This window comes from Furipterus horrens, unplaced genomic scaffold, assembly GCF_987537825.1.
Source record: "Furipterus horrens unplaced genomic scaffold, mFurHor1.1.pri manual_scaffold_9, whole genome shotgun sequence".
NCBI lineage: Eukaryota > Metazoa > Chordata > Mammalia > Chiroptera > Furipteridae > Furipterus > Furipterus horrens.
Genome location: NW_028327179.1, coordinates 99,993,115 through 100,243,229, shown reverse-complemented (window position 1 = coordinate 100,243,229; position 250,115 = coordinate 99,993,115). Strand labels below are relative to the sequence as shown.

The 250,115-nt window shown below is 60.2% G+C and overlaps 16 protein-coding genes, 1 long non-coding RNA gene and 1 pseudogene across 39 annotated transcripts; 11 read left to right on the top strand and 7 right to left on the bottom strand.

Annotated features, from left to right (window-relative positions):
- The first annotated feature begins 8,480 nt into the window (after positions 1-8,480).
- On the top strand, positions 8,481-40,545 carry SMARCD3 (SWI/SNF related BAF chromatin remodeling complex subunit D3). Of its 2 annotated transcripts, XM_090287710.1 has the most exons (14): positions 8,481-8,561; positions 10,229-10,369; positions 34,312-34,523; positions 36,181-36,223; positions 36,976-37,098; positions 37,218-37,340; positions 37,588-37,683; positions 37,848-37,949; positions 38,202-38,363; positions 39,194-39,291; positions 39,447-39,582; positions 39,838-39,960; positions 40,076-40,177; positions 40,371-40,545. In XM_090287710.1, exons 2-14 carry the CDS (start codon positions 10,331-10,333, stop codon positions 40,422-40,424), a joined length of 1,413 nt encoding a protein of 470 aa, XP_090143836.1. In that variant the 5' UTR covers positions 8,481-8,561; positions 10,229-10,330; the 3' UTR covers positions 40,425-40,545. The 2 variants fall into 2 exon arrangements, with proteins under 2 accessions (XP_090143836.1, XP_090143835.1); XM_090287709.1 differs by lacking the exons at positions 8,481-8,561; positions 10,229-10,369 and adding an exon at positions 31,077-31,563.
- On the bottom strand, positions 24,976-30,754 carry LOC150002365 (uncharacterized; annotated as a pseudogene).
- A 120-nt stretch (positions 40,546-40,665) lies between the features above and the next one.
- Positions 40,666-46,356, bottom strand: CHPF2 (chondroitin polymerizing factor 2). Its single transcript, XM_090287708.1, has 4 exons — positions 44,613-46,356; positions 43,613-44,177; positions 42,794-42,976; positions 40,666-42,118 (listed from the first exon to the last, which is right to left on the bottom strand). The coding sequence occupies exons 1-4, from the start codon at positions 44,873-44,875 to the stop codon at positions 40,811-40,813; spliced, it is 2,319 nt and encodes a 772-aa protein (XP_090143834.1). The 5' UTR covers positions 44,876-46,356; the 3' UTR covers positions 40,666-40,810.
- A 4,109-nt stretch (positions 46,357-50,465) lies between these two features.
- ABCF2 (ATP binding cassette subfamily F member 2) lies at positions 50,466-64,671 on the top strand. Its single transcript, XM_090287707.1, has 16 exons — positions 50,466-50,542; positions 51,233-51,431; positions 52,794-52,799; positions 55,635-55,847; positions 56,281-56,463; positions 56,546-56,717; positions 57,641-57,736; positions 58,485-58,587; positions 60,444-60,539; positions 60,713-60,832; positions 60,921-61,010; positions 61,354-61,464; positions 61,904-61,966; positions 62,153-62,281; positions 63,029-63,232; positions 64,058-64,671. The coding sequence occupies exons 2-16, from the start codon at positions 51,275-51,277 to the stop codon at positions 64,193-64,195; spliced, it is 1,881 nt and encodes a 626-aa protein (XP_090143833.1). The 5' UTR covers positions 50,466-50,542; positions 51,233-51,274; the 3' UTR covers positions 64,196-64,671.
- Positions 64,672-64,825: 154 nt separating this feature from the next.
- Positions 64,826-69,752, top strand: H2BK1 (H2B.K variant histone 1). Its single transcript, XM_090287706.1, has 3 exons — positions 64,826-64,895; positions 67,168-67,255; positions 69,497-69,752. Exons 1-3 carry the CDS (start codon positions 64,840-64,842, stop codon positions 69,731-69,733), a joined length of 381 nt encoding a protein of 126 aa, XP_090143832.1. The 5' UTR covers positions 64,826-64,839; the 3' UTR covers positions 69,734-69,752.
- A 1,950-nt stretch (positions 69,753-71,702) lies between these two features.
- On the top strand, positions 71,703-84,682 carry DRC11L (dynein regulatory complex subunit 11 like). Its single transcript, XM_090286931.1, has 19 exons — positions 71,703-71,713; positions 72,312-72,639; positions 73,489-73,608; positions 73,873-74,058; positions 75,995-76,066; positions 77,467-77,672; positions 78,123-78,207; positions 78,685-78,789; positions 78,943-79,018; positions 79,344-79,450; positions 80,155-80,238; positions 80,332-80,387; positions 81,150-81,232; positions 81,411-81,518; positions 82,347-82,546; positions 82,956-83,042; positions 83,287-83,464; positions 83,819-84,057; positions 84,581-84,682. Exons 1-19 carry the CDS (start codon positions 71,703-71,705, stop codon positions 84,680-84,682), a joined length of 2,433 nt encoding a protein of 810 aa, XP_090143057.1.
- Positions 84,683-87,127: 2,445 nt separating this feature from the next.
- On the top strand, positions 87,128-96,651 carry ASB10 (ankyrin repeat and SOCS box containing 10). Its single transcript, XM_090286930.1, has 6 exons — positions 87,128-87,560; positions 87,715-87,982; positions 90,783-91,302; positions 95,619-95,732; positions 96,012-96,197; positions 96,357-96,651. The coding sequence occupies exons 1-5, from the start codon at positions 87,251-87,253 to the stop codon at positions 96,195-96,197; spliced, it is 1,398 nt and encodes a 465-aa protein (XP_090143056.1). The 5' UTR covers positions 87,128-87,250; the 3' UTR covers positions 96,357-96,651.
- A 5,555-nt stretch (positions 96,652-102,206) lies between these two features.
- On the top strand, positions 102,207-121,364 carry GBX1 (gastrulation brain homeobox 1). 2 transcript variants are annotated; one of them, XM_090287703.1, is made up of 3 exons: positions 102,207-102,726; positions 115,068-115,070; positions 120,207-121,364. In XM_090287703.1, exons 1-3 carry the CDS (start codon positions 102,207-102,209, stop codon positions 120,755-120,757), a joined length of 1,074 nt encoding a protein of 357 aa, XP_090143829.1. In that variant the 3' UTR covers positions 120,758-121,364. The 2 variants fall into 2 exon arrangements, with proteins under 2 accessions (XP_090143829.1, XP_090143828.1); XM_090287702.1 differs by lacking the exon at positions 115,068-115,070.
- A 1,171-nt stretch (positions 121,365-122,535) lies between these two features.
- AGAP3 (ArfGAP with GTPase domain, ankyrin repeat and PH domain 3) lies at positions 122,536-170,324 on the bottom strand. 8 transcript variants are annotated; one of them, XM_090287689.1, is made up of 17 exons: positions 169,946-170,317; positions 148,243-148,301; positions 147,929-148,016; positions 147,657-147,742; positions 147,411-147,552; positions 146,912-147,046; positions 146,637-146,764; positions 145,021-145,182; positions 141,681-141,773; positions 137,257-137,361; positions 131,726-131,894; positions 126,550-126,687; positions 124,757-124,911; positions 124,583-124,673; positions 124,180-124,402; positions 123,341-123,596; positions 122,536-123,221 (listed from the first exon to the last, which is right to left on the bottom strand). In XM_090287689.1, exons 1-17 carry the CDS (start codon positions 170,271-170,273, stop codon positions 123,015-123,017), a joined length of 2,565 nt encoding a protein of 854 aa, XP_090143815.1. In that variant the 5' UTR covers positions 170,274-170,317; the 3' UTR covers positions 122,536-123,014. The 8 variants fall into 8 exon arrangements, with proteins under 8 accessions (XP_090143815.1, XP_090143812.1, XP_090143816.1 ...); XM_090287686.1 differs by lacking the exon at positions 169,946-170,317 and adding an exon at positions 149,471-150,597; XM_090287690.1 differs by lacking the exon at positions 126,550-126,687 and having other exon boundaries at positions 169,946-170,316.
- On the top strand, positions 148,447-153,668 carry LOC150002357 (uncharacterized). Of its 4 annotated transcripts, none has more exons than XR_016513159.1 (4): positions 148,447-149,392; positions 150,539-150,705; positions 150,961-151,054; positions 152,385-153,668. It is a non-coding gene; the product is annotated as an uncharacterized LOC150002357 (long non-coding RNA). The 4 variants fall into 4 exon arrangements; XR_016513161.1 differs by lacking the exon at positions 148,447-149,392 and adding an exon at positions 149,407-149,574; XR_016513160.1 differs by lacking the exon at positions 148,447-149,392 and adding an exon at positions 150,097-150,356.
- A 2,312-nt stretch (positions 170,325-172,636) lies between the features above and the next one.
- On the top strand, positions 172,637-175,182 carry TMUB1 (transmembrane and ubiquitin like domain containing 1). Of its 3 annotated transcripts, XM_090287699.1 has the most exons (4): positions 172,637-172,738; positions 172,875-173,056; positions 174,099-174,517; positions 174,768-175,182. In XM_090287699.1, the coding sequence occupies exons 3-4, from the start codon at positions 174,129-174,131 to the stop codon at positions 175,117-175,119; spliced, it is 741 nt and encodes a 246-aa protein (XP_090143825.1). In that variant the 5' UTR covers positions 172,637-172,738; positions 172,875-173,056; positions 174,099-174,128; the 3' UTR covers positions 175,120-175,182. The 3 variants fall into 3 exon arrangements, with proteins under 3 accessions (XP_090143825.1, XP_090143827.1, XP_090143826.1); XM_090287701.1 differs by lacking the exons at positions 172,637-172,738; positions 172,875-173,056 and adding an exon at positions 173,064-173,226; XM_090287700.1 differs by lacking the exons at positions 172,637-172,738; positions 172,875-173,056 and adding an exon at positions 173,419-173,595.
- Positions 175,183-175,823: 641 nt separating this feature from the next.
- FASTK (Fas activated serine/threonine kinase) lies at positions 175,824-180,055 on the top strand. Of its 2 annotated transcripts, XM_090287697.1 has the most exons (10): positions 175,824-176,001; positions 176,796-177,218; positions 177,687-177,866; positions 177,978-178,117; positions 178,529-178,742; positions 178,845-179,004; positions 179,248-179,339; positions 179,422-179,557; positions 179,630-179,744; positions 179,847-180,055. In XM_090287697.1, the coding sequence occupies exons 1-10, from the start codon at positions 175,920-175,922 to the stop codon at positions 179,952-179,954; spliced, it is 1,650 nt and encodes a 549-aa protein (XP_090143823.1). In that variant the 5' UTR covers positions 175,824-175,919; the 3' UTR covers positions 179,955-180,055. The 2 variants fall into 2 exon arrangements, with proteins under 2 accessions (XP_090143823.1, XP_090143824.1); XM_090287698.1 differs by lacking the exon at positions 175,824-176,001 and having other exon boundaries at positions 176,433-177,037.
- Positions 180,056-180,157: 102 nt separating this feature from the next.
- Positions 180,158-192,481, bottom strand: SLC4A2 (solute carrier family 4 member 2). Of its 2 annotated transcripts, none has more exons than XM_090287704.1 (22): positions 192,423-192,481; positions 190,525-190,690; positions 190,150-190,391; positions 189,951-190,069; positions 188,091-188,323; positions 187,860-188,002; positions 186,778-186,958; positions 185,153-185,288; positions 184,904-185,069; positions 184,688-184,802; positions 184,367-184,551; positions 184,056-184,281; positions 183,724-183,939; positions 183,497-183,645; positions 183,191-183,385; positions 182,323-182,592; positions 182,119-182,208; positions 181,752-181,918; positions 181,169-181,422; positions 180,914-181,083; positions 180,485-180,658; positions 180,158-180,394 (listed from the first exon to the last, which is right to left on the bottom strand). In XM_090287704.1, the coding sequence occupies exons 1-22, from the start codon at positions 192,471-192,473 to the stop codon at positions 180,314-180,316; spliced, it is 3,729 nt and encodes a 1,242-aa protein (XP_090143830.1). In that variant the 5' UTR covers positions 192,474-192,481; the 3' UTR covers positions 180,158-180,313. The 2 variants fall into 2 exon arrangements, with proteins under 2 accessions (XP_090143830.1, XP_090143831.1); XM_090287705.1 differs by lacking the exon at positions 192,423-192,481 and adding an exon at positions 191,774-191,843.
- Positions 192,482-196,561: 4,080 nt separating this feature from the next.
- Positions 196,562-200,491, top strand: CDK5 (cyclin dependent kinase 5). Of its 3 annotated transcripts, XM_090286927.1 has the most exons (12): positions 196,563-196,701; positions 197,285-197,373; positions 197,464-197,531; positions 197,671-197,731; positions 197,827-197,883; positions 198,545-198,640; positions 198,765-198,839; positions 198,994-199,090; positions 199,234-199,304; positions 199,865-199,924; positions 200,012-200,092; positions 200,213-200,491. In XM_090286927.1, the coding sequence occupies exons 1-12, from the start codon at positions 196,665-196,667 to the stop codon at positions 200,297-200,299; spliced, it is 879 nt and encodes a 292-aa protein (XP_090143053.1). In that variant the 5' UTR covers positions 196,563-196,664; the 3' UTR covers positions 200,300-200,491. The 3 variants fall into 3 exon arrangements, with proteins under 3 accessions (XP_090143054.1, XP_090143053.1, XP_090143055.1); XM_090286928.1 differs by lacking the exon at positions 198,545-198,640 and having other exon boundaries at positions 196,562-196,701; XM_090286929.1 differs by lacking the exon at positions 200,213-200,491 and having other exon boundaries at positions 199,234-199,303; positions 199,866-199,924; positions 200,012-200,062.
- Positions 200,492-201,540: 1,049 nt separating this feature from the next.
- ASIC3 (acid sensing ion channel subunit 3) lies at positions 201,541-205,659 on the bottom strand. Of its 3 annotated transcripts, none has more exons than XM_090287694.1 (11): positions 205,391-205,659; positions 204,724-205,273; positions 203,923-204,073; positions 203,633-203,760; positions 203,246-203,447; positions 203,069-203,125; positions 202,828-202,975; positions 202,429-202,520; positions 202,268-202,347; positions 202,099-202,170; positions 201,541-201,721 (listed from the first exon to the last, which is right to left on the bottom strand). In XM_090287694.1, exons 1-11 carry the CDS (start codon positions 205,657-205,659, stop codon positions 201,548-201,550), a joined length of 1,923 nt encoding a protein of 640 aa, XP_090143820.1. In that variant the 3' UTR covers positions 201,541-201,547. The 3 variants fall into 3 exon arrangements, with proteins under 3 accessions (XP_090143820.1, XP_090143821.1, XP_090143822.1); XM_090287695.1 differs by lacking the exon at positions 205,391-205,659 and adding an exon at positions 201,861-201,919 and having other exon boundaries at positions 201,541-201,744; positions 204,724-205,257; XM_090287696.1 differs by lacking the exon at positions 205,391-205,659 and adding an exon at positions 201,861-201,919 and having other exon boundaries at positions 204,724-205,257.
- A 3,017-nt stretch (positions 205,660-208,676) lies between these two features.
- Positions 208,677-222,119, bottom strand: ABCB8 (ATP binding cassette subfamily B member 8). Its single transcript, XM_090287685.1, has 16 exons — positions 221,964-222,119; positions 218,040-218,352; positions 217,544-217,699; positions 217,372-217,466; positions 217,116-217,221; positions 216,183-216,344; positions 215,982-216,067; positions 215,768-215,865; positions 215,319-215,424; positions 212,479-212,512; positions 212,182-212,318; positions 211,948-212,042; positions 211,656-211,789; positions 210,799-210,946; positions 209,289-209,539; positions 208,677-209,059 (listed from the first exon to the last, which is right to left on the bottom strand). The coding sequence occupies exons 1-16, from the start codon at positions 222,056-222,058 to the stop codon at positions 208,934-208,936; spliced, it is 2,142 nt and encodes a 713-aa protein (XP_090143811.1). The 5' UTR covers positions 222,059-222,119; the 3' UTR covers positions 208,677-208,933.
- Positions 222,120-224,385: 2,266 nt separating this feature from the next.
- On the top strand, positions 224,386-232,275 carry ATG9B (autophagy related 9B). Of its 3 annotated transcripts, XM_090287683.1 has the most exons (15): positions 224,386-224,537; positions 224,940-225,084; positions 225,224-225,269; positions 225,442-225,504; positions 225,649-225,810; positions 226,306-226,447; positions 227,954-228,708; positions 228,879-229,032; positions 229,255-229,434; positions 229,926-230,162; positions 230,321-230,454; positions 230,582-230,720; positions 230,910-231,033; positions 231,126-231,267; positions 231,429-232,275. In XM_090287683.1, the coding sequence occupies exons 1-14, from the start codon at positions 224,535-224,537 to the stop codon at positions 231,251-231,253; spliced, it is 2,412 nt and encodes an 803-aa protein (XP_090143809.1). In that variant the 5' UTR covers positions 224,386-224,534; the 3' UTR covers positions 231,254-231,267; positions 231,429-232,275. The 3 variants fall into 3 exon arrangements, with proteins under 3 accessions (XP_090143809.1, XP_090143808.1, XP_090143807.1); XM_090287682.1 differs by having other exon boundaries at positions 224,386-225,084; positions 230,624-230,720; XM_090287681.1 differs by having other exon boundaries at positions 224,386-225,084.
- Positions 232,164-248,241, bottom strand: NOS3 (nitric oxide synthase 3). The gene is made up of 26 exons (XM_090287684.1): positions 248,042-248,241; positions 246,728-246,830; positions 246,268-246,416; positions 245,920-246,082; positions 245,070-245,161; positions 244,838-244,979; positions 244,469-244,608; positions 244,188-244,362; positions 243,262-243,363; positions 242,482-242,676; positions 242,289-242,362; positions 242,022-242,166; positions 241,712-241,816; positions 239,650-239,717; positions 239,108-239,224; positions 238,817-238,991; positions 237,206-237,338; positions 237,006-237,084; positions 236,711-236,898; positions 236,067-236,239; positions 235,599-235,809; positions 235,422-235,509; positions 234,192-234,313; positions 233,315-233,463; positions 232,852-233,046; positions 232,164-232,727 (listed from the first exon to the last, which is right to left on the bottom strand). The coding sequence occupies exons 1-26, from the start codon at positions 248,209-248,211 to the stop codon at positions 232,566-232,568; spliced, it is 3,615 nt and encodes a 1,204-aa protein (XP_090143810.1). The 5' UTR covers positions 248,212-248,241; the 3' UTR covers positions 232,164-232,565.
- Between the last annotated feature and the right edge of the window lie 1,874 nt (positions 248,242-250,115).

Below are 250,115 nucleotides of genomic sequence, written 5' to 3'. Positions count from 1 at the left end.
GATCTAACCCAAAATAAGATGTAACTGGGAGGGCGAGAAGACGCGAAGTGTGTGGGGGTGGGGTGCGGGAAGAGCAAACTCAGGGGGAAACACCTGAACTGGGAAAAGCTGAGACTGTAAATCTGAGATACGGAAGTCAATAATCAAAGAATCGGCTGGGAGAGTTCGGAGCGGGGAAGTGGGAACTGTTCTCTCTTACAAGTCCATAACTATATGGCTTTAAACTTGGTAAACTTACAAAAAGCAAGACCCTAAAGAGTTGCGTGGGTGTGGGCCTGGCCTCTTCCCTACCCTCAGGGGGTCCCCTACCCAGCGAGCCGGCTGGAACCCCACACCACGCAGCCCTGGCCTGCCATTCACACCCGAGACGGGAGGAGCCACGTGGCCTTCTCTGGGAGAGGGGATGAGGAGTGCGGGTCCCAGGGGTGGGCGCGAGCCTGGCGGGGCGTGGGGGGCCGGCTCGGGTTCGGAGCACCCTGTTTGCGGGGCGTCACAGGGTGTCGTCCCCGCGATGGCCGCCAGGCGACGCCAGGCTCGCGCCAACACGCTGCCTCCAGGCCAGTCTCCAGGTGTGAGTCTCTGGCTGCCGCCTCGGCGTCCCCAGGAGAAAATCGTTTCCAATGGAAATCTTCAAATGTAAACAAAAGCAGATCGAACGATATAATGAAAAGGCTAATCCAAGTGCCCCTATTCCTCCTAAATGCTGAATTCAACACGGAGCCCTGGGTAATGTTCTCATTGCATCAGCTTCTCCCAGACCCCGACTTAGACTGGCCACTCTCGTTCCAGGCCTGGGAGCTCCCTCACCCATTCTCCTGACAAACAGCAATGGCGACAGGGTGCTTGGTGCTGGGGATGCCACAGCGAGCCCTCCCGGAGCTGGATTTCTGGAGAAAACACAATCCAACCCAGGCCGTGCGGGTTTCCAGGGTGCAGCTCAGGGTTTGTTGGGAACCTAGTGTCTGCCTTCCGATGAGCAGGGCTTTACCAGGTGCGACGTGCTGGCGGGCGGCCCCCAGGTGGGCTCACCTGACCTGCTCTGTGCCAGCCAGAGGAACCCACGGGACCTATCCTGACCCCCCAGCACACCTCAGGGGGAAGGGCCCCCTTCCCCAGCTCATTCCCTGACACGCTGGCCGGGATGTTTGACCTCTACACCTTTCTGCCCCCTGCTACAGTCTTCTCTCTCCCCTGGGCCTCACTGCTGTCTTCCCAGCTTCCTCCCAGCCCCTGGCCCACGTGCTGCAAAACAGGGGCCCTGAGAACCAGAGGAGGCTCCTGCAGCTCGGCCACCTGGAGAGACACTGAGCCCGTCAGAAGAACTCCAACCCACAGCCCAGACCAGCCAACGGTGGCTGATTGGGTCGCCTCATACTAATGGCTGCAGGGCCCCACCGGCCACTGTAAGGACAAAGGAGAAACTGGGGAGGCTGGGTCCCTGTGAGCCCCCACCTCCTAGCCACCCCCCCCCAAGGCATTTCTCTTCCCCACCCTTATTTTTGTAAATAAGGAAACTGAGGCTCAGGGAGGTGGGTCCGTTTCTGGTGGCATCTGTAACACATTCCTCCAAATTGGTGGCTTAGAAAAACAGAGACTTATTGTCTCCCGGGTCTGGAGACCAGAGGTTTGAAATCAAGGTGTTGGCAGGATCATGCCCCCTCCAGAGGCTCTGGGGGACGGTGTGCTCCTTACCCGTTCCAGCTTCAGGCGGCAGCTGGCACTCATTGACCACTGGCCACGTCACTTCCTTCTTCCAGGCCAGCATCTTCAAGTGTCTCCCAGCCTCCTGTTCACAGGACCTTCTCCTCTGTGTGTGCCTCCCTCTTATAAAGACACTTGTGACCACATTTAGGGCCACCCAGGTCTTCCAGGATAGTGTCTCCACATCAAGATCCTTAACTTAATCACATCTGCAAAGACCCTCTTCCAAATAAGGTAGCATTTACAGTTACCACTTACCAGGACCTGATATCCCTGGGGTCATTATCAGCCTCCCATGGGGAGATAAGTTTCTTGCTCAATGTCACTCAGCTGATTAAGTGCTAAGTTGATGCATGAACCCTGGTCTGCCAGGCTGAAAAAGCCACACTTTTATTCTCCGGTGCCCCAGAAGTCTCTACTGTGGGGCCATCACCAGAACAGTGTGTCCCGTTCTCTCTGGTCAAGTGGCCACAGGAGTTGGGGGATGCTGGAAAGCTTCCCTGCTGGAAAGCATTTCCCCTCGGGGCCTGTCCCAGACCAAGTCAGGAATCCTTCTGAGGACACCCGTGCTGAGAGCCCAGGTCACCTGCAGGACAACCAGCAGAGCGATGGAAACCATCATCACATCCGTCATTGGTGCCTTCACACCACAGGTGTTTATCACCTGCTCTCAGGAGTGCCAGGTTCGGGGAACCTCCTGATGGCACTGACGTCTGGGGAAACCACAGTGGAGTTGCAGGAGAGGACAGGGAGGCACCTGTCTCCTCCTTCTCCCATATCTCCAAAACCAGGACAGAAAGAGGAACCAGTGTGGGATCAAACACTGAATTAATGACTCTATCATTGATCAACAATTGCAGTTAGTATCAGCAAGAAAAGAAAAAAAAAAAAAAGAAAAAGGACAGCGTGCGCCCCCTGGTGGGAGAGCACCGCACCGCATTACAGTGGGGCAGCCGGCAAGATCCAGGCTGCAGGAAACCCCGCAGCGCAAATGCCCCGGTTCCTTCCCACGCACGCGCACACGTGCACGTGTACACGCACAGGCACACGCGCGCGCGCGCACAGGCAGAGGTAAGTGCACACCTGTGCACACGCAGCGCCAAGAAACCTATAGGGTAAATGCTACTTCACCTGTGAGCCTAATTTGCATTCAAATAAGTTATTTTAAAAATGACACTAATAAAACAATTAGATATTTAAAAACTGAATATTTGGTGACATTAAGAAGATACTGTTAGTTTTTTAGATGCAATGATGATGTTATGATTATATAGTTTAATAAAAAATGTTTTATATTTATGTATTATGTGTACTTAAATATATTGTGCATTTAAATATATTTTATAAAATATTTTAAAGCTTAAAATAGCTATATCTCTTATATTTTAAATTATTTAAAATATTTTGCATTTTTATAATTTGAGTATTTTAAAATATTTCATTAAAATTATTAAAATATTTTATACTTTTTATTTATAATGCTTTTCTAAAAACAATCGTTTATCTCTGAGATATACACACTGAAATACTTATAAATGAAATAACTTGATGTCAGGGATTTTCTTTAAGTTAATGCAAAGAAGGGGGGGTGGATAGAAGCATAAATGAGACAAGACTGGCGTGAATTTTTGAAACGGATGACTGCACGGAGGTTCATTAGACTAGCCAGTAAGCTTGTGCATATGTTTAAATTTTTCATAAGAAAAAGTTTTTTAAAAATTAAAAGACAAATGGCATAGGGCCCCTTCGAAGGCTGCCGATCACCTAAGTGAGATGTTCTCTGCTCCTGAAACTTTTCCTGCTCCCGCCCGCTCCCAACTGGTGAGTCATCTTCCCACAGAGCCCAGGAGAGGGCGCTGTGCCCCCCTAAACAAGGTTTGTTGAGGCCGAGCGTCCTGTACTGCAAACCCGAATCTGGAGGCCCTGCGGATGCTCTGTCTATACTCATTGAAAGGATTCCTCTAGCCTGAAGCGGCGGGGAGGGTGATCAAGTCCCTCGTCACTATCTTTCCACCAGCACACTCCACGCCATCCCTGCCCAGCCTCCTCTGGCATCTTCCTGGTAGGATTCTTACTGTTGGAAGAGCAGAGAGCACCCCAATACCAGGAGGATCTCGTGTCACACGTCCCCCTTCTTGCTTGGACCAGAGAGGCTCCAGTGGGACTCAGCTCACCTCCACCGGTGCTTCTGAGGTCAGAAGTGGGGACTTCCACGGGTTCACCAGGAATCTCCTAAAACCAGAGATCCGGGCTCAGGAGGGAAGGTTGTGATTTCCGTGGGATGCTGGAGGCTATATATATATATATATATATGTTTTATTTATGGAGAAGTTCCACAATCTACCGCTGGCAAGCCAGAGGCCCAGGAGAGCTGATGGTGTAAGTCCCATCTTGAGAGCAGAAGATCAGTGTCCCAGCTCAAACAGGCAGGCAGCAAACTCTCCGTTACCCTGACTTTTTGTTTTATTCAAGGTTCCATTGGATTGGATGAGGCCCGTCCACACTACGGAGCGTATACGCTTTATTCAGCCTACTAATTCCAATATTAATCTCATCCAGAAACACCCAAAGTAATGTTTAACCAAATATCTGGGCACCGCATGACCCACACAAGTTCATACGTAAAAGTAACCATCGCAGAGGGTGATAGATACATAATTTCATTAGCTCGATGGTGGTGGTGGTTTAACAGCAAATATATGTATCCGTTTCTCCTAGCTCAGCAGTCAGTGGTCTTAGTTACTGGTGGCTACTGTAACAAACTGCCACCAACTGAGTGGTTTAAAAGAATACAAATGTATTCTCTCACAATTCTAGAGACCAGAAGTCCTAAATCAAGGTGTGGGCAGGGCCATGCTCCCTCTGGGGGCTCTAGGGGCTCCGTGTTCCTTACATTTTCCGGCTTCTGGTGGCTCATCTGGTGAATCTTTCTCCGCCACGTCTTCACGTCAGCTTTTCTGGAGTGTGTGTGCCTGAGTGTGTGTGCGTCCATGAGTGTGTGCAACCTCCTTCTGCCTCTCTCTTGTAAGAACTTCCGCTTTGGTGTTTCGAGCCCACACAGATAATCCAGGATAATCCCATTTCAAGATCCTTAATTTAATTACATCTGCAAAGATACTATTTCAAGTTAGTTAATACCAACAGGTTCCGGGCATTAGAAGGTGGATATATCTTTGGGACCTGTCGTTTGGATGTTGAATTTGGTCACATGCTTTTTCTGCAGTGATTGATGTGATAATGTGATTTTTCCTCTTTAGCCTGTTAATATGGTAGGTTATATTGATTGATTTTTTTTACATTGATTTTTTTTTTTACATTGATTGGTTTTTAAATGTTGAACCAGCCCTGCATGCCTGGAATGAACATCCCACATATGTTTCTTACCTGTTGTCTTTCTCGCTTGACGGTAAGTTGCAGGTGGGCAGAAACTTTTTGGTTCGTTTTGTGCATCGTTATCTCCCAGTGCCTAAAACAATGTCAGGCATAGCTAAGCCCTCAGTACTTATTCGTTGGGTTGGTGAAGGAACAGTATCGAGGTGAAGGGAATTCCCCAAATTATACTGAAAGGAAATTTCAGGATGACAGCTGTGGGCAACCAGTCCAGACTGGAATAGGTCAGCTCAGAGTTGTGTGAAGGATCAGGAAGAAGCCTGGGGGCTGTGCATTTGAATCCCAGCTCTGCCATGTGCTAGTTCTGTGACCTCAGACATGTCCCTTGACCTCTCTGAGCGTCACATTGTATCTTCTGTAAATGCAAATAATAACATCCATCCTGCAGGATTGTTGGGAAGACAAACACAGACACACTGCAGTGCACGTGGGACGGTGAGAAAACACTTCTTTACTCTTTTTCCTAGCATTTAAAATCTTTTTAAATGGTGGTAAAATACCAGTAACAAAATTTACCATCTGAACCATGTGCAAGTGCACCGTTCAGTGGCATTAATTAATAGTAAGTACACTCATATTGTCGCACAGCCATCCCCACCACCATTTCCAGAACCTCTTCACCTCATGAAGCAGAAACTCTGTCCCCATTTGACACTAACTCCCCATTCAACGTCCATCTCCGTCCCCTCCAGCACTTGTACTCGCCTCTGTGACTGCGCTTCGTCCCTCCTCCCAGGTGCGGGGAGCGGCTTACAGGTTATTACTCGCCCCCGTCTGGCTGAGAGGCGTCTTTTTCACCCCGGCCCCACGGAGCTGAGTGCGGAGCCTGACACGGTAATGCCAACTGTCAGAAGGAAGGCAAAATGAAGGAGGCCACCGAGCAGAGGCTCTCAGTGGGCTGTGGCCAGAGGCACATGCCTCGCAGTCTGAGTTTACATAGTAGGTGCTCAGAATATATGGAAAATTGAAATGATGCTAAAGATGACTTTTGAAAACTTTTACTTAGTTTTCGAATGGGTGAAACAGTCTCAATTCAAAAGCTGCAGAAGGCAAGTCTCCCTCCAATGCCTCCCAATGCCTCACCCCTCCTCCAGCCCCTCACCGGAGGCACCACGCCTGGCCAGTTCCTTCTGTATCCTTCCGGAGGACGGCATGTGTGAGTGTGTGTGCGTGTACACACACGTTAGCATGCTTTACACACTCTTCTGCACACCTTGCTTCTTCCACGCCCCTTATCTTTGAGATCCTCCTCTATCTGGATGGAGAGAGCTTCTCCATCTTTGACAGCATTCATTGAACAATGAATTTATCTTGTCATCTGTTCTTTCTGCCTCCTCTCACCTGGTTACACTTGTCGCACCACTTATTTAATCTGTCACCTGTTGGTGAACATTTAGGCTGTTCCAACTTCTTGCTGTATAAGCGCTGATGCATGAACAACCTCGGGCCCCTTACCTCTAGCTCAGGCGGCCCCGCCTCTGCTCAGCACTCCCCAGCCCTCTGGGGCCTGCACTGTCGGCCCCTCCACCGCCACAGCCCATCTGCTTGTGCTGGCCCGTGGGGTGCCCAGGCCAGGAGGCCCCAGTCTCACCCTCCCAGAGCTCACAGCCCAGAGGGAGAGACAGACAAGGGAACAGTGACTTAAAATCAAGGTGCTAAGTGCTGGGATAGAGGTCTGCAGCCCGCCCGCCTGGGAAGTCATCTAGAAGGGCTCTGGGCTTTTAATCCTGATTATCTTAACCCTGATGCAGGCTGCCTGGGTGACTTCCTCACCACAGTAAGTGGGAGGAGGAGGAAGGAGCCACAGGGTAGGGGCCAGGATCAGAGGAGGAGGGACCTGCCCCTGTGGCCGCTCCGCCTGCCAGTGTGGGCCAGGCCTAGACCAGCTCTGGGCCTGCTGCCCCCACGGAGGCCTGGCTGTCTGCTCTCCCTCAGGGGCCTCTCTGATGACCCACACCCACCCCTACACACACCCTGATGTCAGGACCACCTCTGCTCAGTTTCAAAACTAGCCACCTGTCCCTTCGGAAAGATTCATTTTGTGAAGCTTATTCCACCAAGTTAATCTCTGGGGATGGTGGGAGGGGCGGGGGTTGGGGGCAAGGAAGTGGGAACTGTCTAAATAGACTCTTCCCGGCCCGGAGAAGTGAGGCAGCAGCGCTGACCTCGGGCACCAGGCCCATGTCTTGGGAAGCCGTTCAAGCCCCTCCAACCCCGCTATTCAGACAGCTCTCCTCCTGTCCCTAAGGTTACAGAGCATGGCCTTCCCCACGTGAAAACACCCACTGCCACTCCCTTCCCTCCATGGCCAGGAGCCCCTGGCTGACAGGGCGGCCTCACCTGCACTCCTGCCCCTGCCCTAGACGGGGCGCAGGCATAGGGCGGATGGAGGGCATGAAGGAAGCAATTGGGTGAAAAGCCCACAGTGGGTCCTCTGAGTAGCCAGGGCTAGGAGGGTGCTCTGGGCAGGGATACAGAAAACAGGGACAAGGTGCCAGGGGCACTGGGAGGAACTGAGCGTGTCTTCCCGGGGCTGCGCCAAGTACATTTCTGGCTGGTTTCCTGTCGACATATTTTAGAAGGCCCGTAGAGCAGCATTATCCACAGTGGCCAGGAGGTGGAAGCAACCCAAGTGCGCCCGGACAGGTGAAGGGATAAACGAAACGTGGTCTGAATACACTGAATACAGACGTATGTTGTTTGTACACGTGCAGTGGAATCTTAGCCTTAAAAGGAAGGAAATTCTGACACAGGCCGGAACACGGGTGAACCCTGAGGGCGTTACGCTTGTTGAAATAAGCCAGACACAAAAGGACAAGCACGACATGGTTGCACTGACATAAGGTACTCAGACGAGTCAAGTTCATAGAGATGGGGAGCCTATGGCGCCATCAGGGCCCCACCCCCACCCCCGGTGTGGCTGGACGTCCAGAAAGGGCTTCTCTCGGCCCTTGGAGTCCTTGCAGACATAGGAGTAACGCTGACGAGGGGCCTAGATTGGACCATGAGTGCGCCAGCGCACACCGCCGGGGAGTGGGCGGTCACAGCCTGACCCTGAACCTGGAGTGGAACCTAAGCACCACCTACCCCCGCCAGGCTGTGCGTTGTGCGAGTGTGTGTGTGTGTGTGTGTGTGTGTGTGTGTGCGCGCGCGCGCACGTGTGTGGTCCCGAAGTGGGTAAGGTCCGGGGTCACCGAGAAAGCTCTGACGGCCCGTGTGAATCCGCGGGCGCGCAGGTGCATCCCCGGGCCCGGCGCGCCGCGGCGCTCCCCGCGTGGCGACCGCACGTTGGGCGGGATGGGGCGACGCTGCCTGCGCTGATCCCTAACTCATTATTAAGCTGCTCGCTCTTTGCAGACGCTCCCTGCGCCTCCCCCGCTCGGGGCTGCAGCGGCGCAGGCGCCGGGCCGAGCCGAGCGCCGAGCCGGGAGCGGGCGGCCGCGCTCCGGGCCGGGGTCCCGGGGGAGCAGGTGAGCGACCCGCGCCGCGCGGCCCCCAGGCCCCCGGCGGAGACGCCGCCCGACAGCGCTGCGCCGGCGCCCCCGCCTTCCCCGCCTGGCAGTGCCCGGCCTGCCTCTGCTGGCATCACCCCTCCTCCCCCCGCCTGGTTTCTCCTCTCCTCCCGCCCGCCTGGCATCCCTCCTCCACGTCTGGCATCCCTCTGCCCCGGCCTGGCGTCTCCCTCCTTATCCCTCGCCTGGCACCTTCCCCTTACCTGGTAACCCCCTTCTCCCTGCCCGGAATCCTCTCTCCTTTCCTGGTGTCTCCCCCACTCCTGACTCCCTTCCTCGCCCTGCGTCCCCCAGCCTGGTACCTCTTTCTCCTGCCCCTGCCTCGCATCTCTGCTGTGACTGGCAGACTCTCACCCGCCCTCCTCTCCCTTACCTCCCCTCCTCACCCCTGCCTGGCAGGGTGCCCTCCTTCTCCTACCTGGTACCTTCCCATCCTTCCCCCTTGCATTCCCCCTCCATCCCTGTGTCTGGCACCCTCCTGCCTGGTACCTTCCTCTCCTCCCTCCAGTCTGGCACCTGCCCTCCTCCTCCTTGCCTGTCACTTCCCCTCTGCCTGGCACCTTCCCATTCCGCTCCTGCCTGGAATTTTTGCCCTCCACCCCACACCCCTGCCTGGCACTTCCTTCCTTCCCCCTGCCTGGCACCTCCCTTCTTCCCCTGCCTGGCACCTGCCCTTCTCCTCCTGCCTGGCACCTCCCTTCTTCCCCTGCCTGGCACATGCCCTTCTCCTCCTGCCTGGCACCTGCCCTCCTCCTGCTGCCTGGCACTTCCTTCCTTCCCCCTGCCTGGCACCTCCTGTATTCCCTTTGCCTGGCACTTCCCTCCTTCCCTCTGCCTGGCACCTGCCCTCCTCCTGCCTGGCACCTGCCCTATCTTCACTTGGCACCCCCCTCCCTGTACACCTCTCTCCCATTCAGGTGTTCCTCTGTCTCCCGCCTCCCTGCAGGGCATCTACGCCAACCCTGAGCTGGTAACCTCTCCCCTGCTGGCATCTTCCTCCCTATCACCCTTCTCGGAGTCGCCCCCTGGCCACCAGCCCCTACACATGACCCTGAACCACTCTCTAGCTGCCCCCTCTTCACCTCCTACCTACAGCATGGCCCTCTCCTCATCCGCACACCCTTCACCTGCCCAGGGACTTCAGCACTGAGCTGCCCACAGCCCAGGCCCACGGGGTGAATCCAGGGACCCTGTGCACACAGGGAGGGTGCTACGTGCCTGTCACCCCTACAATTCCCTCAGGGCGCCCCTGGGGACAACCAGAAGTACCCAGGTCCCATCCTGGCCGGTGACCATGCCCTTCCCCTCCAATCCCTGGCTCTCTCCCCTTCCTGTTGCCAAGTCCCCAGAACTCGTGTTCCCTGCCTCAGCTCTGCTTTGCCCCAGCTCCGTCCTGCGGGAGCTGCTGTCTGACGGCTTCCTGCGCACACACCGCTCCTACCCTCTCCCCTCCCCCGCGCTCATCCCAGGCTGGCCCTCACCCACTGCCTGGGGGCCTGGTCACTTCCTGTCAAGGTTGGTCCCTGATGGCCCCCCGCCCCAGGGTCTTCACCAGCCTGCTGAGGCGCCCGAACCAGCTCTGGGGCTCAGGGTCCGGCCGCCGTCCCACTGCCCTCTCCTTTCAGATCCTCCTCAGAATGGCGCTTGCAGCTGCAGGCGCAGCGGGCGCCGGGCCCGGGCGCCAAGGGGGCACTGGATGACCGCCCCGCTGCAGGAGCCTGCCACCTATGACTCCAGGCCTTCAGCACCCGCCCGCAGTGGTACAGGTAGGCGCCGCCTCCCCCACCAGCCTGGGAGCAGGAGCCCTGGGGCCCCACGGAGGCTTGCTGGCTCTCTGCCTCTCTCAGAGCATCTGTCCCCAGCCAGACCCGTGACAGTGCCTCTTCTCAGCTCTCTCACATCTGGAGCTCCTGTCCAAACCCTGCTGACATTTCCCTTCACCCTCACCTGCCGGTGACCCTCAGTCCTGCCACTCAAAACTAGAAGCCAGGGACAAACCAGCCTGAAGCCCAATTTTTGGTTCATGTGGAAATGATCTGGGGCTCTGGCTTGTTCCACTTCCTCCCCACTAACAGACATCCAAACATATGCACCCCCCATGTACATATGCACACCCCGTGTGCACCCCCCCATATGCACAACACCCTGTGGGCATGCACACCCCATGAGCACACACACCCTGTATGCACACACACCCCACATGCATGCACACCCCGTGTGCACACCCCCCCATATGCACAACACCCTGTGGGCATGCACACACACCCACACATGCATGCACACCGCACATGCATGCACCCCCACATGTGCACTCAAACACTCATGTGCATACACCCCACATGTGCATGCACACCCCCACGTGCACGCACACTCCACATGCACACATGCCCCATGCGCATGCACCCCCTGTGCACGTACACCCCCACATGCATGCACACCCCCACGTACACACACACCCGCACATGCACGCACACCCCCACGTGCACGCACGCCCGCACACGCACACACACCCACACATGCACACACACCCGCACACGCATGCACCCCCCCACGTGCACGCACACCCGCACACGCACGCACACCCACACATGCATACCTGCTTGCCACCTGCTGGAGGAACCTGCCAGCCCTGGCACAGCTTGGCCTCCAGAAACCGAAGCCCAACATGCTGTGGCAAATGTCTCAAAGCCCTCCAGGGCCTGAGCGACCTGGGCAGGGGTTTGTTCTTGGCGGGCAGGGTGCGCTCAGAGGTGGTCCCGGGGAGGCCTGAGCCTCCGCCCGGCAGAGTGGGAGGAGGACGGCCTGGCCAGTCCCATGGCGTCAGTGCCCCTGGCCCGGAGGAAGTGCTGAGGCTCCGCGTGGAAAGGCCACCTGCGGGAGAGCCCTGTCATCCGTGCCCAGGGGCCGGGGCTGGTCAGGAGGCTGTGGTCTGGTGTGCGCTCTGCCTGCCCAACAGTGCACCCCGCTGCCTCGCTGGCGGGGTCCCCGGGGCCAGGCTGGGTGCTGGGAGCCAGCCTTGCCCTCGGGCCCGCGTCCAGCATCCAGCGGGAGGAGCTGACTTAGGCCACCACAGAGGAAGTGCCACAGATGCTGCAGGCCCCAGGGCTCTGAGCAGGGACATCTGGGGAGAGCTCTTGATGGGCAAGCTGAGGTGGCCTTTGGAGACCAGAGGGTGGGAGCGCTGGGGCCAGGGTCAGGGAGCGGGCTGACCCGGGACGCCTTTCCCAGCCTCTTTGGCCTCAGAAGCTGCAGCGGGGCTCACCCTCCTGGCAAGGCTGCTCTGAAGGCAGGGGCAGCCCTGCCTGTCTCCCCACGACGCCCACCCCAGTGGCTGGGCTGTTCCCAGGGCAGAAAGGGGTGGGGCTGTGGGCTGGCCCAGAGGACACTGTCCCCTGCTATACTGGTCACCATGAAAACAAATGCAGTGAGGGCAGAAAGTCCAGGCCCCCAAAGAGAGGCCCTGCTCTCTGCCCCACAACCCGGGCACCTGCGTGCGCCTCAGCTGGCAGGCTTGGGTTTTCCTGCAGAATTTTACAGGAAGGACATGAGCGTGTGCATTACACATGTTCTTCCCAGGCGGCCCTTCAGTTCTGGGGTGTCTGAGGGGGAGGCAGCTGAGGTCCCTGGGAAATGAGCCAGAGCCAGGTGCCCACATGGTGAGTCCTCCTAAATTGCTGCTGATGCGGGGGGTACTGAGCTAAGCCATGAGGGCCACCCCGGCCACAGTAGATAGGTGACCCCGGCTGTTTCCGGCCTTGCCTGAGGATGGGCAGTGGGGAGGGGAGGCTGGGCGGCCCTGGGGGATTGGTGCATCCTAGAGTGACACCTGGTGTCCCACGCCCCCCACACCCCATCATGAGGTGAATCTCAGATTTCACTGCGATTCCTGGGAGTGAGGACCCCCAACCTCCCTGTGTGAGGAAGATGGTGAGGTGCTAGGGAAAGTTTCTGGCAGTTTCTTTTGGAGGCAGGAGCCTGAATTTGGCCTTCATTCAGCGTGTGCAGTGGCAGGTGTGGAGCTGCCTTTGATGCTTGGTGGCTTGGGCGCATGCTGTCACTCAAGTGCTGACAAGCTCCCAGGTAGCCAGCATCCAGGTCAGGCACGCCAAGCTGGGGACTGTGTTTGCCCGCCCCCTCCCCGCACCCCCCCCCCCCCCCCCCCCCGCCCCTCAGCGCTTCATGTTGTGACAGCAAGTGAGAACTGATAGTCAAGCGGCAGAGGTAATGAGCTGGCGGGTGTCACGGCGTCACAGTGTCACGGGAGGAGGTGTCACGGGAGGAGGATGAATGACATCAGGTTTGCTGGATTCTGACTTTCTTGAATTGCTGCCCCAGTGGGGTCAGCCTGCTTCTGGTGGGCGCTCAGCTGAGGGACACTTTGTGGGGCTGTGTCCCCTGTGTCCCATGCTGAGGCATGTTCAGACTGTCGGTGACCCGTAAGGGACCCTACAGGAGAGTCGTTCTCAGCCCGGTCCACCGTTTGATTTGCGTCCCCAGCTGTGAACCCGATTTCTCTGTCACCTAAACCTCCAGGAAATTTGAGTCTCATGAGCACATTCCCTGCTGGAGTTGACAAACTGGGGTCACTCCATGTCAGGCTTCTCTCCGGACCACAATGCGTCTTGGTCCTGCAGCGAGGACCAGCGTGCTGGGACGGAGGAGGGGACCAGGGGCGCGGAGATGCCCCATCTTATTCTGGGAAGCGCTGAAGGTGGTTTGCAGAGACATGTGCAGGGAGGAAATTGGGGCGCAGGGAATACAGGGAAGGGGAGACACGTGGCCAGGAAGAGGTCAGTGCAATCACGCAAACCGAGAGGCCCGGGGGCCCCTCCCACGTGTGGCCCGTGAGCAGTCCCGTGGTTCGCACCGCCCATATGACAAAAATCAAACCACTGGCTCAGAAACACTATGATGTCTGGCACCGCAACCCCAGGAAGTCTCTCCTGTGTGACGACATAAAGGGGTCACTGTGTGACCACGGTACGCAATATCCTCAGCAACACCGCGGCCGTTCCTAGGCTAAGGCCGGGCCCCGCCAGCTGGGCCACCATGGAAACCTTGCTGATCGTGCTCCGTCCAGTGATAAAATGTAGAAAAACTAAGGGGATGCATTGCCGGCCTTCAGTAAATCCCTCCTGTTAACATTTACAACAGTGTTTCCGATAAATATCACACGGAGTCCCATTCCTGGGGTCAGGGGGCTGTCCTCTTGGGAAAGCAGAGCCCTCGGTCAGCAGGGATGCCCGACAGGTGAGCATGGGTGCGGGGAGGGAGCTGTCACCCCTTACCCCCAGGTCCTGAGCTCAGAAGGGCGCACGGGTGGCAGGGCTTTCTCAGGGGCATTGCGGGCAGAGCTGGACTGAAGGAAGAGGCTTGAGTCTGAGGTCCGGATGTAGCGCTGGCTTTGCTTGAGTGGGGCACGGCCACAGGGGGACAAGGGCAGGCTCGCTGCTGGGGACAGCCCTGAATTCACCTCCCCCCACCCAGAAGAGGAACTTGTCCAGTGGGTGGTGGAGCCTGACCACCCCATCAGACAGCGCCCCCTCCAAGGGGAAGAGTGTGGAGAATGGCAGCAGAGTCTTATGCCAGAGTCTTCTCTTCGGAGGAATAGAGTAGGATCTCTCTGTGAACACAAGAGACCAGAGTCCCCTCTTCAGTGGTCATGTTGCTGACCGCCCAGACCTGGGAGTGACCTTTGACCCTACCCCTTCCTTCTCTCTCCATCAGAACCATCACCACATTTTGTAATTTGGTTTTATTTCCTAGACACAGCTCAGTTCCAACCTTGCTTCCCACGTCACCACCCCGGTCCATCGCTGCTGCCTTCTGCCCAGGCCACTGAGGTCGCCACCTAACCGGGTCCCACGCTCAGTCTGGCCCCCACCCCCAGCCCCAGCCCACCAGGGCATCCAGAATGGGATTCCTGCGGCACAGCCCTGGCCCGGTCCGTCTTCCATTCCCTCGTGGCCTTCAGGCACCTGCCCGCAGTCGTGGCCTTCAGGCACCTGCCCGCAGTCGGGGCCTTCAGGCACCTGCCCGCAGTCGGGGCCTTCACACAGGCGGTTGGTTCCCTTTGCCAGCAGTGCCCTTCCAGCCCCCTCATCTGCCTCGCTGAGCTCGTTCTCCAAGGCTTGCCTGAAATGCCACTCCTTCTGGGTGCACGTTGTCCCTCGCCGTTTAGTGTAACGGCCCCCTTCTTATGTACCAAACCCGTAAATATTCCCTGCTAGAGCTCCTCAAAGGCACAGATCGCCTCTGTCTTGTTCTGCACAGGACACAAAACTATTCCTTGAATGAGCGAGCGAAAGAATGAGACAGTCGGGACAGACAGGAGGTGGCCCTGACGCCTGCCATCCCTTTTACTGTTGGCCCTGCCCTCTCTACAGCCCCACGACCCCAGGGTGGCCCTTTCTTGCCTGCCCTCCTTGACCTGCGGGCACCCGAGCTGCCCCCTTCCACCATCCCTCGGACACAGGACCTGTCCCCACGTTCTGAAGCTCAGTCCATCCTCCGTTGTTCTCGTGGTGAGGAAGCTGCTTCCTCCCGGTGACCTTGGTCTTGCCCTTCAGAGTCACAGAGCATATTTCTGCTTCCCTGACATCCGTCCGCCTCCGGACGTGCGGGGACGGTCCTCACACGCTCTCTGCATCTGCTCTCAGGGACATCCAGCTCCGGCTTCTTCAGATGTTTCTACCTGGGGGCATGTGTGGGTTGCTCATGACCTTGGTGCCCCCTGGAGAGAGGCCGGAGGGGGCAGGGCCACCCAGTGGTGTCAGCCTTCCCAGGCTCTCGTCTGTAAGGTGGGACTGAAGGCCCCTCCTGTAAAGACTGGGCGGGCGCTGAGTTCTGAGCACTCAGCCACGCCCCGCACGTGGTGGGCATCGGGTGTGCCCTCCTCAGGGCACGGGTTAAAATGCGGCGCCCAGTGCTGCCCCGGGCCAGGTGTCATCTATAGACCCCAGAGCACAACTCTGTCACTCAGTGACCGGTGTCCCCCTTGGTTCCAGGTCCAACCCGCTGTTGGCTCCTAAAGGTGGGGGACAGGGGGCAGGGAGAAGCCCTTGCGGCTTCCTCCCTGCAGCCAGGATGTCCCTGTCCCTGGTCCCACATCTGTAGCCTCAGGTGCAGTCATCTTGTGAACTTGGGTCCGTCTTTCCAGCCCGCAGCGCTCTGCTCCCTCAGCCTGGTGCCGTCTGCATATTTGAGAGGCTGAATTTTTGCCTCTAATATAGTTTTTAGTTGGAACGAAAAAGTAGGTGACCAGCATGGGGGTCCAAGAGAGAGAGCCCCGCGGCCCTCCGGCCCTCCGGGGCTGCGGACGGATTTGACTCGGTTTCAGCAGCTGAATCAGCAGCAGGGCCGCAGGTGGGTGGCTTTGAGGAGGTGCTGCGGGAAGTGGGGGGGAGGTTCCCGTGGGGGCGGCACTGAGGAGAGGAGAGAGAAGCCGAGCTCCTGCCTCGTCACAAATCCTAGTCCACCCTCCCCACCCAGCAGGAAGCACCATTTTGCTTTTGCTTTTTCTCGCCTCGATTTACCCCAGGAGCCTCTACTTTACCACCCCTTACTCTGTCTCCCCCGGCCTCTCCCTTCAGGTAAAAACCCTGTCTTAGAAACCCTTTCAAAAGTGTGGCTCCGTTGGTTGGAGCATCGTCCTGTCAACCAAAAGGTCACGGGTTCGATTCCCGGTCAGGGCACATGCCCGGGCTGCAAGTCCGCCCTGCTCAGGGTGCGTGCGGGAGGCGGCCCGATCCCTGTTTCTCTCTCACATCGGTGTCCCCCCTGCCTTCCTTCCTCTCTCTCTAAAATCAATAAGCATGTCCGTCGGTGAAGATTTTTAAAAATATGCCTGTTAAAAAAAAACCTAAAATATATATATACCTGTTCAGTGGATGGTAGCCTCACGTGTTAAGACCCCCCCGCCCCCCACGACTGCCCTCCACCTGCACTGCCCACCCTTCACTCCCTCAGCAGCACCTGAGACGGAGCCGCCGGCCCCCTGCAGGAGGGGCAGAGCCGGCGCCGTGGGGTCAGAACACCAGTGGCCGGCGCTGACAGAGGGCTCACGGCGAAGTTAAGAACTGCTTCCAGAGTTTTCATATCTCACTGATTTAGCCTCACCCAGAACACTGTGAGGTGAACGCCTTTATTATCATCACCACTTCTTTAAAAGTGTATTTGATTGATCATCCTGTTACTCATCCTCACTTTTGAGATGAGGTTCAGTGACACTCCCCCCCCCCCCCCCCCCCGGTGGTCAAGGTAAGAGCCCCAGCCGGGGTCTGTCCATCCAGCCTCTGGAGCTGTGCCATGGCCCAAACTGCAGGCCGGGCCCCTGTACCTCCAGCCCTGAGACCCAAGGCCAAAGGTTAAGTGTTTCAGCGCTGAAAGCCCAGGCCACTCATGGACATTAATTGCTGGGCCCGCAGGGGCATGAGAGGGCCTGGCCCCTGAAACAGGGAAGGGGGGTTGGTGCACTGGAGAGCTCTTTCCCCTTCAAACAAGGGGCAGCCCCTCCGCACCCCCATCTGACTATTCCAAAGCGTGGGTGGGCTTCCGTTGCTGGATTTTCCATTTCTTAAGCAGTTCTGGAAATCTGGCCTTTGAGGTGAAATCCGCCAGTTGCTAAGGTTTCTGAGAGGGTTGAAGACGCAGGGCAGTCGCAGCGGAGGCTGCCTGCCTTGTCCGATTTGTGACATCCACCTTGAACTTTCCTCACCCCACCCCCACCCCTTGTCGTCTCTCTGTCTCTCCTGATCAGTTCGTTTCTCACTCCGAGACCGTGAGGGCTCCCCCGTATCAGTGGGCCTCAGTTTGGGAAATGTTGCATTAAGAGTTGCTGTCGCGTTAGGTAGGTAGTCTCTTGCCGCCAATGACTTATAAACAAAATGTGAAGAACCTTGTCAAAACTTGGGGACCCCTCCCAAGCATCAGGGTGGGACCCCATCCTGAGATGCATCACTCGTTAATCCTCAATGGTGCGCCGCTGATGGGAAGGGCAGGGGGCTGCTGTGAAACTCCCCCCCCCAACTGTCTGTATTTAAACCCCGGGCAGTGACCCCCACCTTCCACACTACTTCACTCTGTCTGGCTCCGCATCAGTCATTAACCTTCTGCCCCTCATCTTTAAAATGGGTATGGTAATGTTATCCTGCCCTTTCCCTTCCTGGGATGTTGAAAGAACCAGATTATACCGTGAAACTGGACTGCTTTGTAGGCCCTTAAGCTCCGTAAAGATATATGTGTTGATTTGGAGGTGTTGGGCAAAATCTCCCCCCACATCTTGAGTCTGGCACCTGCACGTGGGCTGCATGCGGAGGGGCCCGGGTAAATACCCAGCCACTGGCTCTTCCCCGGCTGGGAAGGGGGCGCCGAGCTCTGATCCGTACTGTTCGCCGATTCCCGTGGTGCCAGCACTCCTACGTGGCTGATTTAAAACTATACGTGACACTCTGGCATGGGACTGGGCGTTCCTGTGACGGAGAAAGTTTACTGCCAGTTGAAGACTGAGCCCAAAGAGGGTAGATTGTCGGGAGAGAGGGCTTTGTCCTGGTACCTGTCCTTGTTCAATACTTTCAGCAAAGACCTGGGCGAAGAGAGAGGGCTGTGCTCACTGGATTTATGTCTGGTGCCCGGCTGGAAAGGACAGTAAACATGTCGGATAATGGAATTGAGATGCAGGATCTCTCAAGCCAGAATACCGGACTACGGCGTAACCAGATGAATATGAACAGGAATATGTGTCTGTTCTTGAGTCCACAGAGGCAGCGTGGCCGGGATGGGTTGGGGGGGTGCTTTGGCACAACAGAGTGGGAGTAGAATGAGAATTGACGGTTTTGTTGACTGAGTTGAACACAGGTCCCAAGGGGGAGGGGTCGTTACCAAAGAGTCATTCATTGATGACTGACCTTGTTCAGCCGTCTGCGCCTTAAAGAATGTTCACGTGTCCTCTCGTGACTGTTGTGTGACTCACAGGAGCCCAGGGAGGCCGGTGAGATGATGCAGGGCCCCTTCTCGCGACGAGGAGATGGAAGTGAAGACGGCGGGCAGGGCTTGGCGCTCTTTTCTCTTGTCCGTAGGGCTGGGGAGGGACACCGACTGGTCCCTCTGGGCTGCGCGGAGGCAGCACGCTGTTCAGAGAGCCGTGCTGAGGGTGTGGGGCAGAGTGGATGGCCCACGGACTGGCACACAGATGACAGGCAGACACGCATAGGGACAGTGAAGGGCAGTGTTGGGCGTGGGTCTGGACCCAGCGCTGCCCCAAAGTGCCACACACAAGACACTGGAGCAGCAGGAAAGCGTGTTCTCGCAGTCCTGGAGGCCAGGAGTCTGAGGTCAAGGTGTCAGCCGGCTGGCTAGCGCGGGGGGCTGTGAGGAAGGGCTGTCTCCTCGGCTTGTTGGTGGCTGTCTTCTCCTGCGGTTCCTCACATCACCGTCCCCCTGTGCGTGTCCGCCTGTGTCCAGGTTCCCCGTTGTATAGTGAGACCGGCCACCTTGGATTAGAGTCACCCTAGTGACCTTCTCTTAGCTTGATGACCTCTGTAAGGACCGCGTCTCCAAGCAAGGTCACATTCTGAGGGGCTGGGGGTTAGGACTCCAACAAATGACTTTGGAGGGGAGGACACAGTTCACCCCACAACAGGGGGTTGGGGACCACTGCTTCCACATTGGGAGTCATGTCTCAGGCAGGAGAGAGATGAGCTCTCAGAGGCTAGGACCGCCAGGAGGCATGACCCTGGGGACAGCTGGACTCCCCGCGCTGTTCAATGCCTGGGGCCCCTGGCTGCTGGAACACAGTCTCCTCACCTGGCCCCGGCTGTTCCCTCATGGGGATGCACGCAGCCAGAGCAGGGCCCTCTTCCTTTCTGTGCTGCGGCTACCCCGGTGTTCGGTCAGTGTGCCACGCGTGCGTGCCAGCCTGCAGCTAGCTCCCCGGGACTCTTGGTGTGGCGGCAGCCGCAGGCTTCTCCACCACGGCCACCAAGGCCCACGGCCACCACGCAGCGGCTCTTCTGGGCAGGGAGCTGTTAAGGGCGATTGTCTTCTCTGAAAGGACCCCCATCCTCCTACGCCGGCGCCGGGCCAGGCTGCCCTGGCTGCAGGCTTCACTGAGAGAGACGTTCTTCACCAGCACTGGTGCTGCCCCCACACACGCACACCTCGTGCTGGAGCTGCTGGGAGCTGACCAGAGCTTCCCGCGTCCCCCAGCCTGTCCAGGCCTTCAGTCCCAGCAGCCGCTCGCCGGTCCGCAAACTCACGTGTCAGGAGGGCCGAGGCTGCGTCGCGCGTGCGAGTCAGCAGCGCTTCTCACAGTGAGTCCTCCAGGAGGTGCTGCTGAGCGTGGGGAAGAGGAGGCAGGGGTGGAAAGGAACCAGCGCAGGGGGAGGCCCTGCTCTGCCTTCGGACGCCCCCGTCTGCAGCCCCCAGACCCGGCTTCCCTAGGCCCGCAAGCAAGCAAGCGGCCTTACGAGTTCTTCTCAGAGGGAACTCCCGCTGGTTTGCTGTGGGGGCCCCCAGAGCGTCCCCCTCTGCCTCCCCTCCTGCATCCCTGCCTGAGTTCCCGGGCTGCACACTCAGGCTTCCCACCCAAGGCCCAGCCTGCCTGCGAAGGGCCGCTCCCTGCTCCGGGGAGCTCCCAGTAGTTTGCCAAGGACCCGGGCTCCCCACCAGGCCCCCAGAGCCACCATGAGCCGCCACGATGAACGCTGGCCTGGCCGACCGCTCGCCGGGACCCTCCATGGCATTTGTGACCCCAGCAGGGCTCCGAGGGCCCCCTTGTTTTGGTGCTCCCCTGCTAGCTGGGCCTGGGACAGTGGCAGGACCGTGGGGACCTGGAGGGAAGCAGAGCAGCGGCAGGCACCCAGCAGCAGCCACGCGCGCTCAGGAAGTGTTTACTCTGTGCCGGGCGCTCGGCCGAATTCTGTGCACATGCGGCCTCACGCTGACCCTCCCACCCGCCCATGAGTCAGGCGTGGGGCTCCCTGTCTTGCAAATGGGGAAAGTGAGGCTCAGATGTCTCAGTAGCTTGTACAGGGTTGCGGTCATCAGTGGCGGAGCCAGGCACGACCCCCAGCTGATTGACTCTGGAGCAGCGGGACTCAGCCCTGGGCAACTTCACCCTCCAGGGACAAAGGACAGTGTCTGGAGGCACTTATATTTGTCACACTAGAGGGATCGAGGGTGATGGAAGGAGTTCCAGGATAGAGACCAGGGATGCCCCCAACATGGTACCATGCATGATACAACCCTCACGAAAGAATTCTCCATCCAAAAATAACGACAGTGCTAAGAGGACTTTTTGGAAGACTTGCCTCAAGTCCAAGCTCAGAGCTCTCACACCGTGGAACCTGCAGAGTCCCCACCCAGGACAGTGGGTTCAGGACCAGGGGAAAGACAGGACCCCAGAGGAACTGGGGCAATGGTCACAGCCCTGGGCCAGGACAGACTGGGTTGCAGTCCCCAAGACAAGATCTCAGATCCGGAGCAAGATCACGGGGTCAGGGCAGGGCGGGAGACTACCCGGAGTGGAGATTCCTGATACAGGTGGGTGGGGAACCTGCTGGCCTTCGTTACTAAGGCTTGTGGAGACCGGGGTGGCGCACGCAGCAGCAGGTCCAGGCCCCGAGAACATCCCTTCCCCTGTCTCCCCACTCCCCGGCATCTTCATGGGGTTTCTTAGCTGTCACCATGCTCTTTGGGTCTAAGAGTAAAGCACCGTCTGCTGACCTATAGGGTCTTCTGTGCGGGGACACGGGTGAGGCTGAGCCTGACTTGCTTTATGAAATCCTTGATTACATACAAGCCCTGCAACCCTGCATACTTTTGCCCGATTCCCCCTAAATCCTGGAGTCCTCTTGCCTTCTGCTTACATCATTTCTCCTACCTCCCTTAGGCCAGGTAGATTCCTTCAGACCTTTGGCCACCAAGTGGCACCAGGAAGGCAGGACAAGGTGGCCCTGGGGCTGTCTCAGAGCACACCACCTGCCTATGGCCACGTAACAGGTGCAAGGAAGCACCCCCTGCAGTGGTCAGGTGGCAGGATGGGGGCGTGTTGACCTGGTGATCCCTGTATGTTTCCCTCGCAAGGAGCCACAGGGACGCGTGTGTGTCCATCCACAGTTCAGGAGGAGACTGCCCACGACCCCACCCACAGGAGCAAGGGACTTGGTCAATGTTTCACTAAGATTCACGTCTTTTTGGCTCAAGAGTCGTTCTCACATAGGACCTCAAGGACCCTCACCAAACACATTGCAATTTGTTTTAGACATCTTGATGCTAAATTTCCTAGAATTTGTATTTCCCGTGTTTGAAACAATCTGCTGGAGATATTTTTGGGGGAATTTTAAAAGATAATTGATGGTAAATCAGCTTAAATGCACAGGCCCCTGGGGATCTTGATTTCCTCTTTTAAAAGGCAGGTGTTTGGGGACGGTGTGTGTGGGGGGGGTGTGCCTCTGTGTATGTGAGAGAGAAAGAGAGACAGAGAGAGAGAGAGACAGAGAGGCTGCTCCCAGCTGGCAGGCATTCCACATGGAGACATCAGGGAGGTACAAAAGCTTGGGATGAAAGGGACAACCCAGGGGCCTTGAAGCTGGAAGACTGATTTGCAGTTCCAGCCCCAACGCATAACAGCACAGTGACTTTTGGCAAGTCACACGGCTTCTTCACGTCTCTTTTCCGTTTCTTCCGAATAGGACTCCTACCCCCACCTGATGGATGTCCGTCAGGGTTAGGCTGGTTACTGTGTATGAAAGTACTTGGCCTGCAGTCCCAGCCTCTTCAAACCTGAGATGATGTTCTCGTTGTAAGTCTTACCATAACGTAAGCACAGGTTGCCACATCAGCCAGTATTTGGAAGCATGCTAGAGATCCCGGGGAGACTTGGCGTGGGCTCTCGGCACCCGTGAAAGATCACAGTCTGTACCACGTGCCAGCAACTTGGGATTTATTCACGAACAAGACAGAGAGATCCCTGCCTCTTTGGAGCTCACTTTCAGATGGGGGACAGGAGTCCAACACTGAGGCAGTGAGTGGACGATGTGGAATGGGGGGCAAGTGTGCAGCCCCTTGGGGAGATGAGCGTGTGGAAGGAGGGAGGCTGCAGGTTTTAGGAGTGTGGCCAGGCCGTGCCCATTTGGAAGAGGGCATCTGAACAAAGACCTTCGGGAGGTGAGAGTCAGCCATGCGGAAGAGCCTTCCGGGCAGAAGGAACAAAGCCCCAGGCTGCGGAGGACCTGCAGTGACTGAAGAACCACGGGAGGCCAGAGGCTGGGGCAGAGAGGACAGTGAAGGGGTGACCGTCAGTGAGGGCACAGAGGGAGCAGGGAGTGGTGTTGGCACTGACCCCAGGACCCGCAGGACCTTGGCCCTGACTTGGAATATGATGAAGGGCCTGGGAGAGTTTCAAGCAGAGGAGCAATGTGCTCTGATTCCCCTTTCTACTTTTTAAAAATATTTTATTTCTTTCTTAGAAGGGAAAGGAGGGAAAAAGAGGGAGAGAAACGCTGGCACGTGAGAGTGACATTGATCAGTTGCCTCTCACAGGCCCCCAGCTGGGGACCTGGCCCGCAAGCCAGACCTGGAATCGAACCAGCGACCTTTCGGTTCACAGGTCAGTGCTCAATCCACTGAGCCACACCTGCCAGGGCGGACTCCCCTTTTTAAAGGGCCACTCTGGTCGCCATGTTAAGAATAGATTGTTGGGGCAGGTTGGAAGGAAACGTCACTCTTCATGGACTGGACCAGGCGGTAGCAGGGAGAGGTGAGGATGAGCTGGATTCTGGACCCAGAGCCGGGGGGACTTGGCTTCAGATTGGATGTGGGATGTGTGAGAAAGACAGGAACGGGGTCGCTCGCAGGAGGTGGGCCTGAGAATTGGAAGGAGGGCGAGGACGGGGGCAGAGAGCAGGAGCTCCGTCGTGGGGACACGAAGGTGGAGCCATCGCTGAAAGATCCAGGCGGATGTTGAGTAGGCAATTGCGTATCCAAGTCTAAGGCTTGGGAGAGGGGCTGAGTGGGAGGGACACTTTGGTAGGTGTCCACATATCGGTGGTCTTTAAAGCTATGATGCTGGATGAGGTCACCAAGGAAGTGATTGTGGAGAAGTGACAAGGACCCAGGTCTGAGCCCCGAGGCACTCCCCCACTGAGAGGGCCGGTGAGCTGGACCACCCAGGGGGGAGACCCAGGCAGGGAAGCGCCCCGCAGCCAAGGCGAGAGAGTCTGTCCGAGAGGAGAGAGAGGCCGACTGTGTGGAGCAGGGCTCACTGGGGGCCCCCCCAGGAGCACTTCCAGCGGAGCACTGAGTAGGACATGTGGCGGAAAGGGCGGGGTTGGGGGGAGAAAAGACAGTGAACGGGGACAACTGTTGGGAGAAGTTTTGTGGCCAGTGGGCCGGGAGAGATGGGACAGGCAGACGGAGGAGGGGCGGGCCTTTGCATGCTCCTGGCAGCCATCCAGGGACGAGGGGACAGGACAGGCAGCTCCGGACCAGCGCACGTGTAACTAATAGGAACGGGGAGAGCTACTGGGAGGTGGGAGGTTGTGGGAGCTTCGGGAAGTTTCTTCCACTTTCTCAGTAAAGCAAGAAGCAAGGGCATTAGCTGGGAGTGAGAGGGGAGGCTGCAGGGAGGAGAAGATGAGGAAGCGTCGTGGGTCAGAGTGGGATCGGGAATGGACGGGAACGGACCAGAGAAAGGCTGGGATGGCCAGGCGGCACGAGGCCACTGAGGTCTGTGCCCTGGAGGTGGCAGTGAGACCGGGTCCAGGCAGGTGTGTGTGTGCCGCTCCAGCCACAGTCAGGCTCTGGGTGCAGAGGAGCAGCTGGTGAAGCTGGACTTAACGCTTCGGTGTGAAAGCCGTGAACATGTGCCGGGAGGTGAAAGGGGAAACTTTCATGCTATGGATGTTTCACCATCATTTAAAAGGCGAGAATCTATACACGGGTGTCGTTGTGATGAAGGATGCGGGTCAGAGAAGTGGACCAGAGGTTCGAGTGGCATCACGGGCGCTGGGGGCCAGGGCACTAGACAGAGTGGCCAGAGTGAGGGGGGTGCTTGAGACTGGCATTGGGGGTGGGGCTGCAGTGGCAGGGATGACAAGGTTCAAGAGATGACCCTGGCGCTGGCATAAGTGGCTGAGGGAGGGGCAGGGCCACTGGAGGAGAGGTGACCGAGGAACCCAGACCAGAGGACCTGAAAAGCAGCAGGAAGAGGACAGGGACAATCACACAATGGGAGGGACAGTGAGCCGGGAGCTGGAACCCTCAGGAAATGAAGGCGCCGTCTGTGGCCACTGCCATGGGGGGGGGGGGGGTAGGAGGCCCTACCCACCTCTAGGTCACTGGGGTGGGCGATGGGGTCTGGGGAAAAACATCCTCAGGGGAAGCCCAGCTCCTGTCGCAGGAAAACAGAAGGGACGTTCGCAGGTGGCCGAGTGGGTTGGACAGTGTACTTATGAATGACCACAGAGCGGAAGGGCTCAGGCTGTCATGAGAGGGGAGGGGAGCAGAGGGGGGTGCATAGAGCCCTACGGAGCCACGCATGCAGAGTTGAGGGGGGTCTGGGGCTCGCTGTGGCACAGGAAGGCAGGGGCAGCCAAGGCAAGTGTGCCGAGGGGCGCCGTGCCGGGCACCCTGGCCCCGTGGGTGCAGAGGAGAAAGTGTGTTTCAGACCCTGTGAGCCGGGCGCAGCCAGGACGCGGCTGGAGCTGCAGACACCTGGGACGCCAGGGCCCCGGGCTGCCTCCACGCGTGTTCTAGCTCTGTGTTCCCCTGCCCGCGGCCAGTTGGGTTAATTTTCCCAAAAACGTCTTCAAGGAAACGCAGATGAATTCTCTTCTGTACTCAGTTTTCTTCACTCAGGTGACATCCCAGACCTCAGAGTGCAGTGGTTGGCAGAAATCCCTCTGACCACCTGGTCAGAGCGTAGCGGAGGCCTCAGAAGCTTTCCAGGGTGAGGGGCCGGGATGTTCGGTCACCATGACATTGTCCTGCCACTGGTCATGAAGTGCGACCAAGGGTCTTCCCAGGCCAGGGAGCGTGGGGGGCCAGAGTCCATGCTTGAGGCCCGGCGATGGGGGGCAGCTCTCTGTCCCTCCCCAGGCAAGCCAGCCCAGGCCCTTCCAGCCTTCTCAGGGGTAAGGCAGCAGCGCCTGGTCTCGCAGCTGAGGACAAGGCACATGGGAGGAGGGAGCCTGCCCGGGACCACATAGCCAGCCAGGAGCAGAGCAAGGTGTCCACAGGAAGTCACCACGCTGCCCCCTGAGTCTGGTCCCCAGCTCCCCACACCATGAACAGAGTGAGGACTGAACTAGCATCTGCTGAGAGACCTGAGGTGGGGCAGGATGTCTGGGATTTAAAAGGGGGGGATTGTCTCCCCAGAGCCTCAGGCACTTGGGACCTGGCAGGGGCAGGGCTGGAGGGATCGCTTCAGCTAGAGACAGATGGTCTCGCGGGGATGGGTGGGTTTCCCAGCCTTGTGGGTGGAGGTAGGCTCCTAGCCTCAGGGAGGAGGGGATGGGGGGGTCATTTCTGCCTGGCATGTTTACAGCCTGCAAGTCCCGAGGCCTTGGACCCTGCCCCTGCCCCTGCCCCCTTGCATTTGCCCTGAAATGAGCGGTCCAGAGGGAGATGGGCAAGAACGGGAAGGGGATGGTGCTATGGGACTGTCCCCGCTTGTCCCACGGGGCAGAGCTGTGCTGTTTCCAACCCCTCGGTTGCAGGGGGCGGGGCTGGGGGGGAGGTGCCGGCTGTTGGAGCACCGCTCAGGACCCCATACCAGCACCACCCCATGACCAACCCCATCTGCACCGAACTGGGGACCAGGCCAGTGTGGCTCCTTTTTGCACAGCGCCGCAAGCTGTCAGGCATAAACTGTTACAAGAGACCACCTCGTGAATGGTGGCCATGGGGGGAGTGAGAGAGAACTGGCTGTGAATCCACAACATGCCTTCCCTCTGGGCTGCCACGCTCCTCTCCCCCCGTAAAGGCCGCTCCAGCAGCCTGCTGTTTGCATGGACTGTGTGTGAGGGACAGGGAGGGGGTCGCAGAGCCCCCAGACGGAGAAAACCCACCCAGGAAAGAGAGGAAGGACATACTCATCCGACTAACCTTTATCCTGCACTTGCTTACTGCGGAGGTCCTGGGGACCACAAGGCTAGGCCCTGCCCTGCTCAGAGGCTCACAGCCTAGTGGCCAGGGCTCAATGGGGGTGCACGTGACAGACCCCCAGTGTGCAAGACAGGCACCCGGCTTCACTGTGGGTTAGCAGTGTCCCCTGGCTTGGCGTGGTTTTGCTTCTCTGCGTCTGTCCCCCTCTCCTTCCCGTCTGTCTGCCTTGGCTCCAGCTGTCTGTCTTATGGAGTCCTGGCATTCCAGGGCAGGAGGGCCCTTCTTTTATTCCCGAGGAAGCTGAGGGATAGTGACGTGCCCAAGGTCACACAACTCCTTTGGTGTCTTACTTTTTCTTTGTTTTTGTTTCTGCTTCTATCAGATGTGTCTCTCTTGTGTGTATTTGCAAAGCTGCCACAGAATGGCGAAGCCTCACAGAGACAGGCAGCCCCTCGACACTAGCAGAGGGTGTTCTGGGCACACACGCTTGCATGGAGAGAGAGGTACCCCACGCGCGCGCTGCTGTGCCCTGGCCTGGGAAGTGGGGAGGAGGCAGCAGAGGAGGCGGAGCACTGCGCCCCCATGCCCGTGGTCTGGCCTGTCCATGTCCTGTCTGCTGGCTGGAGGAAGCCCCTTACAGAGGTGGGGGCTAAGGTGCACACTCCCCTCCACTTATCTCGGCGAGGGGGGGGGACTGGCCCTGCCCCATGGGCTAACCAGGGTTCCCTGGGGGCTGGGGGCTTAAGCAGGGCAGGTAGGCAGGGATGGAGCTACCTCTGGGTCCCCAGGCTTGCCCTAGTTGCCCTAGGGTTTAGTGGGCAGAGGGCAAGAGGGTGTTGTGGAGGCTGGATTTAGGGATGCTCCAGGCCCTGAGATCAGGGGTGTTCAGCCTGAAGCTCCCAGTGGTCTCACTTCATTCTCTCTCCCTGTCTCTCTCTCTCTCTCTCTCTCTCTCTCACACACACACACACACACCCCAATCCCTCCAGTCTGCCAGGGCAGCTCCATTCTGCTAAGGAAAGCTTTACTGCCGGGGCTAGAGGGCAAAGGAGGCAGCAGACGAGGTCTCTCCCTTCAGCCTGCTTTCCTTTGTTCCTCCCCTTCCCAGCTTCCCTCCTCTCCTCCCAGCCTCCTTCCTCCATGCCCCCCTTCCTCCCCCCTCTTTCTCCTCCTCCTGAGCGGGGTCCCCGTAGCGGGACCTCCACAGGAGACGGGAGGGCGGGACTCGGGGCGCGGGCCCCAGCCCAGGTGACCCCCTTCCCGCAGGGAAGGAGTTAAGTCTCCTGGCTGCGCCCCCCCCCCCCCCCCCCCCCCGAGTCCTGCAGCTAGGCCCTGGGCTGACCTTCAACGGGAGGGAGGCCACAGTGCGCATGCCTGCCCGGCTCCGCCGGCTCCCGCCGCTGCCCCGGCCCCGGCCCCGGCCGGCGAGCGAGAGGGTGGGCAGCCCCGGCCCGGTGGTGCCCAGGCCGCTCGGCGCGGTAGGGGGGCCGATGGGCCCGTCCCGCCGGCCGGCGCATCCCTCCCTGCGCGGGGAGCGGCGCTTTGCCATTTGGTGCCGGTGGTGCTTCGGCGACGAGGGAAGGAGAGATGGGGGGACGGCAGGGGGGACTCCGGCTTCAGGCCGCCCGGCGGCCGCCGTCAGCCCGGACACGCGCATGTCCTGGCTGGAGCCCGTCCTGCGCGACGGGCCAGCTGAAACGGGGCTTTCCGTGGACGCCTTCCCACCCGGCAGGAGAAAGTGGCGGGGCACTGCTGAGCGCCCTTTGGGGGTCCTCGCCTTTGGGACGTGCGAGTTCTGGCGGGGCACCCACAGCGGCGCCTCTGCTTTCTGACCTGAAGGCCTCCTCGTGTCCGCACCCCTGGGCTCACCCCTGGAAAGCCAGCGTGCAACCGTGTCTGTGTCTGCGGGCGGGTGCTTTGTGGATCCGGCCTTGCGCGCGCCATGTGGGGTTGGTTGAGGTGTGCCCGCAAGTGCAGATCCTTGTTGCTCCGGCCCCCTGTGTTTGCATTAGCATGTGTGCCTGGTGTATGAGGACCCCGCGTGTATGCATGGTATACAGCATAAGGGGATCCCCCAGGGGGTGGCTGCAGGGGGAGGCCCTGGTCCTGGGTTGGCCCACGAGGAAGTTATCAATGAGCTTGAGTGACACCAGCTCCTAGGTTCTACCATAGCCCCTCCTGCACCTCTGCCACCAAACCATGCCCCTCACCAATGTCAGGCAGTCCCACCCTCAAACTTTCCAGCTGCTTGGGCTGGGGTGCTGTTGTCTTTTTCCACAAGGCATCTCCAAGAACTGAGAACTTTGCTTTCCACAAAGCCTAGAGAGGTTTATCCGGGCCCGGTCCCCCAGAACCTCCCCTTGGGCCTGTGGTTTCACATGTCCATGCAAGAAGCACCCTCAGAAGGTGGGGGTGCCTGTGGTGACTCACACCCTCAGGTAGGTGGCCGAGTATGAGTTCCGTCCGCCGGCCACTGAGCTGCGGGTGGTTCGGAGTGTTAGCAGGCATTTGGTCATGGGGAGTCCTTGTGCTCAGGCATGGGGGGAAAGTAGGACTTAAAGCCAGTCCCTGAACTCAGGGGGCCACAGCCTATTTGGGACACCAAACCTAACATGCACGAAACACAGGGCTCATCAGACCTAGTCAGCCCAGTGCCAATTCATGGCACAGGGTAGGTGGCAATGACATTTGGAGAAGAGAAAGATCTGTGTGCATGAGTGGGACCAGGGAAGGCTTCCTGGAGGAGGTGGGGCCTGAGCTGGGCTTTAAAGGATGAATATGCTCTGAATAGGTAGACAGGAAGTAGTGGGCATTCCAGACAAAGAATTTTGGGAGCAGAGGCTTAGAAATTGGAATGACGGAGGGGTTTGGAAGTTAGTGAACAGGCTGGAGAGATTACCTCCCCAGGTTGCCTGTGGCCAGCTTCAGGGTCTGATTGAACCACCCACCCAACCCCACCCCATCCCCAGGGCTCAGTCTCTGTAGATATGGGTCTGGGGTGAAACCTGGCTAGATATTTGGTAAGAAGGGAGTCTCTAGGTCTCCAGTTAAGCCTGGGGTAGAGGAGAGGGCATCATGGACCACATGTCCTCTTTGCCCTTTCAGGGGATTGACAGTGGATACCCAAATGGCCCAGGAGCACACAAGGGCCCAAGGAAGACCAGGATGCAGTCAGTGGGATTCCCCAAGAATAATACCCCCACGGTTCTTTGTCCTGACCTCTGTAGGGTTGAGGGCCAGCCCCCACCCACACCCCCCTAGTGCAGTGCTGGATCTGGAGGTCCTAACTTCAAATAAGTTTTCCAGCAAATTGCTCCCCCCCACCCGGATTCTGACAGTGCAGCCCCAGGAGGCCCATAAACTTGGGTCCCAAAACCCAAGGGGCTCTTTCTCCAGGAGGAGGAGAGAGGGGTGTGGTCTTTGGGGACAGAGGCGGTGCCAGGGCTCCCAGCCTGTGGAACTCAGGACTTGCCCCTCCTATTTCCTGTCCCTCCTTAACCCAGGGGACTGCCAGCTCCCACCACGCCAGCTTTCTGGAGCTCCCTCATAACCCCTCCCCTCCCGCTGCTCTCTCTGGGGTCTTGAGCTTGGCCCTACCATATCCAGCAGCCCCAGGTCCTCTGAGACCCTTACCCTACACCCCATTCCAAAGCCATCAGGCCCTGCTTGCCCCATTCTCTCTACCCGTCCCATCCGCAAACACCCACCCCAGCTCCTTGCCTTCCCCCACAGTTTTCTCTTCCTGTTCTCATGAGCCTGATCCACCTCCCTCTTTCCAAAATACACCCCCTGTTGCCCTCACTTTCACACATAGAGACAAACAAAGACTCACAGACCCAGAAATAGACTCCCACGGAGCTGGAAGATACAGGCCAGGTCCTGCCACACACGCGCCCGGGCGCGCGCGCGCGCGCACACAGGCGCGCACACTCGCACCCGCGGCTCCCGTGGAGGGAGGCACACAGAGAAGGCATTTGTCTGTGCACGCACGTAAACATCCACACCAGGGTGCAGACACACTCGCGGGCAGACAAGGGCGCACACATCTGTGGGCGCAGGGGACACCGCCTCCCCGGCACACCCACCGCCGCCGCCGCGCCGCCGCCCGGCGCGGGAGGAAGGCCTGGGCCGGGCTCGGGCTCCCCCCAGTTCCTTCCAGCGAATGTTTCCCTACTTGGCCTGCCAGGTCTCTGGGGAAAGGGCCTCAGAAATGCAGCAGGAGCCACTTGGGGGAAAGTTGGAACTGCCTGTTCCCTGCCTGGCCCTGCCGCCGGATTCCCTAACCGAGAAACTATTTGTGGCGAGAGCCCGGTGGCCGGCGAGCCCCCCGCCGCCTCCCTCGCGTCCCCTCCCCGCGCCGCCTCCCGCGGCCCTCGGCGGCCTCGGCTGCAGAGCCGCTGCCCCGCGCCCAGGAGCCGGGCTTGCCGGCGAGCCTCGCCGCTTATCTGCGCTGTTTGGACAGCGAGGGCTGGGGAGGCAGGCTTTTCTGTCCCCGCCGAGCCAGCGGGCAGACCCCGGGCCGCCGGACTATTTCTGTCTTATCAGCGCAGGAATGCGGCAGCCGCGGCGGCGGGCGGCGGCGGCGGGCGGGCGGCGGCGGCGTGGGCCGTGGGCCGTCAGGGCAGCCCTGAAGGGGCCCCCTCCCCACTCCGCTCGAGTAGAAGTGTGAGAGAGCCCAGCAGGACTCAGAGGGGAGAGTTGGAGGAAAAAAAAGGCAGAAAAGGGAAAGAAAGAGGAAGAGAGAAAGAGAGTGAGAGGAGCCGCTGAGCCCACCCGGATGGCCGCGGACGAAGTTGCCGGAGGGGCGCGCAAAGCCACGAAAAGCAAACTTTTTGAGTTTCTGGTCCATGGGGTGGTGAGTGGGGGAAAGTTAGCGGGGGAGGGTGAGCGAGCTGGCTCGGGCTGAATGGAGGGATGATCGGGAGAGGCCGGGAGGGGGCTCCTGCTCTCCCACTAGCTTGCGGGGGCGCCACGGCCCCGCGGCCCAGCCCCAGGACTGTGCTGGCGCTCTGGCACCCCAACACGTCGCCAGGCGGCCGGCCGGGGATGGGTGTCCGGGGATGGGTTCTTGTCAGGGGCTGGGGGTGGGACTTGGGGACTGTCCCCCCCAAGTGGGGGGGGTTCCCTCTGTACCACACATTTTTTTCTTCCCTTCTTTCCCTTGTGGGCCCAGGTGTCACTCCTGCCCTGGGGGTGGGGGTGGGGGTGGGGGACATGGCATGGGCTGGGCTGTCTGTACATCGCTTGGTAGGTTGGTAGAGTGTCTCTCTGATTGTATCTCGGGAGCAAGGAGCAGGTGACCCCTGGAGGCACTGTGAGCAGGAAGCTCTCTGGCTGAACAATCTCTGCATCCCACCGGGAGGGCTCTGGGGCTTTGCTGATGGTCTCTGCCAGTAGGGTCAGAGAGAGGCCCTCTTTAGGGACAGACCCCCAAGTAAGGGGCCTGAGGATCCGATCCCATTGGCTGACTCAGCCACCAAAAGCTGATGTCCTTGATGCCTCAAAGGTGTGAAGGAGGGCTGGAGTCAGGGACCTGAGGCCTAGAGACCAGAGGGGCAGAGCAGCACCGTCCTGCCAAAAGCAGGCTTGAGAGGCACACAGGGGACCCGAGGGAGCCCAGGGCCACCTGAGGGAGGGCATGGCAGCCTCAGGCTGAGGCAGCAGGGGCCAGGTCGGGAGGGGTGTGGCGGGCAGCGGCATGGGAGAGGCAGGAGCTCCAGAACTCAGGGTGGGTATAGAGGAAGCTGTCAGGTTTACTATGGCCAAATTTGGTCGTGACCCCAAGGAAGACATGTTCCTAGTGAGGGGGGACAGAGTTCCTAGAATCTTGGCCCTTCACTGGGGTGGCCCTGGTGGCTGCCACAGCTCTCTGGGGCCTCTTCAGCCGATCAGCGCGAGTATTCCTGACCTTGATAAATGGGAGAGCAGCTGATAGGGACAATGGGCTTCCTTGGGGTGGCCTGTCCTCCAGCTGGAATCTCTGGGATAACTTCCCAGGGGTGTTTGTGTTGGTCAGCTGAGTTCCAGTCCTAATCTTGCTGCTTGGGGCACTCCCTTTTCAAAAGCCCATCTAGGAGGGAAAAAGGCTACGCTTGGGGATTTTTTCTTTGGCCAACTTAGTGCTTCGGCTCTCGGGTGGCTGTGAGCCCCAATGCGCCACTCCCAGTGACCCATCTGTGGTGGTGGGGAATGGTCCCGGCCCTCCTGCGCTCCCTTCGGGGCCACCCCCCTGGAGGTGTGAGTGACAGGGTCAGGTGGGTGGGGGAGGCAGACACATGGACAAGCAGGTTCCACCAGGGGAGAGATGGACGGAGACAGCTGGGTGGCTGGGGTTTAGGGAGACTTGGCAGTTAGAAGGGATTCACAGGCGGGGTGGGGTGGGGTGGGGGTTAGGGCTCCCCCTTGTGCCTGGGGGAAGAGCAGTAGTATTTAAATGATCACAGGGCACAGGGTTTGCGTCCCTTGCTACCCTGCTTGTCCCAGTCCCCATCCCACCCACCTTCCACTTCACACCCCCTCTGGTCCTCCCCATTCTCTCCTGGCATCTGGACAAGTGTGGCTCAGAAGTCCGTGTAGCACTTCACTGGGTGTATTTGCACCTGAGCACCTGGATAGTGTCAAGGGAATATACCTGCCTCCTCTGCACCCTGAGTTGTGACCTCTCCGGGCGGGGTGGGAAGTAAAGGAAAGGATGGGACCATCTCTGGCGATGCAGGCCAGCAGGAACGCAGAGGTGGACGTGAGAGAGAAGGTGGCTGCTTCTGACCTACCCAGGCTCCCAGGGCAGCCCACCTCCCGCTGGCTCCCTGCTGTCCTCCCGGTCGGAGAGCCCCGGGCAGGGTTTGACCTCCGCCTCTCAGGCTGCCTCCAGCCCCACCTCCAGCCTTGGGAGCAAATTATGGGGGTGGGCTGAGTCAGTGAAGTCCTTGGGTGTGGAAGCCTGGAATCAGCCCAAGGGGGTAGGGGCTGGGACCGAGGGATCAAAAGCAGGGGCCCAGAGAGGAGAGTGGGTGGAGGTGGGGGAGGGGTGGCGAACGCGAGGCAGGACCGCCCAGGAAGCAGGGAATGAATGGGAAGAGCGGCCTGCGGGAGCCCCAGCAGGAGCTGAGCCCCCAGCCTCGGTGAAACAGCAGACACCTGAAAGCCCCGGCGGGCGGCTCCATGCTGCCTTTGCCGGGAGGAGCTGCGTGACCTTGGCTGGGTCGCTTTCTCCTTGAGCCACGGTTGCCTCATCTGTCAAGTGGGGATGGAAGGACCCGCTCAGTCTGTCTTGCAGAGGAGCGTGCACATCCCGGGAAAAGGTTGAAAGGCGCCATTAATATTCATTTTCGCGGTACCTTCCGCAAATCCGAGGCTGGCAATGCCCTGTGCCGCTGCCTGGCTTCAGTTAGCTTCCTGCGGCGAGACGCGAAGCCCCCTCCGCCGAGGCGGCGCGGTTCCGGCGCCCCTGCCCCTCCCACCCTCGCTCTCGCCGGCTGCATCGGGGTCACCGGCCGGGGGCTTGGGGCGGGGGAGACGCGGCTCACGGCGCCCGGAGCCGGGCCCTGGTCTGACCCGCGGGCGCCTGTTTCTGCTTCGCTCCCGCCCCCCACCCCCAACCCAGCGCCCCGGGATGCCGTCTGGAGCCCGGATGCCCCACCAGGGGGCGCCCATGGGCCCCCCGGGCTCCCCGTACATGGGCAGCCCCGCCGTGCGACCCGGCCTGGCCCCCGCGGGCATGGAGCCCGCCCGCAAGAGAGCAGCGCCCCCGCCCGGCCAGAGCCAGGCCCAGAGCCAGGGCCAGCCGGTGCCCACCGCCCCCGCGCGGAGCCGCAGGTGAGTGGGGCCCAGCGCGGAGGGGGCGGGCCGCCGGGATTGGCAGGGCGCGGAGGCAGAATCCGCGGGGCACCCGTCGTCCCGGGTGGGATGCCCTCTGGGGAGGTGGACTGAGGGGGCACCGCTCTGGTTCCTTTGTGTGCCCACCGTAGCCAGGCTACGGTCGTCGCGCCCTTCTGCTGGTCACCTGCTCCATTGCTCTCTCCAGCCCTCGTTCCCAGGTGCTGGGGGATGATGCTCCAGTCTTCGGGATTGGGGAGGTGGGTGCTGGCAGGAGGACTGAGAGCGCAGAGCCTTGGATCCGTGTTTCTCCAAGTGCGGCTGTCCCGTGCACCTCGCCCAGAATCCCTGGCCTGGCTGTTTAAAAGCCCCACTCCAGATCTCGGGAATGTGCCTGCCCGGCCGGGGTGGGGTGGGGGGTGGGGAGGTGGGGCTTGGGGATTTGCCCAGTGGGTGGGGTGGGGGTGGGGTTCTGCCCAGTCGTGCTCTCAGGTATTCTTAGGTCCTCAAAGGTGGAAGAGCTGTCAGAATCTGTCCTCTGGACCAGGTCTGCCCCCAGGGCACCAGGGGCCAGCCCATTTCCTCGTTAGAGCCAGCCGGTGGCACCCCCAAAACCCCTGCTGGGTCTGGCAAGAGGGATGCCCCTTTGGGTTTCACTGTTGAGCTGTCACACAAGCTTTCCTTTGCTCACCAGATGGAGTCCTACAAAATGTATAACATGAATTTTACCTCGTCATTAAATATTTTTTACACATCAAGGAAAATTCCCTGTTTATAGGAAACCTATGATGACTTCTTTTTGCAGTTAACAAGTCGTTGATTTATTTTTGTAAATGGAGAGTTTCACATAGACGGTTCGTTCAAAGCAAATCAGACTTTTAATGAAAGCTGCTTGCCCAGCCTTAGATTTTTGGACAGGGAGGGGCCGTGGTTGAGAACACCACACGGGGGCAGTACAGAGCCATCCTTTAGGCTGGGTTCCAATCTCAACGCGCCCAGGGGTGCGCCTGCGGTGCTTTTGGGAGTCAGGAGCAGCTAGCAGGCCAAGAAGAATCCAATTCCAGCCCAGAGTCACCTCCCAGGGAGGTGACTCCCCCCCTACACTCTCTCCCTGGATCCCTATGGGTGTGTCCCTCGGTCCAAGGGCAGGGGCACTCTCTGCCTGTCAGCGGCTCCTTCCAAGCCCAGGGTGGCAGGGGCGCAGTCCTCACCTGCTTCATGCCATCGCCTTCTGCTCCAGGGGCTGGGGTCAGGGGTCGGCTCCCCTCCCTTGGACAGTGCACCCCAGCTTAGCATTGGCAAGTCCTGGGGGGCCATCCTCCTTCCCTCTCCTCTGCCCTCCCTCGCTCCCCAGCTTCCCCCAAACAGTTATGCAGCTCCCCCACTCCAGCCCCTCTTAAGTCTACATCTGTCCTGAGGATGTGGTGGGGCAGGAGGGGGCTCCCAGGCCAGAGAAAGGACAGTCTCCTCTGCTTCCCGTGAGAGGACAGAGCACCAATGCCACACACGACCATCGCAGCCCCTTGGGTGGGCAGAGGAGCAGGCTGTGGGAACCCCAGCCAGGCGGGCGGAGATGTCGGGATAATTTAGCAGGTGGCCTCGTTACTCCCAGATCTGTCGCCATGGTAACCTGGTTTTTTCTTTAAAAAATGTACAGTGCCAAGAGGAGGAAGATGGCTGACAAAATCCTCCCTCAAAGGGTGAGTGCCTTTCACAGCAGCCCCCAGCTCACCCCCACCTCTTGCTGTTCCACCTCCTCTTCCTCCACCCCTCCTACCTCATTTGTCTCCCACCCCCCCCACCCCCCGCCCCAAAGAGCAGAGCTTCCGTGGTCAGAGTCACTTTTACTTTTTGTTTCAAAAGCTAATTAAGAAGTGAGGTTCCCCAGGCCAGAAGGAGGGGGTGGGGCAGAGGGAAGGAATAGAATCATAAAGGGTGGGTAGCATCCTGGGCCTGGGGCGCAATGGCCTGAATTCAGGGTCCCAAGGCATACGGAGCTGGGTGGGGGGGGGGGTAGCAGCATGGGGGAGACATCCATTGGAGTGGCTGGGTGAGGTGTCAGGGTGGAGGCAAGCAACCACATCCCCTAATTATCTCAAGGACCCCAAGGCCCTATCCACTTTGTAGATGCCTGAAGAAAGCCCGAAGGCTGTGTGACAAAAAAAAAAAAAAAAAAAAAAAAAAAAAAAAAAGGACAAGAGGAGGAGGTGAAGCCCTAGAGTTTGCTGGGCTCCACAGTGGCTCTGGCCTCCCCTAGTGATGAAATGCATGGGTCTCCCGAGAGGCAGAAGCAATTTTTATCGAGACACATGAGGCTACTACTGTTAGATGTGGAGGCCTGGGGAGAGGTCTCGTTGTCATCCTGTGTACCCCGAGATTACATGACACACACACATTCCACCTACAAGATGGGCTGAGCCCCTGGCTCCCTGCCTGGCTCCTCCTTTTCCAGATCCGGGAGCTGGTCCCCGAGTCCCAGGCTTACATGGACCTCCTGGCGTTTGAGAGGAAACTGGATCAAACCATCATGCGGAAGCGGGTGGACATCCAGGAGGCTCTCAAGAGGCCAATGAAGGTGCCTCAGTTTGGGGGTGGGAAGAGGGCTCCACGTGCTGTTCCCAGAATGGAGAAGCGGGGTTGCCCTGGCGGTGGGCACACAGGGTTCACTCTGCGGGACTCTCTTTATTTCTACAGCAAAAGCGGAAGCTGCGTCTTTATATTTCCAATACTTTCAACCCTGCGAAGCCCGACGCCGAGGATTCTGACGGCAGCATCGCCTCCTGGGAGCTGCGGGTGGAGGGGAAGCTCCTGGATGACGTACGTCCTGGCCCAGGTCTCTCCAGGTGTCCTGGGGTGGGCACGGGGCTGGGCTGAGGCTGAACTAGGCGTTTGCACTGAAGGTTAGGGCGTCACCCCTGGCCAGAAGGGGTGGCCTCGAGGGGCAGCTGGGGCACAGAAGCCTGCTTCCAATCTTGCTGCCCTACCCAACCCGCCCCGTCCCCTCCCAGTTCATTCTGCCCATGGTCCCTGTTGTGCCCCCACAGTCCCTGTTCCTCTCCCACAGCCCAGCAAGCAGAAGCGAAAGTTCTCTTCCTTCTTCAAGAGTTTGGTCATTGAGCTGGACAAAGACCTTTACGGCCCTGACAACCACCTCGTTGAGGTAAGACTCAGACCGCGCTCGCCCTAGAATTGCCACAATTCCACAGACGCAAGGCCCGCAGTCCCATTGGCTGCATGGGTTTGCATCAGGGACCACCCCAGAGCCTCGGGCCCCACCAGCCCAGCTGGGCCTGTGACCTGACCCAGCTCCTTCCCCCTGGACAGTGGCACCGGACGCCCACCACCCAGGAGACCGACGGGTTTCAGGTGAAGAGGCCGGGGGACCTGAGTGTGCGCTGCACGCTGCTCCTCATGCTGGACTACCAGGTCCGTGGCAGCCCCCCAACCCACAGATGCCTCGAGGCCCTGGGCCCCCCCACCCCGTGCCCTTTCTCTTAGACAGGGTGGGCCAAGGCCTCCAAGATGCACATCCCAGGAGACCCCATCTTCCTCTCTGTCCCCCTTCTCCAGAAGCACGTTTCCAAGGAGCCCAGTCACCATGTCCCTCCCACCCCCACCCCAGTCCCAAGCTGCCTGAGCTCTTCCCGCTCCCTAATGCTCACGGTCACCTTTTCCCAGCCTCCCCAGTTCAAACTGGATCCCCGCCTGGCCCGGCTGCTGGGGTTGCACACACAGAGCCGCTCGGCCATCGTCCAGGCCCTGTGGCAGTACGTGAAGACTAACAGGCTGCAGGATTCACATGACAAGGAATACATCAACGGGGACAAATATTTCCAGCAGGTACCCTGAACTCGGGGACGTGGGGAGCCGGCAGAGTCAACAGGAGGAGAAGTGCTTCTCCTAAGGTCACAGCACCCCGGCCTTCTAGATTCCCAGGTGTTAGACACAGTGGTCACGGTCTCGGAGCCAGAGGCCAGGGCACTGGTCCAGGCTTTGCCATGGCATAGCCCTGTGCTGCGTTTTAGCCGTCCCAGGGAGGACAGTCTGGAACCCTACAAAGCTTAGGGAGTGTGATATTCTTGGCCCTTGGAGTTGGATCCCTGGGCTCTAGTCCTGGGTCCTGATGTTGGGGGAGTGAACTAGCCATTTTGAGCCTTGCTCCTTATCTGTTCCATCTAACCCAGTAGGCAGTTAGGAAAATCCAATTGCCATGAAAGGGACGTCACAAAAATTCTACTGACATAGAAATCGGTATTAAATTGTAAATAAATACGGCAGATGAACCCGAGACGTAAAAAGAACAGTTGACGTTTATTGAGCACGGAGCATGGGCCATTCAGCCGTGTTCCCAAGGCTTTGTGTCCTGATTCGTTGACTTCTCACTCCAGCCCTGGCAGAGGGGTACTACCCTCACCCCACCCTAGAGATGAAGAAAGAGCCTGAGCCGTTAAGTGCCTTACTCAGGCTGCACAGGAAGTGGCGGCAGCAGGATGTGCCCCCAGGCAGGCTGGCCCGGCCGTTCTCAAGTGCCAAGCAGCCCCTGGTCCCAGCCCTGTGAACACTGAGCGATTAGACTTGTTCCTGGCTTTCTGAGGCCTTTCCACGCTGGAAGGGCCTAGAACTGTAGTTCTGCTCTTTTCAAGCACAAGAGTGCCCTCTCTCCGCTTCAGATTTTTGATTGTCCCCGGCTGAAGTTTTCTGAGATTCCCCAGCGCCTCACAGCCCTGCTGCTGCCCCCTGACCCAATTGTCATCAACCATGTCATCAGGTGAGGCCCCTGGCTTGACCCTGGGACCAGGGAACCATTAGTCCTGCCCCCCTGCCCCTCCCTTCCCCGGGCCCCGCCCTCCCCACTGCACCTGCCCCCAGGGCCCTTGGCCTCTGCAGGGGCAGGTGACCGCCAAGGGCTGGGCTTCCCGGCAGTGTGGACCCCTCGGACCAGAAGAAGACAGCGTGCTACGACATTGACGTGGAGGTGGAGGAGCCACTGAAGGGGCAGATGAGCAGCTTCCTCCTGTCCACGGCTAACCAGCAGGAGATCAGCGCACTGGACAGTAAGGTGCGGCCAGAGCCCAGAGCTGCAGTGGGACGTGACCCCAGAAATGACAGAGTACAGACGGGACAGACGTGAGCAGGGGCCTGTGGAGAGATGAAGGACACATGGACTCCCTTCCCTGGGCCCGCAGGGGCATGGGGGCCCAAGGGACTGTTCAAAGGGACAGCAGCCGTCCTTCCCCCACTGGCCTCCCTCCTCCTCCCCCTCTTCTCCCGCATCACCCCAGCCAGGTGAAGGCGTCTGTCTTTCTACCTGTAGATCCATGAGACGATTGAGTCCATAAACCAGCTCAAGATCCAGAGGGACTTCATGCTAAGCTTCTCCAGAGACCCCAAAGGCTACATCCAAGACCTGCTCTGCTCCCAGAGCCGGGACCTCAAGGTGAAGGGGACTCGGGAGCACTGGATGGAAGACAAGCATATGGGGAAGACAGTAAAGGTCGCACACAGGGGCTGGACTGGGCTGGGCTCGGGCTGACCCCACTGCTCCCTCCCAGGTGATGACAGATGTGGCCGGCAACCCCGAGGAGGAGCGCCGGGCTGAGTTCTACCACCAGCCCTGGTCCCAGGAAGCTGTCAGCCGCTACTTCTACTGCAAGGTGGGCAGGCCTGGGCCCCGATGGCCCCTCCTCGCTCTGAGGAACCTCTCTTCTCAGCCTCCGGGGCGCCCTTGCCGGTGGAGCCCTCCCTGCGCCACCGGTGCTCTTCGGGGCGGGCTGCGGGGGGCTGGGGGCGTCCTGTCACTCACCGGCAGCACCGTGACCCCGCTCCTGCTCTGATTTCTCTATAAAGATCCAGCAGCGCAGGCAGGAGCTGGAGCAGTCGCTGGTGGTGCGCAACACCTAGGAGCCCCGCGAGGGAGCGCCAGGGGCCCGGCCGCCTGCCCCCCAGGGCTCTGCCACCACCCCTCTGCTGCCCGCCCGCCTTCCGGTGACACGGGGAACTGGATTAAAGGTCGTTCATCTGACAGCAGCGGTGTGGTCATTGACAACTGGGAGAGAGGAGGGAAGGGGAGGCAGTGGGTCCACACGCGCCCCAGCCCCTCCCTCAGATTCTCCTCCTGACTCCACTTCCCTAGACCTAAAAACACTTTGGCAGAAGACACTTTTAATCACATTTTCTTATTAAAAAAAAATACAGCCACAAGCTCTCCCTCTGTCCATGCGCCGTGCCTTGCCACCCCACCCCCACCCCCCGGGGCCGGGGCGGAAGGGGAGCCCCTCGGGCAGGCACTAGGTGCTGTTGCCCTGCTCCTGCTCGAAGAGAGCCAGGGCGAGCTGCGCGCGGCCCGCCAGCCCCTCCAGGTTGCTCAGGCGGCAGCGGTGGTAGAGTTCCTCGCTGAGCCGCGGGCTGCAGTCCCGCAGGGAGAACTTCTGCACCAGCCCTGGCTCCACGGCCCGGAAGAGGTGGAGCCCTGAGAACCGGAGGAACACATCCATCACCTCCAGCCCCTCCAGGGCTTCCTCCTCTTCCTGGCCTGCCAGTTCAGCAGCCAGCCGGGCGCGGGCCGCCAGGTAGTCGGCATTGTAGAAGCAGCCCTCCGCGGAAGCCTGGCGGTCAAACCGGCCCCCGCCGGGAGCCCCCCGGGCAGGGTCGGCACCAGGTGGGGATGGGGGGTCCGGGCCGGCCCCCGCGGGTCCTGCGGGAGACCTCTGTGGCGCCAGGGCGGGGTGGAACTCCTGAAAATGAACGGGGAAGAAGGCCTGCCAGCCGGAGATGGCGTTCATGCGGCAGCGGTTGAGCACGTCCGCGGCCGGGCGGGTCCACACGGTGGTCAGGAAGAAAAGCGTGTCTACCGGGTGCTTCTTGGACACCACGTCCATGAGCCGCACCTGGGACGGGGCCTCCGCCCGCACGGCGAGCCAGGCCAGCCTCGCCCCAGGGTACCGTCGCTCCAGGTCAGCCGCCGCAGCCTTCACCCCGAGAAACGGGTCCAGGGCCCCCCGGCCCCCTTCCCGCGGCCCATAGACCAGAAGCAGGGTCAGCAACGCGTGCTCTCGGGGTTCCAGAACGCTGGCCGCGAAGGCCTCGAGGAAAGCCGGGGCCGCAGCGGCTTCGGCCACCAGGAGGGGCAGCACCAGCTGCACGCGCGTGGCCTCGGTGACATAGGGCATGGGCAGGATTTCCACCCGGCTCAGCGGCCGCAGCAGGCTGACCCTGCGCGCCAGGGCCCGCCGGTGCCCGCGCTGCGTCACGGCTTCCAGCAGCAGGTCTAGCGTGTACTCCATGCCCCGCGCGGGGTCGAAGCGCCGGTAGCCGTTGAGCAGCCGCTGCTTCTGGAAGCGCAGGCGCGGCTGGTAGCGCCGGTTCAGCTGCTCCAGGGCCGTCTCCACGGCGTCGCCCACGTCTGCCCGACTTGCGCCTTGCAGGGGGCACTTGGGCGCCCCGTCCGCACAGGAGAAGAGGTGCTGCTCTGTGAAGTAGTCCCAGCCCAGCACCTCAAACCGAGAGCGCGGCGCGAACGGGGCCGGAAGCCCCACGGGCCAGCTCAGCCCTGCCTCCCCGTCGGGGGTGAGCGCGGTCAGGTTCCGGATCTGAGCCTAGGGTGGGAGGGACGGACAGAGTTAGGGCCGGCTAGGTGAGGCAGCACCGGCCCGTCCTGGGCCCTGAGCGCTGTCCCGACACTTGGCTCATCAGCCCTTCCCTGTACCTTACATTCTTAGGCTGTAAACACAGTAAGGCGTGAACCCCGCCCTGGCACACAAGGGCAATGCGGGGGCGGGCGTGGGGGGAGAGGAACGTGCTTTGGCAAACAGACCCGAGAGCATCCTGAAATGAAGGAAGCTTGGGGCCTTCCCCTCCCCCTCCCGTACCCAACGCGCTCCCATCCTCCTGAGAATGGGACCTCTGCGTTCACCTGGACGTCACCTCTGACAGCCCCACCATCAACTAGAATATTCTTCTACCCTTGGGTTTCTTAAGGCCAGTGCTAGAAGCCCGGGGACCTTTGCGTTGCGGTGTCCTCGGTGGAGCGCACTATCGGAGAGCAGCTAAAACTATTCCGAGCACTGTACCGAGTCCCGAGCCTCGGAGTTCACCTGCAAACCCTTTGCACTGCATCCAAGTCTTTCCAGGAGCTTCTGTGATGACCGACCTGGACCCAAGAGCCCCCTCTCTCTGGAGTTGCTTTAAATTTAGGCGCGGTCAGCCTCCTTCCACCGCGCCAGCCTCCCCGCTCAGCTGCGCCCGCACCCTCCCGCTGCGCCCCGGCTCACCTGCAGTTGCTCTATTTCGCTGTACACCTGCTCCAGCTCCAGCGCGCTGAAGCGCTTGTGGAGCCGGTACATGAGGGTCCCGTCGGAGACGGGGTGCACTGCGAAGGCACTCAGGAAAGCTGAGCTCCCCTCCTTCTCGGGGTCTCTGTTCTTGGCCAGTTCGAATGAGCGGTACTGCTGCCCCTGGAGGGACCAATCAGACCAGTCAGTGCTGTGCGCGGGGGCTGCCTGTCCCCAACACCCTGACCAAACCCGGCATCCACCCCCTACAACTGCTGCTGCCACTGCTGCGGAAGGACGGAGGGAGCAGGAGCTTGGGCCAGTGTCCCCGTAACCTTGGCCTACCCTCACCATGGGATTTGGGGAAGAAGAACGTTCAGTAGGCAGCTAATGGTGCTCTCTCCCTGGAGAACCTGTTTCTCCAGAAAACCAACGCTACAACCCAGAGAGCACTCCTAAGGTGCTGGCTTTCTCTCCTTTCCAGTCTCTCCAAGAGAGTGGCCATCTCTAGAACATTCTAAGATTGTTCAAGGCTGTGCATGTGGTGGGGGAAGGGGCAGGTGGGGGGAGAGCTGATGAATAGAAGACCCCTTTCTGCCTTGCTCACAGGGTCCCCGACAAGACGCCGCTTTTGGCAGCCCCTGGGGTCTAAGATGGCCTGAGGTGAGCAGGGCAGCCAGAGGGGCGCTCAGTGTCTGTGAGGGGCCAGACAGCGGCCCTGAGGAGCTGCAGGGAAGGAGCCGGCAGCACCCGGCCAGACCAATCCCTCAGTTACTACGAAGTGGTCAGGGACCGGGACTGATCGGAAAGGGCTGTCACCTGGTGCTGCGAGACGCAGCCGATTCCCAGAGAGTCGATGAGGCAGCGGCCAAGCCACTCGTCAGGACGAGCACTGAGAATGTCTCCTCGGCAGCCATCCAGATGTGGCCGCAATCGAAGCAGGAGGCTCCGTGACAGCAGGTAGCCAAAGCCCCCGTGGCAGTACCGGGCCTGCTCGCCGGCACCGATGAACTCCTCCGCCCGGCCCAAGTACAGGTCCTGGTTGATGCTCAGGTGGCCGGCAAGGGCTGCCAGGCGGGGGGCCTGCACATACGTGTCATCCTGCATGATGAAGAACCAGTCGTAGTCGGCCCCAAAGTGTGTGTGAAGATGGCGCAGGGTCTCTGACATGAGCCAGGCCGGTCGCTCGTCCCCATGAGATACCACCTGCATCCCTGCCGGAGTGCGGGCCCCTCGCTGCCCAGTGAAGTAGAGTAACCGAGGGAAGTGATGGGCCACGGTGCGGTTCACAGCCACAGCCAGGGTGGACAGCGTGGCGCGGGAAGTCAGGACAGCCACCAGCAACCGCTCCCGAGAGCCCAGCTCTGTCTGGATGTACCGAGTCCTGTGGAGAGACCAGCGCGTCAAGGGTCAACTCCCTCACTTCTAGGAACCCGGCTTGTCCAGCACATACATCCACCTAGGACAGAGTCAGTTGTACGTGACAGGAGACAAGAGACCTCCTCATCAATATTAATTAGCTCCTGGAGGAAGCATCTTCTGAACAGCTGAGACGAGGACTGATTTGGGGAGGGGTCTCCTAAGGATGGGTTTGATGAAGTGGATGTGATTCCTACCCTGTTTAAGAACACCCAACACTAATGGGAAACCAATGGGCGAGACTTTCTCAGACTGAGGAGGAGGGGAAACAATAGGAACAAACCATGATGGTAAGAATTACTGCAAGGAGCCCAGCACAGATTATCAGCGAAGGCAAAGGCAAGGGCTCGGAGCAGCCCTACACTGGGGCCAGGGGACCACGTACACACGCAGCTCTCACCTGAGCACCTTCTTGTAAGGCTTGTTGGGATCCCTGTAGTAGGGGACAATGCGGGGTTTGAAGTCTTCATCACTTTGGTCAAGCCGAGTTCTGGAGTCAGGGTTCTGCGGCCTTCCTGGTTCCCCCACAGCCTCTACACAGGGGTCTTCTCCCTCTCCTTGGATCCAGGAAACCCGCAAGAGGCTCAGGCTGCACCCCAGGGACAGCCCCAGGATGAGGGGCAGCGCTGGGCGCAGCAGGGCCAGCAGGGAGCTCAGGCGCATGGCGGCAGGCCCTGCCGTGTGCGTGCCCCAGTGGGCACAGCCTCGAGGGTCGATCAGCGGCTGGACGGGTGCCGGGCCAGCAGCAGGCCTGCGGTTTTAACCAGGGAACCTGGGGCCAGGGGCAGCGGAGCAAGGTGTGTTTGCTTCCAGGCCCCGCATCCCCAGTAAGCAGGACTGTCCCGTCTTCGCAATCCTGTCGGCCTGGCCTTCAGTCCTCAAAGTGCCAGATCTAACCCTCAGTCCAAATGGTAATACGAGAATCAATTTCACCCATTCATGGCTTACGGTCTGTCTTCCAGTAGAAAGGGGAGGGAACAAAACTCAATCCTGCCAAACCTAACCCCAAAGGGAAGACGACACACATCTGTAGACTAAGTCAAGAGCCAGCAACAACTGAGAGAGAAGGGGTTTGGGGAAAACTATGTGCCTCGTCAGATCAGAGCCCCCGACTCCAGGAGCTGCCTCAGCCAGCTTTTCCCGAAGAGTGCCTGGCTGTGGGCACATTTCTTACCCGATTTACTGAAAGGGAGGCTGGGGAAGGGGTCGGGGACCCTTTCTACTCTCGTCCCCGGTGTCAAGGAAACACAGGGCTGGAGGAACGCCTCCTCCCAGTCAGGAGCGGCCAGGAGCCACTGGCATGGCACACAGAGGCTCTGCCCACCCAGATGCGGTGGGCAGACAGGGTGGCCGGCACCCAGAGCCTCTCAGAGGAGCAGCGTGGTGGATGGGGCCGTTGCAGAGGACATTCGTCTCCCAATGCCAGAGGCCGAGAGCCTGCTGCTGCCCGCCTCCCTCTTAAAGGAGACGGGGTAAGTGACAGCCACACCAGCTGTGTTAAGACGGATTCGGTGTCTGGTTTTACCAGGGCCCCAGGTACCCAAACCAAACCGAACCGAGAGGACGAGAAGCAGCGAGGGGCAGCGCAGGGGTCCTGGGAAGGCAGACTGAGGCTCGGCTGGCTGCGCCCCTGCTCTATCTCTCCGCCATCGCAGACCAATTCCGGTCCTGGAAAGAAGGGCTCAAAGCGACTTTCAGTCTTTGGTCTCAAAACCGAAATAAAACCGGCTGCGTCACGGAGCTGTCGAGAGGCGGGGGACTCGGCTCCGTTTGCCCGGAAGGCGGAACTGGGAGAGGAGGGCAAAGACCCCGTGCTCAGCCCTTCCGCGGGGGCAGCAGCCCTGCCTGCGCCTGCGGGTGACGGGCAACATGGGACACCCCGAGGCCCGCGGGCGAGGCCCCTGCGGCAGCGCCAGGGGCGGACGGACAAAGGATGTGACCGCCGCGATCAGCGCCGTCCCGGGGAGCGGGGGCGAGGGCGTGGGGGTGGGACCTGCTCCTGTCGTCGGGAGCGGTGCCCCTGTCGTCCTTGCAGGGGGAAGGGCGCGGAAGGAGGAACAGACCCCAGTGCCCCGCCGAGGCGCCGGTTCCGCCGCTGCAGCAGCTGCCACCTCACAGCCCGACCCACTCCTTCCTCTTCCGTTCGCTGTCAGTCTCCGTCTCTATGGTGACCGCATCCGGCCGCTCGCTCCGCGGTGCCCTCTCTATGGTCGCCCCGCCCCTTCTGGGTGGTCGCCCCGCCCCTTCTCGGCACCGCGTGCGCGCCGCTGGGTGACGTGTCCGCGCGGCGCACCCACAAGCGCGCGTTTCGCAGACGCAACTCTGAGTGGCCCCGAAGGTGCCCCCAGAGCTTCAACCTCAACTCCCGTCTGCCCTGGAAAACACATGCCTTCCCCCCCGGTGACCACGCTGCGGCCCCCTGGACTTTCGGAACCCCGTCGCCCGCTCCGTTATTTCAGTTTGTTGTTCGCCTTCTCAGTTCCGGGCCAGCGTCGTGGACACTGACCCAGTAATCGGGGGCACACGAGGCAGGCGAGGTCACAGGCCGCGCGCTCGCACCGACCAGCGGAGTATGACCGCGAGGAGAAATCCCGGACTGTCATAAATACCAGTGCGGAAACATACAGTCCAGTGGGAAAACGGGACGGGAAGCGTTGGACTGGGACGTGGGGACTCAGACGTCCAAAGCTTCACTAAGTTACCCAAACAAAAAGCGAGCTTTCCAGGTGAAGAGCAGAGCACAGGAGGCTCAGAAAGAGAACGGACTGGCTTAGAGAACTGGGAAGGCCAGGGCGGCTAAGGCCTGGTGGGACAGGGGAACAGGCCAGGGGACGCTGGGGGCAAGCAGGGCCTTCTAACAACCGCAGTGGGTTCCCAGCCAGGATGGCCCCCCGCTAGGGGCTGATTTGGAAACGTACAGGGCCAATTTTGTTGTCAAATAGTTGAGAGGAGGAGCCAAGAGTGCTAGATGGCTTGTACATGGTAAGATAGTATCACACAAGAAAGAATCGTCTGTCCCACGGGGCTTTCAAATGTCCTTACTGAACGTTCAGGTAAGTGGAAACAAACAAACAAACAGTCACAGTCATTGGTCCTTGAGCCTGTGTTTGATATATAAAGATGAAGTAATTTTGCCAGGTATGTAATATGTGCCAGTTTTTCCGGGAATGTAACTATCATATAAATGGAAGGAAGACTACTTTGTTTTGTTCAGGAATGGACTAAGAGTTACCATCAGGGACAGCGATGTCATTCATGATGTATGGTCTGCGTTTGTACTGTCATGTTCAAGGTGATCCTACATATAGGTATAAGCATCTAATTATGTTCTCTAGCACATTGAAGTAACATAATTTTATTAGAAAGGATTTTTTTCTGTTAGGATTAAGACTATTATTTTTTGAAATGTATGTGCTTTTGAAATGTATATCATCTATGAGCTTTATCTCAAAACAATAAAGGGGGTGTCATAAAAAAATGCAGTTAAAAGAGACCACCGGAGCTGGTAAAGAACCGTCATCCTTAAGAAGTGTATACGAAAGAACTCACCGGCACTGTTCCCTTTGCTGTGTTTTGGTCTTATCCTCAGTTAGACCACAGTTGGATCTTCCCTCGGCCACTGACACATTAAAGGTGGTAAATGAATGACTCGTTAGAAGAGACTCTGGGAAGCAGAGTAGGGATAGTCACCTCGAGATTAGAAGATAATAGGTTCCAGATCAGCGTTGACCAATAGAAATATGATGTGAGCCACAAATGTGAGCTATATATGTAATTTAAATTTTTCCTGTGTATGTTTTATTATAGAATAAATACACCCACAATATAATTTCCACTTGTAATCAGTATAAACAACGGAGGTGTTTTACCTTCTCCCCCACACACATGCAGTCTGCGGAACTGGATGTGTATTTGACTCTTACAATTTATTTCAATTCAGACTAGTCACATTTCAAGGGCTCCATAGCCACATGTGGCTGGAAGCTGCTACATTGAACAGCACAGCTCCAGACCCTTCTCACTTACTAAGCATTTAGGTAATTCTGGAGGAGACATTTCCTTCCTTGGATCTGTTTCTTCATATTTAAACGAAGAGTCCAGACAAAAGTTTCTCACTTCCAGCACTGACCTTCTGTGATTTTTCACATGTAGGCAGACCTTCCCTATTCTACTCACATCTCTCTCCTTCCCGTTCTCCCATTTCTTACCCCTCTATCTCCAGATCTGTTCCCTGCAAGGTTTCTAAACCCTGGGTGGGAATGGCAGCATTTCTAAGTAGCCCACAAGGTTTCTAAGCCGCTCTTGCTGAGCTGAGGGAAGACTGCCCAGCAACGGTTGATTCATGGGAAATCCTGGACACAGTTGGTTGCTATGCAGGTGGCTTCAGAGAAGTAGCTGGATGTGGTCTTTCTCTTGCTATCCTGAGCCATTTTACAGAGCTGGCGTTCTGGAACCAGAAAGTTCCAGCCTCAAATCCTGCCACTGTCTCCTCCCAGCAGTGCTGTTTTATTAACAGCTCTGTGCCTTTGTTTCCAATCTGTAAAATGGTAATACCTACCTCAGGGTTCGTTGGGGAGATTAAATGCAATTGCATAAATGAAATAGCATAATAAATGTTAGTTCTCCGTAACCTGTAACCATGTGTTTTAATGAGACAGGGAGAGAGGGAGGCATATTATAGACAGTGATCCCAGGAGATCAAGTACTTAGAACAGTGATTTTATGTGATCCACATCATTTATAACTTCTTTGCTTCATAGAAAGGCTTTGCAGTCAACTGTAGTCTATATTCTTTACCTAAAACAATGCTTCTGCCCAAAGTAGATGCTTTCTGTTTGTTAAATATATTAAATTAACTAAATACCTAGTGTGTACTTAGGCAAGGGTTCTACTAGTAGCAGAAGAGGGGAGAAGGAAGCCTAGCAGAATTCTAGCTAAGTAATAACTAGCCAATTAACAAGAATTAGACTCTAGGTTGCCTCTCGCACAACCCCAACTGGGGACCTGGCTCGCAACCCAGGCACGTACCCTGACTGGGAGTCGAACCAACAACCTTTCGGTTCGCAGGCCGGCACTCAGTCCACTGAGCCACGGCAGTCAAGGCTGTTTGCGTTTTAAATGTTTCTTCTTAATTGTGAGCTCCCTGAGGATAGGAAATGACTTGAAATCTTTGTAACTTCCGCATCTAGCTCTGAACATGGGCACCGAATTGGTGGAGGGTATTCTTGAAAAAGAAAAGGTATGCTCAAAGACATGAAAGTATGAAATAGGTGGATTGCCTGAAATACAAGTAGTTGGATTCTGTTGGGAGTATCTAGTGTGAGAAAGAAAAATGATGCTATGGGTGCGGGAGTGAGTTCTTTTTTTTTCTGGTAAAGCTTCAAGGGGAGTATCAGCTCCCTTGCTTCCCTCCAGGGTGTCACTGATGGTGAGAGGTGCTGCTGGTCAGGAGCCTGAAGTTAAGGATCACAAAAAGCGTGCCTTGCATTTGAGGCTACACATTTGGGATTTACAACGCAGATGATGAGGAGTCTGAGAGATTTTAAACAGTGAGGCTCAAAGGAAAAGTAACGGGCAAGGTCACGTGGCTAACTGATGATAAGGGCACATTCAGAAAAGGGGTCTTGCGTTTTACTTCAGGGCTCTTCCCACCAAACTACATGGTTCCGATGGAAACCTAGCAACTCTGGAGCGGGTAGGCTAAGCGGCCAAGGTTTGGGGACAACGATCGGCACCTTCTATATAAAAGTTCGGTGAACACTGGACTGGCCTCTTAAATCTCGGTTTCAGGAAACTAGGACGCCTTTCTTTCATGCAGGAATTCCTTCTGTTCTTCCCAACCGCCTCCTCCCTCCTCTGCCCATTGTTTCGAGCCATCCCCGCCTGATGCCATCTGGGAAGTGTAGTCGCTCGCCCTGCTGCATAAGCCTGTAGGGAGGCCCTATGAACTCGGTGTCTCCCTATAACTCAACACATTTCCGAGTTGGGTAAAGCTTGGAAGACCCAGCCCGCTTATCCGAGGAGCAGGCTGGGATTTGCAGTTCCCGGCGGCAGAAGCACTCCTGCTGGCAGAGGACTCTTGGACTCCAATCCGCCCGCCGGCCTCGCGCATCATGATGACGTCACGGCCCGGGAGGGCCCTGGGATACGCTGTAGTTTTGGGGAGGGCTCTCGGCTTCTGCGGCTGCGGCTCCAGGACCACATTTCCCAGGAGTCCGAGCGACGGCGCGCCGAGAGCCGCGCGGCCCGGTGATTGGCTGGTGAGCCGGCCGCACGCGGAGAAGCCCCAGGAGCAGCTCTGTTGCGACAGAGGCCAAGCGGCGAGGCCCAGTGAGTTGGGGGAAGGGGCGCTGGGGGAGGGTGCCGGCCAGTGAGGGGGAAGGAGGATGGGAAGAAGGAGGAGGGACGGGGTCGGGATGGATGGAGGAGGCTTCGAGGGAGAAGCGAAGGCCGAGGGGGACAGGCTGACGGGCGGGGATTGGGGTCCGTTCGGGGGGTGGCATGTGAGGAGCCCCTGAGCGGACTCATCGCGGGCGGGGGGCTGAGGGGACGGGGGTCGGGGTGCAAGTGCGTCCCCGGAGGAAGCTGGGCCCGACGGCTAGGTGGTGTGGAGGGGGACGGCGGAGAGGAAGCCCGAGGCGGACGCGAGCAGGCAGCCCGGCCAAGAGAGGCGGCCGGCTGCAGCGCGGAGCGCCAAGTTGCGGGGAAACCGGAGACGGGACCTCCGCCCGCCGCCGAGGGGCAGGACCCGGCCCCGATCTGGCGGCCCCGGAAGGAGGAGCGTGTCCAGAGCGAGGCAGGCCGTGGGGATTGGCGGACAGAGCCCCAGGGAAGCGATGTTGAGATGAGACGAGCGGCAAGAGTCGGCATTGGCCCGAGAGGCTGACAAAGTTGGGAGCGCCCGCCCGGGCACGCGCGGCGCCGGGCCTCGGAGGCCGGGTGGGAACATGCCGGGAGGGGCGGAGCGGCGGCCGCGCGCTGGCCCCGCGGTGAGGCTTCGGGGGTGCTTGCCTCCCTCAGGCTCCCCGAAAGGACAGCCACCTCCCCCCGCGGTTCCCCGCCATGCCCTCCGACCTGGCCAAGAAGAAGGCGGCGAAGAAGAAGGAGGCTGCCAAAGCTCGGCAGCGGCCCCGGAAGGGCCACGAGGAGAACGGCGATGCTGCCACGGAGCCCCAGGCGGCGGAGAAGAGCGAGGAGGTCAATGGCCGGGACACCACAGGTGAATTGAGGGACAGGTGGGTCCCTGGGACGGTCGCTGCGGCTGGAACGGACGGACGCCGCGGCCGGAGGCGGGGCCCTGATGCCGGGGGCGCCGGGCGGACGCGGTGTCTGGGGCCGTGACGCTTTGCACGACCCCAAACGCGAGAGCTGGAGCCTGGGGCGCCCTGTCCTGTTGGGGGAACGACACGGGTTCTCGCGGACCCAGGAGAGCCGCTCCGCCCGCCGCGCCACGGGGAGGGGTCCGCGCCCCGCGCCTCCCTCGTTGTCCCGTCTGCGCCCGGTGGTCCGTGAGCCAGTGCTTTGCCACGTTTCCCCCCAGGGGCCGGGACTGTACCGGTAAGAAACACAGGGGTCGGGCCTGGCCGGCGTGGCTCGGAGCGCCGCGGGCTCCCAGTCAGGGCCCGTGCCGGGGCCATGGGTTCGAGCCCCCGGCCCGACGCATAGCAGCCCTGTGCGTGCGCCTGCAGAGGCACCCGATCCGTACTTTTCTCCTACAGCGAGGTTTCTCTCTCTCCCTCCCTCTGTCTCCAAAAGCAGTGAAGAAACGTCCTTGGGTGCGGACCCCCCCCCACCCCACAGAAAGAAATTAAAAGAAAAGAAACGTATCAATTGCTTTATGGGTTTTTCCTGGGAAAGAGACGGATCTCTGGCATCTGTATTTTGGCAACTATTGACTGGGCGCTTGTGCAGCCTTAGTCCGTGCGCTGCGTGCCGAGGTGCTGTCCGCACAGCCCGCCCGCCCGTGGCCGAGGGTCGGGGTGGGAGACACCGCGCTGGGCGAGCAGGAACGTGCCGGCCCCGCGCCCTGCAGACCCCCTGGGCACGCCTCTGTCCCCCGCAGACTCGGGTCCCCCGTGTATGGCTGCCTTCCTGCCCTTGTGCGCGCTTGCGTTCTAATACCGCGGGGTCTGTGCTCCTTACGGTTGACGTTTTCCGCAGTCGACCCGGACCCCAGCACTTCCCTGTCCTACGCCCCTGTGCTGTCTGACACTGTTATCTCGCTGGGTTTCATCTTCTGCGTCTTCGGCTAAATCGGCTAAATCGTTTGGTCTGTGCGTGCAGGGGCCGCGTCTGGGGTAACACTGTTCTGTGCTGCCGGCCTTGCAGATGGAGACACTAAGCAGAGGCGACGTGACTGAGGCACGTTACGACTGACAGGAATTCAGAAAAGGGGGAGTTAAAAACGATTGAGAAGAGAGAGTGGAGTGGTTAGAATCGTCTCCAAAATAAGAATTACAGGAGGCGGCTGGTGCATTAAAGTCAGGCCAAGGGGGAGTGTTACTCCTGGACAGAGTAGCAGGGGGATGGGAAGTGAAGAACGATGGGGGTGAACGAGCAGGCCGAGGTGTGATCTCTAAAGGAGAGAGTTGGGGTCCCCTGTAGGCCCTCAGGAACCATGGGCAGCAGTGTCATCGGCTCTGTGGGTAATTCCTGGAGGAATCAGAAAGGTAGGAAACTGAACCCCGGTTTCAGACTATCGTCCACTGTTCCCATTACACATTTCGTGCCCACCCTATCTCGTCTAACCAAGTGAAGTTTCCCAGGGAGCCCAGCGGCAGCACCCCCATCTCAGTAATTCAGGAGCTTCGCTTCCCACCCTGCTTCCTCGGGGAGCTACTGTCCTGAAATGTGAAAGGTGTTTGCTTTCCAGCCATCCCGAAGCATTTCTTATTGCCAGGGGCCAGGGTCGTTTCTGCTTTCATCGCTAATAGGTCACCTGCCCCCTCTCCCCAGACCGAGTCCTCTCTCCGCTCTGGGTTTGGGATTATTTGAGGGTGCAGGTCACCATTCCCAACCTTCGCTCATTTCTGTAACCACGTGACCTTCCTGAGGTCGTGAGGTGTGAAAAGATCCAGATAAGTACCAAAGGAAGGGGTCTCTGACCGACAGTTCAGCCTTGCTTAGGCTGTGAGGCTCCCCAGGACGGGCACCGGAGTTCGCCGCTCTCCTTGTTGGGGGAGGAGTAGGGGGACAGTGTTCTCTCTGATGCAAAGTTTACTCCAGAATCCCTTTTCCATTTCTTCAGTGATACCTTCTTATCTTTTGAGCCTGTTTCCTGGGATGTTGTAGGCTAGACAGTGAGGTCTGTTTAAGTGACTTACTTTTCCAGCTCAGAAGTTGACTCAGGTCATAGATACCATAAACTGGAGAAAATGGTATATAGCTTCCACTTAATTTTGACCTTCCTCTTGCCTGAACAGAAGGAGGTCTAGACCAGGGATCAGCAAATATTTTCTATAAAGATCCAGCTAGGAAATATTTGTAGCTTTGTGGGCCATACGGTCTCTGTTACAGCCCTTCAGCTCTGTGAATGCGGGAGAAGGCAGCCGAGGACAATATGTAAATAGTGACCGTGGCCATGTTCCAATAACATGTTCATTTACAAAAATAGGCAGTTGGCCAGCCTTTTTTTTTTTTTTTAAAGCCACCTCCCCTTCTAAGTAAGCCAAGAATGTTTTTTTACAATTTTTTAGATGGTTACATTTCAAATGGTAATGTAGACATGACATAATAGTTTTGATTTTACTACTTGGCCTGTAAACTCTTAAAATATTTGCCATTTGGCCCTTTAAGAAAAAGTTTAGCAATGACTGATCTAGACCATAAACGTCTCCCTACTCCGTCTTCTCAGCATCTGGAACAGGGATTGCCACAAAGCGGGGCTGTGGGAAGCCTGGTAACTCAGCCGTATTGAAAAGACTTAAAATTCCTCCTTGTAGTCAAAACTAAAAACTTGTCCTCCATTCAGAAGAGATTCATCAAGCACTTAAGTCTGTACCACACTGGGGTGGGAGCTGATGTAGGTACGGAGGGACTACCATCCGTCTGGCGGGGCATCCTCTGCCCTCAGGCCGGTGCCTCGCATGCAGAGCAGGTTCAGCAGCAGGGCGGGTACTGCTGCCGACACTGTCGTTGGCAGGAGGGGTGTTTGAGAGTGACCTGGGCTGACCGCACAGCATCACACCTTCTCTTGGAGTGACTCTCCCCAAGCCGACCTGGCCGCGGAGGGCACCGAGCTGTGCCCTCTGCTCTGCCCCATCTGTACTCTTCCTGAGGACAAGCACATGGCTTTTCGCATTTCGCAGGCTCTGCTGTATAATCCCTAAGGGAACACAGGTGAGGGCAACAAAGACCAGAAACTTAGGAAATTCTCACAGTGGAGCCTCATGCGTAGTTTCCGACTCCTTCCTGAGAAGGTAAATAGGTCACCGTTTCTCTTTTGGAAGAAGCTTACCAAGACGCCGTCCACTCCATTTGTGTCCCCCTTTCAACACCCCTTTGTGGGTGCCCTCCTTTGTGGAAAGGCGACATGGTGAAATGGGTAAGGTCTGGGCTCTGGGGTCAGACGTGTGATCAAACCTCTTCACTTACAAATGGGGGTTGTAGGTGGGTGTGTCGTAAGTGTTAGGGGGGGATGATGGTGTACGTATAGCGCAGTCCTAGGCCCGGAGTAGGCTCAACCACTCTTAGCCGGCTATGTAAGCCATTAATAGTAATAATTCTTCTTAGCTGACAGGTGTGGTTGTGCCTGACAAACCACAGAGGCGGAACAGCGCGTCTCTGGTCTCAGGGTCACCTTGCCTCTCTGAAACCCTCCAGACTTGGGAACTTGTGGCTGTCCCAGCCGCGGCCCTGCCTGCGCTGACCCCTCTGTGCATGCTCGCACACTGGTCCCTTCTGGGCACCAGGGCTTCCTGGAAGCATCGTGTAGAAGCTTCCCGGGTCCTGGGACGAGAGAACCGCACCCCTGTGGTATCGCTGACCATGTAACAAGCACAGGGTACAGTTGCCAGTCATGGTCACTCCCACCGCGCCTTTATAGCATCTGGGAACAAGAGAGGTTAAAAGGATAAGTTACAAAGTAAAAAGCGTCCAAGAAAGCAGGGCATTGGGGCAGATCTCGGCAGTGTTGGCCCGGTTTAAAGTCTGAAACATCGGAGTCTGTTCATCTTGATCCTGAGCCCAGGCCCTCTACAGCGTCCACGCCCTTTTCTCAGCATTCAGAGCCCGGTGTGACAATCTGTAACCCGAGGAAGGGGCGGAAGCCGCAGAGGTCCGAACAGGGACTTGAAGCCTGGGCCACGGGTGACGAGCCCGATGCCTGCTCGTGGAGCTGTCTGGGCGCTCTAGGAGATGCCTTTCTCTTTGCCAGCGGGGCCTCTCACAGCCCTCCCCCCAGACCCCCCTTTTCTGTCCCCAGAAGTGGACGTGCTGACCAAGGAGCTGGAGGACTTTGAGCTGAAGAAGGCCGCCGCGCGGGCTGTCACTGGCGTCCTCGCCTCGCACCCCAACAGCACCGACGTCCACATCATCAACCTCTCCCTCACCTTCCACGGCCAGGAGCTGCTCAGCGACACCAAACTGGAATTAAACTCGGGCCGCCGCTATGGCCTCATCGGCCTAAATGGGATCGGTGAGGCCCCTGGGGGACGAGGCGGGAGGTCTCCCTCCTGAGCCCCTCCGACACGCAGCAAGCATCTGTGCAGCAGCAGCTCTGCAAAGCGCGGAGTTTACAGTACGGGCCGGGGGGCAGGTGCATACAGGGCAGCGTGCGGTCGGTTCCGCAGGAGCCGCTGCGGGCAGTGGGTGCTGCTGGAGTGGGTGGGGCCGGGGGTGCGCTGCGGCAGACACGCCGACGCCCCCGAGCAGCGGCGGGGCGAGAACCGGCCGGAAGGTGTCCTGAGAGTGGGGACGGGGAATGGCGGGGTTTGAATGAATGAGCAGAAGGAAGGTCCTCAGGGAGATGGTGAGGCTGCGGTTCGGTTCGGCCGGAGAGGGGACGAGGGGCGGGGCCGTGACCGGCAGAGCCGCGCTGAGCGTCCCGCCCGCCCCCTGCCGGCCGCCAGGGAAGTCCATGCTGCTCTCCGCCATTGGGAAGCGGGAGGTGCCCATCCCCGAGCACATCGACATCTACCACCTGACCCGGGAGATGCCCCCCAGTGACAAGACGCCCCTGCAGTGCGTGATGGAGGTCGACACCGAGCGGGCCATGCTGGAGAGGGAGGCCGAGCGGCTGGCCCACGAGGACGGTAGGGCTGCGGGCCTGGGGGCGGCGGGCGGCCCCTCCCAGGAAGGGCCCGGGGCCTCACGCCGCCGCCGCCGCGCCCACAGCGGAGTGTGAGAAGCTCATGGAGCTCTACGAGCGCCTGGAGGAGCTGGACGCCGACAAGGCGGAGATGAGGGCCTCGCGGATCCTGCACGGACTGGGTTTCACGCCCGCCATGCAGCGCAAGAAGCTGAAGGACTTCAGTGGCGGCTGGAGGATGAGGGTGGCCCTCGCCAGGTGAGTCTCCTCCTTCGCCCTCTGCAGCTGCCCCTGCCTGTCGGGGTGGAAGCTCACTCCAGCAGACGGAGGTCAGCGGTCAGTAAGTGCCACACAGGACGCCCACCGGCGACGTGGAGGGCGGCACGTGGCTGCTGTCTGGTCTCTGGCACGGTGTTCCGGCGTCCCGAGCCCAGCCCTGGGTAAACGGTGCCTCGGTCTGTTTCTTCCCTCCTGACTCCCCGCTCACCCTTTCTGTCCCTCAGCACCTCTCTTTTTTCTCTGTAAGGATAGAATGGTAGGAGCTGTTAAGAGATCTGTCCTTCTCCCCCTCCTGCGACCTGGACCTGGAGTGAGTTTCTGTAACCAGCAATGCCCGCGCCCATGCCACCCCCCACCCCCCGCCAGAAAGTCTCGGGTGAAATAGGCGGCTCCTAGCCTACAGCTCTCCGCCAGGTCATCGGCGAGCCCTGACGACACTGCCCTAGCAAGGCCGTGGTGTGTGCATTTGAGCCTGCGCATGGGGAGTCCCCGTGCTAGCAGCGACCGGCCGCCTCAGGTTTGCCCAGAGAGCTTTCAGAAACACAGCCAGGGTGCTGCAGGGTGATGTCCAGGAGTCTTACTTCTCGCGAGCCCCACAGGTGTGACCAGAGCTGTCCCCGTCCTTCTCCTGGCTCGAGGGTCCCTGTAAGAGAAGGACCTTCTCCGGGCCCCTTGCTGGAGGCCGGCGGCTGTGCCCGGTGTGTCGGCCCTCCCGCAGTGTCCTCTGCTGTGGCAGCCTGTCTCCCCTGCGCCCTTCTCCCCGCCCTCAGCTCTGGGTCCTCGGCTGCTTCTCCCTGCCCGCGGGGGCGTGGGGCCCAGAGCCGCGCTGCAGGCGGCGGGCGCAGCGGCCCCCCCTGGGCAGCAGCCGTGGGACTGAGCAGGCTGTCCTTGCCTGTCCTCAGAGCCCTCTTCATCCGGCCCTTCATGCTGCTCCTGGACGAGCCCACCAACCACCTGGACCTCGACGCCTGTGTGTGGCTGGAAGAGGAACTAAAGACGTAAGGGGCAGGGCGCGGGGGCGAGGGGTGCAGGCGCGGGGCCGGGGGGGGCAGGGTCCAGGGCAGGCGGACGCGCAGGAACCGCCTCGGCGATAGCGTGGTGGGGAAGGCCGTGGCAGCGCGGGGAGCCCTGCAGCGCCGGCCTTCACGTTCCATCGCTTTTCTTCGGTCTGCAACGTGTGGGGTTTTTGTTTTTAGCGAAGGCTGTTTCTTTAACTGTGTTTATGTACATCGTACAAAGGGGAACTCGCATCTGAGATCACGATGTAGAAACTAAGGAAAACAGCTGAAGTGGCAATAGGGTTCCTCTGTGGCTAGAGAGCTGAGGCACCGAGTGGGTTGGACCAGCTCTGCCAGAGGCCTTCCAGCCATCCCAGCGGCGACTCGGGACCTTCTCTCAGAGAGAGGAGCGTGGTGGTTGTGGCCGTGCCTGTCCCCGCCGTTCCCGCCCACAGTTCACATGCGTTTATGGGTGGGTTTGTGCACACGCACTTCTGTTTTACCGTCGCTGTCACTACCTCGTCCACTGCATCCTGTTAAAAATCAGAAGGTGGAAGAAACTGAGACGGTCTCACCACACTCTGAAACGTGCTGGGGTCCTTGCAGGGAGGTGGCAGCCCGGCAGCCTCGGTCCTGGCCGAGAGCACAGGCGCTCAGGTGTCAGGACGGGAGAGGAGGGCCGCCGGGGCCTGACTCACAGCTCGCTTGCTGTGCACGGGCACCCCTGACTGGTCCTTTGGCTTTGCAGCTTTAAGCGCATCCTGGTCCTCGTCTCCCACTCCCAGGACTTTCTGAACGGTGTCTGTACCAACATCATTCACATGCACAACAAGAAACTGAAGTATTATACGGTGAGTGAGCCCCGGCCTCTCCACAGAAACCTCTGTGCTTACTGAGTCCCTGAAGTTCTCCTTTCAAAATGGAAGAAAGCAGACTTAGCAGCCCTCTTCTACCTGGTGCCACAAAAGGACATGGACAAGGAATCCTGCAGCCTGTTTTATTTTACTCCCAAAGGAATAGCTTCCAGGCCAGAAGCCATGGATTGGCAGCCCGTGCGCATGGGTGTGCTTACCTAATGGCACAGGGGTTTCGTGGTACCCAGGCTGCCCTCTGCCTTCCCAGATGGCTGCTGCCTCTGCCTTGTGACTGCATATTTGCGCCTCCTTCCACAGAGAACGGGCATTGGGATCTCAGCTGCCTGCTTTTGTGCCTTTTTTTTTTTAAATAATTTATTCATTTGTTTGTTTATTTTATTTTTAGAGAGAGGGGAAAGGAGAAAGAGAGGGAGAGAAGCATCACTGTGTGGTTGTCTCTCACTCGCCCCCCCAACTGGGGACCTGACGTGCAACCTAGTCATGTGCCCTGACTGGGAATCGAACCAGCGACACTTGGCTCGCAGGCCGACGCTCAATCCATTGAGCCACAGCAGCCAGGGCTTTGCTTTTGTGCCTTTTTATAGTCTGTTTCAAAAAACATATCACGTGAAAAATAGAAGTCCTCTTCATTCATATTATACTTGCCACGGGAATACTAACAGTTTTCTATATTGCCTTCCAGAAATTTCTTGTGTACTTGCAAGCATTTGTAGAAAATTTTTTGTATACTGTGATCCCTCACTTATCGCAGGTATTACATGCTAGACACCTCCCCGTGATAGGTAAAAATCCGCAAGGTAGGAACATTACATTTATTTTAGTATTTACTGTACAGGACCACAAAATCCCACAATATAGCGAAAAATCCGCGATAAGTAATTAAATATAATATTTTTAAAAATCCCGCGATACAGTGAGGCCGCGATAAGTGAACCGCGATATAGAGAGGGACTGCTGTATATATATCATAATTGTAATTTTAATCAGTCTCTTACGTAGGTTGCTTTTGAGTTAAAAAAGTTTTTTTTAAATTTGTTTATTTTTAGAGAGAGGGGAGAGAAGGGAGAAGGAGAGAGAGAGAAACATCAATGTGTGCTTGCCTTTCGTGCGCCGCCAACTGGGAACCTGGCCCAGGCATGTGCCCTGACTGGGAATTGAACCCATGACCTTTTGGTTCAGAGGCTGACAGTCAAGCCACTGAGCCACACCAGCGAGGGCTTTAAAATTTTCTGTATCTTAGACTGCTCTTCATGAGTATGTGTAAGTCAAGCCCATGCATTGTAGCGGCTGCCCGGTATTTCGTCGTGTGGCTGTCCTGTGCCTTACTTGTCAGAGGCTTTTTGATGAATATTGAGGTTGAGTCGGTACTTGCAGACAGAAGCCATGGCAATCCAGCTGTGCGAGGTGTGCCAGGTCCTAAATCTGACTGGTCTGATGGCTTCCCTCCTGGGAGCAGTTCTTGTCAGTACAGGGGGCTTCAGCCCCTCGGGGTGGGCGTCCTTGGAGGTGCTCCTGGGCACTCGTGGGCCTCGTGCTGCCTGTATGGCCGTGGTTTGCAGGGCTGCTCCCAGTGCTGGGGGTGTCTTCGCGGCTAATGCGGAGCCCCACTCTGATCTGGAGCCCCGCTCTGGCTGAGCAAACGAAAGGGACACCGTTTGAAAGACCTCAGATTCCAGTTCAGGGCACACTTTTTTAGTGCGCTTCCTCTTTCCGTACTGCACAGCCTTACAGCCAGGGCCCAGTCGCCCACCATCCCGCATCCGCCCGAACCCTGCTTGAGAGCCCAGGACCGAGGCTCACGCCGCCCGCCTCACTGGCCCGTTTCCCTGCAGGGTAATTATGATCAGTACGTGAAGACGCGGCTGGAGCTGGAGGAGAACCAGATGAAGCGGTTTCACTGGGAGCAAGACCAGATCGCACACATGAAGGTAGGGCGTTGCGGAGCCGAGGTCACGTTCTCCAGGGGGTGAGATGGGGGTCTCTGAGGAGTTTGGGGGTGCTGGAGGGGGTCCGGAGGAACGGACCTGAGTTTTCACCCTGCGCTGAAGACGAGTTGTGTGCTGCTGGCACACCCTCCCGGCCCCTCTCTGGTCTCTTTCAGAACTACATTGCTAGGTTTGGCCATGGCAGCGCTAAGCTGGCGCGACAGGCCCAGAGCAAGGAGAAGACGCTGCAGAAAATGATGGCGTCGGGGCTGACAGAGAGGGTCGTGAGCGACAAGGTGGGGTCGGGCGTGGTGGAGCGAGGCGGCCTCAAGTGAAGGGGTTAGGAAAGGACCCAACTTGATAAATGCCCTTTCCTCTTCCTAGACTCTGTCATTTTACTTCCCACCATGTGGCAAGATCCCCCCGCCCGTCATTATGGTGCAGAATGTGAGCTTCAAGTATACGAAAGATGGGGTGAGCCTCGTCATGTGTGGGGTCGGGGGGCTGGGGCGTGTTTGATAAGGCGAACATCAGCTGGCTGGAGAGTCTCCTGTTCTGTGCTGAGCGCACCCCGTAAGCCCTGGGCGGTGGTGTGTGGCAGATAGGCTGCCTCATTCAGGGACTCGGCGGCCCCGATGAGGACTTGGCAGGAAGAGTACTCAGCTGGGCCTGAGGTGGGGGAGGGAGGGGCTGGAGTCGGCCCGAGAGCTGCCTCCCTCCACGCTGCCACCTCCGCGGGAGGTGACTAGGGACGCGCGGGGTTGTCCTGCTGGCTCGTATCGGTACCCTAGCCTCGTACCACTCTCTCCCACCTCAGCCCTGCATCTACAACAACCTGGAATTCGGCATTGATCTTGACACACGAGTGGCTCTGGTGGGGCCCAATGGAGCAGGGAAGTCGACTCTTCTGAAGCTGCTAACTGGGGAGGTGCGGAGCCGGGTGGGGCGCGGGGCTCCCAGGGTGGGGTGAGAGGGAGGGAGGACAGGGCCCGCGTCTCTGTCCTTTTGTTTTCAGTGGCTGCAGTTATAATGCGGGAACACCTGGGCTTTTAGAGACGTGCTTTGATGTTAGGAAGCATGCGCTGTGTCTGTGTCCGAGTGCGTTGTCACGCAGTGTGGTGCGTCCTATGTGCACATGTAGCTGCCCCGCAGTAATGTGCTGAGGACACTGCTTCCGCGTATCCGCCTCAGTACTGTTTAGGGCCCAGAGCGGCGGTCTGCCGGGTGGTGGTGTGGGTCCTGCATGGGGAGCTGAGCGAGTCTGGTTCGGTGAGGACGTGTGTTCGTTTCCCTGCCCTGCCTGGGTCTGCTTCTGACCGCGTTCCCCCTCGTGCGCTTGTCTTCCATGTGCTGCTCTTTCTTTCTAGCTACTACCCACAGACGGGATGATCCGAAAACACTCACATGTCAAGATTGGGCGTTACCATCAGGTATGGGCCTGCGGCGGAGCTGGGGGAGCCCCTGGGCTGTGGGAAGGGGGCTGTGTGCACCCCACTCGGCTCGGGCGTGCTTCTCCCAAAACACGGGCCTGGGCAGACGCCGCAGGTTACTCAGCAAGTGACCCAGCAGGGCCCTTGGACGCCAGTCACGCCTGGGCGGTTCCTCTTCCCCGGCAGCATTTACAAGAGCAGCTGGACTTGGACCTCTCGCCGTTGGAGTACATGATGAAGTGCTATCCGGAGATCAAGGAGAAGGAGGAAATGAGGAAGATCATTGGGCGATACGGGCTCACTGGGAAGCAGCAGGTCCGTGGAGGGGGGTGGGGGAGACTGGCTGGTGGGCGCGGACGCCTTCGACTCCAGCCCCTGAGGGAGAGCGGCCCCCCTCGCTCTGGGCTGCCGTGTGGCAGAGCAGTGAGCTCAGCCCGTCTCGTCTCCCGGCGCATGCAGACTAACTACTGCCATTCTGGGCGCCCCCAAAATAGGCCTTTTTGCCCATCTGACACACACACAGAAAAATAGGTATAATTAGGACTACTTATACCAGACGGCTGTTGTTGCGTTGGCTGTTGTCATTTTTTAATTGGACAACCTAAGGAAAGAGAGGTCCTGACTCAGTAGCCAAGTGTTGCATGCTTTACTAGTTCCTGTGGCGTGCCCGTTGAAAGGCCCTGAGGCTGAGCACTTAGGCCTCTGCGTGAGGGACATGGCCCTGGCCCCCGACCAGCAGGATGAGCCATGGTGCTGCGGGCCAGGGAAGCTGCGCCCAGGGAAGAGTCCTCGGACTCAGAGCTGGCTCTGCAGCCACCAGGTTTAAGTGCTGAGACAGGGGCACTGGTGTGGCCCTGGCCATGGCAAGAGCTTCAGGCCTCCAGGGGCTTCCCTTCCAGGTCTTGGGAGACAGGAGGCTATGTCCCCACCTTGCCACCTCAGCTTGGGTCTTCCTGACCCCTGTTTCTGTGAAGTGGCAGTGATATTAACGGAGGGGAGAGGGGAGTCGTGCTGTTTGGTGGGGGTAACACCGACTCGTGTCAATGTCACGGCTCCACTTAGGTGAGCCCGATCCGGAACCTGTCCGACGGGCAGAAGTGCCGAGTGTGTCTGGCCTGGCTGGCGTGGCAGAACCCCCACATGCTCTTCCTGGACGAGCCCACCAATCACCTGGACATCGAGACCATCGACGCCCTGGCAGACGCCATCAATGAGTTTGAGGGCGGCATGATGCTGGTCAGCCACGACTTCAGGCTCATCCAGCAGGTGGGGCTCCTGGCTCCGGGGAGAGGCCTGGCGGGGGCACGCAGGAGGGGGTCGGACGGAGGAAAGGCGTGATGTGGACGGCGCCCTTAACACGTGTTCATTGGGTTTGGGAAAAGGGCTCCAGGCCCAGATGGTGGGGTTTGGACCAGACCTTACGGCTCCTGGGGAAACCTCGAAAGCCCTAACGGGAATACACCGTGTTTTCAGCAGCTATTTGGGGGTGTTAGCCTGCTTGATGTTGGGGAGAACAGGGTGCTTCCACGATTGTCCCAGGATTCTTCAGCCTGGAAGCAGTAGTATGATACCAAGGAAGGGTTTTTTTTAAGGTTTTATTTATTTATTGTTAGAGCGGGGAAGGGAGGTAGAGAAATATGGATCAGTTGCCTCTCACACGCCCCCAATTGGGGACCTGGCCCACAGCCCGGGCCTGTGCCTGGACGGGAAATCAAACTGGCAGCCTTTCAGTTCGCAGGCTTTTGATTAAACAGAGGGCCACCACCAGTCTCTGGTGGAAAAGCTGCTGGTCATTTTGCTGAGGCTGTGGGGACGATGTGGGCAGAGCTGAGGGGAGCCTCTGAGCAGGTCTAGGCCCTGCGAGGGAACTGGAACTCAGGGGGAGCACACAGGTCCTGGCTGGGGAGGCTGCAGGCCTGCTGGTTGCAGGACCCTCGGGTTGGGACACCCCACAGAGCCCAGAGGGAGGGAAACCAGTTGTGGGCTGGGTGGGAGGCTGTGTTTTCTTTCTGGAACTCCCTGAGAACAGGCTTCTGGGCAGGGATGGGGGCATGCTGGCCAGGATGATTAAGTCTGGGATTTGCTTTCTAGGTAGCACAGGAGATCTGGGTCTGTGAGAAGCAAACAATCACCAAGTGGCCTGGAGACATCCTGGCCTATAAGGAGCACCTCAAGTCCAAGCTGGTGGGTGAGGAGCCGCAGCTGACCAAGAGGACCCACAACGTGTGAGCCCCTGCCCTGGCCGGGCCGGGGGGCCACACACCTGCATTGCTGCAATACCGCTCCCAGCCCCTCCCCTGCCCCACCTGCCTTAGCTGCAGTCTGCGATCCTATCTACAGCTGGACAGCACCTGTCCGTTTCCTGTCCTTCCGATTATTTTTGTCCTTGTCTGGACTCGGCCGGCTGTTCTGCCAGCCACTTGCTGGTTCCTGACCCCAAGTGATGCAGCCAGAGGCCCCCGAGGGTTGGCCCGAGGGCCCACAGCCTGGCTGGCTCGGAGGGAGCTTAGGATCCTGGTTTTCTGGGTTTTGGTGATGTTGGAGGAATACCCCCAGCCCGCCACCCCCGTTCCTTTCTGCTTCTGGTTTGGAGCTCTGGATCAGGGCCTTAGTCCTGATCGATTTTTAAATAATTATTTAACAGTGTAACTTTTAGACCTGCGTGACATCTACAAAGCGTCCAATAAAGAAAGAAGAAGCCATGGTCTCCGCCTTCCCTCTCGGGTCTCTGGGCCCTTTGCCCCCCGCCGCCTCCCTACACTGCCAATGTCCCTTCCCCTCGACAAGAGCTGGGTGGGTGTTGGTGGTTTGTAGGATCCAGAAGAACCCTCAGTCCCTTTTGCTGATTTGAAATTGTGCCTTTTCTTAGGCTAATGGCTCACAAACTTCAGTGCCTGTCAGGATCACCTGGGGACACATTAGTGCACAGGTTGGTGAGTCTTCCCTCAAAGGCTCTGGTTCAGCAGTTCGGGGGTGAGACCAAGAAGGAACATTCCTAGCAAGTTCCCAGGTGATGCAGATACTGCTGGCCTGGGGACACTTGGAGAACCCTTCTGCAGGAGCAGGTCTTTCCGAGGGGTCTGAGGCTCTCCGGTCACGTGTGGCCTGTGTCACAGCACTGGGGACGCTTGCTAAAAACGCAGCTTCCCAGGCTCCGGACTTACTGATTTCCTCTGGGGGCATGGGGAGGGGCAGAAACGGTCAGGAGTTGCTTTTTCACACCCAAATCCACGCCCCACTGTTCCTGGTTGTATACAGGGAGTTGTACTACTTACCTGTCCCCAGCCTTCATTTTCATCAGCACCGCCTAACTGCCCTCCCGCCCAAGGCCCTGCGCGGCCTGGCTGAAGCTGACTAGCCCCCGTGGCCGCCCTCACCGACAGGACTGCTCCCCGGCGCGCTCCCCGTGGGAAAGCGCACAGATCCATGAGGTATATCAGAGACTGAAAACGTCCCAGGCGGTGTCTGAGCTCCCGAGGAGCTCATGATCTAACGAGAAAGCCAACAAGACCAGAGAGCAAGGTGGCATGAATCAGACGCTAACTTGTGACTTAGGTCTTAGGACACAGGAGTCAGAAGGCAGGGAAGTGTTCCAGAAAGGCAGGCCTTGGTGCTCTAAGTGGAAAGATGAGAAGGATCCTCTCAGGTGGCCCTGAAGTCCAAGAGCTGTGGAGGCCCGGGGGGAGGGGCACAGCAGAGGGACGGTAAGTGAGCGTCAGGTGAGACGCTGTAGCTGAGCCCGGAGGCCAGAGAAGGGGCTGGGACTCCTGCCCGGCCTGCCGGCCCCCTGGGACCTGGCTTTGCTGCTTGGCGGCCTGAGCGGGGCCCAGAGCAGGTGGCCTGTCGGTCTGTCCGGGTTCGGGGCAGAATGGCATGGAGAGTGAGCCGTGGGAGGGCTGGGCTGTGCTACCAACTGCCCCGAAAGTCGCTGGGCCTCCGTGTGGTTTGCGTACCTGAAGTGCAGAGGGGTGGGAGGGCTTCGGGACCCGAGGAAAGTCAGCTTGACTGTCCAAAAGAAACACCAGTCTCGAAGAACTGAAGAACCCTTAAAAAGGCCACCAAACAGAGAGGTCTGCAAATGCCTAACATGAGCTAGTGCCTGGTCTGGGATTAGGGGTTGGCTTCCTGTCCTCTCAAACCTCAGCCCGTGGGACGCAGCCGGGTGTCGGGAACTGATGAGGGGAGTCTAGTGCGGGGCTGACGGCCCAGGCTTGCTCTCACCCACAGGCAGGGGACGCTCGTCTTCGCTGTCTTCCCACCTCTTCCTGGTTCGGGCACCCTGCCCCCCAGCCTCTGCTTCTCACGTGGCTTCAGGTTCCTTTAATCACATCACTTGGGAGCCGGGAACACCGGCTTGCCCACAGGTGCACAGCGGAGCAACTCACTCCACTTAACAGCCGCCTTTTCCTTCCCTTCCGTGTGCACCCAACTTCCACAGGGGCCCCACGCCATCCGCCTTGTGGAACCGCCCAGGGTTTCTCCCTGGGTTCCTCTGGGCCTCAGGCTCTGGTTTCCCCTCCACCGTCCACCTCAGCAGCCTCACTGCGCCCCTCACACGCTGGTCCCACGCTGCTTTGCATGCTGTTTATCTTTCCCATTCCTCCCAGTTACATGTGCCTTCCCTCTCCCCAAGACCAGCTGCAAACCCCCATTTGTTCCTTGAAGCCTTCTCTGGCCACTGGGGCTCCCGCTGAGTTTTCTGAACTGTCCCCAGTACACACTGTGTCCCTCTGACTTTTGCGATTGTCCCCTGTGGACCAGTCCCGCCTCTTCCCTGGTATTCTGGGGCTCTGTGGGCAGTCTGCCTGTGTCCCTTCTGACTCTCCCCAGCACTGAGCCCTGCCGAGCTCAGCGGGTGCTGGGCGATTGTGTGGCCGTTGGGTGGTGTGTGAGCCCTGACAAGGCTGCGATACGCTGGGGAATGGTCGGCTGGAGGAGAGGGTTGCTGGAGGGCTGCTTATTCAGAGACAAGAATCACTTGCGGGAGAGGAGAGAGCAATTGTCTCTTTCAAGGTTAACCCAGAGCAGGTTCTGGATGCGGCCGGGCCAGGCCCCGCCCCTCCACCCCAGGTGCTGGTCCCCAGCCCCACCTGGCCCGCTGCCGCTAACTTCATAAAAGTGGCCGGGGGAACGGGAGGCAGCTGGGCGAGGGGGAGGAGGATGAGCTCAGAGCCTGGCCAGTCGCCATCTGGGCCCCGCAGGGCCCGCCGCTCCGGAGACAGGAAGCCCAGAAAGCACAGCCGGCGCAGAGAGACCTACTCGATATACATCTACAAGGTGCTGAAGCAGGTGAGCCGGGCGCCAGCGCGAGCGTAGCACGGACTGGCAGAGAGCCTCGCTTGGGAGGGTGCTGGGCTGAGTCGGGACCCGGGTGAGTCCTGGCGCCCAGACGAGTGGCCTCGCGCACGCCACACCCCTCTCGAGGCGGCTGAGCTTGGTCTCAGAGGTCCCTGCCCCTCTCAGTACCTGTCAGGCCCCTGTGATGTGCCGGGGACATTGAAAGCATGCTCCCCACCAGGGGCCAGAGGCTTCCAGGGCTTCTGGACAGACCAGAGGATTCTGTGGAATGGGAGGTGGCACATAATTAAAAGGGAAGACCAGGACGAAGTGCGGGGCTGAAGGTGATGGATCAGGTGCTGAACACATTACGGTGCAAACAGGAGATTCCGTGAGTGCCGGCGAGAGTGAGGGGCGCTTCGCATGAACTCAGTTTTGGGGAAGGCCTTCCAGACAAGTGGCACTCAGTCTTCGAGGGGCTAGGGGGCCCTGGCTGGTGTTGCTTGGTGGATTGAGCGCTGGCCTGGGAACCAAAAGGTCGCTGGTTCGATTCCCGGTCAGGGCACGTGCCTGGGTTGCGGGCCAGGTCCCCAGTCGGGGGCATGCGAGAGGCAACCGATCGATGAATCTCACACACATTGATGTTTCTCTCCCTCTTTCTTTCTCCTTTCCTCTTTCTCTAAAACGTAAATAAAATCTTTAAAAAAAGAAAAAAGAAGAAAAGAGGGGCTAGGGGGTTGGTCTACCTTACAGAGGAGGAACCTGAAGCCCATAAAGGGTCACTGGGTTGACTCAGTCCAGGACCTGACCGCAGGAAAGGTCAGCCCGCACTCTGGCCAAGCCCCTTGAATACTGCCTGCTGGCCCCACCCCTAACCCACGGTTGCCCTCTCTGTTAAGGCAGCCCACCACCTCTGAGGAGCACTGACCCCTGGGATGTGCACACTGACAAATTCTGGGGGGCACCAATGGGCACCCAGCACAGTGTCTGAAGGATCCAGGCAGAGCAGGGGCCAGGAGGAAGCAGGGTGGCTCTGTTTCCTGCCCAGGTCTCTCCGATATGCCTGAGATTCTTACCCCTCCATTAGATGAGATCCCAGAGGGGGAGCCTGTCCCCAGTCTGCATGCCACGAGCAGGTTCAGTGACCTGACAACCCGGTCTCTCGGAGTGGCGGGGTGGCGTGACCAGAAGGGCTGCCCCAGAGGACAGACTCCAGTGTCCCGAAGAAAGTGGCAGGGACTGGCAGGGAGTGAGCCCTGCAGCTTAGCCTAACTTTGGGGCTCAAAGCTGAGGGAAGGCTTGGGCCTGAGCTCGCCTTGCAGAGGAGGGATGCTGAGCGAGTTACCCACACCCTGCAAAACCCTTCGGGGGGGGAGCCGCTGCTCTGCCCCAGCCGGCAGCCCCAAGGACAATGGGATGTGATGCCAACATGGGGGGGGGGGTAGGCTAAACCACCCTCCTGTGGGCTCAGACCACCTGTTGCCAGTGGTGACCAGAGGCGTCTAGTTCTGTCTCCACCATTGGTGTGACGGATGTCACTGAGGAATCACCTGTCTCCCGCCTCACAGAGAAACACGCCTACTCACATTTTAGGGTGGGATCAGGTCCCCACCATTGGTGTTACTAGAGATCACCTACTTTGGAAGCTTGTGTGACAAAAGAGGAAACTGAGGCCAAGGAAGCTGCCTTATTTGACGTAACAGAGTGAGTCATGATCCAGCCACAGAACCCGGGTCTTATAACACCCCGTGTCTGATGCCGAGCCCAGGTCCCATAGGTGTGCTCTCTGGAGGGTAATTTGGTAACAATCTCCCAAGTTAAGCGCACACACCCTTTGACCTGGCAGTCCACGTCCAGGAATAACCTTCCCGATGCTTGTACAAGTGTCCAAAGATGCATATTTACTCGTAACACAATCTGATGGCAAGGGGACAAACCCCCTAACTGCCCGTTAAAAGGAATGACGATATAAGCTGTGAAGCCTCCACGCAATGAAACACTATGGAATGCTATGGAAGTGCATTCCACAGAAAACGCTAAATGCTGTGTAACTGATTCCGTTCCTCAAAGACAGGTGCTGACGTGCTTACACAGGAACTTGATAGCGTTACCTCTTGTGGTTAAGAGAAGTGTTTTCTTTTTTCACTGGGATACGGCAGTATAAAAACGAATCCCCGCGTCCTGTTCCCCAGCCTCCGGGGACTGGTGGTGAGGGGGCCTTATAGTCCTGTGTCCCCCCTGTCGTGTCTCCAGGTGCACCCCGACATCAGCATCTCTTCCAAGGCCATGAGCATCATGAACTCATTTGTGAATGACCTGTTTGAACGGCTGGCCGGCGAGGCCGCCCGGCTGGCCCAGTACTCAGGCCGAGCCACGCTGACGTCCCGGGAAGTCCAGACGGCCGTGCGCCTGCTGCTGCCTGGGGAGCTGGCCAAGCACGCTGTGTCCGAGGGCACCAAGGCCGTCACCAAGTCCGCCAGCACCAAGTGACTCTGGGCCGAAGCTAAATAAAGGGTGAACTGCTCCCGTGCACTGTGGTGATTTCAAAAACGGACGTGAGAAGGTGAGGTGTGACTTAGGACAAGGGTATTGTCACTTTTAATGGCCACCAAGGTGGAATAATAACACTCATACTTTAAAAAAAACCCTTCTTTCGGGGTGTACCCCATGAGCGCGTGTGATCAGTGTTCTAGTTGGCAGTGAGCAGACATGGGACATGGCCAGCTCGTTCCATCACTCCCTCTCTGGGCCTGAAATTTCTCCTGCGTCACTCCTGCAGGCCACATTCTGTGATGCCATTTCTGGCAAAGTATCGTTTTGTCCCTTGCTGGGCACAGGGGGGTATACAGATGTATTCTTCAATACACAAAATGGAAGGCCCAAACCAGCTTCCAAAGAGTCAGCTGGGATCTGAAAGATGTTTTCATTCTTCCCGAACGTTTTCTTCTCCTTCATTTCAGAACAAACTGGCGGGAAGGGGCTTGAGACTCACGACTTTTCTTCCCCAATTTTATTTCGGAAAACCCTCAAACCCACAGAAAAGTTGCAAGAAACTACAATGGCCACGTCTAAGGCCCTCAGCCAGGTTCCCCACTTTACACCTGACCCCATGTGCTTTTTCTCTCCGATTCAGCCTCTGCTCCAGTTTGCGGGTACGTGACCCGTAAATGCTCGCCCAAGTGCTGAGGGATGGGGCGGAGGGGCAGGAGTCAGGGACTAAGTCCGAAATCCCCTATGCTCTCTTTGTAACCGGAGAGACGTAGCTCATCACCTCCAACTCCACGTGCCCGAGAAGGCTCTCCGTGACAGGGGCTACTACCGCGATGCGTCATTCACACTCATTTCCTCAAATAAAGAGCCTCACAGGAAGGTGTGAGATGAGAACTCATTACCCAGGCCTGGGTCCCACAGCTAGAAGAGGGCAGGCCCAGGTCTGGCCCCTGGGCCTCGGCTCTTCCTGACTCCCAGGGGGTTTCCTACCTTGCTCCTCAGGGGTGCCATTCAGAGACCAGCAGCGTCTGCATGGCCGGGAGCTTGTTAGGAATGCAGACCCTCAGGCCTGCCCTGGACTGTGGAATCAGAACCCGAGTTTTGGCGAGATCCCCGGGTAACTCACATGCACATTAACACCTGAGAGCTCGTCTCTGGCTCCCCCTTGCCGTTGCCTCCCCTCTCCCCTTTCCTTGGCCCGGTGCCTCAGGGATGCTTACAATCATTGATTCCCTACTTAATAGTGAGCCAAAAAGGTCACTGTCAGCCAGCGGACCAGAGTCAGGAGATGATGTTGTGTATTTTTCAAAGAATGGCCTCCTGGGCCCCCAGGGCAGTCACAGAGCAAACGGGGCTGGATCTGCATTAAGGATTAGCAGCTTCCTCCAGCTGAGACCCATAATTGGAGCAATACAGTATTCCCTCACTTATTGGAGGTGTTACGTTCCAGAACCCCCTGCGAAGTAGGAGCCTTACACTTATTCTACACTCTTAAACCTACGTAACTTTAGCAACATACGTACACAGGACCGCAACATCCCGCGATATAGTGAAACACCCGTGATAATTAAATATACTATTTTTAAAAATCCCGCAATACAGTGAGGCCACGATAAGTGAACTGCGATATAGAGAGGGACTACTGACCTTCAGGACTAACATTCACCAGAGCCTGGCAGTTACAGGGTGACGTCACATGGGGACCATTCCTTTATTTGACCCTCACAAGGAAAGCTGTGCCCACACTCTGCCCCAACTTTCCAAGGCTTGCTGCGAGGGAGCTGGCCCTCCCTTCAGGACATCTTCTGAGATGCATCCCCAGTCACTCCCCCCACGGCCTTAGAACATTGGGACAATGGGACAGAACCCTGAACCCGGGGCTGTTCTGGGGGTGGAGCCAGAGTGGAACCACAGAGGTTCTGTGGATTCCGTGACCAGCTCACCAAGGACAGAGCGAGGAGTGGGTGCCATGTCTGAGGGGTGAGTGGGGGCTGGAGTGGAGCCCCCAGGGCTGAGAGAGCAAAGAGCAAGCTGCCTCTTGCTCAGATCCTATGGGGGGGCGGGGCTGCTGGACGGGGAGGCCATGCTGGGCCAGCCCGGCCTGGAGACCAGCACACAGCAACGCTGGCTGCCCGGCCTGTGGTCAGCTTTTGCTCCTCCCCTGGACCATGGAATCCGGAACCAGGGCTCCGCTCTGGGGAAGGGACCTTGCTCTACACTCACCCCACAGCCCACCTGCCGCCCACCCTCCTGGACCACTGCAGCACCCCTGGGCTGCACCCTCGCCCTGGAGGGACCGGCTGTCTGCCGGCTCTGAGGGGCCTCTTCCTTACACGCACCCCTAAGAGCCCTGGCCATTCTTCACTCCTGGAGACCCCAGTCTCACACTGAGCCCCAGAGGGCTCATCGGAGCTACCATCCCATCGCCTCCTGAGGGCCCCTCCCTGCACTGAGCTCCACCTTAACCTCACCCCGTCTGGAACTCGGAAGGCTCAGCAGCACCCTCCTCCTCCCGGCCCCCAATACCCATTCCCACGCCCCTGACACAGCACCCCAGTGCATGCCGCCTCCTCTCCAGAGCTTACCAGCGCCTCTGGGACTCCTCCCACGTGACCCTGCAAGAGCTGCTGGACCAAGAGCAGCCCCTGCTCCAACCGGTGCCCAACCGGGAGCGGCCGTCCTTCCAGTACCGGCTCTCGTCGCTCTACCTGTACTACCTGGCGCTGCTGCGCCGGTTCGATACCCTCTACGACCAGATGGTGCAGCCGCAGAAGCGGCGGCTGCTGCGGCGCCTGCTGGACAATGTGGCGGGCCGCGTGCTGGAGCTCAAGGATGAGATGGTGCGCGCAGACCTCTGCGAGTGCCACTGCCTGGACCGCGTGCTGCAGGACCTCAAGCTCACCCCGGTGCGGGGGCGGGGCGACGCAGGACCACGCCCATCCCGGCGGAGGGCGGGGGCGGGGCTGGTCTTGACCTCCCTGGGACACCCCATGGGACATCTGCAAGGGAGGGTGGGCAAGCAGATGGATGGGGCATGGGGGTTGGTCTCAGAGGGGCTTCAGGAACCAGGGTGTGTAGGTGGGGTACATGCAGGTAGTTGTGGGGGTGGCTAGAGAGTCAGGCCGGATGTTCCGCGTGGTTGGCCAGGGATTGATGGAGAGTCCTCTAGAGGCTTGGTCCTCAAAGTGTGGTCCTGGGAACAACAGCATCAGCATCCCCTAGGAGTCTGTAAAAACGCAGAAGCTCTGGCTGCACCCCAAACCTACTAATCTGCACCTGCATTTAAACAAGACCCTCAGGTGATCTGAATGCACCAGCAGGTTCCTGAGCACAGAGCGCCCGCACGGGCCTTGGGTGCGCCCCAAAGGTCAGGGTCACTGCTCCACATCCCCGGCAGCCTCAGAGTTTCCCCAACCAGCTGCATCAGGCTCAGCTGGGAACTAGAAAAAACAAATCGATTCTGCAGGCCCAGCCATTCTGATGTGGTGGTCTGGGGAGGGCCTGGGAGTCTGCATGGTAAAGGCTTCCCAGTTGATTCTGGTGCACAGCCAGCTTTGGAGACACTGCCTGGTAGTTACCACAATCTGCTAGGATTCACCGAGGCCGGGGAGAGAGGGATGACAGATCTCCCATGGCAGGGCTCTAGCAGGGAGGAAAACAGTGCCCGGATCCATGTAAGCAGCTGGAACAGTAATGTATCAGCAAGACGGTCCGGTTCCTGGTTCCTGACCCTCCGCCCCCATCTTGCCCCAAAGGCAGACCTGGAGGTTCCAATCCCCAAATACTTCCGGCTGGAGCAGTCCAGCACTCTGCACGAGCGGGAGCTCATGCTGGCAGAGATCCTGTCCAGAATGGAGCCAGTGTCCACCCAGGAGGCAAGTCAAGGGGACACCCTCCCAGCCTCCTCCCATAGCCCTGCTCTGGGAATAGAGATGCCAGCCTGCCCCGCACCCACCTGAAAGCGCTCTTCGGGGGACCCCTACCTCTTTCAAGGCTGCTCTTGTCTCCTTGTAACCTTCCAACACCAAGACAGGGGGGCAGGCCTGGGGCACCTCGCTGCCCCCAGCATGCCCTTCACTGCCTCATTTCCCAGTTGAGCCCCTGCACACAAGCCCTTTCTCGTTCTCTGCTCTGGCCAGAACTTTCCAGAAATGTCCCGGGCTGACGCCATACTCCTGCTGCAAAAGGTCGAGCGGGCTAGGCAAGGCCGGCTCCGAGCCACCTTCGTTCGAGAGATTCGGAGAGACGAGGAGCGGGAACGGAAGATGAGGGACGGAGGGCAGCGCAAGTTCAGTCAGGACCAAGCAGCTATCACCATTCAGAAGGTAACTCCCCAGCATCCAGGAAGAAGGGCAAGGCAGTCACCTCCTTCAGGAAGCCTGCATGGCTTAGCAATTGATAACAGCGGTGCAGGTGCTTAAATTTCTGTGGCCACAAAACTAGAGCCTAAACCAGGGACCTTTATAGGTCAACAATCATGTATCTTATTTGTTTATTATTTATTCTGTTGTGCATCTTTATTCCCAAAAGAACTTGAAGTGGGATACCATAAAAGCCCTAGAAACAAAAGGATCATCATAGTTAGGGGAGAATGATCATAATAAAGTAGCAGAACAGAGTAAATGATCATTTCAGAAACTCTTACAACTTAAAAATAAGTCACTAAAACATACCCTGAGTCTCCAGGCAGCTGAGGGAAAGGGAAACATGATGAAGAGAGCTGATGTGATTCAGGTGTCCTAAACGTCTGTGCCACCTGGTGCCACCTCTGCTTTAACATGGGAATAACGTGATTGCACCCCATCCTGCTCACTGCAGAGCACCCGGTCCTGTCCCTAGGTGTCCCCATGCTGTCTCACCTGCTGGTGGCCATTCCACACCTCCCACCCCCTGCTGTCCCCTCGGTGCGTGGCCCTGGCCTCTCTGTCATTGCCCCCGAAGCTGGGCAGTAGTGGTTACCAGCTTGACAACACTGGAAGGATTCTGGGAAATTTTCAGTGCAGAAAGACCTGAGTTCAAGGACCACCATCTCCAAGAAACACTCATGTTTCAGAATTCGCATGCGTTTGGTATAAATACCCCACTCCAGAGTTCAGAGTTCAAAACCCTGCTCTGCCACAGGAGTCCCTTGCCACCTCTTCTTTCCAGAAGCAGGCCCAGAATGGCCGGCATGTGACTGGGTTTCCTCTCCCACCTCAAGTCCCAATGCCTCAAAAACTTCTATCTGCCAGCCTGAGAGGAAACTTAGAACCTCTTTCTACCAAAACCCAAAAGCAAACCAACCAACTAACAGACATCACCCTGAGAACAGATACCCTCTCCAAATGGGCTAGATTTTGATTACTGATCAGTAGGCAGGGTGTCCCAATCAGAGCCCCTGCATCTGGGTGCCCAACCCCATGTTTCACTGCCCCATGGAGGAGGAGGAGGTCCTTGCCTGCAGATTCTCGCCTCCTTGTAAGGAGGGTTGGCCCCCAAAACAGAGCTCCACTTCCCCCTGGAAGCCAAAGCAAGTCATTTTGTCCCTGTTGCCAGATATCAAGGGTATGGAAATCCTGCTTCCCAGTCTTCCAGTTCTCCAGTATGTACACTAATCAAAGGCCGTTTCGGTGGGCCGTTCCTCTGCTAGTCCCAGGAGCCGGGACAGGAGCCTGTCCACACTCCCTCTGCCCAGTGCCCCTCCCTCCACATGCTGGCCCTGGGTTGTCCACAGGTCTAAGGGTGGCTGGCAGCCCTGGTCTCAGCTCTGCAGTGACAGGTTCTGGGACCGGGAGAGACCATGTTCCATCATCAGCCTCAGTTTCCTTGTGTCAGAAAAGTAGGAATTAGTTAAGGGAGCTCCATAGTCCCTATAGCGCTGGGGTTTATGCGTCTGGGTGGAACGGAGTGTTTGCTTCCAACGCTGTGGGTATTCTGAGACAGGAGAGGGGTAAGTGCTTCTTGGGGGTGGCAGGACTTCAATGTGTGCCTCAAAAGATACAGCAGATTCAAGGTGGAGATGCGGAGGGAATTCCTGGGTGGGCCTGGGCCTGAGGGAACAAAGCCTTGGGGCCCGACGGCTTGGGTGCATCCCTGCCCCTCCCTGCTCTGGGCTGTTCCTGCTCAGGAGCCTCCCCACCTCGTCCCCCGCCTCCCACCCACACCTCCCCTAGCAGACCTTCTGGAGAGAGTGGCCGCTGCCTCTCCCCGGGGCTGAGCTTTAGAGCCACATCCCTGAAGAAACGCAGTGTGGGGAGCGTCTGGGCCCGTGTGTCCCCCCAGATGTGGAAAGGTTACCTGCAGAGGAAACGCACTCAGTGGGACCGGCAAACGGAGATGGAGTTCATCGGCATGGTGAGTCCCTCCGTGGCCGCGGGTGGGCACAGGGCTGGCCAGTGTGTTGGGTGCCGCTCCTGGCTTTGTCCCTCTGGGCCCCAGCCCCAGAGTGCGGCCATGTCCAGCCCTCACTGCCCTCAACACCCGCCACTCAGGACTGTGCTGGGTGTGATGGAGGGGGGCCAGGCCACCGCCAGGGTACCCGAGGGATCCTTCAGGGTTTCGCTCAGAAAGAGGAGAGGACAGGAAAGCAGTGCCCCTTCCCACCCTCCCTCCCCTGGAGCCCTTAGAAGGATCTCAGATGTGGGTTTGGGATGAGGGACGGTAGCACTGAGTATCCTGAACCCCAGGTCCGTGCCCTTGGCTGGAGGAGGGCTGCACAGGTGGGCCCAGCAGAGGGAAGAGGCTGCAGCCCAGTGGGAGAGCCGCAGGGCGCAGCTGGGATTGGGGGACCCCCCCCCCACTGGAACATTCTTAGGGCCATCAGCTCCCGACCTGCTCTGGGGGCCCCTGGCTTGCTTCTCCTCTGCATGCAGGGAGAAGGGCTAAGTGTGAGTGACTCAACGTCAGTGTGGGCGTGGGCGTGGGTGGGTGGTAAGAGGGACAGACCCCGGGCTGTGTGCACAGGTGGCGAACAGGTCCTTCTCCCCGAATTTGTCTGGCCTCTGTTCTCTGACGCTTCCTTCATCCAGCTGGTCTCCACGGACTTAGGGTGACAGGGGCGAGCGATAGGATCCCTGGGATGGAGCTTGGCAGTGGGCAGAGCCCATGGAGACCTGGCTGATAAAGGGGTCTGCGGGGGAGGGGGGCAGAGGGATTGGGGGTGGGGCTGGGATGGCTACTCTAGGAGTCTTGGGGGCTCCTGCGTGGGAGTGGAGGTCAGAGGCTTGTTGGGGGGCTGATGAGCTGAGCCCCCAGGAGGCCCGGGGTCGGGCTTTGGTGGGGAGGGGGCAGGGGGGCACGGCACGGCGGCGGGTGAGGAATGAGCCGGGCCGCCCGGGCCCATCAGCAGTGTGAGCTCAGCGTTTTCAGTAATTGTCTCTGCGCACAGTGATATTTAAAATACATTTGGGAGCCAATGAGGCGGGAAAGTGGCTGCGAGCGAGGCTGCCGACGCGGGTGCCGGGCGGGGGCGCGGGTGGGGGCTGGGGCCAGAGGCCCACAGGGGAGGGTGCGCTGGGAGAGCGGGCAGGGGGGCCCGCCCGGATGCATCTAGCAAACTCATTATCAGAGTAATTTACACAGACGAGTTTCAGCTCCAAACACAATTTCTCCTGATGCAGGCATGCCTGATGTTCCGTGTGGGTGTGCATGCGAGGCACGTGTATAGGGGACGCGTGGGGGCAGGTGTGTGGGCCTGCGGCCGGGTCCTCCCCGCTCCCATGCCTGAGTCCCTCGGCCCCCTCCCGTGTCCCCAGCTCCCGCCCCGCAACCAGGCAGAGCACTCGGACGTCCTGTCCCGGGCCGGCCTCAGGGAGGACGTCCGGAGGCTCCACCAGCTGGAGAAGGAGGAGGAGTTCCAGCGGGCCATGGAGAAGACCCAGAACTACCTCCGAGAGACGGAGGGGCCCGACATGAAGGAGAAAATTAAGGAGCAGATCCGACAGTGGTTTATCGAGTGCCAGTCAGTGTCCCCAGCCTCAGCTGACTCAACCCTTAGCCCTTGTCCCTCTTCACCCATGTCCTCACCCCGTCCTGTCCTCTGGTCTAGTCTGGGCCCCTTTTCCCACTCACCCCCATGCCACCAACACGCTGCTCACACGTGGGCCCCCGACCTACAGCACCGTCTCCACACACGACTTTCTATTTCCCCGGATGGAAGAGAAAATGCCTGAAAAAAATGGGGAAAGCATCCAGGAACATCCCCTGAGTAACCTGTCCTTTCTGTTCCGCAACTCTCTGTCCCTTCTTCCGTCTCTCTCTCGGTCTCCCTGGTCCTCTGTCGTCCCCTGTCCTTCCCTCTGTCATCTCTTCATCCTCCCACCCACCTTCTGCCCACCCCTCCACCTGCCCGTCTGTCCATCCATCCGTCCACCCACCAGGCCGTCTCTTCGACCATCTTGTGTTCACTTAGTGACCTTACTGGCCGATTCCCGGATTATCCAGATGAGTCTTTAGGTGGATCCTGCCTGATCTTCTCAGACAAGACTCCAGAACAGGTACCCTGGAGCGGGGGGCGGGGGCGGGGGGCGGGGGCGGGGGCGGGGGGAGGCCTTCTGTGGCTGGTGGGTCTGAGGTTACAGAGGGTACTGAGTGTGAGCTGGTTTGGCACTGGGGTGCGGGGACGAGGTCTGCATCAGTGCCAGCAGAGGTGGCCGGAGGAAGTTTATGCAGTTAGGAAGAGCGTTTGGGGGAGAGGGGTCCCTGCATCTGGAGAAGCATCCTTGGCCAGGGAGAGGAAATGCCTGGAGAGAGAGACTGTTGTAACTCTACAAGCCCATGGGCCAGGAGAGAGTGGCCGCTCTGGTCAGAACACTGTCACTTGGGCCCCTCTTTCTGGACTCTCAACCATCGGGACCCCACACGTCCCCTAGGCCTTGGGGATCCCGAGTCCACCCGGCCACAGGCCCTGGATTCTCTTGCGTCTGTAAAATGCCCTTGGTCTTCTCTGAAATGTCTCTTATCGTTGGTCGCAGGTGAAAATGGAACTGGAGATGCAGGCCCAGGAGAGCAAGAAGAAGGAAAAAGAAAAGGAGAAAAAAGAGAAGAAGGAAGGGAAGAAGGAAAAGACTGGGAAGGGGGTAAGGCAGCTCCTGGATGTGTGGACCACGTGGGCGGGGGAGCAAAGCTGGAGGGGTTACCTGGTGGGAAGACTGGTCTGGGTGAGAACTGGGCTTGGAGCAGGGGGATCGGGGAGGCAAGGGGGTCACGGTCAAAGGGCGTTTCTATTCCAGGAAGCAGATGCAATGCTGGAAGTGTTGCCATCCAAATGTATACCCCTGATCAGTGCTGGGCACGAGGAGTATAAAAGTGAGGGGGGAGCCTGGGAAGCTGTCCAGGCCTTGTGGGGCCCCGGAGAGACCCTGGGGCCTGGGGAAAGTGGCCATGTGCCATGTGGGTCATGAGGTGGCTCTGTGGGTGTGTAAGCCAAGGGAATAATGCCAAAGGGGGCGTGGGTGGGGGACGTTACGGGTTTGGGTCTGAATCCTGCAGTCAGGCCTTAGGATCAGACCTCTCTCTGTGGCCCGGGTAAGGCCAGGGCCAGGTTCCTGGGCCTCATGTGCTGTGGGGTGTGGGGGTGGGGGTGAATCCACCTGGGGCTCTGACCTCCACCCCATCCACCTCCCGCGCTCAGCCAAGTGGAAGAACCGCCACGACAGCATCCACCCCAGACAGAGTTTTGACTCCGAGGCCCTCCGGGTGGAGAAGAGGAAGGAAATGGAGCAGGAGATCCGGATACAGGTGGGAGCCCTGGCTCCGGGCAGCTCTGCAGGCTCCCTCTTCCGGGCCCGGCCTCCGGCTGCTTCGGGCTCTGTCCCCTCTGCCCTCCACTCCGCCTCTCGCTCAGAGCCGCTCAGGCCTTGCAGTATATCTTCTAGGCATGGCCCTCCCTGCACAGGCCATCTCGGTCCCTCCTGGTCCCCACTGTCCTCTGCCTCCCTGGGTCCCTCTTTCTCCCCCACGGCCTGGCGGTGAGGGGATGGGGGTGCTCTGAGCTGGGGTCACACCCACCATTGTCCTCACCAACACTTAAAGAGCTCTGATGTGCCCTTGGATCATTAGATCACGTGATTTTCCCAATGAAATGAGGCCGAGAGGTCATGCGACTCCTCAGGGTGGGTCTGGGGCGTCAGCTGAAAGCCCATCCGCTCCACGCTGGGGGCTTGTCCCCCCATTGATGCCAGCTGAGAGCAGGACTCTTGCATGAGTAGAATACGGGTTAGGACTGAGTGGGGGCAGGTGCGGGGACCCGGGACAAATGCCGAGGCCAAGGGCTCTGAAAGAACACCGAAGAAGGTTGGTGGCCACCTGCTGCCCTCACTGCGCTCATCTGGCTCTGCTCTGAGGCCGCTGTCTCCCTCTGCACCCCAGCCTCCAACCTGGCCTCTCCTGCCTGTCCTCCCCCCGCCCTGGCGGCCCCTCTACTTGCTCCGCTGTCTCTGCAGGTGGATGAGCTGATGCGTCAGGAGCTGAAGAGCCTGCGTCTGGCTGTGGACCGGGAGGAGGGGAGACCCTTCAAGCCTCCGAAGGCAAGATGAGGGGCCTGACTGGGACAAGAGAGGGGACACCGTGGGGGAGGCACGGGACGCAGGACCATTTCCTATGTGCTTGTTTCCAACCAGAAAAAAACTGTGACGAAGGCTGGGAAGAAGAAGGAAAAAGATCTGACCGCGGACAGGTAGCAGACCCCCCCCCCTTGTTGTGGGTGGTGGAGCAAGTCCTGGTTCTGTTGCTGTGTGACCTCAGAAAAGTCACTTAACCTCTCTGACTCCGTGTCCTGGTTAACCAGGCACCTCCCCCAGCAAACGCACAAGAGAGCTGTGACAACCACACAGAAACAGAAGAAAGGGCTTTGAAATGATGACTCAGAATAAGAAATAAGTGGAGTATTGTTCTAAATGCTCCTTCCAACCTTCGCCTTAATCAGCGCTGTCCCTCCCAAAGCCATCTCTCCCCCGGGACGTCCCACTCTGGGGCATCAAGGAACTTGTCAGAGGTCCCTTTCTACGCAGCCCTCTCGTGAAGCGAGTCATGGGCACGTTGACTGTAGCTACTTGAATGGCCACCCCTCCCAGAGCGTGTATCCCTTAAATGTGGTTCCCAGGAACAGAGTGATGAGCCACCTGAATGGCTGGGTTTCGGATGGTGGCACTTTGGGCTGGGACAGATCGATGGAGGGAGCAACACAGAGGGCGCTGGTCCTTCTCATACCCCCTCAGCCCATAGGGCACCCACTGGTGGGGGCAGATGGCCTTCCAGGCCTGTGGGCTGCGGCCACACCGCTGACGCTGGCTGTCTGGTGGCACTCTCGACATTGACCAAGGAAGTAGAGTAGAGGGAGGGCCCCTTAGCCCCTCTTCTCATGCTTGTGATAACACCCCACTCATCCCTGTCTCCATGTGCCTTTGTCCTCGGGGACCCCTGCACCATCCTCTGCCAGGTCCGTGGTCTCTCTGTTTGAAGAGGTCGTTGTCCTTGGCTTTCTAAAGAAGAACAAGACAGTGGCACTGAAGGACTTTGTTGGTGAGACTCCTCCCCAGCGCCTGCTTCCAGGCTGAGGAACGGTGCCCAGGGCCCCCCGGCCTTGGCCTTCCTGGCGGCCGACTACGACCCTCTGAAGTGAATCTTCTCCCTGAGTGGTCCTCTCTCTCTTGGCCCTGCCTAGTGAGTGCCACTCACCAGGTGGCCACCTGTTCCCCAGGTGACTTCCTCTATCTTGGATCCACTCTGAGTTTGGCCAACAAGCTTCCCATGCCTTCCCTGTTTGACATTCGACAGAACGTTGCCTTGTACTGCATCCTCCGGCTTGGTGAGAGGCTCTGGGGCGGGGAGCCTGGGGGAGGGGAGTGGCATGGCTATGGAGGCCACATCCAGCCTGTGCATCCAGTGCCCCATGCCGGGGACTTGTGTTGGACTCCTCCTGCTGGCCTCTGGCCCCTGCTGGAGGTCACACACAGCCAGGACCACCCCAGAAGTCACGTGGGCTCTTGAGCTGCCAAGGAGGCCATACTTCCAGCGTCTTACTCAGTCCCAAGTGATGCCCTATCATCTGTCTTATTTCCAGAGGACTGGGTCTTTCTGAAATGGTTGGTCCCATGCCCTTTAGCTGCACCCCCTTTCTAAAAAAATTTTTTATTTGTTTGCTTGTTTATTTATTTTTAGAGAGAGGGGAAAGGAGAAAGAGAGGGAGAGAAACATCACTGTGTGGTTGCCTCTCACTCGCGCCCCCAACTGGGGACCTGACGTGCAACTTAGTCATGTGCCCTGACTGGGAATCGAACCAGCGACACTTGGTTCTCAGGCCAACGCTCAATCCACTGAGCCACAGCAGCCAGGGCTTTGCACCCCTTCTTAACGCAAGGGTGGGAACAGAAAGGACAGCAGAAGGGGCAGAGGGCTCCCTCTGGACATGCATGTGTAGTCACTGTGATGGCTGAGCCACTGGAAGTCCTCTAGGCTGTCGCTCTGGGCACGCTTGCCTGGGCACTGACTGCTCAGGCCCCGGGGGAGGCAGTGCAACCGGGACCAGAACGTCCCCCCACCCAGCCCTGGACCTTGGACGTCGCCTTGCACAGTGTCCCACCCCTGGGCCCGCTGACAGCCTGCCGCCTGCCTCTGGCCCTGTTTCCCATCGCAGGCTCCCCAGATATACACTCCATGGCCCCCCTCATTCGCTCCATCCTCCTGGTGGGCCCCGCTGGCACGGGGAAGAAGATGCTAGTCAACGCCGTGTGCACAGAAACCGGTGCCAACCTGTTCGACCTGTCGCCTGCCAACCTGCAGGGCAAATACCCGGGCAAGGCCGGGGTGCAGATGTTAGTGCACATCATCTTCAAGGTGGGCCTTTCTAGTTCTCCGACTGCAGAAACAGAACAGGGTGGGCTTTATGCTCAGGAGGTCACCCGCTGGGAGCTGGTGGGGTCCTTACCAAGCCCTGGCAGGAGGAGTTTGTTGGACACCCAAAGCCCTGGTAATGGGGGAGGTGGGGGGGGAAATGGAAGGAGAAATGAGGCCTATGATGTAGCTCCGCCCATTCCCCAGGGAGGGCAGGGACTCTGCTCACACCAAGGCGTGATGTGCGTGCAAAGGGCTGGCGGGTGGGGTCGGCAGGACGTGCTACGTGAAGGCTGGAGCTCCGAGGTCACCACTGCCCGAGTGCGGCCCTGACCCTGGGCTGGACCCGATGGGGAGGTGAACCTTGCCTAGAGGTATCTAACGTCAGGTTTCCATTTGCGGGCCTGTCCAGCTGGCTCGGCTGCTACAGCCCTCGGTGATCTGGATTGGGAATGCCGAGAAGAACTTCTACAAGAAGGTCCCCAAAGAAGAGAAGGGGGTGAGAGACCACGGGCAGGCAGCCTGGGTCCCTGGCAGGCCACTCCAAACAGCACCCACTGTGTGGCCTTAGATCAGTCCCCTGTCCTCCCCCTGCCTTACTTCCTTGGCCTTGAAGCAGGACCCACAGCCGCTCCCATCTGCCTCTCAGGGTCCACGTGAGCGTGGACAGGCGCCCTGAGATCCTAGAAGCCTGTATGATGTCACCGTGTCCTGAACCCACCACCCCTGTCTCCCTAGAGCAGATGGACCCAAAGCGAATAGAGAAGAACCTCACCAAGGCCTTGCAACTGCTGAGTCCCCGAGACCGTGTCATGCTGATAGGGACCACGGACAGGCCGCAGCTCGCCGAGCTGAAGGGGCTGTGCCGGACCTACGAGCGGGTTCTCTTCATTCCTCGACCCGATTATGCTTCTCGCTATGGTGAGGCCCCGGGGCTATGGGGACGGGCCAGAGGAGGGGTCCGGGGACCACCCCTGCCAAAGCCTCCCCACCCTTCTTGCCATCCCCCACTGCAGTCTGGGCAGCCCCGCCACAGCCAGGTGCTCTAGAAGGGTGACCGCTACACAAGCAACCCAGTGAGGGTCCTGGCCTGGCTCTCTGGCCACAGGCAGGCCACTTAAGTCCTCGTGTCTTGTTCCCTGGTGCTGAGAGGGGAGGATGACCCCTGCCTTCCCGGGAGCAGAGGCCCGCTCTCCAGAAGCACACAGCTCGTCCCAGACACGGGCGGAGGCACCCACTGCCCTCCCTGCCCCGTGTCCTCCCCCATGCCTGCAGTGCTCTGGAAGCGTATGCTGGATGCCCAGGGCGTCCAGGTGACCCAGAGCCTGGACATCAGTGCCCTGGCCAGGGTGTCCGATGGCTACACGCCCAGTCACATTCTCCAAACCATCCGATCGGTGCTCACCCAGCGGCGGATCCTGCAGTTGTCCAAGCGGCCCCTGGTGGCCTCAGAGTTCCTGGCTCATCTGGCAAAGCTGGAGCCAGTGTGCAGGGAGGAGGAGGAGTCCCTGAAGGTGAGGCTTGGGGATGCGAGGAGGACGGAAGCCGGGGGGAGGGCTGTGAGCCAGCACCAGCCAGGGAGCCGGCTCTCTGAAGCACAGCACGCCTTGGTCCCTCTCTCTGCTCCCCCAGGGAGTTCAGCCTGGGAGGGACAGAAGTCACAGGACATATGCGGGCAGGACCGGCTGCCCTGGTTCCCTCCAGAGCGGGAGCCTGAAGGCACCACCAGTGGATCACGAGCCCTGGGCTGGTTCTGGCTCCCCCGCGGTGGCGAGATGGCCCTGGGAGCACAGGAGAGAGGGCCGCAGGGCAGGGAGACAGGGCTTGCCCCCAACAGTGGTGACACTGTGGCCGGGAGCATTCTTGGGAGCAATGGAAACCGTGGCTCTAGCAGGATGCCAGGCCGGGGAGGAGAGGAGGGAAGGCCACGGCGGACTCAGATCCGTGAAAATGGGAGGGGTGAGGTCAGGAGGCAGAATGGAGGGCCAGACCCAGTGCACGTCTCCTCCTCCTCCTCTTCCTCCTCCTCCCGCCCAGGGCTGGTACTTCAACACCCCGCTGGGCATGAAAAGGATGAAACTTGGCAAAGACCAGGACACGGAGAAGGCCAGGCTGGAGGAGAAGAGAGAACGGAAGTGACTGCTGGGCTGGGTGCCTGAGTGGCGGGGCCGGGCGGAGCCTCGCGGGCAAAGGGGCCCGGGGCAGAGGCATAAACGCCCAGGTGGCTCGGGACCAGCTCTCTTTGTCCATCTCTGTGTTTCTGCTCCTTGCTGTGTCACCTGTCCCCACCACGCCGAGGCCCTCTGATCCAAGATCCCTGTCCTCCGACCCCACCCTGTCATTTTCCTGTCTGGGTTCCCCACTCCCTTTCCTCCGCCAGGAATGGAGGGGAGGGAACTGGGAAGGAAGGAGAGAGGGAGAAGGAAGGTCTCAGGAGACAGAGAAAAGGGGAAGAGCCGGGGTCTGGAAGTGCAGCCCCGTTGGGCACCGATGCCCTGTGTGGGGTACACCTATAAAGTGAGGAGAGACTGGACCAGCGGATCTCCACGGTCCCTTCTACTCTAGGGGTGGATTCTTCCCACCAAGGTGTCTGGGGAGGCAGGGAGGTGGCAGGCTGGAGAGGAGGAAGGGTGTGGGGAGACTGCTGATAGATCCAGTGCCTCTCTGGCGTGGCCCTCGCCTCTTTCCTCTGGACACCCCCGCCCCCCTGCTGAAGTGCTGCACTCTGTCTCTGACCCAGAGCCTGGCCCCAGGGGGCTGAGTGGGACGCTGCTCCTGCCTGCTGGCGGAAGTCCATCTGTGGGCCCCCCTTGTGGAGGGAGAAGAGCTGGGGGGGCTGGAGTCCAGTAACCGGAAGCCCCAGGGTTCTTCCTGAAGAAGCAACGTGAAGAGTGTGTGAATCAGGCTCAAGCTGTACCTCCCAGGCCGTAAAGGCAGCGAGAGCCAGGGGAGGGGAGACGACCATGTGGGCAGCGGGGGCTCAGCTGAGCTCAGCGGCTGGTTGTTCTTTCTCCCTTTTTTCACTTTATCTCCCCAAATGAAAGTAGTCTCGCCCTGACTGGTGTGGCTCAGTGGATTGAGTGCCGACCTGCGAACCAAAGGGTTGCTGGTTCAATTCCCAGTCAGGGCACATGCCTGGGTTGTGGGCCAGGTGCCCTCTTAGGGACGTGCGAGAGGCAGCCACACCTTGATGTTTCTCTCCCTTTCTCCCTCCCTTCCCCTCTCTAAAAATAAATAAATAAATAATAACTAAAAAAAAAAAAGGAAGCCGTCTCATTATCCTAATGCCCCTGAGTGGGCAGAGCCTCTTCTTCCTTCTCACTTTCCTGCTGAGACCCCTCCTACCCCACGGCAGGTAGAGAGGCCACGGGAGATCCAGCGGCCATGCAGGGAGATGGGGGTCAGCACTGGGATGGCGGTAGAGGACAGGGGTCAGCACTAGGATCAGTGTGCGGGGATGGCACCCAGGATGGGTGGGGGTCAGCACCCAGGATGAGTGATGGGTCAGCACCCAGGATAAGTGGGGGGTTCTATTGCTGCCTGAGGGAGCCCTAGCCCCCCTGAGTAGAGCCTGCCTTCCTAAGAACCCCTAAGAACCCCTGGAGGGGTAACTCAGAGGGGCCTCTCTGCCACTTGTCACTACTGTGACCCTCTCCCTTAGGTTTGGGAGGGTAGAGGTATGCGGCTAATTGGTGACATTTGGGGGGACAGAGAAACTGATATGCGCCCACCTGCCCTCCAGCTGGGATCAGAGCCCCAGCACCTGGGTACCTCCTCACTCCCTCCTAGTCCCTGCTCTGCGACAAGTCATCACCCCAGGGGCCAGTCCCTTCCCACCTCTGGGCTCCCTTTCCATTTGCCTGTGACACTGTAGTTGTTGCCACCATCTGGGAGGTCCCTTCAATCCTGCTGTGAGCAACTCGGGGTGAAGCTTGGGGTCGGAGGGTTCTGTTCTCACTCTCTCTCCAGGCTCCTCCCCCGTCCCCGCCACCAGCCTGAGCCTCATTCCCCAGGACTGACCGCCAGGACCACTGGGGCTATTTATGGCTTGGCTCCCCCGCCCCTCCCACCATGGGCCTCGCCCGCCTGCCCAGAGCCCTGAGAGTCCTGCTTCTTTGGCTCTCTATTCCACAAACCGGCCATGCCAGGGAGAAGGCGCTCCCCTCCCCACTCGGGGGGACACCCTCTGGGGTGCTTCCCCACAGCCCCTGCCGGCCGAGCCTGGGGTCCTCAGTCCTGCCCAGCCTGGGAGCCCCGACGGCCATCGCCGCTGCTGTGCCGGGACATGGCCCTGCAGAACGCCCTGTACACCGGAGACCTGGCGAGGTTGGCGGAGCTGTTCCCCCCCCACAGCACAGCCGACCTGCTGCTGGAGAGCCGGGCGGCTGAGCCTCGCTGGAGCAGCCAGCAGAGAGGTGAGGACCGGGGGCTGCGCCGACTGCACTGGGCACAGTGGGACCAAGTACTTGAGGAAAAGAAGAAGCCTCTGGCAGGTTCTACCTCACCCGGAGCTTGCCTAAGCCTTGGCCCGGGAGTGAAGTCATGCGGAGCCCAGAATAGCTCCTGCTGAGCTCTGACGCCGGGCCAGGCTCAGCGCAGGGACACAGAGGTCCTCTCCCTCCGTCTGTCTGCGTCCCCTTCTTCCTGCCTCCTTGCCTTTGCCCCCCTCCCCCCACATCCCTTCCCATATGCTCACACTCTGCCCTCATGAGCTGGAGCGCAGAAGAGTGCAGGGGGCAGGAGGAGCCCCGGGGTGACAGACATGCCCTCTGCGCCAGGCTGGTGGAGAGGCCCAGCAGTGAGTCTGCCGAGCCCCTGAAGTCTGGCCCGGGACCCATCGTCGCCCGCACGGCCTCAGGACCTGCCCTGGCTTTCTGGCAGGCGCTGCTGGCCGGGGACGTGGGCTCTGTCTCCCACATCCTCACTGATTCCAGCACTGGCCTGACACCAGATTCCATCTTTGATACGAGCAACCCAGAGCGATGGAGGGATTTCCGCTTCAACATTCGCGCTCTGAGTACGGGCCAGGGGCTCTGGGGGACCCGTGCGGGGGAGGGGAAGCTTGGAATGGAGCTCTGGGCTCCCTCTTTCCGGCCCCTGCCACCTCCCCCATTGCCTGGCAGCTCTTCGCTTCCCTCCGGGGTCTGAGGCCCACGTCTCCTCTCTCCTAGGGCTCTGGTCTTTGACATACGAAGAGGAACTGACTACCCCACTGCACGTGGCAGCCAGCAGGGGCCACACGGAGGTCCTGCGGCTGCTGCTGAGGCGGCGGGCGAGGCCCGACAATGCCCCCGGGGGCCGCACGGCCCTGCACGAGGCCTGCGCTGCAGGCCACACTGCCTGTGTCCACGTGCTGCTGGTGGCAGGAGCCGACCCCAACATCCCTGACCAGGATGGGAAACGCCCCCTGCACCTCTGCCGGGGGACTGGCACCCTCGAGTGAGTGACTCCTCCCCGCAGCCCCGACTCTACTCCTGGGGGAGACAAAGCGATGACCTCAGAGGAAATGGGGGAGCATGTCAGGGGCCGGCAGGCTGGTGGGCCTGGATGGAGGAGTCGGGGCTTGCTCGGGTGGGCAGTCAGCATGCAATGGCTCCCCAAACCATCCAACCATTGGACCCAGGAAGTTTGGCACGGCCTGGACTGGGGACAGTTCCTGCTTCTCCAGAGGTGGTGGAGGGCTGTTGGGGGGGGGGGGGGGCAGCTGCATGGCTTGCCCTGGAGAACTTGTCTGGATTCATTCTGGGGATCCATACTGGACTGTAAAGTTTTCACGTGTCCCCAGTTTCTCCTGTGCTCCAGGACTGTGGTGAGTACAGCGACTGAGGCACGGTCCAGCCCTCAGGGACCAACTGTTCAGTGACCAGGGAGACTGTCAGGACAGTGACTCCCACTCAGATCCTGCTCTGGTCCCTGTGGACACGGCAAGGTTCTCAACTTGGCATTTCCAGATTGGCAAGCACCCTGATTAAGGGCTCAGGGACCAAGCTCAACTGACCAAACTCACAAGAAACTAATGGATATACCCAAATATGAAAACATACTATTCATTGTAGGGAATATTCCAAATAATTGTGCCCTATGTGCAGGGAACTCTGGACAATGAGTCCCTACCGTATTTTGATCAGCATGGACTCCCACAAAGGAAGCCTTGGCAAATCGATGTCTAACAGTCCATGCAGTGGAAGACCTGTCTCTATAGCACACCTGCTGCATTTCACATCCTGCCCCCAAATGGTGCCAAGCTTTTGATCCTTGGGTCCTTCTTTCATGGACCTTCTTCCACCTGCTAACCTCGTCAGCCGTTAGAGGAGTCCATTGACTTAGCATACTGAAGCCACGTTCTACACCAGTGTGGTCCGGGAGAAACACAATGAGAGCCACGTGGTAACTTAAAGTTTTCTGGCAACCTTGCCACAAAATGAAAATGGAATTCGTTTTTTAAACAGTAGCAAAATATACATAGCATAAAATTTACCATCTTAACCATGTCTAAATATGCAAGTACATTCACATTGTTATATAAGCATCACCACCATCCACCCAACTCCTGAACTTGATATTTATTTATTTATTCTTTTATTGATTTTTAGAGAGAAAGAGGGATTGATTCGTTGTTCCACTTACTTATACATTAACTGGTTGCTTCTTGCATGTGCTCTGACCGGGGATCAAACCCGCAACGTTAGCGTATCAGGACGACATTCTAACCAACTGAGCTGCCCGGCCAGGACCAAGCCCTGAACTTTTTAAATTTTACAAAATGGAAATTCTATATGCATTGAACAATAACTTCCCATTCCTCCCTCCCCTCTGCCCCCGGCCACCACCACACTACTTTCTGCCTCTACGGCTTTGACTACTTTTTACTCCTCATATAAGTGGAATCATGTAATGTTTGTCCTTTTGTGACTGGCTCATATCATGTAGCAGAATGTCATCAGGGGTCATCCATGCTGTAGCCTTGGTCAGAATCTCCTTCCTTTTTAAAAGCTGAATAAGATTCCATTGTGTGTAGATGCCACAGGTCAACTATTCATCGACCTGTTGACAGACGCTTATTTTGCTTCCATGTTTTGGCTGTTGTGAATAATGCTGCTGTCAACTTGGGAGCATGGGGATCTGTGAAACAGGTGAAATTAACTTTGATAATAGATTTTATTTAATACAATAGATCCAAAGTATTATCATTTCAATATATAATCAATACAAAAAACCTAATGAGATAGTTTGCATTCTTGTTTTGTATTGTCCTCGGGCTGGTGTGCTCAGTTAGGACGAACCGTATTGCAAGTGCTCAGTAGCCACGTGAGGGTGGTAGCTACTGTAGTGGACAACGCAGTTCTGTCCAGCCCCCCATTTTTAGTTCTGGCCATGTTCCAGCCCAGCCTCCCTGACGCCATACCCAGTGATAATTCTTCCTTCCTTCCTTTCTTGCGTAAGCAAACGCATATCTAAAAATCTAAAGTCATTATGGAGAACTTCAGACACATAGAAATGTGGGCAGGATGATATAATGACCCATCACCATCTACACCACCCATCCTCCCCGACCCCACCCCCCACCCCCCACCAAATGCTGCTCTTAAGAGCTCTTCTGATAAAGCTGTCCAGGCACACAGCATCAGTTAGGTCTAGAACTCAGCAGTTATCCCCATTCTGCAGAGGAGGAAGCGGGAGCTGGTTTTAGTCAAGAGGCTAAAGCCCTTCGCCTTGAATTTTGGTGCCCCTAACCTTCCACGGGGGCCTTCGTGGCACAAGTCTGGCTGGCCGCTTTTGGTTTTGGTGTTCTTGGTGCCCACCGCCAGGCCCTCCCACTTCCTCCTCCAGTCCCTCCAAGGGCCAGCTCCTCCCCTTTCCTCGCTGTGAATGTGAGAGAGGCCCTTACGTCTGCAGGGCCTCTGTCCCTCCCACTGAACCCGACACAGGAAGGCTGTGGGCGTGACACAAGGGTGCGCAGGCAAGGCCCTCAAAAGGTGCCCGTTTTAAGGGCACAATGGCACCTCAGATTCTTCCTGCCGTTGAGGGTTTAGTGCATTATTCCTGCAGGAATGTGTAGCCTTGAAAAGAAGGCATTATTGACCTTGCAGAATGCTGCCGGATGACTAGTGACAAGAGGGTTTGCAGAACCGGGAGCCACCCAAGGCTCCCACACATTTGCTTTGCTCAGACTGGCGGGAACGCAGGGGCGAAGGTCTGCACCCCATTTGCCTCCCCACTGCCCTCTCGCCCTCACTAGGTGTGCAGAGCTGCTCCTGAGGTTTGGGGCGAAAGTGGATGGTCGATCCGAGGAGGAAGAGGAGACCCCTTTGCATGTGGCCGCCCGGCTTGGCCACGTGGAGCTGGCAGACCTACTGCTGAGGCGGGGGGCATGCCCAGATGCCCGCGACACTGAAGGCTGGACCCCACTGCTGGTTGCCTGTGATACCCGCTGCGTGTCGCCCAGCGACGCCGAAGCCACCACAGCCCGCTGCCTGCAGCTGTGCCGCTTGCTGCTCTCCGCCGGTGCCGATGCCGATGCCGCAGACCAGGACAGGCGGCGGCCCCTGCACGTGGCCTGTCGCCGCGGCCACGCAGCTGTTGTGGAACTGCTTCTGTCCCACAGCATCAGTGTCAACGCCATGGACTATGGGGGACACACAGCCCTGCACTGTGCTCTGCAGGGCCCACCCTCGGCCCTGGCCCAGAGCCCAGAGCATGTAGTGCGGGCTCTGCTCAACCATGGCGCCGTTCGAGTCTGGCCTGGGGCTCTCCCCAAGGTACGGGGCTGGGGGCCGAGGGAGGGCAACAGAGGCGAGGGGACATGCAGCCCAGAACACCTGGGCATTTGATAGGTCAATTCAGTCTCTCATTCCACAAGTTGGCAAAGCCCAACAGGGGGCAAAGGTGAGGCGACCGACCAGGGGAAGGGTGTGTGCACGCATATGCGCATGCACATGCGTGCACACGGATACATGTAAGCATACATACCACGTGTATGCATGCGTGCATATGTGGCGAAGGTGGACTGAGGGGAGTGGGGCCAGATTATAAAGGATTGGAGGAGTCTTGAAGGAGGAGCCAGGATTGATGTGGGCAGGAGTGGGCTGATAAAAGAAGCATCTAGGCAGCTCTGCCTGGAAATTTTACAGGAGAGGCTCCCCTGAGGCCGAGTATTGAGCCTGGGTCGCAAGGTTCTAGGCCTCCCGACCATCTGCAGACAACCTTGGCCCTGGTTCTGAGCGCTTAGCAGGACAAGCATCACCCAGTCCAGCTGTGGCTGTCCTGGCACCTGAGAAAAGGCCTTTCACTGTCAATCTCCAATCTGTGTCTTATTTTACGTTAATTTCCCCAGAGTGGGTTCAGCTGCAAGACCTGTGTTGCTGATGCCCTGGCACGGGGGCTTTGTGCCAAGCTGTGTCGTGTCTGGATGATGGCATGAAGGGCACTGGGTCTTGGGTAGGAACCTTGTTCTCCGAGGAATTGCGTGAGAACTAATATGGCTGCGGACAGGTCCCCCTGCCTGTCCTGCCCAGCCCAGCCGTGTCCTGGATGCTCCCTGCCGTCCCTGCCTCTCTCCGTCACTCACAGACCTAGGAGCATCTGTCTAGATTCCTAAGCAAGACCAAATAATTAAGCAGCCTGAGAGTTTGGCAGATTGGTCTCCCCTTTGGGAGAATACAAGAAAATCAACAATTAACACTAATTAATCTCCTATTAACACCAGATAATTAGGAGACAGGCAATTCCCTGTAATCTGACAGTGGCGCTGACAGCTAGTGATTTCCCATAGTTGGGGACAGAGTGGGAGTCGGAGGCAGAACCACAAGTGGATTTCCGGGCACCCCACAGCCCGCCCCTCTGGCCCTCCTCCTCCCTGCCTCCCAAACCAAGGGGGCCGGCACAGCGAAGTGCCATTTGGCCCTTCATCCCAGTGCCATGATCGGAAAGTGCAGGATCCGTTTCCCACGATCAATCGGGCAGCTGTTCCATGCTTGGCAGAGGCGCCTGTCCTCTGGTGAGGATCTCCTCCCTGCAAGGAGGCCTCCACGGCCCCTCCGCAACCCCTGCCAGCCCCAGCCAGTGCTCTAGGCCACCGTACTGGACTGGACACTCAAAAGGCCCGGCTCTGATGCCTGTTCGTGCGACTACAGGCAAGTCACTAGAATTTTTGAAATCCAGAGTTGCTGAGACCTAACGGTGATGAAGAGCTCCTGGAGCACAGAGGGTAACAGCAGGAGCCAGCACAGGCCTGACCGCACACCAGACACTGCTGGAAGGTGTGTGACCTGTGTCATGAGTTCCCTCAGTCCCCCCAACAACCTGTGAGGTCGGTGGGGACTAAGAACGCAGGCTCTGGCGCCGAGCCCACTACCTGCGTGACCCTTGGCAAGTTGCTTCATCTCTCTGGGCTCTAGTTTCCTCGTTCTTAAAATAGAGACATGACGGCGAGCCTGCTTCTGTGTGCAAACTGAACGAGTTGACATGTATGAGGCTCTTTGGACAGGGCCTAACCTGGAGTTGGTGCTCAGCCCCTGTTGGCTTGCGTTGTCCTGATGTTCAGTGGCACTTGCAAAGCTGGTAGGTGTTGTCCTGGTGTAGGGTATCATTAGACAAGGGAGAGAGATGGAGGTTGGAGTGCAGGAGGCTTCCTGGAGGGGGTGGGCCTTGGGGCAGGCTAGGCTTGGAGAGCTGGAGGCACAGGCGTTCGAGGCAGAGGGCAGAGACATGTCAGCGTGGGCCAGGACAGAGAGGCCGGCCCCAAGGGCAGATAGGAGGAGCAGGCAGAGAAGGAAAGTCAGATGGACCCAGCCCGCCCTTGCCCAGCTCTAAAAAGTGAAGCCAAGAGGTCTGCCCTGGGCTGATGGGCTGGGGCAGCTCCAGTGAGCACTGCCCAGAGGCAGAGCCAGAAGTAGAGGGCCTCGAGTGTGGGGGTGCTTTCTCCAGGGGCCCCATTTCCTGGAGAAGGCCTTTCACCTGCTCCCATTAGCCAGCTGTGCCCAGGACACACAGCACTCCCAGCTGGCTAGGCAGAAGGGTCTCTTCTCCTTGTGCAGGAAATTAAAGCCCCAAATCTCATATGCCAGTGAGTGGGTAAGGAGGGGGTTATGTACAGGGATGCTGTCTGGGAGATGGCACTTTGATGTCCTCTGATTTTACAAAGAATCTGGGGCCACTGCCTGCAGCTTGATATATAGCAAGAGATGGAGAAGGTGAGGCATGAATCTGCTAATGGGTATCACGTGCAGGCACGAATGGGAATGATGGTACCCACTGTGTGTCTTCCCACCTGGGCATGGCTGCCTTTCCGACCACGTGGATGGTCCCCAGCAAGGGCAGCTCCCCTGGAATGGCTTGCCCCTCACTGCATCGGGCTGCATCTTCACAGGGGCCTTTCTTAATCACCCGCCTAGGACTGTGCCCTCCCAACCATGCTCGGTCTCCGAGCATACTTAGTTTTCTTTGCAGCAGTGTGTCTGTAAGCTGTGTTTTCCTTTTGAAATACACACTTCCAGATGATGAGGACCTGTCTGTCCTCCTCACTGCTCGGTCCCCAGTGCTTGGCCCACAGCAGCTCTCTGTAAATATTTGCTGAATGAAGAAGTGAGAGGATGGACCTGGCCAGGTAGCTCAGTTGCTTAAAGCACCATCCTGATATGCCAAGATTGTGGGTTCGATCCCCAGGTCAGGGCACGTATAACAATCAACCAGTGAAGGCATGGATAAGTTGAACAGTAGAATGATATTTCTCTCCCCTTTTTTCTCAAATCAATAAATTAAAAGAAGTTTTTTTTAAAGAAGTGAGAGAATGAATCTGGATCCAACTGAGCCCCACCGCTACCCCTATGTCAGGCCTCTGCTGACCTGTCCTTTCTCCCATAGTTCCCTTTGGGCTCCTGAGTTCTCAGCTTCATGGCCCCAGTCCCAGCTCTGCAAATCCCTCCCAGACCACCAGGCCTGCTCTCCTGCCCCCCACCTTTGTAGCCATCTCTGCCCCTCACTTATCATTGGGCAGATTCATTCATCTTTTTTTATTTTTTTAAGATTTTATTTATTTTTAGAGAGAGGGGAGGGGAGGGAGAAATAAAGAGAGCGAAACATCAAAGTGAGAGAGAAATATTGATCGGTTGCCTCTTGCATGTCCCCCGACTGGCGACCTGGCCACAACCCAGGCGTGTGCCCCATCTGGGATCTAACCAGCGACCATTCGCTTTGTGGGATGACGCCAACCCACTGAGCCACACCAGCCAGGGCTCATTAGTCTTTTTATCCTCTCAGGATCTCCAACCTGAGGTCTGAGACCCCTTTCCCATCCAGAAACACCCAGCAGAGAGCCTTGTAGAGGCTGGTGATAGAACAGGATGATGTAGTAGTAAAAGGTCAAGAGCCACATCACTGGGTGTGAGTTGCTGGAACTATAACTTGAGCAAGTTACTTAATTTCTATGTGCCTCAGCTTCCCTTGTCTGTAAAATGGGGGGTAATAACAGTTCACACCTTGTAGGGCCAAGGATTAAGAGACTTAATTCATGGAAAGTGCTAAGGAAAGTATCTGACCTAGATTATGCACAACAGAAATGTTAGCTGATGGATTGGTTTCCTATCATGGCCATAACAAAGTACCACAAACTGAGTGGCTTAAAACAATAGAAATGTATTCCCTCACAGTCCTGGAGGCTGGGAATTTGAAATCCAGCTGTTGGCAGGGCTGGTTTCTTCCGGAGGCTCTGAGCGAGAATCTCGTCCATGCCTGTCCCCAAGCTTCCAGTGGCTGCCCACAATCTTTGGCATTTCTTCAGCTTGTGGGTTCATCACTCCGATCTCTGGCTCCATAGTCACATGGCGTTCTCCCTGCGTGATGTCTGTGTGTTTGTTTTCTCTTCTTATAAAGACAGCAGTCATACTGGATTAGGACACATTCTAATGACCTCATTTTAACTTGATTACATCTACAAAGTCCCTATTTCTAAATAGGTCACATTGATTGGTCCTGGGGATTAGGATGTCGAGATATCTTTTGGGGATATCTGGCATGGACTGGCTGGGCCCTGTGGTGGGGTCACCCTAGACACGCTGACCGACTGGGCCTCTTCCAGGTGCTGGAACGCTGGTGCGCGTCCCCGCGGACCATTGAGGTCCTGATGAACACCTACAGTGCCGTGCAGCTTCCCGAGGGGGCCGTGGGCCTGCTGCCTCCTGACACCCTGCAGGTTAGACTCCAGGACCCTGACCACACAACCACGCAGCCCGCCCAAGAGACTCCCCTGTCCTGAAGGGCAGTCCCATGGGTCCCCCTACCCTGCCCCAGGGAAATCATCCAGAGGTCTTCTCATGTCCCAGAAGAAGAAAGCTCAGAGTGAACACCCCAAATCCTCCCTACGCCCAAGAGGCTCCTGAAGACACCTGCTGGCCACCAGCTTCCCCCTGTGGAAGGAGCAGGTGCCACTTGTCCAAGGCTGCCTTCGCTGAGGTCCCTGTTCTGTCCCCAGAAGCACCGCCGTTTCTACTCCTCCCTGTTCGCGTTGGTGCGGCAGCCCAGGTCACTGCAGCACCTGAGCCGCTGTGCGCTCAGAGCTCACCTGGAGGCCCGCCTGCCCCACGCCCTGCCCCGCCTTCCCCTGCCGCCCCGCCTGCTCCGCTACCTGCAGCTGGACTTCGAGGACGTGCTCTACTAGGTGAGTCCTGGCTTCTGTGGGCAGTCCCAGCGGGTTTTTTGTGGGGTTGGGGTCAGGGGAGGGTAGGAGGCAAGAGAAGAGCTGGAGGCAGGGTTCTGGCCAGAACCAGCCAGCCTTCCAGGGCACCGGACGTCTCCAAATGCACGCCTCTCCGTCCAGATGAACGCCGCATTTTGAGAGAGCCTGGAAGCAGATGCCCCAGGCCCCCGGGGTGCCGGCCCGTTTCTCACAGTGCCTCAAACCCAGGACTGAACTGAACGAACTCAAGCCCAGGCGACCCTCTCAGCAGGAGGCCCATCTCCACGGGCAGAGGGGATGCTGCCCTTCCCACCAGGGAGAGGCAAATGGACCGTGTTTGTTGGAGAGAGAGATAAGACTCCTCTTTGGGGTCTCTTGAGGTCCCCTCTGGCTGACCCAAATCCTGTACGCACATTAAAGTCTCCAGACCTGTGTATTTGGTACTGTCTCCAAAAGGCCTGCCTCCGTGCTGGTCAACTCACAGGGGGCTCAGGGTGGGCAGACTGGACCTGCCCCCTGGTGCCAGCAGCGTCATCTTTCCCCCTTTGACATCCACCAGCTGGTGAGGGATCCCAGGCAGATAGATCCCTGCCCATGATGTGGCAGAAGGGCTGCCCAAAGGACAGCAGGCCAGCGGATGGCATGCGTAGGGCAGATCCTCCGCAGGTGAGACAGCGCAGACAGCGGGGCGGGCCCATGAGAGCAGCCTGGGATCGGGGAGGTGAGGCGCCAAGCTGAAAGGCCCATGAGAAGGTGAGTGCACAGGTGATGAGCAAGCATGGAGGGGTAGTCATGGTTCAGGAAAGAGTGGAAGACCCACGTTTAGGGGAACAAAACAAAACCCAAAGCTCTCCCTCGTGCCTGTCCTGTAGGTCAGGGAGCATCGGATGCTCACCTGGTTCTGCCTCTCTCTATCTGCTCCTTCTAAATTTAGCTTTGTGGCGGGGGCAGTTGAGCTGAAAGTTACACCCTTGGGTTCTAGTCCTGCTCTGCCATTAACTTACGGAACATAAGTCTTGTTTCCGCATCTGTAAAACAAGGCGGGAGGGAGTCCCCGAGGGTGTTTTCAGTACCAGGATTTTAAGTACCTGCACGTGGTCCCCAGCAGCCAGGAGCTCGCCTGCAACCTCAAGAGGGAGGTGGAGTTGACGGGGGGGCGGGGCGCAGAGCAGCCAATCAAATGCACTGTGATCCGTGACGACAAGGGTTGCTAGACAGATTTCTCAGGGCCTCCGAGTGCGCACGCGCCGAAGTTCACAACTTTCCCGCCAAGAGCGGGGAGCCTAGCGGCGAAGGGTGGGCCCAAAGGGCGCGAGGCGGCGAGGGCGGGGCTTGGAGGGCGGTAGCGGCGGGGGCGGGGCTTGGAGGGCACGAAGCTCGACGGGTAGCGGCGTGAGGCGCCGAGCGGGAGCGGGGCGGAGGTGAGTGAGCCTGGCTGCCCGCGGGACGTCGGCGGCCTCGGGCCGACCGGCCGGCTGGGGCTTCCCGTCGTGGGACCCGCCGGCCTGACGGGAGGGTCCGCGGCCCAGGGGCCCGTCGGCGCGCGTGTCGTCGGTACTGCGGACATTTCGGCCGAACAGTCCTGTGCTGAGGGGCTGCCTTGAGCGTCGGACGGTGTTCAGCAGCCCCCTGGCCTCTGCCCACGAGAAGGCACTAGCGGGAGGGAGCGACATCCTCAGAATGTCCAGATCGGTGACGTTATTGGTGAAAGTGAGAAACGGTCCGTTATTTTACGGAAGAGCCTAGACGGCCTCCCGGCCCGCCCGGTTCTGACGCGGGGAGGTGGGGGCGGGGCGGCGGCGGAGTCGGGGTTCCGTCCCCGAGCTCGGCGGCCGGTGTCCCAAAGCGGCTGCGGCTCCCGGTCGCCGGGCCGGGGCACCCGGAGCCCGGGGGCGGGGGCGGGCCAGGGGTGAGTGCAGGAGACGCCTGAGGCCCGCGGTGGCCGGGCGCCCTCCCGGGGCTGGACGTCCGGGCGCCGCTGCGAGCCAGGGCGCTTCCTCCGCGGCCCCCCGGCGCCGGTCCCGCGGGCCCGGAGCCGCTCCCCGGTAATTGCTTTCCGTAATGTGTTTGCTCCAAACCAATTTCACGCCTCCGTGAGGACTCCGCCCTGCACGGAGGCGCGGGCCACCCCGCCACCAACCTGCCCGCGTGCGACACGTGCGCACACACGGCCGGCATGCGTTCAACGCAGCGGCGACACGGGGTTCGCGTGCCCGGGACCCGGCCCGCGTGCCTGCCGGGCTTGGAGACTCGCGTCCGGTCCCCGCGCGGCTCCTCGGACGGGCCGCCGGGTCCTGGGCCCCGGCCCGCGGCGCGTCTCCCGGGCGAGCGCGAGGGGGCGCTGTAGCCTCCGCCTCCCGCGCGGGGACGCAGCTGCGCGCTGCCACCGCCAGAGGGCGCCCGCGGACAGGGCCCGGCGCGGCCCGCCGTCCGCGGGCTCGATCCCGCCGGTGAGCGCGGCGGCCGTCCGCATCTGCTGGCTTTGACCTGAGAACACGTGGTTCATCTTAGTACCTGGGCGCTGGGTTCTAATTTGTGGGGCAGCGGCCAGAGCACGACGGGGCGCGACAGGGGCACAAGCGGAGAGCGTAGGCTCAGAATAAAACTCCTCCGCAGGAGCATTTCCCCAGCGGGCGGACTAGCGAGAGTGGGCCCGGTCAGCATGCGGACGGGTACAGAGGCACCCCCGGGACTCCGTCTCAGACAGCGAGGGGCGGTGCTTGCCCGCAAGGAGGAGACCCGCGGCTTTCCCTGCGTCAAGGGAGGAGCTACCTTTGTTCCGATCTGACAGCCGCAGCTTCTGTCCTTGGTCCTGATGGGAGAGGAAGCAGTAGCTTCGGCGAGCCACTGATTTGGGGACCTCCATTCTTGGGCACTCTGCTCTTCTCGGTGCAGAAGAGGTCGCTTTGAAAGTTACCTCCTCATATTCACTTTATCCTGGCCCCAGATTTTGACTGACTAGAATGGAGAGTAATCTTTCACAGATGGAACAGCTGAGTTAAAGAAGGGCCAAGGCCACATGGCCCGGTGAGGGGTCAGAACAGAAACTGAACTCCAGGTCTTTTTACTCCAGCCGGTGCTTTTTCTTATTTACCATGTGGCCTCAGTTCCATGAAAGGGCAGGGAGGGAAGGGGCTGCTTCAGTTGCCACTGGGTATGTGAGGGCTTTTATCCTATACAGCTGCTGAATGCCAAGGCCTGTGCATTCGTGACCCCAGTGGGGCAATAGGACAGATCAAGGGTATAAACGGATTCTCACAAACATGCATCGTACCAGGGCAATACAAATCCTTCGGGTCTCACTTCCGTGTTGGTGGTCCATTGGGATTTGTTGGCAACAAGCTTTATGCCTGTATTCTCTGTGCCGGCTTGAGCAGAGAATTCCACTAGGTTGAGTATAGTTCAGGGAAATAAGACCTTGGCTTGAGCTAGGTGACATACGTCTTCCAAGATCAGAGGGTCTTTAACCTGTGTCCTTGACAATACATTATCCATTCTGCCCCACCAGAGAGTGACAGGCTTATTAAAATGGTCTTTTGCTGAGGGGACTGGTAGGAGGGAGATGTTTCAATGTATATCTGTATATCCTTTGAGCTTGTGGAAATTTGTGCTGATTTTATTACTTATGCAAAAGATGAATGCAATTACTTTTAAAAGTAGGTGTTCCTTCATGGTTTATTTGATTGGTGTTGTTACTGCTCATACAGATTTAAGTTTAGTGATTGTAGCCCAAAAATTTCCTCAATAATTTGTCAAGTCAAAAAATTGGTGTATCCAACACTGTAAAGCCATCAGATCAAGTCCTGACCTCTGTCTTACTTTTGAAGTCTGGTCTTCCATACCATGAACTGCTTGGTTAATTTAACAAAGGGTTCTGACAAATATCTTTAGAAGGGTGTACAAACAAGAATTATCCTCTTGCTTTAGTAGTGACTTGGGCTTCCTGGACCTAAGTTAAGCCACCTCTTTTTTTTCTCCATGGCAAATGTCTTCCTACCAGGCTTGTCTCTCAGAAGTTGCACTGAGTTTAATGTAGAGCCCCAGAGAGATCAGGACTGAATGGAAGCCACACTCTTCTCCCTTTACCTCTCTGATGAATTGTCAACCAAGCATAACCACAGAAAATCTCCCTTCTTGGGTCTCACCCTCTTCTGTCCTGCTCTGCTGACACTGTCTTTCAGGGTGCTGAGTTTTAATGCACTGGCCTAACATTAGTGGTGTTCCTGAATTGAACCAATGTCACCGAGATCCAGAGTTCCTTCCTGCCCCACTCCATCCTGGTTTGGAAACTCTGAGATTCATTGGTGTAGTTACTTGTCCTCACCTGAGCGAAATCATCCCCCTAAAATCGCCTGGCTTTGCTACTACTAATTTTAACTCGCTGGTCTCTCTCTCCCTGGCCCGCCTGAATCACTGTTGCCCAGTGACCGGATGACCCCCATTTTAGCGGGCCAGGCTTGCTGTTTGGACCGAAGCTCAGGTCACTCTTCTTCTGTTGATTCGCCTGTCTTAAGTCTTTCTTACCCACTGACCTGAGGCTCCTGTCAAGTGAAAGTGCCCATGACTTTTGCCTCTAGATTGACAACTCTACTGCTGGAAATCAGGAGGGGGAGAATAAATGGGACCATCATTTCAGTGTCTGAGAATGGGGGGGGTGAGCCGAGTCATCAGCAATTAGCGGATAATTAGTGCTGCTGACCCTCGGGGCTCATCAGTGCTCCTGGGGCCAGCCCCCAGCAATCAGCCAGGGCAGGTCGATAGTGTCAAGCCCAGGAATGAATAGGGCTCATCAGCAGCGCTGGAGCAGGGGAGCCAATCAGGAAAATTAATAGCAGAAGAGAGAGAGAGAGAGAGAGAGAGAGAGAGAGAGAGTGCACATGAGGGGTGTGGGGGGGGGGAGCCAGAGATAGACAGAAAGACAGACAGGAGGTAGAGATCTAGGTGAGAAATGAGGGGGACAATACAATAAAATAGGAGAGGACCCACTGGGACATAGGAATAGTCAAATAGTAGGGGTAGAAATTGGGCAGGGTAGGGAAGACTGGGAGGAAGGAAAGGAATGGAGAGGGAGAAAGATGGAGGGGAAAGGTGCGAAGAATGGTAAGTACTCGGTATAGTGTGGGCCCTCCAGGAAGTCACCTGAGAGGCCCCAGGGAGGAACTCAGGAGTCCCGGACCGAGGAGGGAATGAAGATGCAGGGAGGGAAGAGCCAAGGCCAGGGAGACCCGAGGAGAAAGTGTGGACGGGCCTGGGAATAACCCGCCGAGGAGGACCCACCGTACGCGTGGCCCTGAGCCTCGGCCCCGGGTGCAGAGTGCGCCCACTGCGCTCCTGGCCTCGCCGCCCAAGGGGGCACGGAGATCCTGTCCCACCCAGCCCTCTGGGCTTGCTTTTGCTTGAGTCGGACTGAGGGCGGTGACCCGGGGTGGGGTGGGGCTGGGGGGCTTGGTCTGGACCTGTCCCACCCGTGAGCCCACCTTGCGTGCCCAGTCCACGCCCGCGCTGAGTCGGGGGCCGGCTGGGTGGAAGGAGGGGCACTAGCCCGGCAGCTGCAGCCGCCTTCTCGCCGGGCCGCAAACTTTCACAAAGCGGCGTGTCCAGCCTCATCAATCTCCATTAATAATAGTTGGTTGGGCCGCGGGGGGCAGGCGGGGGTCCCAGGCCGGCCACTGGGGCCGCTGGGAACGGGCTCTGCCGAGGGAGCGAGCGGGCTCGGCGGAGGGCGGAGGGAGGAAGTGAAGCGTAATTTGAGGAAGATGGATGAGTCCGGAGGGCGACACCCCCAGCCCGCGCGCCCGCCCGCCCCCGCCCTCCTTAAGAGAGAGAGGGAGCGCAGCGCCGGAGCCACACTGCGCCGAGCCCGCGCCCCGCCGCCACCTCGGCCGGGCAGCCGGGGAGCCAGCCCTGCGTGTCCGCGCCGGTGCCCGAGCCGCGGGGCGCACGGCAGCGCCCGGAGGGCAGTGCCCCGGGGCGGCCGCAGCTCCCGGCGCGATGCAGAGAGCTGGCGGCGGGGGCGCCCCCGGGGCCGGCGGCGGGGGCGGCGGCGGGGGCCCGGGCACCGCCTTCTCCATCGACTCCCTGATCGGGCCGCCGCCGCCGCGCTCGGGCCACTTGCTCTACACCGGCTACCCCATGTTCATGCCCTACCGGCCCCTGGTGCTGCCGCCCGCGCTGGCCCCCGCGCCGCTGCCCGCCGGCCTCCCGCCGCTCGCCCCGCTGGCCTCCTTCGCTGGCCGCCTGACAAACACCTTCTGCGCGGGGCTGGGCCAGGCCGTGCCCTCGATGGTGGCGCTGACCACCGCGCTGCCCAGCTTCGCGGAGCCGCCCGACGCCTTCTACGGGCCCCCGGAGCTCTCTGCCGCCGCCGCTGCCACGGCTGCCCAGAACAACCCCGAGCCGGGCGGCCGACGCCCAGAGGGCGGGCTGGAAGCCGAAGAGCTGCTGCCCGCGCGGGAGAAAGTCGCAGAGCCCCCACCGCCGCACTTTTCAGAGACTTTCCCAAGTCTCCCCGGTAAGTCCTGGGGCCGACCGGGGAGCCGGGCGGGAGGCTAGTTCCCTGGAAATCCCAGGCAGCAGCCTGCTCCGAGTCTCGGCACCTGCCTGCAGCCCGGGAGTCCCAGCCCCGCAGGTGGCAAGCTCTGCGGAACCGCCCCCAGTCCCCGTCCACACGCGGCACCTCTAGGTCCCAGAACCGCCGCCCTGCTGTGTCTCTAGAGTGCTTGAAGCCTCTCCGAAGACCTCCAAATAAGTGCCTTTCCCCCCAGCATTCTGGTCCTCAAGCCACGGCTCTTCCATGTCTCCTTTTCAGGATCCCTTCCTTCATTTTTCTCAGCTGCAGGGAGTAGAGAAGCTGTGAGTGTGGGATTCCTGGGGACAGCAGGGAGACCCCAGGGTGAGGGTACATTGGGGCAGTGGCCGGTTCAGTAAGGGGAGGGCAGCTCTGGCTTCTGAGGAGATGGGCTCTGTGAATCGGGGGCAAAGGAAGGGTCTTAAAGCAGTGGTGACCTGTCTTCCCCTTAGTAGTAGAGGTCACTTCTGAATTGGCAGGTTTGGAGCTAAGCCACAAAGAATCAAGTCGTGGGTTAAGGAAACCTTAGCTATCAGGGGGTCTGTGGCATCTTTTGGACCAGGGCTGACTGTGAGGCCAAGAGAGACGGGCTGGGTTGGGTGTGGCCCACAGGCCTGGAGATTCAGCTAAGAGCTAACGCAGGAATGCTGGGTCCTGGGTCCTCCATCCTCCATCCTCCATCCTCCATGGGGAGGGTGCCTTCTCAAAGAAGGCAATGTGCATTATACTGCACCCTGTTTAGAATTGGTCTACTTAGAGCACTCCTGGCTTCCCTATTTATTGTGCCTTAACCCCTAGGAGCCAGAAAAGCTTTTCCCCTTTCTGGGACAGATCCAGGTATACTGACACCCAAAGCTTACACAGTTTGGTGGGCCCTATCTAAGAAAAATAAGCCACATGCAAGTGTGAGGTTCCTGAATGTTAAACTTACTTAGCATCAGGATGGATCTGCCTTTGCTTAACCTTTAATCACATCCGGCTTAACAGGTGGAAGTGACCCCAGGAGGCATGGGGGCTGACTCTAGTGGGGACCAGGAGGAAATTCAGTAGTTTTTTTGTCCTTTGCCAGGAGAAGGAAATTTCTGGGCCTTTCCTTGAAATTGACCAAAGTGCTAATCGCTCTCCCAGACCCCAAGAGCTGTCTCTCTCTCCTTCCTCGCCTAGTCCCAGGCACTTTGGCTTTGGGCATTCAGCTGTTGTGTTTTGTTCCGGGTTGGGCCAGGAGCATCCGGCAACTGAAGTCTGAGCAGCATCCTCTAAGGAGGAGCAAAAGGAGATACAGAGCAGCCCCTGGGAGGCGGGAGGGAATGTCCAGGAGATAAAAGGGCCCAGAGTGGGGGGGAAAGGGTGCAGACGGCAGAGTGGGGGGAAGAAGGATCAGAGGGGTTTTTTGGAATAGGATGGTCCTAAGGCAGAAAAGAGAGTAAGGCAGGCCGTCAGCGGGATGGCGTTGGGGGCAGTAGGAGTGGGGAAGGAACCAGACACACCTGGGGAAGCGATGAGCTGCGGGGAGGAGAGAGGGAGACACCCCCGTGGAGGGGGAACTGCAGGGGAGTGTGCCCAAACCGTGGGAAAGCAAGCAGCTTGCCCCACGCTTCCAGGTTTCCCTCAGTTCTGATTTTGACCCCTTTGTAAAATGGGGGCTCTTTTCTGAAGCAGATAGAATATTGGCTGTGAAACCACGCTTTGGGAGAGAGAAAGGAGTCGGCAGAGGAAAAGAACAGAAGAGGGCTGTTGAGGAAAGAGCAAAGGACAGGATCCGCAGATGAGCTGTGCACCCAGATTACCCAGAGCGAGACTCTGAGGAAGGAGAAGGCTGTCGGCTGGAAGAGAGATGGACAGGATTCTTAGCAAGGCTCCCTGAGAAGGGACCGGCATCTGGACCCGAAGCGTGTGTGTGTGTGTGTGTGTGTGTGTGTGTGTGTGTGTGTGAATGAGTTCTGTCTTGAGAGGACTGGATGGGAACTAAATCAGCATCCAAGTAGGAAATGGGAAAGTTCCAACACTAGGAGTAATTTTTTTAAAGGTTTCCCAATACGGGTAGTGATGGAAAACTGGAATTTATATAGAAAGAGGATGACGAAAGGAAGATCTTCATCTGAGGAAAATGTTGGAAGCAGGAAAAGGGACTTATTCTTGGAGTAAAGGCAAGGAATTTCTTTCTTTTTTTTTTTTTTTTAAGATTTTACTTATTTTTAGAGAGAGGGGAAGGGAGGGAGAAAGAGGGAGAGAGACAACGATGTGCAAGAGAAACATCAATTGGTTGCCTCTCACTCGCCCCCAGCCAGGGACCTGGCCCGCAACCCAGGCATGCGCCCTGATGAGAATCAAACTGGTGACCTTTCAGTTTATGGGACAACGCCCAACCCTCTGACCCACACCAGTCAGGGTGACAAGGAGTTTCTCTGCTAAGGATGGGAAGGAGACCTTACAGAGGAGGAATTTTGAGAAGCGCTGGAGTGAAGGTAATCACTCATATTGGGAAGAGGTACAAATACAGGGTGTGCAGTGGGGCTTCTGGGGCAGAGCAGTAGGAGAGGCTTCAGAAGAAAACGCCAAGGTAATGAGTGAGAGCTCTCATCTGTGACCGCTGCTTCTTACCACTCTCGGTGCGAACTCTCCCAAGTGTCTTCACCATGCCCCCATGCCCACCTTCCCCGTCTTGGTTTTCTTCCTACAGTAGTTGAGAAAAGAAAAGGCAATCCCAGAAATACTGGGCGTAACATCAGTGTGGGGAGTGATGGTGACACACGGTCCGTGCTGAAAGGGGTGGGGAGTGCACCGTTCTGAGAATTGTATTTGAGGGTTTAGCATGAAGTAAGAGTTCTCTGCTTAAATAATGGGATGGAAACCTCAATATTAGAAGTTTGGAGAAAGAATGCTGTCTTTAAAATAACAAAGGAGTTGCTGTCCTAGTGTGAATGGGAGATATTGGTCTGACATTGTTAATTCACATTACTTTCATGTTTTACAATTATTAGCCCCTTTAAATGAAATTATAGTGAAGCTAGGCCAATTTACAGAATGATGGGTGAAGTTCTTTTTCTTGGGGATTATAAGGACTATTCTAATTTTGTTGAGAGTTGAGACAGATACCACCATGTCAGAATTGATAAAGAAGAGACTTTATTAGGATTTAATTGCGTGGGTACAAGCTATACTAGTAGGCACAAAGAAGTACTGTGTACAGAAATAATGGGGTAAGAAAGGTATTAAAAATGGTAGGTTCAAAGTAATTCTAGGTTGGAGTGCAGGGAACCGTGAGTATAATCAGGGAAGGTGTGATGTAAGAGGAGAGAATCTTTAAGTAGTAGGGAAGATTTAAAAGTATGAATCAACAGAAAAGTCCAGAGTAGTCCCAGCTAGGAAGCCATTTATGTAACTGAAATGTATTAACCACATTAGAAAGTAAAAAGAAACAGGTGGATTTAATTTTAATAATATATTTTATTTAACCCAATATATCCACAATATTGTTTCAGCATTAATCGATATAAAAATGTTTAATGAAATGTTTTGTAATCTCTTTTCATATGAAGTCTTCAATCAGTGTGGCCTTTACACTCAGAGCGCATCTCAGTTCAGACCAGCCAGGTTCGTGGTGGTCAGGAGCTTCACGGGGCCCGCAGTGACCACATTCCACGTAACAGAGCGAGCGAGCTGTGAGAACAGAGTTGTGTGAGGGGTATTAGGTAATCATATGTAATTGTCGGGTGAATGATAAAAGTAGAGTGGGAGATTGATGGGAGAGATGGTGCCAGCTGAGTGTGGTGAGGAGGAGAAAACTTTGCAGCTGAGGAGACGCAGACAGGAGGAGGTGATGGGGACACCTGAGAGAAGGCAACGCAGTGAACAGTATTTTAGAAAACCAAACGGAAAAAGGTTTACTAATTTTTGAACAGAGATTGGCAGCAATAATGGACATGGTGCCAGACCAGGAAACTTCCTAGGAGCCTGACATTTGAATGCTGATTGCTGTAACTAAGCACCTGAGTGTCGCTAGAAACCATTTCACACAGCCATCCGTTAATTTCTGAATCGGCATCCGTTATGACTGCCACGATCTATTTACTCATGAAAGAGAAACAGGAAATGATAATGTGATATGCAGTCAGAGACTTCCGTTAGAAACAGGAGGGAGGTTTGTCTTGGGAGTGAGGAGGACCCAGGGTATATTTCCCTAAAATATTTGAGGAGCAACATACAGTGAGAGTGATTGCTCCGTTGACATTTATAGAAAGGCAAATATTGTTTCAACTTGATATGGTTTGAAGCAATACTTATTTGAGTTGCGACACACAGGTTCAGGCCTCAATTTTAGAGTCCAGTCATTCATTAGCTGTGCAACTCTGGCAAATTTCTTAGTTCAATCCAGGGAACATTTATCGTGTGTCTATTGTGGGCTTACTATATTCAAGACATGCCGAGAGATTCAGCCCTGGCTGGTGCGGCTCGGTGGACTGAGCGCCGGCCTGTGACCCAAGAGGTCGCTGGTTCAGTTCCCAGTCTGGGCACAAGCCCGGGTTGTGGGCCAGGTCCCCAGCTGGGGGTGCGTGCAAGAGAGAACCAGTCAATGTCTCTCTTCCTCTCTTTCTTCTTCCCTTCCCCTCTCTCTAAAAATAAATTAAAAAAAAAAAAAACAACACATTTATTTAAAAAAAAGACATACTAAGAGATTCAAAGTCTTATACTTTTCTAGATTTCAGGTTCCTCATCAGTAACATAAAAGTTTGGTACGGATGATATTTAATATCCCTTTCAATTCTGTAGAATAAAAGCTTATTTTTAAAGCCTCCATTTTTAAAGCAGGGTTCATAATATGGACTCCACGGACTTCTGGTGAGGAGATCTGTTGATTGTGGTTGGGGAAAACATGACATCTTTATTCTTATTAACTTTTAACTAAATGTGGTACTTCCTTTCATTATAAATGTAGTCCAGAAGCCATAGTAGTTTCAACAGTACCTGAGATTCTTGTCCCCTATAGAAATCAGATATTTTCATAGAAATTTACAGGTTTTGGAGACATCTTTTTGTTTTATGAAATAATAAACATTTCATAAATTCACTTTAAATACTTGATAACTATTTTTTATATAATGGACTTCTAATGTAATTCTATGTGTTTTAAGTCAAACACCTAAAAGCATTATTCTGAGAAGTGGTTTATAGGCTTTATCAGGCTGCCAAGGAATTCATGGCACAAAAAGGGTTAAGAACCCTTGGGTGAGAGAGAGCACGCTCAGAAGTGGCCCAAGGACGTTTTTATTAGGAGGGTTGGAATGGGGTACTGAGATGCTTTGTGCCGTGGGGAAGGCAGCCCTTGGGAGGCGTGGAGGAGAGGAGAGGTCTCTGCAGTGGCGTATGTGAAAGGGATTAGGGGGGTAACTCTTAGAGTCGTGGGCAAGAATAGTCTATACTGGGAATAGTGGGAGAGAGGCAGTGATTGGAATAATGAGGGGAAATATTTAATTGAAAAGAAGGAAAAGCATAATATGAACAGTGCTTTGCGTTGAGAGTGATGTTACAACGGGAGCCATAGGGAAGTAGGCTGCCTTGGGAGTGATGGGGAGAGCAGGACCTTTGCAGTGACACTGGGCGGGCGTCAGGAAGTAGCAAGGCGAGAAGTAATGGAGGCGTGTACGAGAGAGACATTTATGTAGGGGTGACGAGGAGGAGAGTGTGGTGGGAGAACGCTTCTCCAGAGGGAATGGGGCGATGCCCGCTGAGCCTGGAGGGGAGACGGCCAGGACCCAGCCCAGCTGAAAGGGCAGAGCAGGGTGGGCAGGTGGTGGTGCCGCGACGGCAGTGGTCACCACGGGGACAGAGAGGTCCGGCTTAGGGGGGACAGAGATGAGGCCGGGGCGCTCCATTGGAAACATGGTTGCCCTGGGAGAAGGCGGCCAGCTTAGGGCAATGCGGGAGAAAGAGTGACAGGGAGAAGAGACGCCGGGATCTGGTGTCATGGAAGAGTCACCTGCCCGGGCTGAAGTAAGCTGGAGGAGGAAGAGGAGCACTGGACTGCACGTTGTCCCCTTTCCCCCATGGGAGAGGAAGGAACACCCTCCACGCAGGGAAAAGAAAAATCTCTGTTAGAAGTGGGGGGACTGCAGGGCAGAGATCGGGGTTATGAGGGAAAAGCACTGTGTGGAAAATGAGGGGGGGAGAAATGGGACAATACTTTTGAGCTGGGGATAATGGGAGATGGACTCTGAACTGTGCGTCCTGGGAAGCAGTGTTATAACGGAGAAGACGGAGGTGTGTTGGGAGCAGCGGGAAGAGAAGGGACGCAGACACATGTCCTGGGGAGCGAGGAGGAGGAGATCACCCTGTGTGCTGGGCTGGGTGAGAACTGGTCCTGAATCAGGGGTCAGGGCTGAGAGCGTGCACCGATTGGCCCTGGCCAAACCACACCTGCATCTCAGCTGCTCCTCTGCGAAGTGAGGGTTTGAGGTAGGTGGTCCGCAGGGTGCTTCCAGCTCGACAGTTCTGTCCTTCTCTCTGAGCGTGCCTTTATTAAGGAGCTGCTTCCTTCTGTAAGGGGTGGGGGGGCTCCGTGCTGCTGGGCGCTGCGTTGCGGTGGTGGCTGATTAGGAAGAGCAGGCTGTGAAACGCATGTCTGGAGGTGAAATCAGGCTGGGCTTCAGGACAGAAAAGGCTTTGTCACCTGGAATAGGGGGTGTGTGACCTGAGTTGTGGCTGCGTACAGCCCGCAGACTAAATGAGAGAAACACATAATACAAGTGGGAGTTGATCTCATCCAGGCCAGAAAGATTGGGGACCATTTGTGACTGACTCTACCTGGTGGGCAAGAAAGCAGTGCCCACCAGGGAGTGAGAAGAGAGGTGTTGTGCGATCCGTTCCCGGCCTTCTGTATTATGTACCCAGCTGGCACAGTATCTGTGACAGGGTGACGTTAGAATCCAGTCTGTTTTCTTTCAGTGTTGGAGAGGCGCGGTGAGCGCAGAGGGGGGAGCACGGGCTTTGGCTACAGATCTCCGTGCCGCCCTTTCTTTGTGACCCAAAGTGAAATACCGATGTCTGCGGTCTGCCTTGCCTTGCTAGTAAAAGTAGGCAATGATACTTACTTCACAGAACTAGGGGTTAGATGAGGAGGTATTTGTCCAGCGTCCTAACGTAATAGGTGTACAAGAAATGATCAGTATTCTCCTTGTTCTGGAAATGGGTGGGGAGCTTTCCTGGGAACTCAGCTGGGAAGGACAGCTTCCCTAGGAATTGCGTAGGGCAGGGGACACACTCTACCGATAAGGACAAATATTTCTGGGAGTGACGACAGAAACAGAACTGCATTCTGTGCACCGTGCATATGGGGACTGCCAAGAGAGGGCATTGTATGAATCTAGTAGTAGATTTTGTTTCTGGCTTTCTCTCCCTTTAAAAAAAATTTTTATTGTGTTTATTGGGGTGACATTGGTTAATAAAATTACGTAGGTTTCAGGGGTACAGTTCTCTGACCCATCATCTATATGTATAATGTACTGTGTGCTCACAACCCCAACTCAAGCCTCTGTCCCTCACTGTTTGTCTCCCCTCACGTTCTACCCGCCCCTCCCCCCCAGTCCCCTTTCCCTCTGGTAGTCACCATACTGTCGTCTGTGTCCACGAGTGGTTTGCTTGTTGGTATTTGCTAAACCCTTTCACTTTTTCACTCAGGCCCTGCCCCTCCCCCCGACAGCTGTCAGTCTGTTCTCCACGTCTATCAGTCTGTTTCTGTTTTGCTTGTTCAGTTTGTTCGTTGGTTCCACACATCAGTGAACTATGCTTGTGTTTCTCTGACTGGCTTACTTCACTGTTGCCAAAAGTAAGACTTCTTTCTCTTTTTACCGCGGAGGGGTACTCCATTGTGTGAATGCCCCACAGCTGTTTTATCTGCTCACCTCCTGATGGGCACTTGGCTGCTTCCAAATCCTGGCGATTGTAAATAACGCTGCAGAGAACACAGGGGTGCCTATATGATTTTTTGAATTAGTGTTTTGGGATTCTTCAGATATGTTCCCAGAAGTGGACTGTCTGGGTCTTTTTCCTCCTTCATTTGTTTTCCCCGTCTCACTCTTGGCATCTCTAGATCCCGAAACTCTTTGGCTGTGTCCCCCTGGGTTCTCTTCTTCCTTTCTCCCCATTAAAAACAACAAACCTCCTTTTCTCTTCATCAAAATTCCTGTTGTCTCGTATGTCTGATCTCAACTTGATGTTAGGAGTAAAGCCGTTGAATTAAAACAAGTCATACTCAGATTGATAAAGGAGACTTTTTTAAAGTTTCAAACTGGCCGAATTTTAGGTGATATTTTTACGAATAATTTCAGGTAACATGGAAAGGTGATTTTGGATGGGAGAGTCACAGGAGCAAGGCGAGATGACAGCTCTCCCTGGAGCCCTGCGATTATTGTCACTTCCAGTTACAGCGTTGTCTGGAGTCCGAACTCTGAGTTGCTAGTGATGGGAGCTCAGCTCTAATCCAAGCGAAAGTGGACAGTTACTGACTCACGTGCCTGCGGATCGCAGGACCGCAAACTGCACCGTTAGGTCTTTTCTTCTGGCTCCCAGCGGCCTCCTCTCTGTCCTCACTGCAGCCTCCCCCTTAGAGAGGCAGCAGGAGGAAGCTGGCGCGAGCCTAAGCCGGCCTGAGCTTTTATTCTCCCAGGTTGGGAGCCCAGTGGATTCTAGTTCATAGAAAATCCTAGGCTGGCTGATTAACCAGCCTGAGTCAGGTCCCCGGGGAGACAGGACGTTAGGATTGGTCAGATCTCGGTCCCATGCCTACATGGTCACTACGGTGGAGAAATGTGATTGACAGTCCCACTGTCCTGGGTGATAGAGGAGAAGCAGTGCCCAAAGGAAAGGGGTGCTGTGCGTGAACAAAAGGGGGAAGGGATGCTTGGCTCACAAAACAACCCCAAACAGATATCTATCTCCACCAGAGAGAAAGAAAAGAACCTGCCTTTAACTCCCTTTCAGTATTAGGGAGGACAGCCTTCCCCTAGATAAGGAGCCCGCTGAGCGATGGAGAGATACCGGGAGTGAGAGCGGGCAGAGCTCTGTAATGAGGACGGTAGGGAGACGGAGGTAGTGGGGGTGCCTGTTCCTCCGTGGGGCTGGCTCCTGCCATGTACGAGCGGGGCTGGGGGGCTCAAGGGGCAGCTGCGGGCGGGGGGCTTGGAGGAAGTGGGCAGCAAGCCAGGCTGTTTCCAGAGTTCGGCAATATTATTGTGTAAGTGAGAAAATACATTTCTAAGTAAAAGGAATGTTGACTGTAAGATTACATCATCAAACCAATAATGCCAGAAATAAATATGAGAAAGATCCTCTGGGAATTTGGTTCTGGGAGACGAGAGAAGCAGCCCGGTGAAGGGCAAAGGTGGGGTTTGGTGAGGGGGGCCTGTCCAGTGGTGGTTTTAAGACTCTTCTCCAAGAGTGTCAAGGGAAGATATTAATAGTTAGGCTGGAGCTCTTCCGTGGTAAGCGAAGGACTGAGGTCTAAACACTCAAACTGGGCTCAGCAGGGAGGTTATCGTCTGGGGAGGCCCGTGGGGAGGGGACATGCGCTTCAGGTGGGCAGGAGGGGATCTTTTCTGCAGAGGGTGAGAGAGCGCTGACCAGAGCCTTAGGAGACCAGGGTTCGGACGTGGCTCTGTCCCTCGCTGTGTGGCTTAGGGAAGCCATTGACCCTTTCTGAAACTCAGCGCTTTCACCTGGAAACAAGGTTACCAACCTCCCATTCCTACTAGGAATAGGTTGTGCTCCACTGCAGCGCGTTGCTTGAAGATAAAATAATGCATGGGAAGTGCTTTGGAAAGCTGAGGTGCTCTTGGCTGTGACCAGCATTAGTGTGCCGTGGGAGGGGCTCTGAGTGTGTGTGTGGGGGGGACTCCAGACGGCCGAGCCGCAGGGAAAGGCCTCCTGTCAGTCTGCAGTCAAGATGCTGAAAACCCAAGGGAAGAACGGGGGGGTGGGGGGGGACCTTTCTTACGGTGCCTGCACCACAGGGAGGAGCCATGGCACAGTGGGGGCACACACTGGGCGCGGTGCGTGAGAGCCCAGCGGAAAGCGGGCCCGTGGCTGTGCGCGTGGGACAGAGTACTGCCTTTGAGGAGAGCCTCTGTAGTTCCGCGCTGGGCACCATGACGAAACGAGGGTTTGCACATGAGAGTGGTGGAAAGATTACCCCTTTTTTGAAGGGTGACCTGGGTTTTCGTCCCACCTTTTGACACCCACACCTCATGGGTTCTGTATTCAGGAAGCTGAGTAGGCGACCCGATCCGTAGGCTCGGGACAATGGGTGTCCTGAGAGTGGATGGGGAGTAAGGGTGGTCATCTCGGAAGCAGAGGGAAGAGAAGTCTGAGCTGCGTGAACTGGGGAGAGGCTTCTCTCACTTTTTCTTTTAAGTACATTTTATTGATTATATTGTTACAATAGTTCCAATTTTTTCCCTTTTGCTCCTCTCTGCCCAGCACACCCCCTCCCCCAGCAATCCCCCTCCCCCCAAGTCCATGCCCATGGGTCGTGCATACAAGTTCTCTGGCTTCACCCTTTCCTATATTATTCTTAAAAAAAAAATCAATTTTTATAACAATAAAAAATAACAATATCCCCCTCTCAGATTTAAGACCCTTTATAATCTTATAAAGGACAATGGGCGAAAGTCTCGAGCTCCTCTGGCTGCTTCAAGCTGGGCATGGTTGTCGTCCTACCTACCCTTGGGTCCAGAAATCCCTAATAAGAGTGGGGGTGTGGAGGGGAGGGTGGTCTTCCCACATGGGGAAGGATTATGCAGACTCTAGGTCAGCTGACTGTCCCCAGACAATGGCATGCTTGGTTTAACAGGCTGGCATCCTTGGTGTATTCTGGGGGCAACAGATTTGGCAACAGGGTTAAAAGGCGTCATTCAGTCCATAACCACTAGATGACAAAAGGCAGGTATTAATTTTTCAATGTCCCACATTAGGGAAAAAAAAAAGGCTTCTTTGGAGGAGGGTGTGCCAGGCACGTCTCACCTGTCCAAAACCCTTTTGCCCATTATACTTAGTTTGGGCTGAGGGAAATATTTTGGTTTCCCCCCTCTCAGACCTCTGGGCCCTTTCTGTCCAAGCCTTTAGGATAGAAAAGAGAAACCAATTTTAAAGTGAAGCCCACAGACCACCCCATTCTTCACCAACCCAGCCATTTAGTTCAGCCAAACCATTGAGTCTCAGGAGGCAGCGATGCAGACAGGATTAAGTGAGGCCTATACATGCAGACATTTACTCAGGTAATGAGATCATAGGCTTATGCCCTATGAAAACAGAACACACGTGTTAACTTACGCAACATAACCCACAAACCAGTCTCTAAATCTGTAAGACTGTCTTATCGGAAAGACATCCAGTTGCAAGGCATTTGACATTCTTCTTGCCTGTAAATTAAACATCTTTGATGATGTCACAGACCTAGTTTAACTTTCAAATGAAAACAAACTTTAAATGAAAAGAAACTTTAAGAATGGTTAGCTGCACTACTTTATAGTCTGCCACTGAGCATTGTGATTTTCTTTGAATCACGATTTTTCTCCTTAAGGTTACCCTCCTTGTCATTAAAGAGACTGCATTAAGTCCAGTTTTAATTTACCCTGTTCGTTTGCATAAATGCAGCAAGAACAGCAAATGATCACTTATGATCTTTAGTTCTGCTTTGCTGGAACTTACACAAGGAACCTTTAGGGTGACCTTCAGTCTGCCCTTCAGGGCACAGAAGTAGAACCACATACCTGGCATTCAGCCTTGCCTGTACACACCTGTCTTTTCCAAGTCCTTCTGGTTTTCCATTGTACCTTAAGGTCCCTTCTAGCCATCTTTCAGGAAAATAACCTTCATTCCTTCCCTGGAGAGATTGCCATGGACCACAGAAGCAACCAAGGTACCAGGCCTTTTATCTTGTGGGCTTTTATTACCTTTGAAAGTCAACCCCAGTTCCTTAGGGCTTTTTGGTAACAACCAAAGCCCAAGCATGTCTCCTTTAGGCTTGACATTCCATCAAAGTCTTCGTCAACAAAACCTCTATTAACAACTGGTCTTATTAGTTCTATGCAAAGAACCTTATGTCATTACTTCTTCAGAATGCCAAACTCTGGAGGGATCAGGTAGGGAGAAGAATATACAGTGTGAAGGAAAATGAGACTTCTCTTCAATGGATAATAGAGACTATTGATTTTACATCTAGTGATACCTCAGTACTCACTGTCAATTCATTCTGGAACTCTTGACAAGTGCTGAAACCAGCGAGTACCGAGCAGGTGAGGAGTGATGAAGCATTTCCTCTTGCAGGACCGCATGGTGGCTCATACAAGTTCTAGCAAGTGTGACGAGCCCTGGGCAGGCACCGAGTGCTGAAACATTTTTTTACCGTCAAAATGCGACAAGTACAAGGTGTGATGAGTTCTGGAGCCGATGAGTACTGAGGTGTGACTAAGCTAGAACAGCAGAGTGGATGAGGGACAGCACAGGGGCCTTGTGAGTCCCTGTGGCTGGGATCTAAAACGGTTCTCCACTCCTGGGGTGGTTTTCAGTGCCACGACTCAGGCCCACTATCCTCTGTGACCACAGCTGTGGGCTTCCCCCTCTAGATGGCGGGAGCCTGGTGCTGTGTATCCTTTTTTTTTCATTGTATTTTTCCATTACCATTTAACCCCCTTATACTTCCCTCCCCCAGCAGTCACCACCCTGTCATCCATGTCCATGAGTCCTTTCTCCTTTTTGCTCGATCCCTCCCCCCCCTTTCCCCCATCCCCTAGCTGTCATCTGCTCTCCATCTATGAGTCTGTCTCTGTTTTGCCTGGCTGTTCAGTTTGTTCATTAGATTCCATGTATAAGCGAAATCACATGGTATTTGTCTTTCTCTGACTGGCTTATTTCACTCAGCACAACGTTCTCCAGGTCCATCCACGCTGTCACAAAGGGTGAAATTTTCTTCTTGACGGCCGAGTAGTATTCCATTGTGTGAATGTCCCGTAGTTGCTTTATCTGCTCATCTACTGATGGGCACTTGGGCTACTTCCATGTCTTGGTGATTGTAAATAACGCTGCAGTGGAGATAGGGGTGTTCATGTTCTTTCGAATTCATATTTTGGGTTCCTTTGGATATGTTTCCAAAAGTGGGATCACTGGGTCAAAAGGCAGATCCATTTTTAGTTTTTTGAGGCGTCTCCACACTGCTTTCCACAGTGGCTGCCCCAGGCTGCATTCCCCCCAACAGTGCACGAGGGCTCCCTTTTCTGCATGTCCTCGCCAGCCCTTGTTTGTTGATTATTGATGATCTTGAGTCTTTCTACTGGAAAATACCTACCATGGGTTCTTTGACCCTTGATTTCTTCTCCAGCCTGACTGGGCGCATTACCAAGGCGGGGCTCCTCTGTCTCTGGAGCTACTTCCCTCCCCTTGGAAGGAAGGCCCCATGCGAGCGCACTCCTGCGGCCTGAGCGCTGCTCTTTGGGGTGCGATTAGGGCCCTGGCACGGCCTCTACCAGTAACTGTGGTCCGAGCCTTGTGGTTTCTGGCTCTTAGGGTAAGAGCATCCGCCAGGAGAGTCCGCACGAACTCTGGCTGCGTCCGACTAACAGGTCTGCCCCCCAGGCGTCCTCTGGGCAGACGCCAGACGTTTCCCAGACTTACCCGAGGGAGCGAGTTGAAAACCCAGTACCCTCTTCTGTTACCTGCTGGTGCCGTTTTCACACACCAAGGATGGGGCCTGTCTGTGTGGCCTACCCGCCCAGCACCGCCAAGTCATTTCTGGCAGCAAGTTGCCCTTTGCTGGGATCACGCTCGTCAGAATCATTATTTCCCATGTACAATTTTCAATAAAGTTTTGTTGATTGGGTTTTTGTTGCTGTTGTTCACATCGGCCAGTTATAGCATCTGCGTGCTCTCCTTTCACGGACGTTGCATCTGACAAGTTCAATTATTCTCAATCAAATTTTGCAAATAGAAATTTTATCAAAAAGACTTGCTTCTGTCAATTTTTAGTCAACACATTTTTCTACATGCAATTTTCATTATGTTTTCCTTTACTTACCATTAATACTCATTATAAGTGGGATTAAAAGAGTCATTTGCATTCCTTTCTTGGCTAACTCCTGAGAACCGGTGAGCTGTGTCAGGTTGCCTCCTGTGAAGGGCTGGGCCGCCGGGCTGCTGCTCCGGCTCTCCTGCAGGGGCTCCGCCGCTGATGGGGTGAAGGGGACATGGTAGGGCCAGAACGTTCTGCTGAGCTCCAGATGCATCCATGTTTGGGTAAGAAAGCTGGGGTAGAAAAAAGAAGCTTTCTGCTGTTATTTAGTTCCTTCTCTAAACTTTTAGCCCTTCCAGTCTCTCTGCCCCAGCGTTTGATTCTCCTGCCACGGTGTCGGCCTCCTGCCCTGTCCCGCTCCCCCTCCTGCCTGCTTTTCCTCCTCCGCCCACTGCGTCCCTCCTTCCACCGCCCCCGGCTCTCCTGCGGCTGGGCTTCCCCTCGCGCTGGCTGTCTTCTGGGCCCCACCCCCATCTCCTGGGAGAGGCTCGTCAGCGCCCTCGGTGTCATGACTATGAAGGCTCAGAGAGCGACTCTGGCCCCTCTGCTCAGCGTCCCACTGGGATCCAGGAACCAAGAAAGGCTGCGAATGTGCGCTTCCTGTCTGGCTTCAAGAGCAGCAGAGGGTGGTCCGCTTAGGGGGGCTTGACTTTATGGAATCTGTCTGAAGACGGGGGGTGGGGGGTGGGTGATATGGTCTCGGGGGGCCCTGCCAGATCAAGCAACCTGGGAGCCTCGTCTCCATCATCATCATCTGAGATTTATTGGACACCCCTTGGGTGCGCGGAGCTGTACTAAATAATTTCATCCTTCAAGATCTAACACCCAGTTTCTGTCTTTTTCACAGCTGTTTAAGATATAGTAATATTGAGCAGAGTTTTTTTTACAAGGTTTTGCTGTTTCTTATTTATATTTACTATGAACCATATCTTAAAATTAGAGGTTAGAGGATTTAGTAATGATATTGGAGATTGTCCTTCATTTCCTTTAGCATAGGACACTCTAGGTCCCGCTCCCCGTGGGTTTCCGTCCAGCTGCTGGGGGGTCTGAAGGCGTCTGAGGAGTGGATAGGGTGATGTTCACGAAGAGGGTGTCTTCTGGGCGCTGGCGCTGGGGCGGGTGGGGCTGGGGGGCTGTCGTAGGGGAGGCTTTGGCGGGGAAGGGCAGGGAAAGCGAGTTTAGGGGCAGTTTCCTTTAGTTAGTCAAAGATTTATTGCGCGCCTGCTCTGTGCGGGGTGCGCTTTAAAGGCAGCAGCCCCGCCAGGACTCGCTAGTGGAGCGGACGCGGGTTGTGAGGCGGGGAGGGTTAGGCCTGAAAGGGGCTGCGAGAAGGAGTCCAGTTTGGGACGTGTTAACGTTTGTGTTCAGGAAGTGGGGAGTCGAAATAGTGAACCGAAGGAGGAAAACAAGGGTGTGAGTCTTGCAGAAAGTAAAATGGATGTGGCTGGCCGTGAGACCAGGGCGAGCGCGTGGACGGTGGGACATGAGCGTGCTGAGGGGCTAGGAGCCGGCGCCCCTGAAGCGTGGCGGGCTGTCAGGGGAGAACAGGACCTTTGCTGGGGAAGCAACGGGTCAGAGCTGCGCGGGGAGGCTGGGGAGCCTGACCTGGGGGCGCCACGTGCGTGCCGAGAAGGCTAGGCAAAGGCTGAGGCTCTGCGGGGGAGAAGGCCCCGCCTGCGGGGCGGGGAGGCTGACCGAGAGGGCCTGCGGCTCTGGCCCCTCAGGGCGATGTCAGTGTGGCTCCCGAGGGCAAGGGGCAGGTGTGGACTGCGGCCATGGGGAGAGGTCCGTGCTGGCAGGACGGCAGGCGGGGAGAAGTCAGGGGAGCCCGGGAGGCGTTCTGGCCACGTGCGCACCTGTTCTCCCTGAACGCGCGTCACCGTTCCCCGCGGCCGTTTCTCTTTGGGCTGTCTTCTCGACCTCGGAGCGTGCTCACGCGTGTGCCTGTGACCTGTGGGGGGGGGGTATGTGCGCTCCCACGTTTGTGCCGTCCCCCAGCCTTTACACAGCGACTCCATTGGCGAGGAGCTGTTAGTGTACAGAGCGTTCATTTTCTCTCTCTCATTGGTTGGCTTTCTTTGATTTTTTTGTTGTTTTACTATTTATTGGTCCTCTGGGCAGAAAACAAGGGATTTTGTAAGACTTTAAAAACTGAAAACATCTGTATGCATATTTGCGGTTAGAAGAAGAATAAAATGTCAATGGATAAGAATAAAACCAATGGTTGAATTAAATTTTAGAACTGTATGGGTTAAAATGTTGCTCTGGCTGTGATTATAGAGGATCAGTAGTAACCCAAATGAGTCAGAAATCCCTTTTTCCACTGTCTTTCCCTTGCTGCATTTCTGTCTCCTCCCACAGTCCCTTCCTGTTCCCAGCTGACATCAATCAAGCTCAGGTCCTCAGGATGCTGAACTTGAGCAGAAGGCAGCTGCTTGTGCCTCAGCGACCTGAGCTGGGAAAGAGGGAAGGTGGGAAAGCCATGACATCCTCTTTAAATAAGGAGAAGGACGGAAAGGGGCCTCAGGGGCTAAGTACTGGAAGAAAAATCTGGTCACTGATAAGGTGGCATGTGGCAGGGCGGGGTCCCAGGTGTGAGCTGGGTGACCTGGTTAAGGAGAATTGGGAAGGGGGTGCAGTAAGGAACCCTTCTGACTCCCAGGTCCTTGGGTAATATTTCTTGGACGCAGATTTGGGGGGAAGGGGTGGGGGTGAGGATGGGGAATCCGATGACGCCAAAGTTCCCATCTGGAAATGAGATTCTAGATTCTAGGTTGAAGGAAGAGGGAAGGAGAGGAGACAGAAGAAAGGTCAGCACGTAGCTCTTCCCACTGGGTCTGGTTAGGGTTCCTGGGAGAATAACGAGGACCGACAGCCCCACCCTACGCCCCGCCACACCCCGTCCTCATCCTGCAGAAGTCAATTCTCCGGCACTGCTCACTCTTGCCACAGTGCCTGAAAGGACCCCGAGCCAGCCGCGCTCTGCCTCTCTCTGGGGCCTGGGGCTGCACGGTCTGGGTCTGGGAGGAGCTGGGGGGGCAGTGGGGTAGGCGGAGTGCGGCCGGCTGTGGGGGTGGCGCAGGGACACGGTGCTGGGAATGGCGGTCCTCAGACAGACACTTGTCGCCTGCCTCACTTTGCTGTGGTGAAATCCGTGCTGGTTAATACCTCTCTTCCCCTTTCTTTGTCTTCCCTGAACCTCTTCCCCACGCCTCGCCCTGGACGTGCTCCCCCTGCCCCTCCCACCGGCTCCGCTTCTCTGTCTCCTGCTGTCACTCTGGCCTTGCCGGTCATGGCTCCACGTGCCGCCTCTGACCTGCCTTTTCCCGTCTTCTCCCTCCCCGTCCGTTGGTCCTCGGCCCCACAGAGGGGAAGGCGTACAGCTCAGATGAGGAGAAGCTGGAGGCACCAGCGAGGGACCCGGCAGGCAGCGAGCAGGAGGACGAGGGCTCGGGCGGTGACAGTGAGGACGACGGGTTCCTGGACGGCTCTGCGGGGGGCCCAGGGGCTCTCCTGGGACCTAAGCCGAAGCTCAAGGGCAGCCTGGGGACTGGAGCTGAGGAGGCAGCCCCAGTGGCAGCGGGAGTCACAGCTCCCGGGGGCAAAAGCCGGAGGCGCCGCACGGCATTTACCAGCGAACAGCTTTTGGAGCTGGAGAAGGAGTTTCATTGCAAGAAGTACCTGAGCTTGACGGAGCGCTCCCAGATCGCCCACGCCCTCAAGCTCAGCGAGGTGCAGGTCAAGATCTGGTTTCAGAACCGCAGGGCCAAGTGGAAGCGCATCAAAGCTGGCAACGTCAGCAGCCGCTCCGGGGAGCCCGTCAGGAACCCCAAGATCGTCGTGCCCATCCCTGTGCACGTCAACAGGTTCGCTGTGCGGAGCCAACACCAGCAGATGGAGCAGGGGGCCCGGCCCTGAGGGGCCCCGAGCAGCCGAGCCTGCTGTGACGCTGGGCTCCGTTCTGTGGGCCCGAGGGGCTCCCACTGCGCTCCTGCCCGGGGAGGGGCTCCGCTGGCAACTCACTTCGCTCCAGGCGTGCTCTCCCCGCCGCGGAGATGTGGCACCTGGTCCTGAGCCTGTTCCCAGACTCTTGGGCCTGGGGCCTCAGGGTGAAAGGGACTTGGGTTCTCATTGCCCGGGAGCTGTTGGGACTGAGGACTCCCGGGGAGGGGGTGGGTTCTGCAGCGCCCAGGGCCTGGCGGGTCCCTGGGACCACTGCTGACAGCGGTGGGAGGGACCCAGGGGGATGCCTAGCCAAGCTGATCACAGCTCCTTATTTATTTTGTGTCATTTGTATATATGGATCTACCCGCCTCTGTCTGTCTGCACCCTTGGGAGGGCTTGAGAAAGTTACGTGTCCTTGATCCTCAGCCAGAGCTGAGCTCCATCTTATGCCCTGGAGTGGTTACTGCCTGTCTGTAATACAAGGACATGCAAAGAAACAAAAGAACCGTCACTAGCCTCCTTAGAAACTCCTCAGCACGCACCGTGTCCTCTCACGTAAACTACCTCCGCGTCTGTCCGTCCCCAGCCTGGGGCCTGCCCCCGAGCACCTCTGACCCACCCCTAACACGGCACTTTTCTCTTCACCCACTGAGCAGGAAAGCTTCGTCATCTCTGCTTCCTTCCGTCTGCAAGAGCTGGCGGACTTCAGAGTGGAGGGCTCACTCCCCTTTGTGTTACAAGGGGATGTGCAGTACTTGGCGCTGGTGCAGCCGGGGTGTGTGCAGGCCCTGTCTGACCAGGCGGATGTTGGCAGCTTGTCAGTCCCTGGGACAGACCAGGGACTCACCCTTGTCCCCTGGGAGCGCAGTAATCTGGTCTACGCAGAGGGCACAGCAGCTCAGCATAGCCCTGCCGCTGGGTGGTGCCCCAGCCACATGGGCCGGGGTAAAGGGCGCACTTGCAGGGGGTTCCTGTGGCATGGACGTGGCCGCTCTGTCTCCCCAGCACAGCCTTTACGTAGCCTGCAATTCCACAGCCTCTTCTGTTACAAAATGATATCGGCTGAGAAGGCCCCCGCCAAGTGGAGGAGGCAGGAAAGACTGATGGTTCTAGGAGGTAGGTACCAGGGGGGAAGCTATGGAGGCTGGACTTCTAGGAGCAAGTTAAGGAACAACATTAGTGGACAAAGTCAGGGGCCCGGACTTAGCACGGCCTCACCCTTCAGGAACAGGTGAGGAGGGGCTCTCCTAGGCGAAAGTGGGGGCTCTGGGCCCCGCCACCCATGGCCTCCCGCCTGCGCTTCCCGCAGAAGCAGAGCCTAGGCGTGAGTCCAGAGGGGGGCGCGGCCCCGCGAGCACCTCGTGGCTCCCCCGCAGGCCCCTCAGAGCTCCTTAGGAAGGGGCCGGGGCTCTCTGTGGCTGAGCTCTGGCCAGTACAGGACATGGCAGGGAGCCACTGGATAGAATATTGGTGGCGACAAGACTAGCTGGAAAGTTTGGGGTGGGGGTGTGAGCAGAGGAGGCAGCAGGAAGCTCCGCGCTGCCTCCTGGTTGGGTTCCCTGCCAGTGCTGCTGACAGACTCAGCCACGCTCCTGGCAAGAGAGGGCTGAGAGCGCTGGAAAGGATGGCTGGGCCCCAGACCCCCCGAGTGGGCCGGCCCCCGTGCTGGAGCACAGAGTGAGAGCGAGGAGGTGCGGCCGAGGCAGAAGTGGGGGCGTGGGGAAGGGCGGAGCTATGACAGGGGGACGAGGCCACACACAGTCTGGTTTATTGGCTCATGGAACACGCACACCAAGTATGTACACAAACATAAATATTCCAATGTACAAATTTACATGGGACTCACAGATCACCCCCTTGTCTGTCATCCAGCACCCCCAGCCTGGGCCCTCTCCAGGCTCCACCTTGGGAGGAAGGTTCGCAGGGGGCTGGCACTAGAGGGTAGGAATCTGGAGGAGGGAGAGGTCCTGCTCCCCTCTCCTCACAGGCGCCTCCAAAGGGTCCTGTCCCTTCTCAGCGGCACCATAGGGCAGGAGGCTGAATACCTCCACTCCCTCGCTGTTGCAGTTCAAGTCCCAGACGCCTCCTCAGATCCATCTCCCCATTGGGCTCTTTTCCTCTTCCTGTCTCCTCTCCTCCTTCCTTTCTGTGTGTCCCTACTACTCAGTCTCTGTGCCTGTAGGGAGGGCCGTTCCCAGGGTATGGAGTCCTTCTGCCCGCTTCCTGGGCCTTAGAGGAGGCTAGGACTTCGGTGCAGCTCAGCAGAGGCGCTGGTGCCATTGGCAGGCTCTCTGCTGGGCGTGGGCGCTAAGCCACAGCCCTCCCCAGGGCAGCCATGCTGGATCAGGATGTCTGCACACTCCTGGCTGCCAGCCCGGCGCGCGTAGGCCAGCGGGGTCAGGCCCCGGGCGTCCCGGCTCCTCACGTCCACCCCGTACTGCAGAAGAAGGCAGATTCTCACAGTTGGCACGAGGTGGAAGGAGGGAGGGGTTCTTGGGGAGAAGAGGGCTGTGGGAACAAGGATGCCAGGGCAGGGCGGAGGGGCCCGGGACTCACCCAGATGAGCAGCTGTGTGAAGACGACGTTGGCCATGGCGCTGGAGAGGTGCAGCGCCGTGCGCCCGTCGCCGTCCCCGTAGGTCTCGTTCACCTCCTCCTTGGACCCGTGCGCCAGGAGTGTCACCAGCAGCCGCAGGTCGTCCTCCACCACGGCCCGGAGCAGCTGCTGCCCCAGCGGCACGTCCGAGCTGGGCAGCGGGGCCAGGAAGAGCTTCTGCTCGTACTTGGCCCGTATCCAGCGCTCCTTCTCCTCCCTGAAAGCACAGGTGCATCGAGGCGTAAGCGGGGGAGGGCGGGGCCGCTGGTCAGGAACCCCCCCCCCCAAGAGGAGACGAAGGAAGGAATGGTGGGGGACGGTGTCAGGGCAGAGATGGGTGAGGGGCAGCGGACTACGCAAAGGGTGTGGAAGGAGTGCGGCAGGGAGGCCCCCGGGGGCAGCCGGGTCCAGGCGGGGCTCCTGCGGCAGCTTATCTGGCCCGGCTAGAACAAAGCGGGGGGGAGCCTGTTCTGGGGGCCACCACGACCCTATCTACCACCCATTCTCCCCATCTCGGAGCTCAAGCTGGGGCCGCGCACCGCCGCGCAGATAGGGCCCTGCGCATGCGCCGCCTGCTGGCCCCTGACCTGCTGATAAGGCCTCAGAAAGGGCCTGTTGTCCTGAGGAGCCTGAGTGACAGGCGGGGAGGCGGACAGGAACCCCAAGGGGGCTAGCACAGCCAGGGCCAGTGTTAACCCTTCTAGCGCTGCCACAGCTGCCTGGCCCCACCCCCTCTTCCCCACCCGGGAACACTGACGTCCCCTCCCTTCCTGGCCAGCTTCTGGGTGCCATCCGCTCACCTGCAGGCATCAGGCCCTGGCTTTGCATAGCCATCCAGGGCCCCCTCCCAGACGCTGTTGGCCAGGGCATTGCCCATGGCTGTCATGACAGCCAGCAGCTCGGGTGGCCAGTCATCCAGGTCAAGGGAACGGACCCGGGACAAGTGAGCCCCCAGGTGTCGGTGGGTCCCTGAGCACTCGATGCACATCAGGGCACCTAGGTTCAGGCTGGCCCAGTCCGGATCTAGGTAAAGAGAGGAAGCGCAGTGAAGCCCAGGGGCCACCAGTGAGGCCACCGGCAGTCTCATCCTGCCCTCTTCCTGGGCCTCCTGGAAGCTCCCTGTCCAGCTTTCTCTGGAGTTCGGGGAGCTTTCTCTATGCCGCCCCCAAGCCTGGTCCTGGCAGCCCCGGCCCTGCCACTCACTGGGTGCGTCACAGTCGATACAGAAGCTGTTGCCACGAGCGGTGCGGACGGCCTGCACGGCCAGAGCCGTGTTCTGGTTCCCCAGTCGAGTCTGCAACAGCAGGAGAGACGGGGGGTGGCTGGTCAGCCGTGAGGCACCTTTGGGTCCCACCCTGCTCAGGCCTCCGTGCCAACCTTGTCCTTGGCGCTGCGGCAGCCCTGCAGACTGGCGAGGATCTGGGCCTGCACGCTCTGTACCCACAGCTCCCGCTCCTCTGCTGTCGAGGCCTCGAAGTGCCATGTCTGCCCGGTGAGGGACACCACCACAAATTCAAAGGACTCCTCCGCCTCTGGTGGGGACAGGGCGTTTACCATCGTCACGGCAGGCGCCTTGGCAGGCACACCCAGACACGCCACTGCCATGACTCCACTCAGCCCCTTCTTTCCTGGCACCCCTCCTTCCTCTGCCCCAGCCTCAAGGACCATGCTCTCCAGGGCACCTGGCAAGGGCGGAGCCTCAAGCCTCTGTTCCCAACCACCTGTGGGGCCTGAGTGACAACAGACAGGTGGCACTGCCAGCAACGGGTCTGGAAATCAGGGTGCTTCCTGGAGCAAGAAGAGCTGAGTATCTGGAGGATGTGACGGGGTGCGAGGAGGCAGTGTGGGGAGGGGATGGGGGAGGCGGTGTGGGCACCATCCGTACATGTCAGCTGCAGCCGCCTCATTTTGCAGCTCATTAAACCCAATATTCCTGACAGCGTCAGCGTGGGGCTCCTGGGAGCTCGGCCCCTCCCCCACTACAGGCAGGAAGGGCAAGTGCATGGGGAGAGGGGAGGTTTTCTCCACCAGCTAGGATGTGTGAGCGGACAGGGACCTGAGGACGTCTGCAGTGACACCACTGTGGGCTGGACTGTGACCCCAAGTAATGTGGTCAAGCTGTTCCAAGTTCTGCTCCCCCAGAAAACAGCCACGTGAATCTCATTCCCAGTGGTCACTGCCCCAGGGGGGAACAGTTCCTAACAAGCAGTGTGACTGTGTCCTGGGCGCTGGAGAGACGGCTCAGGTACCTGTTGGAGGCCCCGGGCAAAGGCCTGGGCCACATGCTCCATCCAGGGCAGCCTCTCACCCCAGCGACACCGACATCCCCTGGAGGTCCGCCTGCTGGACTCCCAGTCTCAGGGCACCCTTAGCACAACTGCCTGCCTAGAAAAGGAAACTGGCACCTTTGCTCCCCCTCTGCTCACAGTTCCACCTCACCTCGCTTCCAGCACGGCCTTTGAACTATCGCATTGCATCATCTGCAGCTCAGTCCCGTGGGGCGGGTGGACCCCATGCCCCGAACATTAAGCATCGCTGTATCACAGGGTGGCTGGGAGAGGCGGCTCTTTCCCATGGAGGTGGTCTCTGCCCACCTCGCCACACCCCTAACCTCGACAATCAGAACAGCAATGACAGACTAGGTGTCAGTGTCAGAGACTCCAAACACCGAGCAGAGGGACGTTCTGAAGATACTCGAGGGAAAACCAGAGAAGCAGTGCTGTGATGGGCGAAGGCCTGTGTGAGAGGGCCTATGGGAAAACAAGCAGCAGGAACCCCTTAGCCTCCAGGCGACCGAGGAGACTCTGCCCACGGCACACCCGCATTAAGCACCTATTATGTGCCCAGCACTCATTAAACTCAATGGGTGATACAAGAGACACACAAATGTAGGTCCTGCTTTTCCGCAAGTCTGGGAAGAGCTGTTGGAGTGGCCGCCTGTGTTCTTTTACCTTCTATGAGCATAAAAGCAAGCTCGCGTTTTCACAGAAAGGCGCTAAGCTAGGCAGAAAGGGAGCTTTTCTAAGGCACTGGGCCTAGGTGACCAAAAGAAGTTGCGGAACTATTTTTACTGAGAATTATTAAGAGTCCTAACCTAATGCTTTTAGGGTACTATTCCCAAGTCCCACTGCCCACCTCATGTGCCCGGTTTCCCTCTGGGTCCCCCTAACCTTCGGCAGCACTGCTGGGGCCGTCTGGTCGGGGGGTCCCGGTGCTCTTTTTCCTCCGGTGCTTCTTCCGGTTGGAGTGGGGAGATGGGGGAGGCTCCAGCTTGGGGCTGGAACTGAGCACCTCAGCTGGGCCACTGGCTGGGGAGGGGAGAGTGGGAGAAGTGTGGGCAGAGAGGAGGGAGGGGGCACAGTGACCCTGGGAGAGCATCTGCCGGGCCAGTCCCGGTCCGGGTCCCAGAGCCTGCCAGCCTGGGCGCAGGAGAAGGCGGGAGAGGAGAGAGTAGGAAAGCCGCGCAGAACAGGGTGGAGAGGGGAGGAAACGCTGGCTGCTGCAGCCTGGAGGGGTAGATGGCGGCCCGGGGAACTCACAGGGAGCTGAAGCTCCGCTCCGCACCAAATTTACCCTCAATCACACTCCCCGCTCCTCACAATTAATAGCAGAATTAGAAACAATCAGGGAGCTGCCTAATTACTGTCAATTAGAGCGCGCTAATCAAGCTCCCGTCTCCCGTACCCCACCCAGCGCTCACCACTAAATGTCAAACTTCATTAGAGGCAGACACGCTCCCCCCTCCCTGCCTTCCTCCTTCCAGACTCAACAGAGGGGCCCCACCAAGGCCAGCAGAGGCCTGAGGGACAGTGACCCGGGAAGGACCCTCGCTCCTGTTCTCAAGCCCTGCACATGCACTCCCCCGGGCGCTCGGACTTCCTGGGTCAGGAGCTGGACAGACCCCCTGTGCAGTGCGCCCAGTGCCTCCCTGGGTCAGAGCTCAGGCAGCACTTCTGCGGGGTGGGGAGCTGGCCTGGGGAACGCTGCGACAGGCCTCTGGGGGGGGGGAGGCAAGGAGGGGCAGAGGAGTTAATGCGCTGCCCAGCGGGGGGCAGCGGGAGGGGCAGGTTTGCCGGGGCTGCTGAAGCCCAGCTCCTGGAGCCCTGGGGTCTCCTCCCTCGTACACCCTCACTTAGGGAGGCAGGGCAGAGCTGTACGCATGTCCCTTTTAGCCTTCGGAACTGCCCCCAGGACCCACGCCCCAAGGCTTAAGACCTGGGAGAGAGTAAGGAGGGGGCAGGGCCCTGTGCAGGCGCTGGCTGAAGGGGCAGGGAGAGAGAAGGAGGAGAAGGGAGAGCGGAGATGCGAGCAAGGCACGAACACGGACAAAGGGGAGAGAGGATGAAGAGCGGAGGAAGGAGAAGGGTGGGATTGGGGGGAGAGGGCGCTGGTTTCAGACAGGGTGGGGCCCAGCCGGCAGGGATGGGGACACTACCTTTCCAGACAACTCCCTGGATCCTGTCTGCCGGGACCCCCTCTCCCTGCAGGCGAGTTGCCGCCTTCAGAACATGTTTAAAGCCCCCAGCCTTCGACCTCCCTACTCAGCCTCGCTTCCCTGGCCCTCCCCTCCCCCCCGCAGCGAGGCTGATGAGCTGGCTGCGCAGGGGGCTGATGGGGATGCGGGCGCCAACGCCAGCGCCGCCTGGGGACAGCGGCGGGCGGGCAGAGACGCGGCAGAGGCAGGGTCTCTAGCGCCTGGGGCACGGAAGCGCGTGGCGGCCGGAGAAGGATTAGCGCCCCCGTAACAGCCCCGAGGGCTGCACTGGGCCCCGCCCCCCGGCCCGGGCCCGGCCAATCACGGCCACCTGCCTCCGCGCCTGGGCCGGGGCCTGCACACCTGTGGGCGGGGCAGGGGCGGGGGCGCAGCCCCTCGGGGCGCGGGCCGGCCCAGGCCAGGCTGCTGGCCGAGGGAGGGGCGGCTGCGGGGGCCGGGGAGGCCGCGGAGGGGTGCGTGTAGGCTTTCCTGAGCACAGGGCTGTGGGCTCAGCTTGAGACATTCCAACAGGAGGCTGGCCAGAAATGAGGGGGTCTTGGGTCCCAGGTACAAGGCTCCAGGCCAGGCTTATTGGGGAGCCGGAGGCCTCCTTGCCTTAGAAGGCAGCTGGCCCAGGCCCTCCTCTCTCCACGCACATGAAGGTGCACACCTCTGCCCCTCCCTGGGACCCAGAAGTGTGGGGGGAGCGGTACCAATACCCCCGCCACTGCGGAGCCCCGCATCGGGCCATTATCCCCAGTCCCACTCCCTGCTGGTCAGGACCCTGCACCCTACACTCTTGTCCACATATGCTACTTGCTTTGCCTCAGCTTTGCTGCCATTCTGCCGAGAAATAAGTGTATCAAATTCAAGTAATTATGTCTAATTAGTATTAGTAATTATCCTGTTGGGCTGGAGAAAATTAATCTTTCGTTTCCCATCAGGGAAGAACGGCAGAGCCGAGGGGAACCAAAGGCTCCAGGAGAGCCAGGCCGCGCAGGCAGGGCCGTGAGCGCCTCCCAGTCCTGCCTCCTCCTCCCCAGGCACTGAGTCACTAGTGGGGAGGCTGTGGGGACAGCCACGGGCCCTCAGAGCCCATAGCACTTAAAGGGCCGATGCTGCCCCCTCTCCTCAGTCCACCTGAGACAGGGCGGGACAGAGGCCAGAGGCCCGGGCCCTGGGAGGTCTCAGAGGACAGGCGGGGCACAGAGGGCAGTGAGGAAGCAGAGATGGGCCTGCAAGCCGGGCAAAGCTGGAGAGAGCAAGCAGCAAACACAAGGCCTCAAACCCGCCCTTCGAGCACACGGGCTGGGTTTCTGGAAGCCCAGGGTGGGGGTCTCTGAGCTGAAGCCGCTAGAAGGTAAAGGAACAGGCCAGACATCTCTCGTCCTCTGGGGACAGTATATGCCACTGAAGGGTGGAGGGCAAGTTTTGTGTTTCTCTTGTATGTGTCCTGACACCCATGGCAGGACCAGGCACACAGTAGGTGCTTATTAACACACGTGTGGCGTGGAGGGTGCAGCCAGCCTGCTCCGAGCCAGTCCTCTCAAGGCAGCACGCGGACCTTCCTCTTCGGAACCCTGCCCCGTCCCGCTCTGGCCTCAGGCCCCTGCAAGCCGCCTTTCTTAGGGTCAGAAAACCTTCCGGAGGGCAGCTCAGGCCCTAACTCCCCAGACACCTCGCTTCTCCCCCCTCCTGCTCCCAGCCCTCCCGGGTTCCAACTCTTACTCCCTCGTCCCCAGCCCCACCCAAGGATCACAGGCCCACCTTCCTCACCTTCCTCACCAAGCCCCCAACCCGAAACGCCAGGGAGGGAAAGTACTCTCCCTTTTCTTTGTTAATTCTCCCCTCATTACGCCTGCAATCCCACAATCAGTGTGCACTGTAATTGTCGAATTTGATGCTAATGATTAATGAATTAAACATGGAGCCATCAATTAGTCCTCGGAGGATAATTCTGCATAAAGCAGCGGATAATGTAATTACAGTAACAAAGATAATGAGATGTTAACATCGCCCGGTGAGCAGGAGACATGTGTGAGTGTGCGTGAGGTCGGTGTCAGCGTGCGGGCCGGGGAAGCGCCGGGCCACGTGCTCTGCGGGTGCCGGCGAGGGTATGTGGGCGCTGCTAACGATGCGGGGGAGTGTGGTGCGTGCGTGTCCCTCTCCGGGCGCCACTTCTGCTCCCCAGGTGTAGGCTCTCAGGGCCCAGGAAGGTGGCTGCACAAAGGGTCTTATTGTTCCCTCCCTTTGGGGTAACAGTGCAGCTTCTCTTGCTACCTGCCTTCAAGGGAAGGTTCCCCTGTGGGTCACCTCCTCCTCCAGGATGACATGGAGACCCTGAGCTAGACCAGAGGCTGACCCTCTCTGGCTGACCTCCAGCCCCTCCCCTGCATGCTAGGGGGTTCACAGCAGCCCTGACCCACCCTCCGGGCACAGAAATGGGGCTGCACATGGCCTCCCGTCGTTACCGTCGAGCCGGATGCCTCCCCTAGTGCACCCCCACAGGAGGCACCCCACCTTGATAGCGGCCTGTCTTTCTTGCTGTAGCTTCCTCCCCTCCTTCCCTCGTCCACCAGGGTCTCCCTCTGCACAGCTCAAGGGCTGCTTTCTCAGCTCAGGGGGGCAGAGGACAGGAAAAGGCTTTTCCAGACAAGTTATTCAACTTCTCTCAGCCCTGTTTCCTCGTCCATAAAATGGGACAATGGTCTCAGCGTCACAGGATTAGGAAATGGGGCCTGACGTAGACTTCCTGCACCTGGCCCGCCTCCCTCAGTGGCTGTCAGTGCCCGCCCCCCACCCCCACGCCCCGTGCCTCCTGCGGAACACCGCCCCCCAGGGCAGGTGCCTGGCTCAGGGCCCTCCTCCCACCCACCTTCCTTAACCCGCAGTTTCTCAGGTAGGGCCTATCAGCATTTTGAGTGGGGTGAGTCTTTGGGGTCTGTCCCATCCATTCTACAGACTAAGTAAGCCAGCCCCCTGTCCAGTGAACATCCACGTGACGAGCAGAAACCCCGGCATCTGTATGGAAGGCAGCACACCCATGCTAAGAGCTAACCCCGGGGGCAGGGACAGAGTGGCCGCACCTAGGAGGGCAGGTCAGTGTCTTAAGCAGCTGAATCTGGGCCAGGGAAAAGCGATATCCGGTTACGTAGGACAGCACCAGGGGTCTAAGGTCTTGGGAAGAAGGGTCCAGAAGCCGAGGCAGATCTGGGGTGAGGGGGCTGGGCACGGAGGGGCAGCCCTCCGAAGAGCAACGTGGCTGAGGGCAGGGGAGCCCGGAGAGCAGCGCAGCGCCTTTCACCTGGACACGCAGTGTCTGGAAAGGGAAGAACTGGCCACGGAGAAGCTGCCCCGCCTCCAGCTCAGACTGTCTCAGGCTCTGGCTCTTCCCTCCTGACGGCTGGCCACGAGGCAGGGTCTGCTGGGCCGCCAGCTTCCGCTACGCTCGGTCCTCTCTGAGCAAAGACGCCCTCACTGCACGCCGAGGTCATCTGCCAGGGGGCCCCCGGGCAGCTCTGTCCCCTTCCCGCCCCTCCGTCCCACATGCAAGCCGGCTGACACCGCTGACCCAAGGCCCCGCCCTCAGCATCGCCTGCCTCGAGACAGGGCCCCGGGACCGCGGGCACCACCCGGCGGCATGAGGCACGAGGCAGCCAGGCCCCGCTCTGACCCCCCAATCGTCAGCGGGGCTGCACCCCGGCTACTGCCTCCTGCTCCACGGGAGCAGCACTTGGCCAGCATGTGTGGCTGAGCGGCTCCTGGAGCACAATGCCAGGCAGCAGGCACGTCTGGAGCCCCCAGGACCCCGCTGAAGAGCGAAACTCCCGAACGCTGTCACGCGCCCGCCCCCACCTCAGCAACCCCCTCACCTGTGCCCCCGCCCAGCTGCGTGCTACTCCGATCCAAGGCCAGCCCGTTGGCCCGGGGGCTGGGGCCGGGGGCCGTGGCCGGCGTGGCGCGGGGCAGGCGCTTCCCCGGCACTTTGACGGTTGTCCGCAGCAGGTCGATCTCCTTGCCGTGGATGTTCTGCATGTAGTCCTGAGGGCCATGTGGGCGAGACAGCGGCTGGTTAGGGCAGGTCACTCTGTGCCTGGCAGGACTGTCTCTGCCACTGACCCTCTCACCCCCCAAGCCTGTCTCCGCTGAGCTGCCTGGGACGGCGCAGGGAGGGCAAGGCCAGGTTTTCAGAGCGGGGCCGTGAGGCCCGCAGAACACCCCCAAGCCTAGACGGCACCTAGATTTCCACACTGGCCACACGCAGCTCGGGGGCATCGGCCAGGAGGGCGCAGAGTCAGGGGAAAGAAGGATCGGAGCCAGGAGCTGAGGGAGGATGGCTCAGGGGGCAACACACGGCCACGTCCTGGCCCCGAAGGGCCTTAGCAGAGGGGAGCTAACAGCCTCCAGGGGACGTGGGCGCCTGGGTCCCCCAGGCTCTAGGAAGCTGGTCACCAAGCACTTCAGCCCGTTCTCAGAAGCTCCTACCACCGCCTGAGCCCAGAGAACCTTTACAGCATAGAGCAGCCCCCAGGCCTTAGGACAGCGCCTGTCCATCAGTATCTGTCGGACGGGTCAGGGGAAGCCTCCGATTCCTTTTGCTGGGCTCAGGAATTGTGACGGCGGCCTCATGGCATCCCGGGTCCCGTGGATAAGGGCATCCTGTCCACCAGCAGTAATACCACCACCACGTCACCACCACGTCCCCTTCCCCCTCGGGGCCTGCCAGTCCCCACACCGTGGCTGTGTACAGTCTCTCTTCTACATGTCACTTCACGTGACCTCCATACCACCCGCTGTACAGAGAAACTGAGGCTTACGAAGGTCCATCTGCCCAAAGGGGCACAAGCAGAAGGCGCCTGAGCCAGAGCCACGCCCAGGCTCTTCCGATTTGCGAGGCTCTGCACTGAGGGCCGACCCCCAGCCCACCTCCCAATCAGCACCCGCAGAGGCCAGAGTGACCGCACTCCCACCCTCTGTGCTCAGAAGCCCCTCTGGGACACTCGCATCCGGGGCGCGTCCCTGAGCAGCACAGCGCCGCCTCAGACGTGGCCCCGCCCTGCCCGCTGTGGGGCACGCGACTTCCTTCTTGTGACCCAGGCATTCTCCTACCCTCTCACCTGCTCGCTCCCGGGAAGTGACAGTGTCCCTGCTTTAAAAAGCAGACGGGGTGCTGTCTCTGGGAACGTGCTACCACCACTCTGGGAATGACCGAGAGGACATCGAGTGGAAAGGGGTCACCTGGTCCCTGCAGACTGAGGACCTCTGCCAGGTGGGCCCCCGGCAGCCCTGACCCCTCTAGCCCCTCCCTCCCCACATGGCCCGCTGGGCTGAGAAGTGGAGCGAGAAGAAGGAAACAGCACCCAAGGCCAGGCTCCCTCCTGCACCTTCTGTCCTTAGGCTGGATGTCACTGAGGATGGAGACCAGTGGGAGGACCATGGGGAGGAAGGGGTGCCACTAAGGCCAGCACACCGGCCTTACCTCCCGAGTCTGGCTCCAGGGTGGCCTGGCTGGGCCTGAGGTTGCCTTATAATCTCCAAGTGGCTCGGTCACCCTCAGAAGGAGCAGAGGGGCCCGGGCAGCCCCAGGAGGAGAAGCACCGAGAAGTGTGTGTCCAGAGAGGGGCTCCCTTCCCTGCCACCACCTAGTCCTCTGTGAGGGACAGCGCCAGGGCCTGGCCTCAGGCACACACTGCTCCAAGGGTGTTTGTTTCATGTCTCAGAACCACAGAACGATGTCACTGAGATGTCACCGAGCATTCTCTGCCCATGGGAACACTCCTCTGAGACCCTTTGCGCCCAGCTCTGCTGAAAGCTGCTGGGCCTCTGTCTCCAGCGCTGAGCCTTTCCACGGTGACTGCGGAGGGAATGAACCCAGGAGCCCCTTTGCTGCCTCTCCAGTGCCCGTCACCTCTGTCCCTTCTCCAGCAAACTCAGCCACTCCACCCAGTCACTGCCGGCCCGCTGGCCCCCCGTGTGACCCCCGCTGCCGCGGCCCTCCTCACCTCGAGCCCCACTGGCTCAGCCTCGGCACATTCCTATCCTGAGTCCCTGTATATACTCATCCCGGGTCCCTGCCCATAACCACGTCTTGGATGAGTTGCTCCCAACCACTGTCAGCAGCTGGCCAGGCCAGAGCCACAGCTGCAGTCCCCATCCTTGGGGAGGGGCTTGGGCTGCTCTAGTTCACAAGGAGGTCACACCCACTGCAACAGTTTTCAGGGCCACGGGGCCCTGGCACGCCTGGGCAGGGGCCCTGGGAAAGGCTGACCCTGTGCCAAGGACGGCCCGGAGGGACTCCACTCGGGGCCAAGGTGCCAGACCCTGACAGAAGGGGAAGGACCGGCCCCGCCGGCGCCCCTGACCGTGCAGGCAGGGGCTCCGCTCAGCGCCCGGTGCCAGGCCAGATCCGGGGCCACACCGCCGAGAGGCGGAGCCCGGCCACACGGAGAGGCGAGGAGCGCGAGCAGCGGCAGCGGGGACAGCGCGCCAGGGCAGAGCAGCGGCGTTTCCCTCCGTCAGCAGAACGGGGAGCGCGGTGGCGGCGGCAGCGGCGGCGGCGGCTGCTCAGGAGAGCGGTCACCACCGCTGCCTTTATTACCCACCATCAAACAGCAATTTCTTCCCCAGCCTCCTCGCTAATTACCCAGCCAGCGTTCTCATCTCGTTTTATTACTGGAATTAACAACGAGTTCAGAGCGTGGAAAGCTATTAAGATGTGTGATTAAGCCACATTCAATTAGTTTCTACAAACAATTTAATTGATGTTGCAGATAGAATTAACAGAAGGTGATTGTGTGAATGGCTCCGCTGGCTGCAAAACGGGGGAGGCTGTGGCGGCTCTCTCGGGCCGGCGGGATCGGGCGCGAGGCGCGAGGCTGGCCCGGCAGCCCTTCCTCCGCGTGCCCTTCCGGCCCCTCCAGCCCAGCGGCCGACCTCCCTCCGCAGGTCGGTCACCGGCAGGGGAGCCCCAGGCAGGAGCCGGCGGCCGAGAGTTCCGTGCGCGCCGCCAGAGCTCCCAGGGGTCCTTCCTCTGCACGGCTCACGGGGACGCCGTGCGCCCGCACCCTGCTGGCAGCCAAGGCGCTTCCTCAGGATGGGAAACATGGCGCAGGGGACGGGGAGGCAGGTAAGCCAGCAGCGCGAGTCCAGCGGCGAGAGCAAGGCAGGCAGGCGAGAAGCAGCCTCGGCCGGGGAGCAGTGCCGCCCCGCGGCTGGGCCACCCTGTGGCCTCCCTCCGTTACCCCGGTTCACAGCCTGACTCGTGTCTTCTGAATGGCACAGGAAGACCTACCGGGCATGATGTCACCGTCGGCATGTGCCCGTTCCTCCTGGCATCCAGTGCGTGGAACGGACGTGCACTTTGACCCCAGAGCCAAAGGGCAGCCAGAGAGGAGCTGACAGATGTGGAGCCCAGGCTCTCAGAGGGGCTGCCCACTCAGTCCCGCCTGCGGCTGGGAGAGCGGGGCCAGGGCCTGGCGTGCTGAGCCAGCAGTGCCACCTGCGAGCCTGGCCCAGGCCCCTGCACACGCTAAGTCACACACAGTTCAGTAAGCCTGGCCCACCTCCTTGGGTGACAGTAGCTCTGGTGACCCTTGCCCTGACGCCGACTCTCCAGCGACGTTCTCGGCCAGCCCTGAAGGGGGTGCCTTTGGTACGTGCAGAAAAGTCTGGGGACTTTCAGAGTCCAAGCCACGGGTCCAAGTCTTAGCTCAGCCCCTGGCCGGGTGACTCTGATGACCCAATGAAGCTGCTGCGCCTCGGATCTGCCGTTTGCTAAGTTTACATAAAAACGGCCTTCTCCCTCCCTCCCCACCCCAGACACAACGCCACGCCTCCTCCTGCGTCTGAGAACCGCCCCTCCCCCCCCCCCCCCCCCCCGGCTTCCCCCACAACCTGGGGCCTGGGCACAAGCGCAGAGGACAGAGCACAGCACCCAGCCCAGGCAGCACAAAGCAGAAGGAACAGGTAAGAGCGAAGCAAAGGGAAAGGCTAAGGGCCCCCCCAACCCCGCACACAGGTGGGGGGCACTGGATGCTTCAGAGACGCCAGTCCAGCTCAGCAGGCAAGACGGTGCCTAAGCAGAGCACGCACACGCGCCCCCAGGCCCCGCTCGGCTGGGAATCCCGTGGCCCCGCCGTCCCCCTGGGGGAGACGCTGCCGTGGCTCCGAAACCCCGGAGCCTCGGTGCCGGTGCTCTCCCTAGGGACCCTGCCGCCTCTCACGGCGCCGCTGTCTCAGCAGCAGGACCGGGTCCGAGTGTCAGGGGGAGGCTGGAGGGCAGAGAGGACGGCGCTGGGGAGCCTCCGTACTAAGTATCCAAGGTCACTCGAGTGTGGCCCCTCCGCTAGCTGCCAGCTCCCACCCTGCGGAATAAGGGAGGCCAGGAGCAAACAGTCTAACTGGTGCTGCCCCCTGGGCCAAGGGGAGGAGAAATCAAATGTGGGCCAAGCAGGGCACCTGCTGGCCTGGGAAGGGACTGCCCACTGGCTGTCCCTGAGCCAAGCGTCCTCCACGTGCGCTCAGCAGGGCCCGGTGGCGCTCTCAGGGCCCGGTCGGGCCAGGACCGCGGGCCCAAGCACCTCTCGGCTGGGGCCTTGTGGCGCCCTGTGTGGAGTCACAGGCAGGCAAGGGACCCTCTGAGGCAGGCCCTGGGCCTCTGGGCCGGGGGTGGGCTGGCCCCCATGCTGTGCTTGAGGGGCTTCACAGGAGAACTCATTAGCCCCACAGTGGGGTGGTGACAGAGATGAATTCTGGTGACAGCTGTGTGCTGGAGCCACGCAGTGAGGGGAGGAGGAGGAAGGAAGGATAGGGGAGCCACACTGTACAATCCTTGCAAACCCCCCACCCCAGCCACAGGCCAGGAGCCCTCGAGACCCCTGTGCCCACAGACAACACCACCCCACTCTCCTCCTCCCAAGAGGACCCCTCCAAGTCCCCAGGCCATTCTCCGCAGCCCTGGCTTCACTGCCCCCTAGCTCTGCAGCATCCCAGGCCCGGGGTGCCCCCACTAGTGTGGCCCCCCCGAAGGCACCTGGCTGGCAACGTCAGCCCCCAGCTTCAGCGATTCTGTGTACATGGGCGCAGTCAGCTCTTCCGACAACTAGGAGGCAGGATGCACAATCCTGTCCCCCACAACAGCCTGGCCCAGTCACCACCCCAGGAAGAGCTCCCTCCACCAGGCTCGGCCACAACTTAGGGCTCGCGTGTGACGCTTAGCTCAGGCCTGGGTCGTGGGACCTGTGCGGTCCCCAAGCCACCAAAGTGAGGTCCTTCCTCAGCCCAAGCGAGAGTCTGCTTAGACTCCCCAAGGCCTGCTCCCCTTCAGTCCCATTCAGCCCCTCCACTCTGTGCCTGTCGCTCCGCCCTCAGCCTCCCCCCGCGCTGGCCCTCGCCGTGGACTCACGTGCAGGCTGGGGTGGTAGGTGAGCAGCCCGTTGTCACAGAGTGTCACATACTTCTTCTTCCATTCCTTGTTCAGAGACTTGCCACTCCGCTTCAGCAGGACACCCTGAGGACAGAGGCTGGATCAGAGACTGGCACAGGCCCCAGGACGACCTCTCCAGGGGCTATCTTCCCTCCCTTCCTCCTCCTGGGCCTCGCCAGGCGCACAGAGGCCTCAGAGGGCCCCGGCCTTCCACCCCCAGGGGTGGTCTCAGATTAGGACAGAAAGTCCTCGCTGTCCCCAGAATGCCCAACTCCCACAAGGGAGGCAGCAGGGGCCCCAGCCACAGAGGCCAGCAACCAACTTCCTGTGTAGCACGAAGTAAGGGCTCACGAGGGCAAGGACTGTTGTGTGTTTTAGTCACTGAGACTCTCAGCACTGTGACGATGCCTGGGACACAGCAGACACCCAGGAAACATCTGGCGGGTAGGCTGGGGGACAGCCAGCCAAAACGGGCGGAAGATGGAAGACAAGCCGCAACCACGCCCAGGGACAGGGACAGGGCTGCCTCTGCTCCCCGGAACAGACCGTGCGAGGGCGAGCGGGTGAGGACACAGGCCGGGCTGCGGAGGGACAGGGGCAGCCATGCTTGTACATGGGTGGCAGATCCCCCAGCACCAGCGTCACCCCCGTGTGCCCCTCTCCCTAATTCAGGAGGGCTAATGTGAGACCATGCTCCTGCAGATGCTTGGACAGCTCTCCCACAGGGGGACAGCCACACAGTCAGAGCCACACACTGGGGGCCGACCAGGGACGAATCAGGGCTGGCACTGGCTGGGAGAGCAGGGAAGCACCCTGAGTCCATCCCAACAGGTGTCGAAGAGGAGACAGACAGATAGGCACTGTAATGGCTTCTCCTTTAGGAAGGGAGGGCTGTACCCTAACACAGGAAAGTAGGGGGTAAGAAACTCAGGTGTGATGATTTCACTTATAGTAGAATCTAACAAAAGAAAATAAACAAACTCATAGATACAGAGAACAAATTAATGGTCACCTGGTGGGAGGGGGTTAGGGAGGTGGGTGAAAAAGGTGAGGCGTTAATAAGAAGTCACAGGGATGTAAAATATAGCACAGGGAATATAGTCAATAATAACATTTAACTACATACAGTGCCCAGTAGATGCTAGAAATACATTCATAAGGTACTAAATGTCTAAGCACTGTGCTATACAGCTGAAAATTATATAATACTGAATTTCAGCTGTAATTGAAAAAAAAAGTTTTTTTAAGAGATTCATGCCCTGGCCAGTTGGTTAATGTCATCCTGATACACCGAGGCTGCAGGTTCCATCCCCGGACGGGGCACGAACGAGACTCAACCAATGATGCATCGCTAAGTGGGACAATAAATTGATGTTTCTCTCTAAAAATCAATAAATTAAGAGAGAGGGTCGGGTGTGAGAAAGCGGCTGCTCTCTCCAGCACCAGCTGTGGTCCTGAGGCCAGAGGTGGGTGTGAGCCCAGGTTCCAGGACACCTGCCTTCTGAGTTCAGGAAGAAGACTCCGGGCGAGGGGATTAGCCAACAGCTGGCCTGGGGTTTCCTGCCTGCCCCCTCCCCCCCAAGGCAGGGACCCAGGTGGAGGTAAGGGCCCTGCACCTCGGCCTCCCGCTTTTCAATACAGATCACATCCTTGCTTCCCCTCCGTCCTCCTCCCGTCCCCCGGTGAGACTGGAGGTGGAGGCCCGTCCATCTGAGGTCACATCCTGGTCCCCCATCAGCCCCGGAGATGCCACGATCACAGGGTGCTTCTGAAGGCACATGGTGTTCATCGACCCTTCCCTCTACAATTGGGTGGCTGGACCCTTCCGCCTGTGAAGGAGCCTGGGTGACCTGCCCCCCACTGAGCCCCCAGTCTCACCCTGCCCCCCCCCCCCCCCCAGAGGGCCAGGAAGGGCCCCAGCCCCCGGCCTTCCCTGGGTGACCACAGTGGCCTCGGAGCTCGAGCCCTGCCCTCCCTCCTGGGCCCAGCTGGCTCGGCTTCTGGCACCACCTAGCCCTTAACGTCCAACCGGTCGCGTCCCTCCCTGCCCGGGCCTCAGTGGCCCCGGCCGATGGGGAGAGCGCGCTCGCATCGGGCAGGAGACCGACCGGGAGTCGCTGGGAGGAGGCGGGCGCGGAGGGGCACCCCTGCCTACCCGAGCCCGCTCTACACCCTCTTCACCTGGGCTCCCGCGGAGGGAGCGGCGCTAATGAGCTCGTTAGCCGGCGGCCGGGCGTGGGAGGCGCGCCGGGGCAGCTGGGCCGCCCCCCGCCGCGCGCGTCTCCCCGCCGCCCGCGGGCGCACCGCGCCGGGCGGACCCGCAGCGGGGCCGGGCCAGCAGCGCCCGCCTGAGCCCCGCGAGCCGCCGCGTTCCCGCGACCCGAGGAGGGAGAAGGGGCTCCGGGGGTCCCGCGCCCTCCCTCCCCGGCCGGCCCGCCGCGCACGGCGAAGCAGGAAGCAATCTGGGGCGGAATGGGAGCGGCGCGGAGGCGACAGCCCCCAGAGGACCCGTTCCGCCGCCGCCTCCCTCGCAGCTCCGCCAGCCGGCTTAATTGCGGAGTCCGGATTGATTGGGAATGCAAATGGCAACTGAAATGCAATCTCCACTCCCAGCAGGAGCAGGGGGGAGGGGCAGGAGCGGCGCCGGCAGAACGGGACACCGGGCGCGGAAGGGGTTGGACGGCCCCGGGCAGGGGGAGGTGGGACCAGAAGGAATGGCCCTGGGGCTGGGAGAAGCCTCCACCCCAGAGGCAGGCATGCCCCCAAACGCCTGGGTGATCCCTTGGGGTCCTGCCCTGTTCGGGGTTCCTGCGTCCCACAGGGCAGGGGGGCCCAGGGCTGTGCTGAGCTGCTTCCCGCAGTCCCCGTCCGGGTCCCAGGCACGCTGAGACGTCGGAGCCTGTAACGCCCAAACGACCTAGCTGACTACACCGGCCCAGCCCGGAGCCCCAGGTACCCCTTCAACAGGCTTCGCCCCCCCTCCCCCTCCACGGGTCCTGCTTCCCCTCCCTGTGGGCGATTTTGGGAACAGATACATCCGCGGCACCTCTACCACGGACAGGAAGGGCTGGGGGGTACCCTTTTTATTAAAGGTTTCCATGTGCACACGGTCAGAGGACACCTGTCCCCAGGCAGGGAGAGACAGTCCTCTGTGAGCACATCCACACTGCCGAGCATGAGCCCCCCCCCACCCCCCCAGGAGGGGGTGGATTTGCCCAGTGCCAGAGACAGGTGATCACACATCCATCAACAGGTCTTTGGGGACCGACAGCAGACTGGCCGCTGCCGCTCCCCGCAGACTCTTCACTGGCCGCCCTGAACACTGACCCCGCTAGAGCCAGCCCTGCCAGGCGTGAGCGTAGGGACAGCTCAGTGGAGGGCTGAAGCAGGGACAGAGGACACAGAGCCACGTAGTGTCCCCTTCTGCTCTCTGGGACCTGACACGTGGCTTGGGCTCTCCATCCTAAATGGACCTTCACCCGTGATTTCTGGCCACACTGCTTAAGAACCCCAGGCCCGGCCAGGAGGGCCAAACCTGACCACACCGGCCTCCACTGTGGTCAGCACCTGACGTGGCCCCTGCAGATACGACATCTCTAACCACCGGCTCCCAAGAAGGTCCTTGCCAAGCCCAGCATCCTGTGGGTGCCACAGAGGGACCACCAGGCCACAGGCCACAGTCCCCATCCTCGTGGGCACCTCGGCTCACAGGCTCCTGCCCAAGCTCCGGCGGGACACCTCCTGGCTCTACCCTTGCCCAGCCAGCAGTTCTAGAGCCCTGCCCAGCACGCCACCACCCCCTTCAACGTCTTTTCCAGCAAAGGGACCCACAACAGGAGGCCCGGGAGCATCCAAGCTCCCGGCAGCCAGCCCCGCCAGGCAGTGACATGGAGCGGAGCTGGGGAGACACCTCTGCTCAGAATTTTCTTTACAGATGAACAGAGGAGCGTATATGGATAAGACTGCCAGAGGGCCTCAGGGAAGACCAGCCCTCAGCATGCCCTTCGGTGCGCAATCGGGGCCCTCCTGCGAATTCCCTTCCTTTTCTGGGCCAGAGAGCCCAGACTTGGCCCTCTGGCGGAGACAGCAGGTCTCCCACCAGGGCACCCAACGCCAGGACCTCCTGCAGGAGAGCATCTGAGGACAGCGGGCGGCTCTCTGCTGCCCCCAGGTGGCGCAGAGGGAGCACAGGCCAAGCGTGGGGAGCGCGGGCCCAGACCCAAGGACTGGCTCCAGCCACCTTCCCAGGGTCTCGTCCTTCTTAGCAGAACCTCAGGCCCGACGGCAGGCTGCCTGCCTCTGCCGCCAGGTCCCCTGTCACAGAGGCCCAGAAAAGAACCATCCTCTAGCGTTTCCTGGGCCTTGTCTCGGCTCCTCTCTGGCATCAGGGGAGGGGTGCTGACCTGTTTAATGGGGATGGCCCGGCCACTCCCGATACTGTCCATCTTGCCCTCGGAGGCCTTTTTCTCCCGGTCCAAGTCGGCGCCCTTCCGGGACTGGAAGAGAAAAGAAGAGGCGTGTTACAGGGGCCCGGGGCCGGCCGGGGAGCAGCTGCCCACGTGGAATCCCCAGCCCTCCCGCCCTCCCTCGGCCCGGACAGGCCCTGGCACGGGGCAGGGCCGGGGCGGCGGGACCGGGAAGGAACTCAGACCACGAGTATTCCAACGGGTTTATTCTTACACACGGCACCATACAGAGCAGCACAGGTCACTGAGCCGGGACGCCCCTTACAAAAGAGCAAGGACACGCAATACCGAGGGCGCGAGAGGCGCGCAGCCCAGGGGGCCGGGGTGTGAGAGGAGGGGAGGGGCCCCGAGAGGTGGACAGCGGGGCCGAGGGCCGGCTGGGAGCTCAGGGCGCGACAACCAAGGGAGCGAAGTCCGGAAGTGAGCGGGCAGCGGCCCGTCTGCGGCACAGACGCCGCACGCACGTGGCCTCGAGCCCGTCGGCGTGGCCCGAGGGGCACAGTGGATGGAGAGAGAGAGGAGAGAGGCCAGAAAGGGCCCTGCGCCCCTGCCAGGCTCCTGGGGCACAGCCGCCCAGTGCGGATCCTAGGAAACGGGGAGGCCAAGAGGGGGAAAGGCAAGCGCGCGGCGGTGCTGGCGTCCAGAGTGGAGCAGGAACGCAGAAGTCCATGCAGGAGGGAGCAGAGGGGGGCAGGGGCGGGAAAGCTCCCCCAGGAGCCGCTGGGCCGCGGGCGCTCGGACGCCCCGCCCCTCTGGGCCTCGTTGCCGGGCAGGCGTGGGGCCGAGCTCCCTTCTTGTCCGTGCAGCGAGCCTGGCGCAGCGTCCGGCCGGGCCGGGTCCCGGCAGCCCCCAGCCTGGGGCTCCAGCTTCCTAGCCTTCCCTGGGGGTGGGGTTAGTTACAAAGGCTCCTGCGGGTCCCTGGAGCGGGGAGCACGGCGGCCGCTTCTCATCTGAGAGCAGTCCCAGGGCCCGGCCCGCCTCCGGCCCCGCACGGGGCAGAATGTCCAGAGGTGCTGTGTCACCACCTGGTCTTCTAATTTGGAAGGAGTTGGAAAGGCCTTTTTGTTGATGAAAAGTTGGAAACAGTGGCACATATCTGCAAATATCGAAAGAATAAAGATTTTGGCAAGTTATACTCAAGCCCCGCATAAGCTGGTCAGCGCTGGTGAGGGCAGAGACCCAGGCGCCTGGGCAGAGGCAGCGGCAGGGCGAAGAGGAAGAGGAGGAGGAGGAGGAGGAGGCGGAGGAGGCAGCGGGGCAGCCGGCAGTCCATCTCAGCCGGCAGGGAACATTCGGGTGCCACGTCCCTCCTGGTCACCCAGGCTGCCAGGAGCCGAGGGCACAGGGAGGGGGCAAAGGACAGCAGTGCCGGGACAACGGGGCCGAGGAGCGGGGAGGACTGGGCCCGCAGTCCACCGTCAGCGCCTGCCCCGGGTCTCCACTGGGCGCCACGGCCTCTGCCCCTTTGGCCGGGGAGGAGGAAGGTGGGTGGGACCACCGTCATCGGGAAGGGAGCAGGATGCAGCCTGCCCCAGCCAAACTGGTGAGCCCAAAGGCCCCCCATCACCAGAGGACCCCCGGGAGCCCAGAAGGGCACCCCCCATGGCAGGAACCGCAGCAGGAGTGGCAACAAAGCAAGGACATGAAGTCATGGGGGAGACTGGAGATGTCAACGGCCCTGTCAGCGGGAGGGTCACAAGGGCACCAGCCCCAGAACAGGCGTGACTCTCCTGGGCAGATGATGGGGGAGATGGGGGTGGCCCCAACAGCGACGATGAAAGGGGAGGTCCCGAGATGCACCCCGAGAGACAGGAGACATGTCCTGAGGCCGCCTTGGGGACAATGGCGCAAGTGAGGTCACCATGAAAATAATGGAAGGAAAGAAAGAAGGTCGCCACCATGAAGACGGAGAGGATGGAAGGGCCCGCGGGAGGACGGCAGGCGGACGCAGCACAGCGCAGCAGGCAGCCGAGGGCGCGGGGCAGGAAGCACGCAAGGGCCGCGGCGCGGAGGCTGGGAGCCGGGCATGGTGCGCATGGGGGAGGAGAGCGTGCCCGGTGTGCAGGACTAGCAGTGGAGGGAGGTAGGAGGCTCGGAATGGTGCTGGGGGAGCAGGTGACGGAGGCGGGATGTCAGGGAGCAGGCGCTGAGGGCACAGACGGCGGTCACTACAAACACAGGCACCCAAGGGCGCGTGGCGGCAGCAGCGGCGGCAGCAGAGGCAGCGGGCGTGGGCACAAGCAGGCAGCCCGAGGCCCTGTGAGTCTCAATGGGCGTGAACAGAAACAAGAAGCTCCGAGACTAGGCAGGGTCAGGCCTGGGAAGTGCAAGGCGCGGCAGCAGCGGTCAGCGGAAAGAGGGTCGCTCAGCATGGACGGGGAGGGAGCGCGTGGCAGGCACGGGGGACGGAGGCAGGCAGGCCGGGCAGAAGTGTGCTGGGCAGGGCACAGGCGAGAACGAGTGGGCAAGGCCTGGGAGCACTGGCTCTGCTGGGCTGCTGGCAGGCAGGACGCAAGGCCCCGCCGAGAGCCCAGCCCTGACGCTCAGAAGAGGCGCGTGGGGTGATGCCGAAGGACAGGGTAGTCTGAGAAGCCACGTGGCAGCTCACCCACCTGTGACCCAAGATCCTGGAGAGGTCCAGCCAAGGCCTGGCTGGAGGGTGAGCGCCTGGGGGTGGGCAGTGTGTGTCAGAGGCCAGAGGCTGGGCGTGACAGACAGCAGGCTCAGGACACCTGGGAGCTCAGGGGCCGAAGCACGTGGGGCCCCCGGTGTGAGGCCTACGGGATGGGGGGCACCTCCCCTGGGGCTCAAAGGCAGGCGGCAAGGCCCAGGCGGGAAGCATGGAGGTGTCTCAGGCTTTGTTAGATTGACCACAGCAGTGGCGGGACGCTTGGGGGAACGGGAGAGGGTGGGATGTGGGCGGGGCCTGGGCCCTGGCTCTCGTTCTGCAACCAGCCCTTTGTGTATGTAGGTCACCCTGGTGCGCAACTTCGAAATCCACGGTGTTGGGGCAGTGAGAACAGATGCCTCCAGAGGTCCCTCAAGCCGGCCCAGAAGCCCTGGCAGGAGGGGGAGGGGACAGTGTGCGGGGAGGGGATGCCCTGTGTGGCAGGGGACAGGCAGGTCCCTGAGGATGTGCGGAGGGCTGGGGGGACAGTCGGGCAAAGTCTGGGTGTGTCGAGGGCACGGTGAGCGCCCCCGGGCGTGTGTCTGCGTGGGTGGAGCCTGCCTGCTGGGGGAGGCGGCCGGCGGCAGGAGGCGTGGCACGGGCACATACCGTGAAGATGTTGGACCGCCGCTTGGACTGCTTGCGGACAGGTGTGGGGGTGGAGGCGGCGGCGATGGTCTCCACGCGCAGCTCCCGCTGGCTGATGCTGGGGGTGGAGGGGACTGAGGACGAGTAGTCACTGAAGGCGCTGCCGCCGCCGCCATTCGTGGCCTAAGGACAGAGAGGGCGCTGAGGGCGGCTCTGGGGAGGGGGCTCTGCGGGATGGGGCCTGTCCTGGGGCTCGTGGGGCGGTGCTCACGGGAGAGGCAGCGTGGCCCAGAGGCCACTGGAGGCCAGTCATCATGACATGGGGCTGCCCCTGGGGCCATCCAGGGGGCTGATCAGAGGCAGGAGCTGGAGGTGGGCAGGGAAGCCTTGGCTCTCAGGTGGATATGGCACGAGGGAGCAGGTCACCCTGGGTGGGTTCCCCAAAGTCAGGGAACGTATGTCAGGGACGCACGAGGCCGCGGCAGGGCTCGGGGGCCGGGGCGGCGAGGTTTGCTTGTAAGGAGTGTGTGTGATAGGGGAAAGGACACGGGAGGGCAGAGGCCGAGCACAGGACAGAGCTGTGACCATTGTCAGAGGCAGTGGCAGACAGGGACAGAGCCGGGCAAGGAAGGAAAGACAGGCTGACAGGATGGGGACAGAAAATGCATGCCAGCGTCCACTCCAGGGCTCAGGACACACACGGTCCAGGGCCCTGGCAGCCCCTCAAACCCTAAGCTGCACGGGGAGCAGAGGAGCCGCGCCCCTCGGCCGTCAGAGCCCCAGGGCGCGGGGCCACGGGCACAGCTGAGGCGGAGCTGCTCAGAGGTGGTGCAGGGAGACCTGTCTACGTCTCTCCTTTTCTCCTCCACATGGGCACTCACAGGGAGTGCCTGGCCGCCTTCTAAAATGCTAAAGGGAGGCATATCTGGACACGCACGAGGCTGTCGACAGGAATCGAGGGCCAGGGTGGGCCCTTGGCAGAAGTACAGTAGGGGCTGTCCGCTGGACCACCCCATCCGGTGCCCCTGTTACGGCCCGGGCTTCCCGCAGGGCAGGGCGCAGAGTGGGGACACGCACTCACAGAAGGAAGCTCTGGCGCCTCTGCCAAGGGCTGAAAAACAGCCAGGGGTCCAAGCGGAATCATGGGAGGGATGCACCCCCGATACCCCACATGGCACAGAAGCCATCGGTCTGTCTGGGGCAAGCACCGCCCTTCCAAATGCCAGCACTGACGGGGCCACTGGCAGGCGGGGGGCCTGCGCACGCTGCCCAGCTTTGCCAAGGGCCGGTCCCCAGCGGGCCTCCAGGGACGCCCCTGTGCCTGCTGAGCCCGCGCCCTGGGCAGCGGCTCCCCACTAAGCCCTAAGGGCCCTGACTAGAGCACACGTTCACGGCCTTGGCTGGAGGGGCTGCAGGGAGGGCGGGCGGGCGGCGAGCGAGCGGGGGGGGGGGGCAGGGCGGGCTGCACAGGAGGCCAGGCCAGTGGCGCAGGCTGCATGGAGCGGGAGCCAGGGCTTTCAAACCGTCCGCGCGGCGGGAGACCCGATGAGGGGCGGACGCGCAGGCAGACAGACAGCATGGTGAGCGGGGCTGAGGCGGGCGCGCGCCGGGCTGGGGGGCTGGGGGGCGGGCCGCACCTGGTTGATGTGCACGGCCGGGATGGAGGCGGCGGACACTGCCGAGTGGCTCGGGGAGTTGGGCAGTGATTTGCAGGGCCCGATGGCCAGCTGCTGCTTCTTCCGCAAGGCCACTACCTTCTGGGCCACTGCAGGGGACAGCAGAATCAATTACCCCTCTGGGGAGAAGGGAGAAGCCCAGCTTAGAGCCGCCCCCCAGAGCACACAGCCCCGCGGGCCACAAGGACCTCCTGCCCCTGCTCTGGGGGGGCCGTCCCGCCGGGCGCCCGAGTTACCGTCCTGGAAGACGCGCTCCACGTTGAGCCCGTAGGTCGCACAGGTCTCATAGTAGGTGCAGCGCTTCAGGTCTGTGGACAGCTTGCGGGCCCTGCTGTCGTCGATGACCCGGGGGTTGGCGGCACTGATGGCATCTGCGGAGGCGGGAGGGCGGGAGTTTACGCGGCCTGCCAGGGCGCTAGGGCACTGGGCGGGAGGGCCTCTGTTCAGGGGGTGGTTGGGCCCAAGAACGTGGGCGCCGGCCTCGTTCTAGCTCTGCTGCCAACTCTCTGAGTAGAAACAAGCCAGCCACTCAGTTCACTCATCTCAAAAAACGTGGACCCGACTGTCGCACGGGTGGCAGGATGTCGTTGGGGAAGATCTGGTGGGGGTGGACCCAGGAAGAGGCGCCCGTTCTGGGGCCGCGAGAAAGGCTTAGTCAACACAGGGCAGAAGGGGGGACGGCTGGGCTTGCTCACCCCGGCCCCCCTGGGGATCCAGCCCCGCAGGCCCGCTCACCCTGTGTGCCCACCAGCACCATGGGCACCTCGCTCGCATTGCGGAAGCTGCAGAGGCGCAGGAAGTAGTTGTACACGGTCTGGAAGCTGATCTCATCCTCCAGGCTGAACACAAACACCACTGCGTCCACCCAGGCAGCAAACTAGGGGGAACCGAGCACAATTACCAGCCTCACCCGGTCACGGGCGAACTCCGTGCCCCTCTCCCCCACACCGGCGACGGGCCGGCGCTGGGCAGGAGCCTCACCTGGAGCTCAGGCGGGCCTCCTTCGTCCCGGATCAGCAGCAGGTAACTCTGGCCGTCCACCACTATCTCCTTCTTAAACCGACCCCCTGGGACAGAGAGCGCGGTCAGGCCCAGAGCTGGCAGACACGCCCGCGGGGACAAGCAGAGGAAGGACGCACCGCATCCCAGGAGGGGCCGGGCGACTGAGAAGGGAGAGGGGCTGGAGCCCCCCCAGCCCCCAAACCGCACAGAGAACAGGAAAGAGAGCAGCGTGGCCAGCCTGTAACGCTCACCTTCAGGGGACTCCTCCTGGACATAGGTCCCTGTCAGATAACGGTGCACAAGGGCAGACTTCCCACTAGACAGGTTCCCCACAATGCCCTGCGGGAGAGGAAGGGGTGGCAGCAGCGGTCAGGGGGCACGCAAGAGGAGATGGGGCAGGGAAGGCAAAAACAGTAAGGACCAAGAAGGACCAGGGATGAGAGCAGGAAACAGGGCCAGCAGGCAGGCCGCCGGGAGGGGCCCGCAGGAGAGAGGGTGCTGGAGGCAGGGCCGGTGCCGAGGCCACCGCTCCGCGCTGAGACCCCTGGCCCCCTGCCGCACTCACCACTTTAAGCTCTGGCACCGAGCGGCTCAGAGTCCACTCCTGGCTGTTCACAAAGGAGTCTGTGGGATAGAAGGTTGCCCATCAGGACTGGGCGGCACCCAACCTGTGCCCTCTGCTATCAGCTGTCTCCTGCACGGCCCCTATCTAGGCCAAGGCCAGAGGAGACCCCACCTTCACCCCTCGTTCCCTAGGAAGCAGCAGGGACGTGGCATGGAAGGAGGACAGTCCTCAAGACGGTGACTCTGAGAGGCGTGGGCTTGTCCCCTACACCGGACCTGGGTCCCTCCTCTTGCTGCTCCAGCAAGGTAAGGAGCTTCCACCCTGAGCCGCACCTGGCCTGCTGCCCCCCGGGCCCAGACAACAGACCCAGGTGAGAGGCAGCTCCTGCAGATCTCAGCCCAGACCCCAGCCAGGCTGGGCCCTTGGCAGCCAGGCAGGGGGGCCAGCCTCCCACGGCAAGTAAGAACAGCTCCCAGGTGCAGGGTGGGGCCACCCACCACATTCCTGCCAGGGCGAAGAGGGAGGAGCCCTTACCTGGCCCGGTTCTGTGCCGGGGAGGCTGGCAGGTTGGCCGAATGCCCCGCCCAACTGGCCCTTCACCCTCAGCTCCTCCTTGTTGGGAGGCCACCACCCTTTCTTCCCCAGAGACCCGCCTCCCGGGCGTCCCTCCTGCTCGGTCCACTCTCAGACCAGGGCAGCTGGCCGGCTGCCGGCACGGCCCCGGGGAAGGAGCCTCGCGCTGCCCAGGCTTGGGCCGGCACCATCTTCCATATCTACTAGGTTGTAATGGCCAGCCTACAGCCCCCCGCCCCAGGCTGCCTCTAGAGTGTTATCACACAGACAGAGCGACAGGACCAGGGCCACGAGCAGTCCCTAGCGCACCTGCAGACACAGCTTAGGAAGGAGGCCCCACGGCGCCTGGGAGCTACAGACGCATTGTAGCCCCGCCGAGAGCCAGCTGGCTCCCCTAGGCCTCCCGCCGCCGCCCGTGCCAAAAGGCAGAGGGGCCTTCAGCCTGTCCTCCGGTCCCAGGCCACGGCGCAGGGCGAGCGCAGGGACCCCCTCCAGGACCCGTCGGCCGGCCTGGGCACCGACCTCGCTGGGACGGCCCCGCTGTCCCCCGACCCCACGGCACGCCCACCTCGCCCAGGTAGGTGCCAGGTGTCCCACCCACTCTCAGCGCGGACTCCGACCAGAGAGGATCCCCAGGCCGGACGCTTCCCCTTACCGCTCGGCGCGCCCAGGAGCCCAGGGGCCGCGGCCGCCCTGAGGCCCCACAGCGGCTCGGAGGGGGCGGGCTCCGGCGCGGGCTCCCTCCGGCGGAAGCGGCTGGTGAGCAGCTTCCAGAGGCCGGCGGCGGAGCGGGCACGGCCGGGCTCGGGCGCGGCGCGCGGGCCGTCGGCGCCCAGCAGCAGGTCCCGGCGGCTGGGGAAGGCGCAGGCGCCCAGGGAGCCGGCGTCGCCGTCGCTGCGGGTGCGCGCCCGGGGCAGCAGCCCGGACTCGGCGCGCCGGATCTCCTGGCCGCGGCGCAGGCGGAAGCTGAAGCTCTTCTTCAGAGCCGACAGGCCGCGCCGGGGGCCCGGGGCCGCGCGCCCGCCGCCGCCGCGCAGCACCTGCCAGCGCTGGCTGCTCCACAGCGAGGCGCCCCGCAGGAAGCCGGCGCTGCCGGCGCGGCCCAGCCCGGCGCCCGCGGCCTCGGCCTCGGCCAGCTCCAGGCGGTTCACCTCCAGGAACGTCATGCTGGTGGGCCGCGGCCTCGGCGCCGGGGTGCCCCGGGAGTGGCGGCGCCGCGCCGGCGCGGGGCTGGGCACCGGGCTGGGCGCGGCCGAGCCGGGGCGCTCCGAGGGCGCGGGCCCAGCGGCCGGCGGGCGGCCGTCGGAGGGGCCCCGGCGGCCGAGGCGCGGGCGCAGGAAGCCGAGCAGCAGGCTCCGGGCGCCGGAGGGCGGAGGCGCCGGGCCTCCCGAGCACACGCTCCGCGGCCGTGCCGGCTGCTCCCGCCCGGCGCACAGGGCAGCCTGCAGGGCGGGAGCGGCGCGGCCGGCCGGGGCGCCTTGCAGGTCCAGCGAGTCGCAGACGCTGAGGGCGCGGCGGCAGACAGCGGGCCGCTCCCGGCTGTAAGCGTCCCCCAGCGGCCAGCCGTGCTCCATGGTCAGGGCCCGCGGGCGAGGGCCAGGCCCATGGCGAGGGGCGCAGGGCGGGGCCCGGGCCTGGCCACGGCCAGGGCGCACGGACCTCCGGCCTCTGGGCACCTGGCGCCTGTCGGTCGGCCGAGTCCCACAATTCCTCCACCGCGCAGGGGCAAGCCCAGACCTGGAGAGGCCAGGAGCCAGCCCAGCACGGAGAGAGAGGCGGCAAGCCTGGCCTGGAACACCCAGGAACGGCGGCGGCGCTGGGGCAGCCCCCGGAGCCCTCAGAGAACAGGAAATTCCAGCCCAGGGCTCCTCCTCGGATTGGGTCAGGCAGGTGAGGCGCTGTCGTTAAGAGCAGGCCAAGTATATAACAGTTCTCAGCACACCACACACGGGGGCCTGCTCTGGGCAGAAGCGGGCCACTCTTTCTCCAAGGGAAGCCCCGGAAGGTGACACTCGGGGCCGGAACTAGTGAAAGTGTAAACTAGGAGTCAGGAGGTAAGTCAGACGCCCTCTCTGGGCCTCAGTCTCCTCGTCTGTGAAGTGGGCGGCCTCAACGAGGGGATCCTCTCTTTGTGTTTTTATTTAGGCTCAGACATTCTGAGGCTGGGAACTTGAGAATTAAGAGCTGCTGGATGCTACAGGGGAGTCTGTTCTATTTATGACCGAGGCTTGCTTCCTCGGTGAGTACAAAAGCGTCTAGACCGAGTTCAGCACTGCCATTTCTAAGCGCAGTGGAGAATCCAAAGGCAGCCTCTGGACCTGACCCATACGTTTCTGGACAAGAGACTCAGCTTGTGGGTCCCTGAAGGCTCTGGTCTGCCACTCCCGGGTCTCACCTCCTGTCCAGAGGTGTCCAGAGGTTGACTGGCTGAGCAGAGGTGAAGTGTTAGCCTGTAGTACTGGCTGGGGCCTGATATCCTTTGAATTTCACCAGTGTGGGCTGCACCAGACGCTCATTAAATGCAGGGCTCTCCCCAGTCCTCTCCCAGGGCCCTGGAGAGGAGCCAGGCGCCCAGCCAGTTTACTACAACCCACGAGGACCCCAGGCGGATCAGGAGAAACCAGTTTCGGTAGTGGCAAAGATGAGGGGGCTTGCCTTTTCCTTTAAAGAGATAATGCTCCCAGGTTTCCTCCACCACCACCCCCCAGCCCCACCCAACCCCCGCCTTCCCTCTCAGCTTTAGAATTCCACATCCCGGTCAGAAGCAAAGTACAAGATAAAAGTGGCACATTCCAGAGGGGGCTGGAGTCGGGGAGTGCCTGAGGAAGGGAGGGCCTCTCCATCCTAGGTGCTCCCAAGTCCTGGGCTGGATCACTGGGAGACGCCCTGGGGGGGGGGGGGGGTGAAGGGTATTCTCCTGGGACTAGTCATGAACGGCGATGAAGCCGCTTCTTCCTCTCCGGGCGCATGGTCTCCACGTAATAGGTAGTTCAGCTGAAGGGCCTTTCCCAAGATCCTTGGGACATGGGGATGAAAATATGACCCAGAAATCCTGACTCACTTCTCCCAAGTTTAAAACTCCCACACTCAACTTCCCTATCTGCACATCTGTGTGTCTGTCTCTCACACACACACAGGGAATTACCCCTCCCCCAAAGAATAAGGCTGCCCATTGCAAACCCTTCCCCTGAGCCAATGGAAGTGCAAACCCAGGATAGCAGCCTGGGAGCCCTCTGGGGACTGAGGAGGGGTAGGGGACAAGGTACCCAAGAGGGGAATCCAACCGGCTCTCTGGGTGGGAGTAGCAGGATGAGATTGGAGGGGGAGCGGCCCGGCCTGGCCAACTACATGTGCACACACGCACAGGCACATGTGCGCATGTGCGCGCACTGGTGCAGGGAAGACACTGGCAGTGCCCAGTCCCAGAGGGAAAGGACATCCCTGTTCTCAGCGGACACGCCAGCTCCCAGTGCACCTGCAGAACCAGCCCAGGCACCACGGCCACGTCCCAAACCCGAACAGCTTCCTCTTCCCACGTGAGCTGCCTCCTTCCTATCCCTTCTTTCCAGAAACCATTCCTGACATGCAGGAACGAGGAACGAGGCAGAGAAGAGCACCTGCGGACATGCACATCCAAGTCCCAGGACATCAAGCCAGGAGGAGACCCCTGAGAGGAGAGCGGGGCAGGCACACAGCTCTTCCTCACTGGCATCGGCCCCAGTCAGGGACGCGTCTCTGTTCTGTTTGACAAGATGCTGCTCCGAAGAGAAGCAGCAGACACAGTTCTGCTCAGCACAGCGTGAAGGAAACGAGGGCAGCCCCACCGAGCTCCGCACTGGGACCTCGCAGACGGGACGTAACGCCCAGACACCAGCCTCACGTCCACTGTGGGCCATCAGAAACACCGAGCTGAACCTGTGGCTCAGGGGTGAGAGTCACCATGGAAGTTTCTGGTTTGATGCAGTGCCTCGCAATGCCTACAGTGAGCATTTTGGGTGGGGAGGGACTGGGTAGCCCCTCTGCGCCAAGCTCTGGGAAATCAGGAGGGGCTGAGTAGATGCACCCCCAGCGAGGTGCCCAGGCCTCAACCTTCCTGCCCGGGGTGGGTAATGGTGTGTCGAGGGGCAGCAGGAATATACTACTGGCCACATCAGGGCAGCCAGGGTGAAGGGCCTGACGTCACAGGCAGGCACTGCAGAGCGAGAAGGCTGGTCCCGAGCACAGCAGAGGCGGCCTTGGGCCCAGGAATCCCGCAGAACCAGCACCTAGTGTCTCTAGCTTAAATATTTGCCGGGTGAGCCACACAGCCCACAGGGAGCTGTGGACGGCCTTCTGGGACACGGGCAGGACTGGCTTCCTGCTGACACCGTGGTGCCTGTGGGCAGCTTGGGGGGGGGAAAGGCTGGAACTTCCTCCTGCAGCCCCGACTGTATGGTCTGAGCCACACACCACCAACATTGCATGGGGTTCCTCTTGCCCACAAGGTGGCAGCAAAACACCTTCCCGCAGCTCTGGCCACCTGGGCAGCAGGGCAGGGGGCTCTAGCAGCAGCCTCCGAGGAGAAGAGAGGGGAGACTTGGGGTGGCCCCCCTGGCCCTCGCTTGCCCAAAGCCTCCCCAACCACATGCCACACACACCAGAGGCCTGCAAGACTCCTGAGTCTGCCCTGGCTGGCGTGGCTCAGTGGATTGAGCTCCGGCCTGTGAACCAAAAGGTCGCAGGTTCGAATCCCAGTCAGGGCACAGGCCTGGGTTGCGGGTCAGGTCCCCAGTGGTGGTGGTGGTGGTGGGGGCACGTGAGAGGCAACCACACATGGATGTTTCTCTCCCTTTCCCCCTCTCTTCCCTTCTCTAAAAATAGTCTTTAAAAAAGAAAGACGGGTCTTTACCAAGTGTCAGTGGCTGTCCACCAAGATAGTTTGATGTAGCAACAGTGAACCTCCAAATTCTATCCCCAGTCACTCACCCCACGTTCTCCATCTTAACTAACACAGCCAGGAACCTTTCAGGCGAGACCCTCCATTCCCTCCTCTCCTCGTCCCACCTCCACTCTGAGGCCAGTCCTGTTGGCTCCTCCACCTCAATGTGTTCCAGGTCCACTTCTCAGCCCCTCCTCTGTCCAGCCAAGGCAAGCTGCCCCCCTCTCCGCCCAAAGCGCCTGATGCCAATCCAGAAGTGACCTGGGCACCTCCCAACCACTCGCCTCGCTTCCACGTGGCACAGAATCACAGCAAGGCCCCTGATCACCTCTTAATGCCCTGGGTGCCGCTGTGAGCTCTCCTCGTGGAGCTGTACCCCGCTCCCCACTCCGGCAGCCACAGAGCCTCTGCTTCAGCTCATCCAGACCCCCTCCCGCACCCGCAGGAGCCCGGCCACCCTCCTTCACCACGGTCATCTAACGCCCCTCCTCTTGGGTATGTCCCTGGTGTCTCCTGCTCCCCCTCTGGGCCTCAGCTGGGCTCACGGGAGGTGTGCAATGATTCTGTCATGAATGCATGAATGATCGAATGAATGAATGAATGTCTTTGCTGAGCGTGAACTGTGCACCCAGGCTTTTGTTCTCCTTGTGGGGAGGGAGGCAGGCTTAGGGGAGACGGTCCCTGGCTGGGACAGTCTGTCAAGGAGGAAATCCACAGGCAAAACTATCCACACAGACCCCAAGTCGAGAGGTATGGCGCTGCCTGGGCCAGATGCGCACGGGCTTCAAGTTCAGCCTCGGGGCCTGTTAGCCGTGTGCCCATCCTCCCGGGGTCAGTCTGTAAATTAGGGATGACCCATCTTGCCAGCTGAAGTCACACCGCCAGCAAAGTGATTGCGGCAGGTCCAGCACAGGGCCTGGCTCACGGCAGGTGACCAATCAAGTGAGTCCCCGCTGCTGGGCAAGAAAGCGTCAGGGACACAAACGTCCACCACTGGCAGCAGCTCTCGTCCCATCGGACATCAAGCAGACCCCTAAGCACTTCCTCCTCTGCTTGGGCCTCTCAGCTCCCGGTCCCTCCGTCTCTTCCCCGAGGGACTGCAGGGTTGGACCTCAGAGTCCCCCGGGGCCACGTGGATCGCACTCCCTCTGAAAATCTGAGCAGCTGTTATAGGCTGGAAGAGGCAGATTCATGTTGTAAAGTCCTAACCCCCAGGGCCTTAGAATATGTATGGCCTTGCTTGGAAGAAGGGTGGTTGCAAATGTCATTCACTAAGATGAGGTCACACTGGAGCAGGGTGGACCCCGAATCCCGTGACTGGTGTCCTTATAAAAAGGGGAAATTCAGACATAGAGCTCGGCATGCTCAGAGGGGAGGTGGCCGTCTACAAGCCAAGGAGCGAGGCCTAGAACAGATCCTCCCTCCCAGCCTTCAGAGGGAGCACAGCCTGCCAGCACCTTCAGTTCAGACTTCCAGCTCAAACCCTGTTGTTGTAAGACACACACACACACACACAGAGCAGCCCCAGGAAACCCACAGAAGCTATTACAGACTCAAAAGGGTGATGGCACAGATACCAGCACCCCCGTCCCCCCTGCCCCGTCCCAGATCATCCTCCTGGGCTGCTCAGAGGAGCTGGGGAGTTCTGCCCCCCTCTCCCAAGCTCCAAGGGCCAGAGAGCTCCCAGGGGCTGCGTGCCCCTCCCCCCACAGCAAAGCTGAGGGGATCAAGGAGGCCAGGTGGGGGGTGGACAAAGGGAGGAAGCCGAGATGGTCCTCTGGGAAGCAGCGTCATCCCGGCCCGGAAATGGCCTCCTGGCTCCACACTCGCTCGCTGCTCAGTCATACTGTCTTCGTTTTTCTTTCAGTCCACAAACTGCTGGAACGCTGGTGGACAGGACAGGACTGTCCCCCGGGAGACTCAGTCCCTCGCTCTGTGCGTCCCCACCGGCCTCCTGCCCTTGATCCACATTCTACCCCACTGAGCGGGACCCAGACACGCTGCTCCCTGCCCAGACGGGAAAACGCACACGGGGCCACCTGGGGACTGTAGGCCCTCTGCCCGCTGCGCTCCACTGGAAAGTCCACTGCTTTTCAACGGTTTGTCCCCAAGAGGGAAGGAAGCCAGTGTGTGCCCATCCTCCTGTGGCCCTGAGGGTGCAGCGGGGACGAGACTGCACACGGCCACTTCCAGCCCAGCGAGCTGTGAGCGGCACTCGGGGATGCGGGGAGCTCTTCATTCCTCAGCAGTATCAGTGCTCTCGTTTACGCTCACCTATTCTTACAAAAGTAAAATATCCGAATCAAGTAATTGCATTAATTTCGGGCGGAGACGGAGTTGCTGCAGAAATGAAGCTGCTGCCAGGCGCTGCCCCCGCCAGAGCCCAAGTACAATGCCCACGCTCGGGGCCTCAAGGAAACGGGGCAGGGGGCAGTGTACACAATAAATATAAAGGATGCAGGGGGCTTGAGAGTCTAATGGAGAAACGATTAAAATTGTCTGAATTCTCATTACAGATTTTGAAAACGGGGCAGGTCATCTCCCCAGGGGGAGAAGCCTCTATGGGGCCTGAGCCTTCGGACTGCCCCCAGCATCCAACCCACAGGCCCGGGCCTGGGAGGCCCCAGGAAGCCCCAGGGCAGGGCCCAGGGTGGCTCCAACAGGGCAGGACATGGAGGCCACCTCCCCCTCGCCCGCCAGCTCAGGGGCAATCCTCAGGTCAACCCTGGCTAGTGCCTGCTCTCTCCGCAAAGCCCCGGGGGATGGGGGGCAGGTTCTCTCAGGCCTGCCAGCCTCCTCTCAGCGTCCCCAGCTGTAGAAGCCGGGATCTAATCGGCTGTCACCTGACGGGGGCGCCTGGGCACAGTCAGGACAGCAGACACCAGCCCCTGCAGCTCAGAGCCCACCTCCGGCTGCGCCATACAACCAGGGCAGCGGCCACGTGGGCGCTGCTGGTCACGGGAGAGTAACAGCCACTTCACTGAACACCAGAGGCCCCGCTCCGGGCACACCCACGGACCCACTGAACCCTCACAATAACCCACCTGACAGATGAGGAAACTGAGGCCCTGGCACCAAGTAAATCGTCTAAAGCCACCAGCTAGTGAGTGGCTGAAGCTGCCCAGCTGGCCCCAAGACCTTGGGCCTCCCTGGCCTGGGGAGGATTCTGCAGGCACAGGGCAGCCTTCAGCCCAAATTCCATTCCACAGGAGACCGCACCTACCTCCCTTTCCCCTGCCACCCACACTGGGGCAGCCCAAATGGCCTGCCTGGCAGGGGCCCCCCTTCCACAAAGACCCTCCCCGAGGTTCCTCCTCCCCCACCTTCCAAAGTCCCACCTGCACTGCCGCTCTCCCAGCTCTGGATCCGTGCGAGGGGCTAATACAGGCCTGGGCTACCCTCCCGGGAACCTCGAATAACTGCTACGTCTGACAGCAAAAGGGGACCTGTCGAGGGGCTGGTGGGTCCACACCACGTAGACAGAGCCCAGAGCGCCCAGGGCAGGCCCCCAGTCGGGGAGGGAGGCGTGGGCAAGTCAGACCACGCGTGCTCCTGAACCGACGGTGCCAAGGGCTGGGGCAGGGCGGGGGCCACCGGCCAAGGTCTCGGGCACAGGGCTCTCCAGATGCAGCCGGTTCACCTGCGCGACTTCCTGCTCACCAGAAACACCTGCGCCCGGCCCCACAGGCTAGAGACCTCCTGTTGGTCTCCCAAGGTGTGACGCTGGGGTTACCTGACGCCAGAGAAGGCACCTGCTCTTGGGAAACGCCCCCTGCGGTGCTTAGTGGGAAAATGACTCCATGTCCCCACCTACCGACCATGACCACCACCAAAAAAACAGTGTGTGTGTGTGAGAGAGAGAGAGCAAACGGGGATCCCTCTCATCCCCGGCTGAGACAATATGCAATATGCTTCTCGTTTCCTCCCCGTACTTCTAAAACTTTTATGTCTGTCGTGGTGCAATGGCGCGTGCCAGCCGAGAACACGGACTCCGAGACCAGACTTACCGGGTTCGGGTCCTGCCTCTGTCGTGACTAGCAGGCAGCCTTGGCAACTCCTCTACCTCAGTTTCCTTGTCTGCGGAATGAGGCTAAATCTTCCCCGGCAGGGACGCGCCCCCCAGGTACGCAGGGAGCGCCAACAGGAAGCTCCTCTCTCCAGTGCTGCTCTCTCTGAGGTTCCGCATCTGAGCCTGCCCCTCCCCCCAGCTCAGAACCCCGCAACACACCGTCACCGCAAGAGCTGTCAATCTTGTGACGTGTGCTGCACAAACACCAAGGACGAGAGTCAGGGGTGGCACGTTTGGAGAGTTTAAAGACACGCCATGCCAGCAGTTTCCATCCTGAAATCACAGCTCCAGGGAAGCAGGGCCTCACGCACCCAGCGAAGCAGCTGAGCGCCGTCCGCACAGCCGGCAGCCACACGGGGTCGCTGTGCAGGGACCGGCCTCTGGCCCTCAGGTCCTGACGGGCTCTGCCAGTAAACACGGGTTTCTTTGGTGCCAAGTCTACGTTACCCAGCCCTGGTCTCCTGCTCGGAGACAGGGGCAGCCCTCGGCTGCCCTGGGGAGCGCTGTGACCGTGACCCCCGGCAGCAAAATCAATTTACCGCTGACCAAGTTTTGGGGGTAACCCGGGAAGGAAAGGCTTGCAGCAGGCTGAAGCGAGCCCCGGTGTGACCACTGCCCTCGGGTCGGGATCAGGGTTTAGAAGAGGCACACCTGCCCTGGCCGGTGTGGCCCAGCTGGTTGGAATGTCGTCCCGTAACCAAAGGTCGCAGGTTCAACCCCGGTCCAGGCCCGTACAGGAGGCAACTGTACCCTCACATCAATGTTCCTGTCTCTCCCGCAACCCCCACCCCTAAAAGCAATGAAACAATGTCCCCAGGTGAGGACACCTCAGCGGCCTCGGCCTGGACCGCACCCAGTCCGCCCTCGCTTTCCAGACCAGAGGGCTGGGGAGACCGGCCCCTCGCTCAGTGAGGACGGGTTTCCTGTCACCACCACGAGGAAACCCCAGTGTTCGGTTTCCCCTCATGTCACAGGGGATGGCCCACAGCAGCCCCTTAGCCCCTGGGTGGGTCGCGTGAAGCTGCTTGGGCTCGGGCCAGGGTCTCTGTATCTGTGCCATCGGCGCCCCCAACCGGGACTCAGCGGGCCACCGCCGAGCGGCACGAGGCCTGTCCCTGCCCACCCCACCCGGAGGGGGCGCCTCACTGAGGGGCGGCAAGGCGCCCTCGGGGCCTCACACCCCCTGTCACCCCAGCAGCCAGGGTCACACGGTTTGGACCAGAACCTGGCTCTGCCCCAGCGTCCGCCTCCCCAGGCCCTGGCGGAGGGAAGGCCGCGCGCGCCTCCCAGGGACGCCTGCTCACCAGACAGGTAGCGCTCTTTAAGGCCAGAGCCAGCTGACTGTCAGGAGCCTGAGCCAAAAAGCAGGACTCCCGTGTTCCGGGGATCGCCCAGCTCTGACCCGGCTCTGACCCCCGAGGAGGAATGGGGACTCCAACAGGGAGGACAGAGAACTTGACGCACTGCCACCCTCTTCCAGTGCCAGCAGCTGGGCCCGAGCCAGACGGAGTGCCAGCCTGTCTGAGAGACTCCGGCAGGAGGCACCTCCCCTCCCTGCTGCCAGAGGGAAGACGGGCTCACAGAGCACATCTGGCCCCACCGCGAATGGCCGGCCCGGCCGGCTGCTGAGCACCTGCGCAGGCCCTGCCAGATCTGGGGGGGCGCGGGGCTCCTCTCTCAGTCACCTGACAGCCTACAGCCCCACCTGCTCTCCCCTCCTCGGGGCCAGCGGGGGCCCACGAGGCTGAGAGGGGGCCCTGCGGCAGGACAGACCACTTACTTGGACACGGGCAGGGCTCTGCCTGAATGACCTCCCATACCAGCAGCTCCTGGGCTGGGCGCAGAACTGAGAGGCCCCCCGGTCACTGGTCAAGCTTTACCTGCGAGGCTGGAGCTGGGCTGGGGGCTCGAAGGGGGAGCAGTGAGCAAAGCAGACACCAGCCCTGACCGATGCTGGCTGGGGCAAGGGCACCCAAAAGGTGCCAGGCCAGGGAAGGCTGGGGTAGGGGGCACCGGACAGACCAGGGCCTTGAACTGGAAGGGTGGGCGCTGGAGCCAGACAGAGCCAGGGTTAGATCCCAGCTTGCCGAGTGCCTCAGGGCCATTGAGACACGTGCAGGGCCCAAGGGCCACCGCCGGTGGGGGACGGGGACCCAGGAAGGGATGAGAGAACCCAACACCGGTTCAGGACGGCAGTGACAGGGCTGGGGTATAATCAGAGCTCTGCTCTGTCTTCTCTGGGCTTGCTGGAGGGACCTAAACACGTCCCATCAAAGATGTCACCAAGGGCACACTAAAGGCGGAGGGCCGCCTGCCCAGCCCAGCCAGCCACAGGCTCCCCTGCTGGCTCCTGGGACCAAAGGTAACATGACGGGGCTGGGGAAAGGGACAGGCATTTATTGCTGCCACACTAGAGGATACTCTTCCCAGGCCCACAGTCACCCCCTCTCCAAGCAGAGAGGCCGGCAAAGTGCTGAGTTCAGTGCCGAGAAGGGGGCGGGGCAGCAGGGCCAGGAGGCCAGCCTGGCGCACTTCCTGCTGTGCTCCCAGACCTCCTGCTGGTCTGCGTGCGTGTGAGTCGGCAGGAGTGAAGGGCCCAGCACAGCACACAGCAGAAAGCTTACAGACACAGCCCCCGTCTGAAACGCCGGGAGCAGGCGAGGGCGATGTTGTGGCGTTTGCTGGTGACGTGTAGCATCATGAGTCACGGCCGAGGGGAAGGTGGCGAGCAGGATCCTTCTCCACCAGAAGGAGGTCACCAGGACGCAGTGAGGCCTTAGAACACGGCCCGAGCCAGCACGCCCACCCCCTCCGCCTGCACGGCGTCCGGGCGGCACCGTCGGCACCTCACCGGCCAGCACCGGGCTGGAGCAGCGTGCAGAGCGGATGCGCGGAAGGCCGGCCCGTCCGCGTGCTGCTCACAGTCCGCCCGCCCGCCAGCAGGCCGCGTAGCGGGAGACAAGGGACCTGGCCTGGCCTTTCCCTGCGGGCCTTTCTCCCTTCACCCTGATTCAGGCCCAGCCTCCAGGCTGGGAGGGGGGAGGGGAGGACGGGAGGGGGGATAGGAAGGGGTATAAATAAGGGGGTGGCAGCCACATGAGATGAAACCACCAAACCAAAGTGACATGAGCCACTCAGAGGTCTGTGGCCAACCCACTCATAACCAAGACGCTAATAGACACAGTCCCCCCACCCATTGTAACCAGGACACTGACTAACGGGCACAGTCCCTCAGATGGGCACACTCCCTCGTTCATCTTCCGGCAAGACTGGGACAAAGGGTATGAATTGTGGTTCCCAAACCTGCAGCTTGGGAACCCGTGGACACTGACAAGCGTTGTGGCTGACCTTTCACAACGATAGCTGAAGCTCCAGTTTTAAGAAAAATCCACAGTAACAACAAGCTACTGTGCGTTCAGCTCCTGTTTTCAGTGGGTTGTCTGCCCTCGGTCCCCATGGCCTTACCAGGTCCCCAGTAAGTGCTTGTTTGTTGAATGACTGAATGGAAGCTGCAGCGCCCTGAAAGGCGCGTCGCTTTAAATACAGTACTTGAGAAAAGTGAGTCCAAAAGGCGAATACTCCTGTACTCAATATTTACAACCAACAGGTATTCTTCCGTGCCAGGCTGAAGGGAGAGCTGTTCTGCCAATATCACAGCCGCGGGGCACACGTGGCTCCTGAGCAGCCAAAACGCCGCCTGCCCACAGGGGGCGGTGCGAGGGTGTGGAACCGAGCGGGATGTGAAGACCTCACGTGAAAAACAAGTAAAACGTCTCATCAAAAACGTTTATGTGGGTTACATGCAGAAATGACACTCTTTCAGATATACGGGTTAAATAAAACACAGTGTGAAAGTCAATTTCACCTTTTCTTTCGTTTTGAATGTGGCCATTTGAACATTTAAATTGGCACATGACTCATAGGCTGGGGCAAAAGGAGGTGCACGGTTGCGAGTACACAAAACAGTTTATTCCTGTGCTATTACTTATTAACTGTTGCTTGATGTTTCCATACGAACAACGGTGACCCTCGTCCGCCCCACCCGGCCTGTGCTGATTTAGAGGAAGCACTGGACTCAACGGGCCAACGATCACACTAAGGCCTTCCCGGTGGCCGGGTGACACACCCTTGCGACAAACTGCAACACAGCAGTTCAGGGTCCTGTCCATCAGCTGAAATCCTGGACAGATCCCGCTTGGCACCCCTACCCCGGGGCCTGCCACACTCTGCCAACTGACCCCAAACTCTGGGGTTCAGGAAACGCCCCCAGAGGAGCGACCCCCTACAAGGCTGCACAGGCAGCCGGGCGATGAGCGGGGAACCGGAGCCGCCGCACGGGAGCGCGTGCTAGGGGCTGGCGCTGGTCGGAAAGTGTTGCGAGCGTTACCTTCCTTCCTTCTCCCACCTACAGCATGAAAGGAGCGTCTGTTAACCTCACTGCAGCCACGAGGAAGCCAAGACGCAGAGAGATGAAGGAACTCACCCGAGGCCAAGCAGCTACAAGTGGTAGGTCTGCGGTTCAAACCTAGGCAGCCTGGCTCCAGAGTTGGGACTGGAACCACGACCCCATATGGGCTCTGACAGAGGACGAGTGACGCCCAGACTTCTTTCCACCACTGCACCCAATGTAGATAGTCCAGAATAGTCTAGAACAGTCTAGAACAGTCTAGAATAGACTTGAAGCAACAAGCAAGCAGATGGGGGGCTTGGGAGTGACTGAAAGCCGTCAAACCTTCAGAGCTTTTTACCAAAGTCTTCTGTGCTTTCATTTAGGGACAGTTTAACCCCTCAAAAAATCACCATGGGTCCCTCCCTGGAAGAGACCAGGCAGAGGAGGGGCTGGCGGCAGCCACCGGCAGCACCCAGGAGCTCCCGCCCCACCACATGGGCAGACACACGCACCCAGCAGCTGTGACGGGACTCAAATCCCACTCGAGAGCTTTGGCTCTGGGTTTGCAAGCCATCAAAACATCAAATTAACAAAGAGCCGAAGAGAAACCGCTGTGAGCAGGCACACCTACGGCGGCAAGGACGGGCGCAGACGGAAAGCAGGAGAAATAAAGGCGCACTGTCAACCGGCAGGAAGCCAGCGCGGGCACCTCCCGCTGGCACCCGGCGGGGCGGGGTCCAGGGCAGAGGGACCCGAGGCGGCCCTCTCCTCCGATGGACAGAAAGGTACGCTTTACAAAAACCGATACTAAGATTAAAACTGTCTTATTATACATGTCACAAGAAATAGAGGAACCGACCAAGAAGAAAATGAATGAAGGATATAAACAGAATGAAACAAAATACAAATGACGGAGGGCGTCTCTGTCCCTGGAACCAGGAGGGCCTTCCAGGAGGGCAGTGTGGCCTTGAAATGGGCACACCTGAAAGTCTCACCATTTTCTTTTTCTTGGGGATCTGTCCAAGGGAAATAACCGGACAAGTGTAGGAAGATCTACGTCCAAGGACGTGCATAATAAACTTACACCCTTACGCAGAGCACCACGCGGCCCCCCCAAACGAGGAGCATTCACCAGGCGCTTACTCTGTGCCAGGCACTGCTGGGAGCCCCTTACACGCGAGACCCCCTCACACCTTGGCACACATCTCACGGGGGGGAAACGGAGGCACTGCAGATGTCACCTCTCCGCACCTTGAGGGACCCCAGGCAGCGCGTGTCACAGAAGCCAGGCTTTGTGCAAAAAGCCATGTATGAAACACAGCAGTGACGGGAGCCCACACTCCCTGGACAAGGGGACCCCCAAGGCCAGAGAGCTGGGACGGAGCTAGTTCAGACACTCCTTCCCGTGCAGGGTCATGGTGAGCTGCACAGGTACGACCAGGACGCTCCTGGAGGAAGACTGGCCAGAACGGGTACACGCGTGTGTACGCGTGGCTTGCCCAGGTTCTCACAGCCCGTCGACAGCAGAACAGGAAGAAGAAATCGGGAATCCTGCCTCCCCCCATGTCGGGCAGACCCTGGGGACAACTCCACACCCCTTTTCCTGTGAAACGCCAGCAACCTCAAGTCTATCACAGAGGGGCCAGCTGATGACATGCAGGACGGAAAACTGACGGGAGGGCAGACAGCCAGGGGAGGGCCTCTGGGGGGCGGGGGGCACGCACATTTCTTCTCTCCTGCCCACTTGAACTGGTGACAACGAGCAGGCGTTACTCTCGTTGGTGTGACATGTGTTGAAACCTTAACAATGTTTAAATACTTTGAAGTGTTCCCGCAGGCCCCCGCCACCACAAATGATGCAGAAATCGCAGGGGCCAGCACATCCGGGGTGCGATGCCTAAGCCTCGCCCTGGGAGAACCGCCTTCGTGAGGGTGTCTCCCCGCCAGGTAAGGACTGGAGTGTTTCTTGATCGAGCACCTACTAGGCACGCTGTCCACACCCAGGCTGCCCAGGGACAGGGGGAGAGGCGCTCCGGGAGGCACCGTCCCGTTGGGGGCCCAAGACATCAGAGGACGGTTACAGCAGGAAAGAGCCGCCCTTAAGTTACAGTTGAAGCGTTTCCAAAAGGTACACTCAAGGTCAAAAGCACCCCTGAGAGGCACCCACGGAAGGGCCGACCGGGGCCCCGCACTGGTCCATCCGTAAAGGGGAAGAGCGAGCCCTGGAGCTGGAAGGGCAGGTGAAGCCCAGGGTTCTGCCGCTCCTTGTGGGGCCAAGGGAGTCCCCCCTCAGCCCTAGGTTATCTGTCTCCTTCGCAAAGTGCGGATGATGCATGCACCCCTCAAAAGAGTCTGTGGGACAAGAAACGGTGACCTACAGTACTGCCAGAGCCAGCAGGCTGGCGGGTGGGCGGGCAGAACGCGAATTGGTGCAATTCTGCCAAGAGCCGGTGTCCCAGGTCACCCCCTTCTCCCACTTCCACAGCCTCGTGCTCAGCCCCAAGCTCAGCCCCAAGCCCCAGAGCCAGCGGCCTGCGCCTTAGCCCCTGGCCCGCACGGGGGAAGTGAGCTAGGGTCCGGAGGGATGCCATCTGGCTAAACAGCTTTGCGTTACCTGCATGTTGAAAAGAGAATGAGGACAAGCCAGAGGGGGTCCAGGTCGGGGTTTAGGAGACACTGACTAGCACCCCAGAACCTCTCAGGGCCCCCTCTCTGCCTCCCCCTTCCCCCAGGCCTCAGCTCCCCCACGCAAGTCCCGCTTTTCAAGAAGGGCGTCCTTGCTTCCTCCCCGCTTGCGGCTGTGAGGGCTCACAGTGCTCCGGAGAGGACGGGGAGGACGTGAAGAGCCCCCTAGTCGCTTCTAACTCCGCCTGGTCCCCCTCTGACCCACCCAGCACCGCGCGCTGTGGCCTAGAGCACATGCTCTCCAAACCAGGCCTCCAGCGACAGTCCCTCCCGTGCAGGACCAAGTGCCATCTCAGATGGTCTCCCGGAACAGGCAAGGTGTAAACGGATAACGCAGGATAAAGCGTCACAACGCCCGCACCGGGGCCCTCCTGCCTGCCCCCCCGTGGACTCAACGCCCCAGCCTACTGCTCCCTGAACACCACGCTGTACTTTCACCCTCCCCCGCCACCCCTGCAAGCCTGCTCCTTCTCTGGGACCCCGTGCCTGGCTCTCTCACCTTCACTTAAAGAAACAGGCCCTGGCCGGTAGCTCAGTGGGTTAGAGCGTCGTCCAATATGCTAAGGTTGGTTGCAGGTTCGATCCCTGGTCAGGGCACATGCAAGAATTAACCAATGATGCATCAATAAGTGGAACAATACATCGATATTTCTCTTTCTCTCTCTATGATCAATCAATAAAAAATTAAAACTAAAAAAAAAACAAAAAGAGAAAGAAATGGTAAAGTAAACGGCAGGCACTGGCCAAAGGGTACTTAGGGACAAGGGCTGTCTTATCTGTGCGGTGTCTCCTGCCTGGCAGTGAATGAGAACTGAATTGGGGGGGTGGGCAGAATGGGGGTGGTTCCTCCCTGCTGCCCGAGGTCAGGCTGAGGCAGGTCTTTCCTTCTCTCTCCTGTGACCTTAAGGAAAGGGGTTTTGAGGCGTCTTCTCCAGTCTCTAGCTTTTGCCCTGATTTTTTAAAAATCTGGGTTTTTTCCTGCTGCTCGCAATCCCGTCCGGCACCTCCTACAGGCTGATCCATTCCCCCACAGGTAGAGAGATAAACCACAGCCCCCCCGGCCCTTCCTTTCTGCCTTCTGCGGAGCGAGGTGCAACTGGGCCACACAGTAGGAGCCAGCTCAATAAATAAATGTATCTGGAACAAGTGTGGCCCTCCCTGGCCACCAGCGCCCACACGGATATCCTCTGTTGGGGGATTCTTAGAGCTCTTTTGTGCAAAGTCCTGAATAGGCCACCAGCCCCCCACCAGGCCCTCACTCCCTAAACCAGCTAAGCACCAGGATGGCCCTGGGAAGTTCCAAATGCAGATTCAGGTCCCAGCGCCCTGATCTGACTCCTTGGAGGGAGCCTCAGCAATCTGTCCTTGAGCGAGTCCCACAGGTGAGCAGCGTCAGCCGGCTGGAGGACGCCCCCTCACCCAGAAGCAGCAGGAGGGCCAGTTGCTCACTCAGCAGACAGCTTCCCTGTCTCCAAAATGGATATCATTCTCCCTGCATCACAGGGCTCTTGCCAGGACCTAGTCACAGGACACTCGGAGACAGGGAACAAACTCTAAGGCCTCAGGCAGGCCTCCTAGGAAGGGTGCGGCTGCTGAGCCCAGCCTGACACGCCTGTGCCCAGCCCAGTGCCCGCCCCGCCACCCCAGCCTAGATCTGAACCAACACGAAAACCCTCTTTAGCCTGATGCCAGGTACCAAGCCCCACGCCCAGGAGGCAGAAGGAAAGTCCCTGCAGCAGAGAACAAGCTGGTCTGCCTCTGCAATGCTCAAAGGAACTTTGCTGAAAAAAAGACCCTGGGGGAAACAAGGAGGACAGGAACAAGTCGCCCAGTTGACAGACCTGGTTCCTGCTCACAGCAGTAGCCACGGTTCACTTCTAGGCACTCCCTGGGGACCGGCAGAGCCCACACCTGCTTGCCCTACACTCGGGCAAACCTGGGGCAGGGGGCACATCTTCTCAGGGACAAGCCTGCCTTTCCAGGCCACCTGCTAGGACCCCAAGGGCGGCTTCTCCCAACAGCTCATCTGGCTCCTGCTTGCGTGGCCGGTTCCCCTCATTCCGGGTGCCCAGGCAGTCCCCTGTCTGGCCTGAGGCCCAGGTCCTCCACAGTCTCCTAAGACGCAGCAGGAGACCCAAACAAGCCCCTGGAGCTCCTTTCCCTGACTCAGGCCCAGCCCAACCCCTGGCCGATCAGCACCCCCCCCACCCCCCATTCTCTGAGCCTGTTTTCCCACCAGGGAGGTGAAAACGCTCAGATTCTGCACGTGGGGAGCCTCCCGTGCCATCCCAGCTCCTGCTTATAGTTCTCTCCTTCCTTAAGACCCTGGGGTGGACATGCGTTCTCTTTCTCTGGCCTTTGGTGGGAAAAGGGACTTTTCCAAAAACGGTCAGTCTCCCCTCAAATCCTGACCTTTGAAACCCCGCAAAGCCGAATGCTCCTTAGCTTCCTCCTGCCCTAACCACGGGATCAGAGGTGACCGAGAGAAGCGGAGAGAAGGCAGGAAGGAGGGCAAGGGGCCACTGCACTTCCTCGGTTGCAGATGGATCTGACTGCACCGGAGTATCAATGGAGTGAGGCTTATACAGCAGGAAAATGCCATCCCTTCCCACCAAGAGGCTCGTCCCCAGTAAACACAGGATCTGCTTCCCAGGCCGGGAGTGTGTTTATGTAACAGCTGCAACCCAGGTCTGCTGGGCCCTGGCAGGGGGGGCCCGGTGAGGCCCAGAGTGAGCAGGGGACCGCCGAGAAGCTGCTCCCATCCCTCCGCCAAGGAAGAAAGTGGGGATGCTGCTTTGCAGGGCAGCAAGAATATGGTTCGGCAGATGGAGAGAGGACGGACATAGGGCAGAAATTGGAGAAGGGGTTTTCTGGGTTTTTTTGTTTTTAATGCCTGCCTACAGCAGTAAAGCCAGGGAGACGGAAGCAGGAAAGCAGGGGTGAGGTGGGTTGTAAAGATGGGTCCCAGGAAAGAGGCTGGAAAAAAGGGGGGAGAAAGGAAGAGGTGGGAGGCCCTGCCACGACAGGACAGGGAAGCAGGGACCAGGCGAGCTGAGAACGGATGTGTGAGGCGTGGAAGGGCCGGGTGACAATGAGACATCAGGTCCCAGGATTCATAGGGCTGACACCAAGCTCCCAGGCTAAACAGGAACACGGGGTACTTCCAAACCACAGTAGGGAAGCTGGTCACAGGGACAAACTGGGGAACCCACCGGCTAAGACTGGGTGTAAACTCAAGTGCTTCCAGCAATCATGGCCTTCCCACTGCAGAAGGTGCCGGGCAAGAGGCTTTCTGAGCTGGAGGTAGGGGTTAATCACTGTTAAAGGGGGACGAGGTAGATGTGGAAGCCAGATTCCGGCCCCTCCCAGCTCTGGGACAGGCTTCTCCCCTCACCCCTTCTGTGGCTGTTGCCCCAGTCTCTTCCCCAAAGGGGCGGGGATGGGGGTGGGGTCCTGGAGCTGCTGGGGACTTCCACTTCCTCCTCAGGAGGCTGGAGCTGCAGGGAACGCTGCCCCTCGCCCTGCCTGGCCCCACCCCACCACCTTTCAGCTCTAGGAGGAGAAATTGGTCATCTCCTCTCTTTGGGGCCCCAGGCTCCCACAAATGCCATCTCCAGGTCCCCAGCCACAGCAGTGATTCAGGCCATTTACTCAGATCCATGTTAATGAGGTTTTTTTTTTTCTCCGTCACCTAATTAGTTCAAAATGAACTCAGCCAGCCCTGAGAGGAAAGAGACTGGAGAGGGCTGGGGAAAAGACAGAAAGGATGTCACAACAAAGGGGCAGGACCCCAAGTGTAATGGGGTCCTTTACTCCCAGAAGACCTAGTGCTCCTACCCCAGCGACAGGGGCCTCTGAAAGCAGAAAGGGGTGTTCAGGCGAGCGGCCCCCAGAGCCACACACAAAGAGGTCAAAGTGACAGTGGGGTCCTAACTGGGAGTGGGCAGGCCCCTGCGCACCATTCCCTGTCACCGCCACAAGGCCTTACGCTCGCCCTGCATTTCCACTGAGACTGAACCCACCACCTGCGGGTGGGCGTCCCCCTTCAAACGGAACCAGAGGAGGAAGCAGATGGCCCAGGGTGAGGCCCATCTGCCCACTGGGCACGCAAAGGTCACCATGCCACAGGGCTGCCTGCGGGTGGTGCCGGCCCCCACCACACCAGGGGTGGAGGCGCATCTGCCAGCCGCTTGCACCCGCTTCCTTCGCCCCTCACTAGCTGAAGCCCAGGGCCCAGGAGCCTAGAGAAAGTAGCACAGAGCAGCACCGAGCGCGGCGCTTCGGTTCCTGACAACCACAACGGGCGCCGTGTCCCTGGAAGTCGGTCAGCGCCCGGCTGTCCCGCGCCCACCTCGCAAGGGGCTCCCTGGCCAGCATTGGCGGATTTGGCGCGCATGGGACCCGGCGAAGGTGGGCATGGACCATCCAGCGACTCCAACGCGATCGCGTGGCCCTAGCGCCAAGCCAGGCCGGGCCCGCCCGGCCCGCTCGGCCCGCTGGGCCTCAGCAGCGTGCGGGATGTGCGTCGGGAGAGGGCGCCGCGGTGAGCGCCACCCTCCGAGGCCCAATGGCGCTGGGACCGGGAAGGCTGCCATCCGCTAACGGGAGGCTCCGATCCCCGCCCCGCCGCGGGGCAGAGCCCAGGCAGCAGCCGAGACTCTGCTCAGGCAGCGGCCCCACCTCCTGGCCCTCCGAGGCCCTCCGCCGCGCCCACCCTCCCGGGCCGCGCCTGGCCGGATTTGGCCCAGCCCCCCCCCCCCCCCCGTAATCTCTGCTCTTCCGAGTGTCCCCATCCCCGGAGAGACACTACCGTCGAGCCCTGTAGCATTAAGAGCAGAAAACGTATCCTGGCACGGGACCGGCCCTCGGCCCGAATGTCCCCAGTCGAGATATGGCGAAGCCTGGACGCTGGCTCTGCAGCGCCGGCGCTCAACACAACGCGTGGCCCGGACCTGAGGCGCGCGAGGACCCCGGACGGAGATAGCGTGGCCGGGCCGGACCCGCAGAGTCCCCCGCCGTCGCCAGAGGGGCCGCCGCGCCCCGGCTCCCGCGCCCCGGCTCCGCTCACCCTCGATGGAGATGACGTGCTCCCGGATCTGGTTCTGCAGCGCCAAGTCCTCCATGCGCTCGATCAGGTCGTAGATGGCGTAGATATTGGGATGCACGGACTCGAAGCGCTGGATCTCGGCCCGGATGGCCGCCGAGTTGGAGAGCGCGAACTGCTGGGGGGGCCCGCCGGCCAGCTGCTGCGAGGGGCCGCCGCCCCCGGGCCCCGGACCCGCGCCGCCGAACTGCCCGCCGCCCCCCGCGCCGCCGCCGCCACCGCTACCGCCCCCCGGCGCCGCCAGGCTCGGCTGCTGCTGCGGGCTCTGCCCCCCGCCCGCCTGGAAGTTCATGGCTCCGGGATCGCGGGGCCCGAAGCGGGCCCGGCCGAGGCCGGGGCGGCGCTGCGGCGGCGGCGGGCGGCCGCCCGGGGCTGGCGGGGCTGGCGGGGCTGGGACTACGGAGCCGGCAGCGCGGGGCTAGTGCATGGGGCCGGGGGCCGGGAGGCGCCGCCGCGCACGCTGGGGCCGCCGCCGCCGCCGGGCGCTTCCAGGCGCCGCGATCCCTCTGCCTCGGAACAGCCTCCAACGGCAACAACAACGGGACCGGGAGCGCGCGGCCCGGGCCCTCCCCCCGCGTCATGCGCACGCACCGCCGCCCCCGCCGGCCCCGGCACACGCAGCCCGAGCCCCCCTCCCCGCCGCCCCCGCCCCTCCCGCGCGCGGGCGCCAGCGCCCCCGCCCCTCGCTCGCAGGCTCTGCAGCCTCCACCCCCGAGCCGCGGGCTCCAGCCCGGGCGCTCCGGCCCCTCCCACCTCGTCGTGGCTCTTCCGCCTCCTCTCCAGCCCCCACCCACACCAGCCGTGGGGCCACGGCTCGGAGGGGCCGGCGGCCTCGGCCTCCTCCGGCGCGGCTCTCACTTTCGGCTCGCCGCGCGGGTCTGGGTGGGGTGTACGGTCTCCGGGCACTGCCCCAACAGCGCCCTGTGCCTGAGGGTGCCGAGGAACGCGGTCGGTGGGCCATGGAGGGCCGCCAGCCCGGGCCCAGCTGTGCCTCCCTTACTCCTCCGGCCCTCGGTGCGGCACAGGATCCCCTGTCCCAGCCCAGAGGTCATCCCTAGAAACCAGCCCTCCCCTGGACTCGCCACTGCCAGCTGCAGCATAGAGGCTGAAAAAGCTATTTCCAGTTCTCTCTGCGAGCCTTGGAAATGGCACTTTGAATAACAACGTCCCCACTCCTATCTTCCAGCTTCTTAGAGGCCCTTCTGCAGAACTGGGGAGCGTTTGCTGACCACGACCGGACTCCACAGGTGCATAGAAGGAAGAGGGAGGAACCAAATAGTATGTCTTCTTCCCAAGCTCTCCCCATTCAAGAGACACCAGAGCCCCCATGACTGTCTTAATTTTCCTTGTCTTCGCCCTTTTGTCCCTCCTGTGTTCTTGTCCACTCCTTCTAGGGCTGCGGAGCCCCCTTCACTGTCCCAGTTCTCTGCAAACCCATTGCCAGAGCTGTCTGAGTTCTGCTAGCCAGCCACCTCAGCAACCTTTGCTAAAAGCCACAAAAGGTGGCATGTGCAGGACACTGGCCCAGCCAATCAGCCTGCCAGGGCTGCCTCCCCCATGTCCTCTGGCACAGTTGACATGCGTCATCCTTTTTACACACACTTCCACTTCCCAGGCCAAGCTGGGTCTTTTCCCAGCATAAAGTTGCGCCCCACACACACTCCACTTGGCTACCCACACAACTCTGCCCCAGTACCAACCCAGTCACCATTCCTAAGTTTCTTGTACCCTCCAAAGAACCAGGCGCAAGGTCATAAACACTGGGGGCCTCCCCAGCTCCTGAGAGATGCGGATTCCACCTACCTGTTTGACCTTCAGAATGTCTTACACACTCTCTGGGCTTCATTTGCAACACATAGTGTCTGAACAGAACACCCGACATCCTATAATTCTAAAAGCAATATCTACTATCTCTTTTAGATAATTATTAGAATCCACAGCAAAAAGTTGCTACCAGGTACCACCTCCCAGGAGAGATGCTGAGGCTGCAGGCCTTTGAACATGTGTTGCCCAGCAGCCAGCACACACTGACTGTAGCACTGGTGTGTGGTCCACATGTGTGTTCTCTAGTAGTGTATGAGCCCCATGAGGGCAGGAACAGCATCTTACACACACCTGGGGTCCAGGATATCTTTTAACTCGATTGTAGAATAAATGAATGGATTGGAGGGAAGGACCTAGAGATCAGTTGGTTCTGTGGGTGATAAATCTAAACTGACTGTCCCAAGACAACACTTGGAGGACTTGCCCCCACAAGTAGACATGTGCTATGGGAACACGAGGGTACATTACTTTTAAATCCAGGCTGGCCTATAAAATCTAGAGGAGCCCGGAGGAAGGAGGGGAAACCCGCAGAAATTAGCTGGCCTAGGCCAGGCTGGAGCTCTAATCAACAACTTCTCCATAATATGATGCTAAGGAGCTAAGGACCCAACTTCCAAGCCCAGATTTGAGTGGAGGGAGTGTGCTAGTACTAGTTGAGCAAATATCCCATATGTAGTTTGCACACTTACTTAGCCCAACACCTATTTCTTCCTTATGAGGGAGGTCTTAGGAATGAAGAAATTTAGGTTCAAAGAAACTCAATAACGAACCTAAGGTCAATAAGCGATAAGGGATCAGCGTCGTGTCAGGTTCCAAAGTCCATGCTTCCCTTCAGTCTTGGCAGGGCTTTCAAGGCGGAAGAGGGGACCCAGGGAAAAGGACAGCCCAAGCCACAGTGGCCAGCCCTGGGGACCAGTATACTCAGCCAGACTGGTAGGGCAGCCCATGGTTACCGGGCTCTGGGCTGAAGAGTCAACTTGGGGGGGTCCAAGGTGCCTTCTGGCGTTCCCCTGACATCAGAGCTGACCGAGCCACCTGAGTTCACCAGAGCCCGCATCTCACAACACAGGGTGCTCTGACGCGCGCCAGCTGACGTTGGTTCCTGCAGTGACGGGCACCCTCGCTGTTGGCGGGGAGGGGAGCGGATCCTGCTGCAGCCCAGACCTTTGGGGGCTATCACAACTCCCCAACCTGCCCCGCCTGCCCCTCGGCAATCTAAGGGCACCGGAACCAGTTCACCGAACCCCGCACGTGAGTCCGCAGGGCGGAGGACGGGGACTGCGTTCGGCCCGGACTACAAGTCCCACAGTGCTCTGGACGGCGGCGGCGGGGAAGGAGGGGTGCCCTCAGGTGTCTGCGACCTCGGCGCCTCCCGCCCGGAAGTGCCCGAGGGCCCGCTATGGAGCTGGCGGAGCCGGGCGGTGAGTCCCCGCGCCTTGACCGCGCCCACCCCGCCTCCCCAAGCCCCGGCAGTCCGCGCTCACGGGTCCCGGAATCCCCCGTGCCCTCCCACGTCTCAGGGGGGCGGGGCGGTGGGAGGGGTGATGGAGGGGTTGGGGATGGGGAGGGCGCAGTCCCGGATTCCCGGGCGGGATGTGGGATCTAGCAGGACGCGGGGTTTGGAGAGGCTTCCGGAGGCAGCTCGGAGTCCGGCCACCGCGGGGTGGGGCCGAGTTGGGTGGGGGGTGGCACCCTGAGAGATTCCACACTGTCAAAGGGCGGAGTTTGACGTTTGGCGTAGGGAAGCCTTGGGAAGCGATCCGCGTGGGCGGGCGGAGTTTGGGTAAATGGTAAGAGGTTAGGGGCGGCGGAGAGGCCTGTTTCCTTCCCCCTTGGAGAAACTGGAGCCGTGGAGGAGGAGAGAAGCGTCGGGGTAGATAAGCAGCTTTGGGGTGAAACTGTGAAGGAATAAACTTCGGGATGAAGCAGACCGAACGAAGACTAGGGATGCTTTGGGGTGAAGTTTGGTGAGATTGAATTTAGAGGAGAGGGTGCTCAGAAGGTCAAGGCCCTTATCTCGGGATAGGGTTTGAGCGCATTGGGGAGCTGGTTAGAGATCTAGACCTCACGTTACAGAAGTTGGGACTTGGAACCCGGTGATGGGAAGGGCACGTGAGGCGAGTAAGAGTCAGGCAGCCTGTGCCCTGGGCTGGGGCTGGGGTTAGGGGTCGGGGGAGTGAGGGCCGTGGGAAGTCGGGGTTGGGTGGGCTCAGGAGCCCGCTGAAGTTCAGAGAGCTGTTGGCCCCCGTGAGCCAGCCCCTCAAGCCCGCATGGGTTCTTTGTGCCTCTCCAGCTCCATAGCTCGGCGGGCGAGGCAGGTGCCATGGCCCTGATTGAAGGGGTGGGTGATGAGGTGACTGTCCTTTTCGCGGTGCTTGCCTGCGTGCTGGTGCTCGCTCTCGCCTGGGTGTCCACACACACGTCGGAGGGCGCGGACCCACTGCCCCAGCCGTCAGGAACCCCAACACCAGCCCCGCCCAGTGAAGCCATGGCAGTCACTGAAAGCGCAAGAGGGGAGGCCCCGGGAGCTGAGATCCCCGGCCTGAGACACAGAGGTCAGGCTGCACCCCCAGAGCCTGGCACAGGGACCCCGGAAGCACCACCACCCCTGGACTCCACCCAGGAGCCTCTAGTCCTACGGCTGAAATTCCTCAACGATTCAGAGCAGGTAGCCAGGGCCTGGCCACACGAAACCGTTGGCGCCCTGAAAAGGTAAGTTGGGATGAGGCAAGGAGGGGGTGGAAGTGACCACAGACCTGGAAGAGCCTCCTGAGACTTCCCCTCCTCCCATAGAGGAGGGAACGAGCTGCCCAGATCGCACACTGCATTGTTCCCCTGTAGCAGGAGGGGACCCTTTTGGGGGCCATGACCTGGGCGTCGCTGAAGGGTGGGAGTGTTATTCTGGGCACAGGACGAGGACTGCCTGAGGCCTGCTCTGTTACCCAGGTCCCTCTCTCCTCAGGACCCAGTTCCCCGGCCGGGAGCAGCAGGTGCGGCTCATCTACCAAGGGCAGCTGCTGGGAGACGACAGCCAGACCCTGGGCAGCCTCCACCTCCCTCCCAGCTGCGTGCTCCACTGCCACGTGTCCACGCGGGTCGGCCCCCCGCACCCGCCCTGCCCGCCGGGGTCAGAGCCAGGCCCCTCCGGGCTGGAAATAGGCAGCCTGCTCCTACCCCTGCTGCTTCTACTGCTGCTGCTGCTCTGGTACTGCCAGATCCAGTACCGGCCCTTCTTCCCCCTGACGGCCACCCTGGGTCTGGCTGGCTTCACCCTGCTCCTCAGTCTCCTGGCTTTTGCCATGTACCGTCCATAGTGCCTCCGCGGGCTCTCGGCAGTGTGGCCGTCCCCTCTGGACCTGGCTCCCCACCGCGGCGTGGGAGCTGCTGTCTGCCCAGGCCCACCTCTCCGGCCAGGACCTGCCTCTCTCCGCTGCCCTGGAGCCCAGCCCGGCGCCGCAGAGCACTCCGGGGGCAGGCGGAGGCCCCTGCCTGCCACCTCCACGGCTCCCAGCCGCTGCCTGGGGCTGCTGACCCTCAGCCGCCACGGACCGTCCGTTCCTCCGGGTCAGCCAACTGCTGTGGCTGCCTTGGCCCTGGGCAGAGCGGGGCCGCACCCCTGGGCCCGGCTTAAGTGTTCTGCCCGAGGACGCAGCCGCCTCTAGTCCCTGATCGCTCCTTCTGCCGATCTGGGGAGCCAAGGACCGTGGCGGGGTGGGAGGGGCCGGGGGAGTCCCCTGGAACTTGTGCAGATTAAACAACTGTGAAGTTTTCAGTCTCGGTGTGTGTCTGAGCGTGTGGCCGCGGGGCAGCATGGGGCCTTGCCGACTGCGAGAAAGGGAGCAACGGCACGCACGGGCCCTCTGCGCTGCCCAGCCCTCCGCGGTGGGCCCTCACCTTTCCCCCATCTCGGCCCCGCCCCCGGGCCCCGCCCCCCTGCTCCCGGTGCGCGTGTGCGCGCGCAGCTTCCCGGAAGCCAGAGGCGGGGACGCGGTGCCCCCACCCCACCCCGGCGCGCAGGGCCTGACGGGAGCCACGTCTTTGCTGGCCGAGACCTGAGCGGCGGCGATTGCCGTCTGGGGGCTGCTGGGAAGATGGCGGACTGGGTGGCCGGCCGATGAGGAGGCCGCGGGGGGAGCCGGGCTCCCGGGCCCCGAGACAGACCGAGGGAGCGACCTGCGCGGGGCCTGGGGAGTCATGTAGGGGGGCGCGTCTGCGGGGCGGGCCGCGGGAGGGCGGCGGGAGTTGGTGTTGGCGGCCGTGGCCGCGGTCTCCTGGCGTCCCCGGGCTGGGGGGACGTGGGGGGCCCTGACACCGCCGACTCCGCGCCACTGCACACCTGCGCCCCCAGGCTCCACGGGCGCCGTCCGCGGTGGGCGCTGCGTTCTCGTTTCACAGGCGAGGAGGCTCAGGCAGAGAGCCGCAGCCACTTGTCCAAGGTCACGCAGCTGGTAAGGGGGAACGCCCAGCATGGAACCCAGCACCTTCCAGCCGCGGAGCCCGCGCGCGTCCCACCGCGCCGCCGCCGCCTCCTGCGGGAGGGGGAGGCGGTCGGGGTGGGGCGCGATCGCCGATCGCGGGGCCGAGCTGGGCTCCAGGCTGGGCGCCACCGCTAACCAGATTGGTGACCTCGGACTTCATTTAATCCCTGCACCTCTCTGGGTCTTGGTGTCCCCACCTGTGAAGTCGAGGCACTGCCAGCCCTGCCCCCCTCCTCACCGGCGTGTAAGGAGGACTGGAGGTCATGCATGTGGCATTGCTTTGTAAATATCCCTGCGCTGAGACCACGGAAGGAGCGCTGTCTCAGAGCGCGGAAGGAGGCAGAGAGGGGCCGGTGGGGAAGAGGACCAGAGCAGCCGCCAAGAAGGGTGGACGCGACTCTGGCTTGCTCTGATCCCAGGCCCCTCTGGATGGGGAGTGAGGTGAGGAGTGGAAAGCAGGCTCTGCTCCCCTTTGGGGAAAACCTCACCCCCTTTTCTGGGCCACTCCTCAGGGTCTCCATCACCCAGCTCCATGCTTCGAGTCCTGCTCTCTGCCCAGGCCTCTGCTGCTCGGTGGTCAGGCCTGCTGCTGCTCCCACCAGTACAGCCCTTCTCTCTGGGGCTCAGCAAATGGGGGGACCGGCCTCCTGGAGGAGGCCCCCATGCAGGTCCTGTGCAGGGACTGCAGCGGCTTCTGGAACAAGCGAGGAGCCCTGGGGAGCTGCTGCGCTGGCTGGGCCAGAACCCCACCAAGGTGCGCCCCCACCACTACCCGGTGGCGCTTCGTCGTCTGGGCCAGCTCTTGGGGTCTCAGCCACGGCCCCCTGCTGTGGAGCAGGCCACACTGCAGGACTTGAGTCAGCTCATCCTCCGCAGCTGCCCCTCCTTTGACATGCACACCATCCACGTGTGTCTGCACCTTGCAGTCCTTCTTGGTGAGGAGGGCGCCTGGGGGGTGGGTGTTAACAGAAGGATAGAGAAGAGCAAGAGGACCCGAGGTCACTGACAGAAGGCACCGCCTAGGCCTTGCCAGGAACGGCCGCACCCTGACACACTGCTGCTCCCCCGCAGCCACGGCAGACATCAGGGGTCGCACAGCGTTTGCTGCAGCTAGCTAGGGTGCTACCCCAGATTACTCCTGCCTACCGTCGTGCACTAGGGGCCACCACAAGTCGTCCCCATTAACGAGATGAGAGCGTGTGTGCCGTCTTGGGACGAGACCTCCCCCACAGGCTGCTGCGGCCCCTTAGTTTACGTGGCACCCCACACTTACACTGTAGCCAACGTCCCAGCCCAGAGAATGGAGAGGAGAGAGCTTGGGGACCCACTACCAGCTTCAGGGCTGAGCAGAGCAGCGCAGCTCCCTGGCACAGAGCTGCCTCCTCTGACCCTCTCCCTCTCAGGCTTCCCGGCAGACGGGCCCCTGGTGCGCGCCCTGGAGCGGGAGCGAAGGTCCCGCCTCCCTCCGAAGCCGCCCCCCACCCTGCAACCTGCCCTCCGTGGGGGGCAGAGGTTGGAAGCTGCTCTGAGCTGCCCCCGCTTCCTGAGGCACCCACAGCCGCACCTCATCCGAAGCCTGGCAGGTGCTGGCGGGGCTACAGGCCGGTTGGAGGGCGGGGGCTAAGGAGGACAGGGGTGGGCGCCAGTCTGGAGATCTGGCCTGGGGGTCCAACGTGATGGGCCGTCCTCCACAGAGGCCAGGCCAGAGGACCTGACGCCCCAGGCGATGGTGCTCCTGGCCCAGCACCTGGCCCGACACCGGTTGCGGGAGCCCCAGCTTCTGGAAGCCATTGCCCACTTCCTGGTGGCCCAGGAGGGCCAGCTCAACAGCAAGGTGGGACTGCCTCCCACGCTTCTCGGCCACCTGTCAGGCCCAGCCCCTGCCCGGCTTGGCTGGCTGCTTCCCCCAGCAGACCGTGCAGCCAGGCCTTGTCCCCAGGGCTCCACCTTGGCTCGCACCCTCCCTGGCTTCTCCGCCTCCCGGCTCGGGCATGGCTCTGCAGTTCCCCAAGCACTCTGCCTGCCCTCTTGTCACCGATCCCACTCCTCCCAGCCCCCCCAGCGATGTCTCCGTCCCTTGTTTGGTGATTCATTGCCTGGGGCTCCAGACACTGCTCATACCCTGAGCTTCTGCTGTGTGCCAGGTGGGGGGACGGTTCTCCCTTCGCAGTGACGTTCTGAGTTTGCAGGTCAAGGGTTCGGGAGAACTGTTTCCTGCCGGGTGATGGCTGCTCTCCCTCCACAGGTGGTACAGAAGCTGGTCCTGCCCTTTGGGCGGCTGAACTACTTTCCCCGGGAGCAACAGTTCATGCCCTGCCTGGAAAGGATCCTGGCTCGGGAAGCAGGGGTGACCCCCCTGGCCACGGTCAACATCTTGATGTCACTGTGCCAGCTGCAGTGCCTGCCCTTCCGGGCCCTGCACTTCGTCTTTTCCCCAGGTTTCATCAGCCACATCAGTGGTGCGCAGACGGGGAGGCTGGCGGGGACGCTGAGGGCCGGCTGGCAGGGGCGAGCGGGGTGGAGGCCTGCAGCCCCGCTAGTCTTGATCCCCTTGCCCACAGGCACCCCTCATGCCCTGATCGTGCGGCGCTACCTCTCCCTGCTGGACACAGCCGTGGAGCTGGAGCTCCCGGGATACCGGGGGCCCCGCCTTCCCCGAAAGCAGAAAGTGCCCATCTTCCCCCAGCCGCTCATTACTGACCGCGCCCGCTGCAAGTACAGGTGGGTGGGGCTGCCCGGCAGGGAGGGGGTGCCGCCTGGAGGCAGCAGAGCAGAAAACCCAGAGAGGCAGGCCCTGTTCAGGCTGATGCGCCCTCAGCAGTCTTATTCAAGAACCGGCCCTGGAGGCAGCCAAGGCGTATTTGCCCAGGGTCGCAGAGCTGTGTGTGTGTGTGTGTGGGGGGGTCCCCCGCTAGACTGCGACCCCAGGGCTTCCCCTCCATCCGTGTTCCTCTCCCCTCTCAGCCACAAGGACATGGTGGCCGAGGGGCTGCGCCAGCTGCTGGGGGAGGAGCGATACCGCCAGGACCTGACTGTGCCCCCAGGCTACTGCACAGGTGAGCGCGGGCGGGCCTGGGCACACGGAGCCTTGGCAAAGCCAGGCCAGCGGCCCACTCTCCCCCACGCCTGCCCTTCCAGACTTCCTGCTGTGTGCCAGCAGCTCCGGCGCTGTGCTCTCCGTGAGGACCCAGGACCCTTTCCTGCCGTACCCTCCCAGGTCCTGTTCCCGGGGCCAGGCGGCCTCTCAGCCCACGACCCGAGACCCTGCCCAAAGGTAAGGGAGGAGGGCAGAGGGCCCCCCCTGCCTTCTGGGACAGCAACGCTGAGCCAAGCCCACTGTCCCCAGGGTGGTGTTGATGCTGCGGGAACGCTGGCATTTCTGCCGGGATGGCACAGTGCTGCTGGGCTCGCGGGCCCTGCGGGAGCGGCACCTGGGCCTCATGGGCTACCTGCTCCTGCCGGTGAGCACGCCCCCACCCCCGCCCCGGCCCTCCTGAGTCCATGTGCGCCCCCACCCCACCCACCCTCAGGGCTGTGGGTGACCTGCTGCCCTGTTCCCACAGCTGCCCTTTGAGGAACTGGAATCACAGAGAGGCCTGCCCCAGCTCAAGAGCTACCTGAGACAGAAGCTCCAAGCCCTGGGTCTCCACTGGGGGCCCGAAGGGGGTTGAGGGGATCCACGTGGAATTCATGATGGCCCCCCTATGGGGGGTGGACATTTTGCACTTTGGCTCCCCATTTTGTTTAATTTTCATTAAAGCCCCTTTCCTCACCCCTCGAACATTGTTTCCGGGCCAGGCAGCAGGCAGCAGGCTGGGCGGGCCCATCCCTTCCACCCATGACCCACCAGCTCAAAGTGGGACAGAAGGCTGGGGAGGGTGGGGCCAAAGCACTTTACTGCGGGGGTGTGGGTAAGGGGGTATTAAATTATTCACTTAAATAAAAATGAGGAGGGAAGGGGATGGGAGGGCACCCCAGCCCATTCCCTCTGTCCATCCATCTGTTCCCCCGGCTGTCCGTCTGGCAGCAGCTACACCGGCATGGACATCTCATTGTACTCATCCACGCCCTCCCGCTCATCGAACACAGGCTCCGCGTCGTTGGCGTCCAGCTGTGGGGGAGGCGGGAGTCAGGAGGGTGGACCCCACCAGGACTTGGGCTGGGACCACAGGGGGGCTTGGGGGAGGGTGGGCAGCCTTACGCATTTCATCTCGCGCTCGGTGAAGATGCGGGTGAGCACCACCATGCGCAGCGGCACCGTGAGGATGAGGATGAAGGGGAAGGCCAGGGAGGCGGCCGTGGACATGACGGCCCAGAGTATGGCCAGGCAGAGTAGCTGCAGACCCGTGAACAGATGCATGCGGAGGGTCCGGACCTGTAGGCAGGTGGGGTGGGGTGAGATGCGTGGGCCCAGGCTTCTCCCCAGCCGCCAAGGGCTCTGGTTCTGCCATTCCCAGAGGACCGATGGCCCCTTCCCCCTCCACAGGGGTGAGGACAGAAGCGCTTGCTTGGTGAACCAGAGCCAGGTCTGCACAGACTGAACGGTGGCTGGGCAGATGGGGGGCTGGACGGCAACCCACGCACCCCATGAGGGGACGAAGGCACAGGGCCCTCCCGGGTGGGGTCTCACCTTCTTGACGTAGGTGACGTCGGGGTGGTGTTTGGGCGGCATGAGCAGCAGGTGCAGCCGCTCATAGAACTGGATGCCGTTCAGGGAAGTGACGCCCATGTACAGGAAAATCCCAAAGAGCACGGCCAGGGGTATCTGCCGCAGCAGGTCCCCGATGACAATGGACAGGCCTGGGGGTGGGGGGGCAGAAACAGCTGTCCCCGGGCTCCCCAGCCCATGCCCGCCCAGGACGGGGCCGGTGAGGGGCGAACATACCCACAAGCAAGGCAACAAGCAGTCCCGTCACCCGCTGCTCCTTGACCTCCTGGATCTTGGGCTTGTCCCCGGGCGCCACAGCCTTGCTCATGACGGTGAGCGCGTTGGCATGAGTGACAGAGCGGACGGTGGCAGCAGCCAACCAGGGCAGGCCGAAGAGGGCACAGATGCCCCCCATGGCCACGATGAGGAGCAGGTCCAGGTGGAAGCCCGAGCCCTTGTGCAGCATGCGCTCCTTCTTGGAGATGATCAGCCTGAGTGGGGCGGGGCTCACTGAGGCCTGGGGCCGGCTTGGTACACAGCCAGGTCTTTCCAGAGCGCCCAGCTAGTGGAACCCACTGGTCCCCACCCACTCCATCCAAACAAGAGTTCTGTCACAGGGCTGAGCCCACTCCGCCCTGCCTCCTGCCCTCCAGGACAGCTTCCAGCCTGCACTGGGCCCATCCCAGCAAACATTGGGAATCTTCTGCTATCTACAAAATAAACTCCAGCGGCCAGTGTGGCTTCCTGCGCTGCCCCCACCCAGTGCAGCTGCTGGCCAAGCTCTGGCCGACCCACACGCCTTCCGGCCAGGACCACTCACGTGGTGATTTGCGTCTCCATGAAGATGAGGATGAAGACCAGGATGGCGGGCAGCAGGCTGGCTACCATCATCCACACGGGGAAAGAGCCGTTCTCACCCAGGGGATTGATGACCCAGCCCCGCTTTTCAGGGGCTGTCACCGAGAACCCACTGGGGACGTTCAGCTTCTGCAGGGTAGAGGGTGGGGCCAGTGAGCCTCGGAGGAAGAGCCCCAAGCCACACGAGGCAGGGCTAGTGCTGAGGGCATGCCGCGGACAAGGCCTGTGTCTGCCCAAGTTGACAGGCAGGTCTAGAGCCGGGGGCCGCAGAGAAACATCCAGAGCCCGGTGCCAGGCATGTTGTCACTGCTGCGTGTGCTCCGCCTCACCTGGGTGTATGTGTCCTCGATACTGTAATCCACAAGCACCATGACGAGGATTGCGATGGGCACCCCAAAGTCTCCAATCACCCGCCGCACCTGTTGGCAAGCACCATGCTCAGACCAGAGGCCCCTGCCCTGCTCCAGACCTGACTCCTGGTCATGCACGCCAACCCCCAGCTCCCGCCTCCCTTGGGCCTCCATCCCACATACCCGGCCTGGGAAGAACCGGCTGTTCTTGAATTTGCGCAGAAAGAAGGCGATGAAGAAGGTGCCGGCCATGAGCACCAGGGACAGCAGGGCCGTGTTGGGCTGGCCGAGGGGCCTTCCCGGCCCAGGGGGCCCGACCAGGGTCACGTTCCCCGGCCCCAGCGTGGCTCTGGCCCCAGCCCATGTGCTGTTATCGCCGCTGTCTGCCTCGCCACGGGCTGCCTCGGAGCTGTTGGAGACAGAACAGCCGTGGAGGGGATGCTCCTGGAAGATCTAGGGAGAGGACAAAGGACGCCATCAGCAGGACTGGCAGGACTTCCAGGCCCAGCTGTGTGCCAAACAGGACACGGGGTGGGAGTGGCCACCCTGCCCGCAGGAGCTTGTGATTCGGAGAATGACCCAGAGGTCCTGGGGTGGGTGCAGGGCAGCTGAGGACGAACAGAGAGGCCGGCACACCTCAGGAAGGCAGGTGGGGAGGGTGGCCCCAGCCAGGCCTGGAGGAGCAGGTGTGGACCACGGACCACAGAGCCTGTCACAGACACACGTCTGATGTGCTCACGGTGACTGCGTCCGTCCTCTCAGGGGCCCTTTCCTCTCTACCTCTCTGGATCATCTGCCACGTTAACAAAAGTGTATTACCTATGTTTTTAAGATTGCTCACCAGCCCTGGTGACCTGGTAGCGCTTGGCAGGGAGGCAGGAGGAAAAACCAGCCCCCACTCTGTGGGCTCATGGATGGTGGCCAGGGGCTCTCAGGGCCAGCCTGGTGTCCCACCCAAGAGCAAGAACAAGAGAGGGGCACATCGCCCCCAGCTCCCTACAGTCCTGCAGCCTCGCCCATCCCAGCCCAGTGCTCAGTGGGACCTGCCCACCTTAATCAACTTGTAGAAGGTCTCGTAGATGAAAATGAGGGAGATGAGGAAGGCAAAGATCTCCTGGGTGAAACGGGACACAAAGCGCACCAGGAAGCTCCCTTCCAGGGCCACCATGAGCAGGGCCAGGAGCACCAGCCAGAAGCCGATCCACACGCGGCCCACCAGGTACTCCAGGTTGTTGCTGTTGCAGAACTGAGGGGCAGGGGCGGGAAGTGCCCGGTCAGGTCCAGAGCATGGGGGCTACCCGGGTGGGTGTGTTCCAAGGAGAGGAGGGGCAGCCCCGAGTGGCCCGTGGGTCCTCACCGAGAAGAAGGCCTCCTCAAAGACCAGCAGGGGCCCCGAGAAGCCGATCACCAGCAGTGGCTGGGCGCCCAGCAGGCAGAAGAGCACCCCCTGGAGCGCCGTGGATATGATCAGCTCCGACACCCCGATCAGGTTCTGCGTCTTCTCTCCTGGGGTGGCGAGAACCAGCTCAGGAGCTGGCCGCCGGGCCCGTGTGCTCCCCACCCCCACCTGGGGCCTCTCCTTACCCAGCAGCCCGCCGAAGGTGATGGCAGGGGACAGGGCTGCGAAGTAGATGAAAATGACCGCAGCCAGGCACTGGGGGTTGAGCGCGTCCCGGAAGTCGCTCAGGTAGTAGGGGTAGCGGCGCCGCACGTCTCGAATCAGCCCCCCGAAGGGCCGGCCGGTCCGCCGAAGGGGATCGTCTTCCACTGTGCTCGTCGCCTCTACCATCTGTAGGAGCGCTGCAACCCAGGCCTCCATCAGGGCCCCCGCCGCGGCCCCCCGCCCGCTCCCCTCTGAGAACATGCAGACCAGCCCACTCCTGCCCCGGGCAGCCCCGGCCTGCACTGGCCCGTACCCTTATCCTGGGCCGACTTGGGCTCCAGCCCCGCCCCCGGGGGCAACTGCCGGCCCTGCTCCTCCCGCTTCTTGAGCATCTGGCGCTGGAAGTGAGCGACGGACCGCAGAAGCTCCTCGCCCTGCACTTCCGAGGGCGGAAGCACCACACTGCAGTCCAGGAAGGCATTGATGGCGGTCAGCAGGTCCTCCCGCTCGTCAGCCATGTAGGCCGCCTCGTGGAATTGCTGCCGAGGCAGAATCGGGGCTGGTGAGGGCACGGGACTAGGGCCAGGGGCCTGAGGCAAGGTGGGGCGCTGCACCAGGGCGGACCTTGTCGGACATGAGGGTGGAGATAGAGCGGCCGATCTCGTGGTAGTCCATGTTGGCGCTGCTCGGGCCCAGCAGCAGGAAGAGGAAGCGCACGGGCACGGGGACCTCCAGCACCGCGTCCAGCTCCACTGCCTCCCGCAGCCGCACGAAGGCCATGGTGGGCCGGGAGAGGAACTCCACGCAGCCTGGGGGCACGGGGCCATCGTGGGCACAAGCAGGGCACAGGCCACCTCCCAGCCCCCAGCCCGGGGGCAGCACCGAGCGAGGCGGGCCGGCCACCAGGACCCCCACCCCCGAGACGCGCCCCGCACGCCTACACACCCACAAGGACCACCGTCGCCTCGGCGTTCTCGGGAATCTTCTCCAGCAGCTTCAGCTCGTGCTTGGACTTGGAGCGAGTGATGCCGGCCGGCGGGGCTGGAGGCGGCAGCTCGCGCTGGGGATGCGGGAGAATGGCGCTCAGCCCGGCCTGCTCGCAGCCTTGCAGCCGGCCACGGTGCCAGACCCGGCCCAGGCCAGGCCCCCTCCTCCACTCACCTCTCGCTCCACCTCCATCCTGGCCTCCGGAACACCTCCAATGAGAGGCTCGGTGACATGGGGGTCGCTCTCGGCCCCCTGGCCATGGTGGTGCCCCAGCAGGGAGCCCAGGGAGCCGGCAGAGATGTTTCGGGGGAAGGAGAATTCCTTCTCGTCACTCGGGTGGCTGGCGGGCAGAGGGCGGTGAGGTAAGGAGGGCGAGCGCGGGGCTGGGGACAGGTGGGCAGGGCGCCGCGGGCGGGGCCTCACCTGTGTTTCAACAGCAGAGCTCGCAGCACGTTCGCTCTGTCCTCGGCCTTGATCTGGTCAGAGATGACCATCTGCTCCACCACCTGGTGGGCCACCCCAGGCAGGGTCTGCTGGTCCAGGTCCAAGAGCACGGCCCCTGGAAGAAGGATGGCTCAGGGGGACCCTCCTCCCCACGCAAGGAAGTACAGGGCCGGGGAAGAGCTGGAGACCAGGCGAGCACAGTTCAGGGGACAGTGAACAGGGCTTGAGACCCAAGTCCCCTTGCCTTGCCTCTCAGACCCCTTCCTTCCTACCCCTCTCCTTGCAGGAACGTGGGCTCAGCAGAGACCTCGGAACCCCAGCCATTAGAGAGGGCACCTGGGCCGGAACTGCCCGGACATCCCCTCCAGGGAGCAGGGAGCTCCCGCTGGGGGCCCCAGGCCGCCCACTTGGGCAAAACCGCTCTTTGATGTTAGAAGGTCCTTCCTCTCAGTGAGCAGCACGCGGCCTCCCAACATCCACTCTGGGGTCCCAGCTCAGCCCCTCTGGAACACAAGAGAGCGGGCTGGGGCCTAGTCACCCACCAGCCCTGAGCTGTCTGGAAACCTCCCTTTGACCCGGCTCAACTTCCCTGCATCCAGCAGCTGCTCACGAGGATGCTTTCTCTTTGTGTTTTCTTGTTTTAATATTTTACTTACTTATTTTTAGAGAGAGGGGGAGAGAGGGAGAAAGAGAGGGAGAGAAATACTGACGTGAGAGAGAAACATCAATCGGCTGCCTTCGTGCTCACCCCGACCTGGAACCGAACCTGCAACCCAGGCCTGGGCCCTGAACCGGGAAGCAAACCTGCGACCCCTCTGCATGCGAGATGACACCCAACCAACTGAGCCACACTGGCCGGGGCTCACAAGACGCTTCCTAGACCTTTTCCCACGCGTCGCTACTCTATAGAAGTGGAAGCCCTTCCAGAAATCACCAGGTCATTTTTCTATCAAGGCCAACTTTCAGAACACTGAACTAAAGAACAAACAGAACCGAAAGCCCCTGAACAACCGACACAGAGATCGCAAGGCCTGGCGCGAAAGCTCCTGCCCTCTGGCCCCTCGCCCAGAGCACTCAAGCCCCCCCACAGCCTGTCCGCTCCGAGTCTGGAGACCATTCTGAGAGCAGGTTTCTCAGCCCTCAGCAGCTTAAGAACAGGCCTCCTGATAGCCACCAGGGGCCCTTCCCCAGCGGGAAGGAGGGAACCAGCAACGAGCAGAAACGTCAGATGCAGAACTCAGGACGCCTGCATCTGCCGTCCCTCGGGGACGTCCGCAGAGTCCTCCAGGCCGGACCACTGCAGAAAGCTTCCCATCAACACCCTCTAAAACCACGTCAGCCTCGAAAACATACTCGCTTCAGCTGTTTGGAAAAGTCACTTAGAGAGAGTAGTGTCAGTCCCGCCCTGCCGTCACCCAGGGAGGGAGGTGACCCCAAAGGATGGCAGGCTGCGTGACATCACGAGAGGAGGCTTCCTGCGGGCTCTGGTGACATCGGTCACCGTGTTGTCCAAGACAAACGGTGGGGGAGGGCGGCCGGGAATGGTGTGTCCCGGGTCAAGGATAGGCGCGGGAGGAGGGCCGGGGCAGGGCAGGGCAGGCTACCGTGGGCCAGGGTCCGGCGGAGCTCCAGGAGGCTGCGGAAGGACAGGGAGGCCACGTGGGGCTTCCCCCAGCGCTCGGTCTCCTCCTCCACGTCCTCTTCAAACTTGATCCAGCGCGCCGTCTCTCGCCACTGAGGCTCCTGGTTTTTGTCCAGCAGCAACTCGTTTAGCTCCACGAACACCTGGGGATGAGATGAGAGGGTGTGGCAGGGTCAGAGCCATGGGGGGGGGTCCCCAGGGTCTGCTCTCAGACGAGCAGTGTCAAGGTGCGGGCATGTGACTGCACAGCACAGGCACAGGGTCTGGGTGAGTCACTGTTCAATCGGAGACTTTCTCTTCCATCTGTAAAATGGGAGCGACAGCACCCACCTCAAAGGGCCCTTGGGGGGGGATTAAAAGAAAAAGCCCACGAAACGCTGAGCCCCATTAAGGACTCACAGGAAGCCGCTGACAAACAGTCGGCACACACACACACAATTGTGTACGATTCCACTGACATTCAGTCAACAACCGGCAAAACTGGGACTAAGAGAAGAGCAGCCGCCCCCGAGGGGACTGCCTGGGCAGCGGCGAGGGGCAGGGGCCTTCCGAGCAGGACACGTCCCGCGCCTAGCAGGTCAGCCGGCTCCGCACAAAGCCACTGAGCACTCAGCCTGAGTGCACTTTACTGTATGTCTATTAGACCTCAATAAAACGGTTTTAAAAATCCACTGCCAGGGTCAGGGTTCAGGCCCAGAGCCTCGGAGTCTAAGAGGGGCAGCATCGCTAAGTCACTGAGTGACCTTGGCCAGTCCCTGTCCCTGATTTATGGCTGACGCCACCTGGGCCGTCATTTTCACAGGCTGTGGGAGGATCAAATGAGTCAGAGGTAACCGGATTCTGGAAAATGAAGTTCAGGGCCCCGCAGAGCTGCCTCTAGGGTCCACACACGCCTGACTGCCAGCTGCCAAAAACCGGCCACGACAGACATCAAGGACAGACATCAACACCCACAACTGCAGCTGGCGCCCCCGCAGGTCCCAAAGGCAGGGGAGGAGCCGTGGGGAGAGGAAGGAAGCGCGTGAAGCTGAGAAACAAACGTACCTCATGGGGCGTGTGGGGGACCCGGGGCCGGGCCCGAGGCGTGGGACCCGGCTCACGTCCTTCCCGGCCACTCTGCCCGGACCCTTTGGCATTCTTCCGTACCAAGTGCCGCCGCACCCCGGGAACATCCTCAAACCGGTGACCTGGGAGGTAGGAGGGCAGGGTCAGGCTCCCCGCTTCTCTGCACCCCGTTCCCACCAGCGCCATGTGAGGCCCTGGACCAGCACTCACTCTTCATGAGGTCCAGGTCCGCCGTGGCCAGCGTCTGGGCCTCGCTCTCGTCCGTGGGGACGCGGGGCAGCAGGGCCTGCTCGACACCGGTCATGCTCCCGATGCGCCTCCTCTCCTGCAGGTTGTAGCTGCGGTGCCCCAGCGGTGCTTTGGTCAGGGGGCGCCCGGACGCTCCGCCATCGTCACCTCCTGCTGCGCTGGAGGCCACTGCCGCCACCTGCTCCACCACAGCTCTGGACAGACAGAGCAGCCGTGAGCCGGGGGAGGCACAGCCCTGCCCCCCCGCCAGGAGCCCCAGAGGGGTACCCCACCCTCTGTGCGCCCTACTCTAGGGGGTGCAGCTGTGAAAGACGGAGAATTCTGGAAGCAGCTGTTTAAATCGGCGCCCTACCACTCCCCCGCCCTGACCCGTGTGGCTCGGTGGGTTGAACAGCTGTCCCACAAAGCGAAAGGTCACCGGTTTGATTCCCGGTCAGGGCACAGGCCTGGATTGCAGGTTCGGTCCCTGGTTGGGGTGCGTACGGGAGGCAACAAATTGATGTCTCTCACATGGATGTTCTCTCCCCCTCTTTCTCTCTCCCTTCCCCTCTCTCTAAAAATAAATAAAATCTTTAAAAACACAAAATAAATCCCCACCACCGCCGCCGGCCATGCCCGGCACTATCACATCAGCCAGCTCAGAACCAGCTCCTCAGCAGCGCAGCGGAGCTGAGCGGAGGCACTCTCGCAGTGCCCGTGCGGGGAGGGCTGTCCGGAGCCCCCACCCCTCCTGCCCTCCCAGGCACACCCCTAACCGGGGACCCAAGATGGCCACAGGGTCCACATTTCTGACCAAACAGGGTCAAGGACGTGGACAAGAGCTCCGAGGCCGCCGATGGCCCCTGCAGTCATGAGGAACACCTAACTCCATATCCCGCAGAGGTTCCTGCTCCCGTCCTCCCAAGCCGATGTCCCCTTTCTCTCGGCCACTGCCCTGTGTCCGGTCCCCACACATCACTCTAAGCCACTGTCCTGGTCTCTAGCGCCTCCCACCAGCCTTCCCGGCCAACGCCCGCCCTCAGTGCCCTGGGTGCGGCTCGAACCCTGGCCTGCGACCTGACCCGCTCTGCAATGCCACGCTTTGTCTTGCGCTCCCCTGCCTCCCACTGGCCCGCGTGTGCAGTGCAGACCCGCCAGCCTGTGCGCGCCCCAGAGGGGCACTGCGCCCTCCACTTCCCCGCAGCCCTTCACACTGCCTGGCACCCAGAAAACAAGTCTGTGATAGCGGTGACCTTGAGAACTAGCTCAAAGTGACTTCCTCCAGGCAGCCTTCTCTGGCTACCACCCCCCAAGTCCCTGTCCCCTGCTGGTGCTGACACCGTGCCTGGACCGATCACCTGGCACAGTAACTTGTTCTGGCGCCATTTCCTGACACGACAGACAACCAGGGGGACTGGCAGCGCCCCAAGTGCCAGCGGGGAGCTTCCGTTTCTCTCAGGCCCTTAGGGCCTCCAGGGGTGCTTGGGGGTCACTAGACCAGTCCCTGACCCAGTGCCCGACGCTTCCCTCTGAAGCCTGAGATGCGGGGATGGCAGGGGTTGGGGGGCTGGCTTAGGTGGCACATCCATCCCGTGCCAGGCTAAACCCTCCCGAAACCTTAACGCAGACCACCCCCTAACCCCAACAACCACCTTGTAAGAAAGGTTCCATCATTCTTGGTTTACAGAGGGAGAAACAGGCTCCGAGAGGTTACTCGCCCAGCTAGCTAATGAGGAGCAGGACTGGGATCTGAACCCCAGCCTGAAGGTCCTGGGGCTCTGCTTTTTTTCCCACTCAACACACTGACAACAGCAGGGAAGGTCTCCGTGTGGGGACACTTACCCAGTCTGGGCCCCTCTGGTGGGCCGAGGAGCTGCCTCCTGGTGGGGCAGTGGCGGAGGGGGAGAAGGACTGGTCCTTTCTGCCTTCCGGTCAGTGCCTTCATCCTCCTGAAGAAAGAACTGGGAAAGGGACCCATGTAGGCAGATGAGGCCAGGCCAGGACCCCACAGATGCCCCCCAGGAGCCCTGCCCCTACTCACCTGCACAGAAGAGGGCGTGGAGGCAGGGGACGGCTGGGTGAGTGCCCGGGCCCCCTCAGCCTCACCGGCCTCATCCTCATCTTCCTCTCCCTCCTCAATGGTAGGGGTCTCCCCGGTGGGAGAGGCTCCAGGGCGCCGCCGAGTCTTCCGTCCTGCGCCCTGGGGCGCCTTGCGGCGGCGCGTGTCCGAAGGCAGGTGGGTGGACAGTGGGTGATGGATGTGGTGGGAGGACTGGCGGTGGTCTGCAAGGAGAAGGAGACCTGGCTGCTGGCAGGCACAGCTTCGCTCCCTGGCCACCCTGGCCCCAGTTCAGGCCCCTTCCTTGGTGGGCCAAGCTGGAGGGACCCTGCCCCTTCCTCAGGGTCTCCCCCTCACATTCAAAGTCTTCCTCCCCATAGCTTCGGGTTGGCTCCTCTCCTCCTCGAGACCCTGCCTCCTGGAGGATCTCCTCAAACCGCTCCACGCCCAAGGTACGGTGAAGTTCGTCTTCCTCCCGCTCAGGGAACCCGGGCGTGCCTGGGCCCACGTTCTCTGGCTCTGGCTGTGAAGAAGAGAAAGAGAGAGAGAACACAGGGGCTCACTAGGAGCTCACCCCGAAACCCCACCCTGCCCAGTACTGGAGATAGGGTACCCCAGAAGCCTGCCCGCCCAAATGCTGGGGACTCAGCACCCCCACCCCCAGCAGCAGCCACCCCCTAGGTCCAGCTGATCTGGACCCTGGCTGCGCCCACCCACACAGTCAGGGCAGGTGAAAAGGGTCCGCTCCGAAAGTCTCAACAGAAATCCTGTGTGCCTGGCCCCTTGGCCGGGTGTGTGAACTGGGCAGCTCACGTGGCCACAGGGAACACACTCCCTCTGGCTAGAGGCTACTGACCGGCCTGAAAAGTAACTTCCGCAACCAGCCGAGCTACCTGACCGGGGCTGGGGTCTGAGTCTAACTGAAACCCAGCCCCTGGACAGGGACTGCAGCCTCACCTCCTCAGGGGAGCCCCCCATTCACCACAGCCACACCCCCTGGGGTCCCTGGCGGCTCCCCGGCCCCGCCTCTCCCCCCACCCCCACTCCCCCCACCTGAGTCATACTGCAGGAGCAGAGCAGCCGACCGCCGCGGTGCTCTGGAGGGCTCAGCTATGGGGAGCTCAGCTAACGGCCAGCCTAGCCAGCAGCCTTGGTCCAGCCCCCCACCCACCCCCTGCCGGTCTCAGCTCCACACGCGCCAAATATTTGCTCAAGAGCTTCTGGACCTGAAGGGCATCAAGATCTCAAAGGGCGGGGTATGGAGTCCCCTCCGTGGCGGTGCTGGAGCGGCTAGAGCCAGGAGGAAGCGCAAGAGGGGGCTGGGAAGAAGGGCGGGCGTTGGGAAGACTCCAAGGTGGGGACAGGAGCAGCTGGGGCGGCAGGGAACTGGATACAGGAGGGAGGGGTCAGGGGGCTGCTTCTTTCCAGGCCATCTCTGCAGCTCTAGCCCGGCAACCCCAAAGCCCTTGCCCTCCCCCACCAGAATTAGCACACCGGCCAGCCGGGTGGTCGGGAGAGAGCCAGAGGAAGGCGCTGGAGAGAGAGATAAAAAGAGAGAAAGAACTGGGAGATAGCCCGGGGGAGGGGGGTCGAGAGCCCCTCGCACCTGAGGGCGCAGGAGGAAGTCCATGGCAGGCAGGGGTGAACTTGGGAAGGAGGGGGAAGGGACCGGTCCGCGCCCCTTCTCAGTCACGTGTCCACTGGGCCAAAGTGACCAATAACGGGCTGACTGTGGCACTTGGGGTTAATCATTACACTTCCCAGGAAAATCGGGAGGGGGGCCACGTGGGGCAGAAACCACGTGGGGACTGGGCGGGGCGGACCTGGGTAACACGTGGGGTCGGGGGCGGGGCCGGGATGGCCACTGGCTCGTGAGCTCCACCCAGAAACACTGAGCAGAGACTAATGCTGTCTCTAAGGCCTGGGGATCGGGGTGGGGGTGGGCACCGCCAGAGAGGAGATCCAGAGTTCCAAAGTTCCTCTCTCACTGAGGCTACCATCCGGGGGTCTTAAGTACACAGCCTCAACTCCCTCCCAAAGCTGGAAGCCTGACTTACCCCCGCCACCACCAGCAATACCCACCTCAGACCCCTAGCGCCAGGGAAGGATGGCAGCCCCTCACAGGCTCCCCTCAGTCCCCAGCCTCTGCGCGCGCGCGTGCGCGCACACACGCACACACACAGTGGGAATCCTCCACGGAGCACCTGTGGCTGAGGAGGGACAGCAGGGTGGCCGACTCAGCCCGCAACACTTACAGTTCGGAAGGAATCTGCGCCCGAGGCGGGGCGCCGAGAGGCGCTGCTCATGGCCAAATCTTAGCCCTTTTCACTGTCGCTGCGGCTTTCAGGGCGACAAGGCGGCGGCATAACCTGGGAGGGGGAGAGAGGGCAGATCAGCAGTGACAGCAGGGCCAGGCCCATGCGGGCGCCCGGGGCATTTCGCAGCCCTTCGCCCAGCCCAGGGGAGGACAGGATGCGGGGCTTTGCGCCGGCCGGAGAGCCACCAGGCGCCTCCCAGGCGCGCAGGATCCTCCCGGGCTGCGGAGGGCCTCAGGGTGGCCCTTAGAGGCGGCAAGACCAAAGAGAAGAGTTATTTATGGGAAGGAAGGAGATGAGTAGAGACCCGCCAGGGCCGGGGCCACAAAGGGCCAGGAGACTAAGAAGTGAGGGGTAGACAGCAGAGAAAGGTGGGAAAGGCCACAGCAGGAGGGGCTCAGACCTGGAGAGAGAGTTGCGGAGATGGGTGTGTTGGGGCGAGTGAGGGGGGGCAGGCTGAGCCAGAAACGGGAGCAGTGGCCGAGTGGCGGCATGCAGAGGTGGGCTGAGACCTGGGAGGGGTGTGCAGGGACAGAGACACCCCTGGAGCCGGGACGTGGGAAGGAAGGAAGGGAAAGGAGGAGCTCTGGAGAGTCCAACAGAGCAAGCAAGGGGGTCAGAGGAGGCGCCCCAGGGCAGCGACGTGGAGCTTGCCTGTGCCCCCTCCCCCGATGAAAGCCAGGTGGGAGGGATGCAGGCTCCCTGGGGGAGGGGCAGGAGCCCAACTCCACGTACTCAGTGGGGGGGAGGACAGCGGGCACAGACTTGGCACAGCTTTATGATGGGGGAGGGGCAGGTGACGAACGTGGAGGAGGGTGGGCACAGAAACCCTGAGGTTCTGCCTTGAGGGGCAGTCCAGATCCTCCCCTCCCCTCCCCTCTCCTCCGGCCAGGAAAATCTGAGTGGCAGGGCTGACGCCCTCCTGACTGTGACTGTAGGGGTGTCTGGGGAGAACACTGTGTGTGGTGGGTGAGCTGCTGATAGGGGACCTGACCATGTGCACATCGGGGTACCCATTCACAGTGGGGGAAGCTCTCCGAAGGTGAAAGTACTGAAGCTCCCCAGTGTGTGTTGGGGGTGCTCAGGGTTGCCTGACTTACGGCTACCTTGGGGGAAAGACAAGCCCTGGAGGGTCAAACAATATAGTTCCGGGAGGGGGGGGGCAGTCCAGGATGGGGAGCCTAGAGCGACACATTCCTGGCAAGCACTCCAACTCAGCTGACGGCTCTCCTCACACCCCCCAGCAGGACCTCGGCCAGGGCACATCTAGTGCGGGCGGAGGGGGGGAGGGGCCCTGGGGGTGGGACGCTGGTTCGGAAAGCCTGTGGCGTGTCCTGAGCAGCTGCAGGTGCCCCACTCGCACCTCCAGGCTGTGCCCCGTGGCACCCCCGGCCCCTCCCTCGCAGCCCTAGAACACAAAGCAGCTTCTGTCCAGAGCATCCGTGTTGATAATCCGGGGTGGGGACACATTCCGGGGGCCAGCCCCGACCGGCCCGGAGGATTAGCACCTTTCCCCCTGCCTGAGGGATTAGCCCCCCGGACTGCCACTTGGGCATTAACCAAGGGAATTCGCACATTCCACAGCTCTTCCAGGTGGGGTTGGCTGGGGTGAGGGATGTAAGGAGAACGGTAAAGTGGACCCCTCCCGCCCACCAGACAAGCCACCCCCCTAGGAGTCAGGTCCAATTCTCGGGGCTCCTCTTTTCCATCCCCACCAAGATGCTCCCTCTTCTGCCTGACCCCTTGTCCTTACCTGACCCGCCACCCCCCCCTTCTCTGCTCTTCCTCCCAACCCGGAGGTGGGGGGAGAAGGCCTCAAGAACGCCCAGCACAGGCCTGAAAGATAGAGTAGGGGGTGGCAGGGAAGAGGTGTCGTCTGGAGCCCGCTCAGAAGTTGGGAGCGCCGGCAGCGCCACCCTGAGACTACCCGCTCCTGGTGGCAGGGGGCGCGGCACCCTTGCCTTTGGGAATTCTAGGAAACGGACGGCGGATCCCGCTCCCGACCAGCATCCCCCTCGCCTCCCCATCCTTCTCCCTAGATCTCGCTTCCCCGAGCCCCAGTCTCCGCCCTTTTCTCCACTTCCACTCCCTCCCGACTCCAAGTCCCGAGTTCCCCCTCCTTTCCCCTCCCTTCCTCCCTCCGCGGCCCTCGCCCTCCCCCGCCGCCACCTCTTCGCTCACCCGCTTGCTCTGGACTTCGTGCCCCGAGGGTCTTGGGGTTTCTCCCCCTTCCCCGGCGCCTTCGTGCGATCCCGACGACTCCCCAGTACCCACCTCGGGGCGCACCCGCGCCACTCCCAACTTCTCCCAACTCAACTTTCCCCCGCGCCACGGGCAGGCCAGCCCCCTGCGTGCGCGCCCCCCGGGCGCACCGTGCGCGGCCCCGGAGGGTGGGGAGGCGGAGAGCTGCGGCCCCGGCCCACGAGCGGAAGCGCGCATCCAGGCACCGCCAGGCACGGAGCCCCGCGTCCGGGAGGCGGCCCCGGCTCTTCTGCGGGGCCTCCGCCCTGGGCTTCCCCGCCCGGGCTCGGGCGCCCCGGGGACGCCTTTTCTTGGCCCCGTTTTAGCACTTCTGGACGGAAATGACCGCACCTCACGCTGGGGATCCCAGGGATCAAAACGGAGACACAGAGATGATCAGGAAATTCGGGACGGAGAAAGTTGAAATACAGATCATCGGGGTCAAGATTCTCTTGTGCCCACCGCCCCCACCCTCTCCAGCAATCCCAGTACCTCCAAGAAAGCCCCTGTCTTTGCCTGGGGGACAGGGCAGAGCGGGGCGAGGCGGGGCGGGTGGTGGGTGAGGTGACGCCGGCTGGAGATTGGATGCCCATTACCCTGCGCTGACCTCGACTTTACAAATATGGGGGGACTTCTGCCTCAGCGAGATTCCCTGCGGTGACCTCCCTCCTTGAACCCCATTCATAGTCATCACGTGTCATTAAAAAAATCTGTGTGCTTCTGGTTTTCCCAACTGAAATATGAATTCTTCCAGATAAGGAATACGCGTTTCACTTCTTTGCTAGAGTCTGCCACTGGGTGAAGCACAGAATCGTGACTGCTGAGAACGTTCAGATACAGAGTTGATTAACAAACGTTCAGCACCCACTCCGGTTCCTGCGCTATGTGCTGTGTAGGACCGTTTTTCGTCCGGTTCACAGCCCTCAGAAATGCAGTCATGAGACAATTACAGGCCCCGCAGGAAAATCTATAATCAACTCAAGGGATGAGGTCAAGGCCGCTGCAAGTGTATAGCCGCCTGTGCTTCTGTCTGTTGAGGGCGGTAACCAACCTGCCAGCCCACGGCCACACCCTGGCTGCCTCTAGTGGGCTCGAACCCGAGAGAATGGCGTGGGATTGGGGGCCTGGGGGACGACTCTCGGCGCTCCAGCCAGTTTGCCGCAGGGTGTCGGCGTGAAACGGGCCACTGGGGTGCGGTGGGCTCCAAGCCGACAAACGGGGCCCAGAGAAAAGAATGGCCTCTGGCGTATGTGAAACCCAGCTTCAAACGGAGCAACCTGCCTCTCTGCCCAGCCGTCTGTTCAGCTGGTCCCCGTCAAGTCATTATCAGGAAGACATGGCCCGCAGTCATGCCCTAATCAACCCTGGGGTTACCCGATGGCCCGGGGAGGGCTGGAAACCCGTGCTAAGATTGTCACGAGGTCGTTGGGAACTCAACACCACCAACCCGGTCAGAGCGGGCCACCTGGGCCCGGGATGTAGGCCGTCAAACCCCAAACCTCACAGAGCGCCCCCACCCCCCGCTGCATTCTGGAACGTGTAGTCCAGAAGAGCCCTTTTTCATAAGAAGGCGATGGTCACAAAAAGTAGTAAGAGCGGAGCACACTGGGAGCCGCGGCGCTACGCCGGGGCGCCCGGAAAGCGGACACGTGATGCTTCCTGGGACTTGAAGTCCAGGGTTTGCCTCCGCGGTGGAACCGGAGTCCCGGGAAGCGAGTGCTGCAGAGAGCCTGAGCGCAGCCTGCTGGGGGTTGTAGTCCTCTTGCAGGCGAGGGTCCGGGCATTGCTGGGGAACCGGGCCGTCGTAGGACTACAAGCTCCAGAAGCCCATGCGCAGGCAGGAGGGCGGGGCAGGGCAGGAGCTGGGGTGCCGCCTCCTCTGCATCGCCCGGGCCAGAGTATTAGAACCGAGGGCCCGCAGGGGTCCCCGCGGCTGCCGCGATGCAGAAGTACGAGAAACTGGAGAAGATTGGGGAAGGTAATGCAACCACGAGATGTTCTTGCAAGATCTTCTTCTGCATTCCTTGCATCTCTGGCTCCTCTACCATCAGCAGTGCCCACAGACTTCGACCTCAGCGCTTGCTGCAGCCCCGGCCCGAGCTCAGCACTCCGTGCAGACACCACCAATCCTCCGTTAGCATTTCCCGCAGACGCCCCCTCCCACACTGAGCACTCCCCGTAGGCCTGACCTCTGGACCTCAGCACTTCCTGCATTTCCCACCCCCAGCCCCAGCCTCGGTCCTGGCGGCAGCCCTCATTCCTCTCCCAGACCCCTGCTCACTATTTCTGACCCCACAGAGCATCACCTTCATTATAGACCTCCTACCTGGCAGCCACGGCCTCTCCCTGCTGCAGACCCCATTGAGCCTCTGCAGACCCCCTTGTCTGCCGTGTCCCCACTCACAAAGCTTGCGACACCGGCCTTCACCCTGATTCTCTTCCCTTACTCCTCCAGGCATCAGAAATAACACACTCCCATGATGCCTCCCCTCTGGGAGAGGCTTCTTGGGTTGGGGAAGGGTGCCCCATCCTTTCCCTCACTCCTGGTCTCCTTTCTCTAGGCACCTATGGGACCGTGTTCAAGGCCAAAAACCGGGAGACTCATGAGATCGTGGCTCTGAAACGAGTGAGGCTGGATGATGACGATGAGGTAGGACTGGGGCGTCTGGGCCGGGGGGTGGCCGAGGGCCTAGGCTGGGTGGGATGTGACCGCTGCCCGCCCGGCCCCTCCCCTGTGTAGGGAGTGCCAAGTTCTGCCCTTCGGGAAATCTGCCTACTCAAAGAGCTGAAGCACAAGAACATTGTCAGGTGTGTAGACCCGCATGGTCCTCCTTGCTTGCGTGGCCAGCTGGAGGAGGCAGGGGCTTCAGAGGTGCGCTGGGCTGACCATGGGACAGTAGAACTCCACCTGTGGGTCTGCCTGGCTGAGACCTCCCTTTGTCCCTAGGCTTCATGATGTCCTGCATAGCGACAAGAAGCTGACTCTGGTTTTTGAGTTCTGTGACCAGGTAAAAGGGGGACTTCGGGGACAGTAGCCTTGGGAGGATAGAGGGACCCAGACGGAGGTTAAACTGTCCCCTTCCCCCACCCCCATCCTTTATAGGACCTTAAGAAATACTTTGACAGCTGCAATGGTGACCTGGATTCTGAAATTGTGAAGGTGGGGAGACTGGTGTTCTGGGGACTCACTGCGGCTGGGGGTGGGGTCTGTGTCCAAGCACCTACTCTTGGAGCACCTAGTTCAGGCCCTGAGCAGGGGCGCTCTGGGTGTCGGGCTGAGAGAACCCTGTTGCTGCTCTCCAGAAGCATTTTCCCGTGATCTCTTGGACCTGACAGGAATGCTCTGGTCTGAATGATATATGATTTACGGAGATTTAAAGAGATGGGTTATTCCTCCAACAAATACTTACTGAGTGCTTTGGTAAGCGCTGGGCACTGTTCTAGGCCCAAGATCAAGTGCCTTGTCCCAGGTTCCCAGGAAAAAAGAGCTAAATAATAATATAGCTCAGTACCTGGTCATGTTGACAGTTACGATGTGCGTGTGCAAATGAGACCAGGTGGGGAGGTCAGTGTGGGCTGGGGAGGTAGGGAGGCCCACTAGGTCATCAGTTCCAGAACGGTGGGGACCGGGGCCCCTGCCCACTGTTCACTTCCAGCACCTAGCAAGTCCTTGGTAATGAATGAATGATGTGGCGCCAAGCTTGGTGCTGAAAGACAGGGGCGTTCGAGGCAAAGCAGAGGGTGAAGAGGGGAGTATGAGCCATTGCTGGGCACAGCTTCCTATCCAGAAAGTCTGATGCCCTCTTTGCCCCCCCCCCAAGTCATTCCTCTTCCAGCTGCTGAAAGGCCTGGGGTTTTGTCACAGCCGCAACGTGCTGCACAGGGACCTGAAGCCCCAGAACCTGCTCATAAACAGGGTACCTCTCAGGGAGGAAGTGGGAGATGGGGGAGGCTGGCGCCAGCAGTTGAGCGGCGAGGAACCTGGGCCGGCCCATGGGTGCACGGAGCTGGCCTTGACTCTGTCCCTCCCGTCTCCCTCAGAACGGGGAGCTGAAGTTGGCTGATTTCGGGCTGGCCCGAGCCTTCGGGATCCCCGTCCGCTGTTACTCAGCGGAGGTGAGCTGGTGGGCTGGGGTGCTGGAGTGGGGAGGGCGTCCCAGGGAGCGTCTCGGCTCCTGTCCCGGGACCCCATGCGTTATCTTCTGCTCTCTGAGCCTCCTCCTCCCAGCCCTCTTAAGTGGGGGGTCCCTGTGGGTGGTGTGTTTTCCAGGTGGTCACACTGTGGTACCGCCCACCGGATGTCCTCTTTGGGGCCAAGCTGTACTCCACATCCATTGACATGTGGTCAGCCGGCTGCATCTTTGCAGGTGACATGCTGGGGGTCTGCAGAGGCATTTGCCCTCCCATTTGAGCTGACAAATAGTGCTGGGAGGGCCCTTGGGGATGGGGTGTTGCTGGAGTGAGGGATTCTTCCTGCGTCAGCTCCTCTCCCCCCTCCTCTTTCTCCCAGAGCTGGCCAATGCGGGGCGGCCTCTGTTCCCCGGCAATGACGTTGATGACCAGCTGAAGAGGATCTTCCGATATCCTTCCGTGCCCCGTCGCCTCCAGTCCCCCCCCCAAAAGGGGAGGAATGAGCCGCAGAGCTCAGAGTGTGGGGGTGAGGGCGGCGGTGGCCTGGGCCAGCGTGGGAGGGACTGCAGGCTTCGGAGGGTCAGGGGACAGCGGGCAGAGGGTGGTAGACGCCCCTGGTTGTCACAGTGCAGCAGCATGCAGCCAGCTGGAGAGCGTGTGACCTGTAGGCCTGGAGGGATCCCTGGGGGAAGAAGCCAAGAGAATGCTCCTCTGGCTGGGAGGTGACGCCTTAGGACCAAGGGGACGAAAGGATCCGCAGGAGGATCCGTGGGAGTCGGGGAGGGCTGACTGGCCCCCAGGACCACGGACATGAGGGTGTGAGGTCACGGCAGTTAACGTGTGTGTCTGCAGCGCTGGCCCACGGTAAGCGCCACGCCGGTGGGACTGAAGGGGAGGGTCCCGTGTACTGGGGCTGCTTCTGTCGTATAAACTGAGGGACCCTTCCTGGGAGAAGAAGAGCCCCTCACCCTGACCCTTTGCACTGAGTGACCCTTGACCCTCTGGACACACTGCTGGGGACACCGACCGAGGAGCAGTGGCCGGCCATGACCAAGCTGCCGGACTATAAGGTGTGACGGGCATGGGGGGGTCACGGGTCAGCAGCCCCAACAGCCTGCGTGCCACAGCCCTGGCCTGACTCTCCCTGTACCCCCCAGCCGTACCCGATGTACCCCGCCACAACCTCTCTGGTGAATGTCGTACCCAAGCTCAATGCCACAGGCAGGGACCTGCTGCAGGTGAGTAGCCAAGGGTGGGGGGAGAGGGTGGTTGGGACACCTGCCCAGAGGGAGTGGGGGAGGGGGCTTGGGGCAGCCGGCCCTGCCTGACCCTGCCCTGCCCCCCTTCCCTGCTTCCAGAACCTCCTGAAGTGCAACCCCGTCCAGCGCATCTCGGCAGAGGAGGCCCTGCAGCACCCCTACTTCTCTGACTTCTGCCCCCCCTAGGCTCCCCGACCCCGGCTGCCAGGCTGGGGCCTGGCCCCCTTCGGCCCCCTCCTGGGAGGGGCGGACAAGCAAGGACGCACGGAGTGCTGAGCTCCAGCTGTGCTGGGCCCGCCCGGGGGGAGGCGCGCTCGCCAGGGTTCTGCCTCCCTCCACAGACTTTATTTAATTTCATAAATTGGCGCCTTTCCCACAGTCTGCCTCATGTGGTGGCGGGTGGCTCCGAGAGGGCGCGTCTGGGCGGGGTCTGGGCTCCGCTCCCCTGCCGCATGCAAAGGCTCCGACAGGGCCCGGCTGTCCCGTCCCACTGTGCTGCTCTAAGTGGCCGAGGCTGGGGGCTGGGGGCTATGACCCCCACCCCGTAAGGCGGGCTCGGGGTGAGCCCACACATGTGCGTATGCATGTACACGCCTGTTTGCCCATGAGGGACAGCCCTGAGGGGTTAGGCAGCCGGTGTCTGAACGGGAGAAGGGCCGGCGTTGCCCTGTGGGTCTCCATGTCCCGTGGGTACCCACCCTGTCCCTTCCCTCTTCATCCTCCCCATTCCGAGGCCTGCAGGCTGGGACAGGAGCGACCCAAAGACTGGTGAGGTCAGGAACACTTCTCCACACTCCCTTGTTTGTCCGCTTCCTGATATTCGGGGTGCAGAGGCAGAGAACAGAAAGTGGGCTGGGGCCTGGGTGTGTCCTTATTGGTAGAAGTGGGAAGGGGAGGCCCTCGCCGTCTCAAGCTGGGGGCTCTGCTGTTGCGGGGAGTTTGGGGAAGCGAGAGCGGTTCCCATGGAGACGGCGCAGGCTGGAGCCTGGCCCCCAATGTGGGAAAAGTCGTCACGATCTAAGGCAGGCTAACAGCGTGTGTTCTCGCCAGCGGGAGAATCCTCTGTCTTCTCCCTGCCTGTTCCCCACTTCTTGCCAGGCTCTGGGTCAGAGCCTTCCCTGAGCCATTCCCCTGTAGGCCCCCAAGCAGGAATGTCCGCCCCTGGCTCCTCTGCCTGCACCCCGGGCAGGGGGCTCCGTTCACTCTAGATATCAGCCTGGTAAACTCTGTCCCTCTGAGGCGTGAATGACCAACGCCCACTTCTTGCTCTTCTCTCCCAGAGAGACTTCTGGAGGTTCATCGGGAAGCCACCCGCCTCTCAGACACCGCCCGCCCCCTAGGTGATGGCGGGCAGAGGTCTTCTTTGCCTGAGCAGGGCTGGCCGACCTTGGCCTGACCAGCCTGCCTGTAAGAGGAACAGCTCAGGCTGATGCACTAGAACTTTATTTGGGATGACGATGGCAAAGTCCTGTGCAGGCAGGGCATGTCCAAGATGTCAGGGTTCAGCCCAGAAGACACAGACCCGGGGTCTAGAGCCGTGTGACGAGGTAGCAGGTGCGGTGGGAGGCAGAGAGCGTCCTGGTGACGGCACCGGGCGGGGGGGCGGGCCTGCGGAGACACAGGCCCCGGTGCTAGGACAGGAGGCCTCGAACCCCCTGCCCCGCTCCTGCCCTCCTGGGCCTGAACTTCACCGTCTAGACTGCACCTGTCCCTCCTCCCTTGACCCTACGGGGACATTTCATGTTACCTGGGGCCCAAGCTGAGATGGGGCACTTGGTTTCCATGGCTGCCCAGCCCTTCCTGAAGCTGTGGGAGGAGGGAGAGGGTCAGAGGAGGGGAGGGGAACTCCCAGACAGGTCACTGCATGCCCCTCCCTGCCACAGTTTTTTCTCAGCTGGGAAGGGACAGGGTGTTCTAGGCTTCAGGGGGAGGGGCAGGACACCCAGATGGGGAGGGAGGGCAGGGGAGGAACAGAGGGCTGTTACCAGATTGGTGCTGGAGGGCCTTGGGGAGCGCTTCCGGTTCCAGAAGTATCCCAGGACCCTGTCTCGGAATACCTGGGGGCAGGCAGTGGGGGAGGTGGCCAGCGCCACCTTCCTCCTGGGTCCCTCAGCTTGCTTCCTTCCCTCTCCCCCATTGGGGTCCCACGCCCACCTCGCAGAGGTAGTCCAGGATCTCAAGGATGGTCAGCAGGCTGGCCCCGATGAACAGCCCCATCTGGCCCCCAATGTCGCCTGTGGAGACCGGGTCACGGGTCAGCTCACAGCCACTTGTTCAGTCCACCCCTCCCCAGACCCTGGGCGCCCTGCACACACCAAGCAGCTCCGACACCTCATAGGCCTTCTTCTGCTCCACTGTCTCGTAGTTGAGGGCCTCAAAGAAGATGTCTAGCACCAGCACATTGTCCCTGGAGGCAGAGAGGCGGGGAGGTTCGCTGCACCTCCCAGTGCCGGCTGCTGGAAGGAGACAGATGCACCTTCTCTGCTCCCTGACTCCTTTCAAAATCCCTGAGAGGGAGGGCATCACCGCCCCCGTTTGCAGAAGGCGCAGCGTGAGGTTAGGCAGCTTGTCCAGAGTCCCAGAGCCCATTGATGGCATGCAAACTGGGGTCCCACCCCGGTGTGCGCCCTCCGCGGGAGGACGGCGCCTGCCCGACCCAGGCCCCGGCCCGGCCCCGCCCCCGCGCCCGCCTGGGCTCGGCTCTGCGGGCTCACGCGATGTACGCCTCGCTGCGGTTGTATTTTCGGGCCAGGTAGCGGGCGGCCGCGCGGCTGGGCATCCGCACCATGGAGAGCTCCTTGCCGTAGCGCGTGGTGGCGCATGGGGTGGGGCAGACGCACGCGTCCTTCCGCAGCATGGCGTCTGCGGGCCACAGTTCTCCGGGTCAGGGCTGCCACCCCCCGCTCCCGCCGTGGGGTGGGGGTCCCAGGCTGTGCGGGGATGCTTGCCCCTTACCCAGCGTCGGGTTGGCGCAGTCCTTGTACTGCTGGGGGCTGCACACCGGTGCGCCACCTGGGGGGCGGGTGGGGGTGCGCGTGTGCATGTGTATGTTTGTTGACAGCTTCAGGGCACCTCCCAGGTCCCGCCCGGCCCCTCCCAACAGGACCCGTCTTCCGCTCTCCAGCCCCTCACCAGGCATATGCATCATTCGGCAGCCGCACTTCCGAGCCACATAGCGCGTCTCGCAGGCCAGGCGACACCCCATCAGACTATAAGGAGGCCTGGGGCCTGGGCTGGGGCTGGGGGGACCCAGGGGGCCCGAGGGTTCCCGCTCAAGGTCCGTGTCTAGAGCTGCTGAGCTGCAGTCGCCCCAGGGCGGTGGCAGGAAGCTCAGCTGTAGAGAGACCGGTTAAGGAGGCTTTGGGGAGCAAGCCGTCATTGGGGGCGGGGGTGGCACAGAGGCCCCTGGGACAGGCCTGAGGAGCTGCGGGGTTGGGGTCCGAGGTGGTGCGGGCTGCAGGAGCGGGTTGGGAGCCTTGGGTGGGGGGAAGGGGGCTTTGGAGGCCCCGCAGAGGATACTTGCTGCTGCTGGCAAGACACAAAAACCTGGTAGCCGGGGGCCGCCCCAAAGCCCAGCTGGTCGATGAGGGGCGGCTCTTCCTGGGTGTGGATCTGCACTCGGATCCCCGCCTCAAACGGGGTCTCCTCTGTGGGGGAAGGGGGACCTGAGGCCTGGGTTCCAGGAGACCCTTGCTTCAGGATGCTCTTCCCAGCACTGGGAGGGGCCCACCTCGCCCGCCCCTTTCCTCTCCTTCCCAGAGCTGCTGCACCCACCCGTGCCCCCCGGCCTCCCACGCGTGCTCCCTTACCCACGTCCTTCCACACGGGCAGGTACTCATCTTGCTGCACATCCAGCATGACCTCCAGCCCATTGCCCGCGCCGCCCCGGGGGGTGGTCAGGAGCTCTGCCCCGTCCGCACCAGAGTTGAAGGTGTAGCACTGGCCCATCCGGGTGAAGATCTGGGGTGGGCACACAGGCGCGGGCCTCACCAGGGCACAAGAGGCCGAGCCAGGCCCACGCAGGGCCAAGGGACCTCTCCCCTCCCCGCCCTCTGTGTGGGTCTCTCCAGTGACCACTGAGGCTGCAGCCCCGCCCTCTCACAGGCATATGCAGTGGGACCCTCAGGGGCTCCCGTCGCTCTGCGTCCTCCTCAGCCCCTGCACCCCCAGCTGAGGGCATAGCCTGCAGAGCAGTGTTTCTTTGGAGACTGGGGTCCAAGTACCCTCTTCCGGGATTGGCAGAATGGTGAGGAGGCAGCGGGAAAGCCAGCCCCTCCCTCGGCAGAGAGCGGGAACAGTCCCACTTGCGGTCCCCATCCCCCCCAGGAGCAGGGTGTCCACAGGGCCAGTCGAGGTGAGTACCCCAAGCTGGGAGGTGTGACCTTGTAGTCCAGCGGGCCCCCCGGAGGACTGTGCCTTGGGCTGAGCAGAAAGGCGCTGGTGGGGTGGGGGTCTGCAGCCGCTGGGAAGGACAGGGTCCCAGGGCACGGGTGGTAAGGTTCCCTGGCTTTGGGGGAGCCGGGGCTGCCACGGCTGGGATGGCAGGTCCTGGGCAGGGACTGGCTGCCACCTCTGGGTCTCTGGCGGGACAGGTCGGGTGGCCAGCTCACCGAAGTGAAGTTCTCGGGCCCGCACGGTCGGCCGCAGTAGCGACAGTCCAGCAGCATGTCCTCCAGCGTGTGCCCGGCCCTGGCGTAGAGCCGGGCCATGTCGAAGGTGGGACTGGGCATGAAGCCGGGCGGCGCGGGGGGCTGGCCCAGGGCGCGCAGGAAGGCGGCGTGCTCCGAGGGCTCCAGGCCCAGCAGCGAGGGCCCGGCCCAGTGCAGGTCGTTGGGCGAGAGGCGTGAGCGGCGCAGGGGGTTGACGTTGCACAGGGTGATGGCCGGGAAGGTGAGCTGGCGGCTTTCGCGCTCGTCCAGGGCCGTCTCGTGGTGGAACTCCCCGTAGTAGCGCACCCTCTCCGCCACCTGGTAGAGGAAGGCGGCCAGCGACAGGAGGACGGCCACGGCCCACAGCCCTCGGCGAGGGGTCAGGCTCCCCGGGCCAAAGACGTGGCCCAGCCCGTGCAGCGTGCAGCTGCTGGCGAACACGCGGATGTCCGAGGCTGGCCTCTGCGCCTCTTCCAGCCCAGAGTGGGCCTTCATGGCGGGAGCCGAGGTGAAGGGCCAGAGGGGGCTGGTGACCTGGCCACGGAGGCTTAGAAGGAGGGGAGGGTCAGTTCGAGGACTGCAGGGGGCTGGCCAGGCAGGGGACAGTGCAGGTGTCAGGCAAGGAGGGGAGGTGGGGAGGCACTGGCCTGGCAGGTGTGGACGTGGTGACCTGCAGGGCCCCGCTGGCCGCGGCTCCACGGGACTTGGTGCGGGGCTGGGGGCTCCGCAGCAGAGAGCAGGCAGGGTGCAGCCCAGCGGCCGTGGCAAGCAGGGCTGGTCTGCTGCTCTGCTGAGCCTGAGCTGCCGCAGAGGATTGGGTTTCAGCAGTGAGGGGGCAAGGGGCCTGGCAGAGCAGCCTGGGGGGCGGGGAGTCCCTAGGGCCCCAGGCTGAGCCATTAGTGCGGCGTAGGGGGGGAGGGGGCACCGAGGCTGTGGAAACCGGAGGCGCCAGCTGGAAAACACGATCACCCTGGCTGGGCTCGAGGGGAGCCCAGAAGTGGTCGGGGTAGGGGTGCCCTTGGGGTCTCTAGTTTTCCAGCTGCAGCCCCTGTATGTGGGGCTGAGAGTCAGTCACTGGCCCTTGTCCTGGCTCCTCCCTCTTCCCACTAACCTCATCATCGGGGGCGTTTCACCGAGTGGAGTTGGCTCTTGACCAGGCTGGAAGGTGCTGGGAGTCTGGGTTGGCCGTCTCCTCCTGCTGAGCCCCCGTGTTCCAGGCTGCACCGGCTGGCCGGGGCCTCTGCAGGCCCCATGTCCTGGGGGTCTGTCTCTTGAGTGACCCCCTCCACAAGCCCTCCTGTCTGGGAGGTCGGCCTCTACTGCAATGATGGTGAGTTCACCCTCTACCCTCCCAGGTATCATGGGTCCAACTCCCAGGTATACGAGTGACCTACGACGTCACATCATTTTTAACTTAACGTATTTGTGTGATACCCAGTACCTGGAGAGCATCCCTGTTTTTAAATGGCTGCATGCCATTCTATTATGCAGACTCCCCCTTATGTCACCATGGCTGATGGACACTGGGGGCCGCCAGCCTCCCATTACCAGCCATGGTGCACGGCTGGGGCAAGGGGCAGCTGCGCGGGTCGTTTGATGCCACAGAACTCCCGGCCGTGGGAGTGACACTGGTCTGTGCTGCCAGCGGTAACACAGGCGTGTGACTGTTCTGTGAAGGAAGACACTGTGTCCCTGAGCGGGCTGTGTGCCCTAGGCCGCAGTGCTGGCACGTCTGACTGAAGAGGCGATGGGGCCCTAGGGGGGACCTCCCAGCAGCTGGAGCAGACACCTCCAGAAAGCAGAGCATGGCCTGTGACGTTACTGTCACCTGGCCTGAGAGGGATGAGGAAGTCTCAGGAACCCGAGGTGCAGAGGACAAGGGAGGGTAGCAGGAGGGCTGGGCAGCGGAGGGCCGTGGGAGCCAGCCCAGACGGGGCATGGAGGGCGGTGTCAGGGCCTGGTCCTCACGCAGCTCACCCACCAGCACCCCCACTCTGGCCCGCCTCCGTGTCTGGGGAATGGAGGGACACCCGCTGCACTGTGGGCCCGAGTGAAAGCGAGTCTGACCCCACTGGCTGACTTCTACTCCTCTTCCCGCAAAGCATTTGAGGCCGCTGGGTCACGTCGGTGGACTCCTGGCCACAAGAAGACGCAGTCACAGCACAATCACGCTGTGCTGCAGCCGCCTGCCCACCCATCTGTCCTGACGGGACTGCGGGCTTCAGGGACTGCCATCCCCATCAGGGGGCGGGGGCATGACAGGTGCTTAATGAAGTTTGGGTAGAATGAGTGGATTCCATGGTTTAGGGCCCAGATGTGACCACGTCTGGAGGCTGCAGCATTGTAAATCTTCAGTACTCAACCACAGACGATCCCATTCGAACTTTTTAAAAAAGCTTTTTTAATTGATTTTAGAGGGAGGGAGGGAGAACATCAATTTGCTGTTCCAATTATTTATGTATTCACTGGTTGTTTCTTGTATGTGCCTTGACTGAGGATTGAACCTGCAACCTTGGTGTATTGGGACGAAGCTCTAACCAACTGAGCCACCCAGCCAGCGCCCAAAAGACAAGCTTTCAAGATGAAGCACAGCCAGGCTCAGGCTCCATGCTGAACAGGCAAAGGAGCCGAGGCCGAGCTTCAGGCCACACAGTGCCAACCTCAGGGCCTTCCTGCCGCAGAAGACTCACCGGGCTCTCGCGTCCCTGGCCGAGCTGGGGCAGTGGCAGAGGCAGGGTTTGTAGAAGCCACCCTGAAGGGGAAGGAGAGACCTAGAGCCTGGTGTCAGAGGCCTGAGGCTGGGACCTCAGGAGTGGGAACTGGCCCCAGCCGGCTCTTCAGAGGAAGGGGCCAGGCACGCCAGTGTGGACTTGGCTCTCGGCTGCACTAGGTGTTTAGTGGCCAAATAACCCAGAGTCAGCACTATGCTCTGCTTCTGGGATGGGACCTCCCATCCACTGGTCAGCAAGTGGAGCAGCTGTGGCTGCTGGCCCTAAGTCACACCCAGAAATGGCTGTGGGCTCTGCCCCAGCTCCTGCACTCACCCATGGCCCACTGCTGTCTCCTCCAGGCTGGCCTCCAGCAGCAGGCAACGCTGCTCCTGCCCTTGCACCATGGCCTCACGCTCTGTGCCGCAGAACAAACCCAAGACGGTTCGTCGGCCCTGAAGGCCTGGCGCAGGCAACTCCTCTTCCCAACAGAGGGCAGGGCTCAGCGGGGACCCCAGCCTGGACGTGGCTGTGAAGGTGACGTGGGCAGAACCAGGCAGGCGGGGCACCCGCGAGGGCTGCTGGGAGACCGGCCGCTCGCAGGACTTCGTGCACAGCAATAGGGCCACAGGCCCAGGCGCTCGGGCAGCTGGCCAGTCCTCTTTCAAGGTGGGGCTCCAGTCCTATCTTCCCCGCTCTGGCAGGCTTTGTATTTTGTCAGCCCAAGGGGCTGAGCATTAACCTCTTCTCAAGGCTGGTGATGGCTGGTACTATGCGCCCCCAAGGCTGGAGTTTGGTGTCCTCACGTAGAGGGGGCTGTCCACAATCTGCCCAGGTGACAGCCTCCAGGCACGGCCCTGGGCGATGGTGAGCGCGCCAGGCAGGACCACAGAGTGCCCGCCCCTCCTCCCCATCCCCGACGGCCTGCTGGGCATCTGTCCCATTCGGAGGGAGAGGGAGGACCCTAGAAACAAGGGCTGTGTGAAGGAAGAGAACTGGTTCTGAGGTTTGGCACTGTGGTTCAAGGGGCTGGCTTGAGGGCAGGCGCTCCTCCCAGGGCCCAGAGAGGCAGTGGGGACGAAGGGGTACGAGCCAACCTAGGACTGAGGTCCGGCTTGCTGTGGGGGAGAAGCCCAGTGTGAGTCCTCTACCCACTCCCTGTCCCTGAGCCGCTGTCCTCAGAGCGGGCCGGATGCCTTCAGGCTGCCAGGCAGAAGGGAGGCCGGCAGGTCTGAGGGGGTGAGGCAGGGGGCAGGGCAGGGGCTGGGGGCTCAGCCTCATCCGCGGAGGCTCTGGTGGGAGGGCGGCAGCCCGGCAGCAGCCCCATCCTGCCAGCCCCGGGCCTGTCCTGGGTTTTACTGTGAGCAGGGCGCAGCCTGCGGCCCAGCACGCTGGCCCTCTGGGGGCTCAGTCCTCAGCCCCGGGCACCGACGCTGGGCAGCAGCCAGAGCAGAGGGCTGCGCTCAGGACTCCGGGTGGCGGCTCCCGGGGCCTCTGGGCACCTCAGGGGGCGGCGTGGCCAGGGCCTGTCTCCTGATGAGCTCCGCGTAGAAGCCGCCTTTCCTCAGGAGCTCTTCATGGGTCCCCGTCTGCAGAGGAGGGAGGGGGAGGTGGTCACCCACCCAGCTCAGGGTGCAGGGCTGGCTTCGTGTTAGCCGGTGCCTTCAGAGGACACAGAAACGGAAGCACAGCTGGCTCCAGATGCAGCAGCACATCTGTATTTGCGAACACCACCTCCCTGCTGTCCTCCGGCCGTTCCACTGGGCCCACGGCTCCCGCTGTCCCCAGCCACCCAGCCGGCCCCCAGGCCCCGCTGACCTCGCAGACACGGCCGTGGGCCATGACGACGATGTGGTGGGCCCCCCGCACGGTGCTGAGCCGGTGGGCGATGACCAGCACAGTGCGGCCGGTGCTCGCCCGGTCCAGAGCCTCCTGCACGACCCGCTCCGACTCCGAGTCCAGGGCGCTGGTCGCCTCGTCCAGGATCAGCACCGTGGGCTGCTTGATGAGGGCGCGGGCGATGGCCAGGCGCTGCTTCTGGCCACCAGACAGGGTTCTGCCCCGCTCGCCTGCGGAGGAAGCAGCCCTCAGCTCTGCCCCTGGGGACGCCCTGCAGAGGGGCACCTTGCAGAGGCCAGGGCAGCGCCCACCCGTGTCGGCTCCCGCATCCCTCAGCGAACGCACGCACACTTGTGCACGGTGACGTGACCTGTGCACGTGGTGGGCTTCAGGGCGTCAGAGCCAGGACGGGACCTGCAGTTCTAGCTGCCTTCCCGGCCTCCTGGGTCTCTGCTGCTGTGGGGACATCCAGGGCCCAGGTGCAGGCTCCGGGGGGGGGGGGGGGGGGCGGGCACAGGGGAACTCGAAGCCCACCTCCTGGACATTCTGGGGAGACCACATTTGGGGAGAACTGCAGGGGTGGCAGCCTGGGAGCCAAAAAGGGCCTCAAAGTGACGACAGGCACGCCGCAGCAAGGGAGGCCCAAGAGCGTGCTGCTGCACCCAAGGTCCAAGGCCAGTGCCACCGGGACAGCTGTGGGACCCGAGAGAGAGGGGACCAGATGGGCCACTAACAGCACGCGCAGGACGGCTACCGACGAGGACGCCGCCCGGGCCGGGGAAGCTCAGTTGGACTGCGGCCGAGGTCCACGGGAAGGCTGGGAACCCAGACACGCCGGCGCCGTGAGATCTGTGGGCCATGGGCAGCACGGCCCAGGCTGGACCGTAAACGTGGCCCCAGAGGCGGGGGGAGGACGTCCGGCGCGCTTCAAGCGGCCCGCTGGCCACCGTGCGGTCAGCCCAGCAGGCCTTCCACAGCCCCCTGGGCTCCCTCCCTGGGGGACCCGCACAGAGGGCCCCGCTCACCCCTGCCCACCCACTGTGACAGGGAAACCCTTTAAGTTAAAAAGCAGGACAGGGATGGCACAGGGACCAGCAGGACGGCTGGCCATGAGGTCACACCCAGTGCGCCTGGTTGGGTCACAGCATGCAGGGCCCCAGTAAGCTCTGCAGGTGCCCAGTACCCGGGCCGCTGTGTCCCTGGCCAGTCCTGTACCGTCACATATCACTTAATGACGGACACATTCTCAGAAGTGTGTCGCCGCGCGATCGCAGATGGTACAGCCCACGACACACCGAGGCTCCACGTGCACTCCCATCACTCCCCCGTGTGGTCCGTCATTGACTGGAATGTTGCTATGCAGCCGACTGTCTGTGTGGTGTGTCTTTCTCTGTAGCCAGCCTGTGCCTGGACTCCCCTGTCCCCACTGGCCACAGTCCTGCAGAAGCCTGTCCCCTGCGGGCCCCAGCGGCAGCGGCCCAGCACTCACCGACGACGGTGTCGTAGCCCTCGGGGAAGGCGGAGATGAACCCGTGCGCGTTGGCTTCCCGGGCAGCGGCGTAAACCTCCTCATCGGAGGCACCTGGCTTCCCAAAGCGGATGTTCTCCATGATTGTCGTTCCGAACAGCACCGGCTCCTGGGGTGGGGTCGGGGCGGGGAGCCACAGGAAACGCTCAGACTCTGACCCAGACCCCAAGGGGTGTGTCAGGAGAGGATCTTTTGGTCACACCAGGACCCCTCGGAGGGCAGGGCAGGGCAGGGAGGGACAGTTGAGTTACAGGCCAAGCGAGAACAGGTCCCTCGCATCAGGGGAGGCCGAGTCCCCGCAGAGCCCGCCTCTCTGGAGGAGTGAGGAAGGAGGGTGTGCGCTGCGGCTTCCTTCTGCGGGGCGGCAGCCCTCAGGGGTCCACACCCAGCAGGAAGGGGGACCTTCTATGGGCGGCACCACCTCAAGCAGAGACAGTGTCAGGGATGTGCTCAGCGGGTGGGTGGTGGCCAGCAGTGCCCAGCGACACCATGCGGACGCCTCTAGGCCTCTGGACACCAAGGGCTTGTCACAGAACCCAGGGGTCCCAAACAGCCTTCCCAGCCCCACCTGCCTGGCTGGCTTGAGTCGGGGAGCGCATCCTGTCCCACGAGACAAGGGCAGAGAAGAAGGCCTCAGCCCCCAAGGAGTGCCAGGAAAAGCCAAGGAGGCCAGCCACCCCCCACCAGGGACGCTGAGCTGGGAAGGAGGAAAGGCCCAGGTGCCATGAGGACTGAGGAGAGGCAGGACCGTGGGAGGAAGGAGACGGACTGAGTAGATACTCCCTGGTGCCCTGCGCGGCGAGGAGAGCTCCCCGCACCTGGCTGATGAAGCCGATGACCTGGCCCCGCAGCCAGGAGGGGTCGAGGGTGCGCAGGTCCCGCCCGTCCAGCGTCACCATGCCTGCTGTGGGGTCGTAGAAGCGCTCAAGCAGGGACGCCACGGTGGTCTTTCCTGGGAAATCGGGGGTGCGGAGATGGGGCCGTTAGGGAGGGGGCACAGGTTTCTGGAGCCGGTGCCAGGGAGGGACCCGTGGTGGCAGGGGAGGGGTTCCACTGACTGACTGCCACCGGGGGCAAGTCACAGGGTGGGAGACGGTGGGTTCCCCTTACCTCCGCCCGACTGGCCCACAAGGGCCACGATCCTGCCAGGGGGCAGCGTGAGGGTGAAGTCTTGGAGCACCGGGAAGCCAGGGCGGCAGGGGTAACTGGGGGGCCAAGACACCCTCGGTCAGACCAGGGCCCGGCCCCTCCTGAAGTCTTGCTGCACCCCCGAGGGGGCTTGTTTAGGGGGGACGTGGGCCCCCAGCCCAGAGGGAGCCTCTGCGCCCGTCTGCTGACACAGACCTGAAGCTGACGTTGTGGAACGTGACGGACCCACGCAGCTGCTCCCTGGGGATGCAGCAGCCCCCGGACAGCGGGATGCTTGGGCGCAGAGCCATGTACTCGAACACCCGGGCGCCCGCGCTGAGCCCCCGCACCACCTGGGAGGGGCAAGTGTGCGGTGAGGGCGTGGGCCACAGCAGCACCACCTGGACTCCCCCACGCGGGCCGGTGTGGCCTCCCCTCTGCCCAACACCCTGCTCCTGAAGCGCGCAGGTGACGTCGGGGCTGACCAGACCCCTGCCCGACTCTGCCACTCACCTGGCCAAACAGGACAGAGAGGTTGGCCATGGACCTGTGAGGAGTGGAAGAGAAGGGCTGAGAGGCCGGCCCAAGGTGCATGGGGACGTGGGGACGCAGGCTGGGGCGACAGGTGGCCTGGGGCCGAAGCAGAGGACAGACACTCCCCGGATCTGGAACTCCAGCAGCCCTGGGCCCAGCGGGTCACAGGGCAAGTCCCTTCTTTCGGACCTCCCCTTGGCGGGAAGAGGCTGATGACCGTCACAGCCTCAGGGCTGGGGACCGCGGGGCTCTGTGTGGCTGGACCCCACGCGCCTACTGCTGCAGGGCGGAGCTGGCTCCCGTGCAGGGACCGCGCTGGCACCACTGATGGCAGTCGGGGTGTAGGCCCACAGGGGCAGGTCCCACCCAGCGCTGTCGACCTGAGCGGGGAGCAAGGACTACTTAAGGGGGAAAACAGATGTTAGTCCTCTCAGAGAAAGAAGAAAACAGAAGACACTGGATCATGAGGGGAACTCTGGGGACACCCCAAAACAAAACCGTGGAGAAGCTTCATTGTGTGCTTGCCCTCTGTGCGAGATGGCAAGTCTCCAGCTGTCTAGACAGCCGGTCACCTCCATCAGGTGGGGCTGCTGGCAGGAAGGTGAGTCACTGCTTGTTAGTCACCAGGTCCTGACTGTCCTGGGCGGCCCGTGACAGTGTGGGAGCCTGACTCTGTGCAGAACCTTCCCCAAGAGCCTGCAAGGAAGTGGCTCTGGCGGGCTCACGGCCATCAGCACTTGCCAAGGGGAGCAGGGAGGCGCTGGGCAAGGAAGAGCCAGGACAGCGAGTTATCTGCGGATGAGAGGGAGCGATCTGGAAGCCATTAGTGCCTGGCAGAGGTGCCGGGTGGCAACCGAAAACCGGAGGCACATGACTCGCTGGGCAGCGATGGCCTGGGTTCAGAGGCGGCTCACAAGGCTCTCCCTGGAGGCCTGCCTGGGCAGGGGGCACTCCCAGGAGGGCCCAGGCCTGGATGCGGGCCAGGTGGCCCCGCCCTGACTGTGCTCTGTCCAGACACCTCCCCATCTCCCTGGGCGTCCCAGTACCACCAAAAAAGAACCCCTGGATGGGGCCCAAAGGCCGGGACTGCTTGAAAGCAGCGCAGTGCTGCCTCCCTCCCCTCCCCTCTCCCCGGCTGGACCCCGGGAGGAAACACACCAGCTTTTAAAATTCCTCCAAGGTGGCTAATGAAAAATTCCCATGAGCTGAGCAGCCCCCAAAAGAACAGGCCCAGGGCCTGGGGCTGGGGGAGCGGCCCCAAGTGGCAGCCTGTGAGACACTGTGCAGACGGACTCCCAGGCCTTCCTTGTGTCTGTCGTGAACTCTGCTGAAGGGTTACGAGGCAGGGCAGCGGGGAGGAGGGGGAGGTCTGCACTCAGGCCCGGAAGCGAGGTGGGGGCCAGCGGGAGGGGAGTCTGAGGGGGGAGGCCAGGCCTGGGGGCGCAGCTGCCTTCCCCACAAGACGTTCCGTTCCTGCCACCGCGCCACGGAAGGCCCAGCTGTGGCAGCACGAAGGGAGCCAGCAGGTCCATAAGGGTCCTCAGGACTAAAGCGAGAGGCCAAGTGTGAGCTGGGGGGCCCCCAAGTCCCTTCCCTGTAACGGTCAGAGCCTCTGAGCCCCGCAGGCTGGCGGCAGGATGACGCCACCCAGGACCAGGAGCCCCGGGCAGATGTGGAGCTGAGGATGGGAGTCCTGTCCTTCTGCCTGACGAGGCTGGTGGAGAGAGGCTGTGAGAGGCAGAGGGAGGTTGTGCAGCAAAGCTAGGCCCCGGGTTCCAACAGAGCAGGGAGCAGTGGGCAGGGGCACGGCCCCGGGTGGCCCGTGGCACAGGTCTTCCCTCTTCCGGACTCAGGACAGCACACCCACTCTCTCCAGTGGTTTACCGTCCCATGTGTCTGCGTCACGTACCTCTGCGTGCACGGGGGGGCATGTGCGGCAGAAGGCCCTGCTGGTGTTCACTGGGGAGGAAGACACGGGGACGAGGGGCCCTGGGCTGCCCTGTGGCTGCGTCAGCCACGCTCTGGGCTGCCCATGGGCAGACGGGGCCCAGGGCAGCAGGTGGGTCTCAGAGCAATCAGCACAAGGAGCCACCAGGGTGGGGCCAGAGGATGCCAGGCCAGCTCTTAAAGAGCGTGTCATGGATGGTCCGTCCATATGCGGAAGCTTAGCTCTGAAAAGGGAGAAACCCTGACACCTGTGACATCGAGAATGAACCTGGAAGACGTTAAGCCGAGGGAAATGAGCCCGTCACAAAGGACAGATGCCCTCTGATCCCACTTCAAGGAGTGCCCAGAGTGGCTGGGTTCACAGAGACTGGGAGTGGAGCGGTGGTGCCAGGGCCTGGGGAGAGGGTCCTGGGCGTTGTTGTTCAACGGGGACAGAGTGTCTGAGGACGATGGTGGTGACGGCTGCATGACAATGTCAGTGAACGTGACACCGCTAAACTGTGCGCTTAAAAATAGTTAAGATGGTAAGCTTTATGTTATGTGCATTTTACTATAGTTAAAAAAAATTTTTTTAGGCCCTGGCTGGTGTGACTCAGTGGATTGAGTGCTGGCCTGTGAACCAAAAGGTTGCTGGTTCACTTCCTAGTCAGGGCATTTAAGAAAAAAAAAAATTTTTTTTAAAGCTCCTGAGTTGTTTGGAAGGCTGAACATGACAAGTGCATTTCTGCGTGTCCTCAGCGAGTCAGGCCTGAGGGGCGCAGGGGGAGGGCAAGGCGCCTTCTCCTCTCATTGGTGTTCACTGCAGTCGCATGTGGGCACCCTGTCCTTCAGCCCACAGGGCTCCTGAGGAATGGGAACCGCCCCACACTCACCTCTGCACGGTCTGGGAGGCCACCAGGAAGGACATGAGGTCTCCCCCACTCAGCTGCTGTCCTGCCACGAGGGAGCCCCCAATGAACAGGGTGCCCAACACCATGCCTGCAGGGGCAGAGGGACAGGTGGTTAGGGACCACACGACTGGAAGCAGAGGAGGGAGCCTGAGGCTGGCTTGCAGTTTGGGTGAGTCACCTGGATGGTCTTAGTTTCCTCATTTAGAAACAAGGGGCGGGAGGGGCCACTTCTGTGGCTGCCTCCCAGGCAGCAGGTGACGTGCTACATAGCTCGGTTGTGACATCAGCCCGCCTGCCCACTGCCTGCCAGCATTACCAGCAGTGATGCGGGTCCTGCCACCCAAGGACCTCAAGCAGGTGAGAGCCACCCTGCTGGGACCTGTCCTGCGCCCGCCCCAGCCCCGCCCCCTGGGGGGCCTCCGCTCACTCACAGTTGAAGGCGATGTTGGAGAGCCCCTGGAACACGGCAATGCCTCTGCCCAGCGTCTCTGCCTTACAGCGGGACGCCTCTAGCTCCGCTCTGTAGCGTCTGGGGACAGAGGCCGAGCCCAGCCCTCAGAAAGCAGCGCAGCCAGGGCGCAGGGTGGGTGGGAGTGCGCCTGGGGAGGCCCCCTGCTTTGGGCTGCGCCCCTGCCCGGGACTCACTCCTCTTCCCACTGCTCCATGGCGAAGGCTCTCACAGTGCGCACGTTACCCAGGGCCTCATCGGCGACCCCTGTGGCCCGGGCGATCTGCAAGGAGTCCGGGGGAAAGGGAGTCAGGTGGGTGTCAGGGAGGAGTGACAGGGCAGAGGGAAAGGGGGTCAGGGTACGGGGGGGGGGGGGGGGGGGGCAGAAATTCTGGTACCTGCTCCTGACACTGGCGAGACAGTTTTCGGAGAGCTGAGCCCATCAGGGTGCCAACCCCCATCAGGGCAGGCGTGGCCACCATCAGCAGCAGAGTGAGGCGCGGGGACAGCACGGATAGGGACACCAGGCAGCCGGCCACCTGGGTGCAGCTTCGCAGCCCCTGGGAGAGGCAAGGAGGCAGGAGGGCAGTCTGGCACCGGCTCTGCTGGTCACGGGCCATGACCCTTTCTTTCTTTTTAAGATTTTATTTTATTTTTTTGGGAGTGAGGGGAAGGAGGGGAGTGAAAGAGTGTAAGAGAACATCAGCGTGTGATGAGAAACATCATCGGTTGCCGCCTGCAGGCCCCAACTGGTTCGCGGGCTGGCGCTCGGCCCGCTGAGCCGCACCGGCCAGGGCCAGCGTGACCCTCTCTTGAGCAGCAGGCACGGGGGACTGGAGGAGTGTCTGCAGTCATGGCATCCTTCCCAACAGATCCCAGTCTGCCTTGCTTTCTGCTCCGAACACTGAGCAGAGTCACGTGCGGGTGCGGTGGGCCGGTGTCGCCGTGACGCAGCAGCCCCGGCACCGACAGGGTGCACAAGGAGAGGACGTCAGGGATACAGGAAAAGCCACAGCGCATTGTCCTCAGCGCTTGTCAGCGTGCCAGCAGTTCTGGGGGCCAGGCAGGCCAGGGTGATTCTGCTCTTGGCAAGCTGGGCCCGGAAAGGCTCCTGCCCGAGTCCTTGGGAAGGATTTCTGGGGGGGTAGGATTTCAGAACAGGAGAGAAACAGCTTATCCTGACCTTGGACACTGCCCTGGCGCATCCCTTCCATGAACTTCCCCTGTCCTTCACCCATACCCTTGCCGGGCTTGGGGCCCAACAGGTGGGGCAGGGTGGGGCTGTGAGGCTGAGCTGGGGGTGTCGAGGTGGGGGGGCCTGGGCCACCGACCTGGGAGATGACAAGTTTGAACGATGATTTGAACTCCTGAACGTCAGTTGTCAGCCGGCTCACCAGCTGCCCGGTCTTTTTGGCATCGAAGAAAGCGATGTCCTGCCTGGTGGGGGGGACGCAGGGCCGCAGGTCGGGGAGAGAGGGAGACATTACCTCAGGAAGAAGCGACCTAGCCCACCTCCACAATCCACCAGGACCCCGCGGGGCCCGGTGGTCCCCCCTGCCCACAGCCCGCACCCCGCGGCCGGCGTACTGGAGCAGGCTGCTGAAGAGGGCCTTCCGCATGTCCACGGCCATGCGCTCGCCGATGCGGGACAGGAGCACCAGGTACCCGAAGGTCAGCAGTCCCTGGGAGAGAGGCCCGGGCACTCAGAGGGGCCCGGCGGCTCCTCGGCCTGCCCCCGGGCCCGCCCCTCCCGCCATACCTGGAGGCCATAGAGGATGAGCAGGTGGGTGCTGAGACTCCGGGACTCGTGCGGGAAGCTGCCCACGTGGTCCCTCGTGTACTTGGCCACAATCTCCACCAGCTGGCCCAGGAGCAGGGGGATCTGCACGTTCGCCAGGGCCGCACCCAGTGCCAGCTGGGGGGTGGGGTGGGCGCAGACATGTAGAGGGGCCATACTCTTCCCCACTCCCAGCCCTGACCTTGGCCCTTCCTCTCCTGCTGCTGTCCGTGCTCTGGCTGCTCCTGTGACTTTGAGACTCAAAGCTCAGGCTGCCAGGCCCCGGGGACCCCTGAACCCTGCACCCCCAGCCGCCCTGCGTCGGGTCTCTGGGAACCCCTTGGCCCTGCCCTCAGGCCAGCCCTGCTGCTCCCTGAAGTCTCCTCTGAGACCCCACAAGGCAGGCAGGCTGGCGCTGCGCTGCTCTGGCCGGGTCTTTCCCTATCCCTGGTTTTTGGGGTGCGGGGGAAGACCTCACCATGATGGCCGCCCCCAGGACCAGCAGGTGGGGGCGCAGAAACTGCCAGAAGAGCTTCCAGTTAAAGTGGGACTCAGTGACGTAAGGCCTGGAGTAGGCAGGAGGGGCCTCTTCGGCCTCACACAGTGCCACGAGGCAGAGGCGGGGGCCCTTACTCAGTACCATGGTGCCCAGGAGGGCTCCCCCAAACCAGTGCCAGGCAGAGGGGCTTCGGCGGGGAGCCGGGGGCGCTCGGGGGAGGCGAGCCCGGAGCTGACGCCGCAGCTGGGCCATGGCCCCGAGGAGGAGGGAGCTGCTGCGGCCATCACAGCGCCTGCAGGGAGAGAAACGCATTGCCTAGCTCGAGGCCCCGACTTCCTTCAGCTGAACGTGAACGGGGTGAGCCCTGAGCTGAGCCCTCTGGAGGGTGGCACTCCCTTTGGGACACACACACGCACAAAGCAGCCGAGGAGCAAGACAGGCGCATGTCATGAAATCTTAAAGGCGCTATCCCCTGGGCAGTCACTCAGACAGTCAGGCCCTCTCGGCCTCCAGAGGCACTTCTGTGCTGGTGACCGGCTCCCACCCACGCGTTCAGATCGCAGGACATCAGAGCTGGAGGGCACCCTGCATGGCAGCTGGCCCATGTCACTTCCTTCCCATAGAGGACACAGCCGTCCTAAGTGCATCCGGCTCAGAGACGTGGGGGAGGGCACACGGCCGGTGGCTGCCACTGCACCTCCAAGTGTCAATGCCCCGCTGCTGCATCTGATCCCAGACCCCGAGTCCCTGGGAGGGAGATGCCACTATTTGCACTGGACAGACGGCAAACTCAGGTGTGGCTGAGAGCTAATCATTTGTCCCCGAGCAGGAGAATCGGGACAGGAGGTGAATCCTGACGTGTGATTCCAGAACCCAGGTTCATTCTGCTTTGCCCTATGTGACGTGCCCAAGGCCATGTGTGGCAGGGCCAGGACCCAAGTCTTCTGCCTGCCGGTCGATGCTTACTGCACCCCATCACCCTGCCTCCTCTGAGGCCTCAAGTGCCTATGTGACAACATACGGAGGGAAAGGGTGACACACTCCTCCATCAGCTGAAGGAAGAAAAAGAAATAAAAATCCACATAACACATCTTGTCAAGGTCACCTCCTCTTTCCTGCAGCTTCCATATCTAAAGATGGTAACACAAGGCTGAGTGCCTACTGTGCGCAGCGCTCTGCTCTGAGGCACAGGGAGCAGGGGGTGAACAGGAGAGACCAAATAAAGACCCCCCTGGACTCAGAGAGCACAGAGTAGAGGCTGCCCCTCCTCCTGTCTCAGGGGGTCAGGAAGGGTGGCGGTGGGGGGAGAGTCATTACAGTCCCTATGACACAGTTGGAATTTGGAAGGCAATAAGGACCATTTCTGGTTTTTAGGCTGGGGTGTGACATAATCAGATTTGCATTTTAAAGATCACAGCAGAGGGGAATGGCTGGAAAAGGTCAAGCCTGTCTACAGAGGCCTGTTAGGAGCAGAAGTTAGCTGGCCAAGAGTATATGGTGGGATGCTCAAAGATCCAAATGAGATCTTGAAGGGGAAAGGCTTTTAAAGAAAGACCAAAGTAAGTAAGAGGGCCTTCCTTTACTGTGACTATATTCCCCGCTCTCCTACCTGTAGGCTCTATCTCCGCCTTCCCTTCTTTCAGGTACACGGCGCTTCTTGTCGTCTCTGTTATGCCTCCATCCACCCCTTTCCACCTGCCTATCACTTTTCTAAAGATTTAAAAATATTACTTACTTTTAGAGAGAGGGGAAGGGAGGAAGAAAGAGAGGGAGAGGAACATCGATTGGTTGCCCCTTCATGCCCCCAACTGGGGACCTGGCCCACAACCCAGGTGCATGCCCTGGACGGAGAATCGAACTGGTGACCCTTTGGTCTGCGGGACAATTGCCCAACCCACTGGGCCACAGCAGTTAGGGCCACCTGTCTGGTTTTTGTGTCTTGTTTTTCACAGTGTACTCTGTCCTAAATTTTAATTTTTAAAAAATGATTTTATTTATTTATTTTCAGAGAGGAAAAGGGAGGGAGAAAGAGAAGGAGAGAAACATCGATGTGCGAGAAAAACATCATTTGCCTCTTGCACACTCCCAAGTGGGGGCCTGGCCCGCAACCCAGGCACGTGCCCTGACAGGGAATTGAACCTGTGACCTCCTTGGTTCACAGGCCGGCGTTCAGGCCGCTGAGCCACACCAGCCAGGGCTCTGTCCTAAATTTTAAATAGAGAAGCTGACTCCCCTTCTGCCCTGTGTAATTGCCCAACTTCCCCATTAGACTATCTGTTCCTTGAAAGCAGGAAACTACCTTATTCACCACTGCATCCTCAGCACTCAGCAGCGCTGCAGAACGTAATAGGTTTACAAATGTTGATGTTTGTTGAGTGCATGCCCTCATTTAGAAATGCAGGGCACTCTGACCTGACAAGTACTGCAGTGTTCGCTGAGTTTTAGATTTACTGAGGTCAACAGTAAAAAAATATTTTTACATTGTAACCCAGTACAAGGAACATATGCGTCACAAAGTTGAAAAGCTTCACAAAATGATATGTTCACTATTTTAAAATATGTATTCTATTTTTTTTTTTTAACATCTCTTCTTAAAATTATTTACTTATTTAATCCTCACCTGAGGATATGCTTGCAGATTTTTGAGAGTGAGGGAAGGGGGACAGAGAGAAACACCCACGTGAGAGGAACATCGACTGGTTGCCTCGTTTGCACCCTGACATGGGACAGAACCTGCAACCCAGGCATGTGCTCTGATGGGGAATTGAACCCACGACCTTTCTGTTTATGAGACTTTGCTCCAACCCACTGAGCCACACCGGCCAAGGCACTATTACATTCATGTTTAAATGGTCCCAAACCACACGTTCATTTTCTGATCTATTGTGCTGTGATGCGAACATTTGAAAAACTGTACAAACGAACACACTCATACTTGAATATCATGGGATCTCTTTCCTTGGATTCCTTTCTGGCGTAAATAATATTAATACCCTTACTCTTCCCCTGAGGACTGTTCAAACGTTTCAATAATTCACCATAGGCACTTCGCATCTTCCCTCGTCTTCTCCAAACTGACGCTCTAAGCAGGGCTTGGTCACTGCCAAGAACGGGTGGGCTCCTTCCCAGCCCCGGCGCTTCCGGCGCCAGCCCCGCCCAGCCCTTGCCCGCTCTCACGCAGATGGCCTTTCCGAACGACTCAAGCCCACACCCGCCCGCCCTGCGAGCCTCCCGCCTGCCTGGCCCTGAGGTTATTCAATCCAGGAGCAGAAGGGAGTCAGTGCCTTCTCATAAAGCATTTACACCGAAGTCTCAGTTCAGGGCGCTCTCCGTTTCCCACTCGTGTCCGTCTCTCTCTTTGGACCAACGTGCGCACAGTGAACACACAAGAACACACGGTGCAACTTACTAGACTATCTGCTGACAGCGTCCACATCGAGGAACCATTTTTGTTCAGCTCATTTTGAATCCTGGGAGCGCCGCCAATACTAAATGTCTCTGGACACGAATCATTTTTATCTAAATCGCCAGACCAATTTCAAGAAAGAGGATGGGGCCGGGACGGCGACCTCAAGGGCCAACACCTGTGCAGCTCGACGCCCCCTAGTGGGGAAGCAGTGCAGACCGGGCGGGGTCACTGACCCAGAGCTTTCCCTCAGTCGGCCCACACGCGGATACAGGTGCGCAGAGCCTCCTGCTGGCACCTAGCTCTTCGCTATAAATAATTGAGACCAATTCCCGGGGGAGTGACATTCCACCACCCCCCACCCCCCGCCTCGGGCCGTTCGGCCTACAACTCCCGGCAGGCCTTGCGCGAGGCCGGGACTCTATCTCCCGGCGGTCCCCACGCCCGGCCAGCCGGTCAAATGGCCCCGCGCTCCCAGTAGGTTTGTCTCATTTTACCTGACGGCTGAGAATGTCTGGAAGCTGAGGGGGAGTAGCGGTCTGCCTGGGACAGGACCTCCCCGAATCCCGACCCGAAATAAGTGCACCAACATGACGGGGCGAGAGAAAGGAGCAGCCGGCAACGGAAGTTTCACCCTTATCCCATTGAGGGTTCCATGTTGGCTCCGGCCCCCATCCCGACAACCCCTTCGCGCCTCGTCGATGATTGGAGGAAAGACTCATGAATATCTTGGAAGTTGTGATTGGAGGAAACCTTGTCAGCGCTCCTCCCTCCGGAGCTGTGATTGAGGGAGCTGCCTGCCCGTCTGCTTCAGCTGTGGGCGGGGCCGAGCAGGATGCGATGCTGCCTTCCGCCCGCTGAATGACCTGGCTTTTGGTTGACGTTTTGAGAGTGTGCAAAGTTCGTGCCCTACCCCTGGGTATCCATAGTAGCGTGGCAGCCGCGGACCTCCCCGGCGGACTCTAGTGGGCCCGGGGGCTCCAAGGAGTGTAGAACGCTGGTTCGGGGAAAGAAGGGATACAATCGGCTGGGGAGTTCTTTTTCAGAACAAGGGCCCGTGCGTTGCCCCCACCCCGCTTTCCCAGGCGGGTCAGAGCTCCCCGGGTGATTCTGATTCGTCGCCCCCGTCCCCAACTCAACGATTGAGAACCACTGATAATGGAGGTCCAGCAGCTTATCACGGCGCGACCTCAGACCGATGGTCAGACCGACTAAGGCTCCCATCTTAGCACAGCTCTTGGACCTGTTTAGCGCTTACTTCTTCCGTGTAATTATGTGTTTGCGTAGCTTCCTCCCCAACTGGGTTGCGACTTCTTTTTGGGTAGTGGCTCTGTCCCATTCATCTGCTCCCCCATCCCCTTCAAATGCCTGGCAGGAAAAAAGTGCCCTGTAGCCCTGACTGTTGTGGCTCAGTACATTGAGCACCAGCCTGTGAACCAAAAGATCCCTGGTTCGATTCCCAGTCATGGCACATGCCTGGATTACACGCCAGGTCCCTTGTTGGGGGCATGCGAGAGGCAGCCAGCTGACTCTCTCACATCGATGGTTCTCTCCCTCCCTTCCCCTTTCTCTGAAAATAAATAAATAAAATCTTTAAAAGAAAAACTGCCCTCTATAATAAGTTGACTTGGACATGGGGGGGGGGTGGTAAGGAGGCTGTAAGTGGATGTATTTGGGGTGGACATGGGTAAGAACAGGTGCAGGATTGTCTGAGGTTGGGCTGGGTGTATGGGAAGGGGTGTGGGAGGGGTCCTAAGGTGAGTGAGGCTGAGGGGAGATGACACAAAACCCCATATAACCCATCTGGACAGATCTCTCTGAGAGTCCATGGGACATTCCTAGCCCTCCCACGGTGTGGGGTTCCATTTTGGGCACTAGGATGATGCCTCTAGAAGGGGCAAGTCTTGTTTTCATAGCTCTGCCTCCTGATCAGGGATAAGACCATGTAAGTCCTTAGCTAGGGTGACCGCTCCGTATCTGGACTCAAATTTTCTGGGCAATTCTGTGCGTGCCGCCATATTCCTCCAGCGAACGATCTAGGAAACACTGTGTGCCTCTCCGTTTCATGGATACTGGCTCTTACATCAGCCCTTGGCCCAAGCCCAGGAGGTCTGGCACCTGGGTGACTGAGTCAGCGCCTCAGGCATGGCCTTCAGTAGGAAACCTGGTGAACCAGGGCCTCAGGAATGTTGTTGGGCCGGCCGCTGGAGCAGCTGCCTGCGCCTCCTCCTCCTCGTTGACGTGGCAACAAGGAACTCAGTTCAGTTCATCTCTAGGTGCCCAAATTATCAGGCCAAATCTCTGACCCCCCAGCTGCTCTCTGCTGGCTCAGCCCTGATGCTTTGGCGTGGCTTCCAAAGACGGGATCAGGACTAGGGGAAGAGGGTTTCAGGGTTCAGGAGGATAAGGAGGTAGACATAATGAAATACCCAAGGAACCCCGCTTTTCTACTGTAAGCTCCCAAACCCCACTTTTCCCCTCCGAGATAGCTGCCCCTCCTTTCTTCCTCTTAGTGCCCCCAACCTGGATTCATGGCAAGGCAGTCTCCCCTCTCCCCTTTCTGAGTACTGTCAGACGGACAAAATAAGCAGCCCCGTTCCCTTCCTGTTTTTGGTCTTCAAGCATTTCTATGTTGAAGACAAGATTTTAAGAAATCAAAGATTTAACATCTTGGCCCTGGAGTTCTGTAACCCTTTGACAGGGTTTTCTTGTTGCTTTTGTTATTTTGCCTGTTACTCTCTGGACTCCCCTCCAGATCCACTCAAGGGCTGAAGACGGGACAACGGGTGTCTCCCCTGGTCTGTTCTTCAGCCTCTGCCTCTCTGGCTGGTGCTCCTCCCAGGCACGGAGGCGGGGCCCTGAGAGCTGTGGCTGCAGGTTGCCCTGGAAGGGGGTGTGAGTGCTCAGACAGGTGACTGACTGGGCGCTGGGACGCCTGGGGCCTGCCCCAACTGAGTCACTGTGTTGTTGTCACTGTCCTGTTGAAGTCCCTGCTCAGGTCCTCAGACCTCTGAGGAAACAGCCACAGCTCCCAGCCTTCCAAACTCTCAGGAGAAGCCGCCAACCTGATGGTGAGGCGAACGGGCTGGGGGGGGAGCAGGGGGCAGCTGGGACGGTGGGGAGACCTGGGGCCTGGACCAGTGCCCCTCCTCCCCATGCCGCTGCCTCCTCTTCCCCCTCCTCCGTGTCGGGGGCCTGGGGGAGGGAGGGTCTCCATCTTCTCTCTGTCCCCTGCCCCTCACACAAGAAGTGTGCCTTCCTCAGTTCCTCCTCCGGCTCCAGGGCCCCCCTGCCCAGCTGTGCAGGCCCCAGGGGCTTCTCAGCCTCAAGCCAGTGCCCCCCCCACCCCAGCCACACCCCCAACACAGGTAGGGCCTATGATGAAACCCATCTCTGCTTCCCCCTCCTGGGGTTCCCATTCCACCCCACCCCTGGCCTCGGGGACTCCCCCTCCTTCACGCCGATGCCCCCAGGACAGTCCTGGGCTGCGGATAGGCCCTCTGATCCCTGAGCAGGATTATGAGCGGCTGGAGGACTGTGACCCTGAGGGGTCCCAAGATTCACCCCTCCATGGGGAGGAGCAGCAGCCCCTGCTTCACGTGCCTGAAGGGCTCCGAGGTGAGTGTGTGGCTGTGTGGCTGGGGGCGGGGGGGGGGGGTGGGCTGGGGAGGGCCTGGGGGCTGAGGCAGCAGGTCGAGGGTGTGGAGGGCTCACTCTGATGAGAGCTGAGTCCCGACGCTCTCCCCTCTGTGCCCAGGCTCCTGGCACCACATCCAGAACCTGGACAGCTTCTTCACCAAGATATCCTTTGTGCTGGGCCCGGCAGCACTAGCCCCTTGGGGCTGGTGCTATTCATGGCGGGGGGGGGGGGGGTCTGAGGATGCAGGGGGTTGGGGGACTTGTATATGGAGCAAGGGCTGGGGGCGGGGAAGGCCCATCATGCCTTAGGCTTGTTTCTTGACGCCCCTGCCACATCTACAGCTACCACCAGCGCCATGGCTTTGCCTGTATCCTGCTGGAGGATGTCTTCCAGCTGGGGTGAGACACTTGTCCGAGTAGTGCTCGTTGCTTCTAGCCCACCCAGGGCCTCCCCAAGCAGCCACGGCTCACTGGGGGAGGGGGGGAGGGGCCTGGCAGCCCACCCAGCTATCAGGCCTGATCCCTGAACTCCCGGCTCCCCAGACAATTTGTTTTCATCATCACCTTCACAACCTTCCTCCTCTGCTGTGTGGATTACAACATTCTCTTTGCCAACCAACCCAATAACCAGACGAGACCCGGGCTGCGTCACAGCAAAGTGACTTTGTCAGATGCCATCTTGCCCTCATCCCAGTGTGCCCAGCGGTGAGTGACTACTGGTGGGGGGACTAGGTGGGGGAGACGAGCAGACAAGAGCCACCCACTTTGTGTCCCTGGGCTAGATCATTGGTTCTCCAAGGTTTGGGTCTCAGGATACCTTTTACACACTTAAAATTGATTGAGAACCCAAGAGCTTCTGTTTATGAGAATCATAGCTTATTAGAGGGTAAAGCTGAGGACAACTGTAACACTTAAGAGCACACATCCCATCGGTTGTCAATGTGACATCACGTGGCCTCTGGACAACCCCACTGGACATCCACGGGAGGAGAATGAAAGTGGCAGAAACATTAGTATTATCTGAAAAAAGTTTTGACCTTGCAGACATTTGCAAGGGTCTCAAGGATCCCCAGACACCCCATACCTTGAGAACTGGCTGGTCTTGCTGCACCCCATCTGTGGCTTTACCATGACTCCCCCAAGTCTCGTCTCCCTCTCTATGGGGGTCCCACTTTCTCGCTGTGTTCCCTCTGCCCCCAGGATCCGCTCAAGCCCCCTGCTGGTCTTCCTGCTGATCCTGGCTGCAGCTTTCTGGCTCATCCAGCTGCTGCGCTCGGTCTGCAACCTCTTCAGCTACTGGGACATCCAGGTGTTTTACAGGGAGGCCCTGCACATCCCCCCGGTGAGCTGGGTGGGTGTGGTTGTGTGGAGGGGTGCCAGGTCAGGGGGCAGACAGAGAACAGGGGAGGAGTGGGGGGGGGCTGGACAGACAGAAGGGCCCACTGGAAAGTTGGCAGAGGCCTCCTTGACAGCTACCCCCGCCCCCAAATAATGCTGGGGGGGGTACCACCACTTATAAAACCCAGCCCCCACCCCAGTGGAGCCCCCGTTGATTTAGGGGGGTGATAGAAGACAACTTGTAGTCTCATGTTTGTGATCTTTAGAGGAGGGGGGTCATCTGGCTTTATGGAGCCGGAGGAATTGGGGTGGGCCGGGAAGGAAAGAGGTGGGGAGGCAGGCTAAGCCCCAATGCAGGAAGCGGGGAGGAATGAGCATCTGTGGGAGGAGATCCACTCACCAGGCTGCCAGTCAGTGTTCGGGCCCTGTCGGAGGACCCCACTCCCCTTTCTGGTTCTGCCCCCTATTGTGGTCAGCCACTGCGTGGACCCCTTCTCTGTCCCCAGGTCCTCCTTTGCCCTTTCTTCCCTCCCTGGCTTGCTCATGCTCCTTGCTCTGTACCTAAGTTCTTCCTTTAAGGCGCTGCTCCAAGGCTACCTTCTGCAGCTGGCTTCCCTCACTCCTGTTAGAAGTCTAGAGCCTTTGGCATGGACATGCCCAGGGGAGACGTTCTAGAAAGTGGCCTAGAGAAAGGGAGCACTAGGCACAGCACAGGACAGAGCAGGGGGCCAGGGGAGCAGAAGTGGCGGAGAGCAGGAGTCAGAACCCTGCCCCTGCAGGAGGCTGCGCACCCTTCTTTTTCTTCTTCTCCCTTCATCCCCCAGGCTGCGCACCCTTCTTTTTCTCCTTCTCCCTTCATCCCCCATCCCATTGCTCCCGGGGGAGGGGAGACCCAGGGATGGACTGGAGAGACTGGCCCCGAGGGACCTGACTAAGCTGGACTGGGGCTGCTGGGTGAAACTGGGCTAAAATGAGGTTTGCAGGGGAGACCCACATGAGATGTGACAGTCCCCACCTCTGACGCGCACACAGCCAGTGTCTCAGGAAGGTCGCTGCGGGGATGGCACGGGATAGGGCTGGCCAGCTCAAAGCACGTGGAGGCCAAGGGGCGGGAGGCGTCTGGACCCACGCCCGCAGGTGCCCTTGGAGCTATGGCCGCTCAGTGTCTTCTCTGGGTGGCTCAGGAGAATCTGCTCTCAGGCTGAGATCAAATACCTGAAGAATGTGACTTATGAGGTGTCGCTGGGAAGCACATGACTCATGGCCTCAGGTGGGGCAGGACCACGAGGAACAATTCGGAAGAGGATGAAAGGAAGGAGGAAGGGTTCCTGGTTGGTGGCAGTTAGGGAAGGGCAAGGAGGGCCGAAAGTGGCGACAGGCTTCGCCCCTGAGGGACACTGGTAAGGAGAGCAGGGAGGCAGCTCGGGATGTAGCTGTGGTCACGGTGAATTTGGGCACCGCCGCGCGGCGGAAGCCCGGCGGCCGGCGCTCACCCACGCCCTGTCCTCAGGAGGAGCTCAGCTCGGTGCCCTGGGCGGAGGTGCAGTCGCGCCTGCTGGCGCTGCAGAGGAGCGGGGGCCTGTGCGTGCAGCCGCGGCCGCTCACCGAGCTGGACGTGCACCATCGCATCCTGCGCTACACCAACTACCAGGTGGCGCTGGCCAACAAGGGCCTGCTGCCGGCCCGCTGCGCGCTGCCCTGGGGACGCAGCGTGGCCTTCCTCAGCCGCGGCCTGGCGCTCAACGTCGACCTGCTTCTCTTCCGAGGGCCCTTCTCGCTCTTCCACGGGGGCTGGGAGCTGCCGGACGCCTACAAGCGCAACGAGCAGCGGGGCGCCCTGGCCGCGCGCTGGCGCCGCACGGTGCTGCTGCTGGCCGCCGCGAACCTGGCGCTGAGCCCGCTGGTGCTGGCCTGGCAGGTGCTGCACGCCTTCTACAGCCACGTGGAGCTGCTGCGGCGGGAGCCGGGCGCGCTCGGGGCGCGCCGCTGGTCGCGCCTGGCCCGCCTGCAGCTGCGCCACTTCAACGAGCTGCCGCACGAGCTGCGCGCGCGCCTGGCCCGCGCCTACCGCCCCGCCGCCGCCTTCCTGCGCGCCGCCGCGCCCCCCGCGCCCACGCTCGCGCTGCTGGCCCGCCAGCTGGTCTTCTTCTCGGGCGCGCTCTTCGGCGCGCTGCTCCTGCTCACCGTCTACGACGAGGACGTGCTGGCCGTGGAGCACGTGCTCACCGCCATGACCGCGCTCGGGGTCACGGCTACCGTGGCCAGGTGCGCGGGGGGCTGCCCCGGGAGAGGGTCATTGCTCCGACCTGGGGCTGAGGTCCGCCCTCATCCGGACTCCTCCCGCCGCCAGAGCGGTCCCCCCGACTCCGCCCTGCCTCCCCCATCCGCACATCCTCCTAACCCCAGGCGCCTGCCCCACCCTATCCTGTCCCCAGGTCCTTCATTCCGGATGAGCAGTGCCAGGGTCGTTGCCCGCAGCTCCTGTTGCAGGCGGCCTTGGCCCACATGCACTACCTCCCGGAGGAGCCCGGCGCGGCCGGCAGGGCCAGCGCTTACCGGCAGTTGGCGCGGCTGCTGCAATACCGAGCGGTGAGGGTCGAGAAGGACCGGGGCTGCTCCGCGGGGAAGCTGTGCTGCCGCCTGGCCTCGGAAAGGGCGTGGGACAAATGCGCCCGGGACTGGCTGTGCTGGCAGCCGGGGAATGACTGGGTTGGAGGTTTCCTGCCCTGGCCAGCGGCCCTGGGGGCCTTCCGGTCCTGTTAGCCTTCAGCAACCCCTCCTAAGTCTCCACCTCCCCCCTTGCTTCCCCAGGTTTCCCTCCTGGAGGAGCTCCTGTCACCTCTCCTCACCCCGCTGTTCCTGCTCTTTTGGTTTCGCCCTCGTGCCCTGGAGATTATTGACTTTTTTCATCATTTCACTGTGGATGTGGCTGGGGTGGGTGACATCTGTTCCTTCGCTCTTATGGACGTGAAGCGCCATGGCCACCCTCAGGTTAGAGTTCTTCCCTAGGGGTATGCGGTGGTGGTTAGCTAGGGGTTTGCCCCCCAGCTCTGTCACTTGCCACCTGTGACCTTGAGCTGATCACTTCCCTTCCCTGCGCCTTGGTATCCTTCGGGATGATGACTGTAGCCGATGCACTGGGCTGTGTGGGGGTTACATGACAGGTGTGTGTATCATCCTAGCACCAGTCAAGGGAGTGAAGGCCACAGGAGAGGCCGAGAAATGGGCTACACACGGGCGAGGCTGCAGTGACACCCGCCTTCCCCACCGAGGCCTGAGGCTAGCCCTAGGGTCTGGTGTGTACAGGCGGGCGAAACACTGAGTCCGCACCAGCTTCTGGTGCTGGGCCTGGGCCCAGGTCCCGCTCTGCCGCTGTGTGTTTGGGTGACCTTGTGGCCTTGTTCTTTCACCTGGAGATGGGGCTAGTGTTTCCTGTCCTGCCTGCCCCACGAGGCTCCCACAGCTTGTTTTTCTTTCCTCAGTGGCTCTCGGCGGGACAGACCGAGGCCTCGCGGTCTGAGCGCGCGGAGGACGGGAAGACCGAGCTCTCCCTGATGAGGTTCTCCCTGGTGCACCCACAATGGCGCCCCCCAGGGCACAGCTCCAAGTTCCTGGGGCAACTTCGGGGCCGGGTCCAACAGGATGCAGCTGCTTTGGGCGCCACCTCGGTTCGCAGCCCCCTGACCCCCGGGGTGCTCAGCGACTCTTCCTCACCTCTGGTGAGCCGAAGCCTGGCCTGCCCTCTGCCCCTCCCCCCCTTCTGCCTCACTTTTTGAATGAACCTGCTTGCTCACCAGTCCAGCCTGTTCTCCTGCCTTGCTGAGACCTTCCTCCCCTTCTCTCCTCTCTTTCTGACCCTGTCTTCCCTTGCTGCCAGCCGGAGACCTTCCTGGCCAACCTCTTGGTGCACCCCCTGCTGCCCCCACGGGACTTGAGCCCCACAGCCCCCTGCCCAGCTGCAGCCACTGCCAGCCTCCTGGCCTCCATTTCTAGGATTTCCCAGGACCCCAGGTGAGGGGTGGGGGTCTGACGGGAAGGTGAGCAGGGCTTGTGGGGCTGATCCTCCAGGAGGAGGGTGCAGGGGCACTGGGGCAATTAGGAAGGGGAGGTCAAGCCTGGCCATTCCTTTGGGGTGCAGGGGGAGGGGCGTGTGTTGGATCTACCCCACCCTCTGTTCCAGCTGTGTGTCCCCAGGAGGCACTGGGGGCCAGAAGGTGGCCCAGCTACCAGAGCTTGCTTCTGCTGAGATGAGTCTCCACGCCCTCTACCTGCACCAGGTGAGTAGAGAGGTGCGGGGAAGAGACATGTGGGGAGAAAGCAGCTGCCCAAAACAGAGGCTGAGGGGAGGTGAGAAAGTACCCACAGGAGCCGGGGAGGAGGGCTCAGGGCCCCCTGTGCCTTGCCCAGGGCCTGGGCCTCGCACCGCGGGGCCGGGGGGAGCCCTCATCCCTCCCCCTTCCCTCTAGCTCCATCAGCAGCAGCAGCAGGAGCTGTGGGGCGAGGCCTCAGCCTCCCCCTTGTCCAGGCCCTGGTCCAGCCCCTCCCAGACACTCTCGCCTGATGAGGAGAAGCCATCCTGGTCAAGTGGTGGTGAGGCGGTCAGGGTGCGCGGGGGGCATGGGGGGGCAGACCCTGGGGTAGCAGTGTCAGGACACTGCCCTGCTCATGCCCCTTCTCACCAGGCTCCAGTCCTGCCTCCAGCCCCAGGCAGCAGTGGAGAACCCAGAGGACCCAGAACCTGTTCCCTGGAGGCTTCCAGCAGACCACGGACACTCCGAAGGAGCCTGGCCAGGCCCATAGCACTGACTGAGAGGCTTCCTCTGGGTCAGCATGGTCTCAATGGGGCGAAAACGGGGATGAATAGGAAATTCGGTGGAGCCAGACTTGGAGGCGCGGGAACCGTGGTGGGCACGTGGGGTGAGGGGGTGGTCATCTCTAGAACCTAAACCCCTGGACTGCTTGCCAAGAGCCTTCTCCTCCCGCAGATTCCCCAGCTCTCCAGCTGCAGGAGATCAGAAGAGGTGGAGTGGAAGAACAGGCCGGCCCTTTTTAGGGGCCGCCCACAGATGCTTTAGTTGGGCAGGACTTGAGGGCCAATGACGAACTAGCCCCAGAGAGCAGAGAAAGGGTAGGAGAGGAGATTCCGAAGGCATCTTAGAGAGACTCTCCACATGAAGGGGAGAAGGGGACACACTCCCCCCCACCTCCAACTAGCTGTCCTGGAGCCATTTGCCTAGGAAGAAGTCCCAAGTAGCCTCAAGGTGGACGCAGGGCCAAGGCGGAGGCCACGCTAAGTGTAAAGGAAACAGTAAGGAACGCGACAGTGGCAGGTGGTTCTTCAGGTTCCCATGGGCTTTGTGGAGGGCGGCCCTGGGGACTTGTGAGTAGAAAGACTAGCGAGGGCTGATGTTTTTGGAGTTCAGCCTTGGGGTGACGTCTGAGGAAGTGGGTGTGGCTCCTCATCCTGTCTGAAACAAGCAGTAAAGGTTGCTCACGGCTGCTGTGCACCATCTTTGTGACCTGGGTCTCCGGTGTCCCCATTCCTGGCAGCAGAGGGCGGTACCTGCTTCTCAATCCAGAGCCGGGGAGCAGCTCTGGAGAACTGCCTGGGACTGGCTCAGAGCCACGTTCCTCGAGCGCCAGGTCAGAGTGGAGAATGTAGGACAGGACTCCTCTCAAGGAATGAGCGCCTCACGAGTGCGCGAGAGAAAGACAGAGAGTTTGCCATTCTGTCGTTTTAATCCACGGGGCTGGTTTAGGCAGCTCAGTAGCTCTTGCACCATCTGGTCCCATCCCTTAGGGTGACTCTTCAATAATAAATACTTGAATGATTTGGAGATTAGGTTTCAAGATAAGATACTGCTAAGAGAGGTAAGGGGGATCTAAAATTCTCCTAGAGAACTCAGAAGGGGTGAGGACAGGAGGCCCTGCAAGGCTGCTGCAGGGAGGGGCCTTCCAGCCCCCGGGTTGGGAACCAGGCAAGACTCGGACAGACGCGGAAGGCACCTCGGCGTGGGGGGTGGGGGAGGTGGCTGGTCCTGGGCAGGCCGACAGGACAGACAGCTGCAGAGCCAGTGCAGACTGACGGCCCCTATCCCGGTGGGAAGCAAGGAAGGCGGCTCTCAGGGGCCAGGGGTGTCTGAGCCGGGCAGGTCGAAAGCCCAGGGCACTGCGCCCCGCAAATGCCGCTCCTGCAGGGAAAAGCTCTGGGTGCGTATGCGGCTTGTCACCTCCTGGGTGCGTAGCGTGAGTCCGAAAATGTCCTCGTGATAGCGTTGCTGATCCTGTGATGAAAGTAGAGCAGATCGGACTCCCAGCTGGAGGTCCGCTGGCAGGGTGCCCCGCCCCTACCTGAGCCCCGCCCCACCAGGGCCCCGCCCCCATCGTCTCCGCCCCGCCCCGCGGCACCCGCAGCACGCCGATGACGTCGCCCGCCTCCTCCAGCTCCATGTCGCCCTCTGCTGCCAGTATGCGCTGCACCGTCTGCAGCACGCTGGTTGCCATGGTGACATCGCCGCAGACGAACATGTGGCCCCGTTCCAGGCACAGCACGCGGTGCACCTCGGCAGCCAGCTCTGTCCGAAGGATGTCCTGCACGTAGGTCTGAGGGGCGGCAGGGTTTGGGGCGGGCCCAGGGGGACCAAAGTGAGCTGGGGTAGGGTCTAAAGAGGTGAATGAGACAGGGACTGGGCTTGGGAGAGGGTGGGTTAGGTTCAGAGGGGCACTGGGCACGCGCTAGGGCCGAGTGCTGCTGGGTGGGAACTAAGGGGTGGGCGGGGCCTGCCTGGGCCTGTGTCCCCTGCCCGGGTGCGCATCACTCCTTCCTATGTCCCCACATTCAGGTTGCCGCTGCGCCCTTAGGGTCCCACACCTTAGGGCTGTCGGGTTCCCGGGAGAAGGCGGTGAGGACGTGGCCGAACACCCCGCGCTGCTGGGCATCCTGCACCTCGTCGCGGTAGAGGTGGTCCAGCTGAGAGCATCGGCAGCCGAACACCAAGGTCATGGGCGCGGGCTGCAGCCCTGCAAGGAGCGCTGTGGTTTGGGAGAGCCCCTCCCGCGGTCCGCTGTGCCCCGGCTGACAGCCACGCCTCTGGGGCAGAAACAACCGCTCTCCGCTGCTCGGCCTCTAGGAGAGCTCCTGATCCTGACTTAGGAGAAGCCCACGCTCCCAGGAGGTGGTGCCTTCCCTCGCCGAACGGCCGGGGCGGCGCTGGAGGACGGGGCTCCGGACGCCGAATTGCGCACCCTTTGCACTGTCTGCGGCTGCAGTTCTAGGACTCGATCCTGTCCCTTCCCTGCTCCAATCCCATCTTCTCCCACACCGCCTACCTTCCTCTCAGTCACAGTCCCCTGCTTGTGAGTTTCCAGCTTCCCTGGGCACCCTGGGCCCAGCCTGAACGCCTTATGGCTCTTGGGTCCTGGACTCCCCTAGGGGAGCTCTGGCCCCGTCCAGAGTCCTGCTGGGGCATTTGTCTTCTGAGCCTCAGCACCCCATCTTCAGACTTCCAGTTCCCTTGGTCCTTCACCCAATCCAACCCCCACTTTGTGCCCAGCACCTGGAAGCCAGGCCTGAGCTGCACTGCCCTGGCCTCCAGGCCCTCCCCTCCGGCTCCTAAGCTTCTTTCTCCTTTGCGGCCCATTCCTTGCCCTCTTCCCTACCTGGTTCCTGCATTCCGCCCCCCTCCTTTGTCCCTAGATTGTGAGACTCCCTCCTGCCCTCCAGTCTTTCTCTTGGCCCCCAGCCTCACCTTTGCTCTCAATGTCGTGCAGCCGCTCTTGCCAAAATCCCCGGAAGGGGGCGATGCCAGTGCCAGGGCCCACCAGGATGCAGGGCAAGCTGGGGTCAGGCGGCAGCCGGAAGGAGGGAGCCCTAGCAGAGAGACACTCCGTCAGCCTCCCTGAGCTTCCCCAGCTCCCATTCTTACCAACCTCTGGAGGGGTGGAGAGAGGAGAACTCAGCTTCTGTTGGTAACTGAGTTAATACTGGTCAAGTGCTCACAGTGGTATCAGTTCATAGTAAGCCCGAGGGCGTTATTAAAAGATCTCTGCTAGCAGGCAGGAGCCCCCTGGGCCTCTGGCTTCTAGGAGATGGGCAAAGGGAATATAGTTCAAATCTGAATTGCAGAATATTTCGCTGTCTCAGCCCTGGCCGGGCAGCTCAGTTGGTTAGAGCGGGTTTGATCCCCGGTCAGACCACATACAAGAATCACCCAATGAACGCATCAGTAAGTGGAACAACACATCTATGTTTCTCTCTCTCCCTCTATAATCAATAAATTAAAAATTAAAAAAAAAAATGTGTTGCTGTCTCAGTTTAGGAAATTTAGAAAGTAGGGGAAGGGAAGGAGTCTCTTGGTTTATAATGAGTTCCCCGAGTGTGTTTGTTTTAAGTCATGGCCTCAGTATTGGTCTGTGGTTTGTATTCATTTAGCAGATTGCCAGAGCTTATTTGTAAGTTAGCCTCCTGGGTGGGTTGGGTCGCTGGGCCTAGCTGGTGCCATCCCGGGACCTCCTCATCATCCCACCTGCAACTTTTAGCTCCTGGCTGCTGGGTGGGGCAAGACTTCCAAACACAGCCCGGGGGGAAGGTTGTCCTGAGTCCTCACTGATCCCACAGTAACCCGACCAGTTCCCCAGCTGCGTGGGGGCATGTCCTTGCATAGGCCGGGCTCCTAGGGCTCCTAGACTGACCCCCAGGATGCGGCGAGGGGCACAGCACACCTTCTAAAAGCAACAGGCCCCCGGCCCTGTCTCCTGGAGCCCCAGTTTCGGGCAGGACCCTACCCACATTGGTGAAAGGCCCTAAGCTTAGCCCAAGCTCCGCAGTGGCTTAGCTGGACACCCACCTTCGCTATGTGAGGGGCCCCAATCCCGTCCTTCACCACGGCTTCCACCTTCACCCTGCGCCACGGCCACGAGTCCTCCATCAGTCCCGGCCATCCAGTGGCGCTTTCTCTGTCCCCGACGTGCTCACTTACCCTCTGATGAAGCAGGGTACAGGGTCTCCGGCCTTGAGTTGGCTCAGCCACGTGGAGCAGACTCCATAGTGCAGGGGACCCAGCCCATCTAGTGGGGGAGCAGAAGGGGCCAGTGAGGGGCCCATTCTGGGGTCGCTGTGCGGCCCCGGCCCTGCTGTACCCCACCCGCAGCCTCACCCTGGGTCCTGTATGCCAGCACGGCCACCGTGAGGTGGACCTCCCCGGGGTGGGCGCTGGGTGCTGAGCTGACGGAGTAGTACCGCGGCTGGAGCAGGGGCAGCTGGGTGAGGAGCAGGGGGGCGGGCAGCGCCACCGATGGGAACTGCTCCAGCACCTCCAGCAGCGTAGGGCAGCGGAACCACTTCCACTCCTCGTAGCGCAGTGGGTCCTGGCGGGGGCGGGGCATGCGGTGCTTGGAACTCCCAGCCCTGCCTGCTGACCACCCTTCTTGACCCTGCCTGAGCCCAGTCTTCTTGAGCATCCTCTCTGTGCCCGGCTCTTTTAGACCTTGGGAATTCTGAGTTGAGTTAGTAAGTCTCGAGCTGGGTCCTAGAGCCTGGTACGTGTTAGCCAGGGGGGGCTCCCCTCCCCCCCAGCCCATCCGGCCTCAGTAGCCCCTGCTCCCCACGCTGGGGGGCCCCAAACCTGGCTGAGGGTCTCGAGCTCCTGCTGTTCGCCAGGCTCGTCAGCCAGGGTGCTGAGCAGGCGAAGGAGCTGTGGGCTGGGCGGGGAAGTGATGTCCAGGAAGAAGGAGAGAGCCTGGCGCAGCGTGCAGGGGGGCAGCCGGGGGTCCCGCACCCAGCCGGGGGGAGGGCCACCTGGGGGTGAGACACAGGGGGCTCTGAGGGGGGTGCCCAGCCAGAACTGCATTGTGTGGGGTGATGGTGGCTTCTCGGAGTACATGGGGACTGACCACGCCGCGTTTTATCAGTGACTTTGCCCTTGAACACCCCCCTGTGTTCCTTTCGGGGCCCCTGACTGGACTGAGTCGGCCTGGGCTCCTCTACCCTTGCCCTATCCAACTTATTTTAACCCCAGGCTCTGGTGTGGCAGAAGGTCGACGCCATGCCAGCTTCAGAGGAGGCCAGCTGGCAGGGGGAGCCTTTGGGAGGAGCCCAGAGGAAGGAGACAGCCTTTGGGGGGAGCGGTGTGGGCACAGGTTCAGAGAAAGGAGCTATGCTCTGTGCACTGTGCAGCCGAGCAGACGTGGCCCACCCTCTCCCAGGGGACCCTGGGGCCATGGGGATGGAGTGAGTTTTCAATGTCCAGCCGTAGCCCGCGCCCCTCACCAGGGCTGCCCTTTGCCAGCTGCTCCACTGCCACGGGCTCTCCCGGCGGCGGCGGGTCCTCCACGCGGCTCAGCAGCGCCTCCACCAGGCCGGGCCGGTTGGGCGGGCAGATCCCTATGTGGTCCCCTGGCTGGTACTGGAGCCCCTCCTGGCCTCCAGTGTCCAGGCGCACCAGGATTGTGGCCCGCCTGAGGGGGAGCAGAGGGGGCGGTTACAGGAGGTGGGGAGCCGGGTGGGGGGGGAGGAGGAGGAAGGGGCCGGGGCCTGGGGCAGGTGTGGGGGGAGTCTTCCTCACGTGGACTTGCTGCTTTGCAGGTTCTCCACCAGGAGGACTGTGGCCTGGAACATCTTCCTCCTGTGCACGTGCGTGAGGCCTGGCAGGAAGGGGGACACGGGAACCTGAGCCTGAGCCAGGGAGCGTGGCACCTGCGCGCTGGTCCCGGGGCCCTGGAGAGTCCAGAGAGCCAGCAGGGTCTGGGGGAGGTCAGGGCGCACCTGGCAGCAGCTGGAGGCCCTCGGCCTGGGCGCTCAGCCGGTACCTCTGGCGCTTCCAGCTCCGCTTGGGGCTGAAGATGTCCCGGGCGGCGGCCTTGGCGTCCTCACCCACGCAGAAGGTCTCGCAGGAGGCCTGAGAGCCAAAGCGGTGAGGGTGGAGGAACTCAGGGGGGCTGGTGTGGGAGGTGGGGCTGGCTTGTTGGGTGCCCCCTTCCCGGGACAGCCGGAGCAAAGGGGCCCGGGAGCAGGAGGTGCCATCTGAGGCTCGCAGATCACTGTGGCCCAGCGGCAGGAGGGACACCGGGACTGTGGCCCCTCATTCTTCAGCCTGGGGCCTGCCTCGGCTGCTGTGCTGGCTAGGCCTCTGCACGGGTTTCTGTCACAGCCACTAGTTCCTTAATCTGGGGAATTTTAGTCTCGCGTCCCACAGAGCACAGCGGTGGGGACACGGTAGCCACCAGGGATGGCGTCTGTTCTAGGTGCTCAGACCTGCGTTCAGATTCCACCCTTGCGCTCACAGTGCACTGCCTCAGCGGCTCTGTCCTTACACCTCACCAGGGGACACGAAATGAGATACTTTATGTAAAGCTCTTAAGAGCTCTGGGAGTGGGCTGTGGAGGGGTCTCTGGAGGGTCTGCCCTCCCCTGCCCTGGGCCCAGGGGCCAGAGGGGACCCTGCAGCCTGGCCCTGGGAGAGTGAGTATCTCACCCAATGTCCAGTCCCGGTTTGAAATCTTGGGCTTACCCAGCTGGGTCTCTCCCTCCCCTCCCACCCCACCTCGCCAGTCCTGTTAATCTTTCCTTTGTGTGTGTGAAGTCTTGTATCTCTTCCTTCCTTCCTTGGCCCCCTCCCTTCCTTCCTCCCCTTCCCCCACTGCTCCCACCCCAGTTAGCTCAGAGCCTTCCTGCTTCCAGCTGACCCTGCGCCTCCCGAGGAGGTCCCCAAACCTGTGCCCCTTGCTTCTCCCATCCCATGCCTGACTTCCGCCGCGTTCCTGCGTCTCGTTTTCCACTCCCCGCTTCTCTTCCAGTCTGAGAGGGTTTCTCCAGCTTGACTTTCTCCCCCGCACACCCTCCACCTGTGCCTCCCCAGCCCACTTCCTGGGATGACCCCTCCTCTCCTTCAGCCCACACCTGCTGAGCTCAAGCCTGGGAACCCCGCGGGGCCAGCGTTGCCAGCAAAGCTGTCAGGACTGGGAGGGCAAGCCCCATTCAGGCCCAGACCAGGCAGAACCGCTTCTGCAGGAAGCCCCACTTTGAAGGTCACAGCCCTGGCACCCGTCCCCTGATGCTGCCACAAGCCTGTCTGGCCCCGGACGGACCCCTCGGTTCCAGCCCTGGCCCCTGTCGAGCCCTCTCTAGACCCTTCCCCTCTCCCTCCATCCCACCCGCCCTGCGCCCCTCCCGGTGCACTGGCTCAGGCCCCACCCCATGTGGTCCAACCTGAGGGTGGCTTTTGGAAGGAACAGGAAGGGACCAGAAAAGCAGAGAGGTGGCGGTGATGAGCCCCCCACCCTTGTCTCAGGGGGAGGTGTCCAGGTTGCACTGAGTCAGAGCTGGAGCTGGAGCGGGGGCGGCAGGGCTCGGATGTCCGGACAGGCCCTGGGCTCACCTGGAAGGCAGCCTTGGCCCAGCCGCGGAAGGCCTCTTCCTGGCCACACAGCTCGTCGCCCTGGCCCATCGGGAGGAGCCTCTCCCCTCCCAGCTCCTCCAGCCGCGTGTCCACCGCGCGAGCAAAGGCGCAGAAGTGCGGGTACGCCCGGGAGCCCAGCCCGAACACGCAGAACCTGGGGGCAGGGAGCTGTCTCAGGGGCCCACCCCGGTTTCCCACCCCGATCCAGCCCGTGGGCCCCAGCAGCTGGCCCTCCCTCTCATACACCTCCCCTCCCAGGGGTCCCCAGACCTGAGGGTCCCCAGGGCCCCTGCACTGTCGGTGTTGCTGGACTCCTTCCTCTTCCGCCGCCAGGAGGTCACCAGCGGGTCTGAGCACGAGACACTGTTGAAGCGGATTTTGTAACTCCTGGCAAGAGAAGACAAAGACAAAGACAAGGGTGACGCAGGGGACTGGAGACATGACGCAGGCCCAGACACAGCCAGGGGACAGCTTCAGGGTTTCTGCAGTGGGGACAGGAAAGGCCCTGCTTTGGGCTAGTTTTGCTCTCTGGCGCTGTCTTGGGATGGGGGCTGAGGGACAGCACCCCAGGGGTCTCTGCTCTGCCTCCTCTCCCCTCTCTGCAGGACACCTCAGGACTAACGGGCCTCTCAGAGGCCTAGGGACCGCCAGTGGGCAGGCAGGTCACAGGAGGGAGGGCAGTGTGAGGCTGTGACGGGGCCGACGGCCTCCTCCACCTGTCCTCTGGCTCGTTGGCTGTTGGCTGACCTCCTTTCCCGTTCTGTCTCCCAGTGTCCCACTGCCTGCATGTCCCCAAAGCTCCCAGGACTCACTTGTGCTGCTCGGGGCGCGGGGAGCTGTTGTAGGGCCCGGACATCTCCATCAAGGCCGCTGCGAAGCTCTGGGAGGGGAAGAGTAGGGATCACGGTTGGCTTTGTTGGGTTTCAAAGCATACAGAAGGCGAGACCTTAGTATTACCTGTAACTTTTAATCTGCTTTGAAAATTTCTCCAGTTGGCTTTTTGGAGACATTCCAGAAGCATGTGAAGGAATAAAAGAGAAAAATCTGCTCCTCGCTTCCCTCCGGCCTCACCCACGAGGCGTGTGTCCCAGTGACAGGAGTTTGACCCTCAGGCCCTCTTCTGTGGTTCTTACACACACATCTATATTTATAGCTTTTTGAAAAGTGAAAATGGGGTTATACTGTGTTGACCTGCTTTTTATCACTAGTCTCTCACGTACCGCCCTGAAGGTCAGCGCACTAAGACTTATGGCCACACAATCTCCCCTGACATGTACATCTCATGTAGGGGACACCCCCCACCCCCTGCCCCTACAGAGGGCTGCTGGGTGCTCTGTGACCAAGGCTCACCAGTCCAACTGGGGACCAATCACTCTCCTGATTAAAACACCACAGATTCGTTTTGCCTCTTTCTGAACTTTATACACATGAATCCTACAGTGGGCATCCTCTGCAGGAATGTGTCTGGCTTCCTTCCCGCCACGTAATATTCTGAGTCTCCTCTATATTGCTGTGTGGTGGTCACCCGTTCACCCTCATCACCGTATGGCCTTTGATAATCCCGCCATTGATCTATCCATGCTGCTGCTGACAGTCACGTGAGTTGTTTCCATGGTGGGTTATTACAGACAATGCTGTTATAAATATTCTTGTTCATGCGTTTAGGGAATATACGACCGTTTTCTGTGCAGTATATTCCTAGGTTTGCTCCATTTTTAAAAATTTTAAGGTAAACTTTACATACATTGAAATGCACAGATCTTAAGGGTGCAGTTCAATCTGTTGGGCTGTTTGGCCGTTTAAAAAAAAAAGTGAAACGTACTTCTACCCGATGACCCAGCAATTCTACTCCGAGGTGTTTTTCTAAGAGAAATGAAAACATAAGCCCACAAAAGCCTTGCACAAGAATGTTCATAACAGCTTTATTCATAATAGCCAAATCCTGGAACTGGACCAAGGGTCCATCCACAGAGCAGTGGGTTCCCACGGGAGGCTGCTGGGCCGTGGACAGGAGCGTATGCATAACTGACTCCCCCAACCTCGCCATGAGGCTTGAAAGCCGGCCGAGGGACACAAGCCGGAACACTGTATGTTCCCCTTTCTAGGCCTTCCTAAAGTGGGTGACGCTGACCCAGGTGACATAAGTCAGAACGGTGGCCGCTGCTGGTGGGGAGATGGATCGGGGAGGGGCTGATGAGGGCGTTGGCAAGGGAAGTTGCCAGGGTGATGTCAGCGTTCTAGATCTGGATAGGGTTGTGGGTCACATGGGTGTAAATACTTTGACGCTAACAAAAGTTAGTGATTCTAGTTTTGTCTCTTTTTAAAGGCTAAAACAGGCAGCAAGGCAGGGAGAGGCCGAGGTCAGTGCTTTGCATAAGGGGCTGAGAGGGCATGGATGCCCTAGAAGCCAGAGCGCACAGGGCGCCGGGAATGCCTGCTGACAGAGAAGCTTGGAAGAGAACGGTCAGTAATAATAAAGGACTGAATGGTGGCACTCAAGCTGGTCTGTTGTTTTTTAAGATTTGTTCCGAAAGTGAAGTTACCTAATCTCTGTGGACATCTGAGCAGGGCTCTTTTGTTTTGTCAAGAAGAAAAAGCTGAAATTGCGTGTTAAGTGGAGAATTCCTGTTTCTCCCATTTGTCAATGTCCCGGAGCGGCGCAACAGAAGTGCCTTTGGCGTGTGTTTGCCCGGAGACTGGGAGTGACTCGGGCACAGTTAACCAGTGTGTGTTGGGGCAGCTCGTGCGTGGCGCGGCCCGGGACTCTGGGGGACTGTCACGCCCGCCCACTTTCCATCACGGGGCGGTTGCTGCCCAGCCCCTCCAGTGTTCCTCTCCCATCCTGCCCAGTGGCCCCTTCCCTGCAGGCCTTACCTCTCCATTCTCCGGGGGATCCCCGTTCCCAAAGGTGCTGGTCACCACCAACACCAGCGTCTCATGCTCCAGGGACACCACGTCATACTCATCCATGCACAGGACCTGTGGTGTGAGGAGAAGACAGATGTCATTGCTGCCCAGTCCTCGCTCTGGCAGGGCGAGACTCAGGCCCTGGCTCAGTCCCTCACTCCCTGTGGATCCCCGGGATCCTCACGGGCCCTGACTTGTCACCCTCTCCCGCCCTCTAGGGCATCTCGGGCACAACCCCTTCCCTCCCAGATCCCTGGCTCTCTGGGCTCAGGCCTACCCGGGGGTCAAAAGCCTTCCGGAAGAGCCTCCCCAGCTGCTGTGCATAGCCCTGGGCCCGGCCGGTCTCCGAGCCGTACAGGATCGTGGCCTTCACACGCTTGGCCATCACGGTGCCCATGAGTGAGGCAGAGATCTTCACGGCACTGTGGGAGAGGGGGATGAGGGGGTCCCAGGCACATGGTCCAAGCAAGGGGCACTGCGTGGTGGGTGTGGAAGGGCTGGCCCCCTGGGTGTGGGTGAAGGGCAGCAACCCCAGGGCACCTACTTGGCCACTTCCTTAAAGGTCTTCTTCCTGGAGATGCCGGTGCCTTTGGCTGTGCCCCCTTTCCAGGGGTCTGGCTACAGGGGGGGTGGCAGGGTGGAGAGGAGAAAGTGAGTAAAGAAAACAGAAGTTTGGAGGCCCCTAGGGGCTGCTTAGTTAGAGCCTCCCTGGTGGGCAAAGCCAGTGGGCTGATCACCTGGTAGCGGAAGGCAGGGGACAGGAAATAGTTGACCATCTCCTGATGGAAGACAGGGGTGAGGCTGCCCGAGATGGGGGGCACAATCCAGGGCCAGTCGGCAGGGCAGCCCCCCCTCGCCTTCTGCTCGTTCTCCAAGTGCTTCATGAAGGAGGATGTGGCGGCGTGGTGGTCTACAATGGTCACTTTGGCCAGCTGGGGTGAGGGAGGGAGAGAGGGAGGGAGGGGAAGGGCTTAGACTCAGTGTACAGGCCCCACCACTTGTCACCGCCAAACCTGCTGTGCCTTGGACCACCCCAAACCTAACATATCCTGTGTTCTTCCCAACCACACGTGACCCCTACCTTCAGCATGCACGGCCATGTTCAAAGCTCGGCACACAATAACGGCTCTGCCCCCCAAACCCAGCATTTTAAACTCTTGAGACTTCATAGAAGTACTCAGCAGGTACTAGTTTCCCCAAACCATGATGCCCAGCTTGCTCTTGAGCCTGGAATTAGAGTTTCCAGAATCCAGTGGGTCCCATGAACCTCAATACCCAGCATGCCCCAGGGACCAGAATTACTGAGCACGCACCAGGCAGCACACACAGCCCCCTCGGTGCAGCACCTGCAACGGTATGTGCTATGTCCCCAAAATGCATGTCCCGCATGCCCCATGACACCAGGACTGTGGAACTCCTTCCCGCCGGTTCCACTCCTGCCCCAGTTTCTAAGCACTTCCTTCTCTTGCAGCCCTGGCCCTGGCTCTTGCCCTCCTGGCCAGCCTGGCCCTGGGCACCTGGTAACTGTGCAGTACGGCCAGGTTGATTTCCACCGCTGCCTTGTCTTTCCACAGGGACGACGTTGTCCGGGTATCCAGGTCCATGCAGACCGCCACATCCTGGGAGCAGGAGGGGACGAAGTGGGGGGAATTGTCAGAGAGCTTCTTTGTCTCAAACTCGTGGGTGGAAGGAGCGGGGGTGGCTGGGTGGTTGTCGGGAGGCCTGACTGCCTAGTTTGGGGCTGGTTCGGGTTTTTGCTTGGAGAGGCACTACAGAACGGGGGGACCCTGGACCAGTCACTCCTCTGCCCTGGGCCTTAATTTCTCATCTCTAAAATGGGTCTTAACATGGTTGGGGTCAAGGGCTGCTTTGAGAATCTGATAAAAGCTGCCCTGACCAGTGTAGCTCAGTGGATTGAACGTCGTCCCACAAAGTGAAAGTTCGCCGGTTTGATTCCCACGCAGGGCACATGCCTGGGTTGTGGCCAGGTCCCCGTTGGGCATGATTGCGGGGTATGCAAGAGGCGACCAGCAGATAGAAGTTTCACCTACATACCAATGTTTCTCTCCCTCTCTTCCTCCCTCCCTTCCCCTTTCTCTAAAAATACATCAATAAATAATCTTTTTTAAAAAAGGAGTTAAAAAAGAGGAAGAGGCTGAAAGTTACAGAATCACAGATCCTAATCCTGGAAAAATAACTACCTACAGTTGACCCCTGAATCCAGGGGGCTTGAACTGCACGGGTCCACTTACACGCGGGTTTCCCCCACTGACCCTCGCAGTTCCAGGCCATGGCGTTCAGGGGCCGACTGTATTCCCGCACTCACAGACGCACCCACCGCGGCCGCAGGCGCGCGCAGCCCGGGACTCCCAGCGCCCTGCTCCGCGCAGTCCTTCCCAGCTTAGCGGTGAGGGCTCCAGCCGCTGCGCCCGCCGACGCTCACCTCTAGGATGTTGTAGCGATGAGGGTCGCACAGGTTCCGCATGCCGATCTCCGAGCTCATGTACCAGCCGCTGAAAGGGGCCGCAGGGAACTCCAGGCCCCCGATCTCCAGCAGCATGTTGGACACGGCGGGGAGCGCGTACCAGCGCAGGTCCAGGGCCGCGAACCACTCCAGCCTGGGGGCGGCGGCGGGGGCGGGGGGTGCGGGGTCAGGCCCCCTTGCCTGCCTGGCCACCCTCGGGCAGCCCCTCCTCCACCTGCCCCAGGCCCTCCTGTGCTCACGTGGGGTGCTCCAGAGGCACCTCGAGGACGAGCTCAGGGGGCAGAGTGAAGAGTTCTGGGGGCTCATCCGGGGCCTGGAGCAGCAGGGGCAGAACGTCGAAGCGGCCGCTGCCCGGGTTCCAGCCGTGCTGGACGCAGAGCTGTGGGAGCAGGGACCCCTGCCTGAGTCACCTCGCACCCTGCCTGCCAGGGACCCCTCAGCGACTGGATCTCCGTTTCACCCAGGGACCGCTTCTTCGGCATCACATCCTTCAGCTCAGTGAGGTCCCCTCTCCCTCCTTCAGGGACTGCGCTTTGACTGCCCTGCCCTCACGCCGCACCCCAGAGCTCTTGCTGGACGGAGTCCCCCTTCTCCGCCTCTGTGCCTACCTCGGTGATGTCCACGTTGGCCGGGTCGCCCCGCACGGAGCCGTCTTGCTGCCTGTAGCCGGCGTAGCGCACCAGCTGGCTGTTCCAGATCCGGAAGTCTCCGCGCCCCGGGGTGCGCTGGGGGAACACTGTGATGGCCGAGCTGACGAGGGAGAGGGGAGAGAGCCGGTCAGGGCTCCACGTCCTCTGCCGCCTGGGAGGGGGACGGGTCAGGCCGGGTCCGGGCACTCACCGGAGGTTGCCCCGGTTGGTGGCGTATTTGATGTGGCTACAGATGTAGGTGAACATCTCCTGGGCAGAGCTGCAGTCCCGGGCATCGAACACCTGAGCCGGGGAGGCAGGGGGGCAGGAGGGAGACCGGGGCTTGAGGCCAGGGGAGGGAGTAGCAGCCTCATCTGCAGCCTGGTCCTTTAGTGACAGGGCAGGGGGTGGCAGGGGCGGTGAGTGGGGTCAAATGGGGAAGCTCTGATGGGTTCAAGACTGAGCTGGAGCTTTGAACAATGTGAAGGGCTATGGCGTCCGACAGGGTTATTTGATTTGAGATTCCTTTGGGACTGACTGAGCACGTGGCTTCATTCCAGATTCTTTGGTGGTAAGAGTGAGGAGGCCAAGGTCAAGGACCCAGTTGCCCTGGGGGTCAGCTTGCTTCTCTGAGTACCTCGGGCTGTCCCAGAAGCCCAGGCTGGCTCTGAGTCACTTGGTGGGGCTGTGATGGAGGGTGGAGGCTGAGGCGTTCACTGGGGCCGGAAGGGCGCAGTGTGTGTGGGGTGAGGGGTCCGGACTGGGCAGGTGAAGCCCACATGGGCTTTTCTGTAAGTCTGCTCCTGTTGCTGTGACAACACCCCCCATGGCCATGGCTCTGCTCTCCTCACCTACATGGTCAGTGTGGGTGCTTCTCTGCTATGGCACTGCCATGGGTGCAAGAGCTCCCAGGGGTACCGGTCTCTAAGAGAGCGGGCAGGGATCTCCCCACTGCTTGGCAACCCCCCCCACCAAGGGAAGTGTCAGAAGCCAGCTGCACCCCTCCCCCTCCTCCTTTATGTCCCTCAGGCCCCACTTGGGTGCAAGTTGGCTAGTCGCACCTGCAGCTTCCCCCACTGGATCCGGCCCACACAGCGGGGGGCGTTACGCCAAGCCTGCTTGGCCCCGAACACCAGCTCGCTCTCCCGGAGCTGGTAGGTGCCCGTGGCCGCCACCTCGGCTTCCACCTCCTGGAGCCTCTGCTCGTGGGCCTGGGAGCCACCCCTGTGGAGGAGAGGGGAGCAGAAGGAAGTCTAGTGGGGTGGGGGGTCCCCAAGGCCATGTGGGTGTTGGGGGGAAGCCCATGGGCGCCAAGCTCAGGCCCCGCCGTGTTGGTGGTATCGGGGAGGGATGGGAGTGGAGTCTGGGGTGGGACGGCCAGTGGGCTGTGGGTCGGATCAGGGCCAGACCTCTTGATGGAGCTGTAGTACTGGTTGATGAAGTCCCTGGCCTGGCTCAGCAGCTGCTCGGGGGGCGGGGGGCCCTGGGAGGGCCGGCTCTGCAGTTTCCGTGGAAATACCAGGGAGCCCAGGCAGCGTCGTGGGGTGCAGGGCCCGTCCTGGGTCGGAGTGAGGAGCCGAGGTGAAGAGAGCAGGGGGCACATGGGTCAGGACCGGGCAGGGTGCAGGGGCCAGGGTTGAGGGGGCAGAGGGAGAGGTGAAGGTTCGAGGCGGGGCTGAGACTGGAAATAGGGGTGAAGCTGGGTGGGTGAGGGTGGAGCGTGGGGCAAGGGCTGGAGGCTGAGAGTCACCAAAGCCCCCTGCCTGTCCCTTAGCTCCTCGCGCTCTCCGCAGCCTTGCCTTCTAGCCAGCTCAGGAGGGACCAGGCTTCAGCCCGCCTTAGCCATCCTCGGGGTGGGGCGCCCCTTACCTGCTGCGCCTGGGTGCTCAGGGTGTCGTAGGTGATGCTCCCCACCTCCCAGTTCTTCACACGAGGGAACTTCAGCGCCTCCGGGGGCCGGGTGAGCGGGGGGCTGCTGGGAGCAGGTGGAGCCGGTTTCCTCGGGGACGCACCCCAGAGACCCCACCCGCTGCACCACCAGTCCCACTGGTTTGCTGCTTGCCTGCCATGTGCTTGCTTACGCTCCTCTCCCCTCACGACAGCCCTAGGAGGAGGCGATATTTGCGCCCCCTTCCCAGACGAGGGAGCTGAGGCTCAGAGGCCACGCAGGCAGAGCCGATTCTGTCCATCCCCAGGCGCCCCTGGCTTGGGGCTGCTGGGCTGCAGCGCTGAGCCCCCGAGCCTCTGGCCCAGGGCTGCACCCTCGTCTTCGCCTCTTCTGGACATGGGGTGTCCAGCCCCTGCCCCTCAAAGCTGCGATGAGCCCGCCCTTGAGTGGGTAGAGGCCCATGCCCAGCAGGGATCCTCAGCCCAGATTTCCCTCCTCGCTCACGCCCCTCCTGACGGTAGCCATCGTGTGAAGGGAAGCCTCGGAGCCCTTATCACTTCCTCCCAGAGCCGCCAGGCCAGCCTCCGGGAGGAAGGGAGGGACTGGGGCCTCGGCTGCGCCTGTGGGGAGCCCTTCCCGCAGCCGGCCCCAGCCACCCGCCGGCCGGCACCCCACCTGGCCTCCGGCTTTCCTCTCTCCAGGAACCGCTGCCCCCCGGGCGGCCTTTCTGGGGGCTGGGGCTGCCTGGTTAGTTTTGGGGTTGATGGCCACTACGAGGAGGGGCCTGAAGCAGGGGTGTCTTCTCAGCCTCCCGCCCCAACGACCTGCGCCCAGCTCTCCCCTTTCCATGAGACCTGTCTTCTCACTCTCTTGTAACTCTCCCCCAGCAGTTTTCTTCTGTTAAATGTTCACCACTCTGTGGAAGGCTTGCTGTGAGTTAGAAACTTACAACAACCCTGTGGAGTAAGTGCGCTATAGCCCTATTTTACATAGACGAAGGCTCAGAGAGGTTAAGTAACTTGCTCAAAGTCAAACAGCTGTTGGCGGCCTAGCAGCATTCAAACCTGGTAAGCTGGCGCCCTCACCTCCGACTTTCACCTGTTGCCTGCTGGCCCTGATCCTGGTCTCTTGTTTGAGCCCCCTTGACCATCCTGTTCTGTCCACTCTGACAGCCCTTTTGTGTTGGTGGCCTGGCCCTCCTGGCTGGCTTGCAGACTCCATCCCTTCCAAGCCCCAGGTTTCAGGCCTTGGCACCTGCCCTCCTGTCACCTGGTCCTAGCTGCTGTGGCCCTCACCTGGGGTCTGGCGCAGGCGGAGGTGCGGGTGCGGGTGCTGGCGCTGGTGTCCGGCTGGGCTCAGAGGCCGGGGAGGCTGGGCCCTGCTTGCCACACAGGCCGAGGCCCAGCCCCAGCCCCAGGCCGCAGGGTGGGCCAGGCTCCTGGCCCACGCTCTTCAAGTTGCCCATGTCGGCTTCGCTTCAGCTCTGCCGCTCAGAGCAGAGCCCGGCCTTTTCCTTAGGAAGGGGAGGGGGCTCTCCACGGCTGGCCCTCGCCCCGCCCCTGTCCCACACACAATGGGACAGGAACAAGGCCACTGGGAGGCTCTAAAGCCTCGGCTCCATGCCCACAGGCCCACAGGGTGGGGAGCGGACGCCAGGGTTCCGCTCCAAGAACTGGGGCTGATAAGTGGGAACCCAGGTGTCCTGCGGAGTTCTGGGGCTGGAGTGCAGGAGCTGGGGAGGGGAGTGGGGCCTGGGCAATGGCAGGGTGGACACCCAGAGGGTCGAAAGGCCCTCCTGCGGTGTCTGACCAGGGAAGGCCTTCCACCTGGCCCTTGCTGCCCATGCCCCAGAGGGCCCTGCGGAAGGTGAGCATTGTGTCAGTGACAGTAGCTGAGTCCCTGATGCTTAGTGACAACAGGGACTTCTAGGGTCCTCTCAGATGCTGTCCTTAAACCTAAGTGCTCCTGACCCTGTCTTTGAGTCTTTTCGGGTTCTTAGGGATACAGGCCCAGCGGGGATGCAGTGACCTTTTGTCCTTGAGCCTGGCATTAGGGCATCCCTTCCCCTCCCAGCCTCAATTTCCTGGAACCCCCGCCCCCCTGTGACTCAAGTGGGGGACACAAAATTGCAGGAAGCTGTCATCCAGGGCCTCCACCCCCCACCCTGTCATCCAGTGACGTATGTTTCCCTGGGGGTGGTAGGTCAGATGTCAGGGCAGGGACAGCTCACTCGGGAGAGCCTAGAGCCCTCGCAAGAGCATGGGGAGAGGGAAACTACAATTCCCAGAATGCAGGTGGCCCACACCAGCACTCTTCAGGCACCGCAGAGAATAGTGCATACTGGGGTTTGTAGTTCTAAGCCACCTGGGAGCTGGAAGAAGGCCATGAGCTGGGGCACCTGGATCTGCAGGGGCCAAAGCCTCATGGATTTGAGACCACAGAGACTAAGAGAAACTGCTAGAAAGACATGGAAGTTGAGAGCCGGGACAGGCAGAGACTAGGAGGGGCAGACAGGCAGACAAACAAACATGTAGATTTGTGTTGGCTGGACTCCTTTGGAGGATAAGATTGGGGTAGGCCGGGGGGGGGGAGGGGCGCGGTGAGCAGCCGGTGGATCCAACGGAAGGAATGGGCTGGGCCGTGAGCTCTGGGGTCACACCAAGGAGGAATGGGGCTGCCAGTTCAGAGGGAGGAGGGGAAGGGGCCTCGTGGACACGGACGGGCCTGAGCTCCTGGACACCCAGAGAGGTTTGCTACCTGTCTCCGCCAACCGGCAGGCGAGAGGCAGAAACGCGAGGTCTGTGCTCAGTCCAGACATGGCCCCGTGGCCCCGGAGACGGAGGCTCCACCCTGTTCTCCCCCCTTCCCCTGGAGGCAGGAGATGGCTTCCAGGCCTCACCTCTCAGACATTTTCAGCCACTATGGCCGAGGCAACATTTCCAGTCCCCATTTAGCCACCACCTACGTGTGTACATGACCTTTTCCGGATTCCAGTCAATGGAGCGGTGGCTGGCCTCCTCTGGGACGAGGTGATGACAGGTTCCCAATGCTGAGGTCCTCCTGACCTCTTCCCTGCCCCACTGACCACTGCCCTTCCCGTGGTCTCCTGACCTCAGGGCTCCGCTCCCCTCTGTGCTCCACACTGCTGTCAGATTCATGTCAAAAGCAGGGCTTTGCCCATACTTTAGCTTTCTCTGAAATCTTTAATCCAAGGCCAAGGCCACTGCAACACGCTGGCCCTCAATTTTCCAAGTGTGGTCATCACACCCTCTGTGGTAGATAAATGAGCTTCCTCACGGATTCCCAAACAGTCCTTGTGTTTTCCCGCCTCTAGGCCCTTGCCTCTACCGACCTTCCCCTTTGCCGTCC

Coding starts and splice junctions, on each gene's coding strand:
- AGAP3 (XM_090287686.1), bottom strand. CDS start 150,389: ATGGAGCACGGCTGGCCGCTGGGGGACGCTTACAGCCGGGAGCGGCCC. Junction 147,553..147,656: donor GAGGCCCGCCTGAGCTCCAG/GTGAGGCTCCTG, acceptor GGTTCCCCCTAG/TTTGCTGCCTGGGTGGACGC. Junction 123,222..123,340: donor TCACACAGCTGCTCATCTGG/GTGAGTCCCGGG, acceptor CTTCTTCTGCAG/TACGGGGTGGACGTGAGGAG.
- FASTK (XM_090287697.1), top strand. CDS start 175,920: ATGAGGAGGCCGCGGGGGGAGCCGGGCTCCCGGGCCCCGAGACAGACC. Junction 177,219..177,686: donor GCACCTTGCAGTCCTTCTTG/GTGAGGAGGGCG, acceptor TCTCCCTCTCAG/GCTTCCCGGCAGACGGGCCC. Junction 179,558..179,629: donor ACCCGAGACCCTGCCCAAAG/GTAAGGGAGGAG, acceptor CACTGTCCCCAG/GGTGGTGTTGATGCTGCGGG.
- ASB10 (XM_090286930.1), top strand. CDS start 87,251: ATGAGCTGGAGCGCAGAAGAGTGCAGGGGGCAGGAGGAGCCCCGGGGT. Junction 87,983..90,782: donor CGGGGGACTGGCACCCTCGA/GTGAGTGACTCC, acceptor CGCCCTCACTAG/GTGTGCAGAGCTGCTCCTGA. Junction 95,733..96,011: donor TGCCTCCTGACACCCTGCAG/GTTAGACTCCAG, acceptor TTCTGTCCCCAG/AAGCACCGCCGTTTCTACTC.
- ABCF2 (XM_090287707.1), top strand. CDS start 51,275: ATGCCCTCCGACCTGGCCAAGAAGAAGGCGGCGAAGAAGAAGGAGGCT. Junction 60,540..60,712: donor ACCAGATCGCACACATGAAG/GTAGGGCGTTGC, acceptor GGTCTCTTTCAG/AACTACATTGCTAGGTTTGG. Junction 62,282..63,028: donor GGCTCACTGGGAAGCAGCAG/GTCCGTGGAGGG, acceptor GGCTCCACTTAG/GTGAGCCCGATCCGGAACCT.
- H2BK1 (XM_090287706.1), top strand. CDS start 64,840: ATGGCTCACAAACTTCAGTGCCTGTCAGGATCACCTGGGGACACATTA. Junction 64,896..67,167: donor GGGGACACATTAGTGCACAG/GTTGGTGAGTCT, acceptor TGGGCCCCGCAG/GGCCCGCCGCTCCGGAGACA. Junction 67,256..69,496: donor TCTACAAGGTGCTGAAGCAG/GTGAGCCGGGCG, acceptor TCGTGTCTCCAG/GTGCACCCCGACATCAGCAT.
- SLC4A2 (XM_090287704.1), bottom strand. CDS start 192,473: ATGAGCAGCGCCTCTCGGCGCCCCGCCTCGGGCGCAGATTCCTTCCGA. Junction 190,691..192,422: donor GCGCAGATTCCTTCCGAACT/GTAAGTGTTGCG, acceptor TCTTCTTCACAG/CCAGAGCCAGAGAACGTGGG. Junction 181,423..181,751: donor ATGGAGACGCAAATCACCAC/GTGAGTGGTCCT, acceptor CGCCCCACTCAG/GCTGATCATCTCCAAGAAGG.
- ASIC3 (XM_090287694.1), bottom strand. CDS start 205,659: ATGGCTCAGCCTGGGGCCCTAGGGACTCCCCGCCCCCCAGGCTGCTCT. Junction 203,761..203,922: donor GCCCGTGTGGAAGGACGTGG/GTAAGGGAGCAC, acceptor CTTCCCCCACAG/AGGAGACCCCGTTTGAGGCG. Junction 202,976..203,068: donor CTGCGCCAACCCGACGCTGG/GTAAGGGGCAAG, acceptor TGTGGCCCGCAG/ACGCCATGCTGCGGAAGGAC.
- CDK5 (XM_090286927.1), top strand. CDS start 196,665: ATGCAGAAGTACGAGAAACTGGAGAAGATTGGGGAAG. Junction 197,884..198,544: donor TGGATTCTGAAATTGTGAAG/GTGGGGAGACTG, acceptor CCCCCCCCCAAG/TCATTCCTCTTCCAGCTGCT. Junction 199,305..199,864: donor AGCTGAAGAGGATCTTCCGA/TATCCTTCCGTG, acceptor CCTCTGGACACA/CTGCTGGGGACACCGACCGA.
- TMUB1 (XM_090287700.1), top strand. Junction 174,518..174,767: donor ACCGTTGGCGCCCTGAAAAG/GTAAGTTGGGAT, acceptor CTCTCTCCTCAG/GACCCAGTTCCCCGGCCGGG.
- SMARCD3 (XM_090287709.1), top strand. CDS start 31,486: ATGGCCGCGGACGAAGTTGCCGGAGGGGCGCGCAAAGCCACGAAAAGC. Junction 31,564..34,311: donor AGTTTCTGGTCCATGGGGTG/GTGAGTGGGGGA, acceptor CCCCCAACCCAG/CGCCCCGGGATGCCGTCTGG. Junction 37,341..37,587: donor AGGGGAAGCTCCTGGATGAC/GTACGTCCTGGC, acceptor CCTCTCCCACAG/CCCAGCAAGCAGAAGCGAAA.
- GBX1 (XM_090287703.1), top strand. CDS start 102,207: ATGCAGAGAGCTGGCGGCGGGGGCGCCCCCGGGGCCGGCGGCGGGGGC.
- CHPF2 (XM_090287708.1), bottom strand. CDS start 44,875: ATGCGCCTGAGCTCCCTGCTGGCCCTGCTGCGCCCAGCGCTGCCCCTC. Junction 44,178..44,612: donor CCTTACAAGAAGGTGCTCAG/GTGAGAGCTGCG, acceptor GTCTCTCCACAG/GACTCGGTACATCCAGACAG. Junction 42,977..43,612: donor GCTGCGTCTCGCAGCACCAG/GTGACAGCCCTT, acceptor TGGTCCCTCCAG/GGGCAGCAGTACCGCTCATT.
- ATG9B (XM_090287681.1), top strand. CDS start 224,535: ATGGTGAGGCGAACGGGCTGGGGGGGGAGCAGGGGGCAGCTGGGACGG. Junction 225,085..225,223: donor CGTGCCTGAAGGGCTCCGAG/GTGAGTGTGTGG, acceptor CTCTGTGCCCAG/GCTCCTGGCACCACATCCAG. Junction 225,811..226,305: donor TCATCCCAGTGTGCCCAGCG/GTGAGTGACTAC, acceptor CTCTGCCCCCAG/GATCCGCTCAAGCCCCCTGC.
- ABCB8 (XM_090287685.1), bottom strand. CDS start 222,058: ATGTTGGTGCACTTATTTCGGGTCGGGATTCGGGGAGGTCCTGTCCCA. Junction 216,345..217,115: donor TCAAACTTGTCATCTCCCAG/GTCGGTGGCCCA, acceptor TGCCTCTCCCAG/GGGCTGCGAAGCTGCACCCA. Junction 215,425..215,767: donor CTCCAACATCGCCTTCAACT/GTGAGTGAGCGG, acceptor CTGCCCCTGCAG/GCATGGTGTTGGGCACCCTG.
- DRC11L (XM_090286931.1), top strand. Junction 72,640..73,488: donor AGGACCTCAAGCTCACCCCG/GTGCGGGGGCGG, acceptor CTTGCCCCAAAG/GCAGACCTGGAGGTTCCAAT. Junction 80,388..81,149: donor AAAGATCTGACCGCGGACAG/GTAGCAGACCCC, acceptor ATCCTCTGCCAG/GTCCGTGGTCTCTCTGTTTG.
- NOS3 (XM_090287684.1), bottom strand. CDS start 248,211: ATGGGCAACTTGAAGAGCGTGGGCCAGGAGCCTGGCCCACCCTGCGGC. Junction 243,364..244,187: donor ATCGCTACAACATCCTAGAG/GTGAGCGTCGGC, acceptor TCCTGCTCCCAG/GATGTGGCGGTCTGCATGGA. Junction 241,817..242,021: donor GGAAGGCTTTTGACCCCCGG/GTAGGCCTGAGC, acceptor CTCACACCACAG/GTCCTGTGCATGGATGAGTA.